This window comes from Pristiophorus japonicus, chromosome 11 (genome assembly GCF_044704955.1).
Source record: "Pristiophorus japonicus isolate sPriJap1 chromosome 11, sPriJap1.hap1, whole genome shotgun sequence".
NCBI lineage: Eukaryota > Metazoa > Chordata > Chondrichthyes > Pristiophoridae > Pristiophorus > Pristiophorus japonicus.
The window spans coordinates 97,628,191-97,916,548 of record NC_091987.1 but is presented as its reverse complement, the minus strand read 5'-3'; the positions used below and the strand labels follow the sequence as shown (position 1 = coordinate 97,916,548).

Sequence of the window (288,358 nt, the reverse complement as noted above, 5' to 3'; positions counted from 1 at the left end):
ATTCCTGCTTTCTCACCATACCCCTTGATTCCCCTAGTAGTAAGGACTTCATCTAACTCCTTTTTGAATATATTTAGTGAATTGGCCTCAACAACTTTCTGTGGTAGAGAATTCCACAGGTTCACCACTCTCTGGGTGAAGAAATTCCTCCTCATCTCGGTCCTAAATGGCTTACCCCTTATCCTTAGACTGTGTCCCCTGGTTCTGGACTTCCCCAACATTGGGAACATTCTTCCTGCATCTAACCTGCCTAACCCCGTCAGAATTTTAAACGTTTCTATGAGGTCCCCTCTCATTCTTCTGAACTCCAGTGAATACAAGCCCAGTTGATCCAGTCTTTCTTGATAGGTCAGTCCCGTCATCCCGGGAATCAGTCTTGTGAACCTTCGCTGCACTCCCTCAATAGCAAGAATGTCCTTCCTCAGGTTAGGAGACCAAAACTGTACACAATACTCCAGGTGTGGCCTCACCAAGGCCCTGTACAATTGTAGCAACACCTCCCTGCCCCTGTACTCAAATCCCCTCGCTATGAATGCCAACATGTCATTTGCTTTCTTAACCGCCTGCTGTACCTGCATGCCAACCTTCAATGACTGATGTACCATGACACCCAGGTCTCTTTGCACCTCCCCTTTTCCTAATCTGTCACCATTCAGATAATAGTCTGTCTCTCTGTTTTTACCACCAAAGTGAATAACCTCACATTTATCCACATTATACTTCATCTGCCATGCATTTGCCCACTCACCTAACCTATCCAAGACGCTCTGCAGCCTCATAGCATCCTCCTCGCAGCTCACACTGCCACCCAACATAGTGTCATCCGCAAATTTGGAGATACTACATTTAATCCCCTCGTCTAAATCATTAATGTACAGTGTAAACAGCTGGGGCCCCAGCACAGAACCTTGCGGTACCCCACTAGTTACTGCCTGCCATTCTGAAAAGTACCCATTTACTCCTACTCTTTGCTTCCTGTCTGACAACCAGTTCTCAATCCATGTCAGCACACTACCCCCAATCCCATGTGCTTTAACTTTGCACATTAATCTCTTGTGTGGGACCTTGTCGAAAGCCTTCTGAAAGTCCAAATATACCACATCAACTGGTTCTCCCTTGTCCACTCTACTGGAAACATCCTCAAAAAATTCCAGAAGATTTGTCAAGCATGATTTCCCTTTCACAAATCCATGCTGACTTGGACCTATCATATTACCTCTTTCCAAATGCATTGCTATGACATCCTTAATAATTGATTCCATCATTTTACCCACTACCGATGTCAGGCTGACCGGTCTATAATTCCCTGTTTTCTCTCCCCCTCCTTTTTTAAAAAGTGGGGTTACATTGGCTACCCTCCACTCCAGAGTCAATGGAATGTTGGAAAATGACTGTCAATACATCCACTATTTCCAAGGCCACCTCCTTAAGTACTCTGGGATGCAGTCCATCAGGCCCTGGGGATTTATCGGCCTTCAATCCCATCAATTTCCCCAACACAATTTCCCGACTAATAAGGATTTCTCTCAGTTCCTCCTCCTTACTGGACCCTCCGACCCCTTTTATATCCGGAAGGTTGTTTGTGTCCTCCTCAGTGAATACCGAACCAAAGTACTTGTTCAATTGGTCCGCCATTTCTTTGTTCCCCGTTATGACTTCCCCTGATTCTGACTGCAGGGGACCTACGTTTGTCTTTACTAACCTTTTTCTCTTTACATATCTATAGAAACTTTTGCAATCCGTCTTAATGTTCCCTGCAAGCTTCTTCTCGTACTCCATTTTCCCTGCCCTAATCAAACCCTTTGTCCTCCTCTGCTGAGTTCTAAATTTCTCCCAGTCCCTGGGTTCGCTGCTATTTCTGGCCAATTTGTATGCCACTTCCTTGGCTTTAATGCTATCCCTGATTTCCCTTGATAGCCACGGTTGAGCCACCTTCCCTTTTTTATTTTTACGACAGACAGGAATGTACAATTGTTGTAATTCATCCATGCGGTCTCTAAATGTCTGCCATTGCCCATCCACAGTCAACCCCTTCAGTATCATTCGCCAATCTATCCTAGCCAATTCATGCCTCATACCTTCAAAGTTACCCTTTTTTAAGTTCTGGACCATGGTCTCTGAATTAACGGTTTCATTCTCCATCCTAATGCAGAATTCCACCATATTATGGTCACTCTTCCCCAAGGGGCCTCGCACAACGAGATTGCTAATTAATCCTCTCTCATTACACAACACCCAGTCTAAGATGGCCTCCCCCATAGTTGGTTCCTCGACATATTGGTCTAAAAAACCATCCCTTATGCACTCCAGGAAATCCTCCTCCACCGTATTGCTTCCAGTTTGGTTAACCCAATCTATGTGCATATTAAAGTCACCCATTATAACTGCTGCACCTTTATTGCACGCACTCCTAATTTCATGTTTGATGCCCTCCCCAACATCACTACTACTGTTTGGAGGTCTGTACACAACTCCCACTAACGTTTTTTGCCCTTTGGTATTCTGCAGCTCTACCCATATAGATTCCACATCATCCAAGCTAATGTCCTTCCGAACTATTGCCTTAATTTGCTCCTTAACCAGCAATGCTACCCCACCTCCTTTTCCTTTTATTCTATCTTTCCTGAATGTTGAATACCCCTGGATGTTGAGTTCCCAGCCCTGATCATCCTGGAGCCACGTCTCCGTAATCCCAATCACATCATATTTGTTAACATCTATTTGCACAGTTAATTCATCCACCTTATTGCGGATACTCCTTGCATTAAGACACAAAGCCTTCAGGCTTGTTTTTTTAACACCCTTTGTCCTTTTAGAATTTTGCTGTACAGTGGCCCTTTTTGTTCTTTGCCTTGGGTTTCTCTGCCTTCCACTTTTCCTCATCTCCTTTCTGTCTTTTGCTTTTGCCTCCTTTTTGTTTCCCTCTGTCTCCCTGCATTGGTTCCCATCCCCCTGCCATATTAGTTTAAATCCTCCCCAACAGCACTAGCAAACACTCCCCCTAGGACATTGGTTCCGGTTCTGCCCAGGTGCAGACCGTCCGGTTTGTACTGGTCCCACCTCCCCCAGAACCGGTTCCAATGCCCCAGGAATTTGAATCCCTCCCTGCTGCACCACTGCTCAAGCCATGTATTCATCTGCGCTATCCTGTGATTCCTACTCTGACTATCACGTGGCACTGGTAGCAATCCCGAGATTACTACTTTTGAGGTCCTACTTTTTAATTTAGCTCCTAGCTCCTTAAATTCGTTTCATAGGACCTCATCCCTTTTTTTACCTATGTCGTTGGTACCAATATGCACCACGACAACTGGCTGTTCTCCCTCCCTTTTTAGAATGTCCTGCACCCGCTCCGAGACATCCTTGACCCTTGCACCAGGGAGGCAACATACCATCCTGGAGTCTCGGTTGCGGCCGCAGAAACGCCTATCTATTCCCCTCACCATTGAATCCCCAATCACTATTGCTCTCCCACTCTTTTTCCTGCCCTCCTGTGCAGCAGAGCCAGCCATGGTGCCATGAACTTGGCTGCTGCTGCCCTCCCCTGATGAGTCATCCCCCTCAACAGTACCCAAAGCAGTGTATCTGTTTTGCAGGGGGATGACCACATGGGACTCCTGCACTACCTTCCTTGCACTGCTCTTCCTGTTGGTCTTCCATTCCCTATCTGGCTGTGGACCCTTTCCCTGCGGTACGACCAACTCGCTACACGTGATACTCACGTCATTCTCAGCATTGTGGATGCTCCAGAGTGAATCCACCCTCAGCTCCAACTCCGCAACGCGGACCGTCAGGAGCTTGAGGTGGATACACTTCCTGCAGATATAGTCATCAGGGACACTGGTGTCGTCCCTGAGTTCCCACATGGTACAGGAGGAGCATAACACCCGACCGAGCTCTCCTGCCATGACTTAACCCTTAGATACACTTAAATTGGCAACAACAATGTTAAAAGTTACTGACTGATTTTGAAGAGAAAAAAGAAAAACTACTCACCAATCACCAGCCAATCACTTACCCTCTTGGCTGTGACGTCACCTTTCTGTTTCTTTCTACTTCTTTTTGCCTTCTCCCTGTAGCTGCACAAGTCACGCCTTTTATAGGCCTCTCCACGCACCTCCGACGCTGCTCCCGACTGCCACCGACGCTGGGCACCGGACTCCCTGCTGTGCCTTTTATAGGCCTCTCCACGCACCTCCGACGCTGCTCCCGACTGCTCCCGACGCTGGGCCCCGGACTCCCTGCTGTGCCTTTTATAGGCCTCTCCACGCACCTCCTCGACGCTGCTCCCGACTGCCGCTGACGCTGGCTGATCCTCTATCTTAACACTATATTCCCGCTTTCTCCCCATAGCCCTTGATGCCTTTTGTGTCTAGAAATCTATCTCTCTCCTTCTTAAATATATTCAATGACTTGGCCTCCATGACCTTCTGTGGTAAAAAAAATCCTGCAGGTTCACCAACCGATGTGGTGACCAGAACTGCACGCAGTACTCCAGCTGGGGCCTAACCAGTGTTTTATACAGTTCAAGCATAACCTCCTTGCTCTTGTATTCTATGCCATGGCTAATAAAGGAAAGTATTCCGTATGTCCTCTTTAACAACTTTATCTACCTGGTCTGCTACCTACAGGGATCTGTGGACCTGCACTCCAAAGTCCCTCTGTTCCTCTCAGTGTCCTCCCATTTAATGTATAACTGTCAAGTGCGGACATTTCTCAGGCTAGGCTGTGATGCCCCACTTGAGCGAATAGCCACCATTTAGCCTCGCGCATGAACATAAGAACATAAGAACTTAAGAATTAGGAACAGGACGAGGCCATCTAGACCCTCGAGCCTGCTCTGCCATTCAACAAGATCATGGCTGATCTGGCCGTGGACTCAGCTCCACTTACCCGCCCGCTCCCCATAACCCTTAAATCCCTTATTGGTTAAAAATCTATCTATCTGTGATTTGAATACATTCAATGAGCTAGCCTCAACTGCTTCCTTGGGCAGAGAATTCCACAGATTCACAACCCTCTGGGAGAAGAAATTCCTTCTCAACTCGGTTTTAAATTGGCTCCACCGTATTTTGAGGCTGTGCCCCCTAGTTCTAGTCTCCCCAACCAGTGGAAACAACCTGTCTGCCTCGATCTTGTCTATCCCTTTCATTATTTTAAATGTTTCTATAAGATCACCCCTCATCCTTCTGAACTCCAACGAGTAAAGACCCAGTCTACTCAATCTATCATCATAAGTTAACCCCCTCATCTCCGGAATCAGCCTAGTGAATCGTCTCTGTACCCCCTCCAAAGCTAGTATATCCTTCCTTAAGTAAGGTGACCAAAACTGCACGCAGTACTCCAGGTGCGGCCTCACCAATACCCTGTACAGTTGCAGCAGGACCTCCCTGCTTTTGAACTCCATCCCTCTCACAATGAAGGCCAACATTCCATTCACCTTCCTGATTACCTGCTGCACCTGCAAACTAACTTTTTGGGATTCATGCACAAGGACCCCCAGGTCCCTCTGCACCACAGCATGTTGTAATTTCTCCCCATTCAAATAATATTCCCTTTTACTGTTTTTTTTTCCAAGGTGGATGACCTCACATTTTCCGACATTGTATTCCATCTGAAAAACCTTAGCCCATTCGCTTAACCTATCCAAATCTCTTTGCAGCCTCTCTGTGTCCTCTACACAACCCGCTTTCCCACTAATCCCACTGAAGAACGGCCATTAGTGGCTGGCATCTGAATTCGGCCCCTACCAGTCCCACTGGGACGCCCCTCCCTTAGGAAAAGAACAGTTCCAACAATGACATATTAAAATATGATGCTTGAATCCATTAAAAATGTTCACGACACAACACGAGTAGAATTCACTGAGAAGAATAGAAAGGAAACAATTCTCAGGGACCGGGCGAAGGCGGATAGTGACGGAGACTCTGCCCTTCGGGGCGGGTGTTAAACCGAGGCCCCCGTCTGCTCGGAGTTCTAAGGCCCCCCCCCCACCATGGCGCTATTTGAAAAGGAGCAGCGAGTTCTCCTTGGTGCGGCCTGTTGTGGGGGGGCGGTGGCGGGGGCAAGATTTCCACCCTCGACCGACACCACTTGAAATGGATTGACTGCTCGCTGGCCTCTTTGCTGTGCTCAATAAAATGGCCGTCCCGTGGCTCCAGCCGACAGCAGTGGACGCATGTCACAGCATGCAGAACAATGGGAGACATTTTGACAGGATGCGGTCATCTGGAAATGACTGGCTTATTATAACCCAATAGGCCGTGACACAATGATCCGATTAAACTCATAAATCAGAATCGGTTCCAGTCATTCCCCCACCTTCGGTTGAAGTGTGAGAACAAAGTATTTTATATACAGTACTTGTGTCAAAGAGGGACATGATCCCAGAGTCCCTCTTCCTGTGTGAGGGGAGGACACAGGGCCCAACTCCCAGTGTTAGGACACAGGGCCCAACTCCCAGTGTTAGGACACAGGGCCCAACTCCCAGTGTGAGGAGACAAGGCCCCAACTCCCAGTGTGAGGGGACAGGGCCCAACTCCCAGTGTGAGGGGACAGGGCCCAACTCCCAGTGTGAGGGGACAGGGCCCAACTCCCAGTGTGAGGGGACACAGGGCCTAACTCCCAGTGTGAGGACACAGGGCCCAACTCCCAGTGTGAGAACACAGGGCCCAACTCCCAGTGTGAGGACACAGGGCCCAACTCCCAGTGTGAGGACACAGGGCCCAACTCCCAGTGTGAGGACACAGGGCTCAACTCCCAGTGTGAGGACACAGGGCCCAACTCCCAGTGTGAGGGGACACAGGGCCCAACTCCCAGTGTGAGGACACAGGGCCCAACTCCCAGTGTGAGGACACAGAGCCCAGCTCCCAGTGTGAGGGGGCAGGGCCCAACTCCCAGTGTGAGGGGGCAGGGCCCAACTCCCAGTGTGAGGGGGCAGGGCCCAACTCCCAGTGTGAGGAGACAGGGCCCAACTCCCAGTGTGAGGGGACACAGGGCCCAACTCCCAGTGTGAGGGGGCAGGGCCCAACTCCCAGTGTGAGGGGACAGGGCCCAACTCCCAGTGTGAGGGGGCAGGGCCCAACTCCCAGTGTGAGGAGACAGGGCCCAACTCCCAGTGTGAGGGGACAGGGCCCAACTCCCAGTGTGAGGGGACACAGGGCCTAACTCCCAGTGTGAAGGGGCAGGGCCCAACTCCCAGTGTGAGGGGGCAGGGCCCAACTCCCAGTGTGAGGGGACAGGGCCTAACTCCCAGTGTGAGGACACAGGGCCCAACTCCCAGTGTGAGGGGACAGGGCCTAACTCCCAGTGTGAGGGGACACAGGGCCTAACTCCCAGTGTGAGGACACAGGGCCCAACTCCCAGTGTGATGACACAGGGCCCAACTCCCAGTGTGAGGACACAGGGCCCAACTCCCAGTGTGAGGACACATGGCCCAACTCCCAGTGTGAGGGGACACAGGACCCAACTCCCAGTGTGAGGACACAGGGCCCAACTCCCAGTGTGAGGACACAGAGCCCAACTCCCAGTGTGAGGTGGCAGGGCCCAACTCCCAGTGTGAGGGGGCAGGGCCCAACTCCCAGTGTGAGGGGGCAGGGCTCAACTCCCAGTGTGAGGAGACAGGGCCCAACTCCCAGTGTGAGGGGACACAGGGCCCAACTCCCAGTGTGAGGGGACACAGGGCCTAACTCCCAGTGTGAGGGGACAGGGCCTAACTCCCAGTGTGAGGACACAGGGCCCAACTCCCAGTGTGAGGGGACAGGGCCTAACTCCCAGTGTGAGGACACAGGGCCCAACTCCCAGTGTGAGGACACAGGGCCTAACTCCCAGTGTGAGGGGACACAGGGCCTAACTCCCAGTGTGAGGAGACACAGGGCCTAACTCCCAGTGTGAGGGGACAGGGCGTAACTCCCAGTGTGAGGACACAGGGCCCAACTCCCAGTGTGAGGGGACAGGGCCCAACTCCCAGTGTGAGGGGACAGGGCCCAACTCCCAGTGTGAGGGGACAGGGCCCAACTCCCAGTGTGAGGGGACACAGGGCCCAACTCCCAGTGTGAGGGGACAGGGCCTAACTCCCAGTGTGAGGACACAGGGCCCAACTCCCAGTGTGAGAACACAGGGCCCAACTCCCAGTGTGAGGACACAGGGCCCAACTCCCAGTGTGAGGACACAGGGCCTAACTCCCAGTGTGAGGACACAGGGCCCAACTCCCAGTGTGAGGACACAGGGCCAAACTCCCAGTGTGAGGGGACACAGGGCCCAACTCCCAGTGTGAGGACACAGGGCCCAACTCCCAGTGTGAGGACACAGAGCCCAACTCCCAGTGTGAGGGGGCAGGGCCCAACTCCCAGTGTGAGGGGACAGGGCCCAACTCCCAGTGTGAGGGGGCAGGGCCCAACTCCCAGTGTGAGGGGACAGGGCCCAACTCCCAGTGTGAGGGGGCACAGGGCCTAACTCCCAGTGTGAGGGGACAGGGCCTAACTCCCAGTGTGAGGACACAGGGCCCAACTCCCAGTGTGAGGGGACAGGGCCTAACTCCCAGTGTGAGGACACAGGGCCCAACTCCCAGTGTGAGGGGACAGGGCCTAACTCCCAGTGTGAGGGGACACAGGGCCTAACTCCCAGTGTGAGGACACAGGGCCCAACTCCCAGTGTGAGGACACAGGGCCCAACTCCCAGTGTGAGGGGGCAGGGCCCAACTCCCAGTGTGAGGACACAGGGCCCAACTCCCAGTGTGAGGGGACACAGGACCCAACTCCCAGTGTGAGGACACAGGGCCCAACTCCCAGTGTGAGGACACAGAGCCCAACTCCCAGTGTGAGGGGGCAGGGCCCAACTCCCAGTGTGAGGGGACAGGGCCCAACTCCCAGTGTGAGGGGGCAGGGCCCAACTCCCAGTGTGAGGAGACAGGGCCCAACTCCCAGTGTGAGGGGACACAGGGCCCAACTCCCAGTGTGAGGGGGCAGGGCCCAACTCCCAGTGTGAGGGGACAGGGCCCAACTCCCAGTGTGAAGGGGCAGGGCCCAACTCCCAGTGTGAGGGGGCAGAGCCCAACTCCCAGTGTGAGGGGACAGGGCCCAACTCCCAGTGTGAGGGGACACAGGGCCTAACTCCCAGTGTGAGGGGACAGGGCCTAACTCCCAGTGTGAGGGGACACAGGGCCTAACTCCCAGTGTGAGGACACAGGGCCCAACTCCCAGTGTGAGGACACAGGGCCCAACTCCCAGTGTGAGGACACAGGGCCCAACTCCCAGTGTGAGGACACAGGGCCCAACTCCCAGTGTGAGGGGACACAGGGCCCAACTCCCAGTGTGAGGACACAGGGCCCAACTCCCAGTATGAGGACACAGAGCCCAACTCCCAGTGTGAGGGGGCAGGGCCCAACTCCCAGTGTGAGGGGGCAGGGCCCAACTCCCAGTGTGAGGGGGCAGGGCCCAACTCCCAGTGTGAGGAGACAGGGCCCAACTCCCAGTGTGAGGGGACACAGGGCCCAACTCCCAGTGTGAGGGGGCAGGGCCCAACTCCCAGTGTGAGGGGACAGGGCCCAACTCCCAGTGTGAGGGGGCAGGGCCCAACTCCCAGTGTGAGGGGACAAGGCCCAACTCCCAGTGTGAGGGGACAGGGCCCAACTCCCAGTGTGAGGGGACACAGGGCCTAACTCCCAGTGTGAGGGGACAGGGCGTAACTCCCAGTGTGAGGACACAGGGCCCAACTCCCAGTGTGAGGGGACACAGGGCCCAACTCCCAGTGTGAGGGGGCAGGGCCCAACTCCCAGTGTGAGGGGACAGGGCCCAACTCCCAGTGTGAGGGGGCAGGGCCCAACTCCCAGTGTGAGGGGACAGGGCCCAACTCCCAGTGTGAGGACACAGGGCCCAACTCCCAGTGTGAGGGGACACAGGGCCTAACTCCCAGTGTGAGGGGACAGGGCCTAACTCCCAGTGTGAGGACACAGGGCCCAACTCCCAGTGTGAGGGGACAGGGTCTAACTCCCAGTGTGAGGACACAGGGCCCAACTCCCAGTGTGAGGGGACAGGGCCTAACTCCCAGTGTGAGGGGACACAGGGCCTAACTCCCAGTGTGAGGACACAGGGCCCAACTCCCAGTGTGAGGACACAGGGCCCAACTCCCAGTGTGAGGACACAGGGCCCAACTCCCACTGTGAGGACACAGGGCCCAACTCCCAGTGTGAGGGGACACAGGACCCAACTCCCAGTGTGAGGACACAGGGCCCAACTCCCAGTGTGAGGACACAGAGCCCAACTCCCAGTGTGAGGGGGCAGGGCCCAACTCCCAGTGTGAGGGGGCAGGGCCCAACTCCCAGTGGGAGGGGGCAGGGCCCAACTCCCAGTGTGAGGAGACAGGGCCCAACTCGCAGTGTGAGGGGACACAGGGCCCAACTCCCAATGTGAGGGGGCAGGGCCCAACTCCCAGTGTGAGGGGACAGGGCCCAACTCCCAGTGTGAAGGGGCAGGGCCCAACTCCCAGTGTGAGGGGGCAGGGCCCAACTCCCAGTGTGAGGGGACAGGGCCCAACTCCCAGTGTGAGGGGACACAGGGCCTAACTCCCAGTGTGAGGGGACAGGGCCTAACTCCCAGTGTGAGGACACAGGGCCCAACTCCCAGTGTGAGGACACAGGGCCCAACTCCCAGTGTGAGGTCACAGGGCCCAACTCCCAGTGTGAGGACACAGGGCCCAATTCCCAGTGTGAGGGGACACAGGGCCCAACTCCCAGTGTGAGGACATAGGGCCCAACTCCCAGTGTGAGGACACAGAGCCCAACTCCCAGTGTGAGGGGGCAGGGCCCAACTCCCAGTGTGAGGGGGCAGGGCCCAACTCCCAGTGTGAGGAGGCAGGGCCCAACTCCCAGTGTGAGGAGACAGGGCCCAACTCCCAGTGTGAGGGGACACAGGGCCCAACTCCCAGTGTGAGGGGGCAGGGCCCAACTCCCAGTGTGAGGGGACAGGGCCCAACTCCCAGTGTGAGGTGGCAGGGCCCAACTCCCAGTGTGAGGGGACACAGGGCCTAACTCCCAGTGTGAGGGGACAGGGCGTAACTCCCAGTGTGAGGACACAGGGCCCAACTCCCAGTGTGAGGGGACACAGGGCCTAACTCCCAATGTGAGGGGACAGGGCGTAACTCCCAGTGTGAGGACACAGGGCCCAACTCCCAGTGTGAGGGGACAGGGCCTAACTCCCAGTGTGAGGACACAGGGCCCAACTCCCAGTGTGAGGGGACAGGGCCTAACTCCCAGTGTGAGGACACAGTGCCCAACTCCCAGTGTGAGGACACAGGGCCCAACTCCCAGTGTGAGGGGACAGGGCCCAACTCCCAGTGTGAGGGGACAGGGCCCAACTCCCAGTGTGAGGAGACAGGGCCCAACTCCCAGTGTGAGGGGGCAGAGCCCAACTCCCAGTGTGAGGGGACAGGGCCCAACTCCCAGTGTGAGGGGGCAGGGCCCAACTCCCAGTGTGAGGGGGCAGGGCCCAACTCCCAGTGTGAGGGGGCAGGGCCCAACTCCCAGTGTGAAGGGACACAGGGCCCAACTCCCAGTGTGAGGGGACAGTGCCGAACTCCCTGTGTGAAGGGACAGGGCCTAACTCCCTGTGTGAAGGGACACAGGGCACAACTCCTAGTGTGAGGCGAGCACAGCAGGCAACTAATCTCCTCCTTTAGCGATCGATATCGTTGATTAATAATTACTCAGAATACAAGCAGCGCTGTTCAAACGACGAGGAGACATCGCTAATCCTATCTGAAGCCGGCTAGCAAATAATTGACAGCACCATCGTAAAAATGAGGCCTTTTCCATTCACGGAGGAAGAGATAATATACACAGACGTCATTCGGCTCGGAGGCCTGAATACCAAACAGCATCAGTAAAGTGATGGCCTGCAGAGACCACACTGGAACGCCATGAACTTTAACCCGACAGGTCCTGAGCCCCACAGACCGGAAGGTTCCGGGTTCCGTGCCCCCGGTCTGTCAGCTGATCTTCACCGAGTGCTGCACTGTCAGAGATGCCGTCTTTCGGATGAGACGTTAAAACGAGGCCCCGTCTGCTCTCTCGGGTGAATGTAAAATCCCACGGCCACTATTGCAAAGAAGAGCAGGGGAGTTATCCCTGGTGTCCTGGGAGCCAATATTAATCCCTCAATCAACATCACTAAAAAAACAGATGATCTGGATCATCACATTGCTATTTGTGGGAACTTGCTGTGCGCAAACTAATAGCCACCTTTCCTGCTTCACAACACTTCAAAAAGTACTCCATTAGCTGCGAAGGACTTTGGGACGTCCTCAGGTTGTGAAAGGTGCTATATAAATGCAAGTTCTTGACTTAAATCCGGCTTGCAAAGGGATAGGGCGTTTTACCGTCGCACCCACGCACAATTTTATCCTTGCGTACCTTAACGCCTGATACAGGAGTGTCATTAACACAAAGAAATTACAACATAGCTCCCCACAAGGTGACCCTCCCACTTGAACATGTTATACACAAACACCACTGTACTGGGTCAGCGATTACAGAACAGAATGACTCCAAAGTGTTCGACCAGCGGCAAGCAACGATATCAAACATACGAGCCAACGTAAAACACAATTAAACCCAAACCCATGCTACCCGCCTCGCCTCGCCCAGCCGTTCAAACTGGGCGGGGTTTTCTCCCGGGGGTGGGGAGGGAACAGTCTGCGATGTCGGGAGATGGAGTGTTCGCCCACTTGTGGCACCAGGCGTTCGCAGATCGGGCTCAGGATAGTGGTACAGCTCCCACTGCACTGCCCCCACCCTCAAACCATGTGTCTCCTACCCTCAAACTATGTGCCCCCTACCCTCAAACCATGTGCCCCCTACCCTCAAACTATGTGTCCCCTACCCTCAAACCATGTGTCCCCTACCCTCAAACCATGTGTCCCCCACCCTCAAACCATGTGTCCCCCACCCTCAAGCCATGTGCCCGCTACCCTCAAACCATGTGTCCCCCACCCTCAAACCATGTGTCCCCCACCCTCAAACCATGTGTCCCCCACCCTCAAACCATGTGCCCGCTACCTTCAAACCATGTGTCCCCTACCCTCAAACCATGTGCCCGCTATCCTCAAACTATGTGCCCCCTACCCTCAAACTATGTGTCCCCTACCCTCAAACTATGTGTCCCCTACCCTCAAACCATGTGCCCGCTATCCTCAAACTATGTGTTCCCTAACCTCAAACTATGTGCCCCCTACCCTCAAACCATGTGCCCGCTACCCTCAAACCATGTGTCCCCTACCCTCAAACCATGTGTCCCCCACCCTCAAACCATGTGTCCCCCACCCTCAAGCCATGTGCCCGCTACCCTCAAACCATGTGTCCCCCACCCTCAAACCATGTGTCCCCCACCCTCAAACCATGTGCCCGCTACCCTCAAACCATGCGTCCCCTACCCTCAAACCATGTGCCCGCTATCCTCAAACTATGTGTTCCCTAACCTCAAACTATGTGCCCCCTACCCTCAAACCATGTGCCCGCTACCCTCAAACCATGTGTCCCCTACCCTCAAACCATGTGTCCCCCACCCTCAAACCATGTGTCCCCCACCCTCAAGCCATGTGCCCGCTACCCTCAAACCATGTGTCCCCCACCCTCAAACCATGTGTCCCCCACCCTCAAACCATGTGCCCGCTACCCTCAAACCATGTGTCCCCCAACCTCAAACCATGTGTCCCCCATCCTCAAACCATGTGCCCGCTACCCTCAAACCATGTGTCCCAACCTCCAACCATGTGCCCCAACCCTTAACCATGTTCTCCCCGACCTCAGTTTCTGGCATGAAATGACTAGCTGGTACTGAACTGTTACCGACCCCTTAGCCTGAGACTGTGCCCCCCTAGTTCTAGACACTCCAGCCAGGGGGGAAACATCCTCTCACCATCTACCCTGTCAATCCCCCTCAGAACCTTACACATTTCAATGCGATCACCTCTCATTCTTTGAAGCAAAGCTCACCCTTGGCTGGGCGCAAAGTCTAACCCTTGAATTGAGGTCTTTCCTCTCAGTGTGCCTGGAGAGGGGCTTGGGGAGCGGGCGAGCAGGTTAAGGAAACACCCAAGGAGAATGTCTGCAGATGTGTGTGTAAGGTGGGCCGTCCCACCTCAGGCTAACGCAATCTGATGATCATTTGCTGCGCAGTCTACAGAACAGAACCTGATCCAAAAAACAAGATGGAAATGTTCTCCCTGACATGCCACTCCTGATTCAGTCCCCCCGGGATAATCAGGGCAAGTTAACTGGGGAACAAACCTCACGGGGCAACCTACGGCAGCTTAGTCAAGAAGGCTACAGGAGAAGGGGGGAGTGGGGGGCAGGGCGGGGGGTGGTTGGTCCATGTTGGTAGGGATATGGTGGGGATTGCTGGGTAGGTGGGGTTGACGGATCTGTTGAGATTGTGGGTTTGAGGGAGATGGTGGGACGGTGGGATTGAGGGAGATGGTGAGACGGTGGGTGAGGTTGAGGGATACAGTGAGATGGTGGGTGGGTGGATGAGATTGAGGGTTCTGGTGAGATGGTAGAGTTAGAGGGGAGAGAGAAGGCCTGTGTGGAGCATGAACACCAGCTTGGACCAGATGGGCTGAATGGCCTGTTTTTGTGCTGTACGTTGCACGTGGAATATGTAATTTGACGGATGGACATTTCAGTTCCTGGTCAATCCACATTGTGACATCCCCAATGCCGCACTGCAGAGATGAACCTAGATGTCAGTAATTGTCATTTTAAGTTTTCATTCACAATTTATTTGGAGTCGGGGGTAGCGGGGGGGTTTGGAGGGTGGTCGAAGCCATCACCCCACCCACTGTTCCCAATAGGAGCTTCCTGTTCTGGGCTGTCCCATGGAATGTCTTAGTGGCACGGCCACCTGGGAGGTTACCAGGCATGGACTGGAAGCACAAGGGGCATGGGAGGCAGAAGGTGAAGGAAGCTCTTGCCTCTGAGGCCCCTCGTGTCCGAGGGCAACAGTCGGGCCTGCCTGTGGAGGCCTCTGCTGGGACTTGGCTCGGCCTTGCTGGCCAACCATGGACCCTCTTCCTACAGGCCGGGCCGTTGAACCTGGGAGACCCAAACCAGGCCCATCAGCAGAGACAGGCCGAGCTCGGGGCGTGAGACAAGTCAGAGGCAAAGCCAAATCCAGCATCGGCCCCGGACTGTCCTGTTGGGGACAGGCAGTGGGGGGGACAGCTAAACGTTGGCTTTCAGGCAGATGTATAGGCAGCTAATGGGAGTCCTCTCTCTTTGGTGCTTCTCCTCAGGGGCATTTTCTCTCCACACACTGTTTCCTTCCCTCCTCATATTCCTGCTTGGAAATCCACATCTGCTGGAAGGTGTCCTGCGGTGAGAGAGCTTGGCATGAGAACATTCAGCAATAGGAACAAGCCAATAATCCCAACAAGCATGACCCGTACTGACGGACCAACCCCACCCACCCACCGTCCCACCAACTTTGCATTTCATGTTGTTTTCTTACAGCATCTGATGCATTGCTTTGTGGCCTGTTCTGTTCTATTTTAACCCATTGATTAGTTGCCCATTGATGGCAGAGGTGTGCTTTACTCCATTTTAGGAATATCTTCCTCGTTCAAGTAGCATGTAAGGTTCATTTAAGTAATGACCCACCGTCCCACCGTCTCCCTCAACCCCACCCACCCACCCACCATCTCACCATACCCTCAACATCACCGTATCCGTCAACACCACCTCACCCACCGCCACACCATCTACCTCAATACCATCTCACCGTATTCCTCAACCTCACTCACCATCCCACCATCTCATCATCTCTCTTAATCGTACCTCATCATATCCCTCAACCTCACCAACTGTCCCACCACCTCACCATCTCCCTCAATCCACCTTCTCCACATATCCCCAAACCCCACCCACCATATCACTCAACCCACCTTCTCCCCATATCCCCCAACCCCACCCACCCACTCTCTCCCCATATCCCTCAACCCCACCTACCCACCCTCCCACCATATACCTCAATCGTTGAATGCCAATATATAGCTCCATCAAAATAGACCCACAGTAAAATCTAAAGCACAATATGAGCATAACTGGATGGTCTGCACCTGGGCAGGACCGGAACCAATGTCCTTGGAGGAGTGTTTGCTAGTGCTGTTGGGGAGGAGTTAAACTAATATGGCAGGGGGATGGGAACCAATGCAGGGAGACAGAGGGAAACAAAATGGAGACAAAAGCAAAAGACAGAAAGGAGATGAATAAAAGTGGAGGGCAGAGAAACCCAAGGCAAAAAACAAAAAGGGCCAATGTACAGCAAAATTCTAAAGGGTCAAAGTGTAATAAAAAGGCAAGCATGAAAGCACGGTGCCTCAATGCAATGAGTATTCGGAACCCAGGAGAGGGTTCTGAGCTAATTAGAGTGGGTGAGAGCTCAGATGAACAGGACCCCAAGAAAGAATGAAAAAGGCAGGAGGCAACTGAGCAGAGTAGCACTGGGGTAAGTGTAAACCACAAGGTGATAGGAAGGGACAATATGTATGAATATAAAGGGGCTGCAGGAGGGGTCAAAACTAAAAATCATGGTTTAAAAACTAGTATTAAAACACTCTACCTAAACGCACGCAGCATTCGAAATAAAGTAAATGAGTTGACGGCACAAATCATTACAAATGGGTATGATCTGGTGGCCATTACAGAAACGTGGTTGCAGGGTAGCCAAGACTGGTAATTAAACCTACAGGGGTATCTGACAATTTGGAAAGATAGACAAGAAGGGAAAGGAGGTGGGGTAGCTCTGTTAATAAAGGATGATATCAGGGCAGCTGTGAGAGATGATATTGGCTCTAATGAACAAAATGTTGAATCATTGTGGGTGGAGATTAGAGATAGTAAGGGGAAAAAGTCACTGGTGGGCGTAGTTTATAGGCCCCCAAATAATAACTTCATGGTGGGGCGGGCAATAATCAAGGGAATAATGGAGGCATGTGAAAAAGGAACGGCAGTAATCATGGGGGATTTTAACCTACATATCGATTGGTCAAACCAAATCGCACGGGGTAGCCTTGAGGAGGAATTCATAGAATGCATACGGGATTGTTTCTTAGAACAGTATGTTACAGAACCTACAAGGGAGCAAGCTATCTTAGATCTGGTCTTGTGTAATGAGACAGGAATAATAAACGATCTCCTAGTAAAAGATCTTCTAGGAATGAGTGATCACAGTATGGTTGAATTTGTAATACAGATTGAGGGTGAGGAAGTAGTGTCTCAAACGAGCGTACTATGCTTAAACAAAGGGGACTACAGTGGGATGAGGGTAGAGTTGGCTAAAGTAGACTGGAAACACAGACTAAACGGTGGCACAATTGAGGAACAGTGGAGGACTTTTAAGGAGCTCTTTCATAGTGCTCAACAAAAATATACTCCAGTGAAAAAGAAGGGCGGTAAGAGAAGGGATAACCAGCCGTGGATAACCAAGGAAATAAAGGAGAGTATCAAATTAAAAACCAATGCATATAAGGTGGCCAAGGTTAGTGGGAAACTAGCAGATTGGGAAAATTTTAAACGACAGCAAAGAATGACTAAGAAAACAATAAAGAAAGGAAAGATAGATTACGAAAGTAAACTTGCGCAAAACATAAAAACAGATAGTAAAAGCTTTTACCGATATATAAAATGGAAAAGAGTGACTAAAGTAAATGTTGGTCCCTTAGAAGATAAGGGGGATTTAATAATGGGAAATGTGGAAATGGCTGAGACCGAAACAATTATTTTGCTTCGGTCTTCACAGTGGAAGACACAAAAACCATGCCAAAAATTGCTGGTCACAGGAATGTGGGAAGGGAGGACAGGCTAATGGGACTCAAGGTAGACAAGTCCCCTGGTCCTGATGAAATGCATCCTAGGGTATTAAAAGAGATGGCAGAAGTTATTGCAGATGCATTCGTTATAATCTACCAAAATTCTCTGGACTCTGGGGAGGTACTAGCGGATTGGAAAGCAGCTAATGTAATGCCTATGTTTAAAAAATGGGGCAGACAAAAGGCAGGTAACTATAGGCCGGTTAGTTTAACATCTGTAGTGGGGAAAATGCTTGAAGCTATCATTAAGGAAGAAATAGCGGGACATCTAGATAGGAATAGTGCAATCAAGCAGATGCAACATAGATTCATGAAGGGGAAATCATGTTTAACTAATTTACTGGAATTCTTTGAGGATGTAACGAGCATGGTGGATAGAGGTGTACCGATGGATGTGGTGTATTTAGATTTCCAAAAGGCATTCGATAAGGTGTCACACAAAAGGTTACTGCAGAAGATAAAGGTACGTGGAGTCAGAGGAAATGTATTAGCATGGATAGAGAATTGGCTGGCGAACAGAAAGCAGAGAGTTGGGATAAATGGGTCCTTTTCGGGTTGGAAATCAGTGGTTAATGGTGTGCCACAGGGATCGGTGCTGGGACCACAACTGTTTACAATATACATAGATGAACTGGAAGAGGGGACGGAGTGTAGTGCAACAAAATTTGCAGATGACACAAAGATTAGTGGGAAAGCGGGTTGTGTAGAGGACACAGAGAGGCTGCAAAGAGATTTAGATAGGTTAAGCGAATGGGCTAAGGTTTGGCAGATGGAATACAATGTCGGAAAATGTGAGGTCATCCACCTTGGGGAAAAAAAACAGTAAAAGGGAATATTATTTGAATGGGGAGAAATTACAACATGCTGCGGTGCAGAGGGACCTGGGGGTCCTTGTGCGTGAATCCCAAAAAGTTAGTTTGCAGGTGCAGCAGGTAATCAGGAAGGCGAATGGAATGTTGGCCTTCATTGCAAGAGGGATGGAGTACAAAAGCAGGGAGGTCCTGCTGCAACTGTATAGGGTACTGGTGAGGCCGTACCTGGAGTACTGCGTGCAGTTTTGGTCACCTTTCTTAAGGAAGGATATACTAGCTTTGGAGGGGGCACAGAGATGATTCACGAGGCTGATTCCGGAGATGAGGGGGTTACCTTATGATGATAGATTGAGTAGATTGGGTCTTTACTCGTTGGAGTTCAGAAGGATGAGGGGTGATCTTTTCGAAACATTTAAAATAATGAAAGGGATCGACAAGATAGAGGCAGAGAGGTTGTTTCCAATGGTCGGGGAGACTAGAACTAGGGGCACAGCCTCAAAATATGGGGGAGCCAATTTAAAACCGAGTTGAGAAGGAATTTCTTCTCCCAGAGGGTTGTGAATCTGTGGAATTCTCTGCCCAAGGAAGCAGTTGAGGCTAGCTCATTGAATGTATTCAAATCACAGATATAGATTTTTAACCAATAAGGGAATTAAGGGTTATGGGCAGCGGGCGGGTAAGTGGAGCTGAGTCCACGGCCAGATCAGCCATGATCTTATTGAATGGCGGAGCAGGCTCGAGGAGCTAGATGGCCTATTCCTGTTCCTAACTCTTATGTTCTTATGTTATATATATAAAATGCTGAAAATCAGTTTTTTTGATTTGCTTCTGATTATTCTGTTTTACAACATTCAGTCTCAAACCCTGGAGCTGTATGGATTATATCACACATGCGCGTTTTTCAACCCTTGTGATAGGATGTTAAATTCGGGCAGTTGACAGGGCGACTCATCAGAGAGTTGAGGATCAAGCCACTAATCCAGGGGCTGAACCGTCGCTCCACTGTGCTGTTATTGTCTATCAGCTTCAACCACATGCTCTGCTTGGAGGAGAGGAAAGGTGAAACACAAAGGAAAATGAGTAATAATTCACAAGGTCTGTTCCATTCACACGCTGACTGTAAGGTATTTGTTTCATGGCTTCTTTGCTTAAGAATTCATAGCAACTCTTTGCTATTAAGAACCAGTTGCTTTATTAACAAAGGTTTAACAATCACACTACACATTACCAGTTCATCCACCAAGTTCACAACTGCATACCTCATCGTGGATGACCTCGACCCAACTGGCTGGGGTTTTATTGAGTCTTGTGAACATCACGTGACTGGCTAAGCCATTCCCAACACAACAGCTCTACAGCTATTTTTGGTTGCATCTGTAAATCAAATGTAAATCAAGTGACCCCTGATTAAAGCGGGGGGGGGGGCACTAAAACCGACAAATTAAACTTTAGACACTAACAGATCAAATTAAAATTTGGTTGCCAGGGGTGATGATGCACTCCAATCCCTCTGGTGCCCACCTCTCGCGGAAGGCCGCGAGCGTACCGGTGGACACCACATGTTCCATCTCCAGGGACACCCTGGCTCGGATGTAACCGCGGAAGAGAGGCAGGCAGTCAAGCTGAACGACCACCTCGACCACCCGCTGCCTGGACCGGTTAATGGCCACCTTGGACAACTGCTCTACAACTCTTTTAGTTGAAGACAGTTAAACAATTAAATCAAGTGCCCCCTGATTAAAAGGGGGGGACACATCAAACACTTTCAAACAAGTGCTCCCTTGTTCTTTTTGTTTTTTGGGGGGTTTTTTGAGGGCACTAAAACACAAATTATACAAGTACCCCCTGGCTAAAAGGTGGGGTGACACTAAACTGGCACAATAAACAAATTAAACTTTAAACAATAGTAATCAAATTAAAATTTGGTTGCCGGGAGTGATGATGCACTCCAGTCCCTCTGGTGCCCACCTCTCGCGGAAGGCCGCGAGCGTACCGGTGGACACCGCGTGCTCCATCTCCAGGGACACCCTGGCTCGGATGTAACCGCGGAAGAGAGGCAGACAGTCGGGCTGAACGACCCCCTCGACCGCCCGCTAACTGGATCGGTTGATGGCCACCTTGGACAACTAAACCTGTGAACATCCTCACAGGAGCACACATTACAGTGTTGGACTGGATTTTCGGATATAGCAAAGCAGGATGGGGTAAGCCACCACTAAATGAATTTTGTACCAAGAAGCCTATCTGCTGACCCTGATATGAACTCTGCAGCAACAAGTGACTCCTGGCCAGATGCAGGCCACTGTTTCAAAGAAAACAGGAAGATTGAAGTTTGGATTAAAAAAACAGGAAGATTGGAAGTGGATCGAAAGGAACTGTTAGACAAGTTGTGCCTTCAGCCAATGAAATGAGTGACTGGTCATTGTCTGGATATTAACTAACCACAAAAGAAGATACAGAGGAACGGCCCCCAAACTCGCGCCATGCTATCAGGTTTCACTAGAACTAAAAAGTTGTATGTAAATGAATTGCGTTGCCATATGGATTGATTGGTTGTATGTAAATGAATTTAAATGATTGTATTCCGCCCCCTGTAAACTGCTTATAACCCCGCGGTACAAGGCACTCGGGGAGAAGGTGTTTGCAGATCGCGGGATCTCAACTCTTCTCCCAGAGCTCTGTTAGCAATAAAGTTGTCTCTCTTACTTTACTAGAGTCTATGTCAATTTATTTTCATTAACAACAGTTATCCTCTCTGTTCCATTCACACTTTGACCCTCTCTGACATTGTCAGCTATGGCTCAGTGGGCAGCATTCTTGCCTCTGGGTCAGAAGGTTGTGGGTTCTAATCCCCTCCAGGGACAAAAATCTCTAGGCTGATGCTTCCAGGGCAGTGCTGAGGGAATGTTGGAGATGCTGTCTTTCGGATGAGATGTTAAACCGAGGCCCCGTCTGCTCTCTCAGGTGGATGTAAAAGATCCCATGGCCACTATTTTGAAGAATAGCAGAGGAGTTATCTTCGGTGTACTGAGGCCAATATTTATCCCTCAATTAACATCACAAAAACAGATTCTCGGGTCATTATTATGTTGTTGTGTGTGGAAACTTGCTGTATGCAAATTGGCTGCTGCATTCCTTACATTACAACAGTGACTACACTTCAAAAAGTACTTCATTGGCTGTAAAGCGCTTTGAGACGCCAGTGGTCGTGAAAGGCGCGATAGAAATGCAAGTCTTTATATTGATGCAAATTGTTGTTGTATTCTCTACCTGCGGGGTGGCAATGAGCTGCAGTGCCACTCTGTGCCTAGCAATGGTGCCAAGGAGTACAATCTGCAGGGGTGCCGCAGAGCCACTGACAGGGCACAGCTGGTACTGCGGCCGCCGCCCACCATTGGAAGAAAATGGCAAACGCAAATGGGAATTTCTCCCCCCTCCCCGGCCTCACACGGAGCTAAACCACGGGCAGGAGGCCCAGCGACCAGCCCTCCCTCGCCAGCCTGGATTATGTGCTCAGGTCTTGGGGTGGGGGTGCTGTCAGAGGGCCACGACTGACAACTCTTTCTCTCTGTACCCATGTATCGTATCACGATGTACATAAAATTTCACCAGACTTCCAGTTAGTCGTGATTGCTTCCTTTGTGTATTCTGCTTTAGGAATACTTAAGTGTCACACATAAATGGGCTGGATTTTCGGTTGGAGGCTGTTTCAGGGCGCTAATGGTGGCAGGGTGGTAAAAAACATAAAAAATAGGAGCAGAAATAGGCCACCTGGCCCCTCGAGCCTGCTCCGCCATTCAATAAGATCATGGCTGATCTTGCCCGTTCCCCATTTATTCCCTTATCGCTCAAAAATCTGTCTATCTGCGCCTTAAATACATTCAATGACCCCGCCGCCACAGCTCTCTGGGGCAGAGAATTCCACAGATTTACAACCCACTGAGAGAAGAAATTCCTCCGTCTCAGTTTTAAATGGGTGGCCCCTTATTCTAAGACTATGCCGCCTAGTTTTAGTTTCCTCTATGAGTAGAAATAACCTCTCTGCATCCATCTTGTCGAGCCCCCTCATTATCTTGTAAGTTTCAATAAGATCGCCTCTCGGTCCCCTCCCTGCCCCATGTTCCCCCCCAACCGCTCGGTTCCCCCCCCCCCACTCCCCACCCCCCCGGTCCCTCCTCCTCCTCTCGTCCCCCTCCCTTCTCAGTCCCCCGCTCTGTTCCCCCCCCCCACCCCTCAGTAACCCCCCCCGACCCCCCCCGCCCGCCCTCTCGGTCCCCACCCACCTCGGTCCCTCCCTCCGCCCTCAGTCCCCCCCGCCCCTTGGTCCCCCCTCCACCCCTCGGTCTCCCCCTCTGTCCCTCGGTTTCCCCCCCACCCCGCCTCCCCTCACCCCTCGGTCCCCCCCCACTCCAGAGCCCACCAGTGAACCGACGCGAGGCGCACTGCGCCCGACTCTGGCTCGCTGACGTGTCGGGGTCTCTGCGAGGTTGCGCCGAGTCGGGGTGAGTGCGGGTTCGCTGCCCGGGCGCCTTGCTATGCGGAAGGGACAGCTTTGGAAACTCCTCGCAGCGATAAGTTGGATTGCGCTTCTGTTCCCGCTCGGGGGGGGACGCTCTTTGCCAGGAGACACTTTGTCTCACAGATCAAGTCTACAAAATTAAGCATTTGGGGCCTTGAGCTTTGATACTCAATAAATGCTGGGCAACCAAACCTCAGCATCTGGGTTTCTAGCATTCCTCTCTCTCCCTCACTCTCCTTCCACCTCCTGCAACAAGGAGGATTCAGGGCGGACTGCAGTGTTCATTGTAGGGCCACCATTCTATATCTGCGCTGAGCTGGGGCTCTGTAGTTGACCCTAGCATTCCTGAGCTAAGGCGGGTGGGTGGAGGAGGGGGGGGAAATTGCACAGACTAACCCTCGCCGGGGTGGCACGCGGGTAAGGGCGGCGGCTGACGAGCTGCGATGCACCTCACAGTCGCATAGCCCACCAATACCCGCCATGCCCCCCAACAGGTAGCACCTTGTTAAACGTCTCATACGTCTTTCGGCTGGGATGTTAAACCAAGGTCCCATCTACCCTCTCAGGTGGATGTAAAAGATCCCCCGGTCACTATTTCGAAGAAGAGCAAGGGAGTTAACCCTGGTGTCCTGAGGCCAATATTTATCCATCGGAGCAGGCCAGGGAGTGGAAGGAGCAGCGTGGAGTCCTGGCCCAGCAGGCTGAGTGGCCCCTGATCTGCGAGCACCATCAAAGTGGGCCGGGGAGCAGAAGGAGCAGCGTGGAGTCCTGGCCCAGCAGGCTGACTGGCCCCTGGTCTGCGAGCACCATCAAAGTGGGCCGGGGAGCGGAAGGAGCAGCGTGGAGTCCTGGCCCAGCAGGCTGAGTGGCCCCTGGTCTGCGAGCACCATCAAAGTGGGCCGGGGAGCGGAAGGAGCAGCGTGGAGTCCTGGCCCAGCAGGCTGAGTGGCCCCTGGCCTGCGAGCACCATCAAAGTGGGCCGGGGAGCGGAAGGAGCAGCATAGCGGCATACCACTCCAGGGAGCAGCACATGCTGGAGCAAGAGAGCAACGGCAGTGAAGAGGTCCACCAAGGTCCAGGTCGCTGATTGGAGCGTGGGCAGGCACTGCAGGAGTGGTGTGTAAGGGGTTTTCACAGGGTTGTTGTTGTGCCTTGGGTGTCTCTCTCTGGGCTTCTGCCCTCACAGCTTATGCCTGGCCTGTGAGGTACCCTGAGTGCTGCAAGAGCACCCTGGAGAGACTGTGTCCACAGCTTATGAAGAGGGTTTTGAGACTCGTGCGTCCCCACAGCTTATGCCTAGCCTGTGAGGCACCTGTGAGTGTCAAACACTCCTAACCCCTTCTTCCCTAGCCTGTGACACACAGTTGAGCGTTTTCGAGGCGCTCCTAGCTTCCCTTACACGGTTCTGACATAAGACTCATGATCAGGAGATGTAATACAATAGAACTGAGACAAGGTGATTCCAAGAGGAACTTTAGGCTTCCAATTTATTTGGCAAGGTGTAACTCAACAAACAGCAATACACCAACAAAACAATCCCCCTAAATCCCACTAAACGGACACAACGAAAATCTTTACACCAGTTTAGCAGTACAATGCCCAACCTCCCACCTTTCCTGGCCTAACTGAGTTGGGAGTTCTGGGGACCAGAGGTTATACTCACTACTGTGCCTTCCGCAGTCTGGTGGTTTGTTTCTTCTATCTTTGGTGTCTTCGGACGCTGGTTTTCCTTCAGTGTCGAGAGGCCTGTGGTTGTGGTTGTTGAATCACGAGGGCAGGGAAAATCATCACTTCTCTCTTCTTCACTACATCAGAAACCCCTTTTTTATAGCCAGATTATCCAGTCCACCTCTCCTGCTGAAGTCAATTCTTCTCATTGGTGGACTTTTGATTTTGAAAAATGCAACAGTTTGAGGTTTTTAGGTTTTTTTCCCCACTGATCTTAACCTACTCAAGGTTTGAGTGGGTGTTGATTGCATTGGCCTCCTGTAGCCATTGTGCTAGTCTGGCCTGAGCCAGATATTTCTATGCCTGATGAAAAAGGTGTTGGAATATGTATGTGGCATTGTTTAAATGCTTAATGTTTTCAAGGGGCAAGTTTCGAGGGTATACAGTTCCCAGACAATTTGATTAGTTCCAATGTCCAAACTGGCCCTTTTGATATTGACTCCACCCCTTTTCTTGCAGACCTTTAAAAAAATCCCAAATTCGATTAAAGTTCGTAGTTTCTTCCATGTGCACTTTAGGATTTCAAACTTTCTGGTAGATAGTTCCAAATTAAATTCCATTTCCTATGAGTCTAAACACTGGGGGGGGGTCTCCATTTGTGTCCCAAAGTTTTCCTTCCATCGGTTTCAATTCACAGCACAGACTGATCCCACAGCCCTTTTCCTTCTGGGTAAAATGAGGGGGTTTTCGTCCTCCCCTACAGGTGTGAGAGTGTAGAGGGACGTGGTTGGGGCCCAGGAGAGGCGAGGGCCCAGGGGCAGCACGGGCCAGCCCACACTGCGATATGTGTGCGCACTAGGTCTGTGCAGCAGAGCAGGTCTCCAGTCGTCTTGGTTAATCCTTGCCACTGGACCAAGACCTAGCTCTATCAAGCCCGTGTGGTGGCTGGTGTGCAACGGTCACCACGCATTAAAAAAATCCAAGCACAGGCATCTTCCATCCTTCAAAGTGTAGTTCGGACCTGGAGTTTTAGATCCTTTATTGAAACACCTGTGAACTTCTTGACGTGGAAGCAAGTCATCCTCGATTCGAGAGACTGCCTATGATGATGATGATGATGATGATGATGATGATGATGATTTATCGCTCAATCAACATAACATAAAAACAGATTATCTGGTCATTATCACATTGCTATTTGTGGGAGTTTGTTGTGTGCAAATTGGCTGCCGCGTTTCCCACATTACAACAGTGACTACACTCCAAAATGGCTGCATTGGCTGTAAAGCACTTTGAGACATCCGATGGTCGTGAAAGGCGCTATATAAATGCAAGTCTTTAGCAGGGTGGGGAGGAATTATAAAGGCTTTTTCTTCCCCCATCGCAGGGGGTGGGGACGTGGGGCAGGGGGGTCGCTGACGGGGGGTATGACGTGGCACTGACCTTCACTAACCCATTGCCAGTGTCAGCCACTGCTGGGAGATATAAATTGCAGCCCACAGCCACTCCCCAAGTACTGGGGTCGGACTGACCTCCCACATTGGCAATACTCGGATCATCGCGAAGGTCTCATCCTCGGTCACCAGCATGCTTCGGATAGAATCGGTAAACTGCGCTCTGATTGGTAAATGTCTTCACACATCCCTCGTAAGCTGGGCTTCAATTGGTGAATGTCTTCACCCCCATCTCCCCCGCCCCCCCCCCCCCGCTTTCCCTCCCTCCACCACAGTCCGTCAATGCTCACTGTAATTTTGAAATTCCTGCACTTTCGCTCAGTGAAAAGCCATTTGCGCGGGGTCCCTGTATCACTGCACGGCTGACAGGGCGCATTGCCTTCCCTCCCCTTCTCCCTCTCCCTCCCCCATTCTCCCTCTCCCCCTTCTCCCTCTCCCCCTTTCTCCCTTTCCTCCCTTCTCCCTCTCCTCCCTTCTCCTTTCCTCCCCCCTCTCCCTCTCCTCTCCCTCCCCTTCCCCTCCGCCCCCCCCCCCCGCCCCGCCCCCAGTGCAACACTGCTCACTTCTTCAGATTACAGGAGGGAGGTCGGGAATTCATGATGGAGAGATTTACACAAGAGCATAAGAAATAGGAGCAGGGGTCGGCCATTTGGTCCCTCGAGCCTGCTCCGCCATTCAATAAGATCATGGCTGATCTGATCATGGACTCAGCTCCACTTCCCTGCCCACTCCCCATAAATCCTTAACTCCCCTGTAGTTCAAGAATCTGTTTATCTCCACTTTAAATATATTCAATGACCCAGCTTTCACAGCTCTGTGGGGCAGAGAATTCCAAAAATCCTCTGAGAGAAGAAATTCCTCCTCATCTCCGCTCTAAATGGGCGACCCCTTATTCTGAAACTATGCCCCCTAGTTCTTGATTCCCCCACGAGGGGAAACATCCTCTCTACATCTACCCTGTCAAGCCCCCTCAGAATCGTACATGTTTCAATAAGATCACCTCTCATTCTTCAAAACTCCAATGAATACAGGCCCAACCTGCTCAATCTATCTTCATAAGACAACCCCTTCATCTCAGGAATCAGCCTGGTGAACCTTCTCTGAACTGCCTCAGGTTTTATCTGATTATAGAGAGAGAGAGAGGGGAATACCATATTTTCACCCCTCCCCACCCCAGGCAGAGTTTTACGCCTCTCTTAATCTTCTGTAAACTTACTGCAAACTTTTTTTTTTAAGCTTTCTTTCAAAACGGTAATTTGGCTGAGATTCTGAAATGTTTTGTCGGAGAGAAGTGAGTCCGGGGTCGGCGAGAGGCCTACAAAAAGCCGCGAGAGGCATCGGGAGGTGCGTCGGAGAGGTATGAGTCCGGGGTCGGCGAGAGGCCTACAAAAGACCACGAGAGGTGTCGGGAGGTGCGTCGGAGAGACGTGAGTCCGGGGTCGGCGAGAGGCCTACAAAAAGCCGCGAGAGGTGTCGGGAGATGCGTCGGAGAGACGTGAGTCCGGGGTCGGCAAGAGGCGAGCTGGTGCAGCTACAGGGGGAAGGCAAAAAAGAAGTAGAGAGAAATAGAGAGGTGACGTCACAGCCAAGGGGATAAGTGATTGGCTGGTGATTGATGAGTAGTTTTTCTTTTTTCTCTTCTATATCAGTGAGTAACTTTTAGCATTGTTGTTGCCAATTTAAGTATATCTAAGGGTTAAGTCATGGCAGGAGAGCTCAGACATGTGTTATGCTCCTCCAGAACTATGTGGGAAGTCAGGGACGCCTCCGGTGTCCCTGAAGATTATGTGTGCGGGAAGTGTATCCACCTTCAGCTCCTGACGGACCACGTTGCGGAATTGGAGCTGAAGGTGGATTCACTCTGGAGCATCCATGATGCTGTGAATGACGTTTAGTGAGTTGGTCTTACCACAGGTAAAGGGTCCACAGCCAGCTAGGGAATGGAAGACCAGCAGGAAGAGCAGTGCAAGGAAGGTAGTGCAGGGATCACCTGCGGTCATCCCCCTGCAAAACAGGTACACCGTTTTGAGTACTGTTGAGGGGGATGACTCATCAGGGGGGAGCAGCAGCAGCCAAGTTCATGGCACCATGGCTAGCTCTGCTGCACAGGAGGGCAAGAAAAAGAGTCGGAGAGCGATAGTGATAGGGGATTCAATTGTAAGGGGAATAGATAGGCGTTTCTGCGGCCGCAACCGAGACTCCAGGATGGTATGTTGCCTCCCTGGTGCAAGGATCAAGGATGTCTCGGAGCGGGTGCAGGACATTCTGAAAAGGGAGGGTGAACAGCCAGTTGTCGTGGTGCACATTGGTACCAACGATATAGGTAAAAAAAGGGATGAGGTCCTACAAGACGAATTTAAGGAGCTAGGAGCTAAATTAAAAAGTAGGACCTCAAACGGGATTGCTACCAGTGCCATGTGCTTGTCAGAGTAGGAATCGCAGGATAGCTCGGATGAAGACGTGGCTTGAGCAGTGGTGCACCAGGAAGGGATTCAAATTCCAGGGGCATTGGAACCAGTTCTGGGGGAGGTGGGGCCAGTACAAACCGGACGGTCTACACCTAGGCATGACTGGAACCAATGTCCTCAGAGGACTGTTTGCTCGTGCAGTTGGGGAGGAGTTAAACTAATATGGCAGGGGGATGGGAACCAATGCAGGGAGAGAGAGGGAAACAAAGTGGAGACAGAAGCAAAAGACAGAAAGGAAATAAGTAAAAGTGGAGGACAGAGAAACCCAAGGCAAAAACAAAAAGGGCCACTTTGCAGCAACATTCTAAAGGGTTTAAGTGTGTTAAAAAGGCAAGCCTGAAGGCTCTGTGCCTAATTGCGAGGAGTATTTGGAATAAGGTGGACGAATTAACTGTGCAGATAGAAGTTAAAGGATACAATGTGGTTGGCATCACAGAGACATGGCTCCAGGGTGACCAAGGCTGGGAACTCAACATCCAAGGGTATTCAACATTTAGGAACGATAGACAGAAAGGAAAAGGAGGCGGGGTGGCGTTGTTGGTGAAAGAGGAAATTAATGGAAATTGTGTTGGGGAAATTGATGGCATTGAAGGCCGATAAATCCCCAGGGCCTGATGGTCTGCATCCCAGAGTACTTAAGAAGATGGCCTTGGAAATAGCGGATACATTGACAGTCATTTTACAACATTTCCTATGGAGTGGAGGGTAGCCAATGTAACCCCACTTTTTAAAAAAGGAGGGAGAGAGAAAACAGCGAATTATAGACCGGTCAGCCTGACATCGGTAGTGGGTAAAATGATGGAATCAATTATTAAGGATGTCATAGCAGCGCATTTGGAAAGAGGTGACATAATAGGTCCAAGTCAGCATGGATTTGTGAAAGGGAAATCATGCTTGACAAATCTTCTGGAATTTTTTGAGGATGTTTCCAGTAGAGTGGACAAGGGAGAACCAGTTGATGTGGTGTATTTGGACTTTCAGAAGGCTTTCGACAAAGTCCCACACAAGAGATTAATGTGCAAAGTTAAAGCACATGGGATTGGGGGTAGTGTGCTGACGTGGATTGAGAACTGGTTGGCAGACAGGAAGCAAAGAGTAGGAGTAAATGGGTACTTTTCAGAATGGCAGGCAGTGACTAGTGGGGTACCGCAAGGTTCTGTGCTGGGGCCCCAGCTGTTTACATTGTACATTAATGATTTAGACGAGGGGATTAAATGTAGTATCTCCAAATTTGCGGATGACAATAAGTTGGGTGGCAGTGTGAGCTGCGAGGAGGATGCTATGAGGCTGCAGAGTGACTTGGATAGGTTAGGTGAGTGGGCAAATGCATGGCAGATGAAGTATAATGTGGATAAATGTGAGGTATCCACTTGGGTGGTAAAAACAGAGAGACAGACTATTATCTGAATGGTGACAGATTAGGAAAAGGGGAGGTGCAATGAGACCTGGGTGTCATGGTACATCAGTCATTGAAGGTTGGCATGCAGGTACAGCAGGCGGTTAAGAAAGCAAATGGCATGTTGGCCTTCATAGCGAGGGGATTTGAGTACAGGGGCAGGGAGGTGTTACTACAGTTGTACACGGCCTTGGTGAGGCCACACCTGGAGTATTGTGTAAAGTTTTGGTCTCCTAACTTGAGGAAGGACGTTCTTGCTATTGAGGGAGTGCAGCGAAGGTTCACCAGACTGATTCCCGGGCTGGCAGGACTGACCTATCAAGAAAGACTGGATCAACTGGGCTTGTATTCACTGGAGTTCAGAAGAATGAGAGGGGACCTCATAGAAACGTTTAAAATTCTGACGGGGTTAGACAGGTTAGATGCAGGAAGAATGTTCACAATGTTGGGGAAGTCCAGATCCAGGGGTCACAGTCTAAGGATAAGGGGTAAGCCATTTAGGACCGAGATGAGGAGAAACTTCTTCACCCAGAGAGTGGTGAACTTGTGGAATTCTCTACCACAGGAAGTTGTTGAGGCCAATTCACTAAATATATTCAAAAAGTAGTTAGATGTAGTCCTTACTACTAGGGGGATCAAGGGGTATGGCGAGAAAGCAGGAATGGGGTACTGAAGTTGCATGTTCAGCCATGAACTCATTGAATGGCGGTGCAGGCTCGAAGGGCCGAATGGCCCACTCCTGCACCTATTTTCTATGTTTCTATGTTCCTATGTTTCTCTGTCCCCGATCCTGTTCTGACTCGCACAGGAAGAAAGACATGCATTTATATAGTGCCTTTCACAACCACCATCATCATAGGCAGTCCCTCGAAACGAGGATGACTTGCTTCCACGCCAAAAAAAAAGGATGCGTTCACAGGTGTTTCGAACCTGTGAACCAGAACTACATCCTCAAGGGTGGAAGATGCCTGTGTGTGGATTTTTTTAACGTGTGGTGGTCGTTGCACACCAGCCACCACACGGGCTTGACAGAGCTAGGCCTTGGTCCAGTGGCAAGGATTACCCAAGACAACTGAAGACCTGCTCTGCTGCACGGACCTAGTGTGCACACATATCGCAGTGTGGGCTGACCCATGCTGCCCCTGGGCCCCTGGGCCCCTGGCCCCGAACTCATGCCTCCCCTGGGCCCTCCACATCCCTCCACAATCTCTTGCTGCTCCTTCACCCCGATCTCGCCGCTCCTGCTGTATCTCCAATCACCGACCTGGACCTTGTTGACGTCACTCTTCGCTGCCGTTGCCCTCCTGCACCAGCTCGCGCTGTACCCTGTAGTGGCATGCCTCCATGCTGCTCATGGCCGCCGCTCGCCGCTCCTTTTATGGCCCCGACCTGCCGCTGATGTTCCCTCGCAGGTTGGGGCCTCCACGCTGCATGCTGTGACTACCGGCCGTCTTAAAACTCTTTACAGCCAACGAAGTACTTTTGGGATGTCGTCACTATTGTAATGTGGGAAACACAGCAGCCAATTTGCGCACAGCAAGCTCCCACAAACAGCAATGTGATAGTGGCCCAGATAATGTTTTTTTTTAAATGTTATGTTGATTGAGGGATAAATATTGGCCCCAGATCACTGGGGAGAAATCCCCTGCTGTTATGGGACAAGTTAAGAAACAAAAGAGGAGTCTAGATACGGTGTAAATGGGGATGGGCAGAATCATGAACAGCTGCCGTGGGAGGCATGTTAGAAAAGCCCCTTTTGCCCAATCGGGGCCCAGCACCGGGGGCGGGGGGCGGGGGGAATGCAAAACCATCCGCTCGAAATGTAACATAACTAAAAAAAGGAACTCCAGCCCTATCGGCTGTTTACAAGCTAAAAAGGTGAGGCAAAGGATGAGCTTGGATTCCCCATCTCAAAAATAAAGAGGGTAGAAATTACCGTCCCCCCCAAAACAGGGCACGCACCCACGTCCGATGGTTTTTACTGCAGCTGTGGTTCAGGTCGACTCTTACACGACATTCGGTTCTTTGGGTTTATCTTGTTTTGATCCGGAAGTCGGTGTAAATGGGGGCGGGCCTACACCCGAGTGGGGGATACGGGCCGGGGTCTACACCCAAGGGGGCGATATGGGGCAGGGACACCACCCGAGGGGCGGTAGTTGGGGGGGGTGCGGAGTCACCGCCGCGATGACGTCATCAGGGCGCCGCGTCACCACGGCTCTCGCCCCTTCACTTAAAGGGGAGAGCCTCCACAAATGTAAAACTTCGGCCACTATGCCACCAATGGCCTTGGAATCCAAGCGGCGTGTCGCGCTGCCTGTTGGTGGCCCGGCCAAACCCGGGGGCATAATTGTCAGCCCGACATGGCAGTTGGCCGACAAAAAAAAAACATGGTGGCAGCGGCAGTGCACCCGCCCCTTTAAGGGAAGCTGGATCACCGTTGCAGAAGGCCGCAGCCTCACTGGATCACTGGGATAAACAGGTTTTGGCACCGCCGGGCGGGCTGAAGATTTTCCGAGGGGAATATTGCCGTCGGGTGGGAGGGGTAGATCGGTGATGCACACGGTGATGACGCACTTGCCGCAGATCGGCAGTAGCGAGGCAGTAAGGGAGGGTATCGGGGCACCGCCGGGAAACCTCGGGAGGGCAATTGGGCGAGCAACGGCCATTCCACCAAAAGTCAGCGGCCACTCCACTCCACTCCCAATTTTCAGGGGTAACGGAAAGGTCAATTTCGGCCCCCAAGCTCTCTTAATGAGGGTGCGTCATTCTCACAGCCGCAGTCCCACAGAGATGGTCCATGGTCGCAGGACGTGTGTCTCGGTGATTTACTGAAGAAAGGCTGACTGCGGATCGGGGTGGAGCTCCCAGCTCACTGCCACAATGCTCAAACATTAGATAGGTCACTTTTCTGATCTTGTTGTACAGGGCTGTATCCCCCCCCAAACTGAGTCTCCTACATTTGCTCGCTTGGGGCGAGGTGTTCTCACTTTGCATCGACAATGCGGCTCATTAGAATCATAGAAAAATTACCACACGGAAAGAGGCCATTCGGCCCATCATGTCCGTGCCGGCCGACAAAGAGCCACTCAGCCTAATCCCACTTTCCAGCTCTTGGTCCGTCGCCCTGTAGGTTATGACACTTCAAGTGCACATCCAAGTACTTTTTAAATGCAATGAGGGTTTCTGCCTCCACCACCCTTTCAGGCAGTGATTTCCAGACCCCCACCACCCTCTGGGTGAAGAAATTTTCCCTCATATCCCCTCTAAACCTTCCACCAATTACTTTAAATCTATGCCCCCTGGTTGTTGACCCCTCTGCTAAGGGAAATAGATCCGTCCTATCCACTCTATCTCAGCCCCTCATAATTTTATACACCTCAATAAGGTCTCCCCTCAGCCTTCTCTGTCCCAAGAAAAACAACCCCAGCCTATCCAATCTTTCCATAGCTAAAATTCTCCAGTCCTGGCAACATCATCGTAAATCTCCTCTGTACCCTCTCTAGTGTGATCACATCTTTCCTGTAATGTGGTGACCAGAACTGCACGCAGTACTCCAGCTGTGTCCTAATTAGTGTTTTATACAGTTCTAGCATAACCTTCCTGCTCTTGTATTCCATGCCTCGGCTAATAAAGGAAAGCATTTTGAGCTCTCTCTGGCAGCCCTCTAGCAGCCTTGCTGTATGTTCTGAGGACTTATTGAGGAGGAGGAGCGGGCATGGGAGGGGGTTGAAGGGAAGGGCGGCGGGGGGGGGGGGTGGGGTGGGAAGTCTCATGGAGACCCATTAATGGCTGTCATCACTTCATTGCCAGTAATGTCTGAACCTTTGTGTTAAATCACTTTTTGTTCACTGCACGAAGCAGTGTTAATTCCTATAGTATTTAAAGATTGTATAGTTTGGGGTTTTTAGGGGGGGAGAAATTGTTAATGTTGCATGTTGATAAAAATGTTTGTTTAACCTTTGCCATTGGTGTCTGTGGTGTATGTAGCACACAAATCACTGACTCCACACGGTCTGGTGTTGTAGTAACTGCTGTGACCTTAGTCCTTTGTTGTGTAACTCCAGAGTGCCTCTCAGGTGTGGTGGGCAGCCTTTTATACTCTGTCTTGCAGATACTTTCAGGTCTCCCACCACAGCGCCCTCTGTGGCGCACCATTGTACTTATACATTTAATGTACCTGGACAATACATAACATCTCACTGCCCCCCCATTTCCAAAAGCCATTGCCGGTGACCTCGGCCTTGTTCGTCCTGGTTGATTTGTGAGTGTGAGTCCATGACCATCCACTTCCCTCTTTTCCCCCATGTGGAGGAACTGGTGCAAGCATGTGGTATTTGCAGTCCTTACATGGTGGATAAAGTACACGAGCATAACCTCCAACAGAAAACAGGTATACATAGACGGTACATTTGTGTGGTACATATAATATATGGTACAGATGTTATGTCAGAAGGTTGCAGGTACACTGAACAGTTATTTAATCCCAGCTCCTCTGGGTGAGGTACGGTGGCAGTACACAGCCCCTTTTTGCCTGAGGTAATGGGCTGCGCTGAGACAGGGTATCGCAACTGGTGCGTTGCCTCTGTTCTCATGAAGTAGTCGCCTTAGCAGCCGCTGAACCATTGCATGAATCACCGAAATCGAAAATCGCATTGGCCCATTTGTCATGTTAGTCACGGGTCCATGTCCCTTTTAACTTGAACCTCATGGTATTGACTCTTTTCGTAATTCATATCCATATTTTTAAACACAGTAACCATTCAGCATTAAAATATTAATTCTTATCATAAATCCGTCATCCTACATTCATATAGCTCATTTAGACTCACTCTTGCCTTACAAAAGTCTCTTTGTGGGGACCGCCAATGGTATAAGGCCCTTTTAAGACTCCCGGGTGCATTTCCCTTTTAAGACACCATCTTGTGGTTCCCACGAAGCTTCCCTTGGGCGCCGCCATTTTAGTTGCTCTGCTGGCCTTTGTCTGCAGAGCTCTGTTGCCACGAGGCTCACCACCACCTTGAGCTCGCTGGCGAAGAAAGAACAGAAGGGACATAGAAGAAAAAAAGGGAAAAAAACGGCCCAGAGCAACCCATCTTGGCAGAAGTGGCTCCCTGGACTCGATCAGTCACAGTCCCTGCCGCATCCGCCATTCTGGCTCGCGTTCTCCCGAGTCACGCCAGCCGCCGCCGCAGCCTCCGCTCCCACCGCTGTCTCCGCACTTGCCTCCCCTCCTGCAGCCGCCATAGCCGCCTCTCCTGTGGCCGCCACCATCGCAGCCGCTACCGACGCCCGGCTTTTCCTCTGCGTGGGCCTCCCAGATCCGCCGGCCATCGATGGACCTCCCGCTCATCGCCCGCAGCGCCCCGCCAGCCCGCACCCCAGCAATCGGCCCGCACCTGCAAACTTGCTCTTCCAGGGTCTGCTCGTCTGTGGAGGCTGAGGCTGCAGAATTGCTTGAGGTCAGGAGTTCTGGGCTGCTGTCGGCTGTGTGTGGATTTTGGTTGCAGCTCCAGCTCGGTCGGCGCTGCTCTTTGGGAACCCGGGGGACAGCGATCTGTGGAGGAATGAATTCTTCCCAGCTCCCACGGACCTATCCTATCCACCTCCAGCCGAGAAGCGTCGGCCCATCGCCTGCAATGACCCACAAAGGTAAACCGTGCGTCTCGCCCCCGTGAGATACCTGCACATCCGCTCTGCCAAGAACGGGTATCAGTTCCTTGGTGTAGGTGCGCAGCTTTGCTATGACCGGGACCAGCTTGAGACGTGCAGCTAGGTTGACCCACAGTTTATCGAAAGTTCTCTGACTCATCAATGACGGACCCGATCCCATATCCACTGCCATGCTCACTGGGACTCCATTAATTTTTACTTCCATTATCACTGGGGGTGAATCGTCGGTGCACGTATACAGTCCGAACACCTCATCTTCTGCCTGCTCCTCGCTGAATAGTGGATCATCCACCATCTCCACAGCCACACAGTGAGTCAGGTTTCTTTTACACATACATGAAGGTGGCCTTTCAGGTGGCAGGTATTGCACGTATACTCCGCAAACCTGCACCGGTGATCTCCATGGCTTCCTCCGCAACGCCAGCATGGTGCTGTTTGATTGGTCCCCCTCAGCGGACTCTGAGTTCTAGGACCCCGAGGTCCGTGCTCTCTGCCCTGGGCAGAGCCACATTCTGCAGTTTTGTCCATGGTGGGCGCTATCCTGTGGACAGTGCCTGCCAGGTTCGAGATTGTGTGGATCATTTGCTTGGTGCTGCAAGTCGAGGTCATATATGCCCGGCTGATGGTGATGGCTTTTGTCAGGGTGACTGTGGGTTCCGTGGCTAGCAGCTTGTGAAGGAGGCCCTCATGGCCAATCCCCATAACAAAAACGTCCCGCAAGGCCTCGTCAAGGTGTTCGCCAAAATCACACGGCGCCACGAGTCTCCTGAGGTCCGCAGCATATTTGGTGACATCCTGGCCCTCAGGTCTGCAGTGATGGTAAAATTTGTATCTGGCTGTGAGGATGCTCTCCTTCGGTTTCAACTGGTCACGAATGAGTGCGACCAGCTCCTCATATGACTTGTCCCTGGCGCTCCCGGGTGCCAGCAAATCCCTGACGAGACAGTAAACCTCATCGCCACAACTGGAGAGCAATATCGCCTTACGCTTCTCTCTCAGTGCGTCCGTGTGCCCCGTCAGGTCGTTAGCTGTGAAGTAGTACTCGAGCCTTTCCGTAAAGGCCTCCCAATCATTGCCCATGGTGAGCCCAGAGTAGCCATGGTAGCGTGGAGTTCGTCCGCGTCTTTGTTGCCAATGTGGTGTATGTAGCACACAAATCACTGACTCCACACGGTCTGGTGTTGTAGTAACTGCTGTGACCTTAGTCCTTTATTATGTAACTCCAGGGTGCCTCTCAGGTGTGGTGGGCAGCCTTTTATACTCTGTCTTGCAGGTACTTTCAGGTCTCCCACCACAGCGCCCTCTATGGCGCACCATTGTACTTATCCAGTTAATGTACCTGAACAATACATAACAGTGTCTTGTGTCTCATTCGCAGAATCAGGTGTAGAATAGCCAGCATGGTGGCATAGAGTAGCAAGTCAATGCTGCAACCCCACCTTCCCCCTTCAACCAAACCGGTCAATGATGAGCTGCCGACGTAAGGCTCTTGCTGCAGCCACATCTCCACGCTGCCTCCCCTGTGGTTGTGGTGGATGTGCAATGGGTTCCTCGCCAGGCTCCTCTTCCTCTTCCTCGTCCTCCTTCTGAGGTGGTCCCGCAATCCCCAATGGCATTGCCTATCCCCTCATAATGAATGGCTAAGTTGTGTAGCATGCAGCAGATGACAATGAACCCTAAGACCTGTTGTGGGGAGTATTGAAGACTGCCTCCAGAGCGGTCCAGGCATCGGAAGCACGTCAATTGTCTGTTTGACGATGCTGCAGGTGGCTGCATGGCTCTCCTTATGGCGCTGCTCAGCTTCTGTGGCAGAGTTCCGGAAGGTGGTCATGAGCCAGGTGGCCAGGCCGTATCCTTTGTCCCCGATCAGCCAGCTCTTACCTTGTCTTTGTTGCTGAAACATTCGTAAGACACTGCTCTCACTCAAGATGAAAGCATCATGTGTGCTCCAGGATAGCGGGCATTGACTGTGAGGATGCACTGAGTGTGGTTGCAGACCAGCTGAACGTTTAGGGAGTGGTATCCCTTTCTGTTTCTGAAGACCTCTGCGCTGTATAATGGTGCTCGCAAGGCGATGTGTGTGCAGTCAATGGCACCTTGAACCTTGGAGAAGCCGGCAGATAATCCAAACCCGAGAAGCCTCTCATTCTGGCTGTCCCTGCTCATTGGGAACTTTCTGAAGTCCATTCTGTGCGCATACCTTGTAACCTGGTGAATGCAGCAATGTGCAGCGTGCTGCGAGATGCTGCATGTGTCCCCTGCGGCTGCATGGAAGGAGCCGGAGGCATAGAAGGCCATCGCCACAGTCACTTTCACCCGATGGGCAGTGCAGTCCTGTTGGGGCTGTAGGCTGTAGGTCTGCCTGTAGGAGCTGGCATATCTCTGTCAGTACTTCGTTTTGGAAGCGCAGCCTTCTAACACACTGCGATGTTCCCTGTAAACCCATGGTGGGTGAGGCCTCCTCCCCAAATGTCTGCGACCTCTTCGATTCCGTTGCTGACCATGGACAAGAACCCTTCCTAAAGCTTGAAGCCGGCCTGCCAATTGCAACCATCATGGTTTGCTGCCGAACGAGTGTTGCCCCCATTCAAATCTCTCACTGACCTTGTAAGCAAAGTATCATGGTCATTTGCAACTCGGAGCTACACGCGACATTCACTGACAACTGCGATACAAAACCCTCCAGCCTCCGTTTAAATATGCCAGCAATGGCAGCTGCTGCACCCTGGGACCTCCTGTTTTTTTTCAGTCGTTTTCTGGGCTGGTCACTAAATGAGGTGTTAGGACCAAAAGTTAGCACAGCCTTGCACAATGATTTACGTCATACTGACGGTCAAAACGGCGGGCGGGGCGGTAAGTTTTTGCGCCGCTGCAAAACCATTTGTGAAACTCCCAGCTGGGTGCTAAATCCTGGATGCTGGTAAATGCTGTTTCTGGGCGCGAAACGAGGCACAAAAGAGCAGAAAATCCAGCCTATTATTTTCCATCCTTTTCCATGTTCAGCATGTACTCCACAGTCATTCATGTTCCCGTCTATAGTACCTGCACTAACACTATCCCCCGCACCCCCCAAATCCCAAATCTGTACTGTCCCACCCTCCATAACGTGAAGGCCGAGAATTTTTAACTCCCCGCCCTCATCTGCATGGGCCTCATCAGTATCCCATCCAAAGCCAGCAGGAAGGAGTAGGCTTTCAGGCTGTAGGAGTCTGCTACTGATGACCCAAAGGAATTGTCCCTAGCACTCAGATAAGTGGCTGGGAGGGGATCGGGAGGACCTCACAGTTGGGGGAAGGAAATCCATGGCATGGGAAGCCCAATGTTTCCTTGTGGGGCCCGGAGGAGCACTCCTGTCCCTCCTGTCCCACAGCAAACAAAAAAAATAAATATAACTTCGCTATCTGGGCCTCCTTTGGCCTCGGATCCGTTAGCTGCCAGGTTGCCCTGTCAGGAAAGTCCCAGCTGTTTCCCCCCGCAGGCCTCAGGTTAAAATTGCAGTTGGCCAACAGAGCACTATCTGCATGTTTAAAGACGGACCCCACTACCTTCTGGCGGATGTCTTTATCGCTTGTTCAAAAGAGCAGGTTAAAATTGCAAACCCTTGGGAAGGCAGTGGGATCATGGGAGTAAGTCCTAGGTGGCCATTTTAACGGCCTGTAGACCTGGTTTCTGCTGGGTGGGCATGGTTACGTTTGGCCTTTCATCATCACCAGCATTATAGGCAGTCCCTCGAACGAGGATGACTTGCTTCCACATGAGATCACAGGTGTTTCAATGAAGGACCCGATATTCCAGTCCTGAATGCCAGTTGAAAGGGTGGAAGATGCCTGTACATGGATTTTTCTAATGTGTGGTGACCGTTGCATATCAGCCACCACATGGGCTTGACAGAGCTAAGCCATTATCCAGTGGCAAGGGTTAACCAGGATCACTGGAGACTGTTGTGTATCTGTAAAGCATGCACTCCCATGTTCGGCTACCAGGGAGCGCATCCCCTGAAGTCCCAAGGGATCCCAGCATCCCTTGGGAGCACTGTATATAAGCCGGCCCCTGAGGCCTGTTACTCATTCTGGAGTGTCTTAATAAAGACTGAGGTCACTGTTACTTTAACCTCCCTGTGTGCAGTCTCACCTGTGTTAGGAACACAACAACTGGCAACAAGTATATGAATCCAACGCAAAGATGCAGCAAACTGTGGGCATCTTGGAGAAGTTCTCGGAGGGTGAGGACTGGGAAGCCTATGTCGAACGGCTAAACCAGTACTTTGTAGCCAATGAGCTGGACGGAGAAGGAAGTGCTGCAAAAAGGAGAGCGGTCCTCCTCACGGTTTGCGGGGCACCGACCTATAGCCTCATGAAGAATCTTCTGGCTCCGGTGAAACCCACAGATAAGTCATATGAGGAGCTGTGTACACTGGTTCAGGAGCACCTTAACCCGAGGGTGAGCGTGCTGATGGCGAGGTATCGGTTCTACACGTGCCAGCGATCTGAAGGTCAGGAAGTGGCGAGCTATGTCGTCGAGCTAAGGCGACTTGCAGGACGTTCATCTCGGATCTCCACAGCACACACCCGGGTAAAGTAATGATGAAAGCGATAGCCAGATCGTGTAGTGGCCCGGAATCATCTCTGACTTAGAGTCCTGTGTACGGCAATGCAGCGTGTGTGCTCAGTTGAGCAACGCGCCCAAAGAGGCACCACTAAGTTGGTGGTCCTGGCCTTCCAGACCATGGTCGAGGATCCATGTCGACTATGCGGGCCCATTTCTCGGTAAAATGTTCCTGGTGGTGGTGGATGCTTTTTCAAAATGGATTGAATGTGAAATAATGTCGGGAAGCACCGCCACCACTACCATTGAAAGCCTGAGGGCCCTGTTTGCCACCCACAGCCTGCTTGACATACTGGTCAGTGACAATGGGCCATGTTTCACTAGTGTCGAATTTAAAGAATTCATGACCTGCAATGGGATCAAACATGTCACCTCGGCCCCGTTTAAACCAGCCTCCAAGGGGCAGGCAGAGCGGGCAGTACAAACAATCAAACAAAGCCTCAAATGAGTCACAGAAGGCTCACTCCAAACCCGCCTGTCCCAAGTACTGCTCAGCTACTGCACGAGACCCCACTCACTCACAGGGGTGCGCCCGGCTGAGCTACTCATGAAAAGGACACTTAAAACCAGACTCTCGCTGGTTCACCCCAACCTGCATGATCAGGTAGAGAGCAAGTGGCAGCAACAAAATGTAAACGATGGTCGCGCCACTGTGTCATGGGAAATTAATCTGAATGACCCTGGGTATTTGTTAAACTATGAACATGATCCCAAGTGGATCGCGGGCACAGTAATAGCTAAAGAAGGGAGTAGGGTGTTTGTTGTCAAACTAGACAATGGACAAATTTGCAGAAAGCACCTGGACCAAATGAGGCTACGGTTCACAGACTGCTCTGAACAACCCACAGCAGACATCGCCTTCTTCGAGCCCATAACACACACCCAAAGGATCAACGACACCACCCCGGACCAGGAAATTGAACCCATCACGCCCAACAGCCCAGCAAAGCCAGACTCACCCAGCAGCCCTGCAGCGCCAACAACATGCCAGCCCACCGAGGGCACAGCCAACACACCAGAACAGACAGTTGTACCGAGGCGGTCCACCAGGGAAAGAAAGGCTCCCGACCGCCTCACCTTGTAAATAGTTTTCACTTTGACTTTGGGGGGGGTTGTGATGTTGTGTATCTGTAAAGCATGCACTCCCATGTTCCGCCACCAGAGAGCGCATCCCCTGAAGTCCCAAGGGATCCCAGCATCCCTTGGGAGCACTGTCTATAAGCCAGCCCCTAAGGCCTGTTCCTCACTCTGGAGTGTCTTAATAAAGACTGAGGTCACTGTTACTTTAACCTCCCTGTATGCAGTCTCATCTGTGTTAGGAACACAATAGAGACCTGCTCTGCTGCACAGATCTAGTGCGCACACATATCGCAGTGTGGGCTGGCCCGTGCTGCCCCTGGGCCCTCGGCTCTTCTGGGCCACGTACCCTCATTTGCCGCACCTCCGCCATGATCTCTCACTGCTCCTCCACCACAAACATTGACCGCACCTCCGCCATGATCTCTCACCACTCCTCCGCCACAAAGCACTCTCCGCATCTCCACCACGATCTCCCACCGCTCCTCCGCACCAAATGTTTGCGAACCTCCACCACAATCACCCACCGAATCTCAACCACGATCCCTCGACGCTCCTCCGCCTCGATCACATGCCGCATCTCCGCCACGACCTTCCCACTCCTTTGTTTTACCAGGGCCCCGCCAATGCTCCTGCCCACGCTCCAAACAGCGACCTAGGTCCTGATGGCGTCATGCAGTTGCCTACCTCGAAGCCGTCGTACACCTGGTGCAGCTCACACTTGGCCGTTAGGTTTAAGCTGAGGCACCAATAATCCAATTAGTGAGAAACACATTTTCGACTGTATCTCTTGGCAGCTTGTTCCCATTTGCATCAGCAAATATCTATATCTTACATTGAGAAAAACTCACTGCCCATTGCAGTGAAAAGACTTTTTGTTTTTCCTGCAGGTTTCAGTCCACAGGGCATGCATGTTAATAAAGATTTAGGAACCTGTTTTAATTTGCGACTGAACTGGAATTGTCACAGGAGAAGTACTTCCAGTATTAATATTGTCAGCTGGTAAGCCACAACTGTATAAAATGGTTTATGATTACACTCAAGAGCTTTTAGCATTTAGAAGCAGAAAAAAATATATAAAACCCATAACAATTATCTGTATGACAAAAATGTGTATTTCTGCTGGTTAATCAATACAAAATGTTGCTGCATTAACCCTACACTCAGACTCGTGACTGAAATGAACCACCTTTGAGGAGGTGTCGAAGGTAAAAGAAAAACCGCCGGGAATCTAAGGTGACAATTGAAAATGGAAATCTGTAGCAGGGCGAAGAGAAAGTACTGCTGACGTTTTAGACGGGGTGCTTCAGACCTGATGAATTGTCATGCTGTTTGTAGCCACCAGATGGTGTCATTGTTGGAGGCCACTGAGCAGCACGCACATGGTGCTGCTCATGTATAAAAGATGAGCCATTTTGTGAGTGAGGCACTTTGGGACTAAATAAAGCACAGGCAAGGTTGTATCTTGCTTAGTTAAACAGTACTCAGTTTGAGCCTTTATTGCATACATAACATGAACATTCCACTCTTCCGAAGAGATGGTCATGGGGCCAACTTTTTCTAGGCCGATCCAGAGCCCAGAACACTAATAAATCCAATAAGAAATTCAGGAGAAACTTCTTTACTCAGGCAGTAGTTAGAAGGTGGAACCTGCTACCGCATGGAGTAGTTGAAGTGGACAGCATAGATGCATTTAAGGGGAAGTTCGATAAGTGCATGAGCGAGAAATGAATAGAAGGATGTGTTGATAGGGTGAGTAGAAGTAGGTTAGGGAGAGGCTCACGTGGAGCAGAAAGCAGTGAGGACGAATGGTCTGTTCCTGTGCTGTAGATTCTATGTCATTCTATTTAACAGAGCAACAATCCTGGACAACACAGCAAGTAACCTTTGCTGCAGACAATGTTTTCCGATCGGGTCCGTCCAATCTGGAAGATCCTTATGGAAAATTCAGCTGAGCTCCATGAAGCCCATCCAATTTTCTGCTATCATTTCTGGTGTAACTGATATTCTACTGAAGTTTAATACTCTGTTCTTGTGTATAAACTAGCATCAAAAAAATTATAATGTTTAAACAAGATAAAATGATGACCTATTTCTCGTGACATCTGCATACCCTGTCCTGCTTGGAAACCCAACACTCAATCCCAAATCTCTTCAACAACCCACTTGATCAACCTGTTACCTTCAACATCTGTACTCTCCAGCATTTCCAAGTAGATTTGCCACAAATCGCACTACCCAAAAACAAATATTTTTTTATGTATTTGTAGAATGATAAAGCATAAACATTAGCATACAGGTTGAACTTCCCTTATCCGGCACCCTCGGGACCTGGCCTGTCCCGAATGAGGGATTTTGCCGGATGAGGAGTAGTCATGTGCTTGGGTGAACTGCGCCTTTAAGTGCTGTTGCTGGGGTAAGTATGTGTGTGCACTGATTGGCTGGACCAACTGTCAGTCAGTCAGTCAGTCAGTCAGCCAATCGGTGTGCAGGGGGCCTCAAAGAGCAGGCGGACCCCAAAGAGTCGGCAGGCCCCAGCGAGCCCAGAAGAGTCGGAGGGAGTGCTGTGGGGAGGAGTGGCTGGCCGGAGGACTGTGGCTGCAAGAGTTCCAGCAGTGCGACAAGGAGGAGGTAGCTGATTGAGGAGAAAAATTATACAAGTATTGGAGAGTAGGATTTTGACGGTCGCATTCTGCACATGTGCCACCTGCCGGCCGGGAATGGTTCCGGACAAGGGGCGGTGCCGGATAAGGGAGTCCCGGATAAGAGAGGTTCAACGTCTCTATTTTTTGGCACAAAAAAAAATCAAAGAGCAAGTTATTATTTCAATGGAGAAAGATTGCAAAGTGCTGCAGTACAGCAGGACCTGGGGGTACTTGTGCATGAAACACAAAAGGTTAGTATGCAGGTACAGCAAGTGATCAGGAAGGCCAATGGACTCTTGGCCTTTATTGCAAAGAGGATGGAGTATAAAAGCAGGGAAGTCTTGCTACTGCTATACAGGGTATTGGTGAGGCCACACCTGGCATACTGCGTGCAGTTTTGGTTTCCATATTTACGAAAGGATATACTTGCTTTGGAGGCAGTTCAGAGAAGGTTCACTAGGTTGATTCCGGAGATGAGTAGGTTGGGCCTCTACTCATTGGAATTCAGAAGAATGAGAGGTGATCTTATCGAAACGTATAAGATTATGAGGGGGCTTGACAAGGTGGATGCAGAGAGGATGTTTCCACTGATGGGGGAGACTAGAATTAGTGGGCATAATCTTAGAATAAGGGGCCGCCCATTTAAAACTGAGATGAGGAGAAATTTCTTCTCTCAGAGGGTTGTAAATCTGTGGAATTCGCTGCCTCAGAGAGCTGTGGAAGCTGGTACATTGAATAAAGAGACAGTTTCTTAAATGATAAGGGGATAAGGGGTTATGGGGAGTGGGCAGAGAAGTGAAGCTGAGTCCATGATCAGATCAGCCATGATCTTATTGAATGACGGAGCAGGGTCAAGGGGCCGTATGGCCTACTCCTGCTCCTATTTCTTATGTTCTTATTAACCTGTACTTGACTTAATAATGGATCAAGCACTGCTACTGACTGCTTGAAAACAAAACTAAGAGAAATGAAGCTGCTGCTACCGGATCAGACTGTGTGAAATGTATGCACCTGTGAGTTTGCTCATAGGTTTTTAGAGGTGTTGAGTCTAGAGGAGTCCGTGTTCCATGTGTATGTTGAGTGTGCGAGGTTGCAGCCCCTATTCCAATATTTGAAGGGACTGCTCCTCAAATTCTGGTTGCACTTCAGTCCCACACTCCTGATCTTTGGGCACCCTGTGCGGAGAGGAGTGGGCAGGTCAGAAGGCCTCCTCACAGGACTGCTCCTGGGCATGGCCAAGGGGACCATCAGCCAATCCAGGCAGCAGGCAGTCGCGGGGGTCGTTCAGCCCGACTGCCTGCCTCTCTTCCGTGGTTACATCCGAGATAGGGTGTCCCTGGAGATGGAGCACACGGTGTCCACCGGTACGCTCGCGGCCTTCTGTGAGAGGTGGGTGCTGGAGGGCCTGGAGTGCATCATCACCCACGGCAATCCAATTTTTAATTTGATTTTAATGTCTAAAGTTTAATTTGTTTACGTTGTCGGTTTTAGTGTCCCCCCCCCCCCCCACTCCCTTTTAGCCAGAGGGCACTTGTATAATTTGTGATTTTAGTGCCCTCAAAGAAAAATAAATAAATAAACAAAAATAAGGGGGCACTTGATTGAAAGTGTTTGGTGTGTTCCCCCCCCCCTTTAATCAGGGGCACTTGATTTAATTGTTTTCTACAAAATAGTTGTAGAGCTGTTGAGTCTAGTGGAGTCCATGTTCCATGTATATGTTGAATGTGCGAGGTAGCAGCCCCTCTTCTAATATCTGAAGGGGCTGCTCCTCAAATTCTGGTTGCACTTCAGTCCCATGCTCCTGATCTTTGGGCACCCTGTGCGGAGGGGAGCGGGCAGGTCACGGGGCCTCCTCGTAGGACTGCTCATGGGCATGGCCAAGGGGGCCATCACCCGGTCCAGGCAGCGGGCGGTCGAGGGGGTCATTCAGCCCGACTGCCTGCCTCTCTTCCATGGCTACATCCGAGCCAGGGTGTCCCTGGAGATGGAGCACGCGGTGTCCACTGGTACGTTCGTGCCTTCCGCGAGAGGTGGGCGCCGGAGGGACTGAAGTGCATCATCTCTCCCGGCAACCAAATTTTAATTTGAACCACGCCTAATGTTTAATTTGTTTAAGTTTGTCAGTTTTAGTGCCCTCCCGCCTTTAGCCAAGGGGCACTTGCATAACTTGTGTTTTTTGGTGCCCTCAAAAAAGAAGGGAGCACTCGAAAAGTTCTTGGAGTGTGACCCCCCTTTAATCAGGGGGCACTTGATTGTTTCTACACAAAATAGTTGTAGAGCTGATGAAGTTTTTAAGTTGGTTCATGGACTCCCAGGCCACATGCAATTTCTGCAGGCTGGAGGAATCCGTGTTCCATGTGTATGTACAGTGCGTGAGGTTGCAGCCCCTATTCCATTATTCTGGTTGCACTTCAGTCCCACGCTCTTGATCTTTGGGCACCCTGTGCGGAGGAGATTGGGTAGGTCCGAGAGCCTCCTCATAGGACCGCTCCTGGGCATGGCCAAGGTGGCCATCAGCCGGTCCAGGCAGCGGGTGGTCGAGGGGGTCGTTCAGCCCGACTTCCTACCTCTCTTCCGCCATTACATCCAAGCCAGGGTGTCCCTGGAGATGGAGCACGCGGTGTCCACCGATACGCTCGCGGCCTTCCGTGAGAGGTGGGCGCCGGAGGAACTAGAGTGCATCATCACCCCCAGCAACCAAATTTTAATTTGACCATTTATGGCTCACAAAGTTTTATTTGTTAATTTGTCGGTTCTAGTGCCCCTTTAAAGTTTAATTAAAATAGTTGTGGAGCTGTTGAGTTGTGAATGGTTTAGCCAGTCACGTGATGTTCACAAGACTCAATAAAACCCCAGCCAGTTGGGTTCAGGGGATCCACGATGAGGCAGGTGGTTGTGAGCCTGGTAGATGAACTAGTAATGTGTAGTGTGCTTGTTAAATCTTTGCTAATAAACCAACTAGTTCTTAATAGCAATGTGTTGCTATGAATTCTTAAGCGAAGAATCCAGGAAGTAAGCACTGTGATACATTCAAATCCAACACACAGCTGAGCTTAACCATCACCAATCCTTTTCTGTTCCGAGAGCCAGAGCTGATGATAGTGTAGTCCCTTATATCAACTGGTATCAGAATTCCTACATAGCCACCAATGATGTTACATTAACGGAGCCGGTTCTCGTGATACCTTAAGTATTTGTGTTCCTAACCTCGTATTTTACATTGAAACGCTGCAACAAACAAGTAGCTGCTTTTTCCTCTAAAATCTAATCCGCCTACAGTGGTCCAGATGAAGCTGTGCTAAACCAATAAAAATGATTTCAAATGGGTGACCTTTTACCCATTTAGCATGGAGACAAAGCTACAGCTGTAAAGTGTGGTATTTAATTCCACTGTATACAGTCCTGAAGCATGAATCGATAATGGTAATGTAGCTAATTGATGATTTTAAAGAAATTTCCTTCACCGGAATGTTAAAAAAAAATTAGCCACACCTCTTGAGTACTCCTACTGCTGGAATGAGAAATTCATGTTTTGACAGCAGAAATAAAGCTCTTGGACAAAAAAAAGAAGCAATCAGATTAAAGTAGAGATTTTTCTGAGCCTGTGGGTTCTAGTGTAAGACAAAGACATATTGGGAGAGAAGTTAGTATGTGTGGTGCCCATTTTTCCAATACAAATTCTTGGGCACGAAGTGCCAGCACGACCACTGCCACATTGGTCCTTGCTGTTTTTAGGTGACCCTAACAGACACCTGAAAGCAGTGTTGCCGCAATTTAAATATGCAAGGAAGGGTCTTGCGCCTTAAGTTTCCTTTTACAGAAAATAACTGTTTGCTGAATTCACGTAACATTTAATACTGCTTTAAGCCCAAAGGTATGGAAAAAATCCACAGTTTACAGTACCTATGAGCACTGATATAGCCAATACTGTGGTCTGCACCACCACCCCCTCAATTGTTGTACAGAACTTTATGTATTTGATCCAAAAGGTAATTGAGTGAGAATATCAATTTAATTCTAACTTAAAAGACATTCCCAGATTCTGCTGCTTAAAGATCAATGTTCACGAGCCCACTCTGATGTAATCTGTACCTTCCTGTGCCAAAATCATAGTCCACTTATTCCCCCTAGTGGTGAAGCAACATAGAATTTCAGCCACCCCTTCCTGCAGATGTTACTTTCTCCTCATACTCCACGGCTCCTTGTGCTGTATTTTTTTCCAGATAGGTGAAGAGCCTGTTCTCTGTTTACTTTCCATGGCTATTTTCTCCATCTTCTCGACTGGCTTTTACATTGTTGCTACTTTTGTTTTATGAAATCTCATCTTGAACATGCTGTGTGGCAGAGTCTCACTTATTTCAGGTTGAACAGTAGTTAATTTGTTCCAGTCTCTGTTTCTGTAACCTCTAACTTTAGTTACGTTCTGTTGCTATTTTGGGATTCCTCGGCATTTCACTTTTTCATTATTTTGCATGTAATTCTGATTGTATTCACTGTGATCTATGTTGTGGTTAATGGAGCCCAGCCGACAACCTGGTGCCAATTTAAAAAAATATTAATAATTTATTTTAACAATAATAATTTGAGACACAAAGTTGGCAGTGTATAAAATCATGTAGAAATTATATGCAATTGACTGAAAATATCCCTAATAATACTGATCTTTCTAAAAAAAAATAATCTGTTATGCTCGATTTTAAACTTGAATGTGTAAATTTGTGTTCAACTTTGTGGGGGCTATTTTTCCCACTGTAGCACGGTTAGTTTAAATGCTAAAAAGTCTCCAAGGTGGCCAAGATGGGGTCTTGAGCTGCATCATCATAGGCGGTCCCTCGAAACGAAGATGACTTGCTTCCACGCCAAAAAAGGATGAGTTCACAGGTGTTTCAATGAAGGACCTAATTCCAGCTCCTGAACTACATCGTGAAGGGTGGAAGATGCCTGTGCCTAGATTTTTTCAATGTGTGGTGGCCGTTGCACACCAGCCACCACACAGGCTTGACAGAGCGAGGTCTTGGTCCAGTGGCAAGGGTTATCCAAGACGACTGGAGACCTGCTCTGCTGCACGGACCTAGTGCGCACACATATCGCAGTGTGGGCTGACCCGTGCTGCCCCTGGGCCCTAGCCTCTCCTGGACCCCGATCACGTCCCTCTACAATCTCTCAGCGCTCCTTCGCCCCGACCTCGCTGCTTCTGCTGTACCTACCAACGCTCCAATCACCGAGCTGCAACGCTTGGTTAGCTCGCCTTTAGCGCAAGATGCCATCTTGGTAAAGGAGTTTCAAAGCGCGCAAGAAATGGCCGCCCCGGTTACCAATTAAATTAGCTACAAACACTCATTAAAGAGATTGCACGCCATTTTGCTGGCTGGCGCTGCAATTACCTCTCCTAACAGTGACCAGCTGAACACTAGTAAATAAATCGTTGGTAAGGATTGTGAGTGCTACTTAAAGCTATGCTTAGCTTTCATTGTTCACTTACTGATTGAGATCGACTGCATTTGAAGAGGAATTTTGATACACATCAGGAGACCGTTTGGGACACTTTGTCAAGACTTCACCAACATTCTATCAATATTTATTCTGGAAATTCTCTCAGGGGTTCACCTAAACAGAATGAGTGCAGTGGTACTGTACCTTATTGGAGACCCCAGCTGTTACCATGAGCAATAAAAACAGAAAATGCTGGAAATCTCAGCAGGTCAGGCAGCATCTGTTGTAAGGGGTTCTGGGGAGTGTTGTGCCTTGGGTGTCTCTCTCTGGGTTTCTGCCCTCACAGCTTATGCCTGGCCTGTGAGGTACCCTGAGTGCTGCAAGAGCACTCCTGGAGAGACTGTGTCCATAGCTTATGAAGGGGGTTTCGAGACTCGTGCGTTCCCACAGCTTATGACTAGCCTGTGAGGCACCTGTGAGTGTCAAACACTCCTAATCTCTTTCTTCCCTAACCTGTGGCACACAGTTGAGCGTTTTCAAGGTGCTCCTGCCTTCCCTTACACTGTTCTGACACAAGACTCACAATCAGGAGATGTAATACAACAGAACTGAGATGAGGCGATTCCAAGAGGAACTTTAAGCTTCCAATTTATTTGACAAGGTGTATCTCAACAAACAGCAATACACCAACAAAACAATTCCCCTAAATCCCACTAAACGGACACAACGAAAATTTTTACACAAGTTTAAAAACAGTGCAATGCCCAACCTCCCATCTTCCTGACCTAACTGAGTTGGGAGTTCTGGGGACCAGAGATTATACTCACCACAGCCTTTACAGTCTTTCCAGGTCAAAATGCGGTTTTGGGGTTTTCCTTTTGCTATCTTCAGGATCTTGGAGTTACTATTTCGGTTGTGATTTTTCTTAGAAACTTGGTTGTTGTTGCATCTTGTTGTTGCTGTGGATCTACCTGAGTCCAGCTCTCAGGGGAAGATCCTTGTGGAAAAAGAAAAGGTTCAGTCTCCAGTAGCGAAAGGAGGCTGAACTGATGCCATCTCGGGATAGTGGGAGTTCCAGGTGCGTGGAGAAAGTCGGGAGGTGCGTCACTGAAGCCTATAAAAAGGCCCAACGCGTCGGAAGAGGCTCGGGAGTTCCAGGTGCGTGGAGAGGCTCGGGCAGTGCGTCACTGAGGCGTGCTTGTGCAGCTACAGGGAGAAGGCAAAAGAAAAGTAGAAAGAAATCGAAAGCTGATGTCACAGCCAAGGAGGTAATTGATTGGATGGTGATTGGTGAGTAACTTTTCTTTTCCTTTCTTTATCAGTGAGTAACATTTAGCATTGTTGTTGCCAACTTAAGTGTATCTAAGGGTTAAGTCATGGCAGGAGAGCTCGGACACGTGTTATGCTCCTCCTGTAATATGTGGGAAGTCAGGGATGCTTCCGGTGTCCCTGACGACTACATATGTGGGAAGTGCATCCGCCTGCAACTCCTGACGGACTGCATTGCAGCACTGGAGCTACGGATGGATTCACTCTGAAGCCTCCACGATGCTGAGAATGACGTGAATAGCACGTTTAGCGAGTTGGTCACACCACAGGTAAAGGGTACTCAGCCAGATAGTAAATGGGTGACCGGCAGGAAGAGCAGTGTAAGGAAGGTAGGGCAGGGGTCCCCTGCTGTCATCCCCTTGCAAAACAGATACACCACTTTGGGTACTGTTGAGGGGGATGACTCATCAGGGGAGGGCAGCAGCAGCCAAGTTCATGGCACCGTGGGTGGCTCTGCTGCACACGAGGGCAGGAAAAAGAGTGGGAGAGCTATAGTGATAGGGGATTCGATTGTAAAGGTAATAGGTAGGCGTTTCTGCGGCCGCAACTGAGACTCCAGGATGGTATGTTGCCTCCCTGGTGCAAGGGTCAAGGATGTCTCGGAGCAGGTGCAGTACATTCTGAAAAGGGAGGGTGAACAGCCACTTGTCGTGGTGCATATAGGTACTAATGATATAGGTAAAAAACGGGATGAGGCCCTACGAGACGAATTTAGGGAGCTAGGAGCTAAATTAAAAAGTAGGGCCTCAAAAGTAGTAATTTCAGGATTGCTACCAGTGCCACGTGCTAGTCAGAGTAGGAATCGCAGGATAGCTCAGATGAATACGTGGCTTGAGGAGTGGTGCAGAAGGGAGCAATTCAAATTTCTGGGACATTGGAACCGGTTCTGGGGGAGGTGGGACCAGTACAAACTGGACGGCCTACACCTGGGCAGGACCGGAACCAATGTCATAGGGGGAGTGTTTGCTAGTGCTGTTGGGGAAGAGTTAAACAAATATGGCAGGGGGATGGGAACCTGTGCAGGGAGGCAGAGGGAAATAAAAGGGAGACAGAGGCAAAAGATAGAAAGGAGAATAGTAAAAGTGGAGGGCAGAGAATCCCAAGGCAAAAAACAAAAAGGGCCACATTACAGCAAAATTCTAAAGGGAAAAGGTGTGTTAAAAAGACAAGCCTGAAGGCTCTGTGTCTTAATGCAAGGAGTATCCGTAATAAGGTGGATGAATTAACTGTGCAAATAGATGTTAACAGATATGATGTGATTGGGATTACAGAGACGTGGCCCCAGGATGATCAGGGCTGGGAACTCAACATCCAAGGGTATGCAACATTCAGGAAGGATAAAATAAAAGGAAAAGGAGGTGGGGTAGCATTGCTGGTTAAAGAGGGGATTAAGGCAATAGTTAGGAAGGACATTAGCTTGGATGTTGTGGAATCTATATGCAGAAGAGCTGCAGAACATCAAAGGGCAAAAAATATTAGTGGGAGTTGTGTACACACCTCAAGACAGTAGTAGTGATGTTGGGGAGGGCATAAAACTAGGGGTGCATGCAATAAAGTTGCAGCAGTTATCATGGGTGGCTTTAATATGCATATAGATTGGGCTAATCAAACTGGAAGCAATACGGTGGAGGAGCATTTCCTGGAGTGCAAAAGGGATGGTTTTCTAGACCAATATGTCGAGGAACCAACTAGGGGGGAGGCCATCTTAGACTGGGTGCTGTGTAATGAGAGAGGATTAATTAGCAATCTCATTGTGCGAGGCCCCTTGAGGAAGAGTGACCATAATATGGTGGAATTCTACATTAGGATGGAGAATGAAACAGTTAATTCAGAGACCATGATCCAGAACTTAAAGAAGGGTAACTTTGAAGGTATGAGGCGTGAATTGGCTAGGATAGATTGGCGAATGATACTTAAGGGGTTGACAGTGGATAGGCAATGGCAGACATTTAGAGACCGCATGGATGAACTATAACAATTGTACATCCCTGTCTGGCGTAAAAATAAAAAAGGGAAGGTGGCCCAACCGTGGCTATCAAGGGAAATCAGGGATAGTATTAAAGCCAAGGAAGTGGCATACAAATTGGCCAGAAATAGCAGCGAACCCAGGGACTGGGAGAAATTTAGAACTCAGCAGAGGAGGACAAAGGGTTTGATTAGGGCAGGGAAAATAGAGTGCGAGAGGAAGCTTGCAGGGAACATTAGAACGGACTGCAAAAGCTTCTATAGATATGGAAAGAGAAAAAGGTTAGTAAAGGCAAATGTAGGTCCCCTGCAGTCAGAATCAGGGAAAGTCATAACGGGGAACAAAGAAATGGCAGACCAATTGAACAAGTACTTTGGTTCGGTATTCACTAAGGAGGACACAAACAACCTTTCGGATATAAAAGGGGTCAGAGGGTCTAGTAAGAAGGAGGAACTGAGGGAAATCCTTATTAGTCTGGAAATTGTGTTGGGGAAATTGATGGGATTGAAGGCCGATAAATCTCCAGGGCCTGATAGTCTGCATCCCAGAGTACTTAAGGAGGTGTCCTTGGAAATAGCGGATGCATTGACAGTCATTTTCCAACATTCCATTGACTCTGGATCAGTTCCTATGGAGTGGAGGGTAGCCAATGTAACCCCACTTTTTAAAAAAGGAGGGAGAGAGAAAACAGGGAATTATAGACTGGTCAGCCTGACATCGGTAGTGGGTAAAATGATGGAATCAATTATTAAGGATGTCATAGCATCGCATTTGGAAAGAGGTGGCATGATAGGTCCAAGTCAGCATGGATTTGTGAAAGGGAAATCATGCTTGACAAATCTTCTGGAATTTTTTGAGGATGTTTCCAGTAGAGTGGACAAGGGAGAACCAGTTGATGTGGTGTATTTGGACTTTCAGAAGGCTTTCGACAAGGTCCCACACAAGAGATTAATGTGCAAAGTTAAAGCACATGGGATTGGGGGTAGTGTGCTGACGTGGATTGAGAACTGGTTGGCAGACAGGAAGCAAAGAGTAGGAGTAAATGGGTACTTTTCAGAATGGCAGGCAGTGACTAGTGGGGTACCGCAAGGTTCTGTGCTGGGGCCCCAGCTGTTTACATTGTACATTAATGATTTAGACGAGGGGATTAAATGTAGTATCTCCAAATTTGCGGATGACACTAAGTTGGGTGGCAGTGTGAGCTGCGAGGAGGATGCTATGAGGCTGCAGAGTTACTTGGATAGGTTAGATGAGTGGGCAAATGCATGGCAGATGAAGTATAATGTGGATAAATGTGAGGTATCCACTTTGGTGGTAAAAACAGAGAGACAGACTATTGTCTGAATGGTGACAGATTAGGAAAAGGGGAGGTGCAACAAGACCTGGGTGTCATGGTACATCAGTCATTGAAGGTTGGCATGCAGGTACAGCAGGCGGTTAAGAAAGCAAATGGCATGTTGGCCTTCATAGCGAGGGGATTTGAGTATAGGGGCAGGGAGGTGTTACTACAGTTGTACAGGGCCTTGGTGAGGCCACACCTGGAGTATTGTGTACAGTTTTGGTCTCCTAACTTGAGGAAGGACATTCTTGCTATTGAGGGAATGTAGCGAAGGTTCACCAGACTGATTCCCGGGATGGCGGGACTGACATATCAAGAAAGACTGGATCAACTGGGCTTGTATTCACTGGAGTTCAGAAGAATGAGAGGGGATCTCATAGAAATGTTTAAAATTCTGAAGGGTTTAGACAGGTTAGATGCAGGAAGAATGTTCCCAATGTTGGGGAAGTCCAGAACCAGGGGTCACAGTCTAAGGATAAGGGGTAAGCCATTTAGGACCGAGATGAGGAGAAACTTCTTCACCCAGAGAGTGGTGAACCTGTGGAATTCTCTACCACAGAAAGTTGTTGAGGCCAATTCACTAAATATATTCAAAAAGGAGTTAGATGTAGTCCTTACTAGTAGGGGGATCAAGGGTTATGGCGAGAAAGCAGGAATGGGATACTAAAGTTGTATGTTCAGCCATGAACACATTGAATGGCGGTGCAGGCTCGAAGGGCCGAATGGCCTACTCCTGCACCTATTTTCTATGTTTCTATGTTTCTATGTTTCTTCTGTCTTCGGTGTCTTCGAACACTGGTCTTCCTTCTATGTCGAAAGGCTGACTGCTTGCTGGAACATGAGAACGGAACAACTTGTCGGGGCAGAAAACCCTTCTTATATTCAGTTATCCAGCCAGACTTTCGTGCTGAAATAAATCGTTCCCATTGGTGGGCTTGTGATTTTTGAAACATGCAGCAGTGTTGGTTTTGCGGGGGTTTTTCCACTGGCCATCCCAGATGTTAACCTAATCAAGGGTTGAGTAGGTGTTAATTGGGTTGGCAGGGTGTGGGCCTCCTGTAGCCATTGTGTAGGCCGTGGTTTGTTTTGGGTTCCCTAGTTTTCTTAAGGCCTGCATAATATCTCTCCATAATGTAAAAGTCGGGGGGGACAATAGCCCGGTATCGGTGATGAGTCAGTCCCGAGTTTTCGAGCAAGGGCACTCCCATTGGCTTGGAGTCCCTTGCTTTGGGCTGACTCTGTCCCACCATTGGCCCTCCGGTGTCCTCCCCCGTCCAATCACTGCCCTGCCAAGGCTACACAGTCTCGGTTTCAATCCACATCTGGTTCTGGGTTCCCTGTTCCTTCCAGGACACTGGCCTGCTGTAGCAGACAGATCCCACAGTTCTTTTCCTTCTGGGTAAAATGAGGGGTTTTCGTCCTCCCCTACACTGTGGAGAGAGAAACAGAGTTAACGTTTCAGGTCGATGACCCTTCATCAGAACTGGCAATAGTTCAAAATGTAACCGATTCTTAAGGAAATGCTGGGGCCCTGAAAGGGGGAGGGGTAGGTGGAAAGGTCTGTGAGGTGGAAGTCAGCATTCTCTGTTCTTCTGACTTCTGGAGGGTGCAGGAAATCTGCCATCTGGGAGAGGCCTGTAGGTTCCTGCTTCATGATTCCACATGCCACTACCTCAGGGCATCTGTTCAGCCAGTCCACTGACCTGCTGGAGGAGCAGATCTCTGGGCAGCTGAGACACTCTGCAAGGCCCTTTCAACCAAGCTGCCTTAGCTGCCATTGTAGCACTTTGCCGTCCCCTGAAAGAGGTGAGTAGTGCAGTAGGAGCTGTTTAGGCTTCCATGGCAGCACTTTGTTGTTCCATGGAAGCTGCGACCTCAGTCATCAGACACTGCATGATGTTGGGCTTCAGTTCGCTGGATGGGATTGGCCAGCCTCTCCATGCTGGAGAGGATGGGTTCCAGGCTCTGTGTCAAGCCACGGGCTAAGTTGGAGATGGACTCCTCCACCTCCCTAGCATTGACCTGTAAGCTTTCAGGTAGGCTGTCCATTGCACTAAGCATTTGCTTTGTCAAACCCAGCAGCCTTCTTCTGAAGCTTGGTCCTGCGAGGCCCTCACCTGACACCTCTACAGCAGAACTAGTATGCGGCTTTGCCCTCCCCCACCTCGCATGGTGGCAGTTGTGTTGTCCCTTCCATCCGGCGTGGCTGCTGCCTACTAGTGCCCGGTGCATGCCACTGTGAGGATCTCTATTCTAGCCTAGCCTCCAAGTTACATGGGGTGCCGGACTCTGTGTAGTGGTAGCTATTGTGTATGCAGAAAGAGTCAGACTGAACACTGTGAGCTCAAAATAAGGTGTGGCCTAAGTCTTTTATTGCAGGTCTACAGAGTGCCTCTCCAACCTGTGAAGCCTTTTTTAAGTACCTGTGCTCCCAAGGGATTATGGGATCCCTTGGGACTCCTGGGGATGAGCCCTCTGGTGGCTGTACGGAGTAAATACAAGTCCACATATATAACAACATTCCCCGCAACATCAATAATGTAACTATTTACAATGTGAGTCGATCTGGGGCCCTTCTTGCGCTGGTTGATCGTCTCAGTGTGAAAGCTGGTATTGTTGAATCATTTGTTGGGTCCTCGCTGGGCTGCTGTACACCTGGCCTTGCTGGGCTGCCTGGTGTGTTGGGCCCTGCAGGGCTGCTGTGGATGATGGGTTCTGCTTCGTGGTCAACCATGGTGTCGGTTGCCACTGGTGTGTGTGTTGGGGGATAAAAACGGTCGGGGCCAAGGTGGGTTGCTCAGGGTAGTCCGTGAATCTGAGTTTGATTTGGTCCAAGTGTTTCCGGTGAATGAGTCCATTTGAAAGTTTGACCCGAAACACCCTGCTCCCCTCTTTGGCCACGACAGTGCCGGGAAGCCACTTGGGACCTTGTCCATAATTTAATACAAATACAGGATCATTGACTTCAATCTCGCGTGACACATTTGCGTTATCATGGTATGCACTTTGTTGAAGCCGCCTGCTTTCCACCTGTTCATGTAGATCGGGGGAAGTAACGAGAGCCTTGTCTTAAGTGCTCTTTTCATGAGCAGTTCAGCAGGTGGGATCCCAATGAGTGAGTGTGGTCTCGTGTGCTAGCTAAGCAGGACACGGGATAGGCGAGTCTGCAGTGAGCCTTCAGTTACCCTCTTCAAGCCTTGGTTGATGGTTTGCACTGCTCTCTCTGCCTGACCATTGGATGCTGGTTTAAATGGGGTAGATGTGACATGTTTGATCCCGTTATGGGTCATGAATTCTTTGAACTCAGCACTGATAAAACATGGCCCGTTGTCGCTCACCAGGACATCGGGTAAGCCGTGTGTGGCAAACATGGCCCGCAGCTTTCAGTGGTGGTAGCGGACGTGCTAGCCGACATTATCTCACATTCAATCCACTTGGAGTACGCGTCTACAACCACAAGGAACATTTTACCCAAGAACTGGCCTGCATAGTCAACGTGTACCCCAGACCATGGTTTGGAGGGCCAAGACCATAAACTTAGCGGCGCCTCCCTGGGTACATTGCTTAAGTGCGAGCATGTATTACATCTGTGAACGCAGGACTCTAAGTGCGCATCGATATCGGGCTACCACACGTGGGAGCTGGCTATCGCTTTCATCATTACGATGCCTGGGTGGGTACTGTGGAGTTCATTGATGAAGGTGTCTCTGCCCTTCTTGAGGACCACTACTCGATTGCCCCACAGAAGGCAGTCTGCCTGTACAGACATTTCATCGTTGCGTCGCTGGAGCGGCTTTATCTCTTCCTGCATTTCCACTGGAACACTCAAAAGTAGTAATCTCGGGATTGCTACCAGTGCCACGTGCTAGTCAGAGTAGGAATCGCAGGATAGCGCAGATGAATACATGGCTTGAGCAGTGGTGCAGCAGGGAGGGATTCAAATTCTTGGGGCATTGGAACCGGTTCTGGGGGAGGTGGGACCAGTACAAACCGGACGGTCTGCACCTGGGCAGGACCGGAACCAATGTCCTAAGGGGAGTGTTTGCTAGTGCTGTTGGGGAGGAGTTAAACTAATATTGCAGGGGGATGGGAACCTATGCAGGGAGACAGAGGGAGACAAAAATGAGGCAAAAGCAAAAGACAGAAAGGAGATGAGGAAAAGTGGAGGGCAGAGAAACCCAAGGCAAAGAACAAAAAGGGCCACTGTACAGCAAAATTCTAGAAGGACAAAGGGTGTTAAAAAAGCAAGCCTGAAGGCTTTGTGTCTTAATGCAAGGAGTATCCGTAATAAGGTGGATGAATTAACTGTGCAAATAGATGTTAACAAATATGATGTGATTGGGATTACAGAGACGTGGCTCCAGGATGATCAGGGCTGGGAACTCAACATCCAGGGGTATTCAACATTCAGGAAGGATAGAATAAAAGGAGGTGGGGTAGCATTGCTGGTTAAAGAGGAGATTAATGCAATAGTTAGGAAAGACATTAGCTTGGATGATGTGGAATCTATATGGGTAGAGCTGCAGAACAATAAAGGGCAAAAATCGTTAGTGGGAGTTGTGTACAGACCTCCAAACAGTAGTAGTGATGTTGGGGAGGGCATCAAACAAGAAATTAGGAGTGCATGCAATAAAGGTGCAGCAGTTATAATGGGTGACTTTAATATGCACATAGATTGGGCTAGCCAAACTGGAAGCAATACGGTGGAGGAGGATTTCCTGGAGTGCATAAGGGATGGTTTTCTAGACCAATATGTCGAGGAACCAACTAGGGGGGAGGCCATCTTAGACTGGGTGTTGTGTAATGAGAGAGGATTAATTAGCAATCTCATTGTGCGAGGCCCCTTGGGGAAGAGTGACCATAATATGGTGGAATTCTGCATTAGGATGGAGAATGAAACAGTTAATTCAGAGACCATGGTCCAGAACTTAAAGAAGGCTAACTTTGAAGGTATGAGGCATGAATTGGCTAAGATAGATGGGCGAATGATACTTAAGGGGTTGACTGTGGATGGGCAATGGCAGACATTTAGAGACCGCATGGATGAATTACAACAATTGTACATTCCTGTCTGGCGTAAAAATAAAAAAGGGAAGGTGGCTCAACCGTGGCTATCTAGGGAAATCAGGGATAGTATTAAAGCCAAGGAAATGGCATACACATTGGCCAGAAATAGCAGCGAACCTGGCGACTGGGAGAAATTTAGAACTCAGCAGAGAAGGACAAAGGGTTTGATTAGGGCAGGGAAAATGGAGTACGAGAAGAAGCTTGCAGGGAACATTAAGGCGGATTGCAAAAGTTTCTATAGGTATGTAAAGAGAAAAAGGTTAGTAAAGACAAACGTAGGTCCCCTGCAGTCAGAATCAGGGGAAGTCATAACGGGGAACAAAGAAATGGCAGACCAATTGAACAAGTACTTTGGTTCAGTATTCACTAAGGAGGACACAAACAACCTTCCGGATATAAAAGTGGTCAGAGGGTCTAGTAAGGAGGAGGAACTGAGGGAAATCTTTATTAGTCGGGAAATTGTGTTGGGGAAATTGATGGGATTGAAGGCCGATAAATCCCCAGGGCCTGATGGACTGCATCCCAGAGTACTTAAGGAGGTGGCCTTGGAAATAGCGGATGCATTGACAGTCATTTTCCAACATTACATTGACTCTGGATCAGTTCCTATCGAGTGGAGGGTAGCCAATGTAACCCCACTTTTTAAAAAAGGAGGGAGAGAGAAAGCAGGGAATTATAGACCGGTCAGCCTGACCTCAGTAGTGGGTAAAATGATGGAATCAATTATTAAGGATGTCATAGCAGCGCATTTGGAAAATGGTGACATGATAGGTCCAAGTCAGCATGGATTTGTGAAAGGGAGATCATGCTTGACAAATCTTCTGGAATTTTTTGAGGATGTTTCCAATAAAGTGGACAAAGGAGTACCAGTTGATGTGGTATATTTGGACTTTCAGAAAGCTTTCGACAAGGTCCCACACAGGAGATTAATGTGCAAAGTTAAAGCACATGGGATTGGGGGTAGTGTGCTGACGTGGATTGAGAACTGGTTGTCAGACAGGAAGCAAAGAGTAGGAGTAAATGGGTACTTTTCGGAATGGCAGGCAGTGACTAGTGGGGTACCGCAGGGTTCTGTGCTGGGGCCCCAGCTGTTTACATTGTACATTAATGATTTAGACGAGGGGATTAAATGTAGTATCTCCAAATTTGCGGATGGCACTAAGTTGGGTGGCAGTGTGAGCTGCGAGGAGGATGCTATGAGGCTACAGAGTGACTTGGATAGGTTAGGTGAGTGGGCAAATGCGTGGCAGATGAAGTATAATGTGGATAAATGTGAGGTTATCCACTTTGGTGGTAAAAACAGAGAGACAGACTATTATCTGAATGGTGACAGATTAGGAAAAGGGAAGGTGCAACGAGACCTGGGTGTCATGGTACATCAGTCATTGAAGGTTGGCATGCAGGTACAGCAGGCGGTTAAGAAAGCAAATGGCATGTTGGCCTTCATAGCGAGGGGATTTGAGTACAGGGGCAGGGAGGTGTTGCTACAGTTGTACAGGGCCTTGGTGAGGCCACACCTGGAGTATTGTGTACAGTTTTGGTCTCCTAACTTGAGGAAGGACATTCTTGCTATTGAGGGAGTGCAGCGAAGATTCACCAGACTGATTCCCGGGATGGTGGGACTGACCTATCAAGAAAGACTGGATCAACTGGGCTTGTATTCACTGGAGTTCAGAAGAGTGAGAGGGGACCTCATAGAAACGTTTAAAATTCTGACGGGTTTGGACAGGTTGGATGCAGGAAGAATGTTCCCAATATTGGGGAAGTCCAGAACCAGGGGTCACAGTCTAAGGATAAGGGGTAAGCCATTTAGGACCGAGATAAGGAGAAACTTCTTCACCCAGAGAGTGGTGAACCTGTGGAATTCTCTACCACAGGAAGTAGTTGAGGCCAATTCACTAAATATATTCAAAAGGGAGTTAGATGAAGTCCTTACTACTCGGGGGATCAAGGGGTATGGCGTGAAAGCAGGAAGGGGGTACTGAAGTTTCATGTTCAGCCATGAACTCATTGAATGGCAGTGCAGGCTAGAAGGGCTGAATGGCCTGCTCCTGCACCTATTTTCTATGTTTCTAACACTGGACCAGCTCCCGTGAAGCACACAGCTTTTGACTAGCGATAATAAGGTGTCCTGGCTTGTCCAGGTTTTGATCTGCCAGGCAGTGACGGGTGATTGCTCACTCTCAAATGCTTCCTAACCATGGCTAGATCTGCAGGCTGCGCCATTTCCACCCCCGTGATGGGCAATGGCAGCCTACTGAGAGCATCGGCGCAGTTTTCTGTGCCTGGCCTGTGGCGGATGGCGTGGTTGTATGCGGACAACGTGTGCGCCCATCTCTGGATGCGGGCCAATGCGTTGGTATTTATCCCTTTACTCTCGGAAAACAGGGATATAAGTGGCTTATGGTCAATTTCCAATTCAAATTTTAGCCCAAACAGGTATTGATGCATTTTCTTTACTCCATAGACACACGCTAATGCTTCTTTTTCAATCATGCTATAGGCTTTCTCGGCTTTGACAGACTCCTAGATGCATAAGCAACCGGTTACAGTTTCCCGAAATCATTAGCTTGTTGCAATACACACCCAACGCCATATGACGATGCATCACATGCTAGTACCAAATGCTTACATGGATCATACAACACAAGCAATTTGTTTGAGCATAACAATTTTCTCGCTTTTACAAAGGTATTTTCTTGGCTTTTGCCCCAAACCCATTCACCCCCTTTTCGTAGTAAGACATGTAGTGTTTATAGCAGGGTGCTGAGACCCGGTAAGAAGTTACCAAAGTAGTTCAAGAGTCCCAGAAACGACCGCAGCTCCGTCACGTTCTGTGGCCTCGGTGCGTTCTCGATTGCCTCCGTCTTCGTGTTGGTGGGCCTGATGCAATCAGCCGCAATCCTCCTTCCCAGGAACTCCACTTCAGGCACCAGGAAAACGCACTTCGAGCTTTTTAACCTGAGCCCCACGCAGTTGAGTCGACTAAGAACCTCCTCCAGGTTCTACAGGTGCTCGACTGTGTTCCGACCTGTGACCAAGATGTCATCCTGGAAGACCACGGTGTGCGGGACCGACTTCAGTAAACTTTCCATTTTCCCTGGAATATCGCCGCCGCTGATTGGATTCCAAACGGGCATCTGTTATCAACAAAAAACCTTTGTGCGTGTTGATACAGGTGAGGGCCTGCGATGATTCCTCCAGTTCCTGCGTCAATTAGGCTGAAGTCAGATCCAGCTTCATGAAAGTCTTTCCTCCCGCCAGCGTTGCAAAGAGGTCGTCAGCTTTTGATAGTGCGTATTGGTCCTGCAGGGACAAACAATTGATAGTTACTTTGTAATCGCCACAGATTCTGGCGGTGCCGTCTCCCTTGAGGACTGGAACAATAGGACTGGCCCACTCGCTGAACTCGATCGGTGAAATTATGCCCTCTTGTTGCAGCTGGTCTAGCTCGATCTCTACCCTTTCTCGCATCATGTACGGTACTGCTCTCACCTTGTGATGGATGGGTCGCGCCCCCGGAATTAGGTGGATCTGCATTTTTGCTCCTTGGAATTTCTCGATGCCTGGTTCGAACAGCGAAGGAAATTTGTTTAAGACCTGGGCACTCGAAGTGTCATCAGCGGGCGATATCGCTCCGACGTTGTCCCAGTTCCAGCGTATCTTTCCCAGCCAGCTCCTGTCAAGCAGTGTGGGATCATCGCCCAGTATCACCCAGAGTGGTAGCTTGTGCACCGCTCCATTGTAGGAGACCTTTACGGTAGCACTGCCGATTACAGGAATCAGCTCTTTAGTGTAAGTTCTTAGTCTCGTGCAAACTGGTGTTAAGACTGGCCTTGAGGCCTTGTTGCACCACAACCTTTCGAAAGTCTTTTAGCCCATGATGGACTGGCTCGTGCCCGTGTCCAGCTCCATTGAAAACGGGAGTCCATTTAGTTCAACATTCAGTATTATCGGGGGACAATTCGTGGTGAATGTGTGCACCCCATGTACCTCTGCTTCCTCTATCTGAGGCTCTGGTTCGTAGTGATCCTCCATGGATCTGTCCTCCACTGCAACGTCGTGGTTTTCAGGTTTAACAGGCTTAGCAGCTCGCCTGCACACTCGTTGGAGGTGTCCCATTGTTCCACAGCCCTTGCAAATGTATCCTTTGAATCGGCATGAATGGAAACGCTGATCACCCCCGCAGTGCCAACAAGGAGTTAATGGCCTTGCATTCATCACCCATGATGGTGGACTCTGAGACATCTGCAGACGTGTAGCTGCAGGTATGTGTGACCTGCCCTGTACGTTACGATTCGAAAACAACATCACTTTTTTCACAGTACTTGTAGCAGCACTTGTGTGCTGAGAGATTTGCTTCATATTATCACTGGTGGCACTGAACATCTGGGCTATCACTATGGCCTTACCCAAGATTGGGGTCTCTACAGTCAATAAGTTTGCAAAGTATGGTTTCGTAGCCAATGCCAAGTACGAAAAAGACTCTAAGCATGTGCTCCAAAAGTCCTTCAAATTTGCAATGTCCTGCAAGGCGTCTCAGCTCAGCAACATAACTCACCACTTCCTGGCCTTCAGACCTTTTGTAGGTGTCGAACTGGTACCTCACCATCAGAACGCTTTCCTTCGGGTTCAAATGCTCGTGGACCAGTGTGCACAAATCGTCATACGATTTCTCCGTGGGTTTTGCTGGAGTGAGCAGATTTTTCATGAGGCCATACGTTGGTGCCCCACAGATGATGAGGAGGATCGCTCTACATTTGGCAGCGCTCTCTTCCCCATCTAGCTCGTTTGCCACGAAGTATTGGTCGAGTCGCTCCACAAAGGTTTCCGAATCATCTCCTTCCGAAAATTTCTCCAGGATGCCCACTGTTCTCTGCATCTTTGGGTTCGCTATCTGTATCTTGTCGCCAGTTGTTATGTATGGAGAAAGAGTCAGACTGAACACCGTGAGCTCAAAGTAAAGTGTGACCTTAGTCTTTTATTGCAGGTCTCCAGAGTGTCTCCCAAGCCTTCTTAAATACCTGTGCTCCCAAGAGATTATGGGATCCCTTGGAACTCTGGGGAATGAGCCCTCTGGTGGCTGTACAGAGTAAATACAAGCCCACATATATAACAGTAGAAATTGGCGCAGTGCCTTCTTCCCTGCTCTCCTCCTCTTCCTCTGGGTTGCCGGGGGGGGTGGTGGGGAGGTGGTGGTGGTGGTGGTAGTGGTGTGAGGTGGCTCTTCCTCCTCTTCCAGTTCATCTGGGGAGCAAAGTGGATCTTGCTCCAATGATAAAGCTAGAAGGGTTATGGTGCAGTGCGTGTGGCCACTTTAGAAGGATTTGTGTGATGAGACCATATGGAGCTTGTGAGTGAGAATAGGTTTGGGGAATGAGGGATCAGGAATAGTTGTGGATATGTAAGAACATAAGAATTAGGAGCAGGAGTAGGCCATACGGTCCCTTGAGCCTGCTCCGCCATTCAATAAGATCATGGCTAATCTTCGACCGTGCCTCCACTTACCAGCCTGATCCCCATATACCTTCATGCCTCACATGGTTGAATAGCTGTGAGATGAGAAATAGAGAGGCTAAGGGAGGGAATTCCAGAGTTTGGAACCTCGGCAGCTGAAAGCACAGCCGCCAATGTTTTTATTAATACATTCACGGAATGTGGGCGTCGCTGGTGTCATGTATTCAACTGTCATTGTAACCCATGTATAAACTGACTTAAGTTGTACACCGTGAGAACATTGACCACTAGGTGGTGAATTTGTGGGAGACACTCCTAACCTGGACTTTCAGGTATAAAAGGGGAAGCTCCACTCACCTTCATCACTTCAGTGCTGGCTAATAAAGGTTACTGGTCACAGAGTGACCTTCTCTCAAGTATGGGCCTCGTGTGCATTTATACTGTATAGTAACTACATATCATTGGCGATGAGAAACTGGGATGTAAACCACGCGAGCCTGGCCACTAGCAGCACAGACGAGAGGTACTATGTTGGTGATGATTGGGACGATTTTATTTGAGAGACTACAGCAAAGTTTCATCACTAAGGAATGGCTGGGATAGGATTCGGCCGACAAACGCAGGGCTCATCTCCTGACGGTTTGTGGATCCAGGACGTATTCCCTGATGAAGGACCTTCTAGCGCCAGAGAAGCCAACGGACAAGACTTTTCAAGAGCTCAGTAAGTTGATCGGGGAACACTTTAAACCGGCGAGCAGCATGCACATGGCGAGACACCGGTTTTACACGCACCGGCGGCGAGAAGGGCAAAGCGTTCCAGACTTCGTGGCAGACCTCCAGCGACTGGCGAGCCTATGTAAGTTCCCAGATACATGCAGAGCGGAGATGCTGCGAGACCTTTTTATTGAGGGCATCGGGCATGCTGGGGTTTTCAGGAAACTAATTGAGACCAAAGACTTGACCTTGGAAATGGCGGCTTTGATGGCCCAGACATTTATCTCAGGGGAGGAAGAGACCAAAATGATGTTTGACAAAAATCTTGGTTTAAATGCAGCAAACGGACAGGGAGTCAACATTGTTAACGCGGCACACAGTTCTCCAGGCAGACAGGGGCAATCGGACATGCCCGAGCATGTAATCGAACCCAAAGGGGGAATTCAACAGAGACAATGGCTAGCTGAACGGCGATTCATGCCATCGCAAGGGACAATGCGGCCAGTAATCGGGCCATCAACACCTGTCAATGGTGCGCTTAAGGACAGTTACAAAGACAGTCAGAGACGATCGACTGGTAATGGACCTTTTGTTTCCAACAACGGCTCATGTTGGAGGTGTGGAGGCAAACACACAGCCAGAGCTTGCAGGTATCAGCAATATACCTGCAGAAACTGCAACATCAGCGGTCACTTGGTGCGTATGCGCAGGAAGCCTGCAGCCAGGTTGATGTACGAGGAGGACGGGCCTGATGTAAGCCCTACGAGGCCAAATGGACACTGGGAGAAATCGCTGGAAGCTGAAGTTCAGCGAGTTCATGTGGAGCACATATACAGTTCATACACCAGGACACCACCGATAATGATGAAAGTGCTCCTCAATGGCATCCCAGTAGCAATGGAGCTAGACATGGGTGCCAGCCAGTTCCTGATGAGTATCAAACAGTTCAACAAATTGTGGGCGTCCAAGGCCAGGAGGCCAAAATTATTGCCAATTGACGCACAGCTACGGACATACACAAAGGAGATCATTCCGGTGCTAGGTAGCGCCACTGTAGTCGTGACCCACAAAGATTCGGAGAACAGGTTGTCACTCTGGATTGTCCCGGGGGACGGTCCCGCACTGCTGGGGAGAAGTTGGCTGGCTATCATGAACTGGAAATGGGCCGATGTCAATGCAATTTCTTCTGTGGCGCGAATATCATGCTCACAGGTCCTGGACAAATTTGACTCACTATTTCAACTCGGCATTGGCACTTTCATGGGGACCAAGGTAATGATTCACATAAACCCGGATGCCAGGCCAGTATACCACAAGGACAGAGCGGTGCCGTACGCGATGCAGGAAAAGATAGAAAGCGAATTGGACCGCCTGCTGAGAGAAGGCATCATCTCGCCAGTCGAATTCAGTGACTGGGCGAGCCCGATTGTGCCGGTGCTCAAGGTGGGTGGGTTGGTCAGGATATGTGGTGATTGCAAGGCCACCATCAATCAGGTGTCATACCAAGACCTGTACCCGCTACCGAGAGCAGAGAACCTCTTTGCGACGCTATCCGGTGGCAAACTTTTTTCAAAATTGGACCTGACCTCAGCTTACATGACCCAGGAGCTGGCGAGTGAGTCGAAGAAGCTGACCACCATCACGACACACAAGGGGTTATTTGAGTACAACAGATGTCCTTTTGGGATTCGCTCGGCCGCCGCGATCTTTCAATAAAATATGGAAAGCCTCCTCAAGTCGATTCCAAGGACAGTGGTTTTTCAAGACGACATCCTCATCATGGGTTGTGATACTGAAGGACACCTCCGCAACCTGGAGGAGGTGCTACGCAGACTGGACCGGGTAGGTCTGCGACTGAAAAAGACGAAGTACGTCTTCCTAACTCCAGAGGTAGAATTCCTGGGGATGAGGGTAGTAGCGGACGAGATCAGACCTACCGCGTCCAAAACGGAAGCGATCCAGAGAGCACCCAGACCCCGTAACACGATGGAGCTGCGTTCGTTCCTGGGGCTCCTGAACTATTTTGGTAACTTTCTTCCCAAATTGAGCACGCTGTTAGAGCCGCTACACGTGCTCCTACGCAAAGGTCGTGAATGGGTCTGTGGGGACAGCCAGGAAAGGGCTTTTGATAGAGCACGAAATTTGTTATGCTCCAACAATCTGTTAACATTATATGACCCATGTAAGAAACTTGTTTTAATGTGCGGCGTGTCGTCCTATGGGGTCGGGTGTGTGTTGAAGCATGTTAATGCCAAGGGTCAGTTACAGCCGGTAGCTTATGCCTCCAGAAGCCTGTCCCAGGCAGAACGGGGCTACAGAATGGTAGAAAAGGAAGCGCTTGCATATGTATATGCTGAAAAAAAATGCACCAGTACCTGTTTGGCAGCAAAATTTGAGCTAGAGACAGATCACAAAACCCTAACGTCCCTTTTGGCCGACAACAAGACCATAAATGCAAATGCATCGGCCCGCATACAGAGGTAGGCACTCACGTTAGCCGCCTATGACTATACAATTCGGCACTGAAAACTGCGCCGATGCACTCAGCAGGCTCCCACTAGCCACCACCGAGGGGACAACCGAGCATGCTGCTGAGATGGTCATGGCTGTTGAAGCTTTCGAAAGCGAAGGCTCACCAGTGACAGCCCATCAGACTAAAGTCTGGACAAATAGAGACCCGTTACTGTCTATAGTCAAGAAATGTGTCCTGAATGGGGATTAGGCAGCCATGTACGGGGCATGCCCTGAGGAATTCAAACCATTTCACAGGCGCAAGGATGAACTCTCGATTCAGGCCGATTGCCTACTATGGGGAAACCGAGTAGTCATGCCCCAGATGGGCAGAGAGATGTTCATCAGAGAACTCCACAATGAGCACCCGGGTATTGTCATGATGAAGGCAATTGCCAGGTCACACGTTTGGTGGCCAGGGATAGATGCAGACTTGGAACTTTGTGCTCGCAGGTGCAGCATGTGTGCCCAGCTGGGCAATGCGTCCAGGGAAGCCCCCCTTAGCCCCTGGTCCTGGCCCGCCAAGCCATGGTCACCCATCCATGTAGACTAGGCAGGTCCTTTCATGGGAAAAATGTTTTTGGTTGTAGTAGACGCCTACTCCAAATGGATCAAGTGTGACATTCTCAATTCAAGCACATCCTCTGCCATGGTAGAAAGTCTACTGGCAATGTTCGCCGCCCATGGTCTACCGGACGTCTTGGTCAGCAACAATGGCCCATGCTTTACAAGCATTGAATTCCAGGACTTCATGGCAGGAAATGGTATCAACCATGTCAGAACGGCACCGTTCAAGCCAGCCACAAACGGCCAGGCGGAACGAGCAGTGCAGATAATCAAACAGGGGATGCTCAGAATCCAAGGGGGTTCCCTACAAAGCCGCTTATCACACCTCCTGTTGGCCAATAGATCCCAACCACACTCGCTCACAGAGGTCCCATCCGCAGAGCTGCTAATGAAAAGGATGCTCAAAACCAGGTTATCCCTTATACACCCCACCATGAAAGAAATTGTTGAGAGCAGTCATCAGTCACAATGTGACTACCATGACGGGAATGCGAGGGCGCGATGTATTGATGTCAATGACCCTGTCTTTGTCCTCAACTACACTGCAGGGCCCAATGGCTCGCAGGCACTGTGATTGCCAAAGAGGGGAATAGGATTCTGGTAGTTAAACTTGCCAATGGACAAATCTGCCGCAAACACGTGAATCAAACAAAAAGGAGGTTCAGCAACCGCATAGAAGAAGCAGAGGAAGAACATTACGTAGAGTTCACTCCTCCACAGGTGACCAAACACCAGAACCAAGTGGAGGAGAGCCCAGTCACTGTGGGCAGTCCGGACAGGCCTGAGGCATCGCAAACAGCAGACACTCAGGCCAGCGCCCAACAACTGGAACCCCAACTCAGGCGCTCTACAAGGGAGCGTAAACCACCAGAGAGACTTAACCTGTGATCCCAATAAGACTTTGGGGGGGAGGTGATGTCATGTATTCAACTGTCATTGTATCCCATGCATAAACTGACCTAAGTTGTACACCGTGAGAACATTGACCACGAGGTGGTGAACTTGTGGGAGACACTTCTAACCTGGACTTTCAGGTATAAAGGGGAAGCTCCACCCACCTTCATCACTTCAGTACTGGCTAATAAAGGTTACTGGTCACAGAGTGACCTTCTCTCAAGTATGGGCCTCGTGTGCATTTATACTGTATAGTAAGGACACATCAGCTGGCAAGGCCAGCATTTATTGTCCATCCCTAATTGCCCATGAGAAAGTAGTGGTGAGCTGCCATTTCAGTGGGCAGTTAAGAGTCAACCACATCACTGTGGATCTGGAGTCACATATAGGCCAGACCAGGTAAGAATGGCAAATTAGTGAACCAGATGGGTTTTTACAATAATCCGGTAGGTTCATGGTCACGATTAGTGATACTAGCTTTTTTTTAAAATACAGATTTATTTAATTGAATTTAAATTCCCCAGCTGCCGTGGTGGGATTTGAACTCATTGAACTCCGGATCATTAGTCCAGGCCTCTGGATTACTAGTTCAGTAACATAACAACTGTGATGGAGCAATTAAAATAGGAAATGTGCAAGAGACCAAAATTGGCAGTATTGAAGGAGTGCTGCGTTGTCAGAGATGTCATCCTTCAGAAGAGACTTTAAACTGAAGCTCTGACTCCATGTTTCAGTGGCTCTGTTGGGTGTTAAAGATCCTATGGCACTGATCAAAGTAGAGCAGGAAGTTACCCTGCCCAACATCCATCCCTCAACTAATACTACGTTAACTGACTATTCGTCTCATTGCTGCTTATGATATCTTGCTGTGCACAAAATACCTGCTGTGTTTACTTACATAATAACAGCCATTATACTTCAAAAGTAATTCATTGTATGTAAAGCACTTTGCAATGTTTCTTATGCAGGTCGTTATATCCATAAAATTCAGCAAATTGATTGCAGAAATCAATCAATTAAGTATGAATATTGTAGTTTTAGCACCATCTGTCTGATTTTCTTTTGTGTATTGACTTACGATGTGGGTATTGTGGTTTCATACATGCCAACATACAAAGCTCAGAAAAGCTGATACAGCCCCAACAAAACCGACAACTAAAAATGAAACCACACAACTGAAATATAGCCCTGAATAAAGGCAGATGACCAAGATCACTGCTTCAAGGCGACTAAATAGGTTAAATTACTTTTTATTGCATTAGATTTCAGGATTTTTATTGGTATTTTGTGAACAGATTCCACAATTAGGTTTTGTTTTTGCTGTGAAAACATAAATCCAATGGTCACACAAAGGTTACAATGGGAGTCAGTGGGACACAAACTCATCATGACCTAAGCTGCAGCTATACCCAATAGTCCAACAGTTATATTATATAGGGAAAGTACACAAAGGTACAATTTTTCCAGTGATAGATTTAGAATATTTTGATGGGTGAAGTGAGGGTGCAAACTGTAGAGTCTAAGGGCATGCTTTCTCGGGATATTTTGAATTTAGACCCATTTTGGTGCGCTTTCCAGTATTTTGAAGTGTATGGGTGTTCAGCTTTTGATGCCTATGTTCCTATCTGAGTCCAATGGCTTTTGTATTGGGGCAGGCCCCTGTCTCCTCCTTGCACTGCCCGCAGCTGGGATTGCCTATTCTCATAAGAGTATCTGCTTATAGAAAACAGAGACTGTGGTCCAGGCTATTAGCTAGTGCATTAGCAACATGATTCAGGAGAGGGACTGGGCAAGAGGGAAGCGCAGCTGCACTGGGTTTGGTCAGCAAACACCAGCACCCTGGTCGGTCCCCAAAATATAGACGGTCAGTGTGAAACCCCGATGGTTATCGTGTACAAATCTGCATTTGATTTTTATTTCTTTGCAGCATTGAGCTCTCTTCACTCACTACCCACTTACAGCAGCCAGTTTTGCATCTAATTTTTTTTAAACTGGTAACCCAACAGGAACCTTCCTTCAAATCTGAACGAGCCTTCACATTCCCAACCACAGATAGTTCTTAGTCTGTTGGGATTAGAATATGCCACACCATGCTTTCCCCTCAGATTTGTTCAGCCGATGCTGTCAGGTCCCAGGTGAAAGCAGAAGGAAGCCCCTACTTCTAGATTCCCCCACGAATGGAAATATCCTCTCTGCATCGACCTTGTCGAGCCCCTTCGGTATCTTATATGTTTCAATAAGATCACCTCTCATTCTTCTAACCTCCGATGAGTATAGGCCCAACCTGCTCAACCCCCAGGTCCCTCTATACTGCAGCATTTTGTAATCTCTCTCCATTTAAATAATATTTGCTTTTTTATTTTTTCTGCCAAAGTGGATAACCTCACACTTTCCCACATTATACTCCATCTGCCAAATGGTTGCCCACTCACTTAGCCTGTCTATATGCCTTATATATGTAAATGAAGGGCCTAATGCTTGTTGCTGTTTTAGAACCCTTCCACTTACAGAGCAGGCATGCAGGAATCATCAGCAGTCACTGTGGCTAAGTGAGTGCATAATTTTTTTTAAAGTTTGATGCCAGTTTCATTACCATATTTAAAGTGCCAACTACTCACCTCCTGGGAGCGGGTTGGCTGCCCGATACCTACTATTAAAACCGGAAGTGTGCGAGTTGGAATCGGGGTTCAGATTCTTAACACTTCAACCTCCTACCTGACCCAAACTTGCCTGTTTTAGGGGGGTTAGAATTCCCCCCACCGTTACTGAAGACAGTAGCACATGTCCCTAATGGTACCATGTTGAACAGTCCTAGCAGTCAACTAGCTTATATCACAGATTTCAATTTGTTTTACTTTTTTCAATAATTGGCTTAAAGATCAACTCAATCAGTTCATAGAAACATAGAAAATAGATGCAGGAGTAGGCCATTCGTCCCTTCGAGCCTGCACCACCATTCAATGAGATCATGGCTGATCATTCACCTCAGTGCCGCTTCCCTGCTTTCTCTCCATACCCCTTGATCCCTTTAGCCGTAAGGGCCATATCTAACTCCCTCTTGAATATATCCAATGAACTGGCATCAACAACTCTCTGCGGTAGAGAATTCAACAGGTTAACAACTCTCTGAGTGAAGAAGTTTCCCGCCATCTCAGTCCTAAATGGCTTACCTCTTATCCTTAGACTGTGTTCCCTGGTTCTGGACTTCCCAACATCGGGCATCTAACCTGTCCAGTCCCGTCAGAATTTTATATGTTTCTATGAGATCTCCTCTCATCCTTCTAAACTCCAGTGAATACAGGCCCAGTCGATCCAGTCTCTCCTCATATGTCAGTCCTGCCATCCCTGGAATCAGTCTGGTAAACCTTCGCTGCACTCCCTCAATAGCAAGAACGTCCTTCCTCAGATTAGGAGACCAAAACTGAACACAATATTCCAGGTGAGGCCTCACCAAGGCCCTGTAAAACTGCAGTAAGACCTTCCTGCTCCTATACTCAAATCCCCTAGCTACGAAGGCCAACATACCATTTGCCTTCTTCACCGCCTGCTATACCTGCATGCCAACTTTCAATGACTGATGTACCATGACACCCAGGTCTTGTTGCACCTCCCCTTTTCCTAATCTAATGCCATTCACATAATATTCTGCCTTCGTGTTATTGCCACCAAAGTGGATAACCTCACAATTATCCACATTATACTGCATCTGCCATGTATTTGCCCACTCACCTAACCTGTCCAATTCACCCTGCAGCCTCTTAGCATCCTCCTCACAGCTCACACCGCCACCCAGCTTTGTGTCATGCTCAAACTTGGAGATATTACACTCAATCTTGTAACTGTTTTCTTGTAATTGCTGGGTTGTCTATGCCCTGTAACCTAACTCCTATCAAAATATACTCTTTAACATAACTCCTTTCCAAATCATTCTTTGATCCAAAACATGTTGCATGTTTCTTTCGTTTCCATCCTATCTCCCTTCGTGCCCTCGCTGAATTCATCTTGTCCACGACACTCACCTCTTGCTATCTCCCCCTCACCCTATTCCCACTAAACTGCTGACCATCCAACTTCCCTTCCTGGCCCCCATGCTAGCTGATACCGTTAACAGTTCCCGGTCTCCAGGTACTGTTCCTGCCCTTTCAAATCTGCGTTCATCACCCCACCCCTGATAAAAAAAACATCTTTGACCTAACGGTCCTCGTAAACTACCGTCCCATTTCTAACCCTGCTTTCCTCTCCAAAGTTCTTGAATGTGGTGTTGCCTCCCATATCCGTGATCACCTTTCACACAACTCCATGTTACAATCACATTTCTACCCCAGCCACAGTGCTGAATCGGTACTAATCAAAGTCACAAACTAAGTCCACAGTAACTGTGGCTGTGGTGCACTATACCTCATCCTTCTTGACCTCACCCTTTGACATGGCTGTCCACACCATTCTCCTCCAACGCCTCTCCCCTGTTGTCCAATGGAGTGGGACAGCCCTAACTGCTTCTACACTTATCTACTAGTAGCAAGAGAATCTCCTGCAATGGCTTCTCTTCCCGCTCCCGCATCATTCCCTCTGGAACCCCCAAAGATCTATCCTTGACTCCTGCTATTTTTCATCTGCATGATGACCCTTGGCAACATCATCCAAAAACAGGACGTCAGGTTCTAGTTGTATGCTGATGGCACCCAACTTAACCGTGCCACCATTCCCGCCAATAGGGGGATAGGGAAGACTAGAACTAGAGGGCATAATCTTAGAATAAAGGGCCGCCCATTTAAAACTGAGATGAAGAGGAATTTCTTCTCTCAGAGGGTTGTAAATCTGTGTAATTCGCTGCCTCAGAGAGCTGTGGAAGCTGGGACATTGAATAAATTTAAGACAGAGATAGACAGTTTCTTAACCGATAAGGGGATAAGGGGTTATGAGAAGCGGACAGGGAAGTGGACCTGAGTCCATGATCGGAATTGCCATGATCATATTAAATGGCGGAGCAGGCTCGAGGGGCCATATGGCCTATTCCTGCTCCTATTTCTTATGTTCTTATGTTCTCTCGGCCCCTCCTCAATACCTACCTTTTTGACCAAGCTTTTAATCACCATCAATATTTATCTAATTACGCTCCTGGTGGCATTTGAAAGAGTTCAATCATACTTCACAATTTACCCATTCAAAAAAAAAGGTGGGATGGGGCGAACTCAGAAACTTTTCCATACAAACTCCAATGATTAATTAAAAATATAATGGTCTTTTTTTCTTTGCTTCCCAGGACAGTTACAATAAGCACGGCATTCTCAGTAACTAGAAGCTATTCTCAGTAGAATCAAGTTTTGTTCTCTGAAGAATGACAGGGTAAAAAAAGTGAAACTTTCCAGGTCTATGGATGTGATACGTGTAGGAAATATTTCAGTTAATGGAATCCAGCAGGGCTGTGTTTTATGATCTGCATTCAGTCTCAAGAAATCCCATGAAACAGGGTGCCATTAATCTCAGATACACTGTATTTGTTCATATTATTCTATTTTTACTAAATCTTCCCATTTGAAGTGAAGCATGCTCAGACATTTATAGACAAAAAAACCTTTGCATTAGATTTCACTCTTGGAACAGGTCCTGGAATCAATGCCGAGTGCCATAGTGCCCCAGTGAAGAATAAATTATGTATTAAACTTCTGGTAGATCGTGATGAAACGCAAAACCTCAAATTAATATTTATTTGCTGTAATGTAAAAAATTAATTTACAGTGGTAATGTAAACTAAAACCCTCAACCATTATTTCCACAATTAAATGTAAACTACACCTGGAACAGCTATTTATCAATGTCATTTCTTATCACATTGTGGTGATATAAAGTCTGCAGATTTCCCAGGGTAGAACATTCAAAAAAGGATTCATTTTTTTAAAAATTGAGATTCAGATTTCTTCCCGTCACCCCTGATCTTCTTGGGCGGTGGATTGAACTTCTTGTGCCAATGCTGGCTACAAGGCGATACACAAAGCACCTTGGAATCAACATCAAGTTCAACAATTTCACAACATAACCTCTGCCCATATTTTATTCCGTTTTTTTATAGAAACAAACCCCCTTTTTTTTCTCTTTCCCATGGCAGCTAGTGATGATCTGCCATTCACACCCCATCTAGACTCATCTTTTGTTTCTTAACTTGTTCCATTATCTCTTTGTCCCTTAATCTCTCCTGCCTTTCACCCGGTCACAGACCTTCCCTTTTGTTCTTTCCTCCCCTCCCCTTGCACTTTCACTGCTCCTGCACTTTCTGAAGAATCTGTTACATCTTGAACTTTTCCAGTTCTGACAAAGGTCACAGATCTGAAACGTTAACTCTGTTTCTCTCCACAGATGCTGCCTGACCTGCTGAGATTTCCAGCATCTTCTGTTTTATTTCAGATTCCAGCAGCCGCAGTACTTTTGCTATTGTATTGGAATCAACCATCCCTATCCTCATGAGGATGGACGAGACTTCCACTCAGTGTCACCCCACAACAATCTAACTCTGGAAAGTCCAGGGATTGAACCTGTGCTCAATGGAGCAGAGCAATTGTGCTCTAATGCATTGTGCCACTGCACTACCCATTCAAGGAAGGTTATTGAAATGTAAAGCAGCTTGCACCCGTCTCAATGCACTCTATGGCTATTTAATTTATAAGGCTACTTAAACGCCTTGGCACATTTTACTACGTTGGAGGCGCTATATAAGTGGGAAAGAAAGCTGTAGACTGCAGGAAGATATCAATGGACTGGTCAGGGGGCAGAAAAGTGGCAAATGGAATTCAATCCAGAGAAGTGTGAGGCACATATGTTGGTGTAGGCTAACAAGGCAAGGGAATACACAACGAAAAGTAGGACACTGAGAAGGGTCAGGATTGGAGGGGACCGAAATTGCAACTGTACCTTACGAGTCGTGACCGCCTCAAAGAAGCAGCCACAGCGCAGTAAGTACTTACCGATGAATCAGCACGGATTCACCGTCACATAGGACATTGCCCTCCATCTTGGTTAGTCGGAGTTAGGCACCGTCCCACTTCCTCCAATTTCACCCCGCTGCAATGTATGCATCGCAATCGACATCATCACGCCGCGCACCGCCCAAGACCCGTCCCGGAAGCAACATTTCCCTGAAAAGGTCTTCTCTATGCTGGTCGGGGCCACCGTCAGGTTAGGTTGTCAGTAGAATGTGGTGCAACCTGACCGCCTGCGTTAAAGGAGCAGTGAGTTTCGTGACTTGTTTGTTGGCCAAATATTTTTCAACATTCATTTTTTGTCAAAGTTCATTGTTCAAGGAATAATTTGTTTGTTGGTGGGCCCGCCCTCCATTAATCTTTAACATATAAGGCAGCTATAGGAGCTTCCATTGCCAGTGTGAGCCAGTGCTCCCAATAAATGGGCCGCTGCCAACAACAAATGGGGAGGCAGCAGACAAGGGACCCAGGTGATATTGTTGGGCATACATCGAGAAGGCCCTAGAGATGGCATGATGTCTGAAGATATAGACACATTTGCTAATGATACAAAGATAGGTGGGAAAGCAAGTTTTGAGGAGGACACCAAGAATCTGCAAAGGGATATAGATCGGCTAAATGAGTGGGCAATCAAACAAAACAAAAACAAACAAAACAAAAAAAATAGGTGCAGGAGCAGGCCATTCGGTCCTTCGAGCCTGCACCGCCATTCAATATGATCATGGCTGATCATTCAACCTCAGTACCCCATCCCAGCCTTCTCTCCATACTCCTTGATCCCTTTAGCCGTAAGGGCCACATCTAACTCCCTTTTGAATATGTCCAACGAACTGGACTCAACAACTTTCTGTGGCAGAGAATTCCACAGGTTCACAACTCTCTGGGTGAAAAAGTTTCTCCTCATCTTGGTTCTATATGGCTTACCCCTTATCCTTAGACTGTGTCTCCTGGTTCTGGACTTCCCCAACATCGGGATCATTCTTCCAGCATCTAACCTGTCCAGTCCGGTCAGAATTTTATATGTTTCTATGAGATCCCCTCTCATTCTTCTAAATTCCAGTGAGTATAAGCCTAGCCGATCCAGTCTTTCCTCATATGTCAGTCCTGCCATCCCGGAAATCAGTCTGCTGAACCTTCGCTGCACTCCCTCAATAGCAAGAATATCCTTCCTCAGATGTAGTATAATGTAGGAAAATGTGAGGTTATCCAATTTGGTAGGAAAAATAAAAACAAATTGTTTAAATGGGGAGGGATTACAAAATGCTGCGGTACAGAGGTATCTGGGGTCCTTGTACATAAGAACATAAGAAATAGGAGCTGGAGTAGGCCCCTTGAGCCTGCTCCGCCATTTTATACAATCATGGCTGATCTGATCATGGATTCAGGTCCACTTCCCTCCCCAGAACCCCTTATTCCCTTATCGGTTAAGAAACTGTCTATCTCTGCTTTAAACTTATTCAATGTCCCAGCTTCCACAGCTCTCTGAAGCAGCGAATTCCACAGATTTACAACCCTCTGAGAAAATAAATTTCTCCTCGTCTCAGTTTTAAATGGGTGGCCCCTTATTCTAAGACTCTAGTTCTAGTCTCCCCCATCAGGGAAACATTTTCTCTGCATCCATCTTGTCAAGCCCCCTCATAATCTTACACATTTCGATAAGATCACCTCTCAATCTTCTGAATTCCAATGAGTAGAGGCCCAACCTACGCAACCTTTCCTCATAGGTCAACCCCCTCATCTCTGGAATCAACCTAGTGAACCTTCTCTGAACTGCCTCCAAAGCAAGTATATCCTTTTGTAAATATGGAAACTAAAACTGCACGCAGTATTTCAGGTGTGGCCTCACCAATACCTTGTATAACTGTAGCAAGACTTCCCTGCTTGTATACTCCATCCCCTTTGCAATAAGACAAGATTCCATTGGCCTTCCTGATCACTTGCTGTAACTGTATACTAACCTTTTGTGTTTCATGCACAAGTACCCCCAGATCCCACTGTACTGCAGCACTTTGCAATCTTTCTCCATTTAAATAATAACTTGCTCTTTGATTATTTTTCTGCCAAAGTGCATGACCTCACACTTTCCAACATTACTCTCCATCTGCCAAATTTTTGCCCACTCACTTAGCCTGTCTATGTCCTTTTGCAGATTTTCTGTGTCCTCCTCACACATTGCTTTTCCTCCCATCTTTGTATCAGCAGCAACTTGGCTACATTACACTCAGTCCCTTCTTCCAAGTCGTTAATATAGATTGTAAATAGTTGGGGCCCCAGCACTGTTCTCTGCAGCACCCATTAGTTACTGATTGCCAACCTGAGAATGAACCATTTATCTTGACTCTCTATTTTCTGTTCATTAGCCAATCCTCTATCCATGCTAATATATTACCCCCAACCCCGTGAACTTTTATCTTGTGCAGTAGCCTTTTATATGGCACCTTGTCAAATGCCTTCTGGAAGTCCAAATACACCACATCCACGGGTTTATCCACCCTGTTCGTTACATCCTCAAAGAATTCCAGCAAATTTGAAACACAAAAAGTTAGCATGCAGGTACAGCAAGTAATTAGGAAGGCAAATGGAATTTTGGCCTTTATTGCAAGGGGGATAGAGGATAAAAGTAGGGAAGTCCTGCTACAACTGTACAGGGTATTGGTGAGACCACACCTGGAGTACTGCATACAGTTTTGGTCTCTTTATTTAAGATAGGATATACTTGCATTGGAGGCAGTTCAGAGAAGGTTCACAAGGTTAATTCCTGAGATGAAGGGGTTGTGCTATGAAGAAAGGTTGAGCAGGTTGGGCCTATACTCATTGGAGCTTAGAAGAATGAGAGGTGACCTTATTGAAATGTATAAGATTCTGAGGGGGCTTGACACAGTAGATGCAGAGAGGATGTTTCCCCTCGTGGGGGAATCTAGAACTAGAGGCCATTGTTTCAGAATAAGGAGTCGCCCACTTAAAATGGGAATGAGGAATTTCTTCTCTCAGAGGGTCGTGAATCTTTGAAATTCTCAATGAGAGAGCATGTTGGAGATTGGGTCATTGAATATATTTAAGGTGGAGATTGACAGATTTTTGAATGATAAGAGAGTCAAGGGTTAAGGGGTGTGGGCAGGGAAGTGAAGTTGAGGCCAAGATCAGATCAGCCATAACCTTATTGAATAGCGGAACAGGCTCGAGTGGCCAAATGGCCTACTCCTGCTCATGCTCTTATAGAGACGGAGAGCGGGAGGGAGATGAACAAGAGCATGCTGCGAGGAGGAGGTTAAGGGACACAGACCCCCCCAGCAGCAGAAAGTGAGGGAGATGGAGATGAGTAGGCAGGATGAGCAAGAGCCAGCTGCTTGAGTACCAGGCAGCAGAGGCTCAGGCACCACATGACCAGGAGGCAGTAGTGGAACGATGAAGGTGTGAGAGGCAGACAAATCCACAGACATGGGGGCAGAAGGCCCTATCGTCCAAGGGTCTACAGAAGACAATTCTCTTATCTCGACCTCATGTCTCTGAGGACCGAGATTCCGTAAGGAGGTTATAACGGAGCTACGCAATCTCTTGCAGCCAGACCTGCAGCCTCAAACTCGACTTAGGACAGCTCTCTCAGTGGCATCAAAGGTCACCTTGGCTTTGAATTTTTACGCAGCTGGCTCTTTTCAAAGTACTACATCTGATACAGGTACAACCTCCCGACTCTGGCAACCTCGGGACCAAGGCCGTGCCGGATTTTGTGTTTTTTTTGGGAACGTGTTTCTGATGTCCATAGTCCGGAAACAACTGAGCCCAGGTTCCGGTATTTCCAGATTTCGCAACGCCAGAAGCATGTCCCGAGTCCGGAAATGCCTGGGCCCAGGTTGCGATTTTTCCGGCTTTTGGACGTCATCTTGTAGTCCTCACTTCTTGGTAATGCATGGTAAGCCTCCCTCTCTTGTTTTTGTACCTTGTAACTACTTAATGTGAGCTTCCCGGCCTGTATCTTTTGCTACCAGCTTCAAATTTGAAAAGGAATATACAGTACTCAAAGCATGAAATATAATAAAGGTTTTTATTTGTAAAACAGTTAAGTTATGAAATATAAAACAGTAAATGAAGGCTTTTATTTGTTAAAGAACAAAAAACAGGTACAGTTACAATTGGCTGGAGGTTGTGCTTGAGGTCGAGGGCCCAGCTATGGGGGCCAAGTTTCGGCCTGAGTTGCTCCTGCTTTCTGGAGCAACTGGTTTAGAATGGAATATCTTAGAAATTTGAATTCTCGGCATTTAGTTTGCTCCAGTTCTAGTCAGTTAGAACAGTTTCACTTTGGAACAGAATTTTTTTTTCAAAACGGTGTGTGTCCGGCCACTTACGCCTGTTTTCAAAGTTTAGGCAGTGAAAACTTACTCCAAACTAACTTAGAATGGAGTAAGTGAAGATTTTTGTACGTTCGAAAAAACCTTGTCGACACTTTAGAAAATCAGGCGTAGGTTACAAATTATGCGTGGGGAATGGGGGGGGGGGGTTTAAAGGGAAGTTTACAAACATTAAACACTTCAGTTTTACAAATAAAGAGCCATCATCAATAATAAATGATAAATACATCAACAAATCAACCAATAAATCAATCAAAAAAATTAATAAAAAATAAAAAAAAATTTAAAAATAAATAAATAAAACATTTTCTACTTACCGACTGCAGCACCGGGAGTCCTCCAACAGCGTGCTGGGACGGCCGCCCCAGTGTGTCTCTGTCAGTGTCTCTATCTCTCTGACTGTCTGTGTGTGTGTCTCTCACTCTCTGTCTGTCAGTGTCTGTGTTTCTGACAGCGAGGGGAGGGGGAGAAGGGGGTGGGGGAGGGGGAGGGGGAGAAGGGGGTGGGGGGGGAGAGGGGGAGGAAGGAGGAGGGAGGTAGAGGGGGGGTGTAGAGGGGGGTGGGGTGGGGTGGGGTGGGGGGTGGGTAGGAGGGGGGAGGAGGAGGGGGGAGGAGGGGGAAGGAGGGGGTGGGGGGGAGGAGAAGGGGGGAGGAGAAAGGGGGGAGGAGAAGGGGGAGAGGGGGAGAAGGGGGGGAGAGGGGGAGAAGGGAGAGAGGATGGAGGGAGGGAAGGAGAGAGGATGGAGGGAGGGAGGGAAGGAGAGAGGAGGGAGGGAGGGAAGGAGAGAGGAGGGAGGGAGGGAAGGAGAGAGGAGGGAGGGAGGGAAGGAGAGAGGGGGAGGGAAGGAGAGAGGGGGGGGAAAGGGAGAGAAGGAGGCTGAACGGCTGGGCCCAAGACTTCAGGCTGGATTTACAGGTAGGTGGCGTCGGGTCTCGGGGGGGGGGGGGGGGGTCGCGGAGGTCCGGGGGGGGGGGGAGAGTCGCGGGGGGGGGGGGTGGAGTCACGGAGGTCCAGGGGGGGTGAGTCGCGGAGGTCCGGGGGGGGGGGAGAGTCGCGGAGGTCGGGGGGGGGGGAAAAAAGAGTCAAGGAGGTCCGGGGGGGGGGGGAGAGTCGCGGAGGTCCAGGGGGGTGCAGGGGAGTAAGTCGTGGAGGTCCGGGGGGAGGAGCGGAGGTCGGGTTGCCGGGGGGGGGGGGGGTGGGGGGAGAGAGAGCGGGGGTCGGGTCGGGTGGGAGGGGCCTTATCCACGCAGCCCCAGTGAGGCCATTCGGCCAGGGCTAGGGGCTGCGTGCTTCGGGCCCCTCCCACAGTTTTGGGCGCCTCGAGCTACTGCACATGCGCGCCCACTGTAGCGCGCATGTGCAGAGGTCCCGGCACTGTTTTCAGCGCAGGGACCTGGCTCCGCCCCCCCCCACAGCTCATGCTGCGCCGCGCCCAGCTGCAGAGGACCTGCAGGGAGCCGGAGAATAGGCGCACTTTCTGGCGGGAAAAACGGGTGTCCAGGTCCGGGCTGCGCCGTTTTAGGCGCGGCCCGAAACTTGGGCTCATGATGTCTGGGGTTGATGATGGGCCAGCAATAGGATTATCAAATGTGGAAATTACTGGTGTAGTTGCATGCTGTAGGTCTTGGACCTTCTGTTGCGACCTCTTTTGAAAGATATTGAATATTGTTGTTTGTTTAACTAATTTGGGCTTTTCTTTAACTAATCTTTCCCGAATTCTGTAGACCTGCAGTATTTCTTCTTCACTTATGAAGCTTCATTGCTTTAAGGCATTAATTCTTGACAAAGATGAATTGCTTTGTCAATGGGCACTTTTTCAATGATCACAAGCATCAACATCATCCTCACTGCTTTCATACTTTTCTTCTGGATGCAAAACCCACTGCATGATTTCTTCATCTGTCACTGCATGCACAATGGGAGCATCGTTGTCTATGTCCATGACTTCTGCGACATCGTCTTCATTCAATTCCTGCACAGCTTCGCAAGGCAGCCCTTTTGCATAATCTAAAAGTTGAGTAATCATTGCTTTCTCCCTGGACACACGAAAGCCTTGAAAGTCCTGAGGAGCATCATCAGCATCATCGTCAGTAAACATAGTTGATGGCCAGATGTTATACCAAGCATTGACCAAGGTGTCTGCAGTTACCAAGTTCCATGCATCCGCAGCTGCCCATATGGCGTCCTTGATGGAGAAACCTTTGAGAATGCTTTTATTCCCATGCCTGTGTTCACAGCATTAAACAAACACCTCATAAACTCATTTTTGTAGAGACACTTCATCGATCTCAAAATTCCTTGGTCCATTGGCTGTATCAGTGATGTAACATTTGGAGGCAAGTAGATTCCATGGACAATATCCTTTACCAAAAGCTCAGCATTGGGATGTGCTGAGCAATTATCTAGCAGCAAGTATATTTTGCAGTTTTTCTCAAGGCTTCTTTTGGATAGTAGGCTTCCCCAGGATTCAGTATGCCACAAACTGTACCCATGTGGCATTGAGGGCACCTCAGAATATTCCAGAAGCACAAGGGGTACCACTCCCTCAATATACAGTTGGTCTGCGACCACAACCGCCTAATCATGGCAATTGATGCCCGGTACCCTGGCAGCAGCCACGATGCAGTCATCCTACGGCAGACTTTGTTTAATGCGCCAAATGAAGATTTCAGTTAAATTGTCAAATACCCCTGAATATTCAGTTCCCAGCCATGGTCACCTTGTAACCACGTCTCTGTAATGGCTATCAGATCATACCCATTTATATCTATTTGTGCCGTCAACTCATCTATCTTGTTATGAATGCTGCGTGCATTCAGATAAAGAGCTTTTAAATTTGTTTTTTTAATCATTTTTCCCTGCTTTGACCCCACTTTCTGATACACTTTTATTTTTTATACATTCTGTCCCTTTCTGTCACACTCTGGTTATCATTTCACCCACTGTTATTGCCTACTCCTTGACTTTTTACATTTCCGCTCACCTGAACCCTCCCCCGCACTATTTTGTTTAAAGCTCTCTCTACAGCCCTAGTTATTCGATTTGCCAGGACACTAGTCCCAGCATGGTTCAAGTGAAGCTTGTCCCAATGGAAACAGTTCCCTTTTACCCCAGTACTGGTGCCATTGCCCCATGAACTGAAACCCATTTCTCCCACATCAGTCTTTGAGCCACATGTTTAACTCTGATCTTATTTACCCAATGCACATTTGCTCATGGCTCAGGTAGTAATCCAGAGATTATTACCTTTGTGGTTCTGCTTTTTAATTTAGCCCCTAGCTGCTCATAGTCCCTCAGCAGAACCTCTTTCTTTGTTCAACCCATGTCATTGGTACCTATGTGGACCACGACAACTGGATCTTTCCCCTCCCACTCCAAGTTCCTCTCCAGCCCAGAGGAGATGTTCTTAACCCTGGCATCAGGCAGGCATCACAGCCTTCGGGACTCACGCTCTCAGCTGCAGAGAACAGTATCTATCCCCCTAATGAAACTGTCCCCTACCACTAAAACGTTCCTTTTTACTCCCCCCACTTGAATGGCCCCCTGTACCACGGTGCTATGGTCAGTTTGCTCATCTTCCCTGCAGTCCCTACCCTCATCCAAACAGGGAGCAAGAATCTCATATCTGTTGGACAAGAGCAAGGGCTGAGGCGCCTCTGTCAGTACCTCCTAGGTCCCCATACTTTCCTCACTTGTAGTCATACCCTCCTGTCCCTGACCACGGACCAAATTTGAATTAATTAATCTAAGAGGTGTGACTGCCTCCTGGAAGACAGCATCCAGATAACAAGAAAACAGTAGGTGAGACCCTTTCTGGTCGGAGGGCAATTTTGGCCCAGAGAATTTTAGCTATGAGGAAAGATTGATGGGCTGGGTTGTCTTCTTTGCAACAGAGAAAATGGAGGGGAGACTTAATTGAGATGTACAAAATTATAAGAGGCCTAGATAGGAAGGATCCATTTTCCTAGGCAGAGAGGTCAATAACCATGGGGCATAGATTTAAAGTAATTGATAGAAGGATCAGAGGAGAGTTGGAGAACTATTTTCACTCAGAAGGTGGTGGGGGTCTGGAATTCACTGCCTGAAAGGGTGGTAGAGGCAGAAACTCTCATTGCTTTTAAAAAGTACCGAGATGTGCACTTGAACTGCCGTAACCTACAAGGCCACAGATCTAGAGCTGGAAAGTGGGATTAGGCTGGATAGTTCTTTCTCGACCAGCACAGACACAATGGGCCAAATGGCCGCCTTCTGTGTTGTAAATTTCTAAATGCAAGCTGTTATTTGCATCATTTTATTTCAAAGAGTCACATAATTTTACAGCACAGGAGACCAGTTGGCCCATTGTGCTTGTGCCAGCTCTCGGGAAGAGCTTTCCATTTAGATCTTGTAGCATTTCAGGAATTTTGATCACTATTTTTCTTGGCAGATAGGATCCTGGGATTGATTTTTTTTTAAAGAAAAAAAGATTTCCACAGTTGTTTTAAAAAAATATATATATAAGAGCCACAGGCTGAAGGTTATTTGAATAAAAAAACTAAAAACTATGCCAGCCAATTTGTGGAAGGTCACAGCTTACAATTTATTTCCCATAAATAAGAACACAAGAAATGGAGCAGGAGTAGGCAATTCAGCCCTTCGAGTCTACTCTCCCATTTAATAAGATCATGGCTGATCCTCTACCTCAACACCACTTTCCTACCCTAACCCTAACCCCATAGCCCTCGATTCCCTTAGTATCCAAAAATCTGAACTGAAGAAAGGCAAGAAGATGGCGGTTGCAAGAAAAGTAATTAGGATGGTGGCACTGGAGGGGAGGGGAGGCTGGATTTAGGCCCATTGATTCATTGGTTTCTCAGAGCTCTGATGTAGAGGAGCAGTGGTAGTCGCTGCCTGTGCGCTTCCTCCTGCATTTGTTCTGCCCAGATGGTGGTAAAGACTCGTCCTTCACGGCGGCAAAGTTGTGCAGCATGCAACAGATAACCACAAATCTGAACACCCACTCAGGGGTGTACTGCAAAGCGCCTCCAAAACGGTCCAGGCAGCAGCAGCATTGCTTCAGCATTGCTTCAACATGCAGACTGTTCGTTAGATGAGGGTTCTTTTGCAGCATGGCTCTCGTTGTAGGCCGGCTCTCATGTGCGGATTCCTGACAGGAGTCATGAGCCTTGTCCAGAGTGGATAGCCCTCGTCGCCCAACAGCCAGCTTGTAACTTGGCAGTCTGCTTGGAATGAAGGCAGCAGAGGACTGGCACAGGATTGAAGAGTCATGACTGCTGGGTATAGACCTGCATGATGCGCTGTCTGTTTGCAAACCAGCTGTATTTTGAGGGAGTGGAATCCCTTTCGATTGATAAAGATGCGAGGATGGCGATAGAGAGCATACAAGGTATTGTGTGTGTAGTCTATAGTGCTTTGGGGAAGCTATGCGGGGCAAAGCTGAGTGCTCTCTACTCCTGCTTCACTCTCTCCATAGGGGTAGGAGATGCAAGTGTTTGTCCGGGTGTAGAGAGCCTTGATGGCCTCCATGATACATCAGTGTACTGCAAACGGAGAAATATCGCTTATTGCAGCTTGAAAGCAGCCTGTGGCTTAAAAGTGGAGGGCAACGGTAATCTTGGCAGTCACAGGCACAGTCAATGCTGTCCCAGCCCTGGTGCGAGGCTGGAGTTGTGGCTGCAGAAGGTGACATAGGCCTAGAAATTCAGGAGTTTAGCAGCGGATGTTGAGGCACGTTTTGAAGAAAGAAATGGCACCCGTCTCACTTCCGTCAGTTCCCGCGGTGATTGCCATTTTGGACAGCTCGGCATCAATGCTGTTACCGGCGCCAACTGCAGAAATGAAAACAAGGCAGATTGTGACGTCAATGAGTGTGCAACGCTCACTTGATGCACGATCTGCCATTTTCGCTGTCACCACTCCACTTACTGCCATCTCAATTACGACCAGCTAACCAAGCCTTCAGCCAAGAAGTCTCTAACAGCACTACTTAAAGGGATCATCATCAACAATTTGCAACCGACATGGTTTCTTAGTTTGACAGGCTTGGTGTAACTTTCTAAACTTATTTCAAGTTCCACAGGTGACAGGAGTAATGCTGCAAGTGGAGAACACCTTCATTCTCATTTAAAGGCTTCTGCTCACGCCATTTGCTCAGTCATGGGTGCTCTACTTGTAGTTTGCCTTGTGCTCAAGTATCAGAGGAAGAGGGAGCAGAATATTAGAGAAGACAGTCGCAGAAGGTGGAGGACGAGGAGGAGGAGGAAGAGAAGGAGAGCTCTCAACAGGAGGCCTTGCCCACCCAGAGTCTTCCAAGAGCACTTCTCATATCTCCATTTAAGCGAGGAGCAGTTTATTATAAGGCTCCGATTCACCAAAGAAGTAAAGACAGAACTGCCACCTCCTGCAACCAGACCTGCAGCCTCAGAGCACAGCGACCACAGCATTCACAGTGGCCCTCAAGGTTACCAATGACTCAATTTCTTCACCAGCGGATCCTTCCAGTCTGCAGCAGGAAACATAGCTAACATCTCCCAGTTAGCTGTCCATTGCTGCATCCGAGAGGTCACGGGCTTTACTCCAGGAGAAGGGACTACATGATCTTCTCTCGGAAGAGAGAAGCAAGACAAGCATGCATGTGGCTTTGGCAGGATAGCAGGCTTCCCCATGATACAGGGCACCATGACTGCAGCCACTGCAAATCAATCCAGAGATGATCCGTAACCACAAAGGCTACCACTCAATGTGCAGTTGTTGTGTGACCACACCCAGCACATGATGATGATGAATGCCATCCATCTTTGCAGCAGTCACAATGCCTTTATCCTGCACCAGTCCGGTGTGCCAGCAATCCTCCAGCCACTATGATAAACCCAAGGGTGGCTGCTTAGAGACAAAGGAGGAGAAATTGGTGTCCTTTGCGCCTACCGTTAGCACCTCTGGGGGGGGGCGCCAATGGGGCACAATGGGTTTGCGACTGGGCGGGGCGAGATCAACGCCTCCTGCTAAATTCGGCGGGAGTTTTGCGGCGGCAGTACACCCCAATTTCCTGCACCCAGAGATTGTGATGTCATTGTTGTGTGCAACACCCTGGAAGAAAAATTGGCTCTCGCTCCCTGGTTGTGCGCCTGCCATTAACAAAGACAGGTAGAAGAGTTGGGTTTCAGAGGGATGTCAGCTGGAGGAGTGCTATTTAAAGGTGCCAACATCCGGTTTATTTGTCAGCCAATAATGCTCCCTGGTTAGTTTCACATAGGCAATTTGCAGTTGGGGTGTTCTGGCTCAAAGATTCATGAGTTTCATTGAGGGCCGGTTTGAAAGTCCAACATTTGAATCTTTTCATGGGAGCGGTGCTGGCACTGGACGTCACTAGCGTCAATGTCAGAGACAACTGAAGCACATGGAAAGATTGCAAAATGTGGGCCGAGGTAGGACGGCTAACAGGAGGCCTTACCCTCCCAGGGTATTCCGACAGCAGTTCTCCTACATCAATTTCACTGAGTAGCAGTGTGTTCGAAGGCTGTTCTTCAGCAAGGACGTGGTCACAGGCCTCTGCCACCTCCTGCAACCAGACCTCAAGCCTCAGACCAGGGTGAGGATGGCTCTCTCAGTAAAGGTCAAGGTCACCATAGTGCTCAATTTCTATGGCAGTGGATCCTTCCAATGTGCAACAAGGAGACATATCCAACATCTTCCAGTTTGCCATCCATTGCTGCATCCGCGAGGTCACAGATGCTCTGTACAGAAGAAGAAACTACAGTTCCTTCCCCATCACCAGAGAGAAGCAGCACGTGCGTGCATGTGGCTTTGCCAGGATAGGTGCAGGGTCCCTATGGTGCATCATCATCATCGTCGTCATAGGCAGTCTCTCGGAATTGAGGAAGACTTGCTTCCACTCCTGAAGTGAGTTCTTTGGTGGCTGAACAGTCCCAATTATGAGAGCCACAGACTCTGTCACAGGTGGGACAGATAGTCGTTGAGGGAAGGGGTGGGTGGGACTGGTTTGCCGCACGCTCTTTCCGTTGTCTGCGCTTGATTTCTGCATGCTCTTGGCGTTGAGACTCGAGGTGCTCAGCGCCCTCTCGGATGCACATCCTCCAGTTAGGGCGGTCTTGGGCCAGGGACTCCCAGGTATCAGTGGGGATGTCGCACTTTATCAGGGAGGCTTTGAGGTTGTCCTTGTAGCATTTCTGCTGCCCACCTTTGGCTCGTTTGCCGTGAGGGAGCTCCGAGTAGAGCACTTGCTTTGGGAGTCTCGTGTCTGGCATGCGGACAATGTGGCCTGCCCAGCAGAGCTGATCGAGTGCGGTCAGTGCTTCAATGCTGGGGATGTTAGCCTGAATGAGGACGCTGATGTTGGTGCGCCTGTCCTCCCAGGGGATTTGTAGGATCTTGCGGAGACATCGTTGGTGATATTTCTCCAGAAACTTGAGGTGTCTACTGCACATGGTCCATGTCTCTGAGCCATACAGGAGGGCAGGTATTACTACAGCCCTGTAGATCATGAGCTTGGTGGCAGTTTTGAGGGCCTAGTCTTCAAACACTCTTTTCCTGAGGCGGCCGAAGGCTGCACTGGCGCACTGGAGGTGGTGTTGGATCTCATTGTCGATGCTTGCTCTTGTTGATAGGAGGCTCCCGAGATATGGGAAGAGATCCACGGTGTCCAGGCCTATGGTGCAGGGCATCAGTGACTGCACCCACAACGCTTTGCCGGCACAGAGGTATTCTGTAACCGAAAAAGATAGCACTCATTTAATGTGCAGTTGGTAAGTGACCACATGCGCTGAATCCTTACTTTCAATGCCCGCTATCCTGGCAGCAGCTACGATGCATGCATCCTGCGCAACACCGATGTGCCAGCTCTGTTCCAGCCACATCAAGCTCATGGCTGGTTGGTCGGAGACAAGGGATATCCGCTCTCCCCCATGGCTCATGACTCCCCTCCGCAATCCCAACACTCTGCCCATCACTTATAATATAATGAGAGGTATACTCGGACCAGAAAAATAATCGAGCAAACCATCAGAGTGCTCAAGCAACGGTTCCACTGCCTTGACCGCTCTGGAGGAGTCCTCCAACACTCGGTTGAGCAGGCGTCCATCTCAGTCATTGTCTGCTGCATGCTGCACAACTTAGCCATATGAGGGCACTGCCGTTGCCACTCAGCATAGCTGCCACATCTCAGAAGGAGGAGGATGAGGATGAGGAGGAACAAGAATAGCAGCGATGAAAGAGGCAGCCACTCAATTAGCCTTCTGGAAGGACAGTTCGCGGCTGCTTCATTAGACTTTGGTTCCAATGAATTCCAAGCCACTTCCTGATTGCTCAGCACGTCCCCAGCATTACATCAATTAGTCATTCCATACCACACCCCAAAACTGAAATGAGAGGGATCACCAATGTGCAACATTCCAATAAGAAATTTATCGAAAAACATTAACCACATATATACACAAACAACAAAATTTGCTAATCACCCTTACTTCCCCTCTTAATACTGCCTTTTCCTAATCTGCTGCTCCTACGTAATGTCTCTAGTGGCTGCAGCAGGGCTGGTGGAAGGCTGCTGAGTGCCAGAGACTACAGATGGCCTTGCAGGACACCCTTGACCAGCTCTGGGCCATGAAGGCCTGGCTGTAGACTGCACCACCTCAGCATGGGCAGCAGCAGTTTATGCTGGCTGGATGACAGGCAGCAACAAGTGCAATGGCAGAGTGGCAGTAGGAATGCGGTCATCCTGAGAGAGGACAGCAGGTTCCTGTTCCACTGACCCACTGCCACTCCCCCGGGACAGCACCTCAGTATCCCTACCAATCTGTTGGAGCTCAGATTGGTGGCCAGCTGCAACACGGAGGTCCTCCCCGGTCGACTGTGGTGGACCCAGCGACGATAGCAGCAGTCAAAGCTCACGTGGCATCCAGCTGAGATTGCACGAGAGCAGTCTGAGCCTCAATGCCACCAATCATTGACTGCATGACAGCACTTTGCAAGACTTTGCGTTGCTTCCGCCTGTACTGCAATAGAAGCTGCCACATCGCCCATGACACGCGTCATGAGGCCTGGATCCCCACGGTCTCGCTGGGAGCCCATCATCGCCTGCAGACTGGAAATGATGGGCTTCATGGTATGCGCAGAGCTCTGTGCCATGTTGGAGGCAGACTCCTCCGCGCTCCTTACCCTTGCCATTGCACCCATCATCTCGGAATGCATGGCCATCACCCTTCTTGTACACCTCCTCATCGGAGTCCTGTGCAGCAGAACTCGTGCGTGAATTCGTCCTCCGGGGAGCTGGCTCCCGAAGTACCCTTTCCCCTTGGCCTTGCTGCAGCCCGCTCGTTCCCGGTGCATCACCGGGAACGAGAATCTACTAAGCTTGCCTCTAATAATTGCGTAGTATCAGTCTCTGAGCTGGTGTCTGAGTGTCAGATGCAGTGACGGTGTCTCTTCTTCAATCATCTTCACTTTCACCAATGGATGGACAGCTTGCAGGTCTTGGGTATCTGAAAGGGTACAATCAGCCACTGGGAAAGATGTCGCTAGAGTCTTCCTCAACCATCTTCTCCCTGTGGCTGAGGAGCTCCTCCCAGAGTCACAGTGCAGATTTTGTCCCCTATGGGGCACAACGGACATGATCTTTGCAGCGCAACAGCTGCAGAAAAAATGCAGAGAGCAGCGCCAGCCCTTATACATGGCCTTTTTCGACCTTGCAAAGGCCTTTGACACTGTCAACCGCGAGGGTCTATGGAGCATCCTCCTCCATTTTGGATGCCCCGGAAAGTTTGTCAACATCCTTCGCCTGCTCCACGACGACATGCAGGCCGTGATCCTTACCAACGGATCCATTACAGACCCAATTCACATCCGGACCGGGGTCAAACAGGGCTGCGTATTCGCCCCAACCCTCTTCTCAAACTTCCTCGCTGCCATGCTCCACCTCACAGTCAACAAGCCCTCCGCTGGAGTGGAACTAAACTACAGAACCAGTGGGAAGCTGTTTAACCTTCGCCGCCTCCAGGCCAGGTCCAAGATGACCCCAACCTCTGTCATTGAGCTACAGTACGCGGACGATGCCTGCGTCTGCGCACATTCTGAGGCTGAACTCCAGGATATAATTGACGTATTTACTGAAGCATACAAAAGCATGGGCCTTATGCTAGACATCCGTAAGACAAAGGTCCTCCACCAGCCTGTCCTCGCCGCACAGCACTGCCCCCCCAGTCATCAAGATCCACGGCGCGGCCCTAGACAAACTGGACCATTTCCCATACCTCAGGAGCCTCTTATCAACAAAAGCAGACATCAATGAGGTGTTTCAACACCGTCTCCAGTGCGCCAGTGCAGCCTTCGGCCGCCTCAGGAAAAGAGTGTTGGAAGACCAGGCCCTCAATTCCACCACCAAGCTCATGGTCTACAGGGCTGTAGTAATACCCGCCCTCCTGTATGGATCAGAGGCATGGACCATGTATAGTAGACACCTCAAGTCGCTGGAGAAATATCATCAACGATGTCTCCACAAGATCCTGCAAATCCCCTGGGAGGACAGGCGCACCGACATCAGCGTCCTCATCCAGGCTAACATCCCCAGCATTGAAGCACTGACCACACTCGATCAGCTCCGCTGGGCAGGCCACAAATTTCGCATGCCAGACACGAGACTCCCAAAGCAAATGCTCTATGCGGGGCTCCTCCACGGCAAACGAGCCAAAGGTGGGCAGTGGAAATGTTACAAGGACACCCTTAAAGCCTCCCTGATAAAGTGCGACATCCCCACTGACACCTGGGAGTCCCTGGCCCAAGGCCGTCCTAAGTGGAGAAAGTGCATCCGGGAGGGCGCTGAGCACTTCGAGTCTCAACGCCGAGAGCGTGCAGAAATCAAGGGCAGGCAGCGGAAAGAACGTGTGGCAAACCAGTCCCACCCACCCCTTCCCTCAACGGTTATGTATGCAACCTTATGTAACCAGTATTATACCGCCACCAGAGGGATTACCTGTTGGAATCCCAGGGGATCCCAACATCCCTTGGGAGCACTGTATATATAAGCAGGCCTGGAGTTAGAATAAAGGAACTAAGGTCACACTTACTCACGACTACAGTACTCAGTTACATTACTTTATTAGAGACGTAACAACTGGCGACGAGATAACGAATCACCACGCAAAAATGCAGAGAACTGTCGGCATCCTGGGGAAATTCACAGAAGGGGATGATTGGGAGGCTTTCGTGGAGCGACTCGACCAATACTTCGTGGCCAACGAGCTGGAAGGGAATGAGAATTCTGCCAAACGAAGGACAATCCTCCTCACCGTCTGCGGGGCAACAACCTATGGCCTCATGAATAATCTTCTCGCTCCGGTGAAACCAACAGCCAAATCGTATGAAGAACTGAGTACACTGGTCCGGGAGCACCTAAATCCGAAGGAGAGCATTCTGATGTCAAGGTATCGATTTTATACATGTCAACGGTCTGAAGGCCAGGAAGTGGCGAGCTACGTCGCTGAACTAAGGTGCCTTACAGGACATTGCAAATTCAATGGATTCCTGGAACAAATGCTAAGAGACTTTTTTGTGCTCGCAATTGGCCATGAGGTTATCCGTCCCAAACTACTGACTGTTGAAACACCGAACCTGAGGAAAGCCATAACGTTAGCCCAGGCATTTATGTCCAACAGCGATAACATCAAACAAATTTTGCAGCATAAAGAGGTTTCGGCAAGTACTGTACACAAAGTAACGTCGTTTTCAGGCAGGAATGCATATGGCAGAACATACACACCTGCAGCTGCATGACTTCAGATGACCCAGAGTCTGCCATCAAGTGTTAATGCGAGGCAATTGACACTTTGTTGGTGCTGCGGAGGTGATCAGCGAGTTCATCAATACCGCTTCAAACACTATGCGTGCAAAGGCTGTGGAACAATGGGACACCTCCAGTGAGTGTGCAGACGAGATGCAAATCCTGCAAACCACCATGTTGCTGAGGAAGACCGATCCATGGCGGATCAATCTGAACTAGAGACTCAACCTGAGGAGGCAGAAGTGTATGGGGTACACACCTTCACCACGAAATATCCACTGATCATATTAAAAATCGAACTGAACGGAATTTCGGTATCCATGGAACTGGACACGGGTGCGAGTCAGTCTATCATGAGCAAAAAGGCCTTTGACAGGCTGTGGTGCAACAAGGCACACAGGCCCAAGCTGAGCGCTATTCATACCAAGCTGAGAACTTACACTAAAGAGCTGATCCCTGTAATTGGCAGCGCAGCAGTAAAAGTCTCCTATGATGGAGCAGTGCACAAACTCCCACGATGGATTGTAGAAGGAGATGGCCCCACACTGTTCGGCAGAAGCTGGCTGGGAAAAATCCACTGGAACTGGGACGACGATGCCTCATCTGCCCATGTTCTGAGCAAGTTTCCGTCGTTATTTGAGCCAGGCATCGGAAGTTTCTCGGGGGCGAAGGTGCAGATCCACCTGGTTCCCGGTGCACGACCCATCCACCACAAGGCACATGTGGTGCCATATATGATGCGAGAGAAAGTGGAGATCGAGCTAGACAGGCTGCAACAAGAAGGCATCATCGCGCCAGTGGAGTTCAATGAGTGGCCCAGTCCAATTGTTCCGGTCCTCAAGGGCAATGGCACAGTCAGAATTTGCGGTGACTATAAAGTAACGATTTTCCGTTTTTCGCTGCAGGACCAGTACCGCTACCCAAAGCAGATGACCTATTTGTGACGCTGGCAGGAGAAAATACATTCACCAAGTTGGACCTGACTTTGGCCTACATGACACAGGAGCTGGCGGAATCTTCAAAAGGCTTCACCTACATCAACACGCACAAAGGTCTATTCATCTACAATAGATGCCCATTTGGGATTCGATCGGCCGCAGCTATTTTTCAAAGGAACATGGAGAGCCTGCTAAAGTCGGTTCCACGCGCCGTGGTTTTCCAGGACGACATATTGATCACAGGTCGGGACACCATCAAACACTTGAAGAACCTGGAAGAGGTTCTAAGTCGGCTAGATCGTGTGGAACTCAGGTTGAAACGCTCGAAGTGTGTTTTCCTGGCGCCAGAGGTCGAGGTTTTAGGGAGAAGAATCACGGCAGATGGCATCAGACCTACCGACGCCAAGACGGAGGCCATCAAGAACGCTCCGAGACCACAGAACGTGACGGAGCTGCGGTCATTCTTGGGACTCCTCAATTAGTTTGGTAACTTCCTACCAGCACCTTGCTAGAACCTCGACGTGTGTTGCTACGCAAGGGAGATGACTGGGTATGGGAGAAATCACAAGAGACTGCTTTTGAGAAAGCCAGAAATCTGTTATGTTCCAACAAACTGCTTGTTCTGTATGACCCATGTAAACGTTTAGTGCTAGCTTGTGATGGGTCTTCGTACGAATCAGGAACATTGCAACCGGTCGCCTATGCATCCAGGAGTTTGTCCAAGGCCGAGAGGGCTTACAGCATGATTGAAAAAGAAGCTCTGGCATGTGTTTAAGGGGTGAAAAAAATACACCAGTGTCTGTTTGGTATTAAGTTTGAGTTAGAAACTGACCATAAGCCACTCATATTGCTATTCTCAGAGAGCAAAGGGATTAATTCCAATGCCTCTGCTCGTATCCAAAGATGGGCACTCACGCTGTCTGCATATAACTATGTAATCCATCACAGACCAGGCACAGAGAACTGCGCTGATGCTCTCAGTCGGCTACCATTGCCCACCACCGGGGTGGAAATGGCGCAGTCTGCAGACCTGCTCTTGGTGCTGGATGCATTTGAAAACGAAAAGTCACCCGTTACAGACCGCCAGATCAGGGCCTGGACTAGCCAGGATCCTTTACTGTCCCTTGTAAAAAAAAAACTGTGTCCCAGTGGAGATGCATGAAGAGATCAAGCCGTTCCAGCGGCGCAAAGACGAAATGTCCATACAAGCGGATTGCCTTTTGTGGGGTAATCGTGTGGTTTTACCTAAGGCAGGGAAACATTCATATGCGACCTACACAGTACCCACCCAGGCATAGTAATGATGAAAGCTATAGCCAGATTCCATGTTTGGTGGCCCGGCATTGACTCAGATTTGGAGTCTTGCATGCGCCAATGCAACACTTGTTCTCAACTGAGCAATGCACCCAGTTTGTGGTCATGGCCCTCCAAACCATGGTCTAGGATCCACGTTGGCTTTGCTGGCCCATTTTTAGGCAAAATGGTTTTGGTTGTTATGGATGCTTATTCAAAATGGATTGAGCGTGTAATAATGTCTGTAAACACATGCACTGCCACCATCGAAAGCCTATGAGCCATGTTTGCCTCGCACGGCTTGCCTGATGTCCTTGTCAGGGCCGTGCTTCACCAGTGCTGAATTCAAGGAATTCATGACCCGCAATGGGATCAAGCACGGGGGCAGGGGATGGAGGGGAGAGTGGTGGAGATGGGGGGGCGGAGAAACCCAGGGCGGGGGACAGGAGGGGCCACATTGCAGCGGGAGTCCCTGGGGGCTCTGTGCCTCGGTGCGGAGTGTGTTCAGAATGGGGTGGACGGGTTGACTGCGCAGATGGCGATTGGTGGATGTGGTGTGGTTGGTGTTGCGGGGGCGTGGCTCCGGGGTGACCAGGGCTGGGGGCTCGACATCCGGGGGTGTTCGGCATTTGGGAAGGATTCTGATGGGACGGGGCGGGTTGGGTGCGGGGCGAGTGTTCCCGGTGTTGGGTGGGTCCGGAGCCGGGGGGGGGGGGGGGGACACACACTCTTGGGATGGGGGGTGGGCTGTTTGGGGCTGGGATTGGGAGAGACTTCTTCACTCGGGGAGTTGTTAGCCTGTGGGGTTCCCTGCCGCGGAGAGTTGTTGATGCCAGTTCATTGGATGTGTTCGGGAGGGAGTTGGATGTGGTCCTTGCGGCTGGAGGGGTCGGGGGGTGTAGAGGGGGCGTGGGGGGGAGGTGCTGGGGTGGGTGATCAGCCATGATCTTGTTCAATGGCGGTGCAAGCTCAAAGGGCCGAATGGCCTACTCCTGCACCTATTTTCAAGGTTTCTATGTTTCTATATTTCTATGTCACTTCTGTCCCGTTCAAGCCCGCATCCAACGGCCAGGCAGAACGGGCAGTCCAAACCATCAAGCAAAGCTTGAAACGCATGTCGGAAGGCTCCCTGCAGACCCGCCTGTCCCGAGTCCTGCTCAGCTACTGCACCAGACCCCACTCGCTCACCGGGGTTCCCCCAGCCGAGCTGCTCATGAAAAGTGAGCTCAAAACAAGGCTCGTTCTTGTCCACCCTGATCTCCATGAACACGTCGAGGACAGGCGGCATCAACAAAGCATGTACCATGATCGCGCAAATTTGTCACACGATATTGAAGTCAATGACCCTGTATTTGTACTCAACTATGGACATGGTCCCAAATGGCTTGCTGGCACTGTCATAAGCAAAGAGGGGAGTAGGGTGTTTCAGATCAAATTCGCAAATGGACTAACTTGCAGAAAGCATTTGGACCAAATCAAACTGCAATTTACAGTCACGAGCATCCCGAAGAGGACACCGCCATCTTCGACCTTCCGGCACACACACACAAATGGCAACCGACATCACGGTTGACCACAAAGCTGAACTCACCATCCCCAGCAGCCCAGCAAGGCCAGCTGCACAGCAGCCCAACGAAGAACCAACCAATTCACCTACACCTGCATTTGTACCGAGATGATCGACTAGGGAGCAAAAGACCCCAGATCGTCTCACCCTGTAAATAAGTGTACTATTGACTTTGGGAGGGACTGACGTTATGTATGCAACCCTATGTAACCAGTATTATGCTGCCACCAGAAAGCGTACCTGTTGGAGTCCCAAGGGATCCCAGCATCAATTGAACAAGTACTTTGGTTTGGTATTCACTAAGGAGGACACAAACAACCTTCCGGATATAAAAGGGGTCAGAGGGTCTAGTAAGGAGGAGGAACTGAGGGAAATCCTTATTAGTCGGGAAATTGCGTTGGGGAAATTGATGGGGTTGAAGGCCGATAAATCTCCAGGGCCTGATGGACTGCATCCCAGAGTACTTAAGGAGGTGGCCTTGGAAATAGCGGATGCATTGACAGTCATTTTCCAACATTACATTGACTCTGGATCAGTTCCTATCGAGTGGAGGGTAGCCAATGTAACCCCACTTTTTAAAAAAGGAGGGAGAGAGAAAACAGGGAATTATAGACCGGTCAATATGACCTCAGTAGTGGGTAAAATGATGGAATCAATTATTAAGGATGTCATAGCAGCGCATTTGGAAAGAGGTGGCATGATAGGTCCAAGTCAGCATGGATTTGTGAAAGGGAAATCATGCTTGACAAATCATCTGGAATTTTTTGAGGATGTTTCCAGTAGAGTGGACAAGGGAGAACCAGTTGATGTGGTATATTTGGACTTTCAGAGGGCTTTCGACAAGGTCCCACACAAGAGATTAATGTGCAAAGTTAAAGCACATGGGATTGGGGGTAGTGTGCTGACATGGATTGAGAACTGGTTGTCAGACAGGAAGCAAAGAGTAGGAGTAAATGGGTACTTTTCAGAATGGCAGGCAGTGACTAGTGGGGTACCGCAAGGTTCTGTGCTGGGGTCCCAGCTGTTTACACTGTACATTAATGATTTAGACGAGGGGATTAAATGCAGTATCTCCAAATTTGCAGATGACACTAAGTTGGGTGGCAGTGTGAGCTGCGAGGAGGATGCTATGAGGCTGCAGAGTGACTTGAATAGGTTAGGTGAGTGGGCAAATGCATGGCAGATGAAGTATAATGTGGATAAATGTGAGGTTATCCACTTTGGTGGTAAAAACAGAGAGAGAGACTATTATCTGAATGGTGACAGATTAGGAAAAGAGGAGGTGCAACGAGACCTGGGTGTCATGGTACATCAGTCATTGAAGGTTGGCATGCAGGTACAGCAGGCAGTTAAGAAAGCAAATGGCATGTTGGCCTTCATAGCGAGGGGATTTGAGTACAGGGGCAGGGAGGTGTTGCTACAGTTGTACAGGGCCTTGGTGAGGCCACACCTGGAGTATTATGTACAGTTTTGGTCTCCTAACTTGAGGAAGGACATTCTTGCTATTGAGGGAGTGCAGCGAAGGTTCACCAGACTGATTCCCGGGATGGCGGGACTGACCTATCAAGAAAGACTGGATCAACTGGGCTTGTATTCACTGGAGTTCAGAAGAATGAGAGGGGACCTCATGGAAACGTTTAAAATTCTGATGGGTTCAGACAGGTTAGATGCAGGAAGAATGTTCCCAATGTTGGGGAAGTCCAGAACCAGGGGTCACAGTCTAAGGATAAGGGGTAAGCCATTTAGGACCGAGATGAGGAGAAACCTCTTCAGCCAGAGAGTGGTGAACCTGTGGAATTCTCTACCACAGAAAGTTGTTGAGGCCAATTCACTAAATATATTCAAAAAGGAGTTAGATGTAGTCCTTACTACTAGGGGGAATCAAGGGGTATGGCGAGAAAGCAGGAATGGGGTACTGAAGTTGCATGTTCAGCCATGAACTCATTGAATGGCGGTGCAGGCTAGAAGGGCCGAATGGCCTATTCCTGCACCTATTTTCTATGTTTCTATCTTTTGGGAGCACTGTATATAAGCAGGCCTCCCATGCTGTAGGAACGCCCTGGAGTTAGAATAAAGGAACTAAGGTCACACTTACTCACATCTACTGTACTCAGTTACATTATTTTATTAGAGACATAACATCAACGACTGTGTGTCCCACCTGTGACAGAGTCTGTGGCTCTCGTATTGGACTGTTCAGCCACCAAAGAACTCACTTCAGGACTGGAAGCAAGTCTTCCTCGATTCCGAGGGACTGCCTATGATGATGTCTTCAATCATCTTCACATCCGCCACTAGATGGACAGCTTGCAGGTCTTGGGTATCTGAAAGGAGAAAGGCACAAGGGTAGGTTTGGTGAGGGCCGGTGGGGTGGGGGGGGGAGGGTTGGGGGGGAATGCAAGATGTGCATGCTTACAACATCAGCAGTTTGCAAGTGAGAAGAGTTTGTGGGATGAAAGCAAACTTGGATGTGACAAGGACGACTAAGTATGAGCATACCGTCATCTTAAATGTTTACTGCCTCAACGCTCACCACGGCCTCAGGGACAGCCCCTCCAATTATCTACAGCACTGTCTCCCCCATGGGAGTGAGCACATGTAGCCTTGCCTGTCCCCTGCCAGTTCGCTGCTGCTCTCCTGTTACAAGCCACCTTGGCCTGCAAGAGAAAGAAACTGTGTCAGTAACAGCAGTGCAATGTGTTTGGGGGATGTGCCTGACATGGTTGAATAGCTGACTGTGTGCCTGTTGTGAGATGTGCTGTGAGATGTAAGACTTGCACCAGTGGTAAGTGTGTGAGGATGAGGCACAGCTCGGAATGTGAGGTGTGCTTTGCATTTGGTAGCGATTGTTGGTGATGGGGTGTGGTGCATTGAGTAGTGCGAGAGGCTAGTGGTGCAGTTGCTAGGAGACAGCTTTTGAAAATGCATTTACTGACCTGGACCATTCGTGTGAAAGAGTTAAACTTGTTTCAGCACTGGAGCCACATCCTGGGAGTCTCTCTTCTCCTTAGGCAGTCCCTCGAAATCGAGAATGACTTGCTTCCACGCTAATACGAATTCTCAGGTGACTGATGAGTCCTACAGTCTCAGTCACAGGTGGGGCAGACAGTGGTTGGAGGAACTGGTGGGTGGGGTGCTTGGGTTGTCGTGCGCTCCTTCTGCTGTTTGTGCTTGGATTCCGAATGCTCCCGGTGAAGACACTCGAGGTGTTCGACGCCGTCCTGGATGCACCTCCTCCACTTTGAGTGGTCTTGGAGTGGGGATTCCCAGGTGTTGGTGGGGATGTTGCACTTTTTCAAGGAGGCTTTGAGGTGTCCTTGAAGCAGTTCCTCTGCCCACCTGGAGCTCTCTTGCTTTGTTGGAGCTCAGAATAGAGCGCTTGTGTTGGGAGTCTAGTACCGGGCATGTGGACGATGTGGCCCGTCCATCAAAGCTGATCGAGCGTGGTCAATACTTCGATGTTGGGGATGTTGGCCTGAGCGAGAACACTAATGTTGGTGCGTCTATGCTGCCAATGGATTTGCAGGATCTTGCGGAGGCTTCATTCGTGGTACTTCTCCAGTGCTTTGAGGTGCCTGCTGTACATAGTCCATGTCTCTGAAGCATCTAGGAGGGCGGGTACCACTACTGCTCTGTAAACCATGAGCTTGGTGACAGATTTCAGGTCCTGGTCTTCAAACACTCTCTTTCTCAGGCGACCGAAGGCTGCACTGGCACATTAAAGATAGTATTGGACTTAGTCATCGACGTCTGCCCTCGTTGACAGTAGGCTCCTGAGGTATGGAAAATCGTCCTTGTTGTCCAAGGCTTCGTCATGGATCTTGATAATCACAGGGTGGGGGGGAGCAGTACTGTGAAGCGGGGGCAGGTTCATAGAGAACCTTTGTCTTATGGATGTTTAGCGTAAGGCTCATACTCTCCGGTGAAGGTGTTGACGATGGTTTGGAGTTCAACCTCTAAGTGTGCACAAATGCAAGTGTCATCTGTATACTGTAATTCAATGACATAGGATGAGACGACCTTGGATCTGGTCTGGAGGCAACAGACATTGAACAGTTTCCCGTTTGGTCTGTAGATTAGCTTCACTCCAGCGGGGAGCTTATAAGGGCAAGGTGGAGCATTACAGCAAGGAAGATCGAGAAGAGCGTTGGTGCGATGACACAGCCTTGCTTGACCCCCCCGCACATGTATTGGGTCTGTGGTGGATCCGTTGGTCAGGATCACGGCTTGCATGTCATCATGAAGCAGGCGGAGGATCGTGACGAACTTTTGAAGGCAGCCGAATTTGAGAGGACACTCCATAATCCTTCTCGGTTGACAGCGTCGAAGGCCTTTGTGAGATCAACTTTGTGAGTTAAAATTATTTCGGCACCCATGTCCTGGGAGTAACACTGCTGGCAGTGACCGCCTCAGTGATCTGGTCCCACATCCTTCTTGCAGTGTTTCTGGAGTGCACCCTGACCCCCTGCTGCATCCAAGACTTTGAGTGATGCGTCCGAGAACTTGGGTGCTCTTTCCCTGGCATCTTGAGCCATTTTGGTTTCTTCTGACATCTAAGAACTTTGAATGAACAGAAGGCAACTTACAAGATGCAAACTGCCTTTAAGAGGTGCAGGCTCACTTTAAATAAGGCCAGCCTCACGTGAGCTTCATTCTCCGCCCCCCTGCTGAGCGCACAGCCACTCAGCAGCGCGCTGCTATGATGTTACTCCTTCACGGCAAAGGAGCCAAAGGTGGGCAGAGCAAACGTTACAAGGACACCCTCAAAGTCTCCCTGATAAACTGCAACATCCCCACCGACACCTGGGAGTGCCTGACCATAGACCGCCCTAAGTGGAGGAAGTGCATCCGGGAGGGCGCTGAGCACTTCTGTCTCGTCGCCGAGAGCATGCAGAAATCAAACGCAGGCAGCGGAAAGAGCGTGCGGCAAACCTGTCCCACCCACCCTTTCCCTCAACGACTATCTGTCCCGCCTGTGACGGGGACTGTGGCTCTTATATTGGACTGTTCAGGCACCTAAGGACTCAGTTTTAGAGTGGAAGCAAGCCTTCCTTGATTCTGAGGGACTGCCTATGATCATGATGATGCTATTATGTTAATTATATCACCCACCTCCCACATTGTGACGGTACTTCTCGTGCACATGCGCACTGGCTCGGCGGGAAATTTTCAACGGGGAGTAGCTCGCGCGAAAATGTTTTTTAAACTTTCGTTCGGTGAGAGTTGGTGACATTTTACTGAGACAAAAACACGGGGGATACAAGTTTTTAAAAAAAATCAATCAACCTTTCTTAAATATAGTCTGAATAAGGGAAGAAAATTTAAAAAAAACATAATAAATAAATCAATCCCTGGGCTTCAGCTCAAAACTCGGGTTTACCTCAGCGTTTGGAGAGTTTGTTTTAATTTTGTTTTTAAACGGGACCGGGCTTTTTGTTTTAAAGATGTCGGCCGAGAAGTTGGCCGGTTATTCTCCCAGTTTCAAGAAGCCATCGGAGATCCTGAGGCTGAGGAGGAAACGGGCCCGCAGCTCGGCGCGGCTGAGCGCTCCGCCCGGCCCCGGCCTGTCCGACGCACCTTCCCCCGATGAGAAAGCGGAGGCGAGCGGCCGCCACAGCAAGCAGCAGCAGCAGAAGAGCAGGAGGAACCCGTTCGTCAACATCGTCAACACCCGCCGGCTGTCGGCGGTGGGAAGTCCCGGCGGGCGGCGGCGGACAGGCTGGCCGGCCGAGGCCGACAACTCGCTGCACTCGTCCCTCTCCGCCCAGGAGCAGCGACCCGCCGCCGGCGGCAACGCGAGGAGCGAATGGGATCCTCAGGTGCAGCTTTTAAATGTTATATTGAAAATGTAAAGCCGGGTGAACGCATTAATGAATCCTCGGATCAGTGCGACCTGTTTTTTTAACTATGGGATCTGAAATAACAGAATAGTTTTGTCAGTCTTCAAATAATTTTGCACATGCATATCCGGTAATTGTTTTTTCCCCCCCATGTCATTTGTTTTTAAGTTGCGTGAATGCGATGGGGAGGTTTGAAGCTATTTGGAAACTCGTGCTGTTTTTAAAGGCACAACGCAATTAATAAATTGAGCGCAAGTCGTGCATTGCAATAATTGCTCAGTTACAGTAAAGGGCTCAGGAAAATGCTGCGGAGCCCACAGAGGGCACTAGCTGACAACAAGTCGCTGCTCCGCATTGTATCATCATAAGCAGTCCCTCAAAACGAGGATGACTTGCTTCCACGCCAAAAAATGATTTAAGTTCACACGTGTTTCAATGAAGAACCTAATATTCCGGATCCCAAACTACATCTTGAAGGGTGGCAGAGGCCTGTGCGTGGATTTTTTTAACATGTGGTGGCTGTTGCACACCAGCCACCACACGGGCTTGACAGAGCTAGGTCTTGGTGCAGTGGCAAGGATTAACCAAGACGACTGGAGACCAGCTCTGCTGCACGGACCGAGTGCGCGCACATATCACAGTGTGGGCTGGCCTGTGCATTGTATATACACCCTGGCAACGAGCCAAAGGTGAGTAGTGGAAACGTCATTGGATATATTCAAGAGGGAGTTAGATATGGCCCTTACGGCTAAGGGGATCAAGGGGTATGGAGAGAAAGTAGGAAAGGAGTACTGAAGGAATGATCAGCCATGATCTTATCGAATGGTGGTGCAGGCTCGAAGGGCCGAATGGCCTACTGCACTTATTTTCTATGTTTCTACAAGGACGCCCTCAAAGCCTCTCTCATAAAGTGCAACATCCCCATTGACACCTGGGAGTCCCAGGACGAAGACTGCCCTAAGTGGAGGAAGTGCATCCGGGAGGTCGCTGAGCACTTCGAGTCTTGTCGCCGCGAGCATGCAGAAATCAAGCGCAGACAGCAGAAAGAGCCTGCGGCAAACCTGTCCCCCACCCACCCTTTCCCTCAATAACTATCTGTCCCACCTGTGACAGGGACTGGCTCTCTTATCGGACTGTTCAGCCACCAAATAACTCATTTTAAGAGTGGAAGCAAGTCTTCCTTGATTCCGAGGGCCTGCCTATGATGATGATGATACACCTAGGTCCAATGCCAGTCCCTGCACAGCAGAATTAAATAACTTGTAAGGAACTTGCATTTATAGTGTGAAGTGATACATTTTGGTAGAAAGACTGAGGAGACGACGTATAAACTAAATGGTACAATTTTCCACATTACAACAGTGACACCACTCCAAAAGTATTTCATTGGCCGTAAAGCGCTTTGAGACGTCCGGTGGTCGTGAAAGGCGCTATATAAATACAATTCCTTTTCTTTTTAAAGTGGGTGCACGTACAGAGAGACCTGGAGGTATGTGTGCATAAATCACTGAAGGTGGCAGGGCAGGTTGAGAAAATGCTTACGGGATCCTGGGCTTCATAAATAGAGGCATAAGAGTACAAAAGTGAAAATTATGATGAAACTGTATGCCAGCTGTGATTCAGTGGGTACCACTGTCACGTTGTCCAAGGACAAGCCATGGATTTGATGACCCGGGGGGGGGGGGCAGTGCTGTGTGGCGGGGTCCGGTTGGTGGAGGACCTTTGTCTTACAGATGTTTAGCGTAAGGTCCATGCTTTCGCACACCTCTGTGAAGGTGTTGGAGTTCGGCCGCTTGAGTGTGCGCAGACGCAAGCGTTGTCCGTCTGCTGTAGTTTGATGGCAGAGGACGGGACGATCTTGGATCTAGCCTGGAGGCGACGTAGGTTGAACAGAGGGCAGCATATATATATCTATATATATCCAACGCCAGTCCATCAGCAAGGGCAGACATCGATGATGAGGTCCAATATCGCCTCCAGTGTGCCAGTGCAGCCATCGGTCACCTGAGGAAGAGTGTTTGAAGACCAGGACCTCAAATCTGGCACCAAGCTTTATAGTCTTTCCTTCAACCAGTGTCTGCCCCACCTGTTAGAGACTAATTCCTGCATTGGACTGTACGGCCACCTGAGAACTCACTTTTAGAGTGGAAGCAAGTCTTGCTTCCTTGATTTCAAGGGACTGCCTATGATGATGATGATGCCCACTGTCAGAAGGTTGTGGGTTCAAGTCCCAGTCCAGGGACTTGCAGCACAAAAAATCTAAGCTGACACTCTAGTGCAGTGTTGAGGGAGTGCTGCACTGTTGGAGGTGCCATCTTTTGGATGAGATGCAGAAAAGATTTCCGAGAATGATTCCAGGACTTCAGTTACGTTGATAGACTGGAGAAGCCGGGATTGTTCTGAGAGCAGAGAGGATTGAGAGGAGATTTAATAGAGTTGTTCAAAATCATGAGGGGTCTGGACAATGGCAGGAAGCAAAGGTTAATAGTTGACTGGTATTTTTGCGACTGGAAGGCTGTTTCCAGTTGGGTTCCACAGGGCTCAGTACTCGCTCCCTTGCTTTCTGTAGTATATATTCATGATTTAGACTTCAATGTAAGGGGCATGATAAAGAAGTTTGCAGATGTTCCAAAAATTGGCCGTGTGATAGCGGGGAGGAAAGTTTTAGACTGCAGAAAGATATCGATGGACTGGACAGTTGGGTAGAAAAGTGGAAAATGGAATTCAATCTGGATAGTGTGAATTAATGCATTTGGGGAGGTGCAATAAGGCAAGGGAATACACAATAAGTGGGAGGGAACATGAAGGGTGTGGAGGAACACAGGAACCTGGAGTGTATGTCCATAGGTCCTTAAAGGTAGCAGGATAGAACGATAAGGTAGTTTAAAAAGGCATACGGATACGGGATCCTTTCCTTTATTAGCTGAGGTATAGAATACAAGAGCAGAGGGGTTATGCTAAAAGTGTACAACGCTAGTTAGGCCACAGCTTGTGTACTGTTCTGGTCACTACATTACAGGAAAGATGTGATTGCACGAAAGATGCAATTGCACTAGAGAGGGTACGGAGGAGATTTACAAGGATTGTGCCAGTTCAGGAACATTTTAGCTATGAGGAAAGATTGGATAGGCTGGGGCTGTTTTCTTTGGATCAGAGGAGGCTGAGGGGAGATTTAATTGAGGTATATAAAATTTTGGGCTGCCTAGATAGAGTGGATAGGAAGGACCTATTTTCCTTAGCAGAGGGGTCCATGGGGGTATAGATTCAAACTCGTTTAGAGGGGAGACAAGGGGGAGAAAAAATCACCGAGTGTAGTGGAGGTCTGGAACTCACTGCCTGAAAGGGTGGTAGAGGTAGAAACCATTATCACATTTTAAAAAGTACTTTGATGTGCACTTAAAGAGCTGTGATGTACAGTGCTACAGATCTAGTGCTGGAAGGTGGGATTAGACTGGGTAGCTCTTTTGACTGGCACGGACACGATGGGCCGAGTGGCCGCCTGTGTCGTAATTTTTCTATGATTCTATGACAGAGTAGATAGCGAGAAACTGTTCCCATTGGCAGAAGGGTAGAGAACCGGAGGACACAGATTTGAGGTGATCGACAAAAGAACCAAAGGTGCTGTAAGAAAAATCTTTTTTACCCATTGGATGGTTGGGATCTGGAATGTACTGCCTGAAAGAGTATTGGAGGCAGAGTCAATCTTATTTTTCAAAAGGGAGTTGGATAAATATCTGAAAGAAAAAATTTGCAGGGCTACGGGAAAAGGGCAGTTGAGTGGGATTAGCTGAGAGTCAGCACAGCCTTGATGGGCCGAATGGCTACCTGTGCAGTAACCATTCAATGGCCCCAAGTTTCGCCATGATTTGCTCCTGATTTTTAGGAGCAACTGGTGTAGAACGGAGTATCTTAGAAATCGGAATTCTCGTCATTTAGTTTGCTCCAGTTCTAGTCAGTTAGAACAGTTTCACTTCGGAACAGAATTTTCTTTTCAAAAGGGGGCGTGTCCGGCCACTTACGCCTGTTTTCAAAGTTTCGTCAGTGAAAACTTACTCCAAACTAACTTAGAATGGAGTAAGTGAAGATTTTTGTACGCTCGAAAAAACCTTGTCTACACTTTAGAAAATCAGGCGTAGGTTACAAATCAGGTGCAGGGAATGGGATGGGGGGGGGGGGGGGGTTTAAAGGGAAGTTTACAAACATCAGTTTTACAAATAAAGAGCCATCATCAATAATAAGTGATAAAAACATCAATAAATCAACCAATAAATCAATCAAAAAAAATGAATAAGAAATAATTGTTTTTAAATCAATAAATAAAACATTTTCTACTTACCGACTGCAGCACCGGAGCCCTCCAACAGCGTGCTGGGATGCCCCCCCCCCCACCCCAGTGTGTGTCTGTCAGTGTCTCTATCTCTGTCTGTCAGTGTCTGTGTTTCTGACAGCGAGGGAAGGGGGGGGGGGAAGGGAGGGGGAGAGAGGGAGGAGGAGGGGGGGGGGAGAGAAGAGAGAGGAGGGGGGGGTGAGAAAAGAGAGAGGGGGGGTGAGAAAAGAGAGAGGGGGGGGTGAGAAAAGAGAGAGGGAGGGGGGTGAGAGAAGAGAGAGAGAGGGAGGGGGGTGAGAGAAGAGAGCGAGAGGGAGGGGGGTGAGAGAAGAGAGCGAGAGGGAGGGGGGTGAGAGAAGAGAGAAGAGGGGGAGGGGGGTGAGAGGAGAGAGAGGGAGGGGGGGTGAGAGAAGAGAGAGAGGGAGGGGGGGTGAGAGAAGAGAGAGAGGGAGGGGGGGTGAGAGAAGAGAGAGAGGGAGGGGGGGTGAGAGAAGAGAGAGAGGGAGGGGGGGTGAGAGAAGAGAGAGAGGGAGGGGGGGTGAGAGAAGAGAGAGAGAGAGGGAGGGGGGGTGAGAGAAGAGAGAGAGGGGGAGGGGGGGTGAGAGAAGAGAGAGAGGGGGAGGGGGGTGAGAGAAGAGAGAGGGAGGGGGGGTGAGAGAAGAGAGAGAGGGAGGGGGGGTGAGAGAAGAGAGAGAGGGAGGGGGGGTGAGAGAAGAGAGAGAGGGAGGGGGGGTGAGAGAAGAGAGAGAGGGAGGGGGGGTGAGAGAAGAGAGAGAGGGAGGGGGGGTGAGAGAAGAGAGAGAGAGAGGGAGGGGGGGTGAGAGAAGAGAGAGAGGGGGAGGGGGGGTGAGAGAAGAGAGAGAGGGGGAGGGGGGTGAGAGAAGAGAGAGGGAGGGGGGTGAGAGAAGAGAGAGGGAGGGGGGTGAGAGAAGAGAGAGGGAGGGGGGTGAGAGAAGAGAGAGGGAGGGGGGGTGAGAGAAGAGAGAGGGAGGGGGGTGAGAGAGAGAGAGAGGGGGGGTGAGAAGAGAGAGAGGGAGGGGGGTGAGAAGAGAGAGAGGGAGGGGGTGAGAGAAGAGAGAGAGGGAGAGGGGTGAGAGAAGAGAGAGAGGGAGGGAGGGGGGGTGAGAGAAGAGGGAGGGGGGGTGAGAGAAGAGAGAGGGAGGGGGGTGGGTGAGAGAGGGGGGGGGTGGGTGAGAGAAGAGAGAGGGAGGGGGGTGAGAGAAGAGAGAGAGGGATGGGGGTGAGAGAAGAGAGAGAGGGAGGGGGGTGAGAAGAGAGAGAGGGAGGGGGTGAGAGAAGAGAGAGAGGGAGGGGGGTGAGAGAAGAGAGAGAGGGAGGGAGGGGGGGTGAGAGAAGAGGGAGGGGGGTGAGAGAAGAGAGAGAGAGAGGGAGGGGGGTGGGTGAGAGAAGAGAGAGGGAGGGGGGTGAGAAGAGAGAGAGGGAGGGGGGTGAGAGAAGAGAGAGAGGGAGGGGGGTGAGAGAAGAGAGAGAGGGAGAGAGGGAGGGGGGGTAAGAGAAGAGAGAGAGAGAGGGAGGGGGGGTGGTGAGAGAGAGGGAGGGGATGAGAGAGGGAGAGAGAGCGATCGAGATCGATCCCGTCCCCAGCACCAGATTTACAGGTGGGTGGCGTTGGGTCGGGTCGGGGAGGGTGGGTGGTGGGAGGGAGATCGGGGGGGGGGGGGAGTTGGGTCCGGTCAAGGGGGGGGGAGCGGGAGTCGGGTCCGGTCCAGAAGTGGGAGTCTAGTCGGGTCGGGAGAAAGCAGGAGCTGGGCGTGGGAGGAGCCTTATTCACGCAGCCCCAGTGAGCCCATTCGGCCAGGGCTAGTGGCTGCGTGCTTTGGGCCCCTTCCACACAGTTTTGGGCGCCTGGAGCTACTGCACATGCGCGCCCACTGTAGCACGCATGTGCAGAGGTCCCAGCACTGTTTTCAGCGCAGGAACCTAGCTCCGCCCCCCACAGCTCGTGCTGCGCCACGCCGAGGGCCAGAGGACCTGCAGGGAGCCGGAGAATCTGGAAGTTTTTTTTAGGCGCACTTTGTGGCGCGAAAAACGGCGTCCAGGCGGCGCAGCCCGAAACTTGGGCCCTAGAATGCACTGCCTTAAAGGGTGGTTGGTAAGTACCTGAATGAAAAAAAAATGCAGGGCTGCAGGGAAAGGGTGGGGGAGTGGGACTAGCTTAAGTGTTCTTGCAGAGAGCTGGCACAGGCTAGACAGGTCAAATGGCCTCCTTCTGTGCTGTAACCATTCTATGACTTTAGTTGCCTGATAAAGTATATTGACATTGTGTATTTTCTTACTGGGATAAATAGGTGTTTTCTATAAAAGATGAGGATTCCAAGTGGGAAGAGGAAGAATTGATTTACCAAGAAGAGTCAGCTCCTGTACTAATTAAGGTAAGACTTTATATACAATTTCATTGTAGTTTATTTAGTTTTAACTCTATTTACTGAAAGGAAAAGCTCTGCCGTATATGATTCCATCTTTGAATATCTCCATATTGGGCAACGTAACGAGAAAAATACATTGATTTAATGGTTTACTTAAGAACATGTAGAACGCCCAGGGAGTCGATGAAGGCTAATAATATGGCAATATTTAAGGAAAGATTGAATAGCTGTTCTTGGGGTATTAGTTATTGAAATCAGCCAGGTAAATTAGTCGTTTCTGACCCTGTACTTTCCTATGTTCTTGCTTTGGTTCTCTGGGATTTTAGTGGGTAAGTACGCTGCTTTGGATTCCCAGGGTCTCAGTTTGGGAAATACACCATGTGGGCAGTCTTGGAAAGTGAATCTATGTGAATGTTGGGCAAGGATAGATTACAGCCTGAGGTGAAGCCCTCCTTTCATTAAATAGTCATTCCGTGTCTTAAGTTCATGCGTAAAGAATGATTCGTTGCTGTCTTCAGGAGATCACTGATATCTGGTGAAACATCCATCCATGCACCATTGCCTAGCTGAGCAGGCAGTTTGATGATGTGATCCTCGGCCTTTGCCATTGCTGCTGTGTAACCAGTCACTAGGAAGTGTGAAAGCGTCACTTGGAATGACTACTTTATCCCTGCTCTGCTTGTTGCCTAATCCAGGTGACAAAGCCAAGATACCTCTCATTTTATTCATGCAAATCAAAATTATGTCAGTTGGAATAGATTGATTGGTCCAAGGTTTTAAAAATATACAATTGGATCTGATAACGGTTTAACATTAATTTATTGTGATCTTGTGTGCATTTATATAGAACCTATTATGTTGAAGTGTTTCAAAGCACTTCCTGCAATGAATGCCTTTTTGAACAATGGTGACCATTATTTATGCATAACAGGGTCGCCAATTGCTAAGTGCTCTTTTGGAAGTCCTAATACACACACAGTAGTCATTTCCTTCTCTGGAAATAAGGCCAGCAGTGCAATAACATTGGCTCCGAACAACCATAGCGACGACATCCTTATGGCAACCTGAGCACCAGTCAGATCACTAAACCAAATGTAGCAATGAAATGTATCCCAACACACCTGCTCAATTGTGCTCTTGATACTCAGGTGGGATAATAAACATGTTCATGGAAATCATGGATGTGACCCCATTTCCTATGCATATTCTATTACAACACAGTACTATCTGGCTACATACATCTTTTGCTGTTCATGATGCAATAATACCAGACTTGCCTACTTTTTGCATAGGTGACATTACATTGACAGAGTTGCAGAGTCTCCATGACATGTAAATATAAAGTTCCAGTATATTGTGACTTGGCTTTTCTTCTTCGAGTTTTTGTTACTTCATGCTGACTCTTGGTAGGAAATGATTGCCACCTCTTCCATATGAGCCAAGTTCTTGAGAGTGTCAGCAGGCTTTTTCAAATGTAGAGGTCACCACAGCCTGCCTTTTCCAGCAGGAGTCACTGGATAGCAATCAGGAGTGACAATACTGGCTGAGTTTCCTTAAATTCCTTTTTTTATCTTGCATGTAGCCCCTTGGCTGAGATCAGTTAGCTCAGCACAAGCTAGGAACCTAACTTGAGATCTTCTGGTCTATATGCTTCTGTATTACACTTTCTTCATTAAACCATCTGGGCAGCTCCCCTGGGACTTGATTGTTAATGTCAGTTTGATTTGTTGCTAGTAACCACTGCAGATAACCTCTAAGGAATAATTGTTTTTGAATAAGATTCAGCATTATATTCCCATGGGTTTTGCTGGCAGAACCAATTGCTCTAGCTCAAACAGATTTGACCACACTTGTAATGAGTAGCATGGAATGTTGGTGATTGTATACCAGAAGAAAATATTTTAATCTTCTCCAGAGTAAAAAAGGATATTGTAAATTGAATTTAAGTTTTCTATACCAGCTTTTATTCAGGATTTGACTGTGACAAACCTGTCATTTTTCCTATGTTCTTGTTTTCCCAGAATTCACAAAATCCTGAAGCATTATCTGAGTGCATAACTTTGCCCAAAGAGTTTCCTGCAGACTGGAGTGTCAAAACATGGGTACTTTTCACATCCCCTCACCCATTTACTTGGACAGGTCATCTCAAGGCATCAGAGGAAGCCAAGGGATTAAGTCAGCACTGTCGTTCCTCAGTAGTTGATTTCCCTCTGCGTATAGAGGTACCAAATGAATTGTCTGTAGTAAAAGGTGTGGTGTGAAGATATGATCAAAGTAAATTTGGAATTATTAACTACGCTTAGATTATCTGAAATATTTCCCAAATTCAGTTTCAAGCTCGTGGGGTTGATATTTGTTTCTACTGTACATCGGGTGGGCGCAGCATCCCACTTGGTTTCTATCGGTGGGAGGCCAAATCGATTTTTGTGACCGAGTCTCATTTAAATACAAGAGGCAAGGTGCCAGCACTAATTGCACTGCTTGTAGGCAGCTCGTCATTTTGGAAGATGGGAATTCTGGTGGGGCAAATACTCAACTGGGCCTTCAGCGCCTTGGAGGGGAGGGCTGAAAAGATTGGAGCAGCACATTAATGTGACGGGGAAATTTAAAGAGCAGCAAGAAGTTGAAATGAAGGCAGCCTTTAAGGCTAAAATGTCTCAAAATGAAGAGAGTCATTGCCAGACCTGATTCCATCTTTACACTATTGCAGCTTATTATCCCTATTAAGTAGAGCTTCAAATGGCCACCTTCTGACCTATTGTTTGTGAGCGTCTTGAGGACGAAGCAGTGGCAGCTTTGATCGACACACAAACAAATTCATAGATCCCTCATTTTAATATATTAATTATCCGTCACTGGTTTCAGGTGGGAGTGCTTGCTGCCTAAATCAAAGCCCAGCTGAAAATTGGAAGGGGCAGACCTCCAGCAGTATGTCGCTTTTTTTGTGTCGCAGTTTTCCTTCCCCTACCACCTTGTTAAGCCGACTGATACACGGAGATCGATGGAAACAAAAATTGTCTGGAATTGATACAAAAGCAAAATATGGTGGATGCTGGAAATCTGAAATAAAACCAATGGTGGAAATACTCAGCAGGCCAGGCAGCATCTCTGGAGAGAGAAACAGTTAATGTTTCAGGTCAGAACTTTCATCTGACCTGTGCAGTCTGCATAGAGCAAGATTAAACGGAGTGCGCTTAAACAATGTGTTTTATTTGGTAAGAGTGGGAATTCGGAGAAGAGCGTGAAGGAGTTGCTGCTTTTTGCCTACACTACTTGTCGTGCTTTTGTGTTACAGGTAGATATTTAGTAACAAAGCTAATATGGCATCAGTGACTAAGGTGACAGCAGCAAAAAATAGAAAAAAGTCAAAGGTAATAGCACTTTATTTGTGCAAAGCATTCACAATAAAATAGATGAATTAATAGTGCAGATAGAAATGAATAGGTTTCATCTAGGAGAAGTGCTTGAAAATTGACCACGGTTGGGAACTAAATATTCCAGGATACTTAACTTTTAGAAGAGATAGGCAAAATGGAAAAGGAGGAGGGATAACCCTGATTAAGGATGGGATAAAGACAGTAGAGAGAAAGCATCTTCGCTCGGAAAATCAAGTAGAATCAGTTTGGGTGGAGCTAAGAAACAGCAAGGGGCAGAAAGCATTGGTGGGAGTTGTTTGTAGGCCCCGAAACAATAATTGTAATGTAGGGCAAGTATAAATCAGGAAATTAGAGACGCATGTAACAAGGGTAATATGGTTAATCATGGAGGGCTTTAATCTACATTTCGACTGGACAAACTGAATTTGCAGTAATAGTGTGGAGGACGAGTTCATGGAATGTATATTGGATTGTTTTCTAGATCAGTATGTTGAGGAACCAACTAGAGAACAGGCTATTTAAGATCTAGTATTGTGCAATGAGAAAGGGTTAATTACTAACCTTGTCGTAAAGAGACCTTTAGGGAAGCGTGACCATAATATGATAGAATTTTATATTAAGTTTGAAAGCACTTTAGTTAAATAAGACTTGCATTTATACAAGTCTTATTTAACTAAATTAACTTAGTTAAGTCTGAAACTAGGGTCTTAAACCAAAACAAAGTAAACTATGTAACATAGAAATATAGAAAATAGGTGGAGGAATAGGCCATTCGACCCTTCGAGCCTGCACCACCATTCAATATGATCATGGCTGATCATGCAATTTCAGTACCCCATTCCTGCTTTCTTTCCATATCCCTTGATCCCTTTAGCCGTAAGGGCCACATCTAACTCCCTTTTGAATATATCTAACGATCTGGCCTCAACAACTTTCTGTGGTAGAGAATTCCACAGGTTCACAATTCTCTGAGTGAAGAAGTTTTTCCTCATCTCGGTCCTAAATGGCTTACCCCTTATCCTTAGACTGTGGCACTTGATTCTGGACTTCCCCAACATCGGGAACATTCTTCCTGCATCTAACCTGTCCAATCCCATCAGAATTTTATGTTTCTATGAGATCTCTTCTCATTCTTCTAAATTCCAGTGAATATAAGCCTAGTCGATCCAGTCTTTCTTCATATGTCAGTCCTGCCATCCTGGGAATCAGTCTGGTGAACCTTCGCTGCACTCCCTCAATAGCAAGAAAGTCCTTCCTCAGATTAGGTATGAGGGGTGAGTTAGTTAAAGTAGATTGGGAGACTGCATTAAAAGGTATGAAGGTAGACGAGCAATGGCTAACATTTAAAGAATTAATACATTATTTACAGCAAATTACATTCCTTGAAGGCACAAAAATCTCATGGGAAAGTGGTCCAACCGTGGCTAACAAGAGAAGATAAAGATAGTATTAGATCAATGGAACAGGCTTATAATGTTGCCAAAAAGAGTAGTAAGCCTGAGGATTGGGGGATTTTAGAATTCAGCAAAGGAGGACCAAGAAATTGATAAGGAAAAAGAAAAAAGAATGAGTAAATTAGCAAGAGACATAAAAACAGATTGTAAATGTTGCTATAGATATGTAAATAAGAAGAGATTAGTGAAAGTAAATGTGGGCCCATTAGAGGTGAGAGACAGGAAAAATTATAATGGGCAATAAGGAAACAGTGATTATCTGCACAAACATTTTGTGTTCCTCCTGCGCATGCGCGTGGTGGATCCCGCACTTTTTGTGCAGGAGCCCTTGATCCGATCGTGCATGCGGAGTCCGGAAGTGGGGCCGAACCACTTGAAAATCAATGACTGCTAAAGGATTATCAGAGAGAGATGGAGCAAGTAAATGAGCGGGTGGGGGGGTGGCGAGAGAGTAAGTGGGGGGGGGGGGGTGGAGGGTGGAGAGAGAGTAAGTGGGGGGGGGGGTGGAGAGAGAGTAAGTGGGGGGGGGGGTGGAGAGAGAGTAAGTGGGGGGGGGGTGGAGAGAGAGTAAGTGGGGGGGGGGGTGGAGAGAGAGTAAGTGGGGGGGGGTGGAGAGAGAGTAAGTAGGGGGGGGTGGAGAGAGAGTAAGTGGGGGGAGGTGGAGAGAGAGTAAGTGGGGGAGGGGTGTGGTGTCGAGAGAGAATGGAGGGATGCAGAGAGAGAGGGGGGCGGCGGTGGAGAGAATGGGGGGGGGGGGTGGAGAGAGTGTGGGGAGGGGGGGTGGAGAGAGGGGGAGGGGGGGTGGAGAGAGGGAGAGTGTGGGGAGGGGGGTGGAGAGAGGGAGAGTGTGGGCAGGGGGGTGGAGAGAGGGCAAGCGTGGGGAGGGGGGTGGAGAGAGGGCGAGCGTGGGGAGGGGGGTGGAGAGAGGGCGAGCGTGGGGAGGGGGGTGGAGAGAGGGCGAGCGTGGGGAGGGGGGTGGAGAGAGGGCGAGCGTGGGGAGGGGGGTGGAGAGAGGGCGAGCGTGGGGAGGGGGGTGGAGAGAGGGCGAGCGTGGGGAGGGGGGTGGAGAGAGGGCGAGCGTGGGGAGGCGAGAGGGCGAGCGTGGGGAGGCGCGAGGGCGAGCGTGGGGAGGCGCGAGGGCGAGCGTGGGAGGAGCGAGGGCGAGCGTGGGGAGGAGCGAGGGCGAGCGTGGGGAGGAGCGAGGGCGAGCGTGGGGAGGAGCGAGGGCGAGCGTGGGGAGGAGCGAGGGCGAGCGTGGGGAGGAGCGAGGGCGAGCGTGGGGAGGAGCGAGGGCGAGCGTGGGGAGGAGCGAGGGCGAGCGTGGGGAGGAGCGAGGGCGAGCGTGGGGAGGAGCGAGGGCGAGCGTGGGGAGGAGCGAGGGCGAGCGTGGGGAGGAGCGAGGGCGAGCGTGGGGAGGAGCGAGGGCGAGCGTGGGGAGGAGCGAGGGCGAGCGTGGGGAGGAGCGAGGGCGAGCGTGGGGAGGAGCGAGGGCGAGCGTGGGGAGGAGCGAGGGCGAGCGTGGGGAGGAGCGAGGGCGAGCGTGGGGAGGAGCGAGGGCGAGCGTGGGGAGGAGCGAGGGCGAGCGTGGGGAGGAGCGAGGGCGAGCGTGGGGAGGAGCGAGGGCGAGCGTGGGGAGGAGCGAGGGCGAGCGTGGGGAGGAGCGAGGGCGAGCGTGGGGAGGAGCGAGGGCGAGCGTGGGGAGGAGCGAGGGCGAGCGTGGGGAGGAGCGAGGGCGAGCGTGGGGAGGAGCGAGGGCGAGCGTGGGGAGGAGCGAGGGCGAGCGTGGGGAGGAGCGAGGGCGAGCGTGGGGAGGAGCGAGGGGAGGAGCGAGGGCGAGCGTGGGGAGGAGCGAGGGCGAGCGTGGGGAGGAGCGTGGGGAGGAGCGAGGGCGAGCGTGGGGATGAGCGAGGGCGAGCGTGGGGATGAGCGAGGGCGAGCGTGGGGAGGAGCGAGGGCGAGCGTGGGGAGGAGCGAGGGCGAGCGTGGGGAGGAGCGAGGGCGAGCGTGGGGAGGAGCGAGGGCGAGCGTGGGGAGGAGCGAGGGCGAGCGTGGGGAGGAGCGAGGGCGAGCGTGGGGAGGAGCGAGGGCGAGCGTGGGGAGGAGCGAGGGCGAGCGTGGGGAGGAGCGAGGGCGAGCGTGGGGAGGAGCGAGGGCGAGCGTGGGGAGGAGCGAGGGCGAGCGTGGGGAGGAGCGAGGGCGAGCGTGGGGAGGAGCGTGGGGAGGAGCGAGGGCGAGCGTGGGGAGGAGCGAGGGCGAGCGTGGGGAGGAGCGAGGGCGAGCGTGGGGAGGAGCGAGGGCGAGCGTGGGGGAGGAGCGAGGGCGAGCGTGGGGGAGGAGCGAGGGCGAGCGTGGGGGAGGAGCGAGGGCGAGCGTGGGGGAGGAGCGAGGGCGAGCTTGGGGGAGGAGCGAGGGCGAGCGTGGGGGAGGAGCGAGGGCGAGCGTGGGGGAGGAGCGAGGGCGAGCGTGGGGGAGGAGCGAGGGCGAGCGTGGGGGAGGAGCGAGGGCGAGCGTGGGGGAGGAGCGAGGGCGAGCGTGGGGGAGGAGCGAGGGCGAGCGTGGGGGGGGAGCGAGGGCGAGCGTGGGGGGGGAGCGAGGGCGAGCGTGGGGGAGGAGCGAGGGCGAGCGTGGGGGAGGAGCGAGGGCGAGCGTGGGGGAGGAGCGAGGGCGAGCGTGGGGGAGGAGCGAGGGCGAGCGTGGGGGAGGAGCGAGGGCGAGCGTGGGGGAGGAGCGAGGGCGAGCGTGGGGGAGGAGCGAGGGCGAGCGTGGGGGAGGAGCGAGGGCGAGCGTGGGGGAGGAGCGAGGGCGAGCGTGGGGGAGGAGCGAGGGCGAGCGTGGGGGAGGAGCGAGGGCGAGCGTGGGGGAGGAGCGAGGGCGAGCGTGGGGGAGGAGCGAGGGCGAGCGTGGGGGAGGAGCGAGGGCGAGCGTGGGGGAGGAGCGAGGGCGAGCGTGGGGGAGGAGCGAGGGCGAGCGTGGGGGAGGAGCGAGGGCGAGCGTGGGGGAGGAGCGAGGGCGAGCGTGGGGGAGGAGCGAGGGCGAGCGTGGGGGAGGAGCGAGGGCGAGCGTGGGGGAGGAGCGAGGGCGAGCGCGGGGGAGGAGCGTGGGGGAGGAGCGAGGGCGAGCGTGGGGGAGGAGCGAGGGCGAGCGTGGGGGAGGAGCGAGGGCGAGCGTGGGGGAGGAGCGAGGGCGAGCGTGGGGGAGGAGCGAGGGCGAGCGTGGGGGAGGAGCGAGGGCGAGCGTGGGGGAGGAGCGAGGGCGAGCGTGGGGGAGGAGCGAGGGCGAGCGTGGGGGAGGAGCGAGGGCGAGCGTGGGGGAGGAGCGAGGGCGAGCGTGGGGGAGGAGCGAGGGCGAGCGTGGGGGAGGAGCGAGGGCGAGCGTGGGGGAGGAGCGAGGGCGAGCGTGGGGGAGGAGCGAGGGCGAGCGTGGGGGAGGAGCGAGGGCGAGCGTGGGGGAGGAGCGAGGGCGAGCGTGGGGGAGGAGCGAGGGCGAGCGTGGGGGAGGAGCGAGGGCGAGCGTGGGGGAGGAGCGAGGGCGAGCGTGGGGGAGGAGCGAGGGCGAGCGTGGGGGAGGAGCGAGGGCGAGCGTGGGGGAGGAGCGAGGGCGAGCGTGGGGGAGGAGCGAGGGCGAGCGTGGGGGAGGAGCGAGGGCGAGCGTGGGGGAGATGGGGTGGGCGGAGAGGGAGCGAGAGAGACTGAGGCAGCGATGGAGGGGAGGGAGCGAGAGAGACTGAGGCAGCGATGGAGGGGAGGGAGCGAGAGAGACTGAGGCAGCGATGGAGGGGAGGGAGCGAGAGAGACTGAGGCAGCGATGGAGGGGAGGGAGCGAGAGAGACTGAGGCAGCGATGGAGGGGAGGGGAGAGAGAGAGACTGAGGCAGCGATGGAGGGGAGGGGAGAGGAGAGGAGGTCAGCAACCCGGAGGGGGGAGGGTGATGAAGAACATAGTGTGGATGGGAAACGAATGTGATCCAGGTCTAAAGGGGGCCTGAATGAGAGCGAGAACGTGAATTTAATGGTGAACAAGAGATGGGGGTGTTCGACTAGTGTACACAAGATGTCAGTTTGCTTTCCTATGATTGCTTTCTTTCTGTTCTTTGAGCAAACTGGAGTAGTGTTTTAACATGATTAGAAGGATCACGTTCTTCCATGCCCTTTACACCCGCACCATGTTCTCATGTCTTCTCCCCCGACATCTGGTTGATTTCTCGGAAAGTTTGGTGTGTGTGTGACAAGTGACATCATTAGACTGGACGAAATCCACAAGTCACGACACTGTCACTAATCACTTCATACCCAATAAAACTGTTAACAATCCGTGACCCCCCACACAATGCCCCATCTATGGCGGGGTGTGGGGAGAATATCAGGAATCTGTGTGGGAGAAACTTGGTCAGGGGGTCGAAGGTCAGGAACCTGGGGATGGGGGAGATGATCAGGCACTAGGGCTGGGAGGAGATGGTCAGGAACATGGACTGGGGGGGGGGGTGGGGGGCGGTCAGGAACTTGGGCTGGAGGGAGGGCAGGAAATTCTTTGGGGGATGGGAGAAGGTCTCATCCTGTGAGAGTGAGCCCTGTCTGTTCCAAGTGAGTTCTGTTCTGTCTCAAGTCAGCAGTTAGAATGGCTCGAATTACACTTTGCAAAGAGAAATTGCTGAGTGTGTTTTATCCTCCAAGGGGATCCATCAACAATCAGGACTTGTCATCAAGGGGACCCAATCTGAGCTTTAGGTGTTGCAAATTAACGCGTTCACAAGAAAATGACAGAGACATTAAACAAATACTTTGTATCTGACTTCACGGTAGAAGACTCAAAAAACATTCTGGAAATAATGGGGAACCAAGGGTCTCTAGAGAATGAGGAACTTGAAGAAATCCGTATAAGTAAAGACATAGTACTGGAGAAATTAATGGGACTAAGTGGCGACACATCCCCTGGACCTGATGACCTGCATCCTAGGGTTTTAAAAGAGGTAGCTGCAGAGATAGTGGATGCACTGGTATTAATCTTGCAAAACTCCCTAGATTTTCGAACGGTCCCCAAGGATTGGAACTATTTAAGAAAGAAGGAAGAGAAAAAACAGGGAACTATAGGCCAGTTAGCCTGACCTCAGTAGTAGTCAAAGTAAGAACATAAGAAATAGGAGCAGGAGTAGGCCATATGGCCCCTCGAACCTGCTCCGCCATTCAATAAGATCACGGCTGATCTGATCATGGAGTCTGCTCCACTTCCCTGCCCGCTCCCCATAACCCCTTATCCCCTTATCATTTAAGAAACTGTCTACTTCTGTCTTAAATTTATTTAATGTCCCGGTTTCCCCATAGCTCTATGAGGCAACGAATTCTAGAGATTCACAACCCTCTGAGAGAAGAAATTTCTCCTCGTCTCAGTTCTAAATGGGCGGCCCCTTATTCTGAGATCATGCCCTCTAGTTCTAGTCTCCCCCACCAGTGGAAACATCCTCTCTGCCTCCACCTTGTCAAGCCCCCTCATAATCTTATGTTTCGATAAGATCACCTCTCATTCTTCTGAATTCCAATGAGTAGAGGCCCAACCTACTCAACCTTTCCTCATAAGTCAACCCCCTCATCCCTGGAATCAACCTAGTGAACCTTCCCTGAACTGCCTCCAAAGCAAGCATATCCTTTCGTAAATATGGAAACCAAAACTGCACGCAATATTCCAGTTGTGGCCTCACCAATACCCTGTACAGCTGTAGCAAGACTTCCCTGCTTTTATACTCCATCCCCTTTGCAATAAAGGCCAAGATTCCATTGGCCTTCCTGATCACTTGCTGTACCTTCATGCTATCCTCCTTCCTAATGTCTCTGAGCGGCTGCAGGACATTTTGGAGGGGAGGGTGAACAGCCAGTTGTTGTGGTGCAAAAAGGTACCAACGGTATAAGTGAAAAAATGGGATGAGGTCCTATAAGCTGAATTTAGGGAGTTAGGAGTTAAATTAAAAAGTAAGACCTCAAAGGTAGTAATCACAGGATTGCTACCAGTGCCATGTGCTAGTCAGAGTAGGAATTGCAGGAGAGCTCAGGTGAATACGTGGCTTGAGGAATGGTGCAGAAGGGAGGGATTCAAATTCCTGGGACATTAGAACCGGTTCTGGGGGAGGTGGGACCAGTACAAACCGGAGGGACTGTATCTGAGCAGGACTGGAACCAATGTCCTTGGGGCAGTGTTTGCTAGTGCTGTTGGGGAGGGGTTAAACTAATATGGCAGGGGGATGGGAGACACAGGGAACTGGAATGGGGGCAGAAGCAAAAGATAGAAGAAAAGTAAAAGTGGAGGGCAGAGAAACCCAAGGCAAAAAGCAAAAGGCCACATTACAGCAAAATTCTAAAGGGGCAAAGTGTGTTAAAAAGACAAGCCTGAAAGTTCTGTGCCTCAATGCGAGGAGTATTCGTAATAAGGTGGACGAATTAACTGCACAGGCAGCAATTAACGAATATAATATAATTGGCATCACGGAGACATTGCTCCAGGGTGACCAAGGCTGGGAACTCAACATCCAGGGGTATTCAACATTCAGGAAAGATAGACGGAAAGGAAAAGGAGGTGGGGTAGCGTTGCTGGTTAAAGAGGAAATTAACGCAATAATAAGAAAGGACATTCGCTTGGATGATGTGGAATCTGTATGGGTGGAGCTGCGGAATACCAAAGGGCAGAAAATGCTAGCGGGAGTTGTGTACAGACCACCAAACAGTAGTAGTGAGGTTGGGGACAGCATCAAACAAGAAATGAGGGATGCGTGCAATAAAGGTACAACAGTTATCATGGGCGACTTTAATCTACATATAGATTGGACTAACCAAACTGGTAGCAATACGGTGGAGGACAATTTCCTGGAGTGTATTAGGGATGGTTTTCCTGGAGTATATTAGGGGTGGCTTTCTGGACCAATATGTCGAGGAACCAACTAGAGGGCTGGCCATCCTAGACTGGGTTATGTGTAATGAGAAAGGACTAATTAGCAATCTTGTTGTGCGAGGCCCCTTGGAGAAGAGTGACCATAATATCGTAGAAATCTTTATTAAGATGGAGAGTGACACAGTTAATTCAGACATTAGGGCCCTGAACTTAAAGGTAACTTCGATGGTATGAGACGTGAATTGGCTAGAATAGACTGGCGAATTATACTTAAAGGGTTGACGGTGGATAGGCAATGGCAAACATTTAAAGATCACATGGATGAACTTCAATAATTGTACATCACTGTCTGGAGTAAAAATAAAACGGGGAAGGTGGCTCAACTGTGGCTAACAAGGGAAATTAAGGATAGTGTTAAATCCAAGGAAGAGGCATATAAATTGGCCAGAAAAAGCAGCAAACCTGAGGACTGGGAGAAATTTAGAATTAAGCAGAGGAAGACAAAGGGTTTAATTATGAGGGGGGAATTAGAGCATGAGAGGAAGCTTGCTGGGAACATAAAAACTGACTGCAAAAGCTTCTATAGATATGTGAAGAGAAAAAGATTAGTGAAGACAAACGTAGGTCCCTTGCAGTCAGATTCAGGTGAATTTATAATGGGGAACAAAGAAATGGCAGACCAGTTGAACAAATACTTTGGTTCTGTCTTCACGAAGGAAGACACAAATAACCTTCCGGAAATATTAGGGGACCGAGGGTCTAGTGAGGAGGAGGAACTGAAGGAAATCCTTATTAGGCGGGAAATTGTGTTAGGGCCCTAGAAATAGTGGATGCATTGGTGATCATTTTCTAACAGTCTGTTGACTCTGGTTCAGTTCCTATGGTATAATGTAACACCACTTTTTAAAAAAGGAGGGAGAGAGAAAATGGGTAATTATAGACCGGTTAGCCTGACATCAGTAGTGGGAAAAATGTTGGAATGAATTATTAAAGATGAAATAGCAGCGCATTTGGAAAGCAGTGACAGGATCAGTCCAAGTCAGCACAGATTTATGAAAGAGAAATCATGCTTGAATTTTTTGAGGATGTAACTGGTAGAGTGGACAAGGGAGAACCAGTGGATGTGGTGTATTTGGACTTTCAAAAGGTTTTTGACAAGGTCCCACACAAGCGATTGGTGTGCAAAATTAAAGCACATGGTATTGGGGGTAATGTACTGACATGGATAGAGAACTGGTTGGCAGACAGGAAGCAAAGAGTCGGGATAAACGGGTCCTTTTCAGAATGGCAGGCAGTGACTAGTGGAGTGCCGCAAGGCTCAGTGCTGGGACCCCAGCTATTTACAATATACATTAATGATTTGGATGAAGGAATTGAGTATAATATTTCCAAGTTTGCAGATGACACTAAGCTGCGTGGCAGTGAGAGTTGTGAGGAGGACGCTAAGAGGTTGCAGGGTGACTTGGGACAGGTTAGGCGAGTGGGCAAATGCATGGCAGATGCAGTATAATGTGGATAAATGTGAGGTTATCCACTTTGGTGGCAAAAACACGAAGGCAGAATATTATCTGAATGGTGGCAGATTAGGAAAAGGGGAGATGCAACGAGACCTGGGTGTCATGGTTCATCAGTCATTGAAAGTTGGCATGCAGGTACAGCAGGTGGTGAAGAAGGCAAATGGTATGTTGGCCTTCATAGCTAGGGGATTTGCGTATAGGAGCAGGGAGGTCTTACTGCAGTTGTACAGGGCCTTGGTGAGGCCTCACCTGGAATATTGTGTTCAGTTTTGGTCTCCTAATCTGAGGAAGGACTTTCTTGCTATTGAGGGAGTGCAGTGAAGGATCACCAGAATGATTCCCGGGATGGCAGGACTGACATATGAGGAGAGACTGAATTGACTGGGCCTGTATTCACTGAAGTTTAGAAGGATGAGAGGGGATCTCATAGAAACATAAAATTCTGACAGGATTGGACAGGTTAGATGGAGGAAGATTGTTCCCGATGTTGGGGAAGTCCAGAACCAGGAGACATAGTCTAAGGATAAGGAGTAAGCCATTTAGGACTGAGATGAGGAGAAACTTCTTCACTCAGAGAGTTGTTAACTTGTGGAATTCTCTACCGCAGAGAGTTGTTGATGCCAGTTCATTGGATATATTCAAGAGGGAGTTGGATATAGCCCTTACGGCTATAGGGATCAAGGGGTATGGAGAGAAAGCAGGAAAGGGGTACTGAGTTGAATGATCAGCCATGATCTTATTGAATGGTGGTGCAGGCTCGAATGGCCTACTCCTGCCCCTATTTTCTATGTTTGTGTGTTTCATACAGGTCCCGCTGTACTGAAGCACTTTGCAATCTTTCTCCATTTAAACAATAACTTTCTCTTGATTTTTTTCTGCCAAAGTGCATGACCTCACACTTTCCAACATTGTACTCCATCTGCCAAATTTTTACCCACTCACTTAGCCTGTCACTGGCCTTTGCAGCTTTTTTATGTCCTCCTCACACATTGCTTTTCCTCCCATCTTTGTATCGTCAGCAAACTTAGCTACACTACACTCAATCCCTTCTTCCAAGTCATTAATATAGATTGTAAATAGTTGGGATCCCAGCACAGATCCCTGCGGCACCCCACTCGGTACTGATTGCCAACCAGAGAATGAACCATTTATCCCGACTTTGTTTTCTGTTTGTTAGCCAATCCTCTATCCATGATAATATATTACCCCCAACCCCGTGAACTTTTATCTTGTGCAGTAACCTTTTGTGTGGCACCTTGTCAAATGCCTTCTGGAAGTCCAAATGCACCACATCCACTGGTGTTCCCCTTTATCCACCCTGTTCGTTCCATCCTCAAAGAATTCCAGCAAATTTGTCAAACGTGACTTGCCCTTCATTAAATCCATGCTGACTCTGCCTGACCAAATTTTGCTTTTCCAAATGTCCTGTTACTGCTTCTTTAATAATGGACTCCAACATTTTCCTAACCACAGATATTAGGTTAACTGGTCTATAGAGAATGCTAGAATCTATTAATAGGGACATGGTAACAGGGTACTTAGAAAATCGTAATATGATTAAGCAGAATTTTATGACAGGGAAATCGTGTTTGACAAATCTGTTGGGGAGTTTTTTTTGACGATGTAACTAGTAGGATGGATAAGGGGGAACCACAGTGGATGTGGTGCATTTGGATTTTCAAAAAGCATTCGATAAGGTGCCACACGAGATTATTACACAAAATGATGTCTCCTGGGATTGGAGGTAATATATTGGCATGGATTGAAGATTGGTTAATGGACAGAAAACAGTAGGAATAAACAGGACTTTTTCAGGTTGGCAGGCTCTAACTAGTGGGGTATCACAAGGATCAGTGCTTGGTTCTCCGCTATTTACAATCTATATATGTGACTTGGACGAAGGGACGGAGTGTAACGCAACCAAGTTTGCTGATACAAAGTTAGATGGGAAAGTAAACTGTGAGTAAGATGCAAGGTAGCTGCAGAGAGATGTAGACAGGTTGACAGAGTGGGCAAGAACGTAACAAATGGAATACAATGTGGGGGAAGTGTGAAATTATCCACTTTGGTCGGAAAAACAAAAAAGCAGAATATTTTTTGAATGGTGAAAAACTGGGAAATGTTTGCACTCGATAGACCAGTGTGTCCTTGTACACAAATCACAGAAAGCTAATAAATAGGAGCAGGAGTAGGTCATTTGGCCCGTTGAGCCTGCTCCACCATTCAGTAAGATCATGGCTGATCTTCAACCTCAATTCCACTTTCCTGCACTATCCTCATATCGCTGATTCCCCTAATATCGAAAAACTTAGCGATCTCGGTCTTGAATATACTCAACAACTGAGCCTACACAGCCTTTTGAAGTAGACAATTCCAAATATTCACCACCCTCTGATTGAAGAAATGTCTCCTCATCTCAGTCCTAAATGACCGATCCCTTATTCTGAGACTGACCCCTGGTTCTAGGTTCCCCAGCCAGGGGAAACATCTTCCCTGCATCTACCCTGTAAAGCCCTATAGAATTTTGTATGTTCCAATGAGATCACACCTCATTCTTCTAATTAGAGAATATAAGCATAGTCTACTCAATCTCTCCTCATAAGACAATCCCCCCCCATCCCAGGAATCAGTCTGATGAACCTTCGTTGCACTCCCTTCCTGAGTGCAACCAATGCATCCAGTATATCCTTCCTGAGGTAAAGAGACCAAAACTGTACACACTACCCCAGGTGTGGTCTCACCAGAGCCCTATATAATTGCATTAGGGTGTCTTTATTCTTATACTCAAATCCTCTTGTAATAAAGGCCAACATACCATTTGATTATCTAATTGCTTGCTGTACCTGCATGTTAACTTCCAGTGATTTGTGTACAAGGACACCACCCAGGTCCCTCTGAACATTTCACAGTCTCTCTCCATTTAAAATTATTCTGCTTTTCTATTTTTCCTACTAAAATGGATAACTTCACATTTCTCCACATTATATTCCATTTGCCATGTTCTTGTCCACTCACTTAGCCTGTTTATATCCCCTTTGCTTCCTCCTCATAAATTCCCACCTAGCTTTGTGTCATCAGCAAACTTGGATATATTACACCTGGTCCCCTCATCCAAATCATTGATATTGATTATGAATAGCTGTGGCCCAAGCACTGATCCTTGTGGTACCCCACTACTTACCTGAAAATGACCCGTTTATTCCTACTCTCTCTTGTCTGTCCGTTAACCAATCCTTAATCCATGCTAGTATATTACCACAATCTCATCATCCCTAATTTTGTTTAATAATCTCTTGTGTGACACTTTATCGAATGCCTTCTGAAAATCCAAATACACCACATCCACTGGTTCCCCCATATCTATTCTCAAATATTGGGCCTCAAAAAAAAAATATTAACAGATTTGTCAAACATGATTTCCCTTTCATAAATCCATGTTGACTCTGCCTAATCCAATTATTATTTGATTACCATGTCCTCAATAATAGATTCTAGCATTTTCCCTACCACTGATGTTAGGCTCACTGGTGGGCCTAACTTTCTCTCCTTTCTTATACTGGAGTTGCATTTGCTACCTTCCAATCCGTGGGAACCATTCTAGAATCTATGGAATTTTGGAAGATGACAACCAATGCATCCACTATCTCTATAACCATCTCTTTCAGGATTTATCAGCTTTCAGTCCCATTAATTTCTCCAGTACTATTTTTTTTTTTTACTAATACTAATTTCTTTCAGTCCCTCATCCTCGCTAGACCCTTGGTTCTCTACTATTTCCGGGCAGTTTATTGCGTCGTCTTCTGTGAAGACAGACACAAAGTATTTATTTAATTTCTCTGCCATTTCCTTATTCCCATTATAATTTCTCCTGTCTCAGCTTGTAAGGGACCAACATTTACTTTTTGCTAATCTTTTCTTTTTTTACATACTTATAGAAACTTTTGCAGTCTGTTCTTCTGTATCTCACTAGTTTACTCTTGTATTCTATTTTCCCTTTCTTTATCAATTTCTTGGTCCTCCTTTGCTGAATTCTAAAATCCTTCCAATCCTCAGGCTTGCTACTATTTTTGTCAACATTATAAGCCTCTTCCTTTGATCTAATACTATCTAACTTCTCATGTTAGCCATGGTTGGACCACGTCCTGTGGAGTTTTGGTGCCTTAAAGGAATGTATGTTTGTTGTAAATTATGTATTCATTCTTGTAGTAATACTCGCCCTCCTGTATGGCTCAGAGACATGGACCATGTACAGTAGACACCTCAAGTTGCTGGAGAAATACCACCAACGATGTCTCCACAAGATCCTACAAATCCCCTAGGAGGACACATGCACCAACATTAGCGTCCTCGACCAGGTCAACATCCCCAGCATTGAAGCACTGACCACACTTGATCAGCTCCGCTGGGCAGACCACATAGTTCACATGCCAGACACGAGACTCCCAAAGTAAGTGCTCTACTCGGAACTCCTTCATGGCAAACGAGCCAAAGGTGGGCAGAGGAAACGTTATAGGGACACTCTCAAAGTCTCCCTGATAAAGTGCAACATCCCCACTGACACCTGGGAGTCCCTGGCCAAAGACCGCACTAAGTGGAGGAAGTGCATCCGGGAGGGCGCTGAGCACCTCGAGTCTCATCGCCGAGAGCATGCAGAAATCAAGCGCAGTCAGGGGACAGACCGTGTGGCAAACCTGTCCTACCCACCCTTTCCCTCAATGACTATCTGTCCCACCTGTGAACAGTCCAATATGAGAACCACAGTCCCTGTCAGCCACCTAAGGACTCATGAGTGGAAGCAAGTCTTCCTCGATTCCGAGGGACTGCCTATGATGATGATGGCTAGCCATTGCTTTTCTATTGTCATACCTTTTTAATGTAGTTTCCTAATCTACCTCCACTAACTTGCCCCATATACCTACGTAGTTTTCTGTGTTTAGATTTAAGACTCTAGTTTCGGATTTAACTAAATCACTTTTAGTCTCGATATAAAATTCTATCATATTATGGTCACTCTTCACTAAAGGCCCCTTTACTACAAGATTATTAATTAACCTTTTCTCATTGCACAATACTAGATTTAAAACAGCCTGTTCCTTAGTTGGTTCTTCAACATACTGATCTAGAAAACTGTCTTGTATACATTTCATGAATTCCTCCTCCACACTGTTACTGGAAATTTGGTTTGCCCAGTCTATATGTAGATTAAAGTCCCCCATCCCTTCACCCCCCCCCCCCCATCCCCAATTACAGCAAGCAATTAGGAAAGCAAATGGTATGTTAGCTTTTGTTACAAAGGGATTAAAGTGTAAGAGTAAAGAAGTCTTACTGTAATTATACAGGGCAATGGTGAGGCCACACCTGGAGTACTGTTTACTGTTCTGGTCTCCTTACCTAAGGAAAGACATACTTGTCTTCGAGGGAGTGCAACGAAGGTTCACTAGACTGGTTCCTGGGATCTGGGAATTGCCTTATGAGGAGAGATTGCATAGATAAGGCCGATGTTCCCTAGAGTTTAGAAGAATGAGAGGTAATCTAATTGAAACATATAAAATTCTTAAGGGGCTTGACCGGGTTAATGCTGACGAGATTTTTCCCCTGGCTGGGGAATCAAGAACACAGCGTTACAGTCTCAAAATAAAAGGTCGGCCATTTCGGACTTAAATGAGGAGACATTTCTTCACTCAAAGGGTTGTGAATCTTTGGAATTCTCTTCCCCAGAGAGCTGTGGATGCTCAGTCGTTGAGTATATTCAAGAAAGAGGTCGATAAATTTTTGAGAACGAAGGGATATGGGGATAGTGCGGGAAGGTGAAGTTGAGTTAGAAGATCAACCATGATCCTGTTGAATGGCGGAGCAGGCTCGAAGGGCTTACTCCTGCTTCTATTTCTTATGTTCTTTGTTTTTATTTTTGTCTAGAATTAATCTGTTCTAATTCCTTAGTGAGCACAGTTCGACTCCTTTTTATTTTTATCTAGGACCCAAGATCATGCACGGATTTACGCTGTGCCTTCCAGCAGAGTCTTGTATACTGGCTTCACCCCTCACTGCCATGGCTATCACTTTTCCCTCGAATAGGAGCAGAACGGAAAATGGCAGGCAAGAGCAATCCGTGGTCACAAGATGAAGAACTCCAACAAGTCCTAATGAGTGAATGGTACATGGTTTTCTTTTAGTTTTCATCTTTTAAACCTAAATTGTACAGGGATTAAAACCTAAATGATGAAGTCTTTTGGTATGGACTCACGCACTACGAATTGGGCTGAGGCTTGTTACACATTACACACTTGATAGAGAGGGCTGTTGCATACCAACAGTCTGAGCTTTGAACTCTTGACATGTGGCGAAAGGACTATGTTACCTAGAACTCTTGACATGGGGTGAAAGGACTATGTTACCTAGTCGTCTTCCACAAAAAGGCACAAAGGACTAAATGGCCTTCTATGTGTTGTAAAATTCTATGATTCTATTGCATTACTGGGATTACCTGCAGATCTGAAGAGGTGCAGTATTTTTGTATGATGCTTTTTAGATGAGAATTTAAACTGAGGCCTTGTTTTTTTATTGCTGACTAACCACTGCTGGAAAGTGCATGTCTACAAATTGAATGACATTCACAGCCGAAGCTTGCACCTAATAAATGGTCTCTTGAGAAGGGTAGTGTCAGAATCCAATTCCTGGAAAATCAAAATTCAGCATTAGTTAATATCTTCAGAAGAGACAACGTGAAGATTGAAGAGAAGAAAAAGCAATGCATTTAATTAGCTTTAAGTGACTACCTTTGTGTTCACTTTCTCCAGGTCACTCAGCTTTAGTTCATTGTATTATTTACTGCGAGCCAAACTTTGTCCCTATTTCTACTTCTGCACATATCAATTCACTGTGCTGTTCCGGGCGGCTGGAGTAGCAGGGAGTGATGTCCTTACAGCTGTTATTTCTCCTACAACAAGGGGTTTTAGAGAAGCTATGAAGAATGAAGGTAAGATACTATGTATGTGAAAGTGTTGTTTTGGGGGAAAAAAAACATTTGAAAACTTCATATGCCCAGGGTTGACACTCTGAGTTTGATTCATGATCTGTTGGATTCCATTGATCGAGATCTGGGCTATTTTTGTAGGGTACATTTTTGAATATTTCTACATATGTTCATACCTGAGGTTATTTTGACACTAATATTCCATTATATAATGTTGCTTCTCTTTTTCTACTCCCTTCACTCAAATGGATTTATGAACTGATACTTCAGTCATGTTATGAATCAGAACATATGATACAATAAAAACAGCTACAGTAGCACCTGCTCTGGATCCCCTGTTGTTCATGATTATAAGAGGGATATCTATTTGCTGATATTTTTATCTTTCTGTAGGGATCACATTTTCCTTGCCTTTACTGGAAGATGGTAGAAATGGAAAGAAAAAAACAAGTGAAACGGCAGATCTTGGAACAGACACTCCAGGTGATGAAGCACAGGAGGAAAGCTCAGATGTTCACAAGTAAGTCTACCTCTTGGCTAGGTTGTGGAAAAATACTATGGGTATATACCAGAAATGTTGGTTTGTGTGACACCAGGAAATGTTCTTGCTCCTGTTCAAATGGTGTCATGGGATCTTTAATAGGCACTTGAACAGCCAACTTAGGCCTGGGGAAGGGGTGTCATTTATAATGAGGAGCAAATCAGGATACCAACAAACATTTGGTTATCTATGGAGATTAATATGTAGAACTTTTTTTATTTGACTGCCCCAGATAGTTATTCCAAAAAAAAAGTCTGGTTTTAAATCATATTTTCTTGGACCAAATTATTGTCTTTGCATAAATTGGGCATATTTTTCAGTGCTATTTTTAAAGTAGCAAACCTATTGAAATGATGAGAACTGAGGAAACAGACGTGCAGAGAGAGGTCATGTTTTGTTCACAGGAAAACTGAACAGTCGCTGCAAATGGGGTGTCTAGACACATCTACAACCAATTTTTGAAAATAAATTTGTTTAATGAACATGCCGATATTTGTATTTAATGTTTTAATATACGAAAACTGAAAATGCAATAAATGTATGGTTAATTCCATGATGTAAGGAAGCTTATTTATAATCCTGATTATTAAACCATATTTGAAGAAGTTATGAGGACATAAAAGGAATACTTATTCAGTTTTTCTTTTTAAAAATTAGTTACATAAATATGTTTCTGCAGTCATAACCGGCACATAACATATTTTTCCACTTTAATATAGAGAACAAGCTGGTAGTAGTGATGATGATGATGGTGGGTTTTCCTGGCTCACAGAGATGGGAGTACAGGACAAAATTAAGAAGCCTGATTCCATGTCCATTAAACTGTATCCTTATAAACCCTGATATCATGGTGGATGAAGAGGTAAAACCACCTGTGAGCTTTAAGTGAGCAGAGATTGGTACAGAAATACAGTTTTAATTTTCACTGTTTTTCTGTGTGTTCTGTTTGGCAAAAAAGCTCATAGTATATTATTGTACGTCACCAAAGCAAACCGACAGCAATGGCATCTTGTACTGTAAATGACTTCCTCGTCTATTTTTTAAAATTCATTCACAGGATGTGGGCACGCTGGCAAAGCTAACATTTATTGGCCATCCCTAATTGCCCTTGAGAAGGTGGTAGTAAACCAGTGCCTGGAATCGCTGCAGACCGTGTGGTGAAGATACTCCTGTAGTGCTGTTAGGGAGGGAGTTCCAGGATTTTGACGCAGTGCCGATGAAGGAACAGCGATTTATTTCCAATTGAGGAGGGTGTTTGACTTGGTGGTGTAGGTGTTTTTATAAATCTGCTACCCTTATGGTTGGTAGAGGTTACGTGTTTGGGAGGTACTTTCGATGAAGCCTTGGCGAGTTACTGCAGTGCATCTTGTAGATGGTACACACTGCAGCCACTGTGCGCTGGTGGTGGAGGGAGTGAATGTTTAAGGTGGTGGATGGGGTGCCGATCAAGCAGGCTGCTTTGTCCTGGATGGTGTTGAGCTTCTGGACTGTTGGAGCTGCACTCATCCAGGCAAGTGGAGACTACTCTATCACACTCCTGACTTGTGCCTAGTAGATGGTTGAAAGGCTTTGGGGAGTCAGGAGGTGAGACACTCGCTGCAGAATACCCAGCCTCTGACTTGCTCTTGTGCTAGGCATCGCTCCAGTAAGTGGAGAGTCAATCCCCCTGATTCCCATTGACTTCAGTTTTATTAGGGCTCCTTGATCCCACACTCTGTCAAAGACTACCTTGATGTCAAGGGCAGTCACTCTCACTAGTAGCACTGTTGACGATCCCTTCCATCACTTTGCTGATTGAGATTTGGCTGATGTGGTAATTAGCCGGATTGGATTTGTCCTGCTATTTTGTGGACAGGACATACCCGAGCAATTTTCCACTTGTAAAGAAACAGAGAAGAATGGCATATGACTTGTATGTTAATTTTGCACGTATGATATTTATAGGGGGGAAAAGTACATTGTTGTTTCGTACAAAACTGATTTGGAATAATGTTGCACTCCACTTATCATTTTGTTACTTTCACCTCAGTGATTTTTATGATGTTTTTGGCCAGTGACCTTCTGAGTTTATTAATGAGATCCACTCTGGAGGTTTATGAATTGTCAGCACAGCAAATATGTCTGGCTAAATGGAAACGACCTGCAGTGAGTTAGTCAGACTCATGGTCATTCACTTCTGGGCATGTTGACAAAGTATTGTTGAAACATTGTTAATTCACCAATAGTGACCCACAGAACATCCTTTGTATATCTAAACAAGGAAAGTATTGGATCCCCTGATGAATATGAGAAACAGTAAGTTAAAGTTTCAATATACTGTTGTTCGCTGGACTGTTAGATTGTGAAGCAGCCAATAGTTATTTAATGTCTATTGAGTACACAGCTTTTAAAAGATTAGATTGTCTGTCGTTCAGTCCATTGCAGCATTGGCGTATAATATTTCACAAAATTCCTGCTCTCTCGGCTATGGTGTGAGTGGAGGGGGCCACCTGGCTTCTAGGGTAGTGGCATTGGCAAACATCTGAAAATAGGGCTGCACCTGTATCTCATACAATGTATGGCCTGGTAAGACCTGTGGAGGAGAGGAGGAATTTAACTCGTGAGGGAACAGAATCTGATTCGTATCTAGGTTTACACAATATATAATAGAGATTTGGTCTCAAATACAGTATCCTGTGTATATCCACCTATCCACCCCAAAAATAGATATACCCAGATAATCATAGAATTTGGAAAGGAGGCCATTACCCAGCTCTTTTTTCGTATCCTTTCATATTCCTTTCAAATACTTAGCTAATTTTCTTTTAATGTTATTTTCTTTACCTCCATAGCCACCACTTGCAGTGATGTTCAACAGCTGGCCTGTAGGCCAAATGTGGCCCATAAGCTGGTTTGATCCAGCTGCAGGCTTCTGCTAGTCTCCTTTCTGTGCCTGTGTACAAAGTCAACTTCAGCACCTTCAAGCTGATTAGTTTTGGGGACTTGAGGACTGGCAATTGTTACTCCTTGATCCAGCAATCCGGGAGCAGCCTTTACCAGTCCTCCAGGCTGGCAGTTTTAAAGAGTTGACTTTCTCTCCTGCTCTCTGTGCTGCTTTAGTGGCCCCAACCAAACCTCTCAAACTGCCTGTGTTCACAGAAGTAGGAATTATATTAAAGATGTACTAGCTATATCTGAAAGATGAAAAGAAATGCAGAAGAGACACAGTGAGAGCAGGTTTATAAAAAAAAAAATTATATAGCGACTTTCACGACCACCGGACATCTCAAAGCGCTTTACAGCCAATGATGTACTTTTTGAAGTGTAGTCACTGTTGTAATGTAGGAATGAGGGAAAACACCAGAGAACAGAGAGGGGGAGAGAGTGAAGAGTAGGAAGATAGAGAAGGAATGTGGAGAATAACAAATTAACCAAGCTTTGGTGGAGGATGGAAAGGATGAGTGTTAGGGAAAGATGGAGAAGCATAATCTCGCTTTTTGTGTATGAGAGTGATGCCTTTTTGTATATGGAGGTCTTGCATTATTGCATAAACATATGTGGCCCACTCACCCGTTTTTAACATGTGTCCATGCCCATGGTAAAGTATTTTATGTTCTAATAACCTGCTGTGAAATTATTTCTTTTAAATTCCTCCTTTGTTCTTCTGGTGATGATCCGGAGTCCATACTCCAATGTGCTAATCAGTGGAAACCATTTTTCATAATTCCCTCTCAAAACCTTTTCATCATTCTTATTTAGATTCCTCAACCCCCTTTATCTTTCACTGTTGCAATGAAAAAAAACTAATATTTTGTCTTTAACAACTGTAACCTGTCATTCCTAAACCTTCTGGTGATGCTCTAACTATGGACTAGCCAATAGCTTTTAAATATTCAATATCTCTTCTCTTACTTCATTTTCAATATTGTTGTGTATAAAATCCAGAATCCCATTTGCCACTTTGGCCTTTTTCTATCTGCACTTTTCATTTTTAAAGATCTATGTATATGCACCCCGAGATAGCTCTTCCTCCAATATTAGGAGTCTTGCCATTTAGGGTATACATACTTTCATTGTACTTTTTTCCAAAATATACTACATCATACTCCTTTGCATTGAACTGCACCTGCCACCTATCTGCCTACTTTGTCCACCTGTCTCTCTTCTTCTGCAATTTCCCATTCCCCCAACTTGAATATCGTCAGCAAACTTCAATACTGTCCTCTTATAACTATGTCCAAACTATTTTATCAGAATAGGTCCCATGACATCCCTGAAGCATGCCACTGCCTACATCCTGCCAATTCAAAAAAATCATCCATTTACTATTATTCTTTGCTTTTATCCTTGAGCTGTCTCACTACCCATGCAGACAAATTCTCTTCAATACTGTGCTTTCATTTTTGCATGGCACCTTTTATATAAAAGCTTTCTGAAAATTCAGATACAAAACATTCACAGCATTCCATTTATCATGGGATTTTTCTCAAAAATCCAATTAAATTAGCCAAGCACAACTTGCTGATACAAATCTATGCTAACAGTTCCTGCCTTTCTAAGTGTTCACTAGTTTCATCTTGTATTGTCATTCCTGGAATTTTACCCAGAACTAAGTAACAATTATTAGTCTATGTTTTCTTTCCTTTCTTGAACAGTGATGTAACATTTCCCACATTTCAGTCCTTTGGCACAATTCTTGTTCTCAAACGATTTTTGGAAAATTATGGTTAGTGCCTCTGCTCTGTCCTCCCCAGCTTTCCTCAGTATTCTGGGATGAATACTACCTGGGCCTGGTGACTGATTTTTAGACTAGTTAACTTCTGAATGCAGTATCCTTTTGAATACTTATCTCCAATAATGACTGCCTGCAACCTACAGTTCTACTTTCACACCACCTTAAAAGAATTGATGCGAAGTACTTAAACATCTCTACCATTATCTCACAAATACGGTATGGCGCCTCCATCTCCAAGTTGTCCATCACCCCTTCTTCGATTACTAGTTTTACTTCTTGTGTGATTATAAAGCCCTTTGTATTTCATTTATGTTTGCCACTTTTTTCACACCCCATCCTAGCCTTCCTAATCTCTCTTTTTATATCTTTTATAATTCTCATATTTTCTTTTGTATTATTCCTCCTATATTTATCACATGCCTCACTTTAAATCTCATTTTTGGTGTAACCTATTTAACTATGGAACCGCTGCCTTTGTTGTTGAAAGTTAATATGCAGGAAAGCAAATTGTATGTTGGCCTTTATTACAAAAGGATTTGAGTATAAGAGTAAAGACGTCTTGCTGCAATTGTATAGGGCCTTGGTGTGACCACACCTGGAGTATTGTGTACAGTTTTGGTCTCCTTGCCTAAGGAAGGATATACTTGCCATAGAAGGAGTGCAATGAAGGTTCACCAGACTGATTCCTGGGATGGGTGGGGGGGATTGTCCTATGAGGAGAAATTGAGTAAACCAGCCTATATTCTCTAGAGTTTAGAAGAAGAATTGGTGATCTTACTGGGTAGATGCAGGAAGGATGTTCCCCTGGCTGGGGAGTCTAGCACCAGGGGTCAGTCTCAAATTAAGGGGTCGGCCATTTAGGACATGAGGGGAAATTCCTTCACTCAGGGTGGTGAATCTTTGGAATTCTCTACCCCAGAGGGCTGTGGAGGCTCAGTCGTTGAGTATATTCAAGACAGAGATAGATTGTTGGATATGGGGATAGTGCAGGAAAGTGAAATTAAGGTAGAAGATAAGCCATGATCTTATTGAATGGTGGTGCAGGCTCGAAGGGCTGAATGGCTTACTTCTGGTCCTATTTCTTATGGTCTTATGTTGTACCCTCTATTCCTAGTTGGCATGTATGGGACATATGTCCCTATACAGCTTGTTAAATATATGGAGTATCTGTAAATTACAGTTTAGATTTGTTCCATTTTTTTAATATCAGCATGACTTACAACCTCATTATCCCCCATAACATGTAAGGCAGTATTGTCCATATTTCACTTGGGCAGAAGCAGGGATCCTGTCTTTGAACAGCCTCTTCAAAAAGCAATTATTCTGTAGCTTGCGCAGGGAATGTTTTAGTGAATACATTGGGTTATAAATTCCTACTGAAATGAATTGTAGAATTTTGTTTAAAGATGCTGCACTATAGAGGAGTTGTAATGGGTTTTCCTTCATGCTAAAATCCAGTCGTAAGGAGCACGATGTTGTGCGAATGGACCATAAGCCTGAGTCAGCTGTACTAGTGAAAGGCTTTCACACATTCACTTTGCTGAACTTCCTGATAAACAATAAGAGTATAGTAGCTGGAGCTGGACCCCAGGCAGGACTCCCACCTACTCTCTTGGCACCTGTTGCATTCAGAGGAGCTACAATGCAGACATTAAAGGTAAGGCACAAGAGAATGAAAATGTTGTTTTTATCAGGGGAGTTGTGTCTAGTGGAATATCATGGAGTAAATCTTCCTCTTCCATTTGATCATTTCAGTTCTAACTTTTAACTTGTGTGGTCATCCCACTTCATGTCTCTTGTTTAATCTGTTCGCCCCCAAGTTATACAATTTACATGTTTTCTTGGATATCTTCAATAGTATCCTCTTGTATCTATGTCCAAACCATTTATCAAACTAGGTCCTATGACATTCCTGAAGCATGCCATTCCACACATCCATTTACTTTCTGTCCTTAAGTTGCCCCTCAGCTACCCATGCAGCTAAATTCCCCAATATTGTGTGCCTTCATTTTTGCATGGCACCTTTTTATTTAAAAAAAAAACTTTCTAAAAAATTCATATAGATTCCCTTTATTTCCTCAAATCCAATTAAATTAGCAAATTTATCAGGACTTGCTTTTACAAATCTATGTTGACAGTTCCTGGTTAGCTCACGTCCATAGCTAGAATGCAGAGTACATGTTGCTTTGTAGCTTACATAATTAGGGTTTTTTAATGCTTGGTCACAGTTACGTCATTTTTGTCTGGGAGCTCAGATAGAATGCAGGTGGTAGGGTTCGTGAGTGCTAGGCTGGAGCAGTGCCTGAGATCCGGCAGAAGGGAGATGTTAGCTGGGAGGTGGGGATCCATCCAATCTGAGGTACAGCTAGAATATTCTTTGGGTAATGGAGCTTTATGTGTATGAGGGGAGTGAACCTGCTGGAAATGTTCAAACATGTTTTCCATATAAGGCATCAGCACATCAGAAGATGTATTGGTTTTATGCTTTGGTGTTGAAATCCATCTTCCATTGCTGTTCTTGAAGTAAATCGTGTTCCTATGATTGACGTAGGCTTTGTCTCATCTGATGATGTAAAGGACAGTATTGAGCAGAAGCATCAGATCTGCCCACTGGAGCTGTTGGAGAAACAGTTCCAAGGGGGTTGGGTTTGCACTGGACCTTAGGTAGCACAGCTGGATCCTAAAAAAAAATGTGATTGGGGCATATCAGTCGGCATCCCGTTGGGAAATGTGGAATCCATCACTCAGCTGCTGGAAGAACATGATTTGGCCTTCGTGGGATAGCTTGTCTATTTTGATACAGTCTGTTCAAACTTCTAAAATAAAAACATCTCTGTTGTTAGTCTGAGAGTATAGAATGAAAAGAGACATTGTCTTTCCCTTGGAGAAAACTGCTGTCCAGCTTGCGTTACTCATTCCTGTGTGGGGAGACAAGAATGGTATTTTTGTACACAAGTGTAATCATCTTGCATAATTTATTCAGGCCAGAAGCATTGTTAGGACGCAGAATAATTCTGGGATGAAGGAGTCCCACAGCCTTGAGCTCACTGGCCCCATCATGCCTCACTCCCTGCACTCCCTGACACTGATGCTGAAGTCGGCACAGAGAGGAACATTCACAGCTAGCCTTCACACACACGAGCCAACTTCTGTGTTTAATGTAGCCCTCAAAATGGAGCAACATGAAAACAAGGTAAGGGACAACAGTTTTTCATCTTTAAAGAACCTGTAGCTTTCAAATGATTAAGTATTTTCCCCTTTTCTGAATGGACCAATTTCTGAAGCTTTTTGGGCAGTCCACATAGAATCATAGAAGTTTACGGCACAGAAGGAGGCCATTAGGTCCATCTGAAAGGGGAAAAAAACGTATAACTATTATATCAACTAGGTTGCTCTATGCACTGGTAACAGTTTAGTATTTGAGTACATTGAGCTGACCTGTTAGCCATAAGCTCAGTGATAGCACTCTCGCCTATGAGTCAGAAGGTTGTAAGTTCAAGTCCTACTCCAGAGACTTGAGAACAAAATCCAATGCAATAATGGAGTGCTGCACTGTCGGAGGTTGAGAAGTTAAACCAACATTTGCCCCCTCAGCTGGACGTAAAAGATCCCATGGCACTATTTCAAAGAAGTGCAGGGGCGTTCTTCCCGGTGTCCAGTTCAATATCTATCACTCAAACAGATTCTGATAATTATCACACTGCTGTTTGTGGAGCTTGCTGTGCACAAATTGGCTGCTGCGCTTCCTACATTACAATAGTAACTATACCTCAAAAGTAATGAACTACCTGTAAAGCACTTTGGGACATCCTGAGGTCATGAAAGGCGCTATGTAAATGCAAGTTTGTCCTTGTATGACTGAAAAAGTGGTACCCCTGATGAGTTCTAAATTCAGTGGCCTTACTGCCCTTGCCATTTTTGTGCAGTAATTACGATGCTACATGTCCTCAGTCAAAATTGTATGCATCCATGACTGTTGTTTTAAAATGATAGCCATTTAAACTATTGGATTTCCTGTCACATTGCAAACAGAGTCATGGGTGACTTGAATCTACATATAGATTGGGCTAACCAAACTAGTAGCAATACGGTGGAGGAGGATTTCCTGGAGTGTATAAGGGATGGTTTTCTAGACCAGTATGTCGAGGAACCAACTAGAGAGCTGGCTATCCTAGACTGGGTGTTGTGTAATGAGAGAGGATTAATTAGCAATCTTGTTGTGCGAGGCCTCTTGGGGAAGAGTAACCATAATATGGTAAATTCTTCATTTAAGATGGAGAGTGACACAGTTAATTCTGAGACTAGGGTCAAACTTAAGGAAAGGTAACTTCGATGGTATGTGACGTGAATTGGCTAGGATAGACTGGCGAATGATATTTAAAGGGTTGACGGTGAATAGGCAATGACAGACATTTAAAGATCACATGGATGAACTTCAACAATTGTACATCCCTGTCTGGCGTAAAAATAAAATGGGGAAGGTGGCTCAACTGTGACTTACAAGGGAAATTAGGGATAGTGTTAAATCCAAGGAAGAGGCATATAAATTGGCCAGAAAAAGCAGCAAACCTGAGGACTGGGAGAAATTTAGAATTCAGCAGAGGAGGACAAAGGGTTTAATTAGGAGGGGGAAAATAGAGTTTGAGAGGAAGCTTGCAGGGAAATAAAAACTGACTGCAAAAGCTTCTATAGACATGTGAAGAGAAGACAAATGTAGGTCCCTTGCAGTCAGAATCAGGTGAATTTATAATGGGGAACAAAGAAATGGCAGGCCAATTGAACAAATATTTTGGTTCTGTCTTTACTAGGGAAGACACAAATAACGTTCCGGAAATACTAGGGGACCGAGGGTCTAGCGAGAAGGAGGAACTGAAGGAAATCCTTATTAATCAGGAAATTGTGTTATGGAAATTGATGGGATTGAAGGCCGATAAATCCCCAGGAGTCTGCATCCCAGAGTACTTAAGGAAGTGGCCCTAGAAATAGTGGATGCATTGGTTGTCATTTTCCAACATTTTATAGACTCTGGAACAATTCCTACAGATTGGAGGGTAGCTATAATGTAACCCCACTTTTTAAAAAAAGGAGGGAGAAAACGGAATTATAGACCAGTTAGCCTGACATCGGTAGTGGGGAAGGTGTTGGAATCACTTATTAAAGATGTAATAGCAGCACATTTGGAAAGCAGTGACGGGATCGGTCCAAGTCAGCATGGATTTATGAAAGGAAAATCATGCTTGACAAATCTTCTAGAATTTTTTGAGGATGTAACTAGTAGCGTGGACAAGGGAGAACCAGTGGATGTGGTGTATTTGGACTTTCAAAAGTCTTTTGACAAGGTCCCGCACAAGAGATTAAAGCACATGGTATTGCTGATAATGTATTGACGTGGATAGAGAACTGGTTGGCAGACGGGAAGCAAAGAGTAGGAATTAGTCTGATGAACCTTTGCTGCACTCCCTCAATAGCAAGAATGTCCTTCCACAGATTAGATGATCAGAATGGCAGGCAGTGACTAGTGGGGTACCGCAGGGTTCAGTGCTGGGACCCCAGCTATTTACAATATACATTAATGATTTGGACAAAGGAATTGAATGTAATATTTCCAAGTTTGCAGATGACACTAAGCTGGGTGGCAGGGTGAGCTGTGAGGAGGAAGCTGAGAGATTGCAGGGTGACTTGGACAGGTTAGGTGAGTGGGCAAATGCATGGCAGATGCAGTACAATGTGGATAAATGTGAGGTTATCCACTTTGGTGGCAAAAACAGGAAGGCAGAATATTATCTGAATGATGACCGATTAAGAAAAGGGGAGGTGCAACAAGACCTGGGTGTCATGGTACATCAGTCATTGAAGGTAGGTATGCAGGTACAGCAGGCGGTGATGAAGGCAAATGGCATGTTGGCCATCATAGTGAGAGGATTTGAGTATAGCAGCATGGAGGTCTTTACTGCAGTTGTACAGGGCCTTCGTGAGGCCACACCTTGAATATTGTGTTCAGTTTTGGTCTCCTAATCTGTGGAAGGACATTCTTGCTATTGAGGGAGTGCAGCAAAGGTTCACCAGACTAATTCCCGGGATGGCAGGGCTTACATATGCAGAAAGACTGGATCCACTAGGCTTATATTCACTGGAATTTAGAAGAATGAGAGGGACCTCATAGAAACATATAAAATTCTGACAGGATTGGAGAGGTTAGATGCAGGAAGAATGTTCCCAATGTTGGGGAAGTCCAGAACCAGGGGCCCCAGTCTAAGGATCAGGGGTAAGTCATTTAGGACCGAGATGAGGAGAAACTTCTTCACTCAGAGAATTGTGAACCTGTGGAATGCTCTACCACAAAGTTATTGAGGCCAGTTCGTTAGATATATTCAAAAGGTAGTTAGATGTGGCTCTTGCGGCTAAAGGAATCAAGGGATATGAAGAGAAAGCAGGAATGGGGTACTGAAGTTGCATGATCAGCCATGATCATATTGAATGGTGGTGCAGGCTCGAAGGGCCGAATGACCTACTCCTGCACCTATTTTCTATGTATGTGCATTCTTCAAATCAAGGCTGATTAGAGTGTAGAAAATAATTTGGTGAGGCAGGACTGTGAAGATAGGGGTACGGTAGGGTAAATGTTGGTGAGAAGAGGAGGTTAAAGCAGGATTAAATGGAGGGGGGGGGGTAGAGCATAGTGGGAGACCAAAGGAGGAGAATTAGAGGTCTCCAGGCTGGGGGGAGGAGAAAGAATTAAGCATCACTGAGTTGTGGGCTAAAGGAAATGGCTTGCACTATTGGAACTAGTAACACCAGTACTTAAAAGAGGAGGATGGGGATGTGCAGAGGGAATCGGACATGGGAAGAGGAAGGGGGAAGAGAATGAAGACACTCTGGGTGGGGGGAGAAGGGCAAAGAGGACAGGGTAGTTGAAAATGAAAATAGTGAAACTGAGAAAAATTCATTCAATGAAGATAGGTGATCCATGAATTTAAAGCAGCCTTGCACAGAGTTGGCAATGTTGAGGATAAATTAATTAAATAAACTGGAGAGCAAGTTGACAAAATTAAAGGTGCTGCTTCAATAAATCGAAACAGCCTCTTAAAAATTAACATTAATTAATGAAGTCTCAGGCTTCAGTCAACAAAATTAAAAATCGGAGCTTCAATTGGGTAAATTAATTGACGATCAAGGCTGTTTGAGAGGGGCATGGGGAGAAACAGCACCAACAACTTGCATTTATATGGCATCTTCAATGTAGAAAAACATCCCAAGGCACTTCACAGGAACATATCACAGCTATGGGAGGGGGGAGAGGGGGGGTGGTGTGGTGGCAGCAGCGAGCAAAAGGGCCACATACTGGAACACCAAGGCGGGTGCGAAATGCTGCATTAAGTGGGAGGCTTCAGGCTTGGTCAGGTACCGACCGGGTGGAGGAAGAGTTGAGCTAGCAGCAGCAGAAGGTAGAATGGCCCAGGGTCCGAAGCAGCCATTTAATAAATGCTGAGGCAAAATAGCCACAATATTGCTGCTAATCAGAAGGAGCTGGCAAGTGGCGTGGGCAAAACAGAAAAACATGATTTCTGCAGACCCTGAGATTAGTACAATAGTAGATGTATTTACTTATATTTAGCAAGATGCCTGCCATTCTCTGGGAATGCATGCGTACAATGCTACCCTGCCGTGAATGTTGCAGTTATAATCGAGGTAAAAGGACTTCTGTTCAGTTAATTGACAGTCAGGTGGTATAGAGAACACCAAGTAAAGGTACAATGTCATTACCCTGTACAATGTTAAGACCATTTACTGTGTTTAATATGCTAGAGAACACACCAGCAAGTGTTGTCAATTCTTTGCTATTCATGTGCTGTAATAGAACTAATTAGAATGTTTTAATCCCTTTTCATTTTAACAGGACCGGTTTTCAGATGAGCTGTGTAATAGTGGTCTTCACCCAGAAACACTGAATCAACTGATACAGCAGCCAACCTTTGGAAAATCCTCTATGAAGCATCTGGAAATGAATGACTACAAATATACCTGGAAATTGTGAACTCTACTTGCAATTTAAGTGGAAGCTGTGATTCCTTTTAAAATGAAATAGTTCTGTCACTAGTCACCTTTGTTTTAGGTGTTGAGCGGTATGCAGTTGTGATGCTGGAGAAAACTACAGCCGGTTTGCATCTGTGAAAGCTGACTAAAGCAATGAAGGACCAACAAACATTAAGTGACCACATCCCCGTCCTATTAATTATTAATGTAGTACTGTACATTAGTATTAGCGATATCAAATTAGATTTTATTTTTAATACATATGATAAATGCATTTCATATTTTTAATAATGTGGAACTTGGAAGCTGGGTTGTCAAGGGCTCTGCTGTTTGAAAAGTCTCCATTAGTTTTCATTGCAAGGATGCCTAGTGAGATTTCCCATTACCTTTTTTTACTGGTAGGTCTTAGTGTCAGAAAATTATCACACTGCTCTGTCTCTGTTTTCTCTGGAAATGGTGTGCTATTAACAGGCAGGATAATGAAAACTACTCTCTCTTTATAAGAGGCAGGGTGGTTGAATGACAAAAAATGTATTTTATTTGTCTTTTGTTTTTAAATAGGTTAAATCTGTATTATCAATATCAGACTTGTGTCCAGAATCTCTCAAAATTGCCATTGTTTTATCTCGGTTGTAAACAGTTATGCAGATAGCCTTTAAGTTCACTGGTGTTAAATGTTCAGCTGTTGGAGATAATTTGATGAATTTTATCAAGTTATTCGATATGGAAAAGTGATCGAAATGTAATTTTGTTTCATACCCATGTCTAGCTGTGCGAAATATAGCCTGATATCTGTTTGCATGGGATCCTGCAGAGGGCTGTTTTATTCAACTTTCATTTTCATCTGTTGGGTGTGTAAAACATCAGTCTAGTCAAATAATAGACTCCAAGAGAAAATGCAATTTCTAGATCATCAACCCTATTGTTTACTGGGATATGATTCTGCTCCGATTCAATGCGTTAAAGACAATGTTCAGAGTGCTTATACATCAATGGGATCCAATGTACCTTGTAGACAATGTTTCTGCTAAGTTCCGCAGCAGTTTGGAGGTCTCAGGCAGGCCGCTCACCGGCTTTTCAATGGAAATAACCGCGCATGCATGAAAATTTGAATGGGCCACGCAGCCAGTTAAAAGGCCAAGCATGGGGAAAAAACTACAGGTAACATTATTCTTTAGTTTTCTATTCACCATGCCACATCACTGGTTGGGAATGGATAGAACTCCACAAGAAGCTTATGGCTGTACCATTAGAGCCCATCTGGATTTCTAACAGTTTCCTGAGAAAAGCCACAAGAACCACTCTATTTTCTTTTTAAACAGTTAACCTGGTTTTATCTCTTTTGGTGTATTTTATCTGTAAATAAATGTGAGTAGTTTTAGCCTGTTATATAAAATATGGTGTTTGCAGCTGTCTGAAGTGACAGAGAATGTAGTCGGCATATTTTCCAGTAGGCACTTTACTGTGATGAGGGTTAAGTATTTGACCTGACCTGTTAACCAAAATATGGCACATGAGATGATGACTCATTTCAATTTGCAGAAAACTGCAATCTGCTTATGGATTCAGTCATCGTCATTTACACGAGGCAAATGTTGGTGGAGGGTGATTCTAAATCTCAAATAGAAAAAAAGGTAGGAGACAAATATTAAGAAGTCTATTTAGTTTAGTTTTTATTTATTCGAGCAGCCTACAGCCAAGTGTAAAATACTGGACTTAAATATTTTATGAAGAAGTACTATTTCAGTAAGAGCAAGTAGGTTTTAGTTGAGAGCCAGTTATTAACCTAACAATTAAGAGACTTTGTTAAATGCACTTTTTGGAGACCCTGCCTGCTCAACATCATTTTAAAGTACCTAATTGTTTATAAAGTATTAAATTTACTATTAAAACATTGTTCTAGTTATTTTTAAACTGTACAACAAGTTCTAGCCATTTTCTCAAACCTGCTTTCCAAATGAGCGTCTGCTACTTATTTCCAATCTGGCTGAACTGATGCTTTGAATTTCATTGTTTTGGGGGTCAAACTCCCATTGTGACCAGCAGCTGAGGCAAGAGTTGGTGGACTTTTTTGGAGGGTTATGTTTGCCACCCTTGAGGTCGTCCTTAAAACTACAATTAGTTGATAGCAATAATATGATTCTATAATTAAAGTTTAATAAGTTACATCTTCAAAATTGGACTTCGAGCTACAGACCCTATCTTAGATGGTCACGATTAAGGGAATCAAGGCACATAATTGAAATTAAGATACAGATCAGCAATGATCTCATTGTCCCTGTTCCAGAAAATGGTGTAAATGTTGTTTTCCCCACAGTTTTTGTAGTTCTTCCTCGGACTTTACAGCAGGCTAGCAGGAGAACCCTTGTGAAAATTCAACCCCCAGACTACCCAAACGCTCCAGCTTCTCATCAAGCAGAACGTGAATTCTAAACAATGCCATCCATTTTACATAAAATAATACTGCAGGAATATTTGAAATTCACAAGTAGCTGTAATGAAGATATTTTATGGAAAAATATTTGTTTGCAATCCCACAATGCGATGATCACACTCATCACATAAGTTCTACATAATATCCATGAGCTAGGCATCATTTACAAAGTTGCTTAACAATTCATGAAAACAATCATTTTATTTTTAATGGGTTAATGTATCTATTTTTGATCCAAATTTAGTCTGACTTGACACAAAGCATTTAATATACAAACTAAACAGACTACTAAATAATTACTTTAAAAAAAAACATTTCACAGCCAATAGCTAAGTTAAAACATCTTTATTTACACAATTACTAAACAATCTATAAAGAATTCAATGGCAGGTACTGGAAAGTAATTTACATAGCGTCATCTGAGGCAGTCTTAAAACCTGTGGTGGAAGCATCACTATCCTTTGGAACAAGTCCCATGGCCTGTAGGGCAATAGTGGCAGCTGAGGCCTTAGCATGCTTCTTGTTCGGACTAGCGAGGTTGGGCTTGTACTCTGTACCATTGATCATCACCTATCACAGAAATGTGTGTACTGTAAATTAGATATTGAAAGTCTGAAAATGAACTGATCAATTTGCAGTATTATTTTTGATCCAAATTTAGTCTGACTTTTGATGCAAAGCATTTATAATACAAACACTAACCAGACTATTAAATAACTAAGATTGCTCTTTGTAAAATGCTTATTTTTTTGCAATAATGCAGTTGTCTACACTTAGTGGGGCAGCAGTGGCTTAGTTTAATTCTACTATGAACCCTGAACAATGAATACAAAGGGTGGTATAATCTGCAAGTGTGTAGCCACATCAATGCATCATATCCCATGGGGCAGATAAATAAATGCATCAGGTTTCTGGCCAGAAGACTGTTAATGGAAATGGCTATATATATTTTTCAGGAGGACAATTCTGAATCTCATTTCCCTATTTTCCCTATTCCCAATTTATTATACAAATTTGCTTTACAAACTGAGTCCAGTCGTCCTGCTATAAACAATTCAAAGCTTTGCTTACAGTTTATTCATTGCTCCCTCGGGTAACGTGTCTAGTTTTACATTGCTTCATCCTTGCAAAGCATCCTTACAGGCACATATGCTATTAGGAAGAAAATCTCAATTTTATTTCTGTTCTCCTGCACTGTTACAAAGTTAGGAAACAAATGAGATCTTTGTTTGCAATGAGTTAAAATGTAACTTTTTTTTAATCCAAAATTGATGTATCCTCTACATAACATTGTTAAGCTCATGTTATTGGGAGAGAATCACAGAAGCAATGCCTCCTTACAGTGCTCCAGGAAATGCAATTCTCATCATCAGCTTAGAATTTCACCTTTAGTATTGAAGTTATCATGTTCAGTTTTGCTCAGCCTTTTTTCAACATTTCCATGTGTTCTGCTGCTTATTGCTTAACTTCTCTGGCTGAACTCACCATGCCCACAAGGTGCATGAGAGTTCTGAAGCTTAAAGTCAAAATGGTTTAAAGGCATACTGATTCCAAGATTCTCCATATTGGTAACCTTGACTTATCCTAATGTTAGGTAGCAGATGCTTTAAACCTAGTGCTTTTTCCACAGGCATCTATTTGCATCTTTTCAAAGCACTGATTTGGTTTGTAAAAATAAGAAATGTTAACACTATTCAGACAGCCTGAGATGTAGATGATTTTAGCATTCAATTTTCTCACCTTAAATAAAAAATGTTTGCGATGATCAGGGCCACTGTCATGTACCATCAAAAAATCAGGTGGTGGCCATTTTCTCTTGTTACAAATTTCCATTAAAGCAGAAACAGGATGCTTTCCTGAAGAGTGTATAAACAGAAAAGAATGGCATTTAATCATCACAAAATGGACCAATCAAAATATAACTCTTTCAAATTAAAGCATCAGTTAATTTAAATTCCAAAGACTGTCTGCACCTAATTCAGGTTCTGAGCCTTTCAGAAAATTGCGGTCGGAGGCTTCCTTCGACCAGAAACATTTTTACTGAAAATATCTGGAGGAACGTAGGATTGCGCTCTGAGGCCTAGTTGTGCAGTCCAGCGTACGGGAACATGTCTTCCAGGATCGTATGCGTATCCTGGGATCAAGTGGACCTGGATCACCAATCACAATGTAGTATTCTCATTCATAGTAATGGGAGCTCCGAGCTCCCATTACTATCGATGAGAATACCCCTAAAATCAAAAACACAAACATAAATTTTTAAAATCACTTTTTTTTCAATGAATAGAAATTGCATTAAATTAAATGTTTGTGTTAAATAAATTTATCTTCATAGGTAGTAGGGTTTTTAATAGAAAAATTAGTCACATTTAATTTTTCTATGTTTTGACGTAAGCGTTTGAAGGACATTCGCTGGATAAATAGCCCAAATCTCCGCCTGCGAAAGTCCTTCTCCTGCAGATGCGCGCGATGTGCCAAAAGAAATTGACAGATTGCAAAAGCCAGTTCTTGGCGCCAAGAACTGGCATTTGCAAGGCCTCTGGGTGCGTGCGCACCCGGAGAGGCCGCAATTTTCGGCCCATCAAGTATTGGAGTAATTATTATGGGGAAATATTTCAGTACTTTTCAAAAAGCAGTTTTAAAAAAAAATAATTCCCAATAAAATTATAGGTTTTTATATTTCACTATATCTATGGGATGTGGTATCCCTGTTTAAGAAAGTACTAACTAAATTAGGTCGCAAAATATCAAGATTTCATGATTACATTGTACACATGAATTCATACCTGATAGATCCTTCATTATGGGGAGGTTTCCAGATTTCTTCTGCGTTTTCTCACCTTCTGCTACAAGGCCTAAAATATTGGCACAAATATTGGCCGTTAATTTGTAAGAGAAATTAACTACACTTACTCTGTTATAAACCTAACTCTCGACACTACTCATTTTCAAAAGATAACCAGATACTGGAATATTAAGTTGATTTTAATACCCTTTTCACTGGTTAGATGATGGAAAACATTTTAATATCAGCAAATCAATGTGGTATTGAACAGAGAAAGAATTAGGAAAGAAGTTTGTAAGAGTTGTGCTCAGATAGTAAAGTGTTTTCCTTCCCTTGTCACTGAAAGGGAAACATAGAAAATAGGTGCAGGAGTAGGCCATTCGGCCCTTCAAGCCTGCACCATCATTCAATATGATCATGGCTGATCATGCAACTTCAGTACCCCACTCCTGCTTTCTCTCCATACCCCTTGATCCCTTTAGCCGTAAGGGTCACATCTAACTCTTTTGAACATATCTAATGAACTGGCCTCAACAACTTTCTGTGGTAGAGAATTCCACAGGTTCACAATTCTCTGAGTGAAGTAGTTTCTTCTCATCTCAGTCCTAAATGGCTTACCCCTTATCCTTAAACTGTGACCACTGGTTCTGGACTTCCCCAACATCGGGAACAGCAAGTGGCACTGACTGAGTGCTTGTATTTGAGGATCTCAGTAGGTGACTTGAGAAGGGTGGATTAGGGCCAAGATTATACCAGTGGATACTGAGGTAGCGCACATGTAAAATGGGCAGTAAAGCACAACTGGATTGCAGGTAATTAGTGGAATTTGAGAGCTGATTGCAAGGTAAGCTCTTTGTTCAGCAAAGAAAATGTTTTTGACAGACTGATGTGATCATCTAGGTAAAAATGTTGCAATGCGGATTCCGCTCACTAAGGGGCACCACGTGGACATGATCTTCACCGTGCGGCAGATACGAGAGAAATGCAGGGAACAGCACCAACCTTTGTACATGGCCGCCTTTGACCTCACAAATGCCTTCGACACTGTCAACCATGAGGGATTATGGAGTGGCCTCAGATTCGGCTGCCCTTAAAAGTTTGTCGCCATCCTCCGCCTGCTCCATGATGACATGCAAGCCATGATCCTGACCAACGGATTCAGCACACACCCATTCCACGTTCGGACCGGGGTCAAGCAAGGCTGTGCCATCGCACCAATGCTCTTCTCGATCTTCCTTGCTGCAATGCTCCACCTCTCCCTCAGAAAACACCCCGCTGGAATGGAGCTAAATTACAGGAAAAACGGGAATCTGTTCAACCTCCGCCGCCTCCAGGCCAGATCCAAGGTTGTCCCATCCTGCATCATCAAATTACACTACGCAGACGGCGCTTGCGTCTGCGCACACTCGGAGGCTGAACTCCAAGCCATTGTCAACACCTTCACAGAGGCTTACGAGAGCATAGGCCTTACACTAAACATGCGTAACACAAAGGTCCTCTACCAACCTGACCCTGCCACACAGCACTGCCCCCGGTTACCAAAATTCACGACAAGGCCTTGGACAACATGGACCAGTTTCCATACCTCGGGAGCCCACTGTCAAGAAGGGCCAACATCGACGACTAGGTCCAACACCGTCTTCAGTGTGCCAGCGCAGCCTTCGGTCGCCTGAGGAAGAGTGTGTTTGAAGATCAGGACCTCAAACCCGGCACCAAGCTCATGGTGTCATGGTTCATCAGTCACTAAAAGTGGGCATGCAGGTACAGCAGGCAGTGAAGAAGGCAAATGGTATGTTGGCCTTCATATTTAGGTGATTTGAATGCAGGAGCAGGGAGAACATAAGAATATAAGAATTAGGAACAGGAGTAGGCCATCTAGCCCCTTGAGCCTGCTCCGCCATTCAAAAAGATCATGGCTGATCTGGCCATGGACTCAGCTCCACTTACCCGCCCGCTCCCCATAACCCTTAATTCCCTAATTGGTTAAAAATCTATCTATCTGTGATTTGAATACATTCAATGAGCTAGCCTCAACTACTTCCTTGGGCAGAGAATTCCACAGATTCACAACCCTCTGGGAGAAGAAATTCCTTCTCGACTCAGATTTAAATTGGCTCCCCCGTATTTTGAGGCTGTGCCCCCTAGTTCTAGTCTCCCTGACCAGTGGAAACAACCTCTCTGCCTCTATCTTGTCTATCCCTTTCATTATTTTAAATGTTTCTAAAAGATCAGCCCTCATCCTTCTGAACTCCAACGAGTAAAGACCCAATCTACTCAATTTATCATCATAAGGTAACCCCCTCATCTCCGGAATCAGCCTAGTGAATCGTCTCTGTACCCCCTTCAAGGCTAGTATATCCTTCCTTAAGTAAGGTGACCAAAACTGCACACGGTACTCCAGATGCGGCCTCACCAATACCCTGTACAGTTGCAGCAGGACCTTCCTGCTTTTGTACTCCATCCCTGTCGCAATGAAGGCCAATCCATTCACCTTCCTGATCACCTGCAAACTAACTTTTTGGGATTCATGCACAAGGACCCCCAGGTCCCTCTGCACCGCAGCATGTTGTAATTTCTCCACATTCAAATAATATTCCCTTTTACTGTTTTTTTTCCCAAGGTGGATGACCTCACATTTTCCGACATTGTATTCCATCTGCCAAACCTTAGCCCATTCGCTAAATCCTATCGAAATCTCTTTGCAGCCTCTCTGTGTCCTCGACACAACCCGCTTTCCCACTAATCTTTGTGTCATCTGCAAATTTTCTTCCACTACACACTATCCCCTCCTCCAGGTCATCTATGTATATTGTAAACAGTTGTGGTCCCAGCACAGATCCCTGTGGCACACCACTAACCACCGATTTCCAACCCGAAAAGGACCCATTTATCCGTTTCTGTTAGCCAGCCAATTCTCTATCCATGCTAATACATTTCTTCTGACTCCGCGTACCTTTATCTTCTGCCGTAACCTTTTGTGTGGCACCTTATCGAATGCCTTTTGGAAATCTAAATACACCACATCCATCGGGTACACCTCTATCCACCATGCTCGTTATATCCTCAAAGAATTCCAGTAAATTAGTTAAACATGATTTCCCCTTCATGAATCCATGTTGCGTCTGCTTGATTGCACTATTCCTATCTAGATGTCCTGCTATTTCTTCCTTAATGATAGCTTCAAGCATTTACCCCACTACAGATGTTAAACTAACTGGCCTATAGTTACCTGCCTTTTGTCTGCCCCCTTTTTTAAACAGAGGCATTACATTAGCTGCTTTCCAATCCGCTGGTACCTCCCCAGAGTCCAGAGAATTTTGGTAGATTATAACGAATGCATCTGCTATAACTTCCACCATCTCTTAATACCCTGGGATGCATTTCATCAGGACCAGAGGACTTGTCTACCTTGAGTCCCATTAGCCTGTCCAGCACTACCCCCCTAGTGATAGAGATTGTCTCATGGTCCTCCCTTCCCACATTCCCGTGACCAGCAATTTTTGGCATGGTTTTTGTGTCTTCCACTGTGAAGACTGAAGCAAAATAATTGTTTACGGTCTCAGCCATTTCCACATTTCCCATTATTAAATCCCCCTTCTCATCTTCTAAGGGACCAACATTTACTTTAGTCACTCTCTTCCGTTTTATGTATCGGTAAAAGCTTTTACTATCTGTTTTTATGTTTTGCGCAAGTTTACTTTTGTAATCTATCTTTCCTTTCTTTATTGCTTTCTTAGTCATTCTTTGCTGTCATTTAAAATTTTCCCAATCTTCTAGTTTCCCACTAACCTTGGCCACCTTATACGCATTGGTTTTTAATTTGATACTCTCCTTTATTTTCTTGGTTATCCACGGCTGATTATCCCTTCTCTTACCGCCCTTTTTCACTGGAATATATTTTTGTTGAGCACTATGAAATGGCTCCTTAAAAGTCCTCCACTGTTCCTCAATTGTGCCACCGTTTAGTCTGTGTTCCCAGTCTACTTTAGCCAGCTCTGCCCTCATCCCACTGTAGTCTCCTTTGTTTAAGCATAGTATGCTCGTTTGAGACACTACTTCCTCACCCTCAATCTGTATTACAAATTCAACCATACTGTGATCACTCATTCCGAGAGGATCTTTTACTAGGAGATCGTTTATTATTCCTGACTCATTACACAGGACCCGATCTAAGATAGCTTGCTCCCTTGTAGGTTCTGTAACATACTGTTCTAAGAAACAATCCCGTAAGCATTCTATGAATTCCTCCTCCAGGCTACACCGTGCGATTTGAGGTCTTACTGCAGTTGTACAGGGCCTTGGTGAGGCCTCACCTGGAATATTGTGTTCAGTTTTGGTCTCCTAATCTGAGGAAGGACGTTTTTGCTATTGAGGGAGTGCAGCAAAGGTTCACCAGACTGATCTCAGGAATGGCTGGACTGTCATATGAGGAGAGACTGGATCAACTGGGCCTTTATTCACTGGCGTTTAGAAGGATGAGAGGGGATCTCAAAGAAACTTATAAGATTCTGACGGGACTGGACAGGTTAGATGTGAGAAGAATGTTCCCGATGTTGGGGAAGTCCAGAACCAGGGGACATAGTCTTACGATAAGAGGTAGGCCATTTAGGACTGAAATGAGGAGAAACTTCTTCACTCAGATAGTTGTTAACCTATGGAATTCTCTGCCGCAGAGAGTTGTTGATGCCAGTTCATTGGATATATTCAAGAGGGAGTTAGATATGGCCCTTACGGCTAAGGGGATCAAGGGGTATGGGGTACTGAGGGAATGATCAGCCATGATCTTATTGAATGGCAGTGCAGGCTCGAAGCGCCGAATGGCCTACTCCTGCACCTATTTTCTATGTTTCTGTCTACAGAGCTGTGGTGATACCCGCCCTCCTATATGGTTCAGAGACATGGACTATGTACAGCAGGCACCTCAAAACACTGGAGAAGTAAACACCAACGTTGCCTCTGCAAAACCACTGGCAGGATAGGCGCAACAATGTCTGTATTCTCGCTCAGGCCAACGTCCCCAGCATTGAAGCACTGACCGCTCGATCAGCTCCGCTGGACAGGCCACATCGTCCGCATGCCTGACACAAAACTCCCAAAACAAGCGTTCTACTCTGAGCTCCGCCACAGCAAGCGAGCCCCAGGTGGGCAGAGGAAACGCTTCATGGACACCCTCAAAGCCTCCTTGAAAAAATGTAACATCCCCACTAACACCTGGGAATCCCTGGTCCAAGACCGCCCAAAGTGGAGGCAAAGTATCCAGGAAGGCACTGAACACCTAGAGTCTCTTCCCTGAGAGCAAGCTGAAGCCAAGTGTAGACAGCAGAAGGAGCGCGCGGCAACCCAGGCTCCCCAACCTCCCATTCTTTCAACCACCTTCTGCCCCACCTATGACAGAGATTGAAGAGTCCAATGAGGGGCCTAGAGTCACCTGAGAACTCATATTTGACCCTGAAGTCCTGCCTATGATGTGTTTTATTCAGAATTTTATAGAAACATAGAAAATAGGTGCAGGAGCAGGCCATTCAGCCCTTCTAGCCTGCACCGCCATTCAATGAGTACCCACTTCCTGCTTTCACGCCATACCCCTTGATCCCCCGAGTAGTAAGGACTTTATCTAACTCCCTTTTGAATATATTTAGTGAATTGGCCTCAACTACTTCCTGTGGTAGAGAATTCCACAGGTTCACCACTCTCTGGGTGAAGAAGTTTCTCCTTATCTCGGTCCTAAATGGCTTACCCCTTATCCTTAGACTGTGACCCCTGGTTCTGGACTTCCCCAACATTGGGAACATTCTTCCTGCATCCAACCTGTCCAAACCCGTCAGAATTTTAAACGTTTCTATGAGGTCCCCTCTCACTCTTCTGAACTCCAGTGAATACAAGCCCAGTTGATCCAGTCTTTCTTGATAGGTCAGTCCCACCATCCCGGGAATCAGTCTGGTGAATCTTCGCTGCACTCCCTCAATAGCAAGAATGTCCTTCCTCAAGTTAGGAGACCAAAACTGTACACAATACTCCAGGTGTGGCCTCACCAAGGCCCTGTACAACTGTAGCAACACCTCCCTGCCCCTGTACTCAAATCCCCTCGCTATGAAGGCCAACATGCCATTTGCTTTCTTAACCGCCTGCTGTACCTGCATGCCAACCTTCAATGACTGATATACCAACACACCCAGGTCTCGTTGCACCTTCCCTTTTCCTAATCTGTCACCATTCAGATAATAGTCTGTCTCTCTGTTTTTACCACCAAAGTGGATAACCTCACATTTATCCACATTATACTTCATCTGCCACGCATTTGCCCACTCACCTAACCTATCCAAGTCACTCTGTAGCCTCATAGCATCCTCCTCGCAGCTCACACTGCCACCCAACTTAGTGTCATCCGCAAATTTGGAGATACTACATTTAATCCCCTCGTCTAAATCATTAATGTACAATGTAAACAGCTGGGGCCCCAGCACAGAACCCTGCGGTACCCCACTAGTCACTGCCTGCCATTCCGAAAAGTACCCATTTACTCCTACTCTTTGCTTCCTGCCTGACAACCAGTTCTCAATCCACGTCAGCACACTACCCCCAATCCCATGTGCTTTAACTTTGCACATTAATCTCCTGTGTGGGACCTTGTCGAAAGCCTTCTGAAAGTCCAAATATACCACATCAACTGGTACTCCTTTGTCCACTTTATTGGAAACATCCTCAAAAAATTCCAGAAGATTTGTCAAGCATGATCTCCCTTTCACAAATCCATGCTGACTTGGACCTATCATGTCACCATTTTCCAAATGCGCTGCTATGACATCCTTAATAATTGATTCCATCATTTTACCCACTACTGAGGTCAGGCTGACCGGTCTATAATTCCCTGCTTTCTCTCTCCCTCCTTTTTTAAAAAGTGGGGTTACATTGGCTACCCTCCACTCGATAGGAACTGATCCAGAGTCAATGGAATGTTGGAAAATGACTGTCAATGCATCCGCTATTTCCAAGGCCACCTCCTTAAGTACTCTGGGATGCAGTCCATCAGGCCCTGGGGATTTATCGGCCTTCAATCCCATCAATTTCCCCAACACAATTTCCCGACTAATAAAGATTTCCCTCAGTTCCTCCTCCTTACTAGACCCTCTGACCACTTTTATATCCGGAAGGTTGTTTGTGTCCTCCTCAGTGAATACTGAACCAAAGTACTTGTTCAATTGGTCTGCCATTTCTTTGTTCCCCGTTATGACTTCCCCTGATTCTGACTGCAGGGGACCTACGTTTGTCTTTACTAACCTTTTTCTCTTTACATACCTATAGAAACTTTTGCAATCCGCCTTAATGTTCCCTGCAAGCTTCTCGTACTCCATTTTCCCTGCCCTAATCAAACCCTTTGTCCTCCTCTGCTGAGTTCTAAATTTCTCCCAGTTCCCAGGTTCGCTGCTATTTCTGGCCAATTTGTATGCCATTTCCTTGGCTTTAATACTATCCCTGATTTCCCTAGATAGCCACGGTTGAGCCACCTTCCCTTTTTTATTTTTACGCCAGACAGGAATGTACAATTGTTGTAATTCATCCATGCGGTCTCTAAATGTCTGCCATTGCCCATCCACAGTCAACCCCTTAAGTATCATTAGCCAATCTATCTTAGCCAATTCATGCCTCATACCTTCAAAGTTACCCTTCTTTAAGTTCTGGACCATGGTCTCTGAATTAACTGTTTCATTCTCCATCCTAATGCAGAATTCCACCATATTATGGTCACTCTTCCCCAAGGGGCCTCGCACAATGAGATTGCTAATTAATCCTCTCTCATTACACAACACCCAGTCTAAGATGGCCTCCCCCCTAGTTGGTTCCTCGACATATTGGTCTAGAAAACCATCCCTTATGCATTCCAGGAAATCCTCCTCCACCGTATTGCTTCCAGTTTGGCTAGCCCAATCTATGTGCATATTAAAGTCACCCATTATAACTGCTGCACCTTTATTGCATGCACTCCTAATTTCCTGTTTGATGCCCTCCCCAACATCACTACTACTGTTTGGAGGTCTGTACACAACTCCCACTAACGATTTTTGCCCTTTAGTGTTCTGCAGCTCTACCCATATAGATTCCACATCATCCAAGCTAATGTCTTTCCTAACTATTGCATGAATCTCCTCTTTAACCAGCAATGCTACCCCACCTCCTTTTCCTTTTATTCTATCCTTCCTGAATGTTGAATACCCCTGGATGTTGAGTTCCCAGCCCTGATCATCCTGGAGCCACGTCTCCGTAATCCCAATCACATCATATTTGTTAACATCTATTTGCACAGTTAATTCATCCACCTTATTGCGGATACTCCTTGCATTAAGACACAAAGCCTTCAGGCTTGCTTTTTTAACACCCTTTGTCCTTTTAGAATTTTGCTGTACAGTGGCCCTTTTTGTTCTTTGCCTTGGGTTTCTCTGCCCTCCACTTTTCCTCATCTCCTTTCTGTCTTTTGCTATTGCCTCATTTTTGTCTCCCTCTGTCTCCCTGTATAGGTTCCCATCCCCCTGCAATATTAGTTTAACTCCTCCCCAACAGCACTAGCAAACACTCCCCCTAGGACATTGGTTCCGGACCTGCCCAGGTGCAGACCGTCCGGTTTGTACTGGTCCCACCTCCCCCAGAACCGGTTCCAATGCCCCAAGAATTTGAATCCCTCCCTGCTGCACCACTGCTCAAGCCATGTATTCATCTGCGCTATCCTGCGATTCCTACTCTGACTAGCACGTGGCATTGGTAGCAATCCCGAGATTACTACTTTTGATTTTCTTAGTAATGAATTATGGGTTTCTTAGTAATGAATGTAACTTATAGGTACATTTTCTGGTGGAAATTCAAATAGTTCCTTACAGCAACTTGAGAAATCTTTTGAGCAATTTGATTATTTTTACTCTGCTTTGTTTTGCTCTGTTGGATTTCCTTGCTGCTCAAACTTGATTTGCCTTTAAGATTCCTTAAATATTAAGTTATAATTGGCTCATATTTCATATGAAACAGCAACAATTCAAAAACTCAAGGCAAAGTATGATATGACAGAGGAATTGTGCAGTATCTTATGACTTTCATATTACTAGTGAATCTCCTGTGGGTTAGTTGGCAATTACTTAGTCTGTATTTTAGTGGTGGTTGTTGCAACAGGCTGAAAGAAGTTACAGCGCCACCTCTGGAGCAAGCAAGAATAACTAGCACTCTTGTAACATTATGGCAGGTAACTTGTTATTCTGCAGATAAAGTAAGAATAGCAGGCTAACTTGTGACCAACGTTCCCTCTAAGCTATGCAGCCACGTAGCCGTCTGCTGGTCCCGCACAGGCTGGTGACCGGCCTTTCAAATGTGAAATTTTGTGCATACACGAAACTGAATGGGCCACGCAGCCCATTAAAGGGACCGTGCACCCCCAAAACATTAGGGAGAACATTGCTTGTGACCCCACTGAAATGAATGTTGGATGTTGTACAGGAGTGACTAGAGCTTGACCAATTGTAAGAAAAACTCTGACTATAATACAGGTAGATATAGTTACAATCCTGAGTCCACCAGACTACAACGATGGCTGTGAAGAGTGACGTCATCAAGATCCAGGTGTGATTGGAGCATGGGCAGATACAGCAGAAGCAGCGAGAAACTGGAGGGATGTGATCGGGGCCCAGGGGCAGCACGGACCAACCCACACTGCGATACGTGTGCGCACTAGGTCTGTGCAGCAGAGCTGGTCTCCAATTGGAAAATAGAGCCTATACTGCCCATAAATTCTCTGTCCATTCATCTTAGATGAAAAATTATGGACAGCGCACACCTGATTTTCTGGCATGTACTTACAGAGCACTAAAGACAAAAAAAATTACCCTTGTATCATTTCTGCAGAGCGCAAAATTAACAAAACCTGATCTGAATGGGCTACTTAAATTATTCTGACTTTGACCTCCATGGTCTGCATAAACAATTGACATTGTTACATTAACAGTCTCTGAGACCACCACTTTAGGTTTGCTACTGTCAAGCAATTCTACTCTGCTGTATTAGTGAACAAAAGAACATCACCTTTACGGTCAGTCTTGAAGTCAACAACTATAGGTTCTACTGGTCCATTTTTGTCTTTTCCCAGTCCTTCTCCTTCCCTCCATCCCATTTTCTGCATCAAATGTGCTCCCATTCCTCCAGTTAGAGGTGCAGCCTTTAGGAACTGATCCTGTTCATAAGTAGACAGGTATAATAAAAACAAATCTTACAAGAGGCCAAAGTAGCCTTTTTCAGGCAGACTGATTAACACAATCTGCAATTTCAGGAATGCATAAGTACATAGAACATATTAAAATATAAATCAAACATTCCAAAACACACACACAATTATGCCATTGTTAAAAAAAACTTAAGAGCTTTAAGTAAACAAAAACACATGCATCAAAATGCAGATGAAAGATATATGTTTAAAAACTCCTTAAAAATGTACATACCTAGACCTCTGCTGCTGGTATGCAGTGAAAAGTAGGGTTGAGACTGACTGGCAACAAGGTGGCTACTAGGATTTGACCCTGCAACAGGTTTCCGTACATAGAAGTGAAAGTTCACAGGTCAGTCTGCGAACTATCCCTTCTTTGTTTCTTTTTGTCACCCAACCATGCATTTCAACAGATCACCAAGCACTGCTGGATACCAATATTTCAACAAAATTTCAGACAGTTTTGAGTTAGTAACAATTCATAAGTGAAGGGAAACACAATCCAGTAGTCAAAAACAATTATTTGTTGGATGTTAATGGTCAATAGTACTATACTGACATGAATTAGAGTCAGTAAAATTTGGTAATGGAGCAGATCTAGTAGTATAACAGGCAAGATAAACTTTGACGCATTAAATTGTTTTTTTAAATGACTGTCATAAATCTCCCAATTGACTTGAATATCAAGGCAGCTACTCTTCGGACACTACAACTAAAAGGCACATTGCGATACGCTCAAGAAAAGTATGTTAGGGTTATCAGGAAATTATCTCTATTTAATATTTTTACTGTATGTTTATCTGTCCAACATTAAATAAATAACATTTTGTGCTAAATCACAGAAGTTCAAGTCACAGCAACATAAAACAGCGGGGTCTATTTTAACTTTTTGCCCTTTTCCAGCAGTGAAGAGGCCCCTGTAATTTGAGGCCCTAGCCCCATTTAAATTTGACCAAGTAGCTATGGGGTGCTAAACAGGCCTCAAAATCAGGCAGGGTCGGCCACCAGCAAAGCGGGGTGGGGAGGGGGGTCCCAGGGCGTCAGTAGTCCAGATTATTTTTGTGTACCCCAAAGGAGAATTCATGCACAGGATCTGACCAGTTTGAACCTAAAATGCAATCGGGGGGCCTATTCATGTCTATAGAAGTCCGATTTCCGTATTAAAAGGGGCCTATCGCCTGAAACGAGCGGACACTATGGAGACCTTTTCAAAATGGAGCCTTGTCACATCGCCCGTGTTAACGAGGAGGTAAGGCTATCGGACCATTAATGCCAGGTGAAGGCAGTCAAACTCAACCCTCGCATGTGAGAACCTCCCTACTGATGCCCATAGTTGCTTTTTGGAACAATTATTGATGGGTAGAATGCGAGCATGACAGATTGGACCAGTACAGAATTAAGATATGGGTGGATACAGAATGCAGTTTTATTCTAGTGACAAATTAATAAACAGTAGATAATAGTGAGTAACAGAGGTAACGATTTTCAGGTTTAATGTTCACAATTACAAATAAGAAATCCCAGAGGGTCCCTGCTATCACATTTCTATCCATAGGCCATCAGTATTTGTCTCTATTGATTTACTAGCATTTGATTTCTGTTGCAAAATACTAATGAAAACGTTTTCCTTTGGGTAGCGGATGTTATCTTTTGGAAATCAGTAGTGTGCAATAACTGGTGGGGATCAACCATGCAGAAAAGTTTGAAAACCACTGAATTAGGTAAGTCAAAGTTCTATTGCAAACAGAGATGAACAAATGCAATATGCATTCTCCTATTTTACAAGATTAGTCGAATTAACACATTCATGTTTCATCTGATAAATCTGATGGTGATGTATCACATTGGGAAAAGGTGCATACAGAGGTCATCAAGGCTTGTTTTAAACAATAATCAGTCTACCCAATTTTGTGCTCTCAGCCCAAATACATCAATTGAGGCATAAGGCAATGAATCATGCCACAATGAGGCGCTTAAATCATTTTCAAGATCTCAAAATCTTATTGAAATGTTTATGCAAGTACAAATTTAAATTACTACAGTATTGTTTTAAATTTAAAAGGACTTCTGTATCAGCTCCAAATGCATGTGTTAAATGGTGAATCTGAAGTGCCAGATTTATAAAGGGCTTGATTGAGAAAATTAGTTAAATATGTAATTGAAAGTACTTTAGTAGTTTATTTAATTAACCTTGTAACTGTTTTCATACAGCTGTGACTTTAATTACTCTTTAAAACACACAATTTTAAGCAACTTTTTATTACAACTAAACAGAAACATTGTTGAAGCATAAACTGTTTAATAAAATATTGAAATGCATGCAAAAACTGTCTAAACAGATAAATATAGTTCTTCAAATCAACCAAGGATCTGGAATACCAGGTGCCTCGTCCCAAAAAACCTGGATTGGTTTTTACTTACTTCCATTTCCTTCTTCCCCTGTTTTTCCAGGAACCTCACAAAAGAAAGAGGCAACCATGCAGAGAATGATACAAACCCCAGCCAAAGTCGCCCAGGGTTCCGTCCTGCTTTTGTACCTGCTTTGTAATGATAGAATTTTTTATCATCAATATCTGTTTCAGATTCTCCAATGTGTATTCAGTTCACAAATCCAATTTAGATACTTTATTATCTGTATATAATTTACACAGAAAGGAGACACTCATTAATCAAATAATTTTCTACGACAACAATCTGGAATGTATTAACCCATTATATAATTACTAATACACTATGACACAAAAATATATTTCATGCTTTTTTCTCAATCACACCTTAGGTATTGAAAATAAAGTTTTGTCGTAAAAAGAAAAACTCAATTATTTAAACTACTGCCTTTGGAGAAAGTAATGCTCAAAAAATAGTGTCCGTCCCCCCCCCCCCCCGAGGTAATATACAGCAACCAGCTAAATACCTGAGATATACAACTAAGAATCATCACATGCCGTACTATTTAATTTGTACAAATATAAAATGGCAGTTATAACTAAAATAAGTCAAAGCACTTTTAGGACCAGGGAAATTTACCAGTTCATTTGTGGTTAAAAACTTCTTCATTGCAAGAGGGTTTTTTTTTTACTGCAGAGTAAAAGGAAAACATACAAGGAGTTTAAGTGTAAAAGAGTGAGGACAGCAGATAGCCTAGTTGCCTTGGTTTTAAAGTGTTGAGACACCCAACCAGAGGTTATGATTGTATCTCAGTCTTGACTAACAGGAAAAGTCAGCTGCACTCATTGAACAAGTTTTGCTAGCTGTCAGCTATGTTGCTCAATGATGCACAATAGGGCAAAAAGCATTCCAGCTCTGATTCTGGGGCTGGAGGAGGAGGGGGAAAGTGCACTCAAAGGAGCAGACTAGCCTTACAGGAGATCGCCTGAATATTTGCCAACTGTAAAAACAGTGGAGAAAGCAGCCAGGAAGAAACATGTTGTTTTATCCCACCCTTATAGCTGCTGAAAGTGGAAGCATGGCAGTGGGGAAAAGGGGAACCCATAAAGGAAGTAAAAAATAATGTAAGCCGAAATAAAGTTGCAGGCAAGACACAAATTAGCAAGTGTCATTTGTAGGGTACACACATTTTCAGGAGTCATTTCATGAAAATTGGAATAATGGAATTTATTAAAAACAGCAAGGAAATAAAATACTTGACAACTTCCAATGAACGTCCAATGTATTAAACATCCATATAGAATTGCTAAGTTTGAAGGACAAAAACTTTTCGTGCATTCATGACGTACATAGAATAAAAGATATATGAAACAACTGTTTCATACCAATTTTGATTCGGGCTCCAGTTAGATTCTCTTTGTACAACTGCATCTCTTGTTTGTGAACTGGATACACCACTGAACATAAACTGAAACAGACATTAGTTTGTTTTCTCTATTGGATTGACTATAGAAGTGAAACACCAACCATGTGTCAGTCACATTTTGTAAACATACAAAAATGTGAAGCATTACTTTTCCTGTTACTATTTCCTTCTTGTTTAGACTGAATGCAGCTTGCATTACCAACTGAAAATAATACATTCGTTGTTACTTTTTATGTAAAAACACTTGGTTGGACAAAGAGGGTTTTAAAAAGCCATTACAATTTTGTGAAAGGCATAGGATAACAGATTTAAATATCACACAAAAATCCTTTCAGAGTTTTAACAGTAAATGACTACATATAGTAATACTGCACATTGATAGGTTCTGATTAATATCAGCATTCTAAACATTAAGTAATATAGAACACAAAAGATCCATTGAAGTTTTATACTTTTCCCTCCTAAAGCTCCTTACCCAAACCTTTGGAGGTCATGGATGAAATGCCCCATTTGAGGACCCATGACATATTTGCATCTATTCTGTGTGCTGCCATCCAAATGTTCACCCATTTTTGCATATAATCTGTCATGAATTAGTGGCATTTGTTTTATATAGCATCCTTAAATACATGCAAAGCCTCAAATGCAGTGCCATCAAACACTTCAAATGTTAGTGGAAGGCTCTAAGGAATATATATTGGAGTTTCTAAGATTTGGCCTAAGTCTAAATAACCCCCCGTCACAATCCAGCCCAAGAACTCTCGGATTGAGGCAGATTATTGGGAAGACAGTTGTCTTCCACTTGTAACACTGTACTTGAAGTCTATCTTCTCTTCTAGCTCAGCCAAATTTTGTAACAAAGTCACTCTCTTTGCCAGATTAACTTTTTGCAACAGCAGTTGAAGAAAAAAGATTCTCCTCTTTAGCTCTGTCTGCTCATATTATTCTATGTAGGGTGTCACAGTAAAGATGGCAACCTCAATGCAGAAAGCCAGTAAGAAGATGTTCTTTTTCAAGTGTTTAAGGTTTCTGATTATCAGCCAATTGCAAAACAGTAATCAAGTCAGAGAAGTGTGACTATGTCATCAAGAAAGATATTGTAATTAGGGACTCTTCTAGATCTCACCTTCACTGACACATTCTAAACTGTAGCGTACTTCTTTCATTCACTACCTCTGTATTTAGAATCCCACCTCCAGTAGTTGAACAATTAGTTATCTTGCATGGTTATTTTAATTTCAAGCCTGGTAATAGAATTTAGTCCACAAATGTATTCATTACCTTTCTGATCCAGGCTTGCGGACCACTATTTGTTAATTCCTCATAGGTCAAGACTTGAGCTCCAGTACTGCCTGTGAACTGACCAGGCAGAGAGTTTGACTGAGCCCAAACTTCAATCTGACAAAAAGAACAAAAATATATTTAAACCATGTTGAAAATAAGCAACTATTGAATGTTTGCTTCAAATCTGATTAAACCTAAATAACTTGAAGGCATAAACATCCAAAACCAGTAAATAATCAAATAATCAAAATGAATAGGGAATAAACAGTGGATGTATTCTTCCAGTATTCCTAATCATTTTACGCCTATGTCACCAAGAAACTGATGGCAGGATTTTCCTCCTTTTCCTCCTGTTGACACCCTGCATCTACCAAGATGTTCTACAGGCAGATGCCGCTAGAATGAGAACTGGGAGTTGTCAATGGTACCCTGGCTGAGAACAGCTAACTCAGAACAGAGTAGAGATAAAATAAGGGCTCCTGCTCTGTATGGCCAGCTATTCGTTAACTTGATCAACTGAGCCCCCAGGAAAACATAGGATTTCATTCTTATCCAAGGTGCACGCTGTTACAGATCCACTCCTAGACTTTCCATGCTCTCCAGCTGCTTTGAGTTCACTCGTGTCAAATCTTTACCCCGGCAATAGTTACTTATAACTAGTTCCTTGATTTATATATCAATATTATTAATTTGACCGCATACAAGTACATAATAATTACTGATACGTTATGAAACTTTCTATGTAGCTTTATTTAATGTCCATCTTGAAACACGTGACCAGCACAAAATGCCGCAAGTGTGCTATATGTGCACTCAATTAAATCCCACTAGAAATGGAAAACTGAAAAATACAATTAAATATGTATATAGCTATCCTTTCAGGTAACAACTGTAGTCAGTCTTGACGCTTCCAATGTGTTACCTGGACCACTTGATAAATATACTGCTTTGTCATCACACTTGGGAAGCCACTATTCTCTGTACAAAACATACTGCATCACAGAATTGCCAGGCAATATACTGAAAATTCACAATTTATATTAATGGTTTTGATTTTGGAATCCAAAACACAATTTCTAAATTTGCAGACGACACAAAATAGGGGGGAGGGGGCTAGTCAATACTGAGGTGCCCTAGATGACATTAATAAATTTTCAGAATGGGCATGTAACTGGCAAATGAATGTACCCTGTGTTACATTTTGGTCACAAAAATATTACTTGGAAAATAAGAATCTAAATGGGCAGAGGAACAAAGGGATCACAGAGTACAAATACACACATCACTCAAAAGTAGTGACACAGGTTAATAAGGCCACAGCTGTCAGATGCGGCCTAGTGGGTAGCGCTCTCACCTCTGAGTCAGAAGGTTGTGGGTTCAAGTCCCACTCCAGGATCTTGAGCACAAAAAAAAAAGCTAGGCTGACACACCAATGCAGTGCTGAGAGAGCACTGCACTGTCGGAGGTGCCGTCTTTCTGACGAGACACTAAACCGAGGCCCTGTCTGCTCTCTCAAGTGGACGTAAAAGATCCCATGGCACTATTTTGAAGAGGAGCAGGGGAGTTATCCCCGGTGCCATGGCCAATATTAATGCCTCAATCAACATAACAAAAACTGATTATCTGGGCATTGTCACACTGCTGTTTGTGGGAGCTTGCTTGTGTGCAAATTGGCTGTCGCGTTTCCTACATTACAACAGTGACTAAACTCCAAAAGTACTTCATTGGCTGTATAGTGCTTTGAGACATCCGGTAGTCGTGAAAGGTGCTATATAAACCCAAGTCTTTTGTTCTTTTAAGAAAAACAAACCAAACACTGGTTTATTTCTAGAGGGATAAAATTGAAAAGTTGAGAAGTTATACTAAACTTGTATCGAATCTTGGTTAGACCACACTTGGAGTACTGTATATAGCTCTGGTTTACCATATTATAAAAAGAATAGAGGGACTGGAGAGGGTCCAAAAAAGATTTACAAGGATGATACCATAACTGCAAGGTTATACCTATCAGGAAAGGCTGGGTCTCTTGAAATGTGGGGTGACCTAATAGAGGTCTTTAAAATTATGAAAGGTTTTGATAGAGTAGATACAGAGTAGGTGTTTCGAATTGTAGGGAAGCAAAACTAGAGGCTATATGATAGTCAGCAAAAATAATCAAAGAGGGAATTCAGAAGAAACATCTTGACCCAAAGAGTGGTGAGAATGTGTAACTCGCTACCTCAGGGAGTAGTTGAGGCAAATGGTATAGATGCATTTTAAGGAGAAGCTAGATAAGCGTATGAGGGAGTAGGGAATAGAGGGTTATGCTGATAGAGATAGATAAGGAAGGATGGGAGGAGGCATAAACGCCAGCATGAACTGGTTGGGTCTGTTTCTATGCTGTATATTCTATCTAAATTACTTCTCAATAAACCTGCAGATCATTGAATTTTCATTGAATATATCATGAATCAAGGACATTTAGTCCTTTGACAGTCAACATCTACACCGATACCCAGTGAGCTATCTAATAGATAGTGATAGCATAAAAACTGAACAAATCATATTATCAAACCAACAGTATATTATGTACTATTTTATTATAAAACAGTATAATATATGCTGGCACTGCTTTAACACACTTTGCATACAATGATTTACATAGGATGCACACTCACAAGTCAAGATGTGAACATAGTTAATTATGGGCATTTTTACAGACTGAATTTGTACTTGCTACCAATGAGGTTGAGTCTGCCTAAATTACTTTTATGTAGGAGCCTTACAGATACAAAAAGAGAGGAAGGAAACTCTCCCTATTGGCTGGGATGGATCAGAGGACCCAGATGTGAACGGACATCTTCCAATCTTCATAAATCATTTATCCTTTAATTTCCCCTCCCCTCCTGAAACTAGTGACTTGCACTGAAGTCCACTTCTACAGGAGACAAAAAACCTCCAGTACCTTGCTCATGTGAACCTAGAGAATAAATGTCAGCATTTAACTATGGAGAGGAAGGGGACAGAAAGATTGAGGCATCAGAGCCGAGCTGGATCCAAGCAATTAGAAATGGGAACCCTGGTTAATTTTTTTTCCTCCCCGGCCCACCCCTTCCTTACTCAGCTCACCTGTAATGCTCTATTGCTGCCCTGGCTGAGTCTGGTAACACAGCATGGTCCAAAGATCAAATCTAGGAACTGACTAGTTTATATGGGTTATTACCACAACATGGGAGCCAATAAACTGGTTTTGTTTAAAAAAAAGCAAGACATCTAATTTTCACAAGATATCATTTGGATGTGCTCTTGAAGTGTTGTAACCTACAGTGCTATGGACCAAGAGCTGGAAAGTGGGATTAGGCTGGATAGCTATATTTCAACTGGCATAGACATGATGGGCTGAATGGCCTCCTTCTGTGCCATAAATTTCCATGATTCTATATCTGTTGCCTTTTTTTTCCACACTCTGACACAGGTGAAAACACATCTCTATGTTTAAGAGTCAACAATTCAAGCTTCTAGGAAATTACACCCATCTGTGCACTTTTCTTTGTCCAATATGGAATATACACAATCTCCCACTTACCCAAGTCCAGAGAGCTTAGGTGCAGGTTAGCAAAGCAAAAACTTAAGGATCCCAACGTGTGTACTGAGGTACCTCTGGATTTAACAAGCTAAAGACCCACAGCTTATCAGAGCAGGGCACTTGTAAGCTTCTCACGATGTGTCCAGCTTTTACCACTCTACCCATGTGGCCAGTAGGAACAGATCTACCCTTCCTTATTTCATTAGTGATAAAAGATGGCTGGTCTATCATCAGTAGTGCCCTTGCAACCACAAGCTTTGATTTGGGCCCTTGCTAGGGAGACTTCCAGCAGTCATCATAGAAATATGTAGAAGTTACAACACAGAAACAGTCAATTCGGCCCAATCAGTCTGTGTTGGCTGTTCCCCTATCCCTTCATTCCCCTATCTAGTCTAATCTTGAATGTTGACATTGTTTCTGCCTCGATCACTAAGCCTGGAAGTGAATGCCACAGCCTCACCCACTGTGTGAAGTTTTTTTCTGCCCTCGGTTCTAAATCTTGTATCTATTATTGACCCCTCGTCGCTTTAAGTCTCAAAGTTTCACCTGCTATACAGCAAACATCTGCCATCAGAATGTTGAAACAACCTACACAGGGCAGCCTGCGTTGTTCCTGATGTTGAACATTCAAGTCCAATGCCATGTACCAGGCCAACACAACATCTGCTGCTTAATCCAGGTCCTCATGTCAGCATCTTCTTGTGAGGCTGATTTTCACTCCAGGGTCCCGCCTGAAGGTCTTCCTTCCTAAATGAGTACTTTACATCGGTCTTCACTCTTGAAGATGATGCTCTTCTGTTCGAATTCAATGATTTTAATAAAACTAGTAATATCAACAATAGATGAACATTTTTTTTTAGATAGAATTGAGCCTGAAAATAGAGCAACCGGGCCAGATGATAGCCACCCGAGGGTCCTCGGGGAGGTGGGACACAAGCTGCGCGAGCCCCTAGCCCGTATTTTTAATAGCTCATTGCATCTGGGATAAATAAATCCCACTGATTCCAGAAAATTCTAACAAGTAAAAATGAAAGGGTTTTTTTCCATATATATAAATTCAACTTAGATCACCTGAAGTTTTGATGACCAAGATAATCACAGCATTACCCCATAACAGATGACTATATATTTTGTGTCCAGGAAGTCTTGTATTATTTCCTGCAGTAGACAAAGTTCTGCATACTCTTCAATGAAGGTTATCTTACAATGACCATGAGTCACATAATGATCCCAAACAGAAGTAGTTGTGAGGTGTGAGGAAGTGCCTTTAGCATTCACTTGGTCAGTAAAAAATAAAAAATACAATAGATGCTCACTTTCAAGAGCTAATAATGAAATGAGCCAATAAGAAATAATTCAGCCAGGGTTTTCACTGCAGATTGCTGTCCAATGAACATCCTCCTGAAATGACGTGTGTGGGTATTAGGTTTGCCTGTGATTGCAGCCATGGTCAAATCATTTGCCAACAATCATTGTCCAGGTTTGTACTTGTGAAATGGCTTCTTGGACAAGGTGCAGAGGAAGCGAGCACCCATGGAACCATACCTCCAAAGGAGCGAGCATCGGAAGAGAAGAGGGGAATTTAAGGGACAAAAAAACTCAATTAAAATAGTTGTAAAACTGGGGAGGGGGAAGGTGAAAGGTAATGTAGGAAAGTACAGGTATGTTGATATTTTAAAAAGGAATGATGATGTAAAAGCTAAGATGAAAAGGAAAGATTTGCGTTTATATAGCACCTGATCTCATCTTTCAGAAATGCCTCAAATCACTTCACTGACAATGAATGCCTTTGAACTGCAGTGAACGGGCAGCCATTTTACACATAGCAAGATCCTTAATGAGATGAATGTCTAGGTAATCTGTTAGTGTTGGATCAGGGAGGAACGTTGGCCAGGACATTTAAAGAATTCCTGCTCTTTGAACAGTGCCATTGACAGCATCTCTGACAATTTAGTATACCCTCAGTACTGCACTGGAGTGTCAGCCTAAATCAAAGTCCTACATTGGGACTTGAACCCACAACATCCTTAGGGCATTCCCGAGCTTTAATTTCAGAAAGCAGTCATAATCCTGAATTTATTTTACCTCATAATCCTCAATTCAGTAACCCAGATCTAACTTATCATTTCCCAGACGTACCTGTTCCTGTGCCCTAAGTATCATTGACATAGCCTCCACATCATATGGATTTTGTACAAGACGTTTCTGAGCTGTTGCTCTCTCACTCATTGTTGCAGAGATATCCACCGCCTAGAATACAAAATACCAACGTTACCGCGACAAAACTGCTGTGCTTCTTTCAACAATTCCCCTCCCTCTTTTCCTGAATGTTGACTCTTTGTTAGATAACAGTTCTAGAGACAGCTCACATTCTGGCATTTCGCCCAAGGATTGATGCATGAGCCTTGACAACGAGTGTTAGCGGGCTATTCGACTGCAAGATTCATCACTGGCATGTTCAATCCTGTCACCCTCTGCCACCATACAGACACCCAGAAGGAGTTGCTAGACATAGATGAGGAGCAATAACCCTGGCCAGTTATCTCATCCTTGACCCAGGAACACTAAAGCCAATTGTAACAGCTCTTGCACTGCTCTGGCTGAGTTCAGACTGCTTATTGAGCCTGGAACCTTCCTGTCTGCATGGCTCAACCACTCACTGGATAAACTAGGTGAGCCACTGGACACGAGTAGAATTGCTGCTTAAGATGAAAAGCAGCCTTCTCATTTCCATTTCTTTATTAAAATGTAAATTCGGTCAGTGGTTAATGAAGCAAAATACAATGACATTAATGAATTCTATCAGTGAATTAATTCATGGATTTGTTACAAGGTGTGCTTGAAAAATTATAACTATAATCAATTTTCAATTTCAATTTCTACCAAATAATATACGTAATAATCTTCAAAAAAAAAACAAATTGCTACGTACAAATTGTGCCAGATTTGTTGCATTGTCTCAAAGTCTCTTGGGGTCCATTGAAAAATAATGAAGAACACATCCCACATGTAGAATACAGTTATAGCCAGTGTATAATTGTTAATGGTGCAATTCTCACCTGAGTACAGACATCTGTAAAGACATCATCAGGAGTTTCTTCACTGTCTTTCTCCACAGGAACCCATTCACCATAAACATTCAGCACCTCTTTTTTCCTGTGCTGTGAGCCAGAGGAGACTGGGAACTCCTTAGTCAAAGCTACCTGGGTGTTTGCTGCTGGTTTCACTGTGGCATTCTGGTGATAAAGGAACAGTCAGCATTTATTTAAAACATCATAGAAAACTTTCCTCTTCTAAACGGAGATGCTTTGATGTTGATCATGTCATTAGCTCCATCTCAGCAGGATTGAAAAGCTAAAATTAGCCCTATCTTGCATAAGGACATCTACTAGAGAATCAGGTAGTGGTGACAAAGCTCAGACTTTGCTGTCCCCCAAGAAGGAGGAAGTGCCGCAGTGGAGTGTATGTTTATGAGAACATTTATTATAATTTAAAAACAAATTATACTAAGCAGATTTCAGGTTCAATACAATATAAATATTGTACAATTGTTCAGGGTTTGTTTTACATTAGAATAATTATCACATGATAGTGACTGTCCAATAACATAGCATAATTTACATTACAACAGTTAACAGTTATTACACTGCAAAAGTACTTCATTGGCTGTAAAGCACTTTGGGAAGTCATGAGGTCACAGAATGCGCTATAGAAATGCAAGTCTTTTTGTTAAAACTCTGGTTTCGTAGTCATAAAACAAGTCTTTATGTACCTTTTTGAACAAAATTTATTAGCGTATTCCATTTATATTTGGCAACATATCAATCAAAAAGGCCAAATGTTGAACAAATGCATGTCTCATGAGAAAAAAATCCCCAAAATATTATGATAAAGAACACACAGATTGTTAGTTCTGCTTTATATTTATGGAAGATATTTACAGTCTACAAATGAAAATTAGTGTCCAGTATGCATAGAGCAGGAATGTCTAAACTTTATAGAGTTCCGCCAGGAACTGATAAAGAATTAGAAAACAAATTTCAAAGAATACACAAAATTGCACTGCTCCAAGCTAAATTACAGAATTATGTTGTTACTGAAACACATAAAAGCACTCTCCCTCCCCATCACAAGCCAAGCTATTAAAAAAAACTCTTTGAATTTGCTGCTCTGTTCCAGGAGTGTGCAACAGAAGAGCTTTGCGGACAGACAGCTCGTACTCTTGGGCTTAAGTTTGGGCTCCTCTGGGATAATAGATACCGAGGATTTGAATGGAATAGAGAAAACACAATGGGCCAGATTTACTGTACAAATAACAGTGAGGCTAATTGTGCTCACCAATAATTCAGGCCGGTATAGATGCGCAGTTAAACATGAAAATCCGGAAATTGCTGTCCGAGATGTGCTGCTCTTCCGTAAACTGCAGAAAATAGCATCTCGCCATCTGGCTCCCCATTCAAATGTATTGAACAGCGTGAAGTTCCTGTAGTTGCGTTGCAGATTCGGACTAAACCCACCACAGAAAGTTAGGGCTTGTCCATTTCAGTATACGTGATAAGTCTTAATTAATTCTGAAAAAACTCTCTGGTACTGAAAATGTACTTTTACAAATGTGAAATCTCATTCCTTCAGCTTTTAATTGTTGTTGGAGATTTTTTTTTAACTTTTTCTTCATCTCTTTTTTCTCTCTCTCTCAATCCAATCATTTGTTCAATCTCTTCTTTCACTTTCCATACCTGATTTGACATTGAATCATTATTCTAATTTTCACTTCCTGGTTCAGACCCTGCACTGTTCATAAATAATTCAATTTGCTTGGTTGAGGAGACACACAGTTGCTTGTCCTGTTCACACAGGTCCCAGATGCTCTATTCAGGACACTTGCCATTTCCATCTCCTGCTAACAGCAACGTGCCACGATAAAGTTCAAGGAAATTAAAAGGCCACGTGCAAGCGACGACAGTAAATTCTGGTCCATTGCTTGAAAGAACATGAGCAAGTTAGAGAATTATTCACGTATGAAACTTTCATAAGAATGTAAGAAATAGGAGCAGGAGTAGGCCATACTAAGCCGTCAAATAAAATCATGGCTGATCTTCTACCTTTCCATTCCTAATCAAACACAGGGTATTCTATTTATGTTATGTTCTTTGTGTAGTTTTGATCTCATTTATATGATTAAAGGGGGATGCTAAGGGCTAGTTTCATCACTGACATAACTTGCCTTTTCAGTTTCCTCCCCACTCCTCTCCAGTATATTCTTTTTAAGAGTTACCATTTCAGGCAAAGACGTATGATAGCACAGTGGGATGATGGCAGGAAAACTAACTCCCCCTTCGGTGCCCTCTAAATTATTAGCCAAACTTGGAGGGAAATAACCTGAACCAAAGGAAGAAACGTATGTTACAGCACTTATTCTTTCCTTTAAATGGGTAACTGAACAGAAGCAACACTGCAGGCTGATATTTATATTTGCTATTCATTCTCAATTATTCTGAGTGCTGTCAGCTAATAGAAACATAGAAAATAGGTGCAGGAGTAGGCCCTTCGAGCCTGCACCGCCATTCAATAAGATCATGGCTGATCGTTCCCTCAATACCTCTTTCCTGCCCCTCCATACCCCTTGATCCCCTTAGCCGTAAGGGCCATATCTAACTCCCTCTTGAATATATCCAATGAACTGGCATCAACAACTCTCTGCGGCAGGGAATTCCATAGGTTAGCAACTATCTGAGTGAAGAAGTTTCTCCTCATCTCAGTCCTAAATGGCCTACCCATTATCCTTGGACTGTGTCTCCTGGTTCTGGACTTCCCCAACATGGGGAACATTCTTCCCGCATCTAACATGTCCAGTCCTGTCAGAATCTTATACGTTTCTATGAGATCCCCTCTCATCCTTCTAAACTCCAGTGAATAAAGGCCCAGTTGATCCAGTCTCTCCTCATATGACAGTCCAGCCATCCCTGGAATCAGTCTGGTGAACCTTCGCTGCACTCCCTCAATAGCAAGAACATCCTTCCTCAGATTAGGAGACCAAAACTGAACACAATATTCCAGGTGAGGCCTCACCAAGACCCTGTACAACTGCAGTAAGACCTCCCTGCTCCTATACTCAAATCCCCTAGCTATGAAGGCCAACATACCATTTGCCTTCTTCACCGCCTGCTGTACCTGCATGCCCACTTTCAGTGACTGATGAACCATGACACCCAGGTCTTGTTGCACCGCCCCTTTTCCTAATCTGCCACCATTCAGATATGCTGCCTTTGTGTTTTTGCCCCCAAAATGGATAACCTCACATTTATCCACATTATACTGCATCTGCCATGCATTTGCCCACTCACCTAACCTGTCCAAGTCACCCTGCAGTCTCTTAGCGTCCTCCTCACAGCTTACACCGCCACCCAGTTTAGTGTCATCCGCAAACTTGGAGATATTACATTCAATTCCTTCATCTAAATCGTTAATGTATATTGTAAAGAGCTGGGGTCCCAGCATCTATCTTTTGGACCAGAACTAGCAATGGTTGAAGTGTGGGTGTTAGTATAGTATGTAACAGCTTGTTTACACTGCTGGGTTTGTTCTTGAGCCCATTTTCTGTTATCTCATTCAAGTTGAATTGTATTTGCGATCAGACGAAACTCTCCGTAATACGCACCTTTAATTTTGTTAACAATATAAATAATAAATCCTTTAAATAAATATACAGGCACCATGTACTCCATTTTTAAAGGCAGATAACCAGAGTGTGTGAAAGACAACCTTTCTTATCCCATTATGAGAGTAAAATACAATTTTACTAAAATACTGTGGGGGTTCTGAAAATGGTCCCACACTTTGCCTCTTTATAACTCCAAGGTGTTAAGCAGAGGTTGGGAGGGGAGAGAGGGGGGCGATAGCAGGGGCGAGAGTAATGGGAGAATGTGATCAAGAAAACCATAGATGATGCATCTCCTGCAGATAACTTTTGCACAGCTTTGGTCACCAACATGTATTTATGTCGCACCTTTAATGCAGTAAAATGTCCCAAAGCGCTTCAGAGGAGCGGTATCAAACAACATCCGACACCAAACCACACGAGATATTAGGGTAGATGACCAAAAGCTGGGTCAAAAGGAGGAAAAATCTAGAGAGGTTTTGGGAAGGCATTCCAGCACTTAGGGCCTAAACAGCTGAAGGCCAATGGTGGAGTGATTAAAATCAGGGATGCGCAAGAGGATAGAATTCGAGAAGCAGAGATCTGAGGGTTGTAGGGCTGTAAATTACAGAGATAAGGGGAGGGCTCAGCTATGGAGGAATTTGAAAACAAGGGTGAGAATTTTTCATTCGAGCTGTTGCTGGACCAGGAACTAGCGCAGGTCAGCAAGCACAGGGATGGTGTGTGAATGAGACTTGGTGCGAGTTGGGATATGGGCAGCAGAGTTGTGGATGGGCTCAAGTTTACGAAGGGTGCAAGGTGGGAGGCCGGTGAACATTGGAATAGTGAAGTCTAGACTTAACAAAGGTATGAATGAGGGTTCAATCAGCAGATGAGCTGATGCAGGGGCTACATCAATGCTATGGAGGTGGAAGTCGGCGGTTTTGGTGATGCAGAGGATTGAGACTAGCCAAGAAAGAAATTGAATTTATATAGTGCATTTCATAACCTTTGGACATCTCATAAGTGCTTCATACATTTGAGGTGTAGTAACTGTTGTTTTCTTAAGTAAAAGCAGTGGCCAGTTTGTACACGGGTATAACAAGGTCTAACAAAGAACAAATAACAAAAATGGCCACTTAATCTGTTTGCTTGTATTGATTGAGGGATGAATGTTGGTCAGGAACCAGGAGATTTCCCCTACTCTTCTTCATACTACCAGATCATTTCCATCCACCTGAACATATTGGGTTTCAGTTTAATATTTCATGCAAAAGGGACACCTCCAATAATACAGCACTCTCAGCAGCACTGAAGAATCAGTCGAGATTATATGCACTAGTCCAAGAACAGGGCCTGAATCCACCATCTTCTGACTCAGAGTAAAACCGCAATTCACATCACCACAGAGCTCTATAAAGTATTTCTATAAATTACATTCTTACATGCTGCATAGTAGGATCAGTGCAGGCACGGGGGGATAAAGCTATATTGCAGATGATGTCCTGGTGTTCGATGAAGCAGTGTAATAAACCTGCAGCCTGTGGTTTCTGACAGTGCCTGTGTTCCACTCCCATTTTTCTCCCTTTCACTGGATACAGTATTTAAGGTGTGTGATCAGTTTAAACACAACCTCCTTTAATTTATATTCTATTATTGTAGCTATGTAGTTCAACATTCTATCGATTCTGTTGCTGGCAGCTCTGCGTTGGACATGTTGAGTGTCGAGTCTGCTGAGGCTCCCATGTCTCTTTCAAATTCGTCCTAAGCTATTGCAACAATTTGCATTCAAAGTACACACGTCGCCCATTTCATACTTTACACTTGTCGGCACTAAATTTCACCTGCAATTTTTCTAATTACATGTTTTACCCAACTGATTCTTTAATTCCACTTTAATTCCAGTTTGGTATCATTTGAAAATATGACTAATTTGCATTGTTTTTGAATCAAAATCATTGATATAAATTAGAAACAGCAGTGGCCCCAACATTAAACCCTGAAGCACCCCAACTCAATATTTACCCCTCTCGAAGACCCCCACCACCCTCCCACCCCCCAAAAAAACTCCTCAAACAATTGTTTTCCATCCATCTGCCAATTTCTTAACCATTAAGATCCTCATTGCTTTAAATTTAACTACTCTTTTCAAATGCCTTTTGTAAATCTAAATACTCATCATAGGGTTTTCCGCCATCGGTTTAGGTTGTCATTTCCTCAAGGCGGTTGGTCAAACAGGATCTTCCCCTTCTGAAGCTATGCTGGCTGCCGTTCACTAGATTACTGTTGCAGATAATTCTCAAATGTACTCCTGATAATCAATTGGCATGGCTTAGTGGTTAAATGCACCATGTGGTTGGGTACTAACCCAGGCCTTCAGGTTCAATCCTCAGTCTGGTCTGAATTAGTTGACCTCAGCCTGGAGACAGAATGATTGTGTATCTAGTAGTGCTAATATAGTTTAATTTTTCACTTAACAACTGACAGACTAACAGACTGGCTAATGTGGTTATCAGAGTTTATTTCAATAGCTATCAGTAGAATAAAGAACCCATTCTACATATAATTATCAGTAATATTGAATTGTACCAAATTAAAAACACGCAGCAAGAAATTTTCAGTGAAAAAAGTGGTCAAATGTAGAATAAAATAACAAAATTTGCTCTGGATCAATGCATACAAATACCTGCTAAATTATTACAACCAATGTTATAATAAAATTACCATCCAAAAGCTCTCCCGGTGGCTTAGTGGATTAAATACATCCGTAGGGTTCGGTAGCCATATAACTGAGGTGAGCCTCATATTCAATCCCTGGTTTGTTCTGAAATAATCTCAGGCGGCACAGGATTTAAAGGGCTGCAATTCATTTTAGCATTTTGAGGCTAGAGAGAGGAGAATTTAATTTTAAATAAAGCTTCCTAACCTGATCCTTCTTCAGGGATCCCTGTTAAAAAATATACATGTATGAATGTTAGGTGAGGAAGGGATCAAGCTTGCCACGGATGCCCTCCATGTTCAAACAGCCTATCAACACTTCTCTTCTGAGTTCAAACATGAAACGGTGTGAATTTCAACCAAAAATAGACTATTCTCAAAACTGTTTCTGTGCATCGGTGTAAGTTACATTTATGGATCAGATCACAGCATAGATGGCATTTGTAATTTGAATAAATAGTATTAAAATCTTTTTTTATAGGAAATAGCGAAGTTTTAAAACGCTTTGGAACCAAAATCTACATCTTGCTTGCTTCAGTATCAGGCATGTAGGTGTCGGTATCACTAATCAACAGATCAATATTTAAACTTGAAAACTGATTCCTTTAAAGTCAATTAACACGTTACTTTTTTTGTTGCATTTTTCTCCCCTCCACCCTGAAGAGATTGATACCTGCTGATGTATGGTTCCATGGATGTTAAGCATCCTCCAGTTCATAATCCAAGTGCCCATTTATCAAGTGAGACGCTGGGTGAACTTCTGCTAAAATTCAAATTAGACCGCCTTTAGTGATTTATGTAGCTTAAAACTGTAACCCCAAAGAAAATCTTACTGCTGCGTTTGCCATATGGGAAATTAATTAATAATTGATTGTAAGAAAACTTTCTGGATTGAATAGACTCTGGTTCCAAACCTTGAGATGAAAAACAAAACTATATAATTTGTGTCCACACAGATTCTTCCAACATTTTTGTTGTTAACATTGGAATAAAAATATTAATAATAAACTCTTTCTAACTCAGCTTGAAATTGTGGCAAATATTCTCGAATGACTGACATTGAAGACCAATACAAAATTTGACTATATCCTACAGGTTGCATAATAACATTTTTCAGGAGTTTTTAAAGTTTACAGAGGAGGAGAGGAGAGGGGGTGGGGGGGGGGGGGAAACTGCAATTAAAAAAAACTATACTTAGAAGAATGAACATTACTGGACTAAGTGTTACGTAGAGATTGTCATGGTGCTGAAAACCATTCTTCAAGGAACTCAATCACACTCATAGAACATACACAATGAAAGCATAACAGCACAGCCACTTTAAAAAAAAATGATTAAAAGAAACTTCAATGATTGAACCATAGCAGTAAAAAAGTTTACCAGTACACTTAAAAAGAAAACAAGAAACAAAATACAATTGAAAATTCTGTCTCCCTTTAAACCACATTGAGCAGTAAAGGAAATAAGAAAAATGTAAAAACATATTCATGCTCTCTTATATCTGCATGTATAAATGGTGTGATATTGAGCCATACAGAGCAGAAGTCCCAGGTTATCATAGAATAGAATGATATAGTACAGGAGGCCATTCGGCCCATTGTGCCTGTGCCAGCTCTTTGATAGAGCTATCCAATTAGTTCCACTCCCACTACTGAATTAACTGATCTCAACAAACAATTATCCGTTCTCGATTGGCACCTCTGCTGGAAATGTGCATGCATGGACATAAAAGGACAGGAACTGAGCTTATCTGTTGGTGCTTCTCATGTCCAAATAGGCCACCAACACTCAAGACATGAAGGCTCTTGCATAGGCTAGCAGCAAGAATTGTACCCCACTATGGGCCACCGTCTTTTGGAGTGAAGTAAAAGGAGAAAATAAAAATGAAAATAAGTAACTATAAACCAGTATGTTTTAGTTAATTTTGCAGCAAAGGCAAAGAAATTGTAAAAGCAGCAAATGTGGTGAGGTGAAAAAGAAGAACGTCATCAAAAAGAAGTGAATGGTTTAGTCTCGGCAAAAAATAAAAGGAAATAATATCCATTCCTTATTCCAGATGATTCAATGGGTAAATATACCAGTGTGGTATTTGGTCATATAGACAAGGTACATCCCAGGTTCGATCGCTATATGTGCTCTATGTTAAGCTGATTGATCTCAGCCAGAGCATCCCTAGGCTAGGTAGGAGAGAAAAAGCCAGCCAGGTTACTGACCAGTGATCCCTACTGGAAAGTTAGCATGTGGATGTAGGGTGTGGGCAGGACTTGCTTCAGTTGTGATGCTCCCTGATGGTATAGTTTAAATCCTTTCATGGCCCTGCCCCATCCCATCTTCATCGTTGCTGGGTCAAAATTCTGGAACTCCCTCCCCAACAGCACTGTGGGAGTACCTTTACAAGGACTGCAGCGGTTCAAGATGGCTATTCATCACCACCTTCTCGAGGGCAATTAGGGATGGGCAATAAATGCTGGCCTCGTCCCAGGAACGAATATAAAAAAACTCCTCTCACAACCATCACTGAACTCTCGGCTTATTTGACTCTTGCCACTTGTGCATCTACACACCCACCGCCGCCGCCCCACCCCCACCCCAAGCCTACCATTGGCAATCATTACCTAAGCAACGCGCTCTAGATTTCCTTCCCTAAACCGCTCCACCTCTTCAACTTTAAGACCTCTTTGACCATGCTTTTAGCCACCTCTCCCATTCATTGTCCATTTTTTGATTATGTCTCTGGAACATTACGTGCATTAAAAGATGCTATATAACTGTAAATCGTTGTTATAATTCACCAACAATCAATAGCTAGACTCACATATAAAGTACAACAGCTATTTGAGAACTGCTGGTAAATTCAAGATTAAGCGGGATTGTTATTTCGTATGGGAAGCAATTGAGGAATGTATGCCTTCCGGACTTTGGGACTGGCCTGTTGGACGAGAATGGTCTTTTCCAGCCTCATAAATTCATATGTACCCATGATTGCTGGCTTGTGGAACCATGCACTAGTCTGGAATAGCACCTTTGGAGAGGTGGGGATAGGGGGAGTAAGAAAATTAAGAGAGAACTATAATCACAAAATATTAGTGTAATAATTTTATTATAGAGATGACAGCTCAAATGACAAGTTCTGGAATGAAAGACACACACAAAAATTAAAAACTAGCAGTGTCAAACAATAGCTAAAATGTATTACATATTGATGAAGATGCTTAAATTAAATCTTTTCCTCCAGCAGCAAGAAAAAAAAAGCACAAGCATACAGCTGGAAACTACAGACCAGATCATGTACTGTTTCTGGCTGAAGTAGCACACAAGTCTTTTTCAGGATCATGAAATTGCCTCTTCTGACGTTAGCTGAATTGCAATGCCAAAGTCTGCATCAACATTAGTGGACAATACAGTTTGTAACAAACAGGGAGGAATCTGCACCTAGCCTTCTTGGGAAGCATGGGGCAACTTCCAACTGCTGTGGTGTTTGGAATAAGCTACTTCTACTTATCCCAGTCTAAACGGGAAGTGACGAATAAGCATTTGAAGAAGGGCTCAGTTTTAGATGTTTTTTTTTCAACCTTGCGGGAAACATGCCTGAAGTAGTCGATCCACTGCTTCATCAAAACAGAGTGAGTACTTTCAGAAAAGAAGTAAATAACGAGCATCTGGTGCTTCAGGTAGGCTTCTCTGAAACTACACAACCCAGTACCAAAAATGAATTTCAATGTGCTCACAGGAACCAAGCTTGGACCACAATCTTCAATGCCGTAGACATAGCACCTGCAAAAGGTTTCTACTGTGGGTGGCTGGATAATGGTTTAAATACTGGATTCTGGGGGGATGGCAGAAAAACATATTAAGAAACAATTCTGATTCAAGATTACAAGTTTGTATTCCCCCCCCTCCGATATTGTCCCCATCTCTCCTGAATGTACCGATTCAGAACGAGGTACAGTTTCCAAAGGTACTTTCAGCCCCAATATACCACACCGAAGTGACCATTCTACACATGTAGCCAGGACAAGGAAGGACAGCAGGTTTTTCCAACAATACAACCTGTCCTCAACAATATTCACACATGACCACTTTCCAGGAGTCACTGGATAGTGATCAAGAACGAGAACTGTGACTGATTTTTTTCCCTTCCCTATTTCAAGGACTCCGAGGCTTAATTCGTTGCCGTTACTGCCGTTCCAGCTGAGATCAGCCAGTTTAGCAGACTGGAAATCAGACTGGTTCTTCTGGGTCCACATGGCTAATTCATAGATCCTTCAAATAACTGCTTCTATACCCTCCCATCACCCCCCCCCCCCCCCCGCCCCCCCCTGCCCACCACAAAAAAAAATCTGCCAATAAACATTTCAGTTACTTTTTAAAGTCTCCCATTAGTAAGTCTGTCAGTCTGATGGACAAATGTAAAACATTACAGGGTATTAGTATGAATGGATACACTGCATACTATTCAGATTGTTTTTTGTGGTACATGTCAATGATTTAGACTTCAATGTAGTCGGCAATATTAAGAAGTTTGTAGATGATACAAATATTGGTCATGTAGTTGGTAGTGAGGAAGAAAGTTGTAGACTGCAAGAAAATATCAATGGACTGGTCAGGTGGGCAGAAAAGTGACAAATGGAGTTCAATCCCGAGAAGTGTGAGGTAATGCATTTGGGGAAGGCTAAGAAGGCAAGGGAATACACAATAAATGGTAGGATACTGATAAGTGTAGAGGAACAGAGGGACCTTGGAGTGCATGTCCACAGATCCCTGAAGATAGCAGACCAGGTAGATATTGAGTATTGCGTACAGTTTACAGTCAACACATTACAGGAAAGATATGATAGCACTGCAGACCGTACAGAAGAGATTTACAAGGATGTTACCAGGACTGGAGGATTTTAGTTATGAGGATTGGAATAGAGGAGGCTGAGGGGAGACTTGTTTGGGGTGTATAAAATTATGACGTGCCTAGATCGAGTGGATAGGAAGGACCTATTTCCCCTAGCAGAGAGGTCAATAACCAGAGGGCATAAATCCTTGGTAGAAGGATTAAAGGGGAGTTGAGGAGAACCTTTTTCACTCAGTGGAGGTCAGGAACTCACTGCCTGAAAGGGTGGCAGAGGCAGAAACCCTCAACACATTTTAAAAGTACTTGGATATGCACTTGAAGTGCTGTAACCTACAAGGCTACAGACCAAGAAAGTGGGATTAAGCTCGATAGCTCCTTTTCAGCTAGCACAAACACAATGGGCCGAATGGCCTCCTTCTGTGCTGTAAATTTCTACGATATGTCTGAAATCCAAACAGCCTTAATCCAGGAATATCAGGGTCTGCTTGGGAGGACTCTGACCTGTGCTGGCAAGTGTGGATGGGAGCAACACAGAAAGAACAGGCCAGAGGCTATTAAAGACAGCCAACAGCAAACCGATAGTAGAGGCACATCCAAACTTGCATGCCTTTGCAGTTCAGTGAGAATGTGCAAGGCAAACTCAATGGGGCGTCAACTCTGACTGCTCACGGAAGTGAGTGTTGGGGTGTATGGGGGAGGGGGAGAGAGGTAACAGAGGAAGGTCATTCAACAAAAATCAATTTAATACCAAACCATTTTAAAGTTTAAGATATTTTTTTAAATAAAAAGTTAAAACATTTAATTACCATTTACTATCTGAAATTTTAGCGAAATTAGCAAGATGGCAGGCAGCTGAGCCAACACAGACAGCTCAGAAAGCAGCTGTAGAGCCAATTGCAATTGTGCAAGAGTGACAAGTTTAAACAGGCAAAACTCATTTTAAATATGGATGTAGGATTTTATAATGGAAAAACTGACGCAAAGTGTGACAAAAACATAACAGAAAGTCAAGTGGTGTAGAAAGGAAGTGTGTGCAGACATAAGTTATACATAATTGATCTCGAAGTGTTATATATTTCTAAAGTGTATCTGTCGCAACAAAATTGGTATTCCTTGCAAAAGCTAAGTGAATGCTTTTAAGCATTCAACACTGATAACATTAGAGAATTAATTTCTGTAAATTTTGAAAATGTCTTATATAGGTTAATGGACTTCAAATGTTCCATCGTTTGTAAAAACGTACCTTGTGTCCTGCCAGTCACAACCCAGGTAAAACATTTTCACAGAGTTCAGATGCCACTTTCACTGTGGACACTTCTGGGTAAATTCTTCAATCGGAGAATTTGTGGGCTGTGTGCAAGCAATTTCCCAACAAGTGCTCCCTTTAGGTGAAGCTCCATACTGGGAGTTCAAAATTGGGGAATTTACTCTCATGTAATTCCACTGGGTTCTAGGCTTGTTATTTCATACTTTTGTTTTAGCCACCCTGCCACTCCAGTCAAATTTTCTCCACCTCCTGAAGACATTGACGTATGCTGCAGTATGGTTCCTAGGACACTGGTACCATCAACCATTGGCCATTCTTCATATTTCAATCCACTGAGTATCAGCGGGCCACTTAACTATGGAGGGCACAAAGCCAAGCCCAATCCTGTTCTCACCCGACATCCACATGTGCATTTTCCAGCAGGATCACCAGACCATGATTCAGATTCTTGCTGATTTTTACACTATGTATCATAGGGCTGCTGAGACCAATGGTTAAAACGCCAATGGTCACCCTGGCTGAGATCAGCAAATGAAGCACTGACTGAGAATTGAACCTGGGACCTTCTGGTGTGCATGGCTTTGTGCTAAAACAGGCGTTGCTCTTAACCGTTAAGGGAGGGAACCGTTTATATTTATTACATCCAGTAGCTGATAATAGAGAAGACACCAAATAAGCTACTTCTAAATGGTTTGTAAAAATGCATTACTACTTACATTTAAGCTGAAAGAAATGGGTTTCATTTCATTAACTTTAATTGGTTGATTATTGAATGGTTCATCTTCTTCAGAGACATGAGGCTCGTTACCCAATTCATTATCATCGTTGCTCTCAACAATTTTCTTGCATTTCTGAGGAATAAATACGCAGATAATTCACAAAAAGATGAATATAAACATTGAAAAAAGAAACAATCACTATTATAGATAACACAATTAAATCCTTTACTCTCCAAGATGAGGAAACACAATGTAGAGTTGTGGGTTATCATTTTTATCCCACAACTGCTACTCTGCTGGCTCAGTTGGTAAATTTGTTGCTTGGTAAGGAGTTGAGCCATATAACTAAACATGGTCCCAGGTTTCAGCCTTAGCAGCAGCAGTGAACCATAATTGGCTTCTATAGACCTGAATTAGTGAGGAGAATAAGGGCGGGGGGGGGGGGGAGAAAGAGCCAGGCTCCCACTCCTGATAGCTATCTAGTGAAACCTGCTAGAAATTACACATGTAACAAATGTTCCCTCTAACTTTGCTTGACCCCGTGTGGTTTTTGTAATGAAAAGCTGGCAAGTCGGCTTCACAGGTTCCATGGAGCGCTGCGCGGCCGTACAGCTTACAGGGAACATTGTGTGTAACCATACCCAGCAGGAGTCAGTACTTTTATAAGGGAGACATTAAAGGGAGCAAAAAATAAAATTCCAAGTGGGCTGATCAGGAGTGATGAAAGTACAATCAAGTTTAATCAGTGGGTTCAATCAGGTTATTTTACCAAATATTAATGAATGCTTAGAATCCTAGAAGTTATATATGCACGCATAACATTTCTAAATGTAGTTTACTGAATGGGTGTAGATATCATTGTGAATTTTTGTTCAATGCCATCTATTCTCCACTGTTATATCATTTCCATGAAACAATTAATTTGTTTCTAGCTCAGGTTCCCCCTGAAAGAGAGTTAAAATGTTTTCTATAGAGGGATGGGGAAGTATTTTGTTCAGACAACATTTCCTCTAGCCTTTTGTTCTCATTTTAATGCTTTGACAATAAAGAAACATGTCTTCACATCCTACTTAACTGAAGAAAACCAGCGCAGGGGATATGAAAATAAGACTATTGTTATTTTTAATGTTCTAAAATCACCTGGAGATCATCTGTTTTTGCCTTTCTCCTCCCCTCTCACTCAACAACAGAGATGAGGAGCAGAGATGAAAAAAACATTGATCCTCCTGCCAAACAGATTTGAGTCCCTTTGGGCGAGGCTTCATGCTGGGAGCACAAAATCAGAAGTTACCCTCTTTCGCACTATCATTGACTTACCATCACTCTCAGACATCTCTTTTGTTAAACCTCCTCTGCAATCTCCCACCCCCTGTCTCCTGACTCATGCTGCAGTACAGTTCCATGGACATTGGCTGCCCTCCAGTATCCTGGTCATACTTCACATTTGAGTCCACACAATGAGTGTAGAGTTCCCAATCACAACCAGCTATGCGGAGCCTCAGTTTGTAGGAAAAAAAATTCAGACTATGAGTCTTCCCCCAGGTCACTGCTGCGCAACTTCAAACAGCCAACTCAGAGGGACTTCGGCATAGATCTGGCAACACGTTGTGTACTTCCATTGCTTTAAGCCACAGGTAACATATGGCCTGTAGAAATCAGAGGGCATGACATGGTCACAAACAATTACAAGGAAGAAAAATATTATTTACCTCTGTGAGTTCTTGTATTGATGAACAACCTATTTTTTTGGTGATCACTTCTTTTTTAATAAAGGGCACAACAGGTTTCAGGTTTGCTGGTAAAGGCATTCCAGCTTTGGCACACATGGCTGCAGCATTGGCTTTTGCTATCTCTAGCAACTGTGCTTTATCTGCAAGAAACATAAATCCTCAGTATATTGTTGAACAATTCTGGAACAAGATAACTTACATAGGCCTGTATTTTGCAGCCCCTACGGGTGTGTAGGCGGCCTTAGGGGCTTCGCAAGTTCCGGGCTTGGCATGCACGAAAACCCGGAACTTACGATCCGTCAAGAATCTTCTTGACAATATTTGCCCAACTTCTGCCTGTGAAATTCTTAGGCCTACTTTTACCAGCGTAAGAACTTAAATGAATATAAAAATATATTTTTTTCAATCATTTAAACACTAAAACACCTGTAAAATAAGTTACGGTTATTTGTAGTCCCTTTAAAACATTTAAATTTATTTTTCGAAAAATTAAATTTGTTTTAAATGATTATATTGTATTTTAATTAATTTTAAGTATGTAATTTAAAAAAAAAAATATTTGCAATGTTAAAGTATTTACGTACATATGGAATCCCCATAAGCACGGATGAGGATCCCCTTTCTTTCAAGGGTTGGGCCGGCCCATGTGATCTGCACGTGCTCCTGGGATATGTGGGCCTCTAGCATGTCTATGTGTAGAGGCCGAGGAGCGCAGGTCTCTGTGGATCCTGAGGCAGAAGGTAAGTTCGTAGATTTTTTGCTGGTCGGAGGCATCCGCCCACAGGAAGCCTCCAACCGCAAATTCAGGCCCATAATTTTTGCTTTCGCTCTCCCTTAAAAACAGACCTTTTCAAAGCGGTAGAATACGTTACCTGGAATTATAATTCTCTTAAAAATAGCTCTCATTAATGAACAATAGCTCAAACTGTAATGAGTCTATTTTCAGGAATCAAAGGCTCCATTATTAACTCATGTTCACTCAAGAGTACTGGGTGGTGTAACAGGCTAACCATACTGTCCTACTTCTGGGACCTGGGGTTGAATCCAGCAGATGCTGATGGGATGACAGTCCCTCTTCTTTACTAGATGTATGAGTCTTACCTGAAGCAAACCTGGGCAACTTCAATGCAATTCAAGTGGTTTCTTCCAAATTATGCTCAATCAACCTCAAATGCCATAAAAGTAGCAGATATGGAAAAGGCAACAATTCACACTGTAGCGGGTAGTCGCTGAAGTTAGGGTACACTGTGGATAGTGCAGGCCGAGTGTTTTTATTCCCAGTATTGCTTTATCTCTAAGTAAATTCTAGCTCCTCTGTCCCCACCATAAAAATGTCAGCCAGAGTTATTTCTTGGTAAGGAAGTATAGCAGGAAAGAAACCTACTGCACATTTAAAGAAAGTTGCGTCTTACCCAAGTCTGTGAGGCGCTCAGGTGTTCTGCTGGTGCTCTTCCTCCTTAAAGGAGATCTCCTCCGCCATTCAGGTGATCTCCGTGTCCTCACAAGCCTACTTTGGAATCCTCTAGAAGTTGATCGATGACGCCTCCTGTCATTGGACCTTGATCTAGGTCTTGGCGAGTGTGATCGTTTGACTCTGGATTTTGATCTCCGGGGAGATCCTGAACGAGTCCTACTCCTGTGTTTTGAATGTGAACATGACCTAGAACAATGCCGTGATTTTGATTTTGATTGCCGTTTGGTCCTTGCTAGAGATTGTGATCTTGATCTATGGTGTAACCTTAAAGGAGACCGAGATTTTGATTTTGACCGCTGTTCATTCTTTGCTATAGAGCGAGACCTAGACTGTTTCCTTTTAGACTTTGGGGATGATTCTGTGTATTTCTTTTGTTCTCTTGAGGTTGATTTTGACCTATGTCGAGCTGGCGATGGCCTTTTCCTGGAACATGTACTCTGGGATGTATGTCTACTGCTGGAGCTGGCACACGATTTCCTTGCAGGAGAATGTTGAGAGTGGGAATGCAATTGGGACTTGCGATGTTTCGTTGACTTTGAATGAGATCTTGACCGACTTCTTTTTCTCCTTGCCTTAGTTCTATCATTTTTACCCTTTTCTTCAACAGTCTGAGTAGATTTTGACTGCACATTGTCCAAACATCTGTGAACCAACCTGGATTCTTGGTTCTGTTCACCAGCTGATGCTGCAGCCAATAATCCAGAAACTTTTCCAACAGTGGTACATTCTGTATCAATATTTGAGTCAGCAGCACTGTTCTCTTTAACATGTAGATCTTTGTTACAATTATCTTGTAGCAATGGCTTTTCAGCCACAGAGCATTCTTTCCCAACGCCCACTGTTAGAATAGTATTTGTGTCAGCTGCTTCATCAAGTATATTTTTATTTGACCCAGTGCTGCCTGATTTTGTCAAAGGGGAGAGATTCTTGCTCTTCTTTCTGCTGCTACATTCATTGTTTAAAGGTGACTTCGAGTGGGACTTTGATGGAGATCGCGATTGTAATTGTGAGCCAGCTTCTGATTGCAGACTCGACGGAGATCCTGAGCGAGACCTAAAGTGGTCTCTCTTCTTTTCCTCTTTTTTCTTCCTCTTCTTTTTCTTCTTCTTTTTGCTTTTGTGCTTGTGGTGATGCTTGTGTTTACGTTTTTTGCTTTTCCTTGTTGGAGTTGCACTATCTTCTTTGTTATCCAAAGCTGAGCATTTAATTTGCTCGGTTGTTACACTGTCCACAGCCATATTCTCTTTATTATCTGAATAAGAAAAAAGAAAAAGAAAAATTAGAGGAAACCGCCACCGTAAACATTCAAACCATAACAAGTTCAATTTTCCTTTGTACCAAAAATTGATGTACATAACATTTTTTTTAAATCAGACGCAAAAGCATACCATATTATTAATCAGTCAGAAGAATTCCACAGAAATTATGATTGACAAAATCAAATGTATTGGACACTCTGCACTGTCCTTGTACCAATTGGCTTGATGACAAATAACTTAACTATTAGTTCAAAAACAAAATTCCTTTGAGGGAGATAAAAGTATTATTTTTCTTTTATTCTAACACAATCTTTAGCTAGCATGTCTGGTCTCGATCCAGACAAAGTGTCAGATGCAACAGTGTCCCATATACCGCTGAAGTACAGAAATAGACTACTTGTGTGGGGCGGCTGGGGGGGTTCTGTCCACCTAAATTTAAAAATTCCAGGAATGCCACGCCACCTAAGTATTTTTAAAATTCATTATCGGGATGTGGGTGTCACTGGTAAGGCCAGCATTTATTGCCCATTCCTAATTACCCTCGAGTAGGTGAGCTGTCTTCTTGAACCGCTGCAATCCATTATAGCTTTTTGTAGTTGTTTTTGATACAACTGAGTGGCTTGCAAGGCTATTTTGGAGTGCAGTTAAGAGTCAACTGCATTGCTGTTGGTTTGGAGTCACATATTAAGGGACATTAGAGAACCAGTTGGGTTTTTACAACAATCCAATAGTTTCATGGTCACCATTAGAGATACTGTACTAGCTTTTTAATTCCAAATCATTGAATTTAAATTCCCAGCTGCCATGGTGGGATGGGAACTCGCATCTCCGGATTAGTCCAGATCTTTGGATCACTAGTCCCATAACATAACCACTATTCTACCGTACCTGCAGTTTAATTTATAGATTGACGGTGGCAAAACTGCAATTCCACTGCTATCAATGATAATTGAAGCATACAACGCTATTATCATGCTCCAGAAAAATGTATGCTGTAAATAGGCCTGTCTTGAGAGGCGTTATAGCAGTGTTGTCCAAGAGAAAGCGCTGATTAGTCACAAATGTGGTTACGGTGACACGGTTTTAACCATATGAACTCATTTTAGTAGAAAACACCTTTCATACACATACAACACAAGTAAATGTACTTCACATGTGTGCATTTACTTAACATTTACCACCATCCAATGCAAAACTTTGCAGTCTTTCTCGTTCAATAAAGTTCTGAAATTTGGCATTAATTTAACAGACACATCACATCTTAGTGCAGCTTCTAGGTTTTTGTTCAGCAGTTGTGAGCGGTACTTTGTCTTCATCAGTGATGCTGAAAATATTGACAAACATGGCACACAGATTGCCAGTGGCAATTCTCATAACCAGATATTCGCCTCCAGGCAAGGCATTTTGCTACATTTTCAGCAGAGTTGGTTTCAGTATTGTATCCACTTTGCAGCGTCAGCAGATCCATCTCCTGTCCAGAGAAAGCAGTTCCACTAGTTTTCAGAAGTTCACACGATCAATGCAGAATGGATCTTTCGTGAATTGAAAAGCCAGACTGAAACTGTGAAAATCAGCAAATCTCTTCTCAAAATTTTCCAGAATATTTCATAGCCAAGCTCCATAATGATCTCTCTCAAAATCATGGTCAGCTACATATCACTGAAAAGTTTGGAAAGGAGTAAAGCGTTGCTCTTCCATTGGCAAATGAACAGTTTCAGCTTTGCCTTAAATTCCGTCACATACCACTCAAGGTCACAAACTGTCCTTTTTTTACCCTGCAGTTTTACATTAATTTCATTCAGGTGACTATTGATATCGGAGAATAAACACATCACACTTCCAAGCTTTATTTTCGATCTCTGAAAAGTTCTCCAGTTTGCATTCCTTGTCAAGGTAATCTCTGATGGGTTGCAGGTTTGACACATCTTTCCGACACTTTGCCCCGATCAAACCAGCGCACACCCATGAAGTACACAATTTCTGAATAAGACGCGTCAGTCCATGTCTGCAGCGCAACAAACTGACAACATTTTAGCACATTGGATTGGATAAAATTGACGTTTCCCACCGTTTTCATCACATCTTTCAATGAACCATCAGCTCTATTCTGAGAGTACGGCCTTTGTGTTGAATTATACAGTGAAAGAAGACCAACAGTGTGCTTTCGAATGCACGGATATTGTTTTCAGCTGAGTAACAAAGCCAGAGGTTCAACCAATCATAGCAGATGCAGCATCAGTGGTAACGGAGACCAGATTCAGCTTAAACTTTTCGATGGCAAGTTTTGCAGCAGTCAAAATGTCAGACCCACGTGTGCGATCTTTCACTTCTGTAAGCACCAACAGCTCTTCTCTGTAACCTGGTGCAGTTGTATTAATACAGCTGAAAATGAGTTTATCACCAAAGATAAGTATTTTTAATAAGGTTGTCCAGTCCTCTGCCTGTGAGTAATTTGATTTTAAAATGGCTGAAAATGACTTAAAAAACTATACTGAACAATTTAATAGTTATATTGGTCTACACAATATAGGGGATCAAGACTTTTGGTACCGTTCAAAACTATCCTTTGTGAAACTATACTAAAAAATGGCATTTTTGGTCATCAGGAATATCTTATGTTCTTATGAACTGTGATCCATAATATTGTGCATGATTGCCCAGTGGTTATGGCACTATCTAGCAACCCAGAGGTTGAGAGTTCAAATCCCACCAGGACAAATTGTGAATTTGAATTCAGTAAATCTGGCCTAGCACCAGCATAATGACCATTAAAGCTGGCGGACCATCAGTAAATATCTAACTGAGTCTCTCAGTTGTAAATGTAACAATAAGAGAAATGGCTAAGATGCCTATTGTATCAGGACACAGGCAATCCCAGCAACATCTGAAGCTTGGTGTCCAAGTTTGGAGAGTTGTCCCACAGACTAGTCAAGCAACAGCCTGATGAAGTCGTACGCATATCTTTCAGTCAACATCTCAAACTCCTGACCCAGTGGTGTACAAATGGATGAATGTGGTCTTAGGAGTCTTAAGATGGACCCCTGACACCTTGAAGTCTCGGATAAGTGTATACTATAAAAGTATTTTTTTTTTTTAAGGGCATAGATGACACTACACAGTTAAAGACCCCCATTAAAATGTGTACAAGAATGCATTGTTCCTTCAAACCAGACGATTCATCAGTTCTCGTCCTACATGACAGAGCATGCCTCAATGGTGTGAAGAGTAAAATTAAAAAGTTAGGAAATGGGAGTGGGGGTGAAAGAAGATCTATACTCACCAGGATTATCACTCTGCTGTTCATCTAGAAAGCCAGATAATACATGATCATTATTTTTCATAATCGGTTCCTCCTGTGCATCCACAGTGGCACCAACCACATCTTCAGACACCCTTGGCTCCACTACAGGTTTAATTTCACCATTTGCTTCGTTGATCACCTTTCCACTAGAAAAGTAAATAAAACTAGTGTACAATTGGCAAAACTTCACTTAGAACTCCAAACATTTTCATGGTTGCAGTCTTGTTGCATCCACTGTTGTGACTAAAATAGTTCTTTTAAATTCCAGAATAGTTTTAGCCATTTATCCATAGGCACTGAAGTAACACGTGTTGTACATTTAACATAAACCAAAGTACAACATGCTGAGTTCTCCACACACCCCCATACATGTGGCCATGTTGGTTATTTATGCACAAGCCTCAGTGTGATTGCCAGCAGACAATCGACTGCAGGCAGTAAGAGTCAAGCTAGATTCTGTCTTCACCTGACATCCATACGACTTTCAGAGAATGCTACAAAGGACAGAACAACATAAAGAAAGAAAGAATAATTGCATTTATAGAACGCCTTTCACAAACACCGGGCATTTCAAAGTGCTTTACAGCCAATTAAGTACTATTTGAAGTGTAGTCACTGTTGTTAATGTGGGAAACACAGCAGCCAATTTGCGCACAGCAAGCTCCCACATACAGCAATGTGATAATGACCAGATAATCTGTTTTTGTTGATTGAGGGATAAATATTGGCCAAGACACCGGGGATAACTCTCCTGCTCTTCTTCGAAATAGTGCCATGGGATCTTTTACGTCCACCTGAAAGCGCAGACGGGGCCTTGGTTTAACATCTCATCCAAAAGACGGCACCTCCGACAGCACAGCACTCCCTCAGCACTGCACTGGAGTGTCAGCCTTGATTTACGTGCTCAAGTTCCTGGAGTGGGACTTGTACCCACAACCTTCTGACCACTGAGCCACAGCTGACACTTGATGATTATCAATCACTATTTGGAGAGAATTTCATAACCCCAAAATAATGCGGTGACATTTAAGTTATCTACAAATACTATGAAAAATGCAAACTCTCTTCCAAGACAGAGTGACATTAAAATGTTTTCCTCAAGGAGAAAAATTGCTCCTGGCAACTTGTGGTGCATCTTTGTATTGTGCACCTCAGTAATTGAAAGAGAGTTTGTATCCAATAGTCGCATATAGAACACCGGATCTCTATTGTGTCATCAAGTTAATGCTTCGAGAGGGAAATAAATTAGCAGCATGGCAAGATCAAGAACAGCACTGGCAGGGTCCTTGAAGCAGAATTTTGGTCAGGAATTTGTGTCGGCCCCACCCCCATTTTGAAGATGGCAACACAAATGGAGGTACAGTGCTACAGGTAGCAGCAGCTGCCGTGTATGTTATCCAAGCATTCACTGGTAAATGGCTGATACAATTGTAGAGATCATCAAAGTTTAGCCCAAACTGGCCCTGGTATAGTGCCACACCATAAATTAACTTGTACACTGAGTATCAATGAGCCTTAGAAAATAAATTTTAAAACTGTGAATTTGGATTATTTTCTATAAAATCTCAATTAGCCACCAACAGAACTCCAATTCAGGAATTCCTGACAGTCAGTAACCGTGCCATGTGCCCACTGCAGTGCCGATGTTACTTTGTTGCATACCAAAAAAGTTATGGGAAAAATGTACCTGCAATAGAAATCAAGTATACATTTAAATGTACGCTCAAGACACAAACTGGGTTGATAAGGTCTGGAATGAACTGCCGGAAAGGGTGGTGGAAGCCGATTCCATAGGAAATTGCAAAATGGCAATTGGACGTGTACTGGAAGAGAACTAATTTGCAGGGTTATGGGGAAAAGGTTGAGTGTGGGACTAAATTGGACAGCTCTTTCAAAGAGCTGGCACAGGCACGACGGGCCGAATGGCCTCTCTCTGCGCTGTAAGATTCTACGAGGTGATATATAGACACTCTACAGTGATATGAATCTTCTTGAAAGAACAGATCTTTGAGAACTTGCACTCCATTCCACTTTCTAACCCAATTTAACATGGCACAGTGGCAAACTAAGCCAACTGTAATTATTATATCTGATCTGGGATAACCTTGGATCAATCCAGAACAGGACTGACAAAACTGATCATATGCTTTAACATTATCTTGAAAATTGGGTACTGTTTCTTTCAAAAAGCTATCCTACTAAAATTGAGACTGTTATTCTCTGCACCCGTCTCTTCCCCCTTAAGAGCCTTCTTAAACCTACCTCTTTGGCCAAGCGTTTAGACACCCATCCTAACATCTCCTTCTTTTGCTCAGTCAAGTTTTGTCTGATTCATTCATGTGAAGAGCCTTGGGATGTTTACCTATGTTAAATATACACTATAAATGTAAGTTGTTGTTAGCGGTGGAATGATTCATTTTCTTTTAGTGGAGAGTGACAGAACAGACTTATTAGATAAAATCAATTCCACCACTAAAAATAAATGCTTACCAAGATCGGACACGTTAGTGAACCAAAGTTGTTACATTATTGTATGCTGTCATGGTAACAAGAACAGATTGCTTTTTTAAAACATCTCCTGAGATGACCCAAGTTTGCAAGGATAATATTTATAATTATATTGCTACGTTTTTCTTGTCAACAGTTGAGAATGAGAATAAAGTGGCGAGAGACATTGAAACAGTCTGTAAAAGCTTCTATAGGTATGTAAAAAGGAAAAGATTAGCGAAACTGGTTCACCAGACTGATTCCTGGGATGGGGGGATTATCCTATGAGGAGAGATTGAATAGACTAGGTCTATATTCTCTAGAGTTTAGAACAATGAGAGGTGATCTTATTGATACATACAAAATTCTTGCAGGGCTTGATAGGGTAGATGCAGAGAAGATGTTTCCCCTGGCTGGGGAGTCTAGAATCAGGGGTCACAGTCTCAGAATAAGGGGTCGGCCATTTAGGACTGAGATGAGGAGAATTTCTTCACTCGGAGGATGGTGAATCGTTGGAATTCCCTACCCCAGAGGGCTGTGGCGACTCAGTCTTTTGAGTATATTCAAGACAGAGATCGATAGATTTTTGGATATTAAGGGAATCAAGGGATATGGGGATAGTGCAGAAAGATCAGCCATGATCTTACTGAATGGCGGAGCAGGCTTGAGGGGCCGAATGGCCTACTCCTGCTCCTGAAGTTTTTGGGCTGGATTTTTGGCTTGCTGTTGTCTCTATTTTTGCCCCAGAGGGACGGCAATGGCAGCAGTAAGCTCTTCTGGCCAGGCAGCCAGCTTCCAGCACCCCGTCAGGATTTTCGGTGCCAGTTTTGGCAGGGTGCAGAGAATTACCGCCCGGAAGCGGCGAGCCTGATTGCGACACTGGCTCAGGTTTTGGCTCCCGCCCGATCCGTAGAGCGCTGTGCTGTGGCCACTTGTGGAAGCTGGCGGTCCGAGCTGTCGCAGCTGCAGTGAGGTAAGTAATGTCGACCTCAGGTAAGTGCGATTGTTTTTTTTTGCGATTTTTGTTGTGGTGGTGCGAGTTATTTATTGGGAATGTTTTTAAGTTGTTTTTTTTCCTTCCGCAGGCCTCTCTTAGAGCACCCCGTGGTCGGCTGTTTAGCTCGGGACTTTCGCTTACTCAGCCGGTCTAGCACCCTAAGAGAGGTGTGCAATGCCTCCCTTAGCGCTCCACCCCACACTCAGTGCCCAGCTGCCAAATTCTGCTGACTGAGGCGCAAATTGTTCCCGGGCACAAACATTACCACCCCGAAATGAGCAGAACTGAAAATCCAGTCCCTTATATTAGTTCAAAGGGGAATAGCAAGAAAATGTCACGGTGACCATAACATCTTACTGAAAGCTCAGTGGAACAAGTGCACTGCACTAACATTTCACACATTAAACGTTACACGTCACTGAACTCCTAGTGACAACACCGCTCGGGTGCTTGAATCATAATCTTCAGGTCTGCTGTTCTAATCCACTGAGCTGCTATAATTAAGATCTGTAGAAAACCATATGGCCTACACGGTAATTCCTTCAGCTACAGCCCACAATGTGAATTCCTCCATGTCATGCAATCCAATCACACTGAGAATTGGGTTCCATCTGACAGTATCAGTCAGAGAAGTTTCACTACTATTCACACAGGTTTTCTCAAATTGTTGTTTAGCATTTTATTGTTCTTAACATAATATTGTATGCCGCACACAAATGTAACATTTTGCTAATTTAGAGTAGTGATGTCACTAGGCATTTTTCAGTATATTGGTATCAGTGCACCATAGAAAACAATATTTAAGCTAACACTTTTTAATACCGTGTACTATTAATTAATCACTACAAAACAGCTCTCAGCACTATTAATTACAGTGACAGACCTGCAATCACCCATGTTTCACCCAAGTGCAACATAGCTTGAATTGAATGGGCCCAGATTTTGTGATTGGAATGAGGTTGAGGTTATTATGGAGTAAATTGGACAGCAGCTTCCGGCGTCCGCAAATGCGCGGTTAAACGCAGAAATGTGGAAGATGCTGTCCAATTTTCCCTGCTCCTCCACAAGCTTCGCTATACCGGTACCTCGCCAATAGATTCAGCATTAAAACACACGAAGGGCACGAAGTTACCCAATTGTTACCCCACATGCCAGACAAAGTTAAGGCATTCAGGTGGAATTGAATTTTTAAACTGTGTGATAAGTCTTAAATACTGCCAAACAACCTCTATGGCACTGAAAATGTAATTTTACAAGTGTGGAGTCTCATTCCTTCAGAATTTAATTATTGTTATTTTTTTTTTAAACTTTTTTTTTACTTTTTCTTTGTTTCTTATCTGTCTCTTAATCCCATCTTTATGTCCCTCTCTTTAATTTGTTTTCTGTATATGATTTTACATTGAATTAAATATTTTAATTTATACTTCCTGGTTTAAATTCTGCGTGTCTCAGTGAGGATTCTTCAATTTGATTGGTTGAAGAGACAAGCTGTTGCTTGACCTCCTCACACACGACACAGATCCCCTTTAGAGGGCGCCGCGCTGAAAAGGATCTCTAAATACCGCAAATTGTCTTTCAAAAGCCCATGAAAAGCGCCGTTCCTTTGCTGCTGACCGCAAAGTTTGGTCCATGATCGTTAATCATACTGAGTGTTTATTCATAGTTCAAATGCAAAAAGATCAAAACAAATAACAATGGAGCAAGCTTCACTGAGTCAACTGGGATCAAAGAGACTCCAACGTACACAAGGATTCAGTATGAAAAACATACATGGGAGTCACTACATGATTTATTTTCATTTTTTTCCTTTTTGTTGTAGGTGCGTGCACTGTGCCAGACCAAAACCGGGGTTACAGCATCACACCAGAAAGGTGTACTTTGGTTTCCCAACTAAAGGTTGTAAAGTAAAATAGACACGAGCGATCTATTGGCCAATATATGCAGGTTTTGCACCACTCCAATGCAGCTTCAGTATCACAACAATCCAAAATGAGCAGGATAACTATAGATAAATTGACATTGGTTCTGTGCTAGGCAAGATACAAACCTTAAGCTCGACAGCATTTCAGCAATACACAATTGGCAGTTACACTGCAACTATTATACCCAAGCAAAGCTAACTTATTAAAGTTTATATTAAAAATAACCCAGGCGTTACTTGCTGCTAGACTGCATCTAAATTTCTCAGCTTATAAACAGCTTTACACACATTTGGATATACACATGCAGAGCTCTGCTCTTCCCCAATTTGAGTGGTGCATATGGGGCAATTCAACCTGATACTGCCAACTTGCTGCAGTGTCAAATCTGCACCAATACAAAACTAATACAGGCTGGTTGCAACATAATATTACAAATATATTATAGTAGCTGAGAAGACACTGATGTTGAAGACTGGAACAATAACTTTCCAAATACTTTTTTGGAGAGGTTATCTTCACAGCAGTTTCAACATAGTTAACATTGGATAACATAGTGGCCCCAAAATTGTGCTGTTTATAATGCCATACTCTCAAGACTACGCCGTCGTATTCCCTTTGAAATCCACCGCAAGTTCAGGATTTCCGCCTGCGCGAAATCGGGAACTTGCAGCCAGTCAATGCAACGTTGACAGGCCATCCGCAGGGGGCATGAAAAAGCAATCGCTGGCGCAGAGTTGGGCTATTTGCTCAGCAATTACATAAGAACATAAGAAATAGGAACAGGAGTAGGCCACATGGCCCCTCGAGCCTACTCCACCATTCAATAAGATCATGGCTGATCTGATCATGGACTCAGCTCCACTTTCCCCCCCCCCCCCGGCTCCCCTTATCGTTTAAGAAACTGTCTATTTCTGTCTTAAATTTATTCAATGTCCCAACTTCCACAAGAAATTTCTCCTCATCTCAGTTTTAAATGGACGGTCCCTTATTCTAAGATCATGCCCTCTAGTTCTAGTCTCCCCCATCAGTGGAAACATCCTCTCTGCATCCACCTTGTCAAGCCCCCTCATATTCTTATACGTTTCGGTAAGATCACCTCTCATTCTTCTGAATTCCAATGAGTAGAGGCCCAACCCCTCAACTTTTCCTCATAAGTCAACACCTTCATCCCCAGAATCAACCTAGTGAACCTTCTCTGAACTGCCTCCAAAGCGAAGTATATCCTTTCGTAAATATGGAAACCAAAAATGCATGCAGTATTCCAAGTGTGGCCTCACCAATACCTTATATAGCTGTAGCAAGACTTCCCTGCTTTTATACTCCATCCCCTTTGCAATAAAGTCTCAGAGGTTGGTGGAATGAAGGTAATTATGAATAAAATTCCATTGCTGTAAATTATATAATTAGTAGATTATGGGGATTCCATTGCTTCTCATTCAGGGATTCCCTTTGTAAATAATTAAAATGCAATAATTCTTATTGATTGGAGGATCAGGCCCACATAAATCCAGGTACTTCCCACCGCCTGCGTCCCTGGGATCCGTGAGCACTCAGCCTCGAGGCCCCAAACCACAACTTCTCACAACCTCGTGCCTCCGCCCGTAATTTTTAACCCATTATATGTTTACGTCGGACAGCCGTGTGTGAAAGAATGAACTTTTAGGTTGTAAACTGCTAACTGTTTCCCGGGGGAACAGGTTACTTCTAGAAGAAGCAGCCAGCATTACAGCACAAGGTGAAACCAAATTCATTCCAGTTTATATCTGACATTAGAGAGCTATGAAATACAATTTTCCTTTAGGAGGCTTAAACTTTCAGGCCTTTGTACACGCCTATTTTTTAAAAATAGAAAGGTCGACGTTGACAAGATGACCAGTTACAAGTGAACGCATATGTTAAGATCTGTTCGGCTTCCTGAAAAGGCTTTGATGTAAACGTTGTAGATTTAATGTCTGGCAGGCATATTTTTAAAGAGTTAACAAAGTATTTTAATTGCTGTGTTTTTTTTAAATGACCGGAATCTCATAATCCTCTGATCAGGAGTCAGAGTCACTTCCCTCCACCACATATAGAGAAGTGTAAGGTTAGCAGGCTGCTCGGAGCGGCCCTCCCGGGTGCTGGGTGAGTGCAGCGGCGGCCAGGACACGCCGGGTGTCTGCAGCAGCAAGCAGCAGGGCCGAGGCCAGATTTCAGAGACCAACAAACGGCGCGGGCGCGAGTGCACAAAGCGGGCCGGCTCCGCCTCCGGGTTCCACAGCCGCCGGGAGCAGGTCGAAAACGGTTTAAAAATTCGCCGAGAACGTCGACCGCGCATTTTCCTTTTTACATTCGGAGGGTTCTCCTGCCTTTTTAAATTTTATTTTATCGCACTGCCGCCCCCGTTTACCTCTGCTGCTTTTCGTCCTCGATCTCCTTGATCTTCTTCACCACAAAAGAGCGGAAGATCTCCTCGATGTTAGTCGCCATGGTTCTCCTCCTCCCGCCTGCGGCCTAGGGCACCCACAATGCATTCAGCTCCGCACCAGAGAGAGACTGGGCGCCTCTCCATCACAGGGCTCGGTGGCAGAGCTCCGTCACTGGGCTCCTCTCCGTCACAGGGTTCGGTGACAGAGCTCCGTCACTGGGCTCCACTCCATCACAGGACTCAGTGACAGAACTCTGTCACTGGGCTGCGCTCCGTCATTGGGCTCGGTGACGGCACTCTGTGACTGGGCTCAGGACAAGAGGGTGAAAGTGCTTAGTGACTGGCAGGCAGCATAAAAAGAAAGTCTTGCATTTATAAACTGCCTTTCACGACCACCGAACGTCCCAAAGTGCTTTACAACCAATGAAGTACTTTTTGAAATGTCGTCATTGTTGAAGTCACGCAACACTGCTCCCCAATTATCAAAATCCACAACGAGGCCTTGGACAGTGTGGACCATTTTCCATACCTCGGGTGTCAACAAGGGCAGATGTCGATGATTAAGTCCAACACCGCCTTCAGTGTGCCAGTGCAGCCTTCGGTCGTCTGAGGAACAGAGTGTTTGAAGACCAGAACCTCAAACCCAGCACCAAGCTCATGGTCTACAGAGCAGTAGTGATACCTGCCCTCCTATATGCTTCAGAGACATATACAGCAGGCACCTCAAAACGCTAGAGAAGTACTATCAACGTTGCCTCCACAAGATCCTGCAATTCCATTGACAGGATAGGTGCACCAATGTCAGTGTTCTTGCACAGGCCAACATCCCCAGCATCGAAGCACTCGCCATGCTTCATCAGCTCCATTGGATGGGCCATTTACAAGGCACCAAAAACAAGCGCTCTACTTGCAGCTCTGACACGGAAAGCGAGCCCCCGGTGGGCAGAGGAAATGCTTCAAGGACACCCTCAAAGCTTCCTTGAGAAAGTGTAACATCCCCGCCGACACCTGGAAATCCCTGGCCCAAGACGGCGCAAAGCATCCAGGAAGGTGCCGAACACATCGAGTCTCTACGCCGAGAGCAAGCCAAAGCCAAGCATAAACAGCTGAAGGAGCGCAAGGCAACTCAAGCATCCCACCCACCTGTTCCTTCAACCACCGTCTGCCCCACCTGTGACAGAGACTGTAGGTCCCGCATCGGACCCTTCAGTCACCTGAGAACTCATTTTTAGTGTGGAAGCAAGTCATTCTCGATTCCGAGGGATTGCCCAAGAAGAAGAATCATAGAAATTTACAGCACGGAAGGGAGCCAATTTCAGCCCATCGTGCCTCAAACCACTTTCCGGTTCTTGGTCCGTAGCCCTGTAGGTTACTGCACTTCAAGTGCACATCCAAGTACTATTTAAATGTGGTGAGGGTTTCTGTCTCTACCGCCCTTTCAGGCAGTGAGTTCCAGAACCCCACCACCCTCTGGGTGAAGAAATTTCCCCTCAAATCCCCTCTAAATCTCCTAACAATTACTTTAAATCTATGCCCCCTGGTTGTCTGTTAAGGGAAATAGGTCCTTCCTATCCACTCTCTGTCTGGGCCCCTCATAATTTTATAAACCTCAATAAGATCTTCCCTCAGCCTCCTCTGTTCCAAAGAAAACAAATCTAGTCTATCCAATCTTTCCTCATAGCTAAAATTCTCCAGTCCAGGCAACATCCTCGTTAATCTCCTCTGTACCCTCTCTAGTGCAATCACATCTTTCCTGTAATGTGGTGACCAGAACTGCATGCAGCACTCTAGCTGTGACCTAACTAGTGTTTTATACAGTTCAAGCATAACCTCCCTGCTCTTGTATTCTATGCCTCGGCTAATAAAAGTAAGTATTCCGTATGCCTTAACAACCTTATCTATCTAGCCTGCTTCCTTCAGGCATCATGCTCTCCAAGGTCCCTTTGATCCTCTACACTTCTCTGTGTCCAACCATTTAATGTGAATTCCCTTGCCTTGTTAGCCCTCCCCAAATGCATCACCTCACGCTTCTCCATATTGAATTCCATTTGCTACTGTTCTGTCCACCTGACCAGTTCATTGATACGATGGTAAGTACTGCAGGGAATCGAATACGGCCAGGGTGATCTCTTGGACTAGTTGTGATTGCCTGGATGGGTCAGAGAGGAATTTTCCCAGATTTTATTTTCTACCCAATTGGCCTGGGTTTTTATCTATTTTTTGCCTCTTCCAGATCACATGGCTCTGGTTGGGGTGAAGTGTAGAATGTTTCAGTGTAAGGAGTGTTGCTGTTGTGTGGGGCGGACTGGTTGGGCTGGGTGCCTTTTACCTTTCCGCCATTGTTCATTGTTCCTAGGTTTATATGTAACCTTCGGGGCTGCTGACCAAAGGTCGTGAGGCTCTTTGTCGGCCGGCGCAGACACGATGGGCCGAACTAGCCTCCTTCTGCACTGTAAATTTCTATGTTTCTATATCTTCCTACAGTCTACGGTTTTCTTCTTCATTATCAACCACACAGCTGATTTTAGTATCATCTGCAAACTTCTTAATCATACCCCCTTCATTCAAGTCTAAATCATTGATATATATCACAAAAAGCAAGGGACCCAGCACTGAGCCCTGCGGAATCCCACTGGAAAAAGCCTTCCTTTCACAAAAGCACCCATCAAGCATTACCCTTTGCTTCCTGTCTCTGAGCCAATTTTGGATCCAACTTGCCACTTTGCCCTGGATCCCATGGGCTTTTACTTTTGTGGTCAGTCTGCCATGTGGGACTTTATCAAAAGCTTTGCTAAAATCCATATACACTACATCAAACGTTCTACCCTCATCGACCTTCCTTGTTACCTCCTCAAAAAATTCAATCAAGTTAGTTGGACATGACCTTCCCTTAATAAGTCCATGCTAATTATCCTTGAATAATCCGTGTCTTTCTAAATTAAGGTTTATCCTTTCCCTCAGAACTTTTTCCAATAATTTTCCCATCACCGTCTGGCGTGTAATTACTCGGTCTATCCCTTTCTCCCTTTTTAAAAAAAGGTACAATGTTAGCAGTCCTTCTGTCCTCTGGCACCACACCTGTAGCCAGAGAGGACTGGAAAATGATGATCAGAGCCTCTGTTATTTCCGCTTTTTGCTTCCTTTAACATTTCATCCGGGCCTGGGGAGTTATCCACTTTAAAGTTGCTAAGCCCCTTAATACTTCCTCTCTCACTATGTTTATTTCACACTCCTCTTCCCTGATTGCAATGTCTGCATTGCCAATCTCTTTTGTGAAAACAGACGCAAAGTATTCATTAAGAACCATACCCACGTCTTCCGCCTCCACACACACATTTCGTTTATGGTCTCTAAGAGGCCCTATTTTTTCTTTAGTTATCCTCTTACTCTTAATGTATTTATAAAACATCTTTGGGTTTTCCATGATTTTACTTGCCACAATGTAGGAAATGCAGCAGCCAATTTGCATTCAGCAAGCTCCCACAAACAGCAATGTGATAATGACCAGATAATCTTTTTAATAAAGTTGATTGAGGGATAAATATGGACCAGGCCACCAGTGATAACTTGAGGGAAGCAAATGTTGGCCTTTATTACCCAGGGGTTAGAATACAAAAGTAAGGAAGTCGTGCTACAATTATACAGCGCTTTGGTGAGACAACACCTGGTGTAAGGTGCACAGTTTTAGTCTCACCCTCAGTAAGCTCCCCGCTGAAGTGAAGCTAATCTACAGAACAAACGGGAAACTGTTCAACCTCCGTCGCCTTGAGGCCAGATCCAAGGTCATCCCATCCTCTATCATTGAATTACAGTGCACAGACGATGCTTGCGTCTGCGCACACTTGGAGGCCGAACTCCAAACCATCATCACCACCTTCACAGAAGCGTACGAGAGCATAGGCCTTGCACTAAACATCCATAAGACAACCTGACCCCACCACACAGTACTGCCCCCCGATTATCAAAATCCACGACAAGGCCTTGGACAATGTGGACCATTTTCCATACCTCGGGAGCCTACTGTCAATAAGGGCAGACATCGATGACAAAGTCCAACACTGCCTTCAGTGTGCCAGTGCAGCCTTTGGTCGTCTGAGGAACAGAGTGTTTGAAGACCAGGTCCTCAAACTTGGCACTAAGCTCATGGTTTACAGAGCAGTAGTGATACCCGCCCTCCTATATGCTTCAGATACATGGACTATGTACAGCAGGCACCTCAAAGCACTGGAGAAATACCACCAACGCTGTCTCCGCAAGATCCTGCAAATCCATTGGCAGGATAGGTGCACCAATGTCAGTGTTCTTGCTCAGGCCAACATCCCCAGCATCGAAGCATTGAGCACGCTCGATCAGCTCCGTTGGAAGGGCCACATCGTCCGCATGCCCGATATGAGACTCCCAAAACAAGCGCTCTACTTGGGGCTCCACCATGGCTTGTGAGCCCCAGGTGGGCAGAGGAAACGCTTCAAGGACGTCGTCAAAGCCTCCTTGAAAAAATGCAACATCCCCACCGACACCTGGGAATCCCTGGCCCAAGACCGCCCAAAGTGGAGAAAGGCAGCGAACGCCTCGAGCCTCATCGGGAGCAAGCGCAAACAACGGAAGGAGCGCACGACAACTCAAGCACCCCACCTACCGTCCCTTCAACCACTGTCAACCCCACTTGTAACAGAGACTGTAGGTCCCGCATCGGACTCATCTGTCACCTGAGAACTAATTTTTAATGTGGAAGCAAGTTATCCTCGACTTCGAGGGACTGCCTAAGAAGAAAAGAATCTTCTTATCTGAGGAAGGATATACTTGCCTTAGAAGTGGTTCAACGAAGGTTCACGACTAATCCCTAGGATGAGAGGGTTGTCCTATGAGGAGAGATTTGAGTAGATTTGAGATACTCTTTGGAATTTAGAAGAATGAGAGGATTGAAACATAAGATTGTGAGGGGGATTGATGCTGAGAGATTGTTTCCCACGGATGGAGAGCCCAGAACTTGGGCGCATAGTCTCAGGATAAGGGGTCAGTCTTTTAAGACTGAAAAGAGGAGGAATTTCTTCACTGAGTCATGAATCTTTGGAATTCTCTGTCCCAAAGGGCTGTAGATGCTCAGTTGTTGAGCATATTCAAGGTTGAGATAGATAGATTTTTGGACTCTAGGGGTATCAAAGGATATGGGAATAGGGCAGGAAGGTGGTGTTTGTAGATCGTAGATCAGCTATAATCTTATTGTATGTGGAGCAGGCTCGAGGGGCCGCGTGGCCTGCTCCTGCTCCTAATTCTTATTTTCTTAACTCCCATGCTGTTATTTGAAATAGTGCCGTGGGATCTTTTATGTCCACCTGAGAGAGTAGGCGGGGCCTCGGTTTAAGGTCTCATCCGAAAGACGGCACCTCCGACAGTGCAGCACTTCCTCAGTAGAGCATTGGAGTGATAGACCTAGATTTTTGTGCTGAGGTCTCTGGAGTGGGACGTGAACACACAACCTTCAGACTCGGAGGCAAAAGTGCTACACACTGAGTCACAGCTGACACACTGAAACATTGGAACAACAACTTGTTTTTATGTAGTGGCAGGGGGCACAGCCCAGGTCAAGGGGGAGGCAGTGACAGACAGGCAGCATAACATGAGAACAACAACAACTTGTATTTATATAGTGCTCAGGAGAGCAGCCTTGGATAAGGGGGATGACCGGGCTCAGTGGCAGCCACCATAACATTGAAACAATAACATCAGCAACAACTTGTATTTATATAGCGCCTTTAACGTAGTAAAACATCCCAAGATGCTTCACAGGAGCGTTATCAAATAAAATTTGGTACTGACCCACATGTCAGCCATTCACGACCGCTGAACGTTCCAAAGCACTTTACAGCCTATCAAGTACTTTTTGAAATGTAGTCACTGTTGTAATGTAGGGAATGGGGCAGCCAAAATGCACACAGCAAGCTCCCACAAACAGCAATGTGATAATGACCAGATGATCTGTTTTAGTTATGTTGATTGAGGGACAAATTAACGGCAAGACACTGAGGATAACTCCCCTGCTCACGGAAAGAAAGGTGGAGAGTTTAGGGAGGGAATTCAACAGCTTAGGGCCTTGGCAGCTGAAGGCACAGCCACCAATGGTGGCGTGATTGAAATCGAGGATGCTTAAGGGGCTTGAATTAGGAGTGCTGTGGGGCTGGAGGAGGTCAGAGATAGGGAGAGCAAGGCCAATGAGAAAAGAGTCATGTCTGTCAAGCATTTAGGAATGGAGGCACAAGACTGGAAAGTGCCAAATCTTGCAAGTTAATATATATATTTTGTAGAAACTGACCTGCAGAACCAATTTAAGGGAACTTTTTTTGAGGGGGAAGTTGTAATATTTGATAACAGCTCATGTTGCTGCATTTTTTTTTTACAAATCAGCAACATTAACTCATTGAAATTTAATATGCCATATACTTCCTGATGGAGCAGTGAAGAAAAACCGCCTGAAATCATTTAAGAAACAGTTGGATGCTCCAATGGGAGCGACAGATTATGAACACATGGGCTAAGATGAGACAAACATCTTTTCCTCATCTGTATGTTCTGACAGTGAGAGAGGTCTTGCAAGCTGTTACAAATAGACAATGTAAAGCAAGTAAAAACAGAACATGCTGGAAATGTACGTACCTGAAAAGAGAAAAGACAAGTTACTGTTTGGAAGTAGACCCATACTCCGACTCAAACCTGAAAGACAAACTATCTCCTTTAATAGGATTGAGTCGAATGAGGAGAGAAGGGCGGGTGGGGAGGTTGAAAAGAAAACAACTGGTACAAATCATCTGCAGATTTCTGCTTTTTGTTGGTTGAAATCAAGTCAAGAATGCTCACTCTTGGCACAGAGAAGCAGTTAGTGTGGTTGAATAGCCGGCAAACATTTTTTTTTTAAAACACAGGAAATGCTGGAAACTCAGCAGGTCAGTCAAAACTCTAACCTTTCAGGCATGACAGCTTCATCAGAACTGCTGCTTTGATGAAGTGTTTCTTTTTTAGGTGGGCCAGTGGGGATGTTACCAGTTTGTGCTGTGAGCCAAGAAGAAGGAGGATTGACTGGAGAAGCTGGGGTTGTTCTCCTTAGAGCAGAGAAGGTTGAGAGGAGTACCTAGGAACAATGACGGAAAGCCAAAGAGCAACCAGCCCAACCAGTTCACCTCACACAACTGCGACACCTCTTATATTGAAACATTCTACGCTCCACCCCAACCAGAGCCATGTGATCTTCTGGGAGAGGCAAAAACTAGATAAAAACCTAAGACAATTTAGGGAGAAAAAAATCTGGGAAAATTCCTCTCCGACCCATCCAGCGGTGTTCAAAATCATGTGGGGTCTGGACAAAGTAGAGAGAAACTGTTCCCATTGGTGCAAGAGTCGAGAACCAGAGGACACAGATTTAGGTCATTTGTCCTAACATCTCCTTTGGCTCCGTGTCAATTTTTGTCAGAATATGCTCCTGTGAAGTGCCTTTGGACATTTTACTACATTAAAGATGCTGTATAAGTGCATGTTGTTGTAGGTTTATAGATGAAGTATGAAATTGGGTGAGGTCCCAGGGAATGTGTGGCACACATACAACTATCACCCAGCAAGGAATTAGTGCCTCCAGAGGAGGAGGTAATAAAAACATCAGGATCAATGTAAATTATGTGGTATAGAAACATAGAAATTTACAGCGCAGAAGGAGGCCATTTCGGCCCATCGTGTCCATGCCGGCCGACAAAGAGCCGCACGGCCCTTGGTCTGCATCCCTAAAGGTTACATATAAACCTATGAACAATGACGGAAAGGCAAAGAGCACCCAGCCCAACCAATCCACCTCATACAACTGCGACACCCCTTATACTGAAACATGTTACACTCCACCCCAACCGGAGCCATGTGATCTCCTGGGAGAGGCAAAAACCCAGGCTAATTTAGGGAGAAATAATCTGGGAAAATTCCTCTCTGACCCATCCAGGTGATCGAAACTAGTCCAGGATTCTATTGCTGCAGTACTTACCATTATATCTGTGCCATACAGCAAAAGGTCATCCAGTCTAATCCCAGATACCAGCTCTAGGTCCGTAACCCTGCAGGCTACAGCACTTTAAGCGCCCATCCAACCATCTCTTAAAAGTGGTAAGGGTTTCTACATCCACTCTTCCAGGCAGCGAGTTCCAGATCCCCACAACCCTCTGCGTAAAGAAGCCCCCCACCCCCTCAAATCCCCTCTAAACCTTCCACCAACCACCTTAAAACTATGCCCCTCGTAATAGACCCCTCCACCAATGGAAATAGGCCCTTACTATCCACTATGTCCAGGCCCCTCAATATTTTGTACACCTCAATGAGGTCTCCTCTCAACCTCCTCTGTTCCAATGAGAACAAACCCAGCCTATCCAATCTGTCCTTATAACTAAGATTCTCCATTCCAGGCAACATTCTAGTAAATCTCCTCTGCAATCTAGTGCAATCACGTCCTTCCTATAATACGGCGACCAGAACTGCACGTAGTACTCCAGCTGTGGCCTAACCACAAAGTATTATACAATTTAAGCATAACCTCCCTGCTCTTATATTCTATTCCTTGGCCAATAAAGGCAAGCATTCCGTATGCCTTCTTAACCACCTTATCCACCTGGCCTGCTACTTTCAGGGATCTGTTCATCTACACTATTAAGTGGCCTACTGCTTAATGTGTATACCCTTTCCTTATTAGCCCTCCCAAAGTGCATCACCTCACACTTCTCTGAATTAAATTCCATTTGTCACTGTTCTGCCACCTGACCAGTAGATTGATATCCTCCTGCAGCCCATGACTTTCCTCTTCATTATCAACCACATAGCCAATTTTAGTGTCATCTGCAAACTTCTTAATCATACTTCTTATATTCAAATCTAAATTGATATATACCACAAAAAGCAAGGGACCCAGTACTAAGCCCTGCGGAACCCCACTGGAAACATCCTTGCAGTCACAAAAACATCCATCAATCATTACCTTTTGCTTTCTACCTCTAAGCCAATTTTAGATCCAACTTGCCACTTTGCCCTGGATCCCATGGGCTTTAACCTTCATGACCAGTCTACCTTGTGGGACCTTATCAAAAGCTTTGCTAAAGTCCATATATACTACATCGTATGTACTACCCTCATCAACCCTCTTGGTTACTTCCTCAAAAAAATTCAATCAGGTTAGTCAAAACACGATCTTCCCTCAACAAATCTGTGCTGACTGTCCCTAATTAATCCTTGCCTTTCCAAATGTAGATTTATCCTGTTCAGGATTTTTTCCAATAATTTTCCCACCACTGAGGTTAGGCTGACAGTATAACTGGCTTACCCTGTGCAGAATGGAATTTTGATGTTAGAGAGGAAATAATATATAAATCGGAGTTGCACTTTGCTCTGTAACTCCTCCTTCAAAAAGATGTATTAATACTAGCCTTTCATGATCTCAGGCCTTCTCAAAGTGCTTTACAGCATTAAGTACTTTTGAAGTGTAGTCACTGTTGTAATGTATGAAACACGGCAGTCAATTTGCGCACAGCAAGCTCCCACAAACAGCAATGTGATGATGACCAGATAATCTGTTTTTTCCTTAGTGATGTTGATTGAGGGATAAATATTGGCCAAGACACTGGGGATAACTCCCCTCTCTTCTTCGAAATAATGCCATGGGATCTTTTACATCCACCTGAAGGGGCAGATGAGGCCTCAGTTTAACGTCTCATCCGAAAGCACCGTTGTATGCACTTATTAAAAACAGCTGACTCACAAATCTACTGTTTTTTTTTAAGTTGCATTGTGCTTCAATTAAACAAAGCCCAGGAAAAAGGAAAAAGTTTAATTAGCAGTATAGATCTAGGCAACATTCCTAGAATGCAGGTAGTTAGCAAATAATGTAATTCAGGAAAGAATTAGTTCCTTCTACAGTCTGACAGAAAAGGCATTGCTGTTTTAACTAGCCAACACAAATATCAACTATAATGCATCACAAGGCCGTAGGAAGCAAAAGAAGTGATTCTATAGGTGGCACAGACTCAATGTGCCGAATGGCCTCCTCCTGTGCTGTACTAGTCTATGTCCGGACCGGGTCAAGCAGGGCTGCTTCATCGCCCCAACCCTCTTCTCAATCTCCACCTCACAGTCGACTGGAGTAGAACTAAACTACAGAACCAGTGGGAACTTGTTCAGCCTTCGCCGTCTCCAGGCCAGGTCCGAGACCACCCCAACCTCTGTCGTTGAGTTACAGTACGCGGACGATGCCTGTGTCTGTGCACGCAGAGGCTGAACTCCAGGACATAGTCAACGTATTTACTGAGGTGTACGAAAGCATGGGCCTTACACTAAACATCAATAAGACAAAGGTCCTCCACTAGCCTGTCCTCGCCGCACAGCACAGCCCTCCAGTCATCAAGATCCATGGCGCGGCCCTGGACAACGTGGACCATTTCCCTTATCTCGGGAGCCTCCCATCAACAAGAGCAGGCACTGAAAATGACATCCAACACCGCCTCCAGTGCAGCCTTCGGCCGCCTGAGGAAGAGTGTTTGAAGACCAGGCCCTCAAAACTGTCACCAAGCTCATGGTCTACAGGGCTGTCGTAATACCCACCCTCCTGTATGGCTCAAAAACACAGACCATGTACAGCAGACACCTCAAGTCGCTGGAGAAATACCACCAACGATGTCTCCGTAAGATCCTACAAATCTCCTGGGAGGACAGACGCACCAACGTTGGCGTCCTCGACCAGGCCGACAGCCGCAGCATGGAAGCACTGACCACACTTGATCAGCTCTGCTGGGCAGGCCACATAGTTCGCATGCCAGACACGAGACTCCCAAAGCAAGCGCCCTACTCGGAACTCCTTCTCGGCAAATGAGCCAAAGGTGGGCAGTGGAAACGTTACAAGGACACCCTCAAAGCCTCCCTGATAAAGTGCAACATCCCCATTGACACCTGGGAGATCCTGGCCAAAGATCGTCCTAAGTGGAGGAAGTGCATCCGGGAGGGCGCTGAGCACCTAGAGTCTCATCACTGAGAGCATGCAGAAATCAAGCGCAGGCAGCGGAAAGAGCGTGCGGCAAACCTGTCACACCCACCCCTTCCCTCAATGACTATCTGTCCCACCTGTGAGAGACCGTGGTCATCGGATTGGACTGTACAGCCACCAAAGAACTCATGTTAAGAGTGGAAGTCTTCCTCGATTCCGAGGGACTGCCTATGATGATTATTTTATGATTCTCATCTCAAGAACGAGAATTAAGTGTCAATGTAAATTAATCCTAAATGTTTTAGAAATCAATTTTGTATGTGATTTCTTTTAAATTTGCCATATATTTGGGAGTATTGTTTCTTCAATTTCTTCATTATTGCACAGGCTAGTCTGAATGAGCATATCCAATTAATTTGCAAGAAATCAAATGTCAACTGTGCTCTGCAAGACTTCTCATACATTTCTAAGTAACCGGTTGCAAAAGATTTAATTAAACCTACTGCAAATTAGCCAATATACAATCGAGGTGGCTGGGAAACATTGACATCGTCTCATGCATAAGATTAGCCGAGCATTTAGAAGATGGACAAATTTGAAGCCTTTTCCCCACCTCAAAAGCAGTAATCCAGAAAAAATGCTATCATGTTATTTAAGAAGGAATACTTGGAAGACAAATATTAAAATGGATAGAAGGAAAAAGCCAGGAAATGGGATTAAAGTAGATATTTTGCAGCCTGTCTCAGCATCTGCATTTATCTACATTTTTTCTTCTTTCACCCCTCCCCCATAAGTAAAGTGGCTTGAGGCATTTTCTATACCAGCAAGTTGTTCCTGTTAAAGCTCTAGTGTGGAGAGCTGGAATCATACCCTGGGCCAAGTTGCTATATTCTAGATTGAAATTTCATGATGCTATATAGGATTGAAATTATTACTGAAAATTAATTACAGAATGAAAATTGTGTATTGACATTTTGCCTGAAAGCATCCAGAGAAAATTCAATTTTCATTTTCATAGACACGGTTTTAAAAGGATGGAGTGAGGAAGTGAATACAGAAGCAATACTGTACTTTGACATTCAAAAAATTATAAATCAAGCTCATGTGAAAGGTTGTTAATGTTATAACTTGTTAGCTTTTGGACGAGACGTTAAACCGAGGCCCTGTCTGCTCTCTCAAGTGGACACAAAAGATCCCATGGCACTAGGTAAGTGGTGAGGGAGCCGGTGGAGACAGGGGGTACAGAATCGATCGCAGTCAGGGGAGGTTGAGGGAAACCTAGGGAGGCCCACCTTGTGGGGCTCAGAGGAGCACTCCTGGACCACAAGGAAACTATTAAAAAAAAATGCAAATATTGACATCTCTGGGTCTTTTCTTCTCCAGCCCCTTCTTGCCACCTGGTTTCATTGGCATTGTGCACGACCTGCGATCTGTGCATTTATGCATCTGGCCATCAGGAAGCTCTTTACCTCTTCTTGCTGAAATAAGGACAATTGTTCATTCTCCGTCTCACACTGACTTAATACAAAATGGAATAGAATCATTTCAGCCTTGGAGTTTAGCTTCAGGCCAGAAGAGGTGTATTTATACCAGGTTTGCTTATGGTATAGCTTTCTGGGCAGCATGACATCCTTGTTTAGTTTTTTATACGCACTAACAGTTTATTTGATTCAAGTTGGCTTGCTGAGTTCTATGCCGTGTAGGATGCTAAAACAGCCCTTATTATATGTACCGCCAAAATGGCTTCCAGCATAGACCAAGGCTGGCTGTACTGATTGGTAACCTGCTTTCGCTTTTTTTCTGACTATATCCAGAATGTTACAAGGCATTTGTTCCACTATGTCTAATTCTGTGCACTGTGACTTTTAACGAAAGGGTAGATGGTGTAAACAAAGTCTGGAGAGAAATACTTCCACACATTTTAGCTTTTCTCTTCAGGCTAAGAATGTAAACTCCAGTTTTTTTTGAATTCTTAAATACCTTGGAGAATTGCGAAACAACAAAGCAGAACGCATCTTTGTAACAGTTTTATTACCACAATGAAAAAGTGTGAAAATGGGTGTACAAATTTTGTTTTATTCTTTTCTGCAATTTCCATTATTCTCTTGTAAAAAAAAAAAAATCTTTGAAAAAGTAAGTCATTCTGTTAATAATCTATTTCATGTAACATGAAATCAAAATGAGTACACTAACACACAGGGGAATTACTGAGATTTGCTTCTCCATTTAATGACATGTGGGCAAGGGTTTGGAATGTACAGCGGGAAATACAAAAAGCAAATTTCCCCCTCAAAAACTTATTTTTTGAAACGTCACAATAAGCCCCTGTTGCACGGCTTCAGCTACAATTCTGTACTTTCCAGCAAACCCTGCCATCTTCTCCTAAACGTACTGCTCCACTGGTCACCAGATGGATAGCAGCAGGATATGCCACATGCTCAGCTTCTTTCACTCTTTCAGACAGGGTCTCTTCAGTATCCCCCAGCTTTACTGGCACAACCTTCTGTACGATAATTGCTCCAGCATCAATTTCTTCCTGAAATAGCAGAATACAATTAGAAGGAAAAGTGGGACAACATCAGTTAAATCAGGAATTCAACCCGAGAGTGTGTGTGTGGCTTAATATTGTACCTTGCGTCACTTTTACACACTAAGACATTGGGAGAGCTCTTAACTCATTTTTGTCACTTATTTACTTTCTGCTTGCAATTCCCCTTGTGCGTGTCACTGAACAGTTCTCCTATGTTTTGCATCTTCCCAGTCCAGAGAGCTCACCAAGGATTCCTTTAAAGTTGGTGCGCAGAAGTATACCAGAATGCATAGATGCATTTAAGGGTAAGCTAGATCAGCACCTGAGGGAGAAAGGAATAGAAGGGTATGCTGAGAGTAAGATGAAGATGGTTGGGAGGAAGCTCATGTGGAGCACAAACGGCGGCATAGACTAGTTGGGCCGAATGGCCTGTTTCTGTGCTGTAGACATAAGAAATAAGAGCAGGAGCAGGCCATTTGGCCCCTCGAGCCTGCTGCGCTATTTAATAAGATCATGGCTGATCTGATCATGGACTCAGCTCCACTTCCCTGCCCGCTCCCCATAATCCTTTACTCCCTTATTGCTCAAAAATCTGTCTATCTCCGCCTTAAATATATTCAATGACCCAGCCTCCACAGCTCTTTGGGGCAGAGAATTCCATAGATTTACTACCCTCAGAAGAAATTCCTCCTCATATCAGTTTCAAATGGGTGTGATGTAACTCGATGTAATATTCATCTTGACAGTGTTTATTCTCTCCTGCAATGAGACAGATGCTGTTCCACTTGGTCAGGTTTGGGGAGGGGGGGGGGGGGCGGGCATGTGTCACAAGGAGGGGCAAGAAGGACAAGAGAAGTTCTACTCCACATTACCTTCTCAACAAGAAATATCTGGACAGCTCAAGGGAGCAAAACCTGAAACACCTACCCACAAAAAAGGACTAGATGAGGCAACAAAGGATAACTGACATAATCCCCAATTGCGGAATAAGAGGGTCAATTAAAAATCCTAACCCAAATTGCACCCTACCCTGACAGACGAATGTTGGAGGAATTGTAGCATACAAGCACTGTACTGCATATATTCTGGTCATGACCTGGGTGTCATGGTACATCAGTCATTGAAGGTTGGCATGCAGGTACAGCAGGCGGTTAAGAAAGCAAATGGCATGTTGGCCTTCATAGCGAGGGGATTTGAGTACAGGGGCAAGGAGGTGTTGCTACAGTTGTACAGGGCCTTGGTGAGGCCACACCTGGAGTATTGTGTACAGTTTTGGTCTCCTAACTTGTGGAAGGACATTCTTGCTGTTGAGGGAGTGCAGCGAAGATTCACCAGACTGATTCCCGGGATTGTGGGACTGACCTATCAAGAAAGACTGGATCAACTGGGCTTGTATTCACTGGAGTTCAGAAGAGTGAGAGGGGACCTCATAGAAACGTTTAAAATTCTGACGGGTTTAAGACAGGTTAGATGCAGGAAGAATGTTCCCAATGTTGGGGAAGTCCAGAACCAGGGGTCACAGTCTAAGGATAAGGGGTAAGCCATTTAGGACCGAGATGAGGAGAAACTTCTTCACCCAGAGAGTGGTGAACCTGTGGAATTCTCTACCACAGAAAGTAGTTGAGGCCAATTCACTAAATATATTCAAAAGGGAGTTAGATGAAGTCCTTACTACTCGGGGGATCAAGGGGTATGGCGTGAAAGCAGGAATGGGGTACTGAAGTTTCATGTTCAGCCATGAACTCATTGAATGGCGGTGCAGGCTAGAAGGGCTGAATGGCCTGCTCCTGCACCTATTTTCTATGTTTCTATGACCCCTCCTCCAACTGTTATGGATGGCAAACCTAGAGGCTACTGGGACCACGATGAGTCTTACTATGACCCCAAGTCCAGCACCTAACACAAGATGATTCCCCATTACACCAATTCACATTTCACCTTTATTGCCGAGAGGGTAGAATCCAGAAGTGGCACAACCCAACATCCCTCACAAGAAAATATGAGCAAAACATCTGTGGGATGCCAATCCCAGACTGTGTTGAAATGGGAAAGCACAATCACGAGCGGGGCCCCTATTCTGCAGGTCCAGTGACCAACCCCCCCTCCAGATAGGCAATGCCCACACCCAACACCCCGGGAGAGTATGTGGTACCCTGCCTTTCCCCAGTGCCCATCAACACACTGTATCCATCCTCCTCCTCCCCAGACCCTTTAAGGAAAGGCCCCAACACAGTCCATGTGGTCAGTATCTGCAAGTATCCAAGAAACCATGAATTCAATAACCTTTAATAAAAATTAAATCTTTTCACAATGGCAGGAGGGGTCATTACTTATTAGGTACAAATGTCCTAGGAATGACCTGACTGATAAATGTTAAAGAAGCCACACACCACCACCAAGAGCAGACTCCCAGAGGCATCTGGAGGCAGCGCTGCCTCCAAAAGCAAGATAAATGGAAATGGGGCCTCCAATCAAATGTGCTCAATTTTCAAGCCACAAGTGGACTAAGCTGTACAGCCTGCCTGTATACACCAGTGAAGTGGTTTTGCACTCGCTGACCCTATCCCAGAACCGAGTCTTGGGAGTATTTTTGCATTTTTATCTCTGGTCCAGAGTGATGTAAATTTGCCCCGTTTGTATTTCAAGATCCCATAGGCTGAACCAACAGGAGAATAATCGTGCGCACAGTTGTTTTTAAAACGGCAGTTTTGTGACTATGTAGCTGGCTGCTATACCTTCACCAATTGCTGGGGAAGGTAGGCGAGTGCGAAGCTACTTCACATTGGAATAAAATTCCGATACTTGTGCACCGTGTTTTGCCCTAGAACACTGGTATCTCCCATTGGTCCTGTGCCTGGAATGCCAGTATGGCCAATTGCTGAGATCAGTGATCAAGGCCCAACTGAAGAAAGCAGTGAAGGGAATGGAGGCGAAAACAGAGGGCAAGAGATGGAATGAGTAGTAGACAATAAATTGAAAATTAAAGGCGGAATACTTACAGCTACAAAATGCACAGAACAGCCAGACACCTGTACTCCGGCCTGCAGCACCTGTTTGTGTGCATTAACTCCCTTAAAAGAAGGCAGCAGAGATGGATGGATATTCAACAGTTTACCTAGAAGACAGTTCACAATTGGAGAACGTTTAATTTGACTGATTTAAAAAAAAATGCTCAGTGACTTACCACTCTTATAGCTGGAGTGAAAGTAATGAATAACCTAGCAACAAAGTTAAAATTTGGACAATTCAATGCAGTTAAGTGTACACCCAAGTCCAATATAGACACCTGTTATTTTTAGACACCAATATTTAATGGAGTCTTTGATAAGAGACACAATTATTTGTGTGTAATTTTGCAGCCCATAAAGCTCTTCTCACCATATTATTCATGTTCCTATAAAAATAGTTCTGAGCTATATAAACAGTCCTAATGCTCGCTGCGCTTATTTTAAATGCAGCTCCGAACAGATAATAACTTGTGGGGAGAGACAAACAATTAACTGGAGCACACTATACTCTCACTCAACAATGGTCTCAAGATTAAGGTCAATATCTTAACCTTAATACTACTAAAGTATCAAATTTGATGTTGTGAAATATCTTTATACTTCTGTGTGCTTGCTCATTATTCAGATTCCGAACATGCCAAAAAAAATCTTTACTTCTGGGGCTACTAGTAGACAGTTCAGATCAACTGGGGGGAAAATACCAATAGTTACCATTCCATTTCTTGACAAAGGGACCCGAGAGGATTCTCATAAACCCCGCCAGGCAGACCAGTTCCACAGAGAATTCCTGAAGTACCTGATCAACAGTGCTGTCAAATTCAGAGCGGCTTCCATATAATTTATGGTCAATTACCTACAGATTACCAAATGTAAAGGAATTCAATCAGGTAAATTATAGGAATTGTAAAAAAACAATTGCTAATATTAGAAAATGGAGCTTAAAAATATAACAACTTGTATTTATATAGCACCTTTAATGTAGTAAAACGTCCCAAGGCGCTTCACAGGAGTATTGTAAGACAGAAATTTGACACCGAGCCACACAAGAAGAAATTAGGGCAGATGATCAAGAGCTTGGTCAAAGAGATAGATTTTAAGGAGCGTCTTAAAGGAGGAAAGCGAGGTAGCGAGGCGGAGAGGTTTAGGCAGGGAGTTTCAAAGCTTGGGGCCCAGTCAGCTGAAGGCTCGGCAACACAGGATTGAGCGATTTATAATAAGGGATGCTCAAGAGGGCAGAATTTGAGGAGTGCAGATATCTCAGGGTGGGGTTGGGGGTGGGGAGGAGTTGTGAATCTATCATCATACGCAGTCCCTCGAAATCGAGGAAGACTTGCTTCCACTTTAAAAGTGAGTTCTCATAACTGTACAGTCCAATACAGGAATTACAGTCTCTGTCACAGGTGAAGGAAAGGGTGGTCGGGAGCCTGATTTGCCGCACGTTCCTTCCGCTGTCTGCGCATGATTTCTGCATGCTCTTGGCGACGAGACTCGAGGTGCTCAGTGCCCTCCCAGATGCCCTTCCTCCACTTAGGGCGGTCTTTGGCCAGGGATTCCCAGGTACTGCTGGGGATGTTGCACTTTATCAAGGAGGCTTTGAGGGTGTCCTTGAAACGTTTCCTCTGCCCACCTGGGTCTCGCTTGTTGTGTACGAGTTCCGAGTAGAGCACTTGCTTTGGGAGTCTCATGTGAGGCATGCGGACAATGTGACCTGCCCAACGAAGCTGGTCGAGTGTGCTTCAAAGCTGGGGATGTTGCCTGATCGAAAACACTGATGTTGGTGCGTTTTTTCCTCCCAGTGGATTTGCATGATCTTGCGGAGGCAGCGCTGGTGGTATTTCTCCAGCGCTTTGAGGTAGGGAAGGGCGAGGCCATTGAGGGATTTGTAAACAAGGATGAGAATTTTGAAATCGAGGCATTGCTTAACTGGGAGCCAATGTAGGTCAGCAAGCACAGGGGTGATGGGTGAACGGGACTTGGTGCGTGTTAGGACATGGGCTGCCGAGTTTTGGATAACCCAAGTTTACATAGGGTAGAATGTGGGTCGTCAGCCAGGAGTGCATTGGAGTAGTCAAGTCTAGAGGTAACAAAGGCATGGATGAGGGTTTTAGCAGATGAGCTGAGGCAGGGGCGGAGACAGGCAATGTTACGGAGCTGGAAATAGGCGGTTATCGTTATGCCGCAAAGGTTTCCACTTTAGGAAGGACGTGAAGGTTTTGGAGAGGGTGCAGAAGAGATTTGCTACAATGATTTCAGGGATGAGGGATTAGTTATGTAGATAGACTGCAGAAGCTGGGGTTCTTCTCCTTAGAGCAGAGAAGGCAAAGAAGAGATTTCATAGGTGTTTAAAATCATGAAGGGTTTAAGATAGAGTAAATAAAATCTAATTCCAATGCTGAAAGTTTCATTAACCAGAGGGCAAGGATTTAAGGTGATTGGCAAAAGAACCAGAGGCAACATGAGGAAAAACCTTTTTACGCAACAAGTGGTTAGGATTTGAAATGCACTGCCTGATAGGATGGCGGATACTGATTCAACAGTAGCGCTTAAAAGAGACTTCTTCTGATGTCAAATGTGATCACAGAACTGTGTCTCTGCCACCTATAAGGCATGGTGCTATTTGCAGTAGCTAAAATTTCATATTTATAATAGAGGTACCAGACAGTCCAACTCTACAGGTTAACAACCAGGTATTCCATTAAACTTCTCAAGGTCAGTGCATGGGCTGCTGTTTCAAAATTGATCACAGCTCAATTGTTAATTATTACTGTATTTGTATAATTAAAGCAGTTGCTTCCTATCCACATTTAACAGTGGACAACCCAAGGGACCTCCACTCTACCCCATTCATCTTCCATATAGATACTCCTATATTCATTTAACACCAAGTTCCCTCACACTTGCACAAAGCAGGCCCAACACCTGTCCCCATAGACCTCATTCAAAACCAAGGACCATGACTCACACCCTCTTCAATTAGTGTAATGCTCATCATGTGTCTAAAATAAAGCACGCTGACAGAAATGTACTACTTAAACTATGTCCTAATACCGCAATGATACTTTATAGATCATATTTACCGGTGTATGTATCCAACACTTCTGTCGTTCTGCTCACTATATATACTGAAAATGCAAGTTAAAAAAGGCCAGGTGATCTACTTCCAAGTCTCTCACCAACATGGAGATGACTTCAAGTTAACATCTTTATGTTTTGTGCCGCACTCCACAATTTAGTCGCCATCCAATTTTCTTTTATTCTTGGACGGGAAAAGAAAGCAGAGAAAGAGGAACCTAGGCCCCTTTTCTGCACCTCTAATGAGCCATACAGCTGAAATTTGGAATCAATGTGTGGCAAATGACCAGGATCACCGTGTATATTTTACACTGGAAACTCTGCCTCATTACTCCCAATGCTAAATCTACCAGAGAACAGCAGGACCAACTTAAAACCTCCAAAGAACAGATATTGTTCAATTACTGATATACATGTAGAACCGTAATCTGGGTTTAGTAGGTTTCTAGCATTTCCATTTTACGATTTGAATCCTGAATTAAAGATCGAAGGCAACGCACCAGCTACTGGGGCCGGGGAGAATGTTACCGTCCTCGTGTTACGCGCCTGCTCCTTTACTTGGCCTTGGGGTTTACTCACATGCAACATTTACTGGTTAGATTTTGATTTTGATCAGCCCACCAGAGTGTTGCAGTGCTCTCACCCTTGTAGGAATGCAAGCACGGGTTGCTTTCTTCAGCCCCTCTACGCCAGTTTTATTGGAGATAACAATTGCTACTTCTGCACAACTTGCAGGATCCTTTGTGTGTGCTATAATGGCCTGAAGGTTTGTCCCTTAAAAGAAAAATAAGACAAATGTAAACCAGCAGCAACATGTGTTCAGGGAAACTTACCATTGAATTTCTTGAAAATGCCTAAACGTAATTCCATCTTGAGGGAAACTAACTGCAAGCTCCCAGAGATAGAAAACTCACCTTAAGGGGAAAACAGAGCTTCACCTACAATAGAACAGCTATTCCGTGAAGGCGGTCACTTGAATAATTTTCATGTCACATACAGAACTTATTTTGCTTCTTCCAGGTCGATCACTAACGCATAGAGCCCAACTTCAACAGAAGCCAACTGGCAGGAGTATTTCTTCCAGAACCTGCAAAGCTCCCTAGAAACACATCTCCACCCACTTCAACACCTTGGAATTCAGATCGAGAGAAAGCACAGAAAACCTAACAGTGTCCAGTGAATGAACCAAGGAAATAACACATGAAAGCAGCTTCCAAAACCCTGGACTGTTGAGGGATAACTCAATATACCATGCAAACTCATTAAACGTCAAATCCAAGACACGTTGAAAGGCCCATGATCAAAAAAAGATACATCGCTGCACATTTTGGTCCCATAGAGTGAAGACTCATAAGTTCCCCTTGCATATGCTCGATGAGGGCTCCCACAGCAAACAGACGAGCAGAGATCTTGTTGTTAGCAATGAGAAAGGGCATGCCACATTAAGGAAATACATACAAACTTTCTCCTCAATAAACAGCCATATTATATGTCAAATTGAACAATTACGGTTCTGGCTGGATAAAGGGAAACACTAAGCAATCCAAAAGCCCTTCCTTTCAGCTTATTCAGGGTGCAGCTGAATAAAATGTTCTTTCATCGATATAATTATTTCCACTCCACACTGGAGAAACCCACCTGTTCCGGAGATGAGAACACCCACTTTCATTTTCCGAGTCTGCCCACAATCCTGCGACAAACCATCACCAGCAGCACTTTGATCAGATTGCTGGTTTAAATGTAGTGTTTCCATGAGATTTTTAATTGCTACCTTTCCACACCCTAAGAAAGGAGAAAAAAAAAAGTGAAATACTTCTTTAAAACTGTTCTCAATCGGAATAGGAAATTGAACTGTACAGGGTGCTATCTCATAACAAAATAGACAGGCATCAACTACAATCTTTTCCAATACCTCCTTATTATAATTGAAGGCCAGGATGGTCAGCTGATTCTCAGTTATATTTTTAACTATTAGAAAAAAAAAGATCAAAATTGCTAGTCTATAAAAGGTTGGAAAGATGGGCCAAGAACAGTGTGCACATTGGTTTGATAGACAATGATAGACCCTTAGTGAACCTACATGGTTAAGTATCAGCAGGCAATCTGATCATGGAGGACATCACATCACAACTGAGTCCAATCCGGTTCTCACCCGACATCCACACTCATACTTAGAATCAGAGTGTTTACAGCACGGAAGGCCATTCGACCCATTGAGCCCATGCCAGTTCTCTAAAAAAGCACTTCAGCTAGTTCCACTCCCCTGCCTGTTCCCCATAGCCCTGCAATTTTTTTCCCCTTCAGCTACTTATCCAACTCCCTTTTGAAAGCCGTGATTCAGTCTGCCTCCACCACCCTTTCAGGCAGTGCATTCCAGATCCGAACCACTTGCTGTGTAAAAAAGTTTTTCCTCGTGTCTTCTTTGGTTCTTTTGCCAATCACCTTACATCTGTGACCTCTGGTTCTTGACCTCTGCGTCTTCTGCCAATGAGAACCGTTTCTCTCTACCTACCCTGTCCAGACCCTTCATGATTTTGAACATCTCTATCAAATCTCCTCACAATCTTCTCTGCTCCAAGGAGAACTGCAGCTTCGCCAGTCTATCCACATAACTGAAGTCCCTCATCCCTGGAATTACAGAACGTGTCCGCCCATTCCATCAGCCTGTCTATGTCCTCTTGAAGTCGATCATTCTCACCGAACACTATACTTCCAAGTTTTGTGTCTTCTGCAAATTTTGAAATTGTACCCTGTACACCCATGTCCATGTTATTAATATGCTGGAATCAATAGGTAGCGTTCAGGAGTGGAATCACTGGCTGAAGTATCCCCTTCTACCCCAGAGATACTGAGACCCTAATTGAGACCAGCTAATTTAGTAGAAGTTACACGTCCAGCTAGCTTCCAGCTGAGGTTACAGGAAGTGATCAGGAGTGGGAACTTTGTGTGTTGTCTCCTTAGCCCCAACCACCAAGTTCAACGCTCACAAACAGTCTCCCCCCACTCTGCCTGAGAGATTGGCTTACTTAAAACAGACGAGGGATCAATTGAGAGACTTTCCTGGTCTGTGTGTGTCAGTGCTACACCATGTGGTGCATTTAGCCAATGCACCATCGGAACAGCTGATGACTTTCAATTGCTAAACGCCAACTCACTGTGAATTCAGGAACAATGATTGTCAATGCAATGGTAGGCAAATAATTACTGTTATAAATAATTAAGCTTTACCAGCCTAACCTAATAGGAAATCAGCAGAAACTCCAATAAACAGCATTCTTGACAGCCTGCTCCTTCCCCATGTGTACACAGTTAATGGACGATAAGTAACCTGTTTTATGCGGCACAACTTTTCCGATGGTCCATGCCTCGTAGTGGCTTTGTACACTTTGCAGCACGTCGTCAGTTTTCTCTTTATCCACTACAAGTACAGCTCCAACTCCACAGTTAAAGGTGCGAGCCATCTCCTCTTCAGAAAGGGCCCCATCTCTTTGTAGCCACGAAAAGATTTCAGGAATCTTCCAACATGATGCATCTTTTAAACGTCAATCAAAGGTAGCATTGTAAGTATTCGAGGAGAATTTGAAGTTCCTCAGAGTTCACACATTTTGTTGCTGATTCCTTTCCCCCACAAGATGAATGCACTCTCTCAGCAACAGAAGTATTTAGAAAAAGAGATTTTGGGTAATTGCAAAGTAAAAGATTATTCAATACTTAAAAGCGTATTGATTGTATAATATCACAGATTAAGGTTTTTTTAACTGGACTGGACTAAAATACAAGCTCTGAAACCGAGGCTCAATCCAGCCCTGAGAGAAGGAATTCAAATCTTCTCGCTACGCCAGTTGCAAAAGTCTTAAGTGAAGTTGGATCAGGCCATTCAATCCCATTGGGGTGGACATGAATCCAGAGTACAAGACTGGCAGTTATTCACAAAGTTCTCAGAAATTAAAAGTAGCTGGTGTGGGATACAACAAAAGTCACATTGGTACAGTTCTATTCTGATAGTTAGGTAATTCAGAGGGAATTTTATCCTACTCACAGGATGTCCAATGAGATAGACAAGATTGGGATCTGAATCAGTCCCATCCCAATGGGACTTCAATGTGCTATTAGAGCAACTAGTCCCAGTTTACAATTAACGAAGATTATTAAATTCTCTCTTATACCCTCCCCTTCACAGTTAATTTTGGCATCAACAGAACAAAGAGATAGATATTTAATTAGCATGAAAAGTTATTAAAGGATATGTAAAAAATGCAGGAAACTGGGATTGAAAAGGTAGAGCTACCATGGCTAACAAAAATGCCACAGAAATTGATGGGCTGAATGGACTACTCTTTCTACTACAATATATCCACAAGCGCTCACCTAATGCAACACCAAGATTTTCAGGAAGAACTCTGGGAATATTTTCTAGCAGTCCACCTCCAGTGATGTGAGCATAAGCCTTCACATGCCCCAGGTGCAGAATTGGCAGCAAAGCCTTAGCATAAATTCTGGTTGGTGTCAGCAGCACCTCTCCTATAAAAAATTAAAGGAAGATCTTTACAAACTTAAGTTCTATCGTCAAATGCTATAAGTACTCGCCTGTACTTTTAAGGCAGTCATGTTTGTTTTCTGACACGAGAACCGACGATAAAACCCAACTTTACACAGTTGAATTCCAGTAGCTATCAATTGCTAATCGGTTTTGAATGCACACTTTTTAATGCAAGGTTAACCAGACATACAAAAGGGACATTCCAAAAGCTTCTGATATTAAAGAATCTGCAGCAAGTACATTTCACTGGAAACCACCGATTTCAAAATCAGGGGAAATTAAAATACTTTTCAAATTATATTTTAAAAATTGATATCCCAAGTTCAATAGATGCATACATTAAAAGCAAAGCATCCCTTAAGACATGCTGCACAAATGGAAGTCAAAGCACGAAAATGTAAAAACTTCGGGATACTGTCCATTGAATGTATTCCCTAACTTTTGGTTGAGGGTTGCAATCCTAGTACCCTGTAGTGACTTGCTTGAGGATTGCTCTCACACACCCACCTTAAGGCCCCTTCATGTGCTTATTTCTAAACAGCATGTGTAATATTTGTTCACCCTTCAAAAGGGTCACATCCAGTGGGGGAGAACTGCAGGGCTTGGCTAAAGGCTATATCAGAGGCTCAGAAGGACCAACGTTGGCCTGTTGGCTGTATAATCAGTTTCCATGATGTAAAACAATCGTCAAGTTCAAGATGTAGATGTTTTGTTGTAAAGGCCTCATAACACCCACATTTAGTTTTAATCCTTACCGAGTGTCTGTGAACCATAGCTGCACGGTGCTGGGGAGGAACACTGTAAAGAGGACTTCTCCAAAATTGTTCGAACAAGACTAAAGCCATTACTATGGAGACCAGACGAAGCAACGCCAATGATGACGTCGCCAGCACAGATGCGCTCCAGCTGTGGAAGCATCTGTCCGCGTTCCACTGCTCCCACTGCAAAGCCAGCCAGATCATACTGTCCTGGGGAATACATCCCTGGCATTTCAGCAGTCTCACCCCCTACAAAACAGGTAGAAGAGAGATTAAAACCACTACTGCTAAAATGGTCATAACAATGTTAACAGAACTGGGCAGCAACACACAGAAAAAAAGAAACAGCCTGTAAAATGCATAATTCTGTGTAACTTGCATTTATACAGCACCTTTAACATAACCTTTTTTTCTTCAGAAAAGAGAACTTAGAGGTGACCGGATAGAGGTCTTTAAAATTCTAAATGGGTTGGACAGGGTAGATGTGGAGAGAATATTTCCACTTAAGTGAATCCAAAACTAGGGACCAGAAAGGCGAGATAGTTACTAATAAATTCAATAGGGAAATAAGGAGAAATTTATTTACTCAGAGAATGGTTAGAATGTGGAACTCGCTACCACAGGATGTGGTTGAGGCAAATAGCTTAGATGCTTTCAAAAGGAAACAAGATGAGTACACGAAAAAAAAAATAGGAGGATATGCAGAACGGCGGAAATGAGGTAAGATGGAATGGGAGGAGACTCGTGTGGAGTATAAATACCAGCACTAGTTGGGCTGAAAGGCCTGTTTCTGTGCTGTATATTCTATGTAATATGTCCCAGGGCGCATCACAGGAGCATTATCAAACAAAATTTGACACGAGCCGCACAGGCGACCAAAAGCTTGGTCAAAGAGGTAGGTTTTAAGGAAGAGAGAGAGGTAGAAAGGTTTAGGGAGGGAATTCATTTCTTCACAGTAATTTCACAGCACAAAGAAAAACATTCAAATTTTATGCTTCGCTCTTCTGAAAATACTGACTCCTGCAGTTCCATGGGTACCTTACCAATCTGATCCTGTACTGTGAATATCAGAAGGATATTTGGCCATAGAGGCATCACAGCCAAGTCTAATCTTGCCCATGCATATTTGCTTTCCAGCAAAGTAAGGAGTGCACCCCCCCAGCTGATTTTCCCCTCTCTAGCCCTGGTTTACTGAGGTCAAATGTCGTGCCCCCACCGCCAACCCGCTCGAGATCAACTAACTCAACAAAGACGAAGGAATCAAACCCAAGACGCCCTGGTCTGTATGGCGCACTACCACATTTGACAGCACATTCATCAAATGAGCCACTGGAAATTTTTCAAAATATTGTTAATTATACCAATCTAGAATGTTCCTCTCTCCTTTTATTGGGCAGAGAATTATCAACTAACTGGCTCCATGTTCTATAATAATCTTAAGCTGGTACCTAAGAAGCACACAAAAGTGTTTTAAGATACCGTACTCTGATTTTCAAATGTGTTCAGAAATGTGACACCATAAAACTGATTTGTATTATGGGCATCACTACCAATGTCCTATTTGAAAGATCAAGTTTTAAAAAAAATCATGAATTGTTATTCAGATCCATTACATGATGGTTCTGCAAGTGTATACAACAACAACTTGTATTTATATAGCACCTTTAACGTAGTGAAACGTCCCAAGGCGTTTCACAGGAGTATTGAGACAAAAATTGACACCGAGCCACATAAGGAGAAATTAGGGCAGGTGACCAAACGCTTGGTTAAAGTGGTAGGTTTTAAGGAGTGTCTTCAAGGAGGAAAGAGAGGTAGCGAGGTGGAGAGGTTTAGGCAGGGAATTCCAGAGCTTAGAGCCGAGGCAACAGACGGCATGGCCACCGATGGTTGAGCGATTATAATCAGGGATGCTCAAGAGGGCAGAATTTGATGAGAGTATACATATGGAGGTGGGGGGGGGGGGGGGGGGGGGTGGGGGAGGGATTGTGAGGCTGGAGGGGATTACAGAGATAGGGAGGGGCGAGGCCATGGAGGGATTTGAAAACAAGGATGAGAATTTTGAAATCGGGGTGTTGCTTAACCGGGAGCAGCTGAGCCACACAAGCCGAATGTGCCGATCTCATCCAGAATAGCGGTAACTGCTCGACCAGCATATCGCCCAAGCAATGTTCCCATTCATTTGTGTTTTGGGGCGTGCCGCCCCTTTAAGGGGCTGCTTGGACCATTCAAAATACCACGCATGTGCGGTTTTTGCCATTGAAAGGCTGGCAAGCCAGCTGAGCAGGAGGTCCAGAGAGATGTGCAGCCGCACAGCTTAAAGGGGACATTGCTCCCAAGGTTCAATAACCTTTCCACTAGGTGAGGAACCGGAGGAAATGGGTACCTGAGGAATTGTACACCAGCAAAGAAAAGAGGAGAGAAAATTAGCACGAAAAGGTTAGCACATTAAATTTCAAACGGAAACTGTTTTCCACTAATGTTCAGTGAGCAGAAAACTCAGTAAGGAAGTAAACATCTACTCAAATCTAATTTGGCTGCCTTTTCCTTGTATCCTGCAGCCAATCTGCGCACAGCAAGATCTGGCAAACAGCAATGAGACAGATGACCATTTAAGCTGTTTGAGTGAGTTTGTTTGAGGGATAAATATGTGTGGGAGAATTCACCTGTTCTTCTTCAAAGTGTCATGGGATCTTTTACATCCACGAGAGGGTGGATGGAACCTTGATTTACGTCTCATCCAAAAGCCGACACATCCGATAGTGCATACCTCCCTCAGTACTGCACTGAAGTACTAGCCTAGATCATATCTCTAGAGTGGTATTTGAACCCACAACCTTCTTAGTAGAGGCAAATGTGCTACCACTGAGCAAAGGCTGGCACGTTATCATTTCATTATTATGTTGCAACCACTGGCGCCCAAATGTTCCCCTGCAATCGGGTCACTTACTTCCCCAGCTCATTAACCAAAACCAGATCTAATACTTGAGCTTCCTTCATTGGACTTGTAATATATTCATGTAGAGAACAGTCCGAGTGTTTTCTCATTTTGACCAACATCATCGGAAATAGTATTCGTACGACAGTAATGCCTTACCTAACAGTGCGCATCCTGCCATTTTACAAGCCTCTGCAATACCAGCAATCACAGTTTGTGCCACACCCACATCCAGTTTACCACAGGAAAAGTAGTCGAGAAAGAAAAGTGGCTCTGCCCCTTGTGCCAGAATATCATTTACGCACATCGCCACCAGGTCCTGACCCAACGTGTCATGTTTATTGTACATCTGGGCAATCTGTCCACAGTCAAAATGGGATTAGAACAGGAAGAGAAAAACGAAAATAAAATTAAGATTAATAACACCATGGTATATGTACATTATAATTCTATTCCAATTATAGTTCTAACATATGCAAATGACACCTTAAGTTTGGTTCCAACGCCATCAGTTCCAGAGACTAGGATTGGATCAGAGTATCCAGCTGCTTTTAGATCAAAGGTGCCTGCAAATCCTCCAAGCTCGGCATTACAGCCTGGGAATTAGAAACAAACGATTTCTTAGAATCAGAGGTTTCATCACTGAAGGAGGCCATCTGGCCCAATGTGCCTGTGCAGTGCTAGCTCCACATTGGAGCTGTTTATTCAATTCTGTTTCACCAGAGCACTGAATAGTTAGTGCTTATCTAATACCTTTGTAAATGTTGAGTAACTCAGCTTCAATGGCCACTTGCAGGAATACATTTTACATTCCAGCATCCTTTGCGTGATGAAATTCCTTCTAACTTTCCCCTTTATGGTTTTAGTACTCAGTCTAAGTTTATGCTCCTGTGTTACCCAATTCGTTGATCTGTGGAAATAATTTTTAACTGTTTACCCTCTAAAACTGTTTCATAACTTAACTCCCCCTTAATCTTTGCTGCTTCACTGAAGACACCCCTTGGTTTTCCAAGTCTTTCAAAGTAACTCTATCTGCCCATTTCCCCAGTATTACCCTCGTACATTTACATCGCCCCCCCCCCCACCATGGTTCCAGTATCTTTTCTACAATGGATTGTCCAAAACTACTCTCAGTATTCCAAATGTGGCCCAAAGTCTTCTACAAATTCATCACCACCTCCTTAAAAAATGTAATATTGCATCACAATCCCATTAAAGTTACATTTTCTTTGAAGTACAATTGAATCCATATTAAAAAACATTTAATTTCCCCATTAATGCAGTTTCCTCCTCGGTATTTATTCCCTAGCTGGTAAATCGAATGGGCCACTGTGAAATGCCTTCCATCTCGTTGTGATATTTTAGGTTGGGGCGCTCCACTTCCCTTTGGGGTGGTTCTGGGGCGCCATGTAGCTTCTCCGCATAGCGCTGACGCGTTTCAATGCCCTTCCCCTTCCGTTGGGGGGCGGTAACCGCAATTTTACCCCCCATATATTATATATCTATATAGTTCAAATACATCCGTTCCTGATACAGGAGTTTATAGTGGTGCTTTATTTAATTACAACAGATATCAGCATACCTGGTCTGGCGGTAGCTGCTGCAAGTGGTTTGATTGAACGGACTAAAGCATTCCCTGCCACAATATCAACTCCACTGTCTTTGTAAGTCAGTCCTCTGCAGGGAAGAGGAGGAGAAAGACAGACAATATGCAAGTTCAGCAGACACAGGCATAAATCCTTTCAAAATACAACTCAAATGAATCTAGAAGCTGTTTGAAATCTTATATCATGCTCTTCTCCACCAGAGTTTGCTTCAATGTGTTACAAAAATAAATTTCCATTCACTGACACTTTGGGCTCTGTGGATGAGATGAGCTGTTTGGTGGGTTGCTCAGAAGGTAATTCATTCAGTAGCTGCAGCAGCCAACGACATAAAATCCTGGGTTTGACCTGGCAACTTCAGTGATGTGAAATGAACCCCGAACTGCTGAAAACAAACGTTTGGAGTCGGTGTTTAGCTAGAGACCAATATCTCACAATCTAGGTCTCGGCTGCAGAATGCTGGCCGAGGGTGCTCGACAACCCTTAACAACCAAAATTCTTCAATCGTTGCTCGATGAGTCACTTCCTTCATTCCTATAGCCAATTAAATAATTGGCCCACAGAGTACACCCTTTACAATCCTTACAGCAGTACACTAATTTGGGAGGGAGCAAGAAAGTGCTCTTTGCTGATAAGTCTAAGTGGAGTACAATGAGTCAATAAGCTCTCCTGTCTTCTCGCTCCTTTCTTGTAGATGTTGACCCATACAATGACATGGCTTGACAAGCATTGTTACTTTCTGGTACCTCATCCAAATGCCTATTCTCGATATGCAAGCCTGGACTGTGCAGGTTAGCAGGCTGTTTGACCATTTGGACTTCACAGCAAAGCCTCATACTGTCAAGCCTACCCCACCCTGACAACCTGTTGTCTACAAACACACACATTTTCCAGCAGAAGTCTCTGGGTTGTGATCAGACTGATTATTTCCCCCCCCCCCCCCACTCTAGTTCAAAAGCACTATAGTGTAATGTGGTGGCTCCACTGGTACTCTGGCCGAGATCAGCTAACTCACCACAGACTGAGATCCAACCTCGGGCTGGCTTCGTTTGTGCAGTCGTGCAGAGCAATGCATTACCCAATTAAGAACATAAGAATATAAGAAATAGGAACAGGAGTAGGCCGTACGATCCCTCGAGCCTGCTCCGCCATTCAATAAGATCATGGCTGATCTGATCATGGACTCAGCTCCACTTCTCCGCCCGCTCTCCATAACTCCTTATCGTTTAAGAAACTGTCTATTTCTGTTTTAAATTTATTCAATGTCCCAGCTTCCACAGCTCTCTGAGGCAGCGAATTCCGCAGATTTACAATCCTCAGAGAAGAAATTTCTCCTCATCTCAGTTTTAAATGGGTGGCCCCTTATTCTAAGATCATGCTCTCTAGTTCCAGTCTCCCACATCAGTAGAAACATCCTCTCTGCATCCACCTTGTCAAGCCCCCTCATAATCTTATACATTTCGATAAGATTACCTCCCATTCTTCTGAAGTCCAATGAGTAGAGGCCCAACCTACTCAACCTTTCCTCATAAGTCAACCCCCTCATCCCCGGAATCTGAACTGCCTCCAAAGCAAGTATATCCTTTCATAAATATAGAAACCAAAACTGCACGCAGTATTCCAGGTATGGCCTCACCAAAACTTTGTATAGCTGTAGCAAGACTTCCCTGCTTTTATGCTCCATCCCCTTTGCAATAAAGGCCAAGATTCCATTGGCCTTCCTGATCACTTGCTGTACCTGCATACTATCCTTTTGTGTTTCATGTACAAGTACCCCCAGGTCCCGCTGTACTGCAGCACTTCGCAATCTTTCGCCATAAGGCATTGAGGAAGTTTAAACCAGTATTTTAATAAATCTATTTTAATTGCATTAAATAATCTTTTGTTGCACTTGCATTTTCACATTATCAAAGCATTGTATAAAGATTTGAGATAGATATACTTAGCTAAGCACAGCAATCGTTAGTGTAGAATTTTAAACATGCATGTGCTGATCTGGAAGAGCATATTTCTTCCTAACCCTTACTGAACTACACCTCACGTGTCAAGAAAAGATGTATTTGCGTTTAGACACGAACCTGGACTGTTTTATGAATGCAATGGCCCGATGTGCAATGTCCTTTCTGTAAACAGCATCTTGGAACTGAACAGTTTCTACACCTTTATTGGCTTCTTCCACTGCCCTGATCAGGTCCTTATTGACAGCAGTTACTGCAAGTACTCGACCACCATTCGTCACAACCTTCCCATTCTTCAGTGCCGTACCTGCATGGAACACTTGTAGGCCCAGGTCCTTCGCAAGGGACAAACCTGCAAAATAAACTAATTTTAGGTCTGTCATGTATTCAACCAGCATTGTAACCCATGTATAATCTGACCTAAGTTGTACACTGTGAGAACAATGACCACTAGGTGGGAGACACTCCTAACCTAGACCTTCAGGTATAAAAAGGGGAAGCTCCACCCACCTTCAACACTTGAGTGCTGAGAAATAAAGGACAGGTCACAGACTGACCTTCTCTCAAACATGGGCCTCGTGTGCATTTTTACTGTATAGTAAGGACGTATCAAGGTCAAAGAAATACAATGCTGTTAATCAAGTTTCTCTTCTGCACAAGCTGTAAATGTGCCACTTTACGTAGGCTCCTGGCATCCTCGCTGTGTTGAAACTGAGGCTCATTCTTCCCCAGGACCTACTAGAACTTCTCACCCCCCTCAGTCTTGTCTTCCCCTACAATCTTTTCTTCTCTTTTTTACAACATTATTTCTCCCTTCCACGTCTCCAGAAGGCAATGTCTGCTTACTGAGAACATAAGAGTATAAGAAATAGGAACAGGAGTAGGCCGTTCAGCCCACTCCACCATTCAATAGGATCATGGCTAATCTTCTACCTCCACTGAGGTACAAAGGGCACCAGAAGTGCTCCAGTATCTGACCCAAATAGCCACTGTGTGTGTGTCACTCTGGAGAGTAAATGGCAGTATGCTATCTGACCAAGGGATATCACAGGCCTGCCCAATGTTCAATATACCACACTTCTAGCAGATCACTTGGTAGTGGTCAGGAATAGGGAACCAAGACAATTTTGCTCCTCTTAATTCAGAAACATCAAGGTCAATTACAGCAGCCGAGATCAGAAAAATCTGCGCAGACCTGCAAACAAACCTGGGATTTTCCTGGTCTGTATGGCTCAATTCACCACTGCCTTGACGACAGCATGATAATTAACTAGCTGACTTTTTGCAGGCCTGTCGAAAGGCTTTTAAAACAAAGAGCTTGACACTCCCTACATGCCCGCCCACCCATCCTTGACACACTCGCCAAGCCTCCTGCAGACCCTCTGGTACCCCAAGTGTTTATCCAGTGAGTAGCTGAGTCATCATCAAGGCGGAGTCATGAATAATGGCGTCTTGGACATTGTCTAGAGGGCACCTGTGGAACTATACCACCGATAGCAGTCAAAGCCTTGAGGAAAAGTGGGAAGTGGGTGGAAATACGTGAAAAGAAGTTTGATGTCACCTACTACTTCAGTTTATCTTGTTTTCTGCCCTGTTCGCTTCAACCTTGGTGGTGTCATGCACTATGGAACTTGACTTGCATTTTTTAATTAATAAAAAAAATCCATGTTTATTTGGAGACCAAGTCTCTGCGATGTGTGGTCCGAGCACACTCATCTCAAACATACATATATCACAGCAGATTTAACACTTACAGAACTATGAAAAGCTTAATAGTTTTACCCAAGTCTTTTCTGTCCCATACTAGTCAGACGCATTCCTGTAATTCACGGCCGATACAAAGAGTTGCAACTTAATCATCAAAGTGGCGAGCAACATTTCACCAGCCTTAACACGGCTTTTCTGCACGGTAGATTTTACCTGTGATCGCCTTGCCCTTTGGGTAGTTGTCTGGGTATCCACCACTGGCCATAACCACGGTCACAGCTGCACTGGTTTCCAGCCAAGAGGGCATGGCTTTAGAAAGTTTGCCATCGACAGTTGCTTGTACTATTTCATATAAATCACTGTTTAATAAAGGAAGAATGACCTGAAACACAGCCAAGGACCAACATGAGGTTTTTGAGTCAGAAAAGGAAAAAAATAATTAAGATGTATAATGAAGCCACATTATGTCACATGCATCCTGATTTTAATATATATCAGATGACGTTTCTCATAGACAGACTACAAGATTACAAAAGGAGCGCGAACAGATCAGCAACAGGGGAGTACATAAAGAGCCATCAGGGAGCAGCGCCAATGGACCTGTGAAGGGAAAGAAATAAAATCAAAGTGTCACATCGCAGGAGAGCACGTGATTGGTTGGTGAGTATTGCTCTCTTTTTCTAAATTTGGGCATTGGTTTAAATTAAGAGCTGTGATTACAGATTAAAAACTAAATATAGATAATTGGCATTTCAAAATTTGAAAACCTAATTAGTTAAATAAAATACAATAGAGATGGCAGGGCGGGTGATGTGTTGCAGCTGCAGCATGTGGGAGCTGGTGGACACCAGTGTGACCCACGGCCACCACATCTGCAGCAAGTGTTGGCGGCTCGAGGAACTTCGGCTCAGGGTTGATGAGCTGGAGCCCGAGCTTCAGACACTGCGATACATCAGGGAGGGGGAGAGTTACCTCGACGCCGTGTTTCAGGAGGCAGTCACACTGCTTAGTTAAATAATTCAAATTTGGTCCATGGTCAGGGACAGGAGGGTGTGACTACAAGTGAGGCAGGTATGGGGATCCAGAAGGTAGCATTGGAGGAGCCCAAGCCCTTGCACTTGTCCAACAGGTACGAGGTTCTTGCTACCTGTGTGGATGAGAGCAGGGACTGCAGGGAGGATGAGCAAACTGACCAATGTACCGTGGTACTCGGGGCCATTCAAGTTGGGGGGAGTAAAAAGAAATGTAGTGGTAGGGGACAGTACTGTTAGAGGGATAGATACTGTTCTCTGCAGCTGAGAACGTGAGTCCCGCTTCTGGACTGGAGAGGAACTTGAGTGGGAGGGGAAAGATCCAGTTGTCGTGGCCCACGTGGGTACCAACAACACAGGCAGGACAAAGAAAGTGCTTCTGCTGAGGGAGTATGAGCAACTAGGGGCTAAATTAAAAAGCAGAACCACAAAGGTAATAATCGCTGGATTACTACCTGAGCCACGAGCAAATTTGCATAGGGTAAATAAGATCCTCTGATGAACCCGTGGCTCAAAGATTGATGGGGGGAGAAATGGGTTTCGATTCATGGGGCACTGGCACCAGTATTCGAGTAAGAGGGAGCTGTTCCGTCGGGACAGGCTTCACTTGAACCATGCTGGGACCAGTGTCCTGGCAAATCAAATAACTAGGGCTACAGATGGGGCTTTAAACTAAATAGTGGGGGAGGGTTCAGGTGAGTGGAAATTTAAAAAGTCAGAGAGAAAGAAGGTGGCAATAGTGCAGAGTAGCGATAGGGGTAATGATTCCAGAGACAGGAAGGGACAGAGCATATAAACACAAGAGTGCATCAGAAAGTGAGGTCAGAAGAGAAAAAAAAATGGTAGAGACAAAATTAAAAGCTCTTTATCTGAATGCACACATCATTCATAACAAGATAGATGAGTTGACGGCACAAACAAAAAAAAATGTGTAATGAGACAGGATTAATAAATGATCTCATAGTAATGGATACTCTAGGAAAGATTGATCATAGAAACATAGAAAATAGGTGTAGGAGCAGGCCATTCGGCCCTTCGAGCCTGCACCACCATTCAATAAGATCATGGCTGATCATTCCCTCAGTACTCCTTTCCTACTTTCTCTCCATACCCCTTGATCCCTTTAGCCATAAAGGCCATATCTAACTCCCTCTTGAATATATCCAATGAACTGGCATCAACAAATCTCTGCGGTAAGGAATTCCACAGATTAACAACTCTCACAGTGAAGAAGTTTCTCCTCATCTCAGTCCTAAATGGCCTATCCATTATCCTTGGACTGTGTCCCCTGGTTCCGGACTTCCCCAACATCGGGAACATTCTTCCCACATCTAACCTGTCCAGTCCCGTCAGAATCTTATATGTTTCTATGAGATCCCCTCTCATCCTTCTAAACTCCAGTGTATAAAAGCCCAGTCGATCCAGTCTCTCCTCACATGTCAGTCCAGCCATCCCAGGAATCAGTCTGGTGAACCTTCGCTGCACTCCCTCAATAGCAAGAAAGTCCTTCCCCAGATTAGGAGACCAAAACAGAACACAATATTCCAGGTGAGGCCTCACCAAGGCCCTGTACAGCTGCAGTAAGACCTCCCTGCTTCTATATTCAAATCCCCTAGTTATGAAGGCCAACATACCATTTGCCTTCTTCACCGCCTGCTGTACCTGCATGCCAACTTTCAATGACTGATGTACCATAACACCCAGGTCTCGTTGCACCTCCCTTTTTCCTAATCTGCCGCCATTCAGATAATATTCTGCCTTCGTGTTTTTGCCACCAAAGTGGATAACCTCACATTTATCCACATTATACTGCATCTGCCATGCATTTGCCCACTCACCTAACCTGGCCGTCACCCTGCAGCCTCTTAGCATCCTCTTCACAGCTCACACTGCCACCCAGTTTTGTGTCATCTGCAAACCTGGAGATATTACACTCAATTCCATCATCTAAATCATTAATGTATATTGTAAAGAGCTGGGGTCCCAGCACTGAGCCCTGCGGCACCCCACTAGTTACTGCCTGCCATTCTGAAAAGAACCCGTTTATTCCGACTCTCTGCTTCCTGTCTGCCAACCAGTTCTCTATCCACGTCAGTATATTACCCCCAATACCATGTGCTTTGATTTTGCACACCAATCTCTTGTATGGGACCTTGTCAAAAGCCTTTTGAAAGTCCAAATGCACCACATCCACTGGTTCGCCCTTGTCCACTCTACTAGTTACATCCTCAAAAAATTCCAGAAGATTTGTCAAGCATGATTTCCCTTTCATAAATCCATGCTGACTTGGACCGATCCTGTCACCGCTTTCCAAATGCGCTGCTATTTCATCTTTAATAATTGATTCCAATATTTTCCCCATGTCAGGCTAACCGGTCTATAATTACCCGTTTTCTCGCTCCCTCCCTTTTTAAAAAGTGGTGTTACATTAGCTACCCTCCAGTCCATAGGAACTGATACCGAGTCGATAGACTGTTGGAAAATGATCACCAATGCATCCACTATTTCTAGGGCCACTTCCCTAAGTACTCTGGGATGCAGACTATCAGGCCCCGGGGATTTATTAGCCTTCAATCCCATCAATTTCCCTAACACAATTTCCCACCTAATAAGGATATCCTTCAGTTCCTCCTTCTCACTAGACCCTCGGTCCCCTAGTACTTCCGGAAGGTTATTTGTGTCTTCCTTCATGAAGGCAGAACCAAAGTATTTGTTCAACTTGTCTGCCATTTCTTTGTTCCCCATTATAAATTCACCTGAATCTGACTGCAAGGGACCTACATTTGTCTTCACTAATCTTTTTCTCTTCACATATCTATAGAAGCTTGGTTGAATTTCAAATTCAATTGGAGGGTGAGAAAGTTGAATCTCAAACCAGTGTCCTGATCTTAAATAAAGCGATTACAAAGGAATGAAGGCAGAGTATAATGTGGGTAAGTGTGAGGTTATCCTCTTTGGCAGGAAAAATAAAAAAGCAATTATTTTTTAAATGGAGAGAGATTACAAAATTTTGCAGTACAGAAGGTCCTGGGTGTCGTTATGCATGAAACACAGAAAGTTAGTATGCAGGCACAGCAAGTAATCAGGAAGGCAAATGGAATGTTGGCCTTTATTGCAAGGGGGAATGGAGTATAAAAGTAGGGAAGTACTGCTGCAACTGTACAGGGTATTGGTGAGACCACACCTAGAGTACTGCGTACAGTTTTGGTCTCGTTATTTGAGGAGGGATATACTTGCTTTAGAGGCAGTTCAGAGAAGGTTCATTAGGTTGATTCCTGAGATGAAGGGATTGTCTTATGAAGAAGCGTTGAGCAGATTGGGCCTATACTCATTGGAGTTTAGAAAAATGAGAGGTGATCTTATTGAAATGTATAAGATTATGAGGGGACTTGACAGGGTAGATGCAGAGAGGATGTTTCCCCTCGCAGGGTAATTTAGAACTAGGGGGCATGGTTTCAGAATAAGGGGTCGCCCATTTAAAACAGAGATGAGGAGGAATTTCTTCTCTCAGAGGGTAGTGAATCTGTGGAATTCTCTACCCCAGAAAGCTGTGGAGGCTGGTCATTGAATATATTTAAGATGGAGATAGACAGATTTTCTAAGGGAGTCCAGGGTTATGGGGAGCGGGGAAGTGGAGTTGAGGCCAAGATCAGTTCAGCCATGATCTTAGTGAATGGCGGAGCAGGCTCGAGGGGCCAAATAGCCTACTCCTGCTCCTATTTCTTATGTTCTTAAGATTACAGTAACACTACCTGACATTCTGGATCACCAAAGCGACAATTAAACTCCAACACTTTAGGCCCATCTCGGGTTAGCATCAGCCCTGCATACAGTATCCCTGTGTTGAAAGGGGGAAACAGTGATTTGCTTCACACAGATCTCATTTAAACAATGTCTGTATTTCACCATGTCTGATCACCTCACGGAACTTCACCATTGAAATCTTTATTACGCAAATGTAAATACTTATTGAAGGATGCATTTGGTGGAGTTGTGCCTGCAATAATATTTGCACATGAAAATTTGTACAATATGAAGTACAAAAATAATTATCATGCCATTGAAGTAAAAATATAAATCAATTTGCCATAGTTACGAACTACTTAGGACATATAGCAAAAGATTTCCTGCAATACCCCACATGTACAAGAAACTTGTCTGCAGAAGTAGGGGCAGGGAAAGAGAGTGGGGGGGCGGGGGCTCAAAGGATTTACTCTGGAGAAGTACAGAGCCACTTACCAACTGCAACAGAAGAGACTGCCATTCTATAGGTTCTGATTTTTACAGCAGTTTTTGTTTTTATTGAGCTGTATTTGTTGCCGGTCCCAGGTTGGCCTGAGGCTATCAAAGGGTCCCCCAGTAGTATGTTCGGGACCAGGTTCCCTTCCCTGAAGGACGCTGGGTTACGACAATCCGGCAGCTTCATGCTCATTTATTCCTGGCGAGCGCCCCCAAATGACTAGGATTTAGTGAATTCAATTTCATAACTTGTCATGTTGGGATTTGAACTCTCAACCTTGGGGTTTGCTAATTCAGTTCCACAACCGCTAGACTGCTGTGCAGGTGCAGCGCCTAAAATCCGGAACCCTCGGGACTGAGGCCGTTCCAGACTTCGTGTTTTTCCGGACATTCGAACGGGTTTCTGATATCCGAAGTCCGAAAATGCCTGGGCCCAGGTTCGGGTACTTCCGGGTTTCGGAATGCCAGAAGTGCGTCCAGAGTCCAGAAATGCCTGGGCCCAAGTTCTGATATTTTCGGTTTTTCAACATCATTTTGTAGTTCTTCTCTTCACAGGCCTTGTAGTCCTCGCTGCTTCACAGCGCATCGTAAGTTTCCGGCTGTTGTTTTTGTACCTGTATGTTTTGGAAGGTAGTCTGATGTCCTGTACCCCAGTACCTGTAGACTGTACAGTACAGTACTTGAATGCAAAGTTCGTAGGACTATCCCCTGGATTAAAAGAGGCTTCTATTTTCACCATACTTAATGTGAGCTTCCCGGTCTGTATCTTTGGCTACCAGCTTCAAATTTGAAAAGGAATGTACAGTACTCAAAGTATGAAATATAATAAAGGTTTTTATTTGTAAAATAGTTAAGTTATGAAATATAAAACAGTAAATGAAAGCTTTTATTTGGTAAAGAGAGTAAAAATAAACAGGTACAGTTACAATTGGCTGGAGGTTGTGCTCGAGGTCGAGGGCCCATGATGTCTGGGGCTGATGATGGGCCAGCAATAGGATTATCAAGTGTGGAAATGACTGGTGTAGTTGTACGCTGTAGGTCTTGGGCCTTCTGTTGCGACATCTTTTGAAAGTTATTTAATATTGTTGTTTGTTTAATTTGGGCTTTTCTTTCACTAATCTTTCCCGAATTCTGTAGACCTGTGGTGTTTCTTCTTCACTTATGAAGCTTCATTGCTCGAAGGCATTAATTCTTGACAAAGATTGATTGCTTTGTCAATGGGCACTTTTTTGACTTGATCACCGGCATCAACATCATCCTTACTGCTTTCATCCTTTTCTTCTGGATGCAAAACCCACTGCATGATTTCTTCATCTGTCACTGCATGCACAATGGGAGCATCGTTGTCTATGTCCATGACTTCTGCGACATCGTCCTCATTCAATTCCTGCACAGCTTCGCAAGTCAGCCCTCTCGCATAATCTAAAAGTTGAGCAATCATTGCTTTCTCCCTGGACATATGAAAGCCTTGAAAGTCCGAGGAGCATCAGCATCATCGTCAGCAAACATAGTTGATGGCCAGATGTTATACCAAGCATTGACCAAGGTGTCTGCAGTTACCAAGTTCCATGCATCCACAGCTGCCCATGTGGCATCCTTGATAGAGAAAGCTTTTGAGAATGCTTTTATTCCCATGCCTGTGTTCACAGCATTAAACAAACAGCTCATAAAATCGTTTTTGTAGAGATACTTCATTGATCTCAAAATTCCTTGATCCATTGGCTGTATCAGTGACGTAACATTTGGAGGCAAGTAGATTCCATGGACATTATCCTTTACCAAAAGCTCAGCATCGGGATGTGCTGAGCAATTGTCTAGCAGCAAGTACATTTTGCAGTTTTCCTCAAGGCCAGTTTCTGTGCAATGAGCACGCGCCTGAGGGTCAAAATGCTTCTCAAACCAGTTGAGAAAGATTGATTACCCTGGTTACCCACGCTTTCTTATTGGCATAATAATGCACAGGCAATACTCTCAAACCCTTGAAACATCTTGGACGCTGGCTTTGCCCAATGACCATAAGCTTACACTTATGTGTCCCAGCCGCATTTGCAGCAGCAAGCACAGTCAACCTATCCTTGGCATCTTTTACACCTGCTGGCTGCGTTTCTTCTGCTGCTACTAATGTCTTTCGCAGTACGCGGCACTAAAACAGTGCTGTCTCGTCAGCATTTTACATTTGCTCAGGTGAAAGGTTTTCAGAAGCAATTAGTTTGATGAACTCACAGCATAATGTTCAGCTGCCTCATGATCTGTTGAGGCTTTCTCACCACACACTTTCAGTTGCCTGATTCCATGACGCCTTTTAAATTTGCCTAACCAACCAGAAGAGTACTCGTATGGAGTTTCAATCCCCAGTTGTGCATGGAATATTTTAGCTTGTTGCACCACCATTGGGCCAGACAAAGGAACCTTTTCACTTTGCCTCTGTCGCCACCATTCCATCACTGCTCGATTCCAAATCATCACATTTCGGCTTATGCATACTTTTTCTCTCACCCATTTCCGCATGAACATCACTTTCCGCATAAAACTGCATGAGCTGTTTTCTGATATCATAGATGGTGGAGAGACAACATCATACTCCTTACTCAATCTTCTCACTGAAGCACTTCTATCTAATCTCTGGAGTAACACCACTTTCTTGGCAATTGAAAGTGAACTATGCTTCCTCTTTCCTTTATCTGAACCCATTGGGGTACCTGTTGGCCATTTTGACATGTGTGCAATGACAACACAAATTCACAATCCTTCCCTGTGCAGATCGTTAAATCGGGAAAAACACCACAGCGATGGAGTCAGGTTGGGTGGGGTCTGATCATGGGATGTAGGTGGGTCTATAGCCCTATAATGTTTAATGCCACTATTTTTTTTTAAATGCTGAATTTAAAAGTGCATGTACAGTACAGGTAGTATTTTTTATTACAGGTACAGGTGTGCAAACTTAAAATCGAAATATGGTCGGATGAGGTTGGGTCAGCTCCGCTCGGAGTCACGGAGCGTGGCGATCTGATTGTGCGGTTGCTGCTTTGGGGAGCTGCAGTGTGCTGTGCAGAGTTTGATTTTGGCCAGGGACTTGCGCACGGATCTTGGTTGGTTCTGGCCGGGGACTTGTGTGCTGTGCAGAGTTTGATTTTGGCCAGGGACTTGCGCGGGTGCTTGGTTGGTTCTGGCCGGGGATTTGTGTGCTGTGCAGAGTTTGATTTTGGCCAGGGACTTGCGCGGGAGCTTGGTTGGTTCTGGCCGGGGACTTGTGTGCTGTGCAGAGTTTGATTTTGGCCAGGGACTTGCGCGGGAGCTTGGTTGGTTCTGGCCGGGGACTTGTGTGCTGTTCAGAGTTGGTGCGGACCCAAGAGCAGCGGTGCGGTGACTGTGAAGCCCTGGCCTGGAACAGGTAGGATTGACGTTTTTATTCTTGCAATTTTTGTCACTGCACAGTAGTTGCATTTCATTTATTGACTTTTCCCTGGGGCGGTAACAGTTTGACAGGGTGTCTGGATTCCGTAATATTTTGCAGATTCTGGACGACCCTACTCCAGGATCGTCCCGGAACTCCAGATTTTCGACGCTGCACCTGTACTTGATTTCACTTATCCTCAAATCCATCCATGCTACTAAGACCGTCCAGAACTAAAGTAATCAAAATAGTTAAAAAGTTAGCAACATACAAGTCGCCTTGACCAATGTTGACAAATTTCTCCCTTCTCGCCTAAGGGCGTTAGAGTACAGCTCCTCAGGCACCAACAGTCCTCCAGCGCTTCACCCAATTGGCCATTTTCCAACATGTCGACCTTGGTTGAGTGTTATTTGAGCATGGAGGGCTTCACCACTGAGCCCATTGCTGCCCCCCGCACATTACATAAACTTTCCAGTGGGAATCACTAGACAGCAATGAGAAGCAGGAATTTTGGCTGATTTTCCCTACCTCGGTCAGAGAATGCTGCAGCCAACTGCAGTACCTGAAGCACCGCCCCAGTTGAGACCAGCTTACTCAGCAAAGATGTAAAATGAGCGTGGATCCTTCGAGCTTAGTCTGACAAAGGGCAGTGCCTTTACTCACTGTTCCAGTTGGTGAGCTTTGTTTACCCGCTTGTTGTTTGAGGCTCCAACCTACTCCAGTTTAACAAATACTGGCATACCAAATAAAGCTGCACTCACCAACATAAGGGGTTCCTTCTTGCCTCATGCCATCAACTGTTTTCTGAAGAACATTTTCCTTGATCTTTTGAAGAACATTTTTGGAAACCTAAAGAGCCACAACCAAAACAAAAGAAAATCTGTAAAAAAAAACCCAGAAAAGGTTGGAAATAGATTGCAGAATGGTCAGCATCTGATAAATGTTTCAGATGCAAACCTTCAACATCCCATAGCTAGTACTGGAAGCATAAATGTCCTAGATACCAGTTTATTTAAAAAATGTTAATGAATACATTTAATGCTACAGTGACATTGACACTTGCAGGAGTGGAACAATTTACAGCCATGTGTCCAGAATGGCTGGATATCTAGAAATCGGTTAACTTACGAGCTTTCAACTTCCTCCTACATTCGTGTGATATTGCAATTGCCCACTCTATATCACAGTCTCTCTGAGTAAGATTGGTGAACAATTGGTACAGAAGAGATTGTTTGGTGAACTTGTTTCAATTAAAAACTCAGCTGGGAATTGCAGCATCTTTTTCTCTAATTGGTAAAATTAAGTGAAGGAAATTAAGCCAAGGAAATCACTTACGGTTCAAAAAAGTGCAAGAGAAGGTGAGGGAAGTCAAATGGATCGGTGCTGATTCCAAGATTGGGTTTTATAGAATCATAGAATAATACATCACAGAAGGAGGCCATTCGGCCCATCAAGTCTGCACCAGCTCTTTCGAAGAGCAATCCAGTTAGTCCCTCTTCCCCACTCTTTCCCCACATTCCTGTAATTCTTTTCTCCTTCAAGTATTTATCCAATTTCCTCTTGAAGGCTACTAATGAATCTGTATCTACAACCCTATTAGGTTGTGCATTCCAAGTCCTAATAGGATGGATGCGGGTAAATCGCACCGGCCATTTTAACTGGGCTAAATTCGGCTGTATAGTCTTCCAGTCTGGTCACCAAATTCCAATAAACAGAGAGTCACTTGGTGTGGACTTCAGCTCTTATACTCCGGTATTACATGGCACAGTACATTATAATTGTCCTGAATACATATTGTCAAGATTCTTCCGTGAAAGAATAAAGATTAATTTTCAAATGCTGTAGAAAAATGATTTTTTTTTTTACCTGAGGAACAGGACAATAGGCTCCCATTCCACCAGTATTTGGTCCCTGGTCCCCATCCAGTAAGCGTTTGTGATCTTGAGCTGGTGGCATACAGGCAACTGTAATGCCGTCGCTGAAGCAGAGGCACTGCATAACATTACCAGAATTGCATTTTAAGTAATGGAGTTGATTAATCACAAGAGATCTGCATCACTTTCACAACAAGATTTTAAAAAAAAAACTCGATTCATGATATCTCAGTCAATTGCCATCACATAGTAGGACAGTATTGTCAAAGGAAACAGCAAACAGGTATGCGAAGAAATAGTTCATTGCTGAATTAAGTTTCGGAATCAAAGCTGCTCAATCTGTTATTAACTTTATGGAGCATGGGCACCTGAATTAACTGCTAAAGCCATTTTATCTATATTTCTATTTAAGCATCCAGGTGTGTAAGCGGAGTTGTAATTACTTTGGTAGTGGATAAAAACTTTTTTAATATTTTGTGACAAAATACAATGAAAAATGAGGTTGAATGAAATTAAGACACTTGGATAGAGAGAAGTATTTTTACTGGTCATCTCATATTTGCGTCAGTTAATTTTTATATCTTACTACATTTTTTTAAAAATTAAATGGGGAAAACTGTATTCAGGACCATTAAAATGAAGTCACAGGATAAGCTACCAGGACACATGGATCAAAGTGGTGCTGAATCACACCATCCCTAGACAACTGCTCTCAATGCAGAGCTACTGGAGGGGAAATGTATGGCCCCCGCTCAGGACCTCCCCACAGTGGCACCACTGAGATTAGAAACTCGCTGTCTGTATCATCCCTGGTCCAACCTCACTTTCTATCATTCTGTGGTGCAGCACATTGGGACTCCAACGTGTCGCACTATTTCTGTTCCAAACTCTGTTTGGATTAGCCTTTCTGAAACTGTATTTGCCAACGATGGATTGATTGAAATAAGCAATTTTGCTTTGTATACTGCCTTTTAATTAAAAAATACCTGTACTGTCAACAGAAAGAAAATGCAAAGCAGCCTGCAGCTGCTTCTATTTAAATGAGCATAGCAAAACAATGAAATGCCTCAAAAATGATGAAAGTTGATGTTCATCAGTTTGCTCATAAAAATGTGATTAAATCTAATGGGCAAATTTGTTCAAAGAGGTCACGTGGAGCTTTTTGTACACCATGCAATACTGCACTTGCAAACTCAGGTTCAGAAGTGGAAGCAAACAGTAATCAACACATGAGGCCAAGTAAGATCCATAATGATAGAATCATAGAAATTTACAGCACGGAAGGAGGTCATTTTGGACCATGTGTCTGCGCCGACCAACAAAAAGCTATTCAGCCTATTCCCACTTTCCAGCTCTTGGTCCGTAACCCTGTAGGTTATGGCACATCCAAGTACTTTTTAAATGTGGTGAGAGTTTCTGCCTCTACCACCCTTTCAGGCAGTGAGTTCCAGACCCTCACCACCCTCTGGGTGAAGAAATTTCCCCTCAAAACCTCCTACTAATTACTTTAAATCTATGCCCCCTGGTTGTTGACTCCTCTGCTAAGTGAAATAGGTCCTTCCTATTCACTATTTAGGCCCCTCACAATTTTATACACCTCAATGAGGTCTCTCCTCAGCCTCCTGTGTTCCAAAGAAAACAAACCCAGCCTATCCAATCTTTCCTCATAGCTAAAATTCTCCAATCCAGGCAACATCCTTGTAAATCTCCTCTGTACGCTCCAGTCACAAAAACACCCATCAACCATTACCCTTTGCTTCCAGCCTTTGAGCCAGTTTTGGATCCAACTTGCCACTTTGCCCTGGGCTTTTACTTTTACTTTTACTTTCGTGATCAGTCTGCCATGTGGGATCTTATCAAAAGTCTTGCTAAAATCCATATACACTACATCATCGCGTTGCCCTCATCAAACCTCCTTGTTACCTCCTCAAAAAATGCAATCACATTCGTCAGACACAATCTTCCTTCCCTTAACAAATCCATGCTGACTGTCCTTGATTCGTCCATGTCTTTCTAATTTTGATCCTCAAAATTTGTTTCCAATAATTTTCCCACCACCAAGGTTAGACTGATCGACCTGTAATTACTCGATCTATCTCTTTCTCCCTTTTTAAACAAACAAAGGTACAACATTATCAGTCCTCCAACACAGAGAGGATTGGAAAATGATGGTCAGAGCCACTGCCATTTCCTCTTTTGCTTCTCTTAACAGCCTGGGATATAGTTCATCCGGGCCTGGGGACTTATCCACTTTCACAGCTGCTAAACCCATTAATACTTCCTCTCACTATGTTTATTTCATCTAATACTTCACACTCCTCCTCCCTGATTGCAATGTCTGCATTGCCCCTCTCTATGCAAAGTATTCATTAAGAACCATACCCACATCTTCCACCTCCACACCCTGATTACCTTTATGGTCTCTAATAGGCCCTACTCTTTCTTTAGTTATCCTCTTGTTCTTAAAATATTTATAAAAACATCTTTGGGTTTTTCTTGATTTTACTTGCCAAAATTATTTCATGCTCTCTCTTTGCGTTCCTAATTTCCTTTTTAATTGCACCCCTGCACTTTCTATACTCCTCTAGAGTTTCTGCTGTATTGAGCCCCCGGTATCTGTCATAAGCCTCCTTTTTTTTTTCTTTATCCTACTCTGTATGTCCCTCGACATCCAGGAGGCTGTAGATTTGTTCATCACACCCTTTTTCTTTGAGAACACATACTTGCTCTGAACCTTCTGGATCTCTTCCTTGAATGCTCTGACACCAATTTACCTTCAAGTAGCTGTTTCCAATTCACTATGGCTAAATCACCTCTCAGTTTAATGAGCTCCACAAATCCCAATTATTACTAGCAGATTTAAATCATTTCACAGCAATCCCCAATCCTGAACTGAATCAAAAGCCTATTCACATTTTCAAATAAAAAACCATCAGTCCAACGTAAAAAAAATATAAACTAAAAGATTGACAGTGGTGAAAAGGTGCAAGATTAGGTCTACTTTGTATTTACAACTGAATAAAGTTGGCAATGAAAAAATAAAAAAGAACTTCAAATAGAACTGGGCCGACAAAAGGCACAAGCATTACTTACAGAAACTTCCTCTCCCTCAAGCAGCTCCTCCACGATTACAGTTTCACCAGCAGAACCGAACGTCTTTTCCTTTTAAAAAGGAAAATACAAGTACATTCAGCTCTGTGCACTGTATGCTAGTCAGCACTACATTTGAACCATTACACTGATACTGATTTGCTAAATTTAGGTTCAGACATTTGAAACTGTACCCAGAAAGGAGTCAACAACATAGGGGAGAAAAAAAAGTTACTAAAAGCACCCCCTCCACCCCTCCAAACAAAACAATTCCTTTTTTCAAGATATGGGCGCAATTGGCAATCCGGGCGCAAATTGCGCTTGTTTTCCAAATTGATTTTATGGTTCAGGTTCCTGCTCAAACTCATTTGCATAATCACAAATGTAAAATCGTCCATGAACCAGCAATCTGGCAGTGTTTTAGAACATATTGTTTTGCATTAAAAAAATATTCCTTGATATATTAAAAAGTGCTACCCTGGTACAGTTTTATTAATACAGCTGAAAATAGGTTTATCCCCCCAAAAATAAGCATTTTTAATAAGTGTCTAGTCCACCGTGAGTAACCGGATTGTAAATAACTGAAAATGACAAAAACTTAACAGAACTACTTACTAGTTCCATTGGTGTAGAGCAGTCAATTTCTCAGCTAATTAAATATTTTTGTTATTATTTAAAGGATTTTTTTAATAAAGTGCCAACGAGTGCCCTTGCACCTAAACAAATTGCTTAATTTTAAGAGCCTCCTCAAAGGCCTGCAAACGACACAATTAGTGGAAACTCGCCATGGTGATTAATTTGATCGGAGTGGGGGGGGGGTCAGTTTTGTGGGTGGAGCCGGTTTCCTGTGCTATGCTTTTTTAAACTAGCGCAAAAAAAAAAAAATCACAAGCTTGATTTTACACTTAATGCCAATTGCGCTTGAAATTCCGAGATCGGTTGCACTGGTCTGACAGATTTGGGACGAACCAGCCCAATCCAGCAGAAATTCTACCCCACAATTTTTAATCTTAGAAGTTATGCTCCTCGACTGAGCTGTATAAAGAAGCAAACTTCAGGTGTGGCTTAGATGAGCTGATCATATTTTTACAACAAAAATGTTTACACGAATTAATAACATTTCTCAGAAACAGAATTACTTTGACTATTTTAGGGAAAATCTTTGAAACAGTTTCAACATTTACTTCGGATGGTACGCTGCACGTTTGACAAAACAAAATAAACTGTTCTATCATTCACAATAACCTCTTCCGCATTAGTTTCTGTGCAGCTGAACATGCAGCGAGCCCAAAACAGGCACTAAACCATATTGCAAATCATATAAATTTATAGCACGGAAGGAGGCCATTTCGGCGTGTCCACACCAGCCGACCAAGAGCTATCCAGTCTAATCCCACTTTCCAGCTCTTGGTCCATAGCCCTGTAAGTTACGGCACTTTAAGTGCACATCCAGTATCTTTTAAATGTGGTGAGCATTTCTGCCTCCAGCACCCTTTCAAACTGTGAGTTCTAGACCCCCACCATCCTATGGGTAAAGAAATTTCCCCTCATATCTCCTCTAAACCTCCCCCCAATTACTTTAAATCTATGCCCCCTGGTTGTTAACCCCTCTACCAGGTCCTTCCTATCCACTCTATCCAGGCCCCCCATAATTTTATACACCTCAATCAAGTCTCCCTCAGCCTCCTCTGTTTCAAAGAAAACAGACTCAACATCTCCAATCTTTCCTCATAGCCAAAATTCTCCAGTCCTGGCAACATCCTCGTAAATCTCCTTTGTACCCTCTCTAGTGCAATCACATCTTTCCAGTAATGTGGTGACCAGAACTGCACACAATACTCCAGCTGCAGCCTTACCAGTGTTTTATACAATTCAAGCATAACCTCTTTGCTCTTGTATTCCAATCCTCGACTAATAAAGACAAGTATTCCATATGCCTCCTTAACCGCCTTATCTACTTGACCTGCTACCTTCAGGGATCTGTACTGCCTTTGTACCTCTACACTTTTCAGTGTCATACCATTTAATGTGTTTTCCTTTGCCTTGTTAGACCTCCCCAAATGCATTACCTCACACTTATCCAGATTGAATTCCATTTTCCACTGTTCTGCCCACCTGACCAGTACATTGATATTTTCCTGCAGTCCGCAGCTTTCTTCTTCATTATCAACCACACAGCCTATTTTAGTGTCACCTGCAAACTTCTTAATCATACCCCCAACATTCAAGTCATTGATATATACCACAAAAAGCAAGGGACCCAGCACTGAGCCCTGCAGAACCTCACTGGATACAGCCTTCCAGTCACAAAAATGTGATGCAAAATCTTGAAAAGGGTATTACATCTGATTTCATTGCAATATTCAGTGTTAAAATATTGCTCCATGGGTTGTGCTCTTCGATGTAGTATCCCTGTTCCCTTTAATTCTGTAGACGCTGCAATAACTTTACATCTCACTGAGAATCGACTACAAACTTGTTCAGCTGCCTATCTGAAGAAACCAAAAGGTCACTGAAAACCTCAGAACTTTTTTTCATACAATATTGATAACAGCATACCCTCGGATACTAGTAGAACATGTAAAAGTTCCAGATTGTTGGCTAGTGACATTTAGTCTGAATCCCCAGCAATGTTATATTTCTAAAGCCAACTGCAGTCTTCATGAAGCAAGTAGGATGCTAAGCCCTGGAGTGCCATAAAGATTGTTCCCAGGATGGCTAACTGACTGCTGTAATCTCCATGTGTTAAAACACAGACTGGTTAGATCTGATCAAAATGACTTTTGCACTAGATATTCTCTCAGATTCAGCATCATTGGTCAATCCTGCAAGCAGGCCTTGCATCACCTACAATCCAGAGTGTACGTTTTCCTGTCCAGTATCTAGTTCTACTATAGCATGACTTGGGGATCGTGATTTAGAGAACCCTTGCTCCAGTACAGCCTACTGAAATATCACACGGCACCAACCGTGCTTTCTCCTCTCTGTGCAGAGCAGACTGAAAATCAATCTTTCAAAACAAGGCACAAATAATGCATCCTAACAAACTAGTTCATTTTACATCATACTTGAATAAGTACAAGGTACAGTTGTAAACTGCCCTTGCTCTTTGCTTTTTGACAAACAAAAATGCAACTTTAATGGCTTCTGAAGTCAAAGGCCACTTTCAAGCTAAGCTATTCAAATGCTAGCTAGATCCAGATATCTGTTGCAGGCTGCCTGTACTCTCATGCCCATTCTGTGAGAGGGTCAGTGAGCGAGTTTGAGAGACATAAATAGACATAGCTATTGAAATTTAACATTATAGAATTATTAATTAAAAATCCAATTCAGATAATACAAGCAGAGTCAAATTACATAAGTCAATATTTAAAATTTAATCACATTACTTTAATCATGTGGGGCTACTATGAATTCCAACCCCTCATTTAAATTACGCACGTCAGTCAATAGAAACCCAAACAACCAGGGCACCGAGAAACGAGAATCTATAAGAGATTGCAAGACTCAAGTGTATCGCAGCAAATGGGAGCCACAGCAGGTCAAACTTGAACATTGATATTGGCTACATAACTGGTAAAACGATCTCATGTTATCCCTCCTTCCCGAGAGTTGTGCTGACTAATTTAAGTGACAATCAAAAAACATTTTGTACCTTGCTGGCACAGAACGCCCACCATGTTTGCCTACAAAAGAACATGTAAAAGGTGCTATATAAATGCAAGTTTAAAACCAAGTGCATTGGATGGATTGTTCCCACACAAATATTATGAGACAATCAACATTAAAAAAGGAAAGCTCCAGCATATAAGTCATCACAAGGTCATTGACCTCGTCATCAGATCCACCATCTTTACAGCTCATTGGAGTGTAAAGAGAGATCATTTTTAAAGACATTGTTTCCCAGCTTACTGAAAGCAATAGGATCTGAAGAGGATGCTGCGTACTGAAGTTACTTGGAACAAAAAATGGTTCTGTCGTGACAAAGGAACCCAAGGAGACGGTCGTAATAGGCACTTACTCAGGAGTGTCCCTTTAATTCACTGAAAAGCATATATATATTTAAAAGGAAAAAACCTTACACGATACTCTGGTAACATACCTGCATTATATCTCGGACTGCTTTACAAGCCTCTCCTTTGTCAGCTGCTACAATTACACCTTTCCCAGCTGCCAAGCCACTTGCTTTTACTACCAGCGCAGGGAAATCAGCACTAAAAGAAAAGCAACAATCAATCCATTGCATGATATGAAGTTTTCCTTACTTTGAAGTTTCCCTTCCCTGCACATACACAGTACTCCCTGTTTAAGTCGTTTTTAGGGAAGTGACATTAATGGGCCCGATTTTAACTCCAGGTGGATTTCCCACTCAGGCCCGAGTTAAAATTACAGTCGGGTCTCAATGATGTCATTAGGCCACAATATGCATATGTAAAGAAGGACCCTATTGGCTCCAGGCATCTGTTCAGGAGACCAGGTTAAAATTGCAGATGTGGCGATCATGGCAGCTTTCGGACAGGTATGTGCCAGGGCAATTTTAACTGCCCGCCCGCCAGATTTCTGCTGAGCGAGTAGGATTAAAATCGCCCCCATTGTGTAAACACACACTAGAAAGCAATCCAGAACTAAGTGAGAGGGCTAACAATGTACCACCCTCTGTTCTGCTATGGCTTTTGACCAAATCCTTTTTTAGCACACAGGAATGGAGCCTCAAATAATTTTCTTCAATTTTGTGACCAAACAGGATTTGTATTTCACGATTGGCAAAAACATGGGGCCAAGTAAGTCTCATTTTCATGTGATGATTAAGTTTCAGTCGCAGGTCAAGACCCTCATTTGAAACATTAAGCTTACAGGCTTGATATTTACTATGGTGCTGCAGCGGTCACATGACACTTTAACATTAATGGGAAGGCCTTCTGCATTCCAGCAGAATCTCACGTTAATGCATACCCAACATGGATAAATGCCCTTCTTACTTCTGGATGAAGCTACATGCTTCCCCAGGGTCGGTAAATGCTTTCCACCTAGCAGTAGGGATATCATGCCGATCCAAGAAATCTTTGGCAAAATGTTTGCTAGCTTCCAATTGTGTTGCTTTTGCTGATGGGCCAAAACATCTCACTCCAGCAGCTGTCAGGTCATCAACAATTCCTGAAGAACATCAAGAGTCAGAAAACAAACAAATGGTGAACCGTAAAACAGGTGTTTTTTTTTTTAAATGATTCCTCAATTTGCACCCTCTCTTTCCATTCTCCTCTTTGAACCACAGTGACGTGATTGACAGGGTGGAACTAGGCAGAAGAAAACCATCACAGCCAAGCTCCCATCCAGTCCTGAACACACGTTCACACACATGCAGTATTTTAAGCAGATAGTGGTTGGAAAGCTATCTGTTGCCAATCCTGTTTTTTCTCCCCCCTCATCATGGACATTGAGACCAATCTCACATCCCCATCACTACACCAGCTCTGTTCAGCCAATCCAGCTGAGATTTTAAGCCTGGAACACTTGTGTTATGTACGAATCAATACTACAGCGGGTACCATCCAATGCATTGGGTGAACCTAAACAAGTGTTTTATTTCTTAAAAGAACAAAACATGACCAACACCTGTTACTTAGGAGCCAAATGTGTTAGCTAATGGTCTCTACTGGGTTCACTCAATCAATTTGTTTACACCCCGTGAACTTGCATTCTCAGGTTCTGCTCTCCCTGGAACATTGATGCTTTACGCACAACACGTGGCAGGAAGAGACAGTGTAAAAATAAAAAGCAGAGTGAAAGGTCAGGGATAGAATGCATTGGTTTGAAAGAATATTCACCATCTTGTGATTAACTCTCTAAGTTTGCATATTAGCACAAAAAAAGATTATGTTTAAAGCTTCCTAAGGGGGTAGTTTTAACCTCAAAAAGAGTGTGGATTGGGATCAGGTGGGATGTTAACATTTTTTAAATCGCAAATCTGACCCCAACATGCCTCCAACCTACCCACTGCTGGTTTTAACGGAGGCAGGATGGGGAGGGGAGGGGGGGGGGGGGGGGGGGGGAGCAGAAAGCCAACCAGCTCCCAGGAGGCGGGTTGGCCATTTAAATATTATAATGAGGCTGCTGCCTCAGATTTAATCTGTCCTCCAGGTGTTCCGGGCTTCGGGAAACACGGCAGCTAAAGGGAGGTGAGGACTACTTCAGTAAGTGCTGTTACAGGACTGCTTGCAGGCCAGGAGGAGCAGGAGTGTTTCCTCCTCAGCCCATCAAGCTTACCTTTATTCCTGCCCGCCCGCGATCGGATCTCCTGGGATCAGAGAATCAACCACACCGCCCACCCGCGAGATTGGGCCAACCCCCCCAGATTGGAGACCCCCCCCCCCCCAGTATCGGAACCACCCCCGCGCCCCTCAGTATTGGAACCCCCCCCCCCCCCCCGTGAGGATCGGTGACACCCGCCTGCCCTCCCCAACTAACCCAGCTGAAAACTCTCTATCCGCTCCTGACCTGTGACCTCCTCCAGAGCGTCTCCCACCCGACAGGGAGCCAAGCCTGTCAATCAGGGAACCTGCTTTAAAAAAACTCATGCTGTGAAGTTTAAATTCCTCCCCCCACTCAGGATCAGGGGCCAAGACTCTCTATGCAGATCACTTTAGCTGCCAGTTCAATCATGGTGGTTTCATTTGGACTTCTACAAGGTGCATTTAGGGGCCCATGGGATGGATGCACACTGGAGACTGGTAGATTACAGAGAATAAACTGAACGGTACCAGTTATGCAGCACACAGACAAAAGAGTTACACAAGCCCTAATACACCCATTATACTTCCTAGAAACCATCGGTCCCTCAACATATATATTCCAAGAGAGATGAAAGATTAAATAAAAGTCTCTTATGTGGCAAACAATCTTGGAAATACATGTAATTGGTACCAATTTAGCCCAGTCTTTTGTAGAATTTCGTAAGTCAAGGCCCAGTTTTTTGTTGTTGTTGTGACTGTCCTTGTAAAGTTAAACTGACTCAACTTGCTGGTTCACTTGGCTGGTGCTACCCTTAGGTCTGTTCTCTTTGACAGATGTGCTGAAGATTATAGGAGTACCCAAACTTAAACAAACTTTAAAAAAAATGAAGATTTCAAACATTTCACTTAGGAGGAAGTCTGCATAACAAAACAGGACTGGCATACCAAAACAAATTGGTATTTCCGTAAATATCTCGCATGAAATTAACAGCGATCTCACAGTATGTCGGACAGTATTTGTATACCAGAATTCCACTACACCCACAGTACAATTTTTTTACATCTCAAATTAAAAGCTGGACTGGGCTGCCAAATGCTAGCAGCTCTCTATTTAATTAATTAAGGAATATCTTAACACCAATACTGAACCCTGTTGCAAGCTGAGCAGTAGATAAGACAATTGCATCATGATGACCTACTGCCCCGCTCAACTTGCACAACTGACCTGCTTCTTCTGAAGGTCGCACGACCAATGATCAACTGTACACCTTCAAGGCAGCTATGCACAATGTAGCACACACATGCTATCGCGCTGCTGGCCCAAGGGACATGGTTTCAACCCCTACAAGTTCCCAACTCAATTTCTGGAAACTGCTTCTCTAAAAGGGAAATGAGAGAATTAAAAATGGGACAAATCAATTAGCATCTTTCCTGCAATCCTACCCAGCAATTCAATGCAGTGGAGACTAGAAATGGGAAGGAGGGGGAAGAGAAAATGAGAATTCTGCAGTTACCTGGAAAAAAAATGATTGCGTCAAAGGCCTGTCATTATATCTTAGCATAACATTGAATGTGCAAAAAAAAAATCACTAATCTAAACCATCATATGGATTCCAATTACACTACCACATTTACTAAGATCTAGTAGTTTTATTTTTAATAGATCTGGGCCCTGAAACTATGCTACAAGATACTGGCGAACAGCACAACACTCTCTTGTGACATTCCTTCCTCCAATTTTAGGCTGTTTATTTTATAGGGGCTAATGACGCCACTGAAATAGTGGAAAGAGGAACGTCAGACGAATGCATCAAGCAGCTGTATGCTACTATCCTATGGCATGATTTCAGGGGCCTTGTGTTTACCTGCAGCAAGTGGAGCCTCTGGACCAACCAGCACCAGGCCAATGTTGTGATCTTTGCAGTACTGGGCAAGAATTGCATGATTGCTGACAGAAACAGCTGCAAGAAGAAAAAAAGAAAATATTGTTTGCACAATACATTAAACCATGGCCTTTCTGCAGGGTTGATCTTCTGGCTTTACAGTTTAATAAAAGTGCACATCTTTCCATCAGCTTCATGCAGCAAGTATGGTCTTTGGTTTTAAAGAAACCCGTATCAACAATAACAACAACTTGTATTTATACAGCACCTTTAACGTTCCAAGGATCTTCACAGGAGTATTACGAGATTAAAAATTTGACACCGAGCCGCACAAATAGAAATTAGCGCAGGTGACCAAAAGCTTGATCAAAGAGGTAGGTTTTAAGGAGCGGCTTGAAGGAGGAAAGAGAGAATCAGAGGTAGAGAGGCAGAGAGGTTTAGGCTGGGAATTCCAGAGCTTGGGGCCTAGGCAACAGTAAGCAGGGCCATCAATGGTTGAGCGATTATAATCAGGGATGCTCATGAGGGAAGAATTAGAGGAGCGCAGACATCTCAAGGGGTTGTGGGGCTGGAGGGTATTACAGAGATAGGGAGGGGCGAGGCCATGGAGGGAATTGAAAATAAGGATGAGAATTTTGAAATCGTGGCGTTGCTTAGCCGGAAACAAATGTAGGTCAGCGAGCATAGGGGTAATGGGTGAGCGGGACTTGGTGTGAGTTAGTACACGGGCAAGTTTTGGATCAACTCTAGTTTACATCGGGTAGAATGCGAGAGGCCAGCCAGGAGTGTGTTGGAATAGTCAAATCTAGAGGTAACAAAGGCATGGATTAGGGCTTCAGCAGCGGATGAGCTAAGGCAAGGGGGGAGACAGGCGATGCAAGAGGTGGAAATGGGCGATCTTAGATATGCTGTGGATATGTGGCCGGAAGCTAATTTCAGGGTCAAATAAGATACCAAGATTGCAAACAGTCTGGTTCTGCCTCAGACACAAGTTGGGGCGAGGGATGGAGTCAGTGGCTAGGGAACGCAGTTTGTGGCAGGGACCAAAAGCAGTGGCTTTTGTCTTCCCAATATTCAATTGGAGAAAATTTCTGCTCATCCAGAACTTGAAGTCAGACAAGCAGTCTGACAATTTAGAGACCATGGAGGGGTCGAGAGAAGTGGTGGTGAGTTTGAGCTGGGTATCATCTGCATACATGTGGAAACTGACGCTGTTTTTCAGATGATGTCGCCAAGGGGCAATATGTAGATGAGAAATAGGATGAGGCCAAGGATAGATTCTTGGGGGACACCAGAGAAAAGAGACTTTCATGATCACCGGATGTCTCAAAGTGCTTTACAGCCAATTAAGTACATTTTGGTGTGTAATCTCTATTGTAATGTGGGAAACGCAGCAGCCAATTTGCGGAAAGCAAACTCCTACAAACAGCAATGCGATAATGACCAGATAATCTGTTTTTGTTATGTTGATTGAGGGATAAATATTGGCCAGGACACCGTGGATAACTCCCCTGCTCTTCTTCGAAATAGTGCTATGGGATCCTTCACGTCCACCTGAGGGGACAGACGGGGCCTCGCTTTAACATCTCATCCAAAAGACGGCACCTCTGACACTGCAGTGCTCCCTCAGCACTGCATTGGAGTGTCAACCTAGATTTATGTACTCAAGTTCCTGGAGTGGGACTTGAACCCACAACCTTCTGACTCAGAGGCGAGTGTGCTACCCACTGAGCCACAGGTAACAAAGGTAACGATGCGGGGGCGGGAAGAGAAGCCGTTGCAGGTGATTCTCTGGCTATGATTAGATAGATAAGAATGGAACCAGGCAAGTGGCGTCCCACCCAGTTGGACGACAATGGAGAGAGGTTGGAGAAGGATAGAGTGGTCAACGGTGCCAAAGGCTGCAGACAAATCAAGAAGGACGAGGAGGGATAGTTTGTCTTTGTCACAGTCACAAAGGATGTCATTTGTGACTTTGAGGACAGCCGTTTCTATAATGTGTCAAGCACGGAAACCGGATTGGAGGAATTCAAACATGAAGTTGCGGGAAAGATGGGCACGATTTGGGTGGTGACAACACATTCAAGGACTTTGGAGAGGAAATGGAGGTTGGAGATGGGGTGGTAATTTGCAAGGACAGAAGGGACGAGGGTTGGTTTTTTGAGAGGGGTGATGACGGCAGATTTGAGGGAGAGGGAACAGTACCTCAGGAGAAAGAACCGTTAACAATGTCAGCTAACATGGGAGCCAGAAAAGGAAGATGGGTGGTCAGCAGTTTGGTGCATCAAAAGAAGATAACTCTCTGGTTTCTGACTCTAAGGACATCAGGGAGGTGCAGCTCTTCATATTTTTGCCTTTCTGCTTTACATCAGTGCAGCCTAATTCTCTGAATTATCCTGATTATCACATTGCTATTTGTGGGAGCTGGCTGTCCCTTTCTGACATTACAATAGTGCCTAAACTTCAAAAAGTACTTAATTGGGTGTAAGGCGCTTTGGCACGTCCGGTGGTCGTGAAAGGCTCTATATAAATGCAAGTTTGTCTTTTTTCTAAAAATTATGTAGATCCAGGCATTCAGCAAAAGCAATTTATTAAATTATAACATGGAGAAATTCAAAGTGTGTGGCAACATTGGTTCAATTAGTGATACACAGCCACATATTCATGCAGCATCATCTGTGACCTTATTACAGTTTTATGAAAAAAAGTGTTTTATTCTCCCCTAAAATTGTCACTGCTATGCTTATATCAAGTGGGTCATTAACTGACCTGTGTAAGGTTAAATGGCCAACACCAAGAGGAGTGGGAAGGTCGTGGCAGACCTGCGACGAGTGATCAGGGCAGAGGAGCGATGAGGGATCGTGGCCGAGATTTGGTGGGTGATCGTGGCGGAGGTTCTGCGAATGTTTGGTGCAGAGGCGAGGTGGGAGATCGTGGCGGAGGTGTGGCGAATATTTGTGGTGGAGGAGCGGTGAGGGATCGTGGCGGAGGTACAACAAATGAGGGTATGGGGCCCAGAAGAGCCGACGGCCCAGAGGCAGCACGGGCCAGCCCACAGTGCAATATGTGCGCACACTAGGTCTGTGCAGCAGAGCAGGTCTCCAGTCGTCCTGGTTAACCCTCGCCATTGGACAAAGGCCTAGCTCTGTCAAGCCCGTGTGATGTGCAACGGTCACCACACGTTTAAAAAAAAATCCACGCACAGGCATCTTCCACCCCCTAAATTGGAGTTCAGGACTGGAACATCGGGTCCTTCATTGAAACATGTGTGAACTCGTGTGGAAGCAAGTCATCCTTGTTCAGGGATCGCCAATGATGATGATGATATCTACAAACAATAGATAGCTGAGAGTCTAGAGAGCAGTAATGTATTGATTGCGTTCAGGAGGGCTGGTGAATAATGGCAGTAAAATGTCAGTGTTTTGCAAAGACCACTTGAATCCAGAGATTAGATTGTAGTCTCCAATTCTAATTAACAAGTTAGATAAAATAAAAACAGCCAGTGCTAAAAATCATTAAAAAAAAAAAATCTGAAAATAAACTTTCAATAAACTTTCTCTTTCAGCATTTCTAATGTTTTTATTTTTACTTCACTAAGTCGATATTTTTCCTCAGATGAATAGGATTCTCCAATTTCATTCCTTATACTTCAAGCATAGAATGTTTTAATTTATGTTAAATACTCAGGATTAAGATTCCACAATGTCCTTAGTTGGTACATATTCATCTTAAACACTCACACATGGTGATTGGCCTCTGGATTGGAGATCATCACATCTTCACCATGCATTGGTTCCCTCCACCCCAACACCCATCTTTTTCCATACAAAGCAATGAGCAACGCAGCATGTTTGGAACTGAATACATATTAAGTAGTTCCAGTATAGAGACTTGATCAGGAGTCTCCTGGTGGTAAACTAAAATAGAAACGTCTTTAAACTCAGATATATAAAAACACAATGGCCCATGTTTTGCAGTCAGCGGTGAAGAACCTTGGGAAAGGCCACCCACAAAGATTTAGTGGGCTCTAGAACATCGATTTTCCCTATTCCGATGTGACCTTCAAATCTGGTGCCATTTATAGAAGTGCTCTTTTCAGCGGGCCCTGACTGCCTCGGTGTCCTTGATACATGTCTCCCCCGTCCTTGGCCAGCAGTGGGGTGGGGCCTTTGGTGCTTGGACCGTAGGTGGCCTTGACTGCGGTGAAGAATCAGAGGATTTGTGGCTTCCAGCAACAGTAAAGTCATCAAGCAAGCTGAGCAGTCAATCAGATTGAAGAATTCTCACAGACAGCAAACGAAGTAAAAAGCACGGATTATAATCAATGATCCCCCTAAGATGTGTGGGAGTGCATCAATCGGGAAATCCCGCGCAGGCCACTCACAAGCTGTTGCCGCTCGCTGGAAGACACTGTACATGTGAGGCCTCTGCAGCAAATTTAAAGGGACCATACATGGAAAAAAAATTAGAGGGAACATTGATTATAATTCACTTTTTAATCATTTTACAGAAAGTGAAATAAAGGTTGGGACCTACACAAGGGATTAAGGTAGAAGCTGAAATATCAAACAAACTTTTAAAAATGTGAATAAAATGTAATATTTTTAAAAATCATAGCCTTATCATGGAATGGAGGGAATGATATTCCACACTTATAAAATTAGTTTTTTCAGGACCAGAGAAGTTGTTCAGCAGTAATTTATGACTTAGTACACCATTAAAAACTCTCATACATCTCTTTCAACTAGGCTTAACATTTTCAATGGTTTTTACAGCGAGAATAATGTGAAAAAAGTTGAAGTTTACGTCAAATCACCGATTCGGTATTGATTGCATCTGTAAAGACTGCAACAGTGCCCTCTGTGGAGGAATAGGGTATCACTGACAGCAACTTCTAGCTTTCCACATTTAACTGCGTATAGAAACATAGAAATTTACAGCGCAGAAGGAGGCCATTTCGGCCCATCATGTCTGCGCCGGCTAACAAAGAGCTGCATGGCCCTTCATCAGCAGCCCTAAAGGTTACATACAAACCCATGAACAATAACGGAAAGGCAAAGAGCACCCAGCCCAACCAGTCTGCCCCACACCACTGCAACACCCCTTATACTAAAAACATCTACACTCCACTCCAACTGGAGCCATGTGATCTCCTGGGAGAGGCAAAAACCAGATAAAAACCCAGGACAATTTAAGGAGAAAAAATCTGGGAAAATTCCTCTCTGACCCATCCAGGTGATCGAAACGAGTCCAGGAAATCACCCTGGTCGTATTCTATTCCCTGCAGTACTTACCATCGTATCTGCGCCAACCAACAAAAGGTCATCTAGTCTAATCCCAATTACCAGTTCTAGGTACGTAACCCTGCAGATTACGGCACTTTAAGTGCCCATCCAACCATCTCTTAAAAGTGGTGAGGGTTTCTGCATCCACCATTCTTCCAGGCAGCGAGTACAAGATCCCGACAACCCTCTGTGTAAAGAAGCCTCCCTCAAATTCCCTCTAAACCTTCCACCAACCACCTTAAAACTATGCCCCCTCGTAATAGCTCCCTCCACCAATGGAAATAGACCCTTATTATCCACTATGTCCAGGCCCCTCAATATTTTGTACATCTCAATGAGGTCACCTCTCAACCTCCTCTGTTCCAATAAGAACAAACCCAGCCTATCCAATCTGTCCTCATAACTAAGATTCTCCATTCCAAGCAGCATCCTAGTAAATCTCCTCTGCATCCTCTCTTGTGCAATCACGTCCTTCCTATAATACTGCGACCAGAACTGCACACAGTACTCCAGTTATGGTCTAACCAAAGTATTATACAATTTAAGCATAACCTCCCTGCTCTTATATTCTATGTCTTGGCCAATAAAGGCAAGCATTCCGTATACCTTCTTAAACACCTTCTCCATCTGGCCTGCTACTTTCAGGGATCTGTGAACAAGCACTCCAAGGTCCCTTTGTTCATCTACACTATTAAGTGGCCTACCGTTTAATGTGTATACCCTTTCCTTATTAGCCCTCCCAAAGGCATCACCTCAAACTTCTCTGAATTAAATTCCATTTGCCACTGCTCTGCCCACCTGACCAGTAGATTGATATCCTCCTGCAGCCCATGACTTTCCTCTTCATTATCAACCACACAGCCAACTTTAGTGTCGTCTGCAAACTTCTTAATCATACTTCCTGTAAAGTCCTTACTCTACAGCATGAAACCACACGAGGCACATTCCAGGGACAAGGCCACTTTGTGACCTTAACTCTTTATTACAGGACTCTAGAAGTGATGACCCTGCGTGGGACCTTCTTTTATATACCTGTGTGGTCAGGTAAGGAGTGTCTCCCACAAGTTCACCCCTGTGGTCAAGGTGTGCATCTAAGTTGAGTGTATACAGTAATACAGTGGTGTTACATTGTAGTTACAAACATGACATCACCTTCCCCCCCCCCCTCCTCCACCCCCTCCAAAGTCTTACTGGGATCATAGGTTTAGTCTTTCAGGTGGTCTACGCTCCCTCGTGGAGCGCCGCAGTTGGGGCTCTGGTTGTTGGACACTGACATGAGTGTCTGTCACCTGTGGTGATTCCGGTCTGTCCGGGCTGACCTCAGGGACTGTGCATTCTTCTGATTGCTCTTGTTGCACGTTCGCTGGTGGTAGTGTGAGCTCCATCTCATGGTCTTCTTCAGGTTCCTCCGTGTCCATGCTGAACCTTTTATTTACTTGGTCCAGATGCTTACGGCATATCTGGCCATTGTTGAGTTTTACCACAATGATCCCATTCCCCTCTTTGTCAATTACAGTACCCTCAAGCCATTTGGGCCCCATGGCGTAATTAAGGACGAATACAGGATTCATTTATTTCTATACATCTCCCCCATGAGTTACGGTCATAGTTCTCGTTTTGTGACTTGCGCTTGCCCTCAACTGTGTCAGTCAGGACTGGGTGGATGAGGGACAACCAAGTTTTGAGAGTTCGTTTCATGAGTAGCTCTGCAGGCGGAACCCCCGTGAGCGAGTGCGGGCGGGATCTATAGGCCAGCAGGAGGCGCGATAGGCGGCATTGTAGGGAGGGTCCTTGAATTCTGAGCATATCTTGCTTAATGATTTGGACTGCCCGTTCCGCCTGGCCATTGGAGGCCGGCTTGAACGACGCAGTCCTGACGTGGTTGATGCCATTGCCCGACAAACTCCCGGAATTCATAGCTCATGAAACACGGGCCATTATCACTAACCAGAATGTCCAGCAAGCCATGGGTTGCAAAGATCGCACGTAGGCTTTCCACGGTGGTGGATGACTTGCATGAATTCAGGATGATGCACTTGATCCATTTCGAGTACGCATTTACTACAATGAGGAACATCATCCCCATGAACGGGCCCGCGTAGTCAACGTGAATACCTGACCATAGCTTGGTGGGCCAGGGCCACGGGCTGAGCGGGGCCCCCCTGGGGGCATTACCCAGCTGAGCACAGGTCGTGCACCTGTGAACACAGTGTTCCAGGTCAGAGTCAATTCCAGGCCATCAAATGTGTGACCGGGCAATGGCCTTCATCATCACAATGCCTAGGTGCTCGATGTGGAGTTCCCTGATGAATGCCTCCCTGCCCTTCTGGGGCATGACTACCCGGCTGCCCCACAGTAGGCAGTCGGCTTGGATGGAGAGCTCATCCATCCGCCTGTGGAACGGTTTGACCTCCTCAGGGCATGCTCCATGTGCGGGTGCCCAATCCCCAGTCTGGACACATTTCTTCATCAGGGATCGGAGGGGCTCTCTGTTTGTCCAGATTTTGATCTGGCGGACAGAGATGGGGGAGCCTGCACTGTCAAAGGCATCGACAGCCATGACCATCTCAGTGCTTTGCTCAGCTGCCCCCTCGGTGGTGGTCAGTGGGAGCCTGCTGAGCGCGTCAGCGCAATTTTCAGTGCCGGGCCAGTGCCAGATGGAGTAGTCATAAGCAGCTAGCATGAGAGCCCACCGCTATATGCGAGCTGATGCGTTACCATCGACAGCCTTGCTGTCTGACAACAGGGATGTGAGTGGCTTGTGGTCCGTCTCTAATTCAAACTTCCTACCGAAGAGGTACTGATGCATTTTTTTTTTGCACCATAGACACATGCAAGCGCTTCCTTCTCGACCATCCCATATTTCCGTTCTGCTTTAGAGAGCGACCTGGAGGCATAAGCCACAGGTTGTAGCTGACCCTCAGCATTACCCTGCTGCAACATGTACCCAACCCCATAGGATGATACATCACATGTCAGAACTAAACGTTTACAGGGGTTGTACAGGGTCAACAACTTGTTTAAACAAAGTAGGTTTCGCGCCCGATCAAAATCCCATTCCTGACAATCCCCCCAAAACCAATCGCAACCCTTACGCAGGAGCACGTGTAGCGGCTCCAACAATGTGCTCAAGTTCGGCAGAAAGTTCCAGAAATATTTCAACAGTCCCAGGAATGAACGCAGTTCCGATGTGTTGCAGGGCCTGGGTGCTCGTCGAATCGCCCGTTTTGGATTCGGTGGGCCGAATCCCATCTGCAGCAACCCTCCTGCCCAGAAACTCAACTTCAGGAGTTAAAAACATGCATTTAGACTTCTTGAGTCGCAGGCCTACCCGGTCCAGTCGGCGCAGCACCTTCTCCAGGTTGTGGACGTATTCCTCGCTGTCTTGACCCGTGATGAGGATGTCGTCCTGGAATACGATCGTTCCCGGAATGGATTTAAGCAGGCTTTCCATGTTACGTTGAAAAATCGCGACCGCTGATCGAATGCGTATAACAGGTGCCCATTTGGCAAACAGTCCCTTGTGCGTGGTGATAGTGGTCAGTCATTTAGATTCGTCGGCCAGTTCCTGGGTCATATTGGCTGAAGTGAGGTCCAATTTGGTGAACAGATTGCCGCCTGCCAGCATGGCAAAGAGGTCCTCCGCTCTTGGGAGCGGGTATTGGTCTTGTAGGGACACCTGATTGATAGTGGCCTTGTAGTCGCCACAGATCCTGACAGAGCCATCCGCTTTTAGAACGGGAACGATGGGGCTCGCCCAGTCGCTGAATTCAACAGGCGAGATGATGCCCTCTCGCAACAGCCGGTCCAATTCGCTCTCGATTTTTTTCCCGCATCACATACGGCACTGCTCTAGCTTTGTGGTGCACTGGCCTGGCGTCCGGGGTGATGTGCATCACTACTTTAGTGCCTTTGAAAGTCCCGATGCCCGGTTGGAATAGTGACTCGAATTATTGTAGGACTTGTGAGCACGAACTTCGCTCCACCGAGGACAGTGCGTGAACATCCCCCAATTTCCAGTTCATCTCGGCTAACCAGCTCCTCCCCAACAGTGCGGGACCATTGCCCGGGACAATCCAGAGTGGCAGCTGGTTCACTAATCCATTGTGTGTGACAGCCATCATTGCACTGCCTAGCACTGGAATGATTTCTTTGGTACAAGTCCGTAATTGTGTCTCAATACGTTCTAATTTGGGTCTACTGGCTTTGAGTGGCCATAGCTTCTCAAATTGCTGAGCGCCTATGAGTGACTGGCTGGCCCCAGTGTCCAGCTCCATGCATACTGGGATGCTGTTCAACAAAACCCTCATCATCATTGGTGGCGTTTTGGTGTATGAACTGTGAATATTCGCCACATGGACCTGCTGAACCTCGACGTTCATCGATTTGCCCCAAAAGTCATCCTGCCTCACAGAACCCTCTTCTGGTCCATCTGCCTCCTATTAGTCTGGCTGCAGGTTTTCTGCACATTCGAGCTAAATGGCCACTGAGATTGCAGTTTCTGCAGACAAACTGTTGGAATCTGCAGGATCTGGCTGAGTGTTTTCCCCTACACCTCCAGCATGAGTTAAAGTTTCCATTGTTGGGGACAAAGGGACTATGGCCAGGAATTCCGCGCTGACTGTCCCTTTGACTGTTCTTAAGTACCCCATTAGTGGGTGTCAATGGCCCCATCCCGGGCCGCATTGTCCACTGTGATGGCGTGAATGTCCGTTCAGCCTGCCATTGTCTCTGTTGAGGTCCTGCTCTGGGGTCTATTGCTGCCTTGTAAATGTCAGACTGCCCCTGCCTGCCTGCGGGGCTCTGATCTGAGCAGCATTGATGATGTTGACTCCCTGATCCATCGCTGCGTTAGAGGCAGAATTGCGCGCGTAAATCATTTTAGTCTCTTCCTCCCCCGCCATGAAAGCTTGAGCTAACAACGCCGCCGCTTCCAAGGTCAAGTCCTTGGCCTCAATTAACTTGCGAAAAATTCCTGCATGACCGATACCCTCGATAAAGAAGTCCCTTAGCATCTCCCCCCTGCAGGCGTCTGTGAACTTAGAGGCTGGCCAAACGCCGGAGGTCCGCTACAATGTCCGGTGTATGCTTTGCCCTTCACGACGTTGGTGGGTGTAGAATCTGTGTCGAGCCATGTGTATGCTGCTCGCCGGTTTGAGGTGCTCCCCGATTAATTTGCTAAGCTTTTCAAAGATTTTGTCCGATGGCTTTTCGGATACCAGTAAGTCCTTCATGAGCCCATAAGTCTTTGGTCAGGAGATGAGCCCGTCGCTTGTCGGCCGCTGCATCCCCCAGCCAGTCTTTCGTAATGAAGCTTTGCTGAAGCCTCGCGACAAAATCGTCCTAGTCTTCCCCAACACAGTACCGTTCCTCTGTGCTACCGGTGGCCATTCTCGTGGGTCGTGAATTCCCGTTTCTCGTTGCCAATGTAAAATCCTTACTCTACAGCATGAAACCACACGTGGCACATTCCAAGGACAAGGCCACTCTGTGACGTTAACTCTTTATTACAGGACTCCAGAAGTGATGACCCTGCGTGGGACCTCCCTTTGTATACCTGTATGGTCAGATAAGGAGTGTCTCCCACAAGTTCACCCCCTGTGGTCAAGGTGTGCATCTAAGTTGAGTGTATACAGTAATACAGTGGTATTACATTGTAGTTACAAACATGACACTTCCTATATTCAAATCTAAATCGTTGATATATACCACAAAAAGCAAGTGACCCAGTACTGAGCCCTGCGGAACCCCACTAGAAACATCCTTCCAGTCACAAAAACATCCATCATTACCCTTTGCTTCCTACCTCCAAGCCAATTTTGGATCCAACTTGTCACTTTGCCCTGGATCCCATGAGCTTTAACCTTCATGACCAGTCTACCATGCGGGACTTTATCAAAAGCCTTGCTAAAGTCTATATATACACTACATCGTACACGTTGTACGTATGTGCGGACACCAGAAATTGCTGTCAGTTTTACACAGTAATGACGCCAAGCACTGATAGTTTCAATGTCATTACAACCACAAATTCCGGGCCAATACATGTAATGCCATTATTACATAAAATACTAAAGAATAAAATCATTGTTGAGCTGTGTTCCTTAGAATTGTTCCCTTTGCTGATAACTGACCACAAGCAGTGCTATGATGAAATAATTGTGCATTATCCATCTTTGGTCTCTTGGTTATAATACAGACTCGTCCAGGACCAGCTTTTTCAATGTTAAATGTTATGAATGGGTCACACAGTCCCTTAAAGGAGCAGCACACCATCCCCAAAAATTTAGGGGGAACACTGCTAGCAGGAATTATTAAACACACACGCAGCACAGGACAACAGAATACCAAAATAACCTCCTTACATTTCCTTTTTTATGAAGAAAAAAAAATAGCATGCAGCAATTTCAAACACCTGAACTGAAACAGAATCAAGCAGCAACAAGAGCCCCTCACCTGAATTGGAGATCTTTCCACTCTCAGCTGTTCCCGCATTCCCTGGGGCTACCAGAACCTGCAGTACAAACGGGGACTGGGCCAGCTTCCAGGCCAGAGCGTGCTCGCGTCCTCCGCTCCCAATGACAAGTACTCGTTCCGCCATGGTCCTAAACATTAATACAACCATGTCTGTTACAGCAGGTTAACTAACACCTCTCGAGTTCACAAGAAATAGCTTGCAACAATCCCAGCCGCCTGCTGCACCGATCCTCTGCACAGCTTATAAAAGGGCAGCTTCCTCAGTTACTCTTACTTAAAGTGCACCCAAGAAGTTTGCTCATTGAAAAGGGCACATCAATTATCAGTACCATACACAACAGCAGAGTTCCAAGATAAATATTACAGTCTTCGTGTAACTTGGCCCTTTTAATTTAACTGTAAACAATGTCATTAACCAATAGCACCATCATCCAGGTCACACCTGATTGGATAACTTTAGTCCTATCACACATTTTTTTTTAAAAAACATAAACTTGATAAAATATGGTCAGGATTCAACACGACAGTCCATAAAAGTCAAAAGAGACATTCGGTCTCAATGTAAACAGCAAAGAAAGAACCTTCAGACAAGTTAATTAAAAACAGACTTCAATAACGTTAGATCTCAAATCTGACCTTTTAAAGCAGCCCCCGAGATAAAGCAAGGTACTGTCAATGCCAAATAAACAAAATGGAATGATGCACTAACGATTTTATGCAACTTTCAAAGTAAGCAATTTTTATCAAACAAACCTCAACAAAAAGATACTACAAATTTAGATATAGATTGGAAAAATAACCCAAAACATGGAATACAGTTGTGAAGACTTAAAAAAAAACAAGGATGAAGACTTAAAAAAAAACAAGGATGAAGACAGATGGAATCAGACATCTAGTTCATTCCAGAAGTGAAGCAGGCAGGCAGACAGACCTCATGATCGACTCATGACTTATGGATTAATTAACAGAATTAGCTCAGCCTAACATTCTATATATGGCACAAGTAAAAAGAAACTTACAAATATATAATCACAATATAAATATGGATGAGGAAGGCCACTCAGCCCATCATAATTAATTCAACCAGAAATAGCCTACACATCTAATTGTTTCAAGTTTTCCAGGGTTTTCACTCCACCCCCGAGTCTAGGAATCTATTCCATGCATTGGTCACTCTGGATGAAGAAGTTCCCAATATCAATCTTAAATGTATCTTTTACTAGTTTTAACCTTGTCTGACTCTCAGAATTTAATGTGAAGTAATATTCTGGATTTACCTTTATAAATACCATTATATAACTAGACAAGATCACCTCTCAATTTTCCCCTCTCCAGATTGAAAAGCCTAATTTTCTCCCCAGACTTTCTTCATAACTCAGACCCTTACACTAGGGATCAGTCTCGTGGCTCAAACTGTACTCCCTACAGTGCTTCAATATCGATTGTTTCATGCCAACCAGAACTGGACACTGTATTCAAGGCACAGCTCATTCCACTATCCCTCTTAGTTTAGTACCATCGGCAGATTTGACTACTTTGCATTAAAGTTCCTGAATCCAAATCACAAAAGATCATTTTAAATTAAAGGTATAACTGAACAGTTAAATGGAGGATTATTATTTCACTGAATGCTTCACAGAAATTGATCCTTTTTGATTGTATAGTTTCCAATTAAATCATTAAAATATTTGGGTGCCAGCTTTCAAGACTAGGTACACTTCAAGCATTGGCGTTGCATGTTGGTGTTGTGCCGTGGAATTCCAAGATGTTACAGCACAGAAACTGGCCATTTGAGCCCATAAAAATGTGGTGGTGTTTTTTTTCCCTACTGGAGTCACCCAGATTTAACACTGGAATGGCAAGATGAATAATCACACTAATGATTCCCCCACAAGATTACCAAACTCTGCCATATGGTTATAAGACATCAGCAAAGAAAGTAAAAGCAAACTGGACTAAGAGTCACTTTGGGCTGCAGTTACACTGTACTGGAGATATGCATTCACATTGACGGTACCTGTACTTGATTTATACTACCTGGCAGCAAATCTTACAGCACACACACGCAGATCTCTGCTCCCATCTGATTAACATTAAACATTTTCAGAGCCCAGGTAGAAGCATTCACTTTCCCATAATATTCAAAATCATCATCATCATCATCATCATAGGCAGTCCCTCAAAATCGAGGAAGGCTTGGTTCCACTCCAAAAGTGAGTTCTCAGGTGATTGTACAGTCCAATACGGGAATTACAGTCTCTGTCACAGGTGGGACAGACAGTGGTTGAAGCAAAGGGTGGGTGGGTAGTCTGGTTTGCCGCTCGCTCCTTCCACTGTCTGTGCTTGATTTCTGCATGCTCTCGGCGATGAGACTCAAGGTGCTCAACGCCTTCCCAGATGCTCTTCCTCCACTTAGGGCAGTCTTGGGCCAGGGATTCCCAGGTGCGGTGGGGATGTTGCACTTTATCAAGGAGGCTTTGAGGGTGTCCTTGAAATGTTTCCTCTGCCCATCTGGGGCTCGCTTGCCGTGTAGGAGTTCAGAGTAGAGTGCTTGCTTTGGGAGTCTCGTGTCGGGCATGCGGACGATGTGGCCCGCCCAACGGAGCTGGTTGAACGTGATCAGTGTTTCAATGCTGGGGATGTTGGCCTGAGCGAGAAATAAGCTCTGTTTGATTTCATAATAGTTATTCTATTAGTCTCTCAGCACCTCTTCAACTCTGCTGAATACCACACCTGGGTAACCCATGGTGAGGCTGCCTCTTCTAGGGAAAAAAAATAATGACACACCACTGGACTCCAGAGTTAGGTCAGGGTCAGACACTGGAGTTATAGTCATTTCTGCAAGGTCTTCGCTTCACAGCAACACACAAATTGCAGTTTAACTGTACTCTAACATTGCTGCTATACATCTCATGAATGGTTGTAGAACAGCATGGTCAGAGGCCTGGAGGATAACTGTCTACCTATTTATGTAATGCATGAACCAGCACACAAGAGTTCAAGATCCCCACTACCACAATCTCAGTGACTTCCATTAACCTGTATCCGCTGGGCCCCTCAACAGAGAACGCAGTTCCAACTTCAAACTAGGACCAGGTTTAAAAATAGAATAAGTGAATCAGAATTTGGGCCAACAGTACACCATCAATATGACACTTGCTGCATAATGGCTCCTTCATTCAATCAAGCTTCACTGTGCTAACCTTGCCTGTACAGAGTATGAGCATTAATTGCCATAGTTGTTTGCAGAATTACTAATTTTACAGTTCTTTCAATCTGCCAAGTAAAAATTATTTGAAAAAAATACATTTGCATAACATTACAAGTTCCCAAACAACAATAACTTGCATTCTTATAGAACCTTTAACATAGTAAAACATCCAGTAGTAACACAATTGGACACTAAGCCACATAAGGAGACATTAGGACAGGACCAAAAGTTTGGTCAAAGAGGTATGTTTTAAAAAACATCAAAGGAGAGATGTAGGGAGGGAATTCCAGCTCTTAGGGCCTAGACACCTGAAGGCACAGCCACCAATGGAAGGGGCGAAGGAAAGCAGGATGCACAAAAGATCAAAATTGGAGGAAGGCATAATTCTTGGTGAGTTGTATAGTTGGGGCAGGTTACTGAGATAGGGAGGGGCAAGGCCATGGAGTGCAGGGCTCGTGGATTATATGCAGTTTATAGCCACCAAATTTTGAGTATATTTAAAATGTTCACCAAAAAAGTCAAAGAAATGGTCTTTTTCAGTTCTTAATGCGTTCAAAGTTACTTTGGCTAACAAGTGCACATGTTGAGTACAGTTTTGGAGTATCTGTGTACCTGAAAGATACTTATGTTTTTTGGGTAAATTCGAGTAGAACTGATTGTTGCAACCTCACGTTGTAAGAGTGGCATCCAGATCGAATCCTAGGAAACTGGTATTTTGGAAATTGTGAAGAGAATTTTATTTGTATAAGGCGGCAAGGTGGATTGTGTAGCCTTCAGAAATACCTTAAGGGAGAATAAACTAAAGGTTCATGGCTAGAGCAGGGGTAGCCTTGTGGGAGATTTGGCTTGGTGGGCGAGGGGAAATAAGCTATCAAATTCTCTTTTCAAAACAATTTATGGACTCTGCTTCACCAATCTTTGGCAGAGAATTCTCCATTCTAACCACTCTACGCAATTAATTTTGAATCTCCCATTCAATTATTTTTAATCATCTTAAATACCCGTTACTCACGTCACTAACTAGTAGAAACATTATCACGGTATACTTTACCATAACATTGAAGACCTTTTAAAACTAAATCAGACCACCTAAATCTTCACAACTCTTGTGAAAAATATCCTAAATTATCATTAACTGCAACCCCTCATCTCCGGTAAGCACCCTAGCGAATCTGTGCTGCTGCAACTTTTCCATTCATTTTAAAACTTTCCTATTACAGGATTCCACTGGCTAGATGATTACCAACAAGGACCCTAGCATGATTATAACACTGCAGGACGGGTAAAGGCGCCATGCAAAACAGCAAACCACCCCCAAGCTCTGTGCTCAGTTTGCTGATTGCCGACCAACCTTACACAGGCTGCATCACTGCTGGCTATTCACGCTGGTCAATTCGGGGGAAGAGGAAAGAAATACATTAAAATCAGATGGTGCAAGTTTGCAACCTCACCTACAGATGTTAGAAACTCAGAAACAGACACGTGCTGCAACAGGAATCCAAGCGACTAAAAGCATGAGATTTATATACTCACACAAATGGCACTGCAGAGCGTTGCCGGAGAGGGCAGTGGATTTACTGAAATTTGTAACACACAGCGAATCATCAGCGCCTGAACCTGAAAAGTGGGAGGTTTCGCTCGACGTGGAAGCACCAACCAGAATACTATTGAGCGCCCTGGCATTTTTTTTTTGGTTGAATGAGCATTGTAATCTGAATTAACTGAAACATGCCGAATAAAAACTAACGTTTGCGTTATTGTTAATTTATGTTTTTAAAAACAGGACTTGGTTATGAGCAGAATGAATTGTGGGGCTTGTAGTTTGCACTTTGCTCTGTGTATGCCCAGAGTGCAGAGCTGAGCGCCAGCTAACTCACTGGCATGTTACAGGGACAATATGCAAAAACAGACTTGCATTTATATAGCGCCTTTCACGACCACCAGACATCTCAAAGCACTTTACAGCTAATTAAGTACTTTTTGGACTGTGGTCACTGTTGTAATATAGGAAACGCGGCAGCCAATTTGCGCACAGCAAGCTCCCACAAACAGCAATGTGATTGTGATATATTCTTACGACATCACCCCACATGATACAATCTTTATCCACTGATAATTCATTCCTATGAACAAAGTATGGATGAATATCTTCCTCTGATACATGGTTTGGCCAGCCATTTACTATATAATCATACAAGTTTGACATAACTGGGTCACATTTGGTTGCTCTACCAATCTCTTCAGCTGTGACTGGCAGCTCATCAATGTATGAAAAATAGAACACTTCTTAGCGATAATGTTCTCAGTCTCTAGTCTTTTGAGTTCTTGCTCAACTTTCTCCTCAAATGCGTATGGTACGGGACATGGCTTGCAGTAAACTGGTCTTGCGTTCTTCTGCACTCTGACACTCGCCTTGGAGTCTTGTATCGAACTGCCTATTTTGCAGAAAACCTTCAGATACTGCTTGATGATGTCATCTTTCGATGATAATTTCATTTCCACACGAAAAATCTCATTCCAATCTAGCTTTAGTGATCCCAACCAATTTCTACCTATAAAGGCAGGCTTGTCTCCTGCCACGACTGAGAGGCAAGCTCTGAAACTGATCCTTATATTTCACTGGTATGGTAATACATCCTACCACTGGAAGCCAGTGGAAAATCACTCAACTTGTCGAGATATAGCGATTCCAGTACTACGCTCACAGATGCACATGTTGATTTCCATGGGTATCCTGGTTCCTGCAACGTCTACTCGCGAATCGTTGTTAGATACCCTCGTGCTCCTAATGATGTGTATCTCCAAAACCTCCTTGTTCTACATAAGAACATAAGAATTAGGAACAGGAGTAGGCCATCTAGCCCTTCGAGCCTGCTCCGCCATTCAACAAGATCATGGCTGATCTGGCCGTGGACTCAGCTCCACTTACCCACCCGCTCCCCATAACCTTAATTCCCTTATTGGTTAAAAATCTATCTATCTGTGACTTGAATACATTCAATGAGCTAGCCTCAACTACTTCCTTGGGCAGAGAATTCCATAGATTCACAACCCTCTGGGAGAAGAAATTCCTTCTCAACTTGGTTTTAAATTGGCTCCCCTGTATTTTGAGGCTATGCCCCCTAGTTTGAGTCTCCCTGACCAGTGGAAACAACCTCTCTGCCTCTATCTTGTCTATCCCTTTCATTATTTTAAATGTTTCTATAAGATCACCCCTCATCCTTCTGAACTCCAACGAGTAAAGACCCAGTCTACTCAATCTATCATCATAAGGTAACCCCCTCATCTCCGGAATCAGCCTAATGAATCGTCTCTGTACCCCCTCCAAAGCTAGTATATCCTTCCTTAAGTAAGGTGACCAAAACTGCACGCAGTACTCCAGGTGCGGCCTCACCAATACCCTATACAGTTGCAGAAGGACCTCCCTGCTTTTGTACTCCATCCCTCTCGCAATGAAGGCCAACATTCCATTCGCCTTCCTGATTACCTGTTGCACCTGCAAACTAACTTTGTTCTGTTGCTTCTCTTCAATTCTATGTAGTGTCTGGCGATTTCTACTTCTAGCATTGAACATCGGTTTATTCTTCAGTCGACATGTCTTCGCAAGATGCCTAGTTTTCTTGCAGATGAAACACTCTGCCTTCACATATGAAGGCTGTTGTCCCAGACACTGATAGCACGACTTCAATGCGCTGTTACCTTGGCCAGTCCTGATGCCTTGAAGCCCAACTACCTTTTACTTTTAACCTTCAGGTGATTCACCTCAGTTCTCTGACAACTGGAAATGGTGCAAAGTTCTCCAGAGTATTGGTCGGCCATATCCATCGACATAGCTGTCTGACAAGCGAAATCAAAAATCAAGTTAGTGTTGTCAACAACTTCCTTCTAATTGCTTCATTTTTCATCCCACAAACAAAGCGGTCATGCAATGCCTGGTCCTGAAAGTTTCTGAAATGACAGTGAATGGATAGCTGTTTTAAAGCTACAATGTTCTCACTGATACCCTCATCAGTTAATTGATTTCATTTTCCAAAATAGTAACTTTTAGCAATTTCCAGGGGCTCAGGACTATAGTACAGAATCTCCATCAGTGGTGTATCCTTTGGCTTGACAGGAACAATCATATTTTTCAGGGTTTCATACACCTCAAGAAAATAGACCATTTTCTTTCTAAAACCACACAGTTATGATTTTCATCATTGGGGACTTGGACGATACTATTCGCGATGTAAAACATTTCTAGCCACTCCACATACACTTCGAAAGTCTCTCGGTCACTATGGAACTCACCCAAGCTCCCTATTATTCCCATAGGCAAGGCCATCTGGACTCTGGTGACGTTGACAGATCAGCCAAATGTGCTTATAATTTACTTTGGATTTTTAGCTGTTCTGCAAAACAAAGAACCTCTCAAGGTCTCTCTGTTGGTTGGCAGGAACATCCACAAAAGTGGGGCTTTCGGGCTGTGCTATAATTAAAGGGTTAAGAATGGGTTTCAGGACTTAAATGAGCTAATAGGCTTTTGCAGTGGTCAGCTTTTTAGGTGGCTGAATGGGCAGTTGAGCTAACGTTAGGAATAACATGTCGACTTTGACCAACGGATGTGAGCTGTGTGACTTGGAGATTGAACCATGGGGGCCTAGGAGGGCAGGAAAGCAGAACAATGGGGTAGAAGTGAAATGTTAACAGGATATCATCTGGCCTCAGCAAGGGTCATAGTAGCAACAACAGATTGTGGTCATATCAGTCATACGCTTCTTCGGTAATGGAGGCGGTACCTTAATGTTGCACGAGCTAGGCATAAAACATAGGCAAGTGATTATGTGACGTGGAAGGGAAGTAACCAATCAGCCACTCTGCACGTGGGCTTTAGGCTAATTAAATTGTGTCAAGGGATTGTGCATGAGGCTGAGCATGTATGATTAAGTGTATAAAAGGTTGTTTGACAATACGTATCGTTGGACAGTGACCTGGCTAGGCCCATAGCAGGTCACCTCCCCACCGGTGAGAATAAAGACTGCTTGAATCTTCGAACACGGACCTGGTGTCCAGTGTTTATTTCAAATACTCCACTACATCCACCAACAAAAATTTCAGCTAGGGAATCCAGAAATCCTATCCTCGTCACCAATGTGATATATTCTTACGGCATCAGTAAGGCGCACACACACACAAGATGGCTCTTAACAACTTAACAGAAATTGTCATCATGTGACCTTGCCACATGACCCTTTTATTATTTATATCAGTAGTTGCATTACATCAGTAGTGCATGAGGTGGAGCAGTAGTCCACTAGGGGGATCTCTAATACAGTGATAATGACCAGATAATTAGTTTTTGTTATGTTGATTGAGGGATAAACATTGGCCAGGTCACCAGGGATAACTCCCCTACTCTTAGAAATAGTGCCATGGGATCTTTTACATCCACCTGAGAGAGCAGACAGGGCCTCGGTTTAACATCTCATCTGAAAGACAACATCTCGGACAGTGCAGCGCTCCCTCAACACTGCACTGGAGTGTTAGCCTAGATTTGTGTGCTCCAGTCCCTGGAGTGGGATTCCAACCTACAAATTTCTGACTCAGAGGCGAGGGTGCTATCCACTGAGCCTCAGTAATAGGACAATGTGCTCAGTTTAGAATGGTGGAATTTCAGTTTTGAGTTTGAAATGTTTAGTGTTGATTTCTGAAATGTTTAGTGTTGATTTCTTTGGGGTGGATATGTAGAACTGAAAAGGGGAATATATAATTGAAAAGGAGAGATCTGCAAGGCTATGGGGGAAAGAGCAGGAGAGTGGGACTATTTGGATAGCTCTTTCAAAGAGCTGACACAGCCACGATGACCTCCTTCTTCTGTGTTGTATGATTCTTCTACGATTAGCATCTTGGACCAGCACAGGCTGCTTTAGGCAATGTTTCATTTTCTTTTGCTTTCTTCAGCTACTGCAAACCTCACAGTCCAGTCAAACCTCAGCTTCTGAACAGCAACACTGGTTGTTGGTTTTTACTAAAAAAGTGCAATGCACTGGGGGAGGGGGGGATTGGTGCAGTGAGCTTGGCCCCTTTCCAAATATTATTTTGATATAATTTGAATTGATTTTTGAAATGGTAACACTTTTGTATTTGTTCTTGTGTCTTTTATTATATTGCAAACATTCCCTGCCGTTTTTTAAACAAATATATTGTTTGTACTGATTCTTTCGACCTAGACAAAACGATAAACTGGCAAACAAGCGATTGACAAAGTGGTTTTCATTTTTAAACGTTTTTTTAAACTTAAATAGCACCGTTCTGGAATGTCTTAAATTCTAAAGCGAACAGTTTTACTTGGCTGAATCACATCACTGTTTCGCCCACTTGGGAGCGCTGTTCCCTGGAGTTTTTTGGGGGAAAGTTTTGAAGAATAAAACTACAGCTCCCAGGATCCACTTTGCACAACAGACAATGGCTCCTATCTGAGGGGAAGGACCTGAGGAGGTTGCTGGGTCCGCTTTTACAGTCACTGAGTTTCCGGACACATTTTCTTAATATCTGCTGAATACTTTTTGGAAGAGGGCAACAAATTCTTATTTTTTTTTAAATCTGAAAGACAAGTTGCATTAATTCCTGGTGCAAAATGCAACTCCACTCAATTCTGTTTTGTAAATCCCAGAAAGGAATTTAGTATTTTTGTAATACCAAAGGTATTAAATTCCAGGTCGCGCACAAGTAAGTGGTTCCTTCTGTGCTTGTCATTCCTGTATAAGGCGTCACTGCGGGGAGAACATGCTAACAGCAAAGAGGAGTTGGGTTGTGACTTGCAGTCGAAGTGCTAGGATGCTCTCGGGTTACAAGGCAATGAGCAAAAGCCTCCAGGACTGTTACAGCTTGCTGAATGTGCAGGAAAGCTGCAACCACGACGAAGCGAAGGAAGCCTATATCAAGTTAGTAAAGTTGTATCATCCAGATCGTGATTCAGTTGGAGCAAATGCTCGAAAATTCATTCAGGTGGAAGAAGCTTACAAGGCTGTTGTCAAACATTTAGCTGAGAAAAGAAAGGCAGGGTCTGATGGAAGATTGGATGATGATGATGATGAAGAAGAACAATTCAAGTACACGGCACCTCAACACAGACAGTATCTTACCTTTGAAGGCATTGGCAGTGGGGCGCCAAGTCAAAGAGAGAAACAGTACAGAACATTCAGAGTCAACCGTGCAAATGAGCAGGTGCTGGACTACAGAAAACAGAGATTGCTAGACCAGGATTTCGACAATATCATGATGGTGAAAGATGTCCAGCAGAGCAAGAAAATAAAAATAACCCAAGCAGTGGAACGATTGGTGGAAGATCTCATCCAAGAATCGATGGCCAAAGGTGATTTTGACAATCTAAGTGGTAAAGGGAAGCCACTGCAAAAGTTTTCGCAGTATCCATATATTGACCCCATGACTCATAATCTGAACAGGATACTCCTAGAGAATGGATATCAACCAGAATGGATTGTCCGGCAGAAAGAAATAACGCAAACCATAGAGCAACTCAGAAATGATATGGTGGGTTATAGGAAAAAGCTTGGCGAGTCACTGACTGTCCACAACCAGAAACAGTGGAATCTGAAGTGTGAGCAATTCAGAGCTGATATCAAGCAACTCAATAAAATGGTAGACAGTTTCAATTTAATTGTCCCTCTACTGAACAGGCAGATGCTGCACTTCAACCCAGATAAGGAGTTTGCTATCATATTAAAGAAAAATGATGTGTTAATGGAAGCAAGCAAGGCCAGTGCAGAGGTTGCTGGAAAATCAACTGAGGAAAGTGGCACTTCTGTACATACAAAAAAAAGCCTGTTTAATTGGATCAAACTTTTCCTGAAATAAGGATTGAGTGAGAAGTGTAAGATGGGCAATTTTTTGTGATCAGAATGTTAATTTATCTCTTTAATTATAACTGAATGTATTGTATACAGATAAGCACATTAGTTGCTGCAGAGTGACTTGGACAGGTTAGGTGAGTGGGCAAATGCATGGCAGATGCAGTATAATGTAGATAAATGTGAGGTTATCCACTTTGGTGGCAAAAACAGGAAGGCAGAATATTATCTGAATGGTGACAGATTAGGAAAAGGGGAGGTGCAACAAGACCTGGGTGTCATGTACATCAGTCATTGAAAGTTGGCATACAGGTACAGCAGGCGGTGAAGAAGGCAAATGGCATGTTGGCCTTCATAGCGAGACGTTTTGAGTATAGAAGCAGGGAGGTCTTACTGCAGTTGTACAGGTCCTTGGTGAGGCCACACCTTGAATATTGTGTACAGTTTTGGTCTCCTAATCTGAGGAAGGACATTCTTGCTATTGAGGGAGTGCAGCAAAGGTTCACCACACTGATTCCCAGGATGGCAGGACTGACATATGAAGAAAGACCGGGCTTGTAATCACTGGAATTTAGAAGAATGAGAGGGGATCTCATAGAAACATATACAATTCTGACGGGATTGGACAGGTTAGATGCAGGAAGAATGTTCCCGATTTGGGGAAGTCCAAAACCAGGGGTCAATGTCTAAGGATAAGGGGTAAGCCATTTAGGACCGAGATGAGGAGAAACTTCTTCACTCAGAGAATTGTGAACCTGTAGAATTCTCTACCACAGAAAGTTATTGAGGCCAGTTCATTAGATTATATTCAAAAGGGAGTTAGATGTGGCCCTTACGGCTAAAGGGATCAAGGGGTATGGCGAGGAAGCAGGAATGGGGTACTGAAGTTGCATGATCAGCCATGATCATATTGAATGGTGGTGCAGGCTTGAAGGGCCGAATGGCCTACTCCTGCACCTATTTTCTATGTATCTATGTAACAGGAGTAGACCATTCAGCCTCTCGAGCCTGCTCTGCCATTCAATTTGATCATGGCTTCTCTGTAGTTGTACTTGTAAAGTCCTGTCCCCTCAGTACAGATTCACACGAGGCATGTCACATGCGGAGTCAGCGGAAATGTATTAGCATGGATAGAGAATTGGCTGGCTAACGGAAAGCAGAGAGTTGGGATAAATGGGTCCTTTTCAGGTTGGAAATTGGTGGTTAGTGGTGTACCACAGGGATCGGTGCTGGGACCACAACTGTTTACAATATACATAGATGACCTGGAGGAGGGGACAGAGTGTAGTGTAACAAAATGTGCAGATGACACAAAGATTAGTTGGGAAGCGGGTTGTGTAGAGGGCTCTGAGAGGCTGCAAAGAGATTTAGATAGGTTAAGCGAATGGGCTAAGGTTTGGCAGATGGAATACAATGTAGGAAAATGTGAGGTCATCCACCTTGGGAAAAAAAACAGTAAAAGGGAATATTATTTGAATAGGGAGAAATTACAACATGCTGCGGTGCAGAGGGACCTGGGGGTCCTTGTGCACGAACCCCAAAAAGTTAGTTTGCAGGTACAGCAGGTAATCAGGAAGGCGAATGGAATGTTGGCCTTCATTGCAAGAGGGATGGAGTACAAAAACATAGAGGTCCTGCTGCAACTGTACAGGGTATTGGTGAGGCCGCACCTGGAGTACTGCATGCAGTTTTGGTCACCTTACTTAAGGAAGGATATACTAGCTTTGGAGGGGGTACAGAGACGATTCACTAGGCTGATTCCGGAGATGAGGGGCTTACCTTATGATGATAGATTGAGTAGACTGGGTCTTTACTCGTTGGAGTTCAGAAGGATGAGGGGTGATCTTATAGAAACATTTAAAATAATGAAAGGGATAGACAAGATAGAGGCAGAGAGGTTGTTTCCACTAGTCGGGGAGACTAGAACTAGGGGGCACAGCCTCAAAATACGGGGGAGCCAATTTAAAACCGAGTTGAGAAGGAATTTCTTCTCCCAGAGGGTTGTGAATCTGTGGAATTCTCTGCCCAAGGAAGCAGTTGAGGCTAGCTCATTGAATGTTTTCAAATCACAGATAGATAAATTTTTAACCAATAAGGGAATTAAGGGGTATGTGGAGCGGGCGGGTAAGTGGAGCTGAGTCCACGGCCAGATCAGCCATGATCTTTTTGAATGGCGGAGCAGGCTCGAGGGGCTAGGTGGCCTACTCCTGTTCCTAATTCTTATGTTATGTTCTTATGTTCTTATGTCGTGAAGTCAAGGTCACTCTGGACCTGCACCTTTATTTCACAGCTCTGGAATCTGCACTTGCCTGAGACCTGTCCTTATATACCTGTCTCTTGCAAGTGCACCCCTGGTGGTAAGGTATGCTGGTGGTTACAGGTCATATCTTATTACAGTCATGTATAGCATGTTAGGATACAGTTATATATAATAATGTAAGATACATGACAGTAATTCATTTAGCTGCCTTAGCTCCATATTCTTTGATACCCTTACCTAATAAAAATCTGTCAATTTCAGTCTTGCAAGCTCCAATTGTCCCAGCATCCACAGCCTTTTAGGGGAAAGAATTCCAGATTTTTACGATCCTTTGTGTGAAAAAGTGCCTCCTGATTTCCCTCCTAAATGGCCTGCCTCAAATTTCATCACTCCTCATTCTTGATTTCCCCCATCATAGAACATAGTTTCTCTCTCTATCTACCCTATAGGACAAACTGGTTATCATCTGTTTATTCCAGTTAGTGCTTTTCACAGCAGCGTTTAACTTGCCTGTAGAATTTCTCTGTCCTGTAATATACCGTAACCAAGGAAAAACAAGTACTGTAGGTTAAGTTATTAATTATTGTTGCACCTTTTTGGCTCGTGGGCAGAAGTGAAGTGTTAAAAGTTGTGGCTTTAAAAAGTCTTAATTGGATGGCATAAAATACGCTGTAAATTTCCAAAAGAAATAGTAGGAAGTCATTGTTTAGAATACACTACATAAATAGTACTGTATATAAATTCTCAAGCTCAGATTTTTTTTTGGAAATACATTTATTCAGTCTCTTTAAATAATTCCTTGTCGGGTTATTCAAATTGTCAGCTAATAAAGTTGAAGGCATCTATGATTTTCTACGGCTTGCTTTTATTTTTTTAAAGTATGAATGTTGCCTTCCTGGTGGGAAGGGGACATGTGCGCTATTGCGGTCCTCCCAACTAGTTACAAGAAAATATGTAAGTGGGGGCTCAGCTGCCAGGGATTCTTTTCCTGCTCCCTCCTCTACGTCATCTCTTAGGGGAGGTTCTTGGCTTTCGCACACCTTGTCACAGTATTTTTAAAGTCCTCGAACATTAGAATCTTATTGACTTAGATCAGCAATTTATTGGAGTGGTGGAATCAAGCTATCCATTCACTATCTTTTTATTCATTCAGTATTGCTTTAAACTGGTTACTTTTGATAATTGAGATCAGACAGAGATTGTTCTGGGCTTATTTATTTATTTAGGTTTTAAGATAGTACCTGTGGGAGAAGTTAATGTATACCTGAGATCGAGATACCATTAAGATTGGAAATTCAAAATTTGGGACCCCTACGTTAATGTAGGCATGATTAGTTACAATGCCCATAGCTAGTGAGGAAATACATTATGTTTACATGTCTGTGAAATATATGTTACCATATTTGCTCTACGTCAACCAATCCAAATAATATGAATTAAAGATTCTGCCAATAGCCTGAGTGAAGTGGATCATTGGCAGTTGAAGCAGGGACCATCGCATCTGTTAAGGGAAGAGTGGATAAATATTTAGAGCACAGGAAGATATGACTATGGGGAGAGGAAGAAACTGTGGGATTAGTTTTGGATTACTCTAGCAGAGCTGCACAGCATGGTGGGTCAAATGGCCTTCTGTGCTATAAACCTTTAAGGTTGTATTAGTTAGGAAAACAATTGGTTTATAACTTACTAGAGATCAAGAAATGAAAGGCAGCACAAATTGTATTTCTAACACTATTTTCCGAATTCTGCACATTCATTCTCTCTGCCATTGAGCGGAATCTAGATTATTTGTCAATTTTGTTCTTGAATCATCAGGCATCCTCTCTGTTTCTTCTGACTGTCACTGAATTACTAGCCACAATACTGCTCGATAAGTCTCTGACTGAACTGAGCTTTTGCTGTCTTACCTCTTCTCCAGCATAGAATTCTATCTGTTTAAAATGGTCTGCATCTTCTACAGGGTCTCCCTTTGTCTGTCTGACTGAATTACTATTAATCCTTATTCCGAATGACTTTCTTTGTCTGTATGCCCTTGGTCTGAAGTTGTCCTTCTTGTGGCTTCTTTATCTAACTAGCCCAGTCTGCCTAACTGGAGGAAAGCCATATATACAGCAAAGTTATCCAAGTGGCTGTTTAAGCCACAATCCTGTTTCAGGATTTGTCCTAACTTTTATTTGTAAAAGCACTTAGACTTTTTACATGTTACTGATAAGCGATTGGTAAGATGGTAACAAGAGGGCAGCAATTTATTGTAATTGCAAAGAATTGAAGAGGTTAGGAAAAATTCCTTTTGAGTTTGGTTAGAATATGGAACTCTCTGCTGCAAGCAGTTGTTGAAGCAGAATCCATAAATTTAAATGGGAGTCAGACAGTTGTTTGAATAAGAGGAATATTGAAGCATATGGGGAGTGAACAGGAGAGTAGGACTAGATAATCTAGCTCAAGTGGGGAAAAAAACCCACTGGCACAAACATGATGTCTAAATGGCTGGTTTCTGTACTGGTAATACTGTATCATTCTAACTCTGGGCTTTTGTTTCATGCCAATGGTTGAATGCTTCTGACTATCAACTTTAAGGGCATTTAGCCTAAAGTTTATCAAACACTACCTTCTATTAGCCATCTTTAAAATATGTTTACATGAAGTATTTCCTTATAAGCAATGCTGTATTTTGATGTAGGGGAGGGTTCAGGTTCAGTGTGAGGGGACCTCTGGCCTCTCGTCACTCACCCTTGGGTAGTGGGAAGGAGAAGGGGTAGGGGACATGATGGAGCAAGTGGATCGGAGGAAGCACGCAATGGGGAGAAGATGGTAAGACAGCCCCTGAGGACTGCAGGCAACATTTCCCCCACATTCCCCACCGCAATATGCAACCTGTAGACCCTCAGTAGCACCACCTCCATCTGTTAGGAAAGAAGAAAAGGAAAGAGAAGCAAAAGGGTTGGGAGAGAGAGCAGTAGAAGAGAAGAGAAACAGAGAGGCATAAGAGGGGAGCGAAACGGCACCATGAAGACAACAGGGACTGGTAAGAAAGAGACCACATTCTCCTACTTGCCATGTGCAATGTCATCCACTATTTAGTGAACTTGCCTGTTTCTCTTTCTATCTCTAATGTTTTGTCCTCAATTATTAAACCGAGAACCGACTTCCATGAAATACCTATTTATTTTTCAGAAAAGCTGAAGGTAGTAAAATTTGGCTTGATTGCAATTTTTTTTAGAGCAAAAGGTTCAACTTTTAATATTATTTTTAACTGATTCTAGCACATGAAAAATTGCTGAATAAGGTCTTCAACAGCCTTTTTATGATGGGTTTGCCAATTCCAATTTAGTGTTGTGGTTTTATGCTGTTGAAATATACCGAACAATGGGAAGATTCTGAAGCCATTGTCTTCAGCTCCCGCCAATAAATCTGTTCCCTTTCCACTGATTCCATCCCTTTCTCTCACCACTTTCTGATGTTGAAAGTGACTGTTTGCAACCTTGGAGTCCTATTAGAGCTAAGCTTCCGACCCCATATCCTATCCATCACAAAGTCCGCCAGATTCCATCTCAGTCATATCTCCCATCTCTGCCCCTGCCTCAGCCCAGCTCTTGCTGCAACTCTCATCCATGCTTTTGTTCGATGTTATGTATGGAAGAACTCCACAAGACTGAGTACTGTGAGCTAAAACTGATGTGATCTTAGATTCTTTAATACAGCTCTAGAGTGCCTAAGCAGCATGGCAGACAACCTTTTATACTCCCTTGCACGAGGTGTGCAGGTGACCCTTGGGCCTCCAACAGTTGCGACCTCTGGTGGCAAGTCTTACACAGTTACAATGTTTACATACATAACACTCAACTATTCCAATGCTCTCTTGACTGGCCTCCCACCTTTCATCCTCCATAAGCATGAGCTCATCCAAAACTCTGCTGCCTGTATCCTAACTCACACCAAATCTCATTCAGCCATCACCCCAGTGGTGACTGGCCTACATCGGCTCCCGGTCCATCAAGGCGTCAATTTTAAAAGGTCTCCTTGTGTTCAAATCTCTCTAAGGCCTTGTCCCTCTCTGTCGCTGTAATTTCCTATATCCTTACAACCCTCCAAGATCTTTGTATTCCTTCAACTCTGGCCACGTGTATCCCCCACTTCTTTTGCTCGACCATTGGTGGTCGTGCCTTCCACCATCTAGGCCCTGAGCGCTGAAATTCCTTCCCTAAACCTCTCCATCTCTCTACATCTTATTCTTTAAGATACTCCTTAAAACCTACTTCTTTAACTAAGTTTTTGGTTACCTGTCCTAATTCTTTGGCTCAGTGTCAATCTATTTCCAATTACTCTTCTGTGAAGTTGCTTGGGACGTTTTACTACTTGAAAACGCTTATAAAAATGCAAATTGTTGTTAATGCGAGTGTGAAGGCATGAGATTTATTTCCTATGGATGGCTGAATCATGTTTTCCCCCACCATTCTCCCTGAAATTGATTTGCATTTTAACACTTGATCAGCTGCATTTACTGTCATTTTGGAGCCTACTACAAGATTAAACCTCAAACCCCAACTTCCCATTTTATAACCAAACTTTGGCGTGCAGTAAGAATGCTGAAATAAAGCCAGCTAATGCATTTGTACCAGGGAACACTCTTCGTTTCACAAATGAGATATAAAACAACAGCGGCATACTCCATAAAGTTCCTGTCTGAATTATGTAGATTTTTTAAAATTTAAAAAGCTGCATTTTAGCAATTTATTGAAAATATATAATTTCTCTGGGGATAAACACTAATCCTACATGTAACCATGTCGCTTGGAAACCACAATGCATTAAAAAATGTCCTGGCTCCAGTTTGTGCGTAGCCAACAATCAGAGACAGTAACATCTGGTTGGTCTGACAGCCTCCAGTTGTGTATTTCAGCTGATCAGATTATCAATATCCAAGTGGAAATAATTGATTTTTATTCTTGTCAACAAGCAACTACATGGGTTGAAATGCTGGTGGTTGGCATATGTGAACCTTCCCAGCACAACCAACATCAACCTGCTATCTACAGTGTGTCTGCTGTGGTTCAGTGGGTAAACATAGAAACATAGAAAATAGGTGCAGGAGTAGGCCGTTCGGCCCTTCGGGACTGCACCGCCATTCAATGAGATCATGGCTGATCATTCCCTCAGTACCCCTTTCCTGCTTTCTCTCCATACCCCTTGATCCCCTTAGCCACAAGGGCCATATCTAACTCCCTCTTGAATATATCCAATGAACTGGCATCAACAACTCTCTGCGGCAGGAAATTCTACAGGTTAACAACTCTCTGAGTGAAGAAGTTTCTCCGCATCTCAGTCCTAAATGGCCTACCCCTTATCCTAAGACTCTGTCCCCTGGTTCTGGACTTCCCCAACATCGGGAACATTCTTCCCGCATCTAATCTATCCAGTCCCGTCAGAATCTTATACGTTTCTATGAGATCCCCTCTCATCCTTCTAAACGCCAGTGAATAAACACCCAGTTGATCCAGTCTCTCCTCATATGACAGTCCAGCCATCCCTGGAATTAGTCTGGTGAACCTTCGCTGCACTCCCTCAATAGCAAGAACGTCCTTCCTCAGATTAGGAGACCAAAACTGTACACAATATTCAAGGTGTGGCCTCACCAAGGACCTGTACAACTGCAGTAAGACCTCCCTGCTTCCATACTCAAAACGTCTCGCTATGAAGGCCAACATGCCATTTGCCTTCTTCACCGCCTGTTGTACCTGCATGCCAACCTTCAATGACTGATGAACCATGACACCCAGGTCTTGTTGCACCTCCCCTTTTCCTAATCTGCCGCCATTTAGATAATATTCTGCTTTTGTGTTTTTGCCCCCAAAATGAATAACCTCACATTTATCCACATTATACTGCATCTGCCATGCATTTGCCCACTCACCTGACCTGTCCAAGTCACCCTGCAGCCTCTTAGCATCTCCCTCACAGCTCATACCGCCACACAGTTTAGTATCATCTGCAAACTTGGAGATATTACACTCAATTCCTTCATCCAAATCGTTAATGTATATTGTAAAGAGTTGGGGTCCCAGCACTGAGCCCTGCGGCACTCCACTAGTCACTGCCTGCCATTCTGAAAAGGACCCGTTTATCCCGACTCTGTTTCCTGTCTGCCAACCAGTTCTCTATCCACGTCAGTACATTGCCCCCAATACAATGCGCTTTAACTTTGCACACCAATCTCTTGTGCAGGACCTTGTCAAAAGCCTTTTGAAAGACCAAATACACCACATCCACTGGTTCTCCCTTGTCCACTATGCTAGTTACATCCTCAAAAAATTCCAGAAGAGTCATCAAACATGATTTCCCTTTCATAAATCCATGCTGACTTGGACCGATCCTGTCAATGCTTTCCAAATGCACTGCTATTTCATCCTTCATGATCGATTCCAACATTTTCCCCACTACTGATGTCAGGCTAACCGGTCTATAATTACCCGTTTTCTCTCTCCCTCCTTTTTTATAAAGTGGTGTTACATTAGCTACCCTCCAGTCCATAGAAACTGATCCAGAGTCGATAGACTGTTGGAAAATGATCACCAATGCATCCACTATTTCTAGGGCCACTTCCTTAAGTACTCTAAGATGCAGACTATCAGGCCCCGGGGATTTATCAGCCTTCAATCCCATCAATTTCCCTAACACAATTTCCCGCCTAATAAGGATATCCTTCAGTTCCTCCTTCTCACTAGACCCACTGTCCCCTAAAACATTCGGAAGGTTATTTGTGTCTTCCTTCGTGAAGACAGAACCGAAGTATTTGTTCAATTGGTCTGCCATTTCTTTGTTCCCCATTATAAATTCACCTGAATCCGACTGCAAGGGACCTACATTTGTCTTCATTAATCTTTTTCCCTTCACATATTTATAGAAGCTTTTGCAGTCAGTTTTTATGTTCCCTGCAAGCTTCCTCTCGTACTTTATTTTCCCCCTCTTAATTAAACCCTAAGTCCTCCTCTGTTGAATTCTAAATTTCTCCCAGTCCTCAGATTTGTTACTGTTCTAGCCAATTTATGTACCTCTTCCTTGGTTTTAACACTATCCTTAATTTCTCTTGTTAGCTACGATTGAGCTATCTTCCCCATTTTATTTTTACTCCAGACAGGGATGTACAATTGCTGAAGTTCATCCATGTGATCTTTAAATGTTTGCCATTGCTTATCCACCGTCAACCCTTTAAGTATCATTCACCAGTCTATTCTAGCCAATTCACGCCTCATACCGTCGAAGTTACCTTTCCTTAAGTTCAGGACCCTAGTTTCCGAATTAACTGTGTCACTCTACTTTTTAATAAAGAATTCTACCATATTATGGTCACTCTTCCCCAAGGAGCCTTGCACAACAAGATTGCTAATTAGTCCCTTCTCATTATACATCACCCAGTCAAGGATGGCCAGCTCTCGTTAGTTCCTCGACATATTGGTTGAGAAAACCATCCCTAATACACTCCAGGAAATCCTCCTCTACCGCATTACTACTGGTTTGGTTAGCCCAATCAATATGTAGATTAAAGTCACCCATGATAACTGCTGTAGTTTTATTGAACACATCCCTTATTTCTTGTTTGATGTTGTCCCCAATCTCACTACTACTGTTTGGTGGTCTGTACACAACTCCCACTAGCGTTTTCTGCCCTTTGGTATTCCGCAGCTCCACCCATACCAATTCCACATCATCCAAGCAAATGTCCCTCCTTACTATTGCATTAATTTCCTCTATAACCAGCAACACCACCCCGCCTCCTTTTCCTCTCTGCCTATCCTTCCTAAATGTTGAATACCCCTGGATGTTGAGTTCCCAGCCTTGGTCACCCTGGAGCCATGTCTCTGTGATGCCAATTACATCATTTCCGTTAACTGCTGTCTGCGCAGTTAATTTGTCCACCTTATTCCGAATACTCCTCGCATTGAGGCACAGAGCCTTCAGGCTTTTCTTTCTCACACACTTTGCCCCATTTAGAATTTTGCTGTAATGTGGCCCTTTTTGTTTTTTGCCTTGGGTTTCTCTGCCTTCCACTTTTACTATTCTCCTTTCTATCTTTTGCTTCTGCCTCCATTTTATTTCCCTCTATCTCCTGCATAGGTTCCCATCCCCCTGCCATGTTAGTTTAACTCCTCCCCAACAGCACTAGCAAACGCTCCCCTTTAGACATTGGTTCCGGTCCTGCCCAGGTACAGACCGTCTGGTTTGTACTGGTCCCACCTCCTCCAGAACCGGTTCCAATGTCCCAGGAATTTGAATCCCTCCCTTTTGCACCACTCCTCAAGCCACGTATTCATCTGTGCTATCCTGCGATTCTTACTCTGACTAGCACGTGGCACTGATAGCAATCCTGAGATTACTACTTTTGAGGTCCTACTTTTTAATTTAGCTCCTAGCTCCCCAAATTCGTCTTGTAGGACCTCATCCCGTTTTTTACCTATATCGTTGGTACCTATGTGCACCACGACAACTGGCTGTTCACCCTCCCTTTTCAGAATGCCCTGCACCCACTCCAAGACATCCTTGACCCTTGCACCAGGGAGGCAACATACCATCCTGGAGTATTGGTTGCGGCCGCAGAAACGCCTATCTATTCCCCTTACAATCGAATCCCCTATCACTATAGCTCTCCCACTCTTTTTCCTGCCCTCCTTTGCAGCAGAGCCACCCACGGTGCCATGAACTTGGCTTCTGCTGCCCTCCCCTGATGAGTCATCCCCTCAACAGTACCCAAAGCGGTGTATCTGTTTTGCAGGGGGATGACTGCAGGGGACCCCTGCCCTACCTTCCTTGCACTGCTCTTCCTGCTGGTCACCCATTTACTATCTGGCTGTGTACCTTTTACCTGCGGTGAAACCAACTCGCTAAACGTGCTATTCACGTCATTCTCAGAATCGTGCATGCTTCAGAGTGAATCCACCCGCATCTCCAGTGTCGCAATGCGGTCCATCAGGAGCTGGAGGCGGATGCACTTCCCGCAAACATAGTTGTCAGGGACACCAGAACCATCCCTGACTTCCCACATAGCACAGGAGGAGCATAACACGTGTCCGAGCTCTCATGCCATGTCTTAACCCTTAGATTAACTTAAATTGGCAACAAGGCTAAATGTTACTTACTGATATAGAAAAGAAAACAAAAAACT

General features: G+C 45.6%; 4 protein-coding genes across 17 annotated transcripts; 2 read left to right on the top strand and 2 right to left on the bottom strand.

The window, feature by feature from the left end:
* Nucleotides 1-102,502: 102,502 nt before the first annotated feature.
* LOC139276186 (protein downstream neighbor of son homolog) lies at nucleotides 102,503-146,555 on the top strand. Its single transcript, XM_070893787.1, has 10 exons — nucleotides 102,503-103,178; nucleotides 109,836-109,919; nucleotides 111,935-112,135; nucleotides 129,109-129,287; nucleotides 129,931-130,109; nucleotides 130,500-130,626; nucleotides 131,367-131,471; nucleotides 136,820-137,018; nucleotides 138,345-138,554; nucleotides 143,259-146,555. Exons 1-10 carry the CDS (start codon nucleotides 102,804-102,806, stop codon nucleotides 143,394-143,396), a joined length of 1,797 nt encoding a protein of 598 aa, XP_070749888.1. The 5' UTR covers nucleotides 102,503-102,803; the 3' UTR covers nucleotides 143,397-146,555.
* On the bottom strand, nucleotides 145,534-199,411 carry LOC139276185 (protein SON). 11 transcript variants are annotated; one of them, XM_070893776.1, is made up of 13 exons: nucleotides 199,255-199,410; nucleotides 191,442-191,608; nucleotides 186,841-188,154; nucleotides 185,408-185,568; nucleotides 183,696-183,830; nucleotides 170,574-170,750; nucleotides 169,654-169,764; nucleotides 163,947-164,063; nucleotides 162,625-162,707; nucleotides 161,273-161,391; nucleotides 148,616-148,684; nucleotides 147,570-147,685; nucleotides 145,536-146,399 (listed from the first exon to the last, which is right to left on the bottom strand). In XM_070893776.1, exons 1-13 carry the CDS (start codon nucleotides 199,332-199,334, stop codon nucleotides 146,235-146,237), a joined length of 2,814 nt encoding a protein of 937 aa, XP_070749877.1. In that variant the 5' UTR covers nucleotides 199,335-199,410; the 3' UTR covers nucleotides 145,536-146,234. The 11 variants fall into 11 exon arrangements, 10 of the variants coding, with proteins under 10 accessions (XP_070749883.1, XP_070749877.1, XP_070749878.1 ...); XM_070893778.1 differs by having other exon boundaries at nucleotides 146,359-146,419; nucleotides 199,255-199,411; XM_070893779.1 differs by lacking the exon at nucleotides 145,536-146,399 and adding an exon at nucleotides 146,548-146,981.
* A 12,866-nt stretch (nucleotides 199,412-212,277) lies between these two features.
* Nucleotides 212,278-270,717, bottom strand: gart (phosphoribosylglycinamide formyltransferase). 4 transcript variants are annotated; one of them, XM_070893772.1, is made up of 22 exons: nucleotides 270,625-270,717; nucleotides 265,860-266,008; nucleotides 254,101-254,196; nucleotides 250,985-251,159; nucleotides 250,108-250,219; nucleotides 246,009-246,077; nucleotides 242,908-243,033; nucleotides 241,803-241,890; nucleotides 237,161-237,246; nucleotides 232,591-232,759; nucleotides 230,791-231,022; nucleotides 228,691-228,785; nucleotides 227,595-227,704; nucleotides 227,268-227,466; nucleotides 224,171-224,422; nucleotides 223,244-223,396; nucleotides 222,204-222,407; nucleotides 220,514-220,657; nucleotides 219,519-219,649; nucleotides 216,515-216,656; nucleotides 215,795-215,910; nucleotides 212,278-212,801 (listed from the first exon to the last, which is right to left on the bottom strand). In XM_070893772.1, the coding sequence occupies exons 2-22, from the start codon at nucleotides 266,002-266,004 to the stop codon at nucleotides 212,604-212,606; spliced, it is 3,042 nt and encodes a 1,013-aa protein (XP_070749873.1). In that variant the 5' UTR covers nucleotides 266,005-266,008; nucleotides 270,625-270,717; the 3' UTR covers nucleotides 212,278-212,603. The 4 variants fall into 4 exon arrangements, with proteins under 4 accessions (XP_070749873.1, XP_070749872.1, XP_070749874.1 ...); XM_070893771.1 differs by having other exon boundaries at nucleotides 270,543-270,626; XM_070893773.1 differs by lacking the exon at nucleotides 270,625-270,717 and adding an exon at nucleotides 270,547-270,592.
* A 4,840-nt stretch (nucleotides 270,718-275,557) lies between these two features.
* Nucleotides 275,558-280,034, top strand: dnajc28 (DnaJ (Hsp40) homolog, subfamily C, member 28). The gene has a single exon (XM_070893019.1). The coding sequence runs from the start codon at nucleotides 275,857-275,859 to the stop codon at nucleotides 276,946-276,948; it is 1,092 nt and encodes a 363-aa protein (XP_070749120.1). The 5' UTR covers nucleotides 275,558-275,856; the 3' UTR covers nucleotides 276,949-280,034.
* The last annotated feature ends 8,324 nt before the right edge of the window (nucleotides 280,035-288,358 follow it).

Coding starts and splice junctions, on each gene's coding strand:
- dnajc28 (XM_070893019.1), top strand. CDS start 275,857: ATGCTAACAGCAAAGAGGAGTTGGGTTGTGACTTGCAGTCGAAGTGCT.
- LOC139276185 (XM_070893776.1), bottom strand. CDS start 199,334: ATGGCGACTAACATCGAGGAGATCTTCCGCTCTTTTGTGGTGAAGAAG. Junction 191,609..199,254: donor GAGGACGAAAAGCAGCAGAG/GTAAACGGGGGC, acceptor TTACTTTTCTAG/TGGAAAGGTGATCAACGAAG. Junction 164,064..169,653: donor TACTTAGGGCACAGGAACAG/GTACGTCTGGGA, acceptor TCTTTTTGTCAG/ATTGAAGTTTGGGCTCAGTC.
- gart (XM_070893772.1), bottom strand. CDS start 266,004: ATGGCGGAACGAGTACTTGTCATTGGGAGCGGAGGACGCGAGCACGCT. Junction 231,023..232,590: donor AAAGGGCAAGGCGATCACAG/GTAAAATCTACC, acceptor TTTATTTTGCAG/GTTTGTCCCTTGCGAAGGAC. Junction 227,705..228,690: donor AGCAGCTACCGCCAGACCAG/GTATGCTGATAT, acceptor TCTAATTCCCAG/GCTGTAATGCCGAGCTTGGA.
- LOC139276186 (XM_070893787.1), top strand. CDS start 102,804: ATGTCGGCCGAGAAGTTGGCCGGTTATTCTCCCAGTTTCAAGAAGCCA. Junction 103,179..109,835: donor GGAGCGAATGGGATCCTCAG/GTGCAGCTTTTA, acceptor TGGGATAAATAG/GTGTTTTCTATAAAAGATGA. Junction 131,472..136,819: donor GATTCCATGTCCATTAAACT/GTATCCTTATAA, acceptor GCTAAAATCCAG/TCGTAAGGAGCACGATGTTG.